The sequence below is a fragment of the Trematomus bernacchii genome, unplaced genomic scaffold (assembly GCF_902827165.1).
Source record: "Trematomus bernacchii unplaced genomic scaffold, fTreBer1.1, whole genome shotgun sequence".
Classification (NCBI taxonomy): Eukaryota; Metazoa; Chordata; class Actinopteri; order Perciformes; family Nototheniidae; genus Trematomus; species Trematomus bernacchii.
In genome coordinates this window covers 8,384,609-8,596,789 of record NW_022987564.1, presented here as the reverse complement: position 1 = coordinate 8,596,789, position 212,181 = coordinate 8,384,609, and the positions used below count along the sequence as shown (strand labels likewise).

The 212,181-nt window shown below is 40.2% G+C and overlaps 18 protein-coding genes and 10 non-coding genes across 30 annotated transcripts; 24 read left to right on the top strand and 4 right to left on the bottom strand.

Moving 5' to 3' along the window:
- Positions 1-15,912: 15,912 nt before the first annotated feature.
- mterf3 (mitochondrial transcription termination factor 3) lies at positions 15,913-20,278 on the bottom strand. The gene is made up of 8 exons (XM_034124919.1): positions 20,173-20,278; positions 19,168-19,523; positions 18,458-18,610; positions 18,129-18,318; positions 17,062-17,209; positions 16,891-16,962; positions 16,637-16,798; positions 15,913-16,532 (listed from the first exon to the last, which is right to left on the bottom strand). The coding sequence occupies exons 2-8, from the start codon at positions 19,514-19,516 to the stop codon at positions 16,338-16,340; spliced, it is 1,269 nt and encodes a 422-aa protein (XP_033980810.1). The 5' UTR covers positions 19,517-19,523; positions 20,173-20,278; the 3' UTR covers positions 15,913-16,337.
- A 244-nt stretch (positions 20,279-20,522) lies between these two features.
- On the top strand, positions 20,523-29,369 carry ptdss1b (phosphatidylserine synthase 1b). The gene is made up of 13 exons (XM_034124918.1): positions 20,523-20,787; positions 20,879-20,970; positions 21,532-21,576; positions 22,209-22,333; positions 22,838-22,996; positions 23,550-23,701; positions 24,907-25,048; positions 25,238-25,350; positions 25,535-25,600; positions 26,774-26,873; positions 27,380-27,439; positions 27,809-27,887; positions 27,976-29,369. Exons 1-13 carry the CDS (start codon positions 20,609-20,611, stop codon positions 28,068-28,070), a joined length of 1,407 nt encoding a protein of 468 aa, XP_033980809.1. The 5' UTR covers positions 20,523-20,608; the 3' UTR covers positions 28,071-29,369.
- A 996-nt stretch (positions 29,370-30,365) lies between these two features.
- Positions 30,366-47,358, top strand: nup153 (nucleoporin 153). The gene is given in 23 exon segments (XM_034124602.1): positions 30,366-30,533; positions 33,809-34,025; positions 34,162-34,437; positions 34,928-35,073; positions 35,503-35,631; positions 36,041-36,157; positions 36,425-36,469; positions 36,603-36,656; positions 37,831-37,980; positions 38,102-38,154; positions 38,693-38,828; positions 39,300-39,461; positions 39,565-39,663; positions 40,488-40,569; positions 40,665-40,766; positions 40,863-41,495; positions 41,652-41,819; positions 42,269-43,129; positions 43,783-44,208; positions 44,759-44,977; positions 45,095-45,198; positions 45,200-45,279; positions 45,764-47,358. Coding segments are annotated over 23 exon segments (4,476 nt in total). The 5' UTR covers positions 30,366-30,404; the 3' UTR covers positions 45,852-47,358.
- Positions 47,359-48,082: 724 nt separating this feature from the next.
- On the top strand, positions 48,083-51,101 carry LOC117477753. The gene is made up of 8 exons (XM_034124495.1): positions 48,083-48,087; positions 48,203-48,371; positions 48,801-48,926; positions 49,494-49,952; positions 50,189-50,296; positions 50,392-50,535; positions 50,626-50,705; positions 50,838-51,101. Exons 1-8 carry the CDS (start codon positions 48,083-48,085, stop codon positions 51,034-51,036), a joined length of 1,290 nt encoding a protein of 429 aa, XP_033980386.1. The 3' UTR covers positions 51,037-51,101.
- Positions 51,102-52,179: 1,078 nt separating this feature from the next.
- On the top strand, positions 52,180-56,433 carry stmnd1 (stathmin domain containing 1). Its single transcript, XM_034124601.1, has 5 exons — positions 52,180-52,360; positions 54,292-54,475; positions 54,566-54,693; positions 55,102-55,233; positions 55,527-56,433. Exons 1-5 carry the CDS (start codon positions 52,292-52,294, stop codon positions 55,962-55,964), a joined length of 951 nt encoding a protein of 316 aa, XP_033980492.1. The 5' UTR covers positions 52,180-52,291; the 3' UTR covers positions 55,965-56,433.
- A 2,446-nt stretch (positions 56,434-58,879) lies between these two features.
- On the top strand, positions 58,880-68,837 carry rbm24a (RNA binding motif protein 24a). The gene is made up of 4 exons (XM_034124600.1): positions 58,880-59,283; positions 60,437-60,560; positions 60,932-60,986; positions 66,270-68,837. Exons 1-4 carry the CDS (start codon positions 59,116-59,118, stop codon positions 66,619-66,621), a joined length of 699 nt encoding a protein of 232 aa, XP_033980491.1. The 5' UTR covers positions 58,880-59,115; the 3' UTR covers positions 66,622-68,837.
- A 2,398-nt stretch (positions 68,838-71,235) lies between these two features.
- On the top strand, positions 71,236-91,450 carry cap2 (cyclase associated actin cytoskeleton regulatory protein 2). The gene is made up of 13 exons (XM_034124224.1): positions 71,236-71,471; positions 76,638-76,765; positions 76,870-76,970; positions 79,331-79,408; positions 83,483-83,626; positions 84,431-84,516; positions 85,024-85,129; positions 88,670-88,850; positions 89,289-89,452; positions 89,543-89,666; positions 89,755-89,837; positions 90,194-90,334; positions 90,536-91,450. Exons 2-13 carry the CDS (start codon positions 76,648-76,650, stop codon positions 90,617-90,619), a joined length of 1,410 nt encoding a protein of 469 aa, XP_033980115.1. The 5' UTR covers positions 71,236-71,471; positions 76,638-76,647; the 3' UTR covers positions 90,620-91,450.
- LOC117477547 (aurora kinase A and ninein-interacting protein) lies at positions 91,372-94,145 on the bottom strand. The gene is made up of 4 exons (XM_034124226.1): positions 94,029-94,145; positions 93,532-93,644; positions 93,238-93,394; positions 91,372-92,834 (listed from the first exon to the last, which is right to left on the bottom strand). Exons 2-4 carry the CDS (start codon positions 93,622-93,624, stop codon positions 91,789-91,791), a joined length of 1,296 nt encoding a protein of 431 aa, XP_033980117.1. The 5' UTR covers positions 93,625-93,644; positions 94,029-94,145; the 3' UTR covers positions 91,372-91,788.
- Positions 94,146-94,328: 183 nt separating this feature from the next.
- On the top strand, positions 94,329-98,992 carry vps28 (VPS28 subunit of ESCRT-I). The gene is made up of 10 exons (XM_034124227.1): positions 94,329-94,414; positions 95,508-95,571; positions 95,693-95,721; positions 95,964-96,001; positions 96,094-96,183; positions 96,540-96,645; positions 96,813-96,914; positions 97,262-97,315; positions 97,396-97,487; positions 97,875-98,992. Exons 2-10 carry the CDS (start codon positions 95,532-95,534, stop codon positions 97,993-97,995), a joined length of 672 nt encoding a protein of 223 aa, XP_033980118.1. The 5' UTR covers positions 94,329-94,414; positions 95,508-95,531; the 3' UTR covers positions 97,996-98,992.
- A 1,173-nt stretch (positions 98,993-100,165) lies between these two features.
- mapk15 (mitogen-activated protein kinase 15) lies at positions 100,166-111,282 on the top strand. The gene is made up of 14 exons (XM_034124223.1): positions 100,166-101,290; positions 103,452-103,550; positions 103,672-103,701; positions 104,722-104,812; positions 105,205-105,335; positions 105,989-106,152; positions 106,913-107,052; positions 107,136-107,193; positions 107,871-108,008; positions 108,246-108,351; positions 108,506-108,833; positions 109,435-109,565; positions 109,735-109,887; positions 110,238-111,282. Exons 1-14 carry the CDS (start codon positions 101,201-101,203, stop codon positions 110,430-110,432), a joined length of 1,854 nt encoding a protein of 617 aa, XP_033980114.1. The 5' UTR covers positions 100,166-101,200; the 3' UTR covers positions 110,433-111,282.
- An 800-nt stretch (positions 111,283-112,082) lies between these two features.
- grinaa (glutamate receptor, ionotropic, N-methyl D-aspartate-associated protein 1a (glutamate binding)) lies at positions 112,083-123,732 on the top strand. Of its 2 annotated transcripts, none has more exons than XM_034124221.1 (7): positions 112,083-112,198; positions 118,049-118,390; positions 119,225-119,343; positions 119,480-119,680; positions 120,003-120,131; positions 120,582-120,725; positions 121,908-123,732. In XM_034124221.1, the coding sequence occupies exons 2-7, from the start codon at positions 118,072-118,074 to the stop codon at positions 122,055-122,057; spliced, it is 1,062 nt and encodes a 353-aa protein (XP_033980112.1). In that variant the 5' UTR covers positions 112,083-112,198; positions 118,049-118,071; the 3' UTR covers positions 122,058-123,732. The 2 variants fall into 2 exon arrangements, with proteins under 2 accessions (XP_033980112.1, XP_033980113.1); XM_034124222.1 differs by having other exon boundaries at positions 112,084-112,198; positions 119,228-119,343.
- Positions 123,733-126,182: 2,450 nt separating this feature from the next.
- Positions 126,183-126,314, top strand: LOC117478484. The gene has a single exon (XR_004555448.1). It is a non-coding gene; the product is annotated as a U8 small nucleolar RNA (small nucleolar RNA).
- Positions 126,315-126,719: 405 nt separating this feature from the next.
- LOC117478492 lies at positions 126,720-126,851 on the top strand. Its single transcript, XR_004555456.1, has one exon. It is a non-coding gene; the product is annotated as a U8 small nucleolar RNA (small nucleolar RNA).
- A 1,857-nt stretch (positions 126,852-128,708) lies between these two features.
- Positions 128,709-128,840, top strand: LOC117478490. The gene has a single exon (XR_004555454.1). It is a non-coding gene; the product is annotated as a U8 small nucleolar RNA (small nucleolar RNA).
- A 614-nt stretch (positions 128,841-129,454) lies between these two features.
- Positions 129,455-129,586, top strand: LOC117478487. The gene has a single exon (XR_004555451.1). It is a non-coding gene; the product is annotated as a U8 small nucleolar RNA (small nucleolar RNA).
- Positions 129,587-130,126: 540 nt separating this feature from the next.
- Positions 130,127-130,258, top strand: LOC117478485. The gene has a single exon (XR_004555449.1). It is a non-coding gene; the product is annotated as a U8 small nucleolar RNA (small nucleolar RNA).
- Positions 130,259-137,117: 6,859 nt separating this feature from the next.
- LOC117478493 lies at positions 137,118-137,249 on the top strand. The gene has a single exon (XR_004555457.1). It is a non-coding gene; the product is annotated as a U8 small nucleolar RNA (small nucleolar RNA).
- Positions 137,250-137,789: 540 nt separating this feature from the next.
- On the top strand, positions 137,790-137,921 carry LOC117478491. The gene has a single exon (XR_004555455.1). It is a non-coding gene; the product is annotated as a U8 small nucleolar RNA (small nucleolar RNA).
- Positions 137,922-138,461: 540 nt separating this feature from the next.
- On the top strand, positions 138,462-138,593 carry LOC117478489. Its single transcript, XR_004555453.1, has one exon. It is a non-coding gene; the product is annotated as a U8 small nucleolar RNA (small nucleolar RNA).
- Positions 138,594-139,137: 544 nt separating this feature from the next.
- On the top strand, positions 139,138-139,269 carry LOC117478486. The gene has a single exon (XR_004555450.1). It is a non-coding gene; the product is annotated as a U8 small nucleolar RNA (small nucleolar RNA).
- A 540-nt stretch (positions 139,270-139,809) lies between these two features.
- On the top strand, positions 139,810-139,941 carry LOC117478494. The gene has a single exon (XR_004555458.1). It is a non-coding gene; the product is annotated as a U8 small nucleolar RNA (small nucleolar RNA).
- Positions 139,942-140,680: 739 nt separating this feature from the next.
- Positions 140,681-143,214, top strand: si:ch211-199g17.9 (uncharacterized protein LOC108180085 homolog). The gene is made up of 5 exons (XM_034124494.1): positions 140,681-140,738; positions 140,900-140,954; positions 141,713-141,802; positions 141,886-141,949; positions 142,050-143,214. The coding sequence occupies exons 1-5, from the start codon at positions 140,681-140,683 to the stop codon at positions 142,266-142,268; spliced, it is 486 nt and encodes a 161-aa protein (XP_033980385.1). The 3' UTR covers positions 142,269-143,214.
- Positions 143,215-143,294: 80 nt separating this feature from the next.
- fam83hb (family with sequence similarity 83 member Hb) lies at positions 143,295-158,464 on the bottom strand. Of its 2 annotated transcripts, XM_034124640.1 has the most exons (8): positions 158,209-158,464; positions 152,620-152,813; positions 152,170-152,502; positions 149,195-149,359; positions 148,932-149,056; positions 148,287-148,841; positions 145,843-148,141; positions 143,295-144,897 (listed from the first exon to the last, which is right to left on the bottom strand). In XM_034124640.1, exons 2-8 carry the CDS (start codon positions 152,740-152,742, stop codon positions 144,877-144,879), a joined length of 3,621 nt encoding a protein of 1,206 aa, XP_033980531.1. In that variant the 5' UTR covers positions 152,743-152,813; positions 158,209-158,464; the 3' UTR covers positions 143,295-144,876. The 2 variants fall into 2 exon arrangements, with proteins under 2 accessions (XP_033980531.1, XP_033980530.1); XM_034124639.1 differs by lacking the exon at positions 143,295-144,897 and having other exon boundaries at positions 145,774-148,141.
- A 7,889-nt stretch (positions 158,465-166,353) lies between these two features.
- LOC117477578 (receptor-transporting protein 3-like) lies at positions 166,354-168,370 on the top strand. The gene is made up of 3 exons (XM_034124277.1): positions 166,354-166,524; positions 166,832-167,003; positions 167,852-168,370. The coding sequence occupies exons 1-3, from the start codon at positions 166,509-166,511 to the stop codon at positions 168,192-168,194; spliced, it is 531 nt and encodes a 176-aa protein (XP_033980168.1). The 5' UTR covers positions 166,354-166,508; the 3' UTR covers positions 168,195-168,370.
- A 750-nt stretch (positions 168,371-169,120) lies between these two features.
- LOC117477997 (ankyrin repeat and IBR domain-containing protein 1-like) lies at positions 169,121-191,528 on the top strand. Its single transcript, XM_034124848.1, is given in 22 exon segments — positions 169,121-169,304; positions 173,065-173,393; positions 176,905-177,076; positions 177,166-177,297; positions 177,975-178,160; positions 178,777-178,894; positions 179,020-179,240; positions 180,149-180,237; positions 180,333-180,477; positions 180,725-180,885; positions 182,643-182,731; positions 183,002-183,132; positions 183,286-183,420; positions 183,970-184,056; positions 184,148-184,214; positions 184,305-184,450; positions 185,329-185,507; positions 185,613-185,664; positions 185,821-185,877; positions 186,005-186,128; positions 187,465-188,713; positions 188,715-191,528. Coding segments are annotated over 21 exon segments (4,011 nt in total). The 5' UTR covers positions 169,121-169,304; positions 173,065-173,205; the 3' UTR covers positions 188,998-191,528.
- Positions 191,529-192,488: 960 nt separating this feature from the next.
- On the top strand, positions 192,489-196,318 carry snrpd1 (small nuclear ribonucleoprotein D1 polypeptide). The gene is made up of 4 exons (XM_034124187.1): positions 192,489-192,673; positions 193,351-193,427; positions 194,402-194,593; positions 196,083-196,318. The coding sequence occupies exons 1-4, from the start codon at positions 192,660-192,662 to the stop codon at positions 196,160-196,162; spliced, it is 363 nt and encodes a 120-aa protein (XP_033980078.1). The 5' UTR covers positions 192,489-192,659; the 3' UTR covers positions 196,163-196,318.
- A 734-nt stretch (positions 196,319-197,052) lies between these two features.
- Positions 197,053-200,219, top strand: ggcta (gamma-glutamylcyclotransferase a). The gene is made up of 4 exons (XM_034124846.1): positions 197,053-197,418; positions 198,252-198,397; positions 198,484-198,616; positions 199,249-200,219. The coding sequence occupies exons 1-4, from the start codon at positions 197,302-197,304 to the stop codon at positions 199,372-199,374; spliced, it is 522 nt and encodes a 173-aa protein (XP_033980737.1). The 5' UTR covers positions 197,053-197,301; the 3' UTR covers positions 199,375-200,219.
- adnp2b (ADNP homeobox 2b) lies at positions 200,033-211,003 on the bottom strand. Its single transcript, XM_034124845.1, has 4 exons — positions 210,700-211,003; positions 209,469-209,591; positions 204,006-204,110; positions 200,033-203,795 (listed from the first exon to the last, which is right to left on the bottom strand). The coding sequence occupies exons 2-4, from the start codon at positions 209,574-209,576 to the stop codon at positions 201,057-201,059; spliced, it is 2,952 nt and encodes a 983-aa protein (XP_033980736.1). The 5' UTR covers positions 209,577-209,591; positions 210,700-211,003; the 3' UTR covers positions 200,033-201,056.
- Positions 211,004-212,181: the final 1,178 nt, after the last annotated feature.

The following is a 212,181-nucleotide window of genomic DNA, read 5'->3' as shown; positions in this document are numbered from 1 at the left end:
ACACAAAGAGCCATTTATATCAGTGTACTTTCTTTGTATGTGCTAATAAGGCTATGCTGGATAGCATCAAAGGAGAAGTTTAAAACAGACATCTCCAGATTTGTTTGTGATCGTTTATTTTTAGGATACGGTCCCAATTTATTTCCATTGGACCCTAACCTTCCCCAGTATTACATAGGAAATTAACATTACTGATTTTCAGTTGGATCTTAAAACGTATTTTTGGTTAGAATTTTTTTTTAGAACGTGATTTGTAAATATATTTACTTCAATCCTAATTTCATCAGCGACGTCTTTAATTTGCTCATTATTTTATCCACATTTTACTTTTGTAAAATTACACTATTATATTAAAGAAACTGTAATAAATAGATTATTTTAAACTTATTTTGTTTCTCTTAAAGCGCATTTCTGTCATGGAACTAACTGGAATAAAAAACTAATTTGTAATTAAAGGTCCCATGTCATGGCCATTTCTACTGATCATAATTCCACGTAACGGACCAATCCGCGGAGCCGTTACGTTACGTCACTATACCCAAATACGTCACTATACCGAAGAAGAAAAAAATGGAAAAAGAGAAATCTCCAAAGAGGCGTTCTGGGGCAGCATAGACTGTGTTCGAGTTTTACTCGCTACAGGGTGTACTTTGAGGGTTTGTGACTCTGCAGACCGTTTACATGCATAAAAAGCTACATAACACACAAGGGGACGGGTAATAACCAGAAAAGCATGACTTCTGACCTTTAACGTATTAAAAAAAAATCTATAAAACATGTTACACTATTGACTTTTTTACTGGTCAATCAGTCCGTGAACTTAATAAAACACATAATTCATTTGAGGATAACAACTAGCCATCATTAGTCTAGTGGGTAGAAGGGGGTATCATGCACCCGCCTGAAATACTATACTTCTAATCAGCTTTTCTAGATTGGAAAAATTGTGTAGAAAACGATTAGCTATGAGTTTCACTCTTTTTACACCTTTCACTATATCTCAGCCATTATTGCAGATAACTGAACAAATAAGGTATCCAGATCCATGTTTTGAGGGTCAAGGAACACAATACAACTATTCTTAAAGTGATCACATGTGTCTGTGGCATGCTATTATGCTAATTAGTGCCGCCATTACAAGAAAATAGCATTTTAGTCTTGTACCAAGAACGGTGTATTTTGCACCGAAACAGAAATATACTTATAATCAGTGTTTCCTAAGTGGAAAAAGTATGTAGAAAATGATGAGCTATGTTAAAATGTTGTCTGGATGTCCCACATGTATTTTTTATGCAAATTAGTGTCACCATTACCAAAAACGGAATTTTCACACTTTTCACTCTATCTCAGCCAATATTGCAGATAAATGAACAAATAATGTGTCTTGACCCATGTTTTGATGGTCAAAGATCACAATAAAACTATTCCCAAAGTGATCACATGTATCTGTGGCATGCTAGTATACAGCGCTGGCAGTAGTGAAAATTCCCGCCTTTTTTCCCGCCAAAGACAAACAAGTAGCTGACTTGGCTACACACACACATTCAACCTTCAAACAAACAAGGTAAGTAGCTAACTCAACTAGACTCATGTGTTTTGTATGTTTTATATAGGTTTCTATCTTAATTGTTGTTAACACATCATTTTGCAGCCCAAAGTAGGCTACACACTAGAACATGTGTTAGTGTTATTCTGCCCTGCAGAGGCTAACTGCAGTAAAATATGGTAAACTATTAGCTAGCTAACGTTAGCTAACTAACTAACAGTGACGTGAATGAGGGATAGCTAATGGTGTAGCTTGTTGAATAAAGCTATTAGCTAGGTAGTGCTAGGTAGCTAGCTAGCTGTACAGCTAGCTTAATGAACTCCTAAGCTAGCTAATGTTAATTTAAAAAAAAGGCAGTAATTGTAATGCAAAACTGCAGGGCAGTATTCTTAACCCGTTAAGCCACGGATGGGATGGGAACGATTAATCGAATATTCGAATATTCGAAATTATTCAGGTATTCGAATAATTATTCAGGTATTCGAATATGAGTTATGAATGAGTTTTTTTTTTTTTTAGCTAATGATATGGCTGCTGCCCCTGCCTACACGCAAATCACGCAGACTCAAACCTCATCTTATGCCCAAATGCGGCGCAAATGCGCTCCGCAGCCGTTGCGAGGTTCCGGCGCTAACAGTTCATGAGCGTGCTCCCCCGCCCCCTGTCAACACTCGCGACACATGAGTGGCCAGCCTAAACAACAATAAGCACTGCTTGGCAACCGTGTGTGGCGGGAAAGTACATATAGTACAGCGGATAAGCACAACAATTGTGCATTTTATGAGAAAAGCATGACATTTCTAACATAGTTAGTGCATACCATAAGGTTTATTTTCAGATGTGGAGGGAAGTCAGATTTGACCTGTGAGGACCAGGACCGTGAGAGGTCAAATCCAAGATGGCCGCCAGTCTCTCGGGTCAAATGTTCAAACACGCTTAATTTTGGAACCAAACATTGTAGAAAAACATTTAAGGTGTCATATCCAACTAAATTAGGGATGCCCAATCATTTGATGATACTTTTGAGATCGCCAGAATTCAAGAAAATGCATTTAGGTGAAGATAAAGGTAGAAATTGACCAAAAATAAGCTGTCAATCAGTTGAAAGTGTGTGTGTGTGTGTGTGTGTGTGTGTGTGTGTGTGTGTGTGTGTGTGTGTGTGTGTGTGTGTGTGTGTGTGGTCACCCAGCGCTAGCATTAATACAGAGACTGGAGGAATATGGCTTTACTTGGCACAGTCTGCATGCTGAAGCAAACATTTGTTTTTGTCTTCAAATACATACTTACATGATTGTGACGAGCATCATATTTGCTCCCCGCCCAACTCTCTAAGTGCTTGAACTCCGTGACAGGAGGATGAAGTATGTATAAATGGATGGAACTATCAACAAAACAACAGCGTTTTATTCCCCAATGTCATATTTAATAGAAAAATAATGATGCACCACTTATTGGAGAAAGAAGAATGGGGAACAGAAAGGTTTAGAGAGGGACAACATGCTGAAACCTTGCAACTTCAGTGCCAGAGAAAAAAGGTACTGTGAGTACACTTGTGGTTATTGTCCTCATGTTGCACATAGAACATTCAATTAAGATGTTTACCGCATGTGGGCAAAATTCCATCAATCTTTCAATTTTCTAAAACTTGTTATATCCTTAGTCATTTAAAATGAGTTTTTTTCTCCATGCCATGGAGTCTAAATGGGTAAACCTTTGTATTTGTAATTGTACAGCCATGCTAGGACAAACAAATCCCCTTTGCCAATGTTCTCTCTGCACTCTCTGTCACACACACAACATACATAACCCTTTCTTTGCATGACCTCTAAATGTCCATGTGAGCCACTAAAGAACAGAAAAAAAGCTGCGCTACCTTGGCTTTATAGGTGGACAGGCAGGGAATCGAACCCCAACCCTCTATAAGTGGAAAGGGACAGCGGTGAACCTTATAGTTGAGTGCAGCCCTTTGTTAACAGCGAGGGTTAAGAGAGCTGTTTGTGCTCTACATGGAACTGTTTTCCATCTCCCTCTTTGGTTTACATTATTATTATTATTTTTCTATTAAATATGACATTGGGGAATAAAACGCTGTTTTGTTGATAGTTCCATCCATTTATACATACTTCATTCTCCTGTCACGGAGTTCAAGCACTTAGACTTAGAGAGTTGGGCGGGGAACAAATATGATGCTCGTCACAATCATGTTAGTATGTATTTGAAGACAAAAACAAATGTTTTCATCAGCATGCAGACTGTGCCAAGTAAAGCCATATTCCTCCAGTCTCTGTAGTAATGCTAGCGCTGGGTGACCATAAGTCCACTGGAATATACCACACACACACACACACACATTTTGCAAATTTCAACTGATTGACAGCTTATTTTTGGTCAATTTCTACCTTTATCTTCACCTAAATGCATTTTCTTGAATTCTGGCGATCTCAAAAGTATCATCAAATGATTGGGCATCCCTAATTTAGTTGGATATACCACATCACACACACACACACACACACACACACACACACACAGCAAATTTCAACTGATTGACAGCTTATTTTTGGTCAATTTCTACCTTTATCTTCAACTAAATTCATTTTCTTGAATTCTGGCGATCTCAAAGGTATCACCAAATGATTGGGCATCCCTAATTTAGTTGGATATGACACCTTAAATGTTTTTCTACAATGTTTGGTTCCAAAATTAAGCGTGTTTGAACATTTGACCCGAGAGACTGGTGGCCATCTTGGATTTGACCTCTCACGGTCCTCACGGGTCAAATCTGACTTCCCTCCACATCTGAAAATAAACCTTATGGTATGCTCTAACTATGTTAGAAATGTCATGCTTTTCTCATAAAATGCACAATTGTTATAATATGAGAGCTTATCCGCTGTACTAATAATAGAACATGTTGCTTACTTCCCATTGGAATTAATAAAGCATTTCGATTGTTTACATTTCTTTATATTATCTAAACACAATTGCGTTGCTAGGCAACAGCATGGTTCCATTCTTACTTCCTGTCAGCTGATGTCCTTCACTCCTTATTTGGAATGGAACCTTCAGAATGATGACATCATATTTTGCCTTCATGTAGAATTCTGAATTCTGCATTGATCTTCTAGAATTCATCAGAGCATCAGAGCACCAGAGCAGAAGGAATTTGTCCAGCTAGTGTCAGATCATTGCAGAAATAGGTTTTGTTGGAAGCAAACATTAGGGATACTTGCAGTGTTTTTTAGCGAGATAATCTTCACAAGTGAACTCAACTTTTGTGGGATTTTTGTGACGTTAATTCAGTCGAACAATTACATTTAGTTTGCTAAACAACAGGTCATTTCGTCACAGCAGTAGAGATGGAGATGAACAATAGAGATGAGCTGGCAGTCAAGCTCGAGATTCTGCAAAAAGAAAATCAGGAAATGAAGTTGTTGCTGGAGCAGAAGAGGACTTTAAGCGATAAGCTTGAGATTGAAGGCGCTAAAAAGAAGGAAGTGATGCTCACGGCATATACAGAGGAATCAGCTTTGCAGTTTAAGCACAATGTGAAAGTGAAAGCCCAGGAAATTGAGCAGAACGTCTTGCGCGTCAACAATAAGGACCTGAACATGAAATACAGAAACCTCCAGAGGTCACACAAGAAGGTCGAAGCCGAGATGGCTGCCTTGAGAAAGGCAAACCAGGAACTCAAACAACTGAAAGAACCCTGTGTTGAGGAGCAAGGTGTAGAGATGGCTGCTTTGCGTGAGACAAATCAGGAACTCCAACAACAGAAGCAGCGTTGTGTGGAGGAGAAGGATAAAGAGATAGCTGCCTTGTTTCAGTGTTTTGTTTTCCTTCAGCAAGGCAGCTATCTCTTTATCCTTCTCCTCCACACAACGCTGCTTCTGTTGTTTCAGTGTTTTGCTTTCCTTCAAGAGAAGGAGCGTTGTCTTGAGAAAGATGCAAAGACGGCCGCCTTGCAAAAGACTAACCAAGAACTCAAACAACAAAAGGAGCGTTGTCTTGAGGAGAAATCTGTAGAGATAGCTGCTCTGCGTGAGAGAAACCAGGAACTCCAACAACAAAAGGATCATTGTGTTGAGGACAAAGCTGTAAAGATAGCTGCTCTGCGTGAGAGAAACCAGGAACTCAAACAACTGAAGGAGCGTTGTGTTGAGGAGAAGGATGCAGAGATAGTCGCTTTGCATCAGAGAAACCACGAACTGGAACAACAGAAGGAACGTTGTGTGGAGGAAAAGGATGCAGAGATAGTCGCTTTGCATGAGAGAAACCAGGAACTGGAACAACAGAAGGAACGTTGTGTTGAGGAGAAGGATGCAGAGATAGTCGCTTTGCATGAGAGAAACCACGAACTGGAACAACAGAAGGAACGTTGTGTGGAGGAAAAGGATGCAGAGATAGTCGCTTTGCATGAGAGAAACCAGGAACTGGAACAACAGAAGGAACGTTGTGTTGAGGAGAAGGATGCAGAGATAGTCGCTTTGCATGAGAGAAACCACGAACTGGAACAACAGAAGGAACGTTGTGTGGAGGAGAAGGATGCAGAGATAGCCGCCTTGCTGAAGAAACAGCTGAAAAAAACACCAAAGGCACTCTCCATGGTGAAGGAGGAGCTTGTGGATGTAAAGGTGGAGTTGGAGGTGGAACAGGAAGTGAGGGTGGATCCACCTGAGCAAACCAATGAGCCGATCCCAACAACGCAGAGGACGACAACACCACTGTGGAGAAGATTCATCAATTCCTTTTCTTGTATCCGCCCAAACATCAACGATGACTAAAAAGGAAAACATAAGACTCAAAGGCAGCCCTGACATCGGCTTTAAAAACTTTAAAAAACAAACTCACAACATCAAAAATTAGTAAGACATTAAAACATTTCAAGTACAGTCTAAAGCTCAAAGTGAGTGAGCAACAACATATACTCACAGCCAGTCAGGATATATATTTAAACACTTCACAGTTATTAGATCTGGTTAGACATCAACAAAGGTTCCAGAAGAGACTCACAGTGATGTGCAGTTTTAGCCACTAGGGGCAAAAAAACAACCTTAATTTTAAAATAAATAAACTATTCCTTTGCTTCTAGCACCCCTAAATAAGAGGAACATTTAGTCATTACAAGTTATCAGGTTTATGTTATATCGTCATGTTTGGTTTATAGTGTTCATTTTCATATTTAAGTTATATTTTTCATATTTTCTTAATAGTTCATTTTTATATTTATGTTATATTTATCATGTTTAGTTAATAGTCAATTTTTATATGTATCTTATATTTTTCATATTTACTTAATAGTACATTTCTATATTTATGTTTAGTCCATTGTTTTCTTGTTAAGTTAAAGTCTTGTCAATCAATAAAAAAATAATAATGATAATGATAACAATACTGACACGTTTGATTTATTTCACGTTTGTTTCTCCTGTCTAAGTTTAGCTTCTTGCTTTTAATTTCAAGTCACCAGAGATTTAGTCTGAGAATTCAACTAATAATAACAATCAATACAAAGACATTCAAATTCAAAATAACACTAGAATTCTTTCTCGTTTGTTCCTCCTGTTTTTGTCTAGTTACCTTTGTATTGAGTGACTTTAGCTCACCTGGCTCTGCCCTGATCAATACACTGACTTAAAGCTACTTCAGTACTTACTTTATTACCTTGTTTACATTCAACAATTATCATAATAAATATAAACAAATGAAAAAACAACACTATGTATTTGATTTCTTTCAAGTTTGTTTTAGTCAACTATTTGATTTTAAATGCAACAGCACCAGCAAAAGTAGATTTTTTTTTTACATTTCTGCTGATGTCCAGGTGTACAGTATATCAGTATGTAGTGTCTCTACTTTAAAGAGTCCTCTCCTGCTGATGTTTAGGTGTATATCAGTATGTAGTGTCTCTACTTTAAAGAGTCCTCTCCTGCTGATGTTCAGGTGTATATCAGTATGTAGTGTCTCTACTTTAAAGAGTCCTCTCCTGCTGATGTGCAGGTGTATATCAGTATGTAGTGTCTCTACTTTAAAGAGTCCTCTCCTGCTGATGTTTAGGTGTATATCAGTATGTAGTGTCTCTACTTTAAAGAGTCCTCTCCTGCTGATGTTCAGGTGTATATCAGTATGTAGTGTCTCTACTTTAAAGAGTCCTCTCCTGCTGATGTTCAGGTGTATATCAGTATGTAGTGTCTCTACTTTAAAGAGTCCTCTCCTGCTGATGTTCAGGTGTATATCAGTATGTAGTGTCTCTACTTTAAAGAGTCCTCTCCTGCTGATGTTCAGGTGTACTGTATATCAGTATGTAGTGTCTCTACTTTAAAGAGTCCTCTCCTGCTGATGTTCAGGTGTATATCAGTATGTAGTGTCTCTACTTTAAAGAGTCCTCTCCTGCTGATGTTCAGGTGTTTATCAGTATGTAGTGTCTCTACTTTAAAGAGTCCTCTCCTGCTGATGTTCAGGTGTATATCAGTATGTAGTGTCTCTACTTTAAAGAGTCCTCTCCTGCTGATGTTCAGGTGTATATCAGTATGTAGTGTCTCTACTTTAAAGAGTCCTCTCCTGCTGATGTTCAGGTGTATATCAGTATGTACACTTGTGGTTATTGTCCTCATGTTGCACATAGAACATTCAATTAAGATGTTTACCGCATGTGGGCAAAAATCCATCAATCTTTCAATTTTCTAAAACTTGTTATATCCTTAGAGTCATTTAAAATGAGTTTTTTTTCTCCATGCCATGGAGTCTAAATGGGTAAACCTTTGTATTTGTAATTGTACAGCCATGCTAGGACAAACAAATCCCCTTTGCCAATGTTCTCTCTGCACTCTCTGTCACACACACAACATACATAACCCTTTCTTTGCATGACCTCTAAATGTCCATGTGAGCCACTAAAGAACAGAAAAAAAGCTGCGCTACCTTGGCTTTATAGGTGGACAGGCAGGGAATCGAACCCCAACCCTCTATAAGTGGAAAGGGACAGCGGTGAACCTTATAGTTGAGTGCAGCCCTTTGTTAACAGCGAGGGTTAAGAGAGCTGTTTGTGCTCTACATGGAACTGTTTTCCATCTCCCTCTTTGGTTTACATTATTATTATTATTTTTCTATTAAATATGACATTGGGGAATAAAACGCTGTTTTGTTGATAGTTCCATCCATTTATACATACTTCATCCTCCTGTCACGGAGTTCAAGCACTTAGACTTAGAGAGTTGGGCGGGGAACAAATATGATGCTCGTCACAATCATGTTAGTATGTATTTGAAGACAAAAACAAATGTTTTCATCAGCATGCAGACTGTGCCAAGTAAAGCCATATTCCTCCAGTCTCTGTAGTAATGCTAGCGCAGGGTGACCATAAATCCACTGGAATATACCACACACACACACACACACACACACACACACACACACACATTTTGCAAATTTCAACTGATTGACAGCTTATTTTTGGTCAATTTCTACCTTTATCTTCACCTAAATGCATTTTCTTGAATTCTGGCGATCTCAAAAGTATCATCAAATGATTGGGCATCCCTAATTTAGTTGGATATACCACATCACACACACACACACACACACAGCAAATTTCAACTGATTGACAGCTTATTTTTGGTCAATTTCTACCTTTATCTTCAACTAAATTCATTTTCTTGAATTCTGGCGATCTCAAAAGTATCACCAAATGATTGGGCATCCCTAATTTAGTTGGATATGACACCTTAAATGTTTTTCTACAATGTTTGGTTCCAAAATTAAGCATGTTTGAACATTTGACCTGAGAGACTGGTGGCCATCTTGGATTTGACCTCTCACGGTCCTCACGGGTCAAATCTGACTTCCCTCCACATCTGAAAATAAACCTTATGGTATGCTCTAACTATGTTAGAAATGTCATGCTTTTCTCATAAAATGCACAATTGTTATAATATGAGAGCTTATCCGCTGTACTAATAGACATTTTGACAGGAGAGATTTAGTTTTGCCGGTATTCAACATATTTTACCAGTCATAGTCCGGTAATTATTTACACTCTAAAGAGTCCTACACAACAGACATGGCGTCAAAAAGGAGTAATGTGTGGAAATATTTTGACCAGGTTAGTGAGTGCGGTGTAGAGTGCAAACTATGCCAAATTAAACTTATATATATTCACATACTATACTATATCTTGCTATACCCGCAACCTCCTGATTGTGAATCGCCTCCGCACATGAAAGCTGTAGGCCTATAGCTGTCAAACTGTGATCACCAGTTCAATACATTTGACAAATTCGACTTGGTTTCTATACTTATTTGAACATGTATTTATTTAAAAAATGTAGAACTTAGAATTTTTTTTGACCCACATTTTTTTTTATAGGGTATGTACATTTCGGTTAACCGGTTAACCGTTTTTTGGGGGGTCGAATATTCGAATATACATTTGCTTTCAAATTCCCATCCCTACCCGGTACCACAGCGTCCCAGGGCTTGTTACAATGTAACAACCTATTAACGTTGCATACCCACTTAACGGGAAGAAACTAAGCTAACAGATTATAATAACCATTTTTACCTAAACGAAACACAATTCCAACACCAAGCGTCTAAATCAGCACTTAACGAACGCTAACGCTAACGCCACATTAGCACATGACTGGCGATTTTTCTACTTCATGCTATCTGCACAAATGACAGATCATATGAAAGCTGAGATTCATCAGATTCCATTGGTATAAGTCTCATCACTGTACGACAAAACTCACTGAACTAGCAGCCAGGAAAGAGGGTTTCCATCATTAAGGGGTAGTTTTCACTATAAATAGTGAAATAGGTTATAGGCAGGGGTGCACATAACTGGTACGCAGGTACGCATGCGCGGCACAAATCTGAATTGCGTAACGTCACTTGTGTCACTACGCGCCTTTGCGTACCTCAAAACATCAAAACAAAACACATATTTCGTCTACACGTGTTTCTTGTCAACACTCAATGGAGTAAACTACTAGGCATGTCAAAAAACCCAAAGACATTAAGCAGCTACGTTGCCGTTTCGCTCCCTGCAAAAAATCTTTCTATGACTGATTGAACTGGAGCTGGGTGAGCCGCGCAGGACATAACCGACGGACCTGTGAAGCTTTCCAGGAGGCACAGGCTTAGATCACTGGACGACAGAGTTGGTCGCCGTGTGCACAGACAGGGTTAACGTCGGTATAAACAACAGAATTGTGCCAAAAGTCCGCCAACTGGCTGCGGTGGGAGACTCCCCTGTGCACATTCTGTGCCCCGCGCACACACTGGAGAACTGCGCAAAATCATCTGATCACAACGTTCACGCTCTGTGGTCAAGCTGCTGCAGTTTTATTTACACCAAAGTGGAGTGAAACACACAGCTGCAAACTTACTCAGGGTGTTATGGAAGAGTTTGAAATCAGACAGAGGTGGAAGAAGTACTCAGATCTTGTGTAGGAATACTCAGTTACAGTAAAAGTCCTGCATTCAAAATGTTACTCAAGTAAAATTAGAAAAGTATTATCAAAATATAGTGAAAGTAGCGACAGTAAAAGTATTCATTGTGCAGATTGGTCCATTTCAGAATAATATATATGATATGTTTTATAATGATTGATCATGAAAGTGTTCTCAAAGCTGGTAAAGGAGCAGCTAGTTTGAATGACTTTGTATACTGCAGGGTAGCTTGTGAATTTACTCCAGGTGGAACTAAAGTCTGATTTAACACTTGATTAGATTTCACATCATTCATCCACATCTGTAAAGTAACTAAAGGTATTAAATACATGTAGTGGAGTAAAAGTAGAAGTACAAAGTAGCATAAAATAGAAATACTCAAGTCAACTACAAGTATCTCAAAATTGTACTTGAGTAAATAAGTGTGCTTTGTTACTTCCCACATTTGAAATCAGATATGACTTCAAGTCATGTGATAATTTCTTAGTATTTGATCCTTCAACTTGGCCTCAGGAAATGCAAGGACTTCACAGTTTTGGCAACAAGTTTTGGAGAAAGCAAATCGGAGGCTTAAAAGAGACAGGGAGGTGCATCTTCATCATCTTCATCATCTAGCATGCAAGAAGTGTAAATTGAGAACAGTGAAGGAGACACTGAGGAGGACCACGCTTCGTGTGGGGTGAGTACCAAACGCTGTCTCTTGGTACTCATCTGAGTAACTCACTAAAAAAATTATGTGCACCCCTGGTTATAGGTTTTTTTAGGCGGAGATTAGAATTTTTTTTTACTATGTTTAATCTGAATTTACTCTGACACAGCAAGATCTATATTGATTCTGACACTTCTACAGCCAACTCACAGGTATATCATTGCTTTGATAACAAATATTATTCATATACCCCTTTTAGTTGTGAAGATCCGTTTACACCCCTCACTAAAATTAAAGGAACAGCTATAGAAAAACTACAACAGCTGCATGAGATCCGGGACCAACGTCTCCATCAACCACATAAGTCCCCATATTGTATGCAATCAGTGTGTGACCAGATCCCTACAACTCTCCCTGATGACCTGGAAAGTGTTGGGTATCACCGCAACTGTTATCAGCGCTTTACTTGCAACCTTCATCTTCTGGAAGATAATCCAGAACCAGAACCATCAACCTCACAGTGGAATCACTCCCCACGTAAATTGTCCTTAGGGGGTTCTGCGAGACCCATCTTCCCACCAGAATGCATTTTTTGCGACAAAGTTGAGATCAAAGATGGTCATCGTAAAACTGAGAGACCTGCATACTTCCCATCTTATAAGAACAAAGAAAATGCATGGGAGCAAATCGAATCACGGGCTGAGAAAATGGGTCTAGTTCGACTTCAAAGACAAGTGAAGGGCAAAGACCTCTTTGCTTGTGAGGCTAAACACCATCAGTCGTGCTTTAAATCTTTCCGCACAGCAGAGTTCCCGTTAGCCGGTAATTACCGGACTATGACCGGTAAAATATGCTGAAGACCGGCAAATCTAAATCTCTCCGGTCAAAATAATTTTCCCTTAGCGCAATACCGCATCAGTTGCGCCACTTATGTGACAGACAAGAAGAGTATGTGATAGACAAAAATAGTCAATTCTAATGTCTAACACTTAATGTGGAGAAAGAGATGTCCTGTATCGGTTGATTGTGCGTTGATCTGTTGGTAATGCCTCGGGGTTCCGGTGGGCATGTAAACAAATGCATAATGCTGCGCTATACTTTGTGGCCTCACCCGGTTGCATAGCGACGCTTATTGTTTAGGTGTCTTTTAATAAGCAGGTAGTCATATCATTAGCTAGAACTAGCTAGATCTGATCGATATGGACATAAACGCGAGTAAAGTCTAATCTGACGGGAGAGAGAGATCAGCTGCTGCTGACGAGTCGACACGCAGCTCTGCATGATCCCCTGCAGCGGCGAGCAGAGCAAAACACACTTCAGGTTAGAACATCACACGTAGCTATTTTAATTACCTCTCAAACTACCTAAACTAGTTATAGATATGTTTAGTTTTACTGTCGGGTCACTCATTACTGGATCCGCGAGCTGCATGATACTGACGGGCTGTCAGGAGAAGGAGAGAGCGCTCCGTTTATTATTCCCGCGTTTTTGTAAGTTACTGTACACTTTTGAATAATGTAGTTAATCTACTATAATTAGTTTGTTTAATATCGAATCATATCAATTTGTTTTAAGGCTCAATAAATAACAAAGAAGACCTTTGACTGGCACTTTTCTCATTTTGCCCGGAAGATTTCAACTTTAACGGACATGTTGACCGGCAAAAAAATATTCTAACGGGAACTCTGCCGCACAGCATTCGCCAACTACGAGCGCAGCAGTATTCTTAAAGCAGGAGCTAAGGATACTAACCAAGCTTTCATGTAAGCCTCCCATGAAAAGGCATTTGTTTCAGTACTGGAACACATTGGAACTCATGTAGTCCAGCAAAATGAGGTCCTACAGCTATCTTCCTTGCGCTTGCTGTATGTGGAAGAGCTGAAATTGAATGGGTACGAGAACACAAATTATCGCTCAGAGAAACTCCTGAAACGGCTGCAGAAAGATCCAATCAAGAAGCATATCCAGTTTACGAGAGTTGACAACGACAATGCTGATGCCGTTTCTTTCTGGCTGGTGTACAGCTTGAAAATCACGGTATCGAATGCCGTTGCACGAGCTTACACTCTCGGAACCACAGACAAGTACAAAAACGTTGCTCTCCTACTTCGCCAGAATATTCTGCAGACTTTCAGAGAGTCCAAAGACCTACATTGGCCGCCAACAGCTGACGACATGGAGCTCACTCCTGAAAATCTCCTACCCACAGACCTCGTCCGGTTTCTCTGCATGGTTATGGCTGGCAAGGAAGACATGGAGACGAATGAAAAGATGAAGCGCCTGGTATTCTCCATTGGGCAAGACCTGTGCCGTGCAGTGTCAGAGGGAGAATGGAAGTTACCAAAACACATTCTACTCTGTGTGACTGTCAGGCACTTGTTCAGAAGCAAGCAGCTCACCACAATATTACACAGGCTTGGCCACTCTGAGAGCTACGGATTTGGTTTAGAGTTGGAAACTGCCCTGGCAAAGGTCCTGGACAAAGTCTCATCCTATCGGACACCCGCAATTGTGATAGGAGAGGGAAACCTGGTATTCCACTGTGAATAAAACCACGACCAGTGTGCACGGCAGCAACATTGTCAACAGTGTTGGGGGAATCATGGTCCAGGAGGTCAAGCCTGGGTTTGAGAGCAACAAGGTCCGAATGCTACCCGTCATCGACAAGTCGCAACAGCGTAGCCTGAAAGTCAACACACCAGAAACACTCCCACCCTTGCACTTCACTCGCGCCGACCCAAAGTTTAATGATGGCTCATCATTCACACCGCCTGCAGAGAATGACACAGTCTATGCAACTGAGATGCAAGTGTACTACATCTGGCTCTTTATCAGGTACATCGGAAGCAATTCACCTGTCTGATATATGGAGAGAGTCGTGAGTCTTCAGTGGACGTAGTCCGTGCCAAGTTGCTGCGCAAAATGGTGGGGCAGGACGATAAACTCACTGCCAAGTCTAAGGTTGACCTGGCTCGCCTTCCTCCATGCTATGATGCTCTGAAGCCGCACGTCCAACGTGTGAACCATCGCGTCGCCCTGTACAAGCGAGCTGATTAATCAATTTTAGAAAAACCAAACCCCTATGATGAGGAGCAGGGATGGATGAGGACTGATGGAGTGTTGAGACCGGTGTGGTCCTGTGGTCGTCCTGCCAACCTCCCTGGTTGATCTCCTGGACACGACAGAGCGTGAACCGGAAGACGAGGAGGAAGAGGAAGAGGAATTTGACTCTGATGATAGCATTGAAAACGATGATTGAGTATTAATCAGATAGTGGAGCCAAACATTGACTGCTTATCTGGAATGGGAAAGAGTAGTCACATCAATACTTATATTATGATGTTTGACCCTTGCTGTAGGCTAGTACAAAACAAATACATATTGGTTAAATACACAACATCTGTCTAGACACCTTATTTGTTCACTTACTGTACTGCAATATTGGCATCTCTTAATTTGCATAGCATGCCACAGATACATGTGATCACTTTGGGAATAGTTTTATTGTGATCTTTGACCATCAAAACATGGGTCAAGACACATTATTTGTTCATTTATCTGCAATATTGGCTGAGATAGAGTGAAAAGTGTGAAAATTCCGTTTTTGGAATAATTTGCATAAAAAATACATGTGGGACATCCAGACAACATTATAACATAGCTCATAATTTTCTACATACTTTTTCCACTTAGGAAACACTGATTATAAGTATATTTCTGTGTCGGTGAAAAATACACCGTTCTTGGTACAAGACTAAAATGCTATTTTCTTGTAATGGCAGCACTAATTAGCATAATAGCATGCCACAGACACATGTGATCACTTTAAGAATAGTTTTATTGTGTTCCTTGACCCTCAAAACATGGATCTGGATACCTTATTTGTTCAGTTATCTGCAATAATGGCTGAGATATAGTGAAAGGTGTAAAAGAGTAAAACTCGATTTGTAGGGTAAATAAACACTAATTTGGGAAAAAAATATACGTGGGACAATTTGTCAACTTTTTAACATAGCTAATCGTTTTTTACACAATTTTTCCAATCTAGAAAAGCTGATTAGAAGTATATTTCAGGGGGGTGCATGATACCCCCTTCTACCCACCCAACTACATCATGATTGGAATGAAAGGTATATGGAGGTAGAACAGTTACAGTGGAAGTCCATTTAAAAGTGCAATGATGGCATGAGTACAAATCCTTTAAGTAAATGTAGCTACACAATAATGTTGAAACACCAGATACAAGTAAGAGGGCTGTTCAAAATCTTATTTAAGTAGTAACAGGTTTATTAATACAAAATAGTAGCAATAATAATAACTGACCTTTTTCAATATTATATATTGGGGACCTACAATTTACAACATAACAATGCTTCCTACCGTAAACACTGGTTTTCTATGGAATATCTAAATGTGCAAATGACAATAAAAAAATAATATTTCCCTTTAAATCGTACTGGAGCTGAAGAAAAACTTTGTTACATTGCTAAAATCCTCTCTCAATTTTTTCAAGCAGTTTTCAAAACATAAGTTATGATCAGTCGTAATCAGTGTGGACATTTATTTAACAATGCATTTACAAAACTTTCATTCCAACTCAGTTGATGAGCTGAAGTTTACAAGCCTTCATGTCTTCAGGTGTTTGACATTTATTTATTCTTTGCGCTTGATCGTTTGTTTCCTGAAGAATCAGCGTGTCTTTAGGAACAAAGAAAAATCTGCAGATTTGGCAAGAGCCAACTCAGTGCAAAAAATATCATTTGGCATTATCACCAGCCGTTCCAGGGAGATGTAGTTGGGCAGGTCTGGCTTATACTGAGCCTTTCCAAGGTACTCGAGGAACTGGTGGCGCTCTCTGATACGCATTAACCTACAATTTAGGACCTATGGGAAGATATATCAAATGTTAACATTATAATTTTGAATATGCAATAATTCACATTTGTTTTTGTTTAAAAAAAATCAACAACCAAAAGCTTTCATTCTACCTGTGGGAACTTGGCGATCAGGTCGTGGGGCACCTTCATGGTATTGTGGACGAAGTCAAATATTTGGGGCAGCTTCCTTGGGTCTCTTGTCAGAACCTTCGGGACTGTAATAACTATGTGTTGGATCTCGTTTTCCTTGAAGCCGAGCTCCATTTCCAACACCTGTTGAAAATATTTACATAAAGGAATTTAAAACACTGCACTCCACAGTTACTCAATGATGTTATCTAATAATGTCCTTTGTCATCCAGTACCTTCAGGTTCTCTTTAACGGGCTCCAGACTGCCACACAGTAATTTAGGTCGACGTGCTAAAATGTCCCGTGTCTGGAGAGAGAAATAAAAGTCAATTGAATTTTGTGAAAAAATAACAGAGACAAACATGGCTAGGCTTCACAATGAGATCCCTCCCATCAGCTAACTTACATTAGAAGCACTGAGTTTGAGTATCTGCTGGTAGAAGCCCATTCTGTTGTCCAGCCTCTTCACACTGAAGTTCAGTATATACGGAACTCTGGACACCATGGATGCAACCGTCTCAGGGCTGAAGTTCTGTGACTTGAGAAAGTTCACCCTTTGAAACACCAAAAAAGACAACATTATTAAAGGTCCCATGACATGGCCATTTCTACTGATCATAATTCCATTGTTGAGGTTTACTAGAATAGATTTACATTGTTCAATGTTCCAAAATCACATTGGTTTACAGCATCTCTGTATAGTATGTATATTCACTCTCTGTCCTACACGCCTTGTTGGAGCTCCTGCCCCCCCCCCCCCCCTCCCTATGAGCCCACTTTGCTCTGATTGGTCAGCTCGCCCACTCAGTTCTGATTAGTCAACCACTGTTACGGCGGAACATCAGTGTTTATGTGTTACAATGGCGTTAGCAACCAGAAAATGACACCAGTAATGACAAACAGATGAGAATGCTGCGTGGGGTCTGGGTGCCGTGTTGGCGTGACGTCAACCTGCCCCGGAAGAAAAAAATGGAAAAAGAAAAATCTCCAACGAGGCGTTCTGGGGCAGCATAAACACGTCTTTTCTGTGTTAAGAGTTTTACTCGCTACAGGGTGTACTTTGAGGGTTTGTGACTTTGCAGACCGTTTACATGCAGAAAAAGCTACATAACAATAATAACCGGAAAAGCATATGATGGGACCTTTAAAACAAACGTATAACCACCCTCAATTATTCTTTCAATTCATGCCAATTTCTTGCACAAATGGCTGGCTAACTTTTTGTAAAGAAGGGAGAAAAATGGGATTTCACAAGAATAATAATAGCTTTACACATCAGATTTATTAAGGAGCTTTTTCAAGTTTTTATATTGTATTAAATGTATTTCAGTATTATTGAAACATGAGGTTCTTCTGTATTGTAAATCCCTACTACATACAGTAAGATTGTTTCATTAAACTTCTCTCATCAATCTGATTTCATTTAGAATAAATTATTTGGAAAATATAAATGAGTGAAATGTTTTTTGTCACCTGGAATGCAGGTTCTCCAAACTCTCAGTGAGAACGAAGGGGTTTTGCGTGATGATGTGACCAAAACGAGATACGTCCACACCTATATCTTTGAGGAACAGCAGCTTTGGGGACACATCTGTGTTTAAGTCGAGCTTCAGTAGCATGGAGCCCACATTGGGCCTTTGTTCAAGGATCCACAGATTTACACCTGCAATGAGAAGATAAATGATCACAAACGTGTAGCTGACATGGGTACTAGATCATTTCCTGTATCACAGTATAGCTAAATATGCCTTAAAACTACAGGTGTTGTGAAATATATTTAAAAAAATCTGAAGTTTAATTACCCAGCTCCACCAGTTTGCTGAGCGTCTCAGACTTGTCGACATAGTCTTTTAGAGAGATGGATGCAGGGGGGATGTCAGAAGGGACTGTTATACTGACAGCCTCTTCCTCACTGATCAGCTCTAATGCTGAAACCTCAGCAGCGGAATCCAGATCTGGTAAATCAAGAAAAAAGACAGAACAATGTATTCAACTCCCTCTCAAGATAAATGAACACTTAAATCAAATGCTAGTTATATTAAAGGTCACCTATTATACAAAATCCACTTTTTCATGTCTTTTATACATAAACATGTGTCCCCTCTGTGTAAAGAGACTCTGAAAGTTTCAGGAAAAAAGATTCGCTCACTTTTGGCCAGCGATTTGTTGGCTTGTGGAACCATTAGCCAATCACCAACCAAGGTACCCACCCCCCACCTTATCACCTGAATCTCTACCTAGAGCACCATTGTGTTATTTTTAACCAAATATCTCGCAGAGGGGCGTTGGGAGTGGCTCCTTATTTTTATCTAATGTAAAAGACACAGAATAAGCACTTTTGAAACAGGGCTGAAACAGAGGGGATTATGGGATGCTACAATACATGATCGGTTTCGTATTTTGAGCCAAACACTTCAGAGACATGTTTTGTGTATATCTGAGACCTATAATATATTGATGAAAAACAGTATAATAGGGGACCTTTAAAAGGGATTTAGGCAAATTAATATACCTAATGGCATATTAGGCACAGACACAGCATCTCTGATTGGCAACAGGGGGCTCTTGTATGCTACAACATCAGCTGTAGAGGTTTCTTCAACATTCTTGTTTTCCAAAGCTTCAGTTGCCAGATGTTTGGTAGCCAAGTCACTGTAACAGAACATCTGTTGTTTCCATCTCTGTCTCGTCTGGGTTGTTGTGTGATTCCCGTTGTTAATCGAGAAATCATTTAGGATTTTGATTGATCCCCTTGTAATGCAATGTCTAACTTGAGTGTTATACTGCCAGGTGCGAGCCACTGCCTTGGAGCAGAGGAGATTTCTGCCTTGTTGACAGAGCTGTGTACAGGATGAAGCCATGGTGAATCTGCAAAGGAATTATTTGTTTTAGTTTTTCTGTCAAGCATATGAATAATTGCAACATTGAACTATTATAAATAGGTAAAAGGTTGACAACAATATCAGATTGTTATTAGCTTAGTCTTATAGGTCTCCTTATGATGGAATAAATGTATTGTTAGTACAAGTATGAGTATGAGTACAATATACATTCTGATTACATTTACTTTTGTAAATGCAGAAGAAAATTACAATTTGTATCATTCCTATTTCCAATAAAAGTATTAAAGAGCAGTATAGTACTTGCTCAATCAAACGCATATATATGTTGTAATATCTGCAAGGTCATACTGTTTGTAACTCAATGTGTATATTTGTGTTTTTAACTTCATGCGTATGTTTTTCTAGTGGCTGCTTGATTTAGCTGTTCGTGGGTTTGGTAGCGTGTAGAAATAAACACTGTGTCATTCATATTGAGAGAAGTTTAGGAATATTTCACCTTTCAATTTGTTTTTGTGTTAATGCAGGTAAGGTTAAGAAATAAAACATACGTTTTGTATAGAATGTTGACCTACAAGAGGCTAGGTTTGAAAGCTAGCATGCTACAATAATATAACGCCTCTTATAGTCTAAGTCACCAAAGCCAACATATTATTTTAGATTAACGTTTTACTCACAAGTATTGTATCCTCAACTCAGCTATCTCATTCACCAGTATGTCTCAAAGTCATCCGTTATCAACGCCGCGTGGGTAACATTACCGGAAGAATCACCGGAAGTGTCACTTTTCTGGGATGTACCACAACGGCATATTTGTGGGTGCCACCAAAGGCACTTAATATACATAGATAATTTGAAAAGCAAAAATATTTCAATAGGGGAATGACAGTTATACAATCGAAAATGTTCTGTCTTCCACTTTCTTACAATGTGTCTTTGGTTTAAACTACAGCGTGGATCTTCCTATGGTATTTTCAAATATAAACCGCCTCGTTAGCTCAATGGTTTAGTCCATCTACAGTGTTCCTGCTAAACAGCATCTACTTGTCTATCTGCTTTTCAAACTTCTAGTATAAAGGCGTTGCAATTAATAAAATAGCCAACAACTGCAAAATGCCGGTCGCTGTGTCTCCAAAAACGCACCGGGAGGATGATGTCAACTATAACTTGCATTTCAGAATGATAAACGAGCAACAAGTGGACGATATCTGCCTTGATTTCTTCTACAAACCGCACACCATCACACTCCTGACAGTCACTGTGCTCAGCCTGATGTACTTTGCGTTTACAAGGTAAACCACAGTGTGTACTATAATGTAATGTAAATATACACAGAGGTAGATAAGCTTGGGATTGTTAACTAGTGATACTGTTATGATACAGGGATGATGAGCAGTCTGATAACAACCTCCGAGTTGGTCTTTTGGTGGTTGTCTCCTTCTTCTTGGTCATCAGTATCCTGGCCTTTCCTAATGGTAAGTTGTATCTTTAATTTAACACACAGCAATAAATGGTACTCTTGGAACCAGCCCATGCTTATGTCTTGTCTTCTGAACTGTAGTTCAAAGTCTACTGAGATAAATCTGCAATATATTGACAATGAGTTGATTTAACTAAGGCATTTTTCAAGCACGGACACAAAATATTCTCTGCACACAGCTTCTCAAATGTGAGGACATGCTGCTTTTCAGGATATATTCAATAATTTTTTTTTTTTTTTTAAACCGCACACATAACTTAACATGTTTGAATGGTCAGCACTATTCAAACGTTTGAAATAAAATTGAGAGTTCAAGATTTTGAAAAGTTTAAATCTAGAATTAAGTATTTAGAATAACAACACAAGTATGATTTCAGTGTGAAATACTTGATCTAATTCAACACTAAGTGTAGCCTAAATATCAGGTGGTTGACAGATAGCTGAAGTTTTTTGCCATATCGACTCACCTTGGTGGACTTTGAGCAAATGTGCTTATTCTAGGAATAGTGCAAACACAGTAAAAATCACTTACCCGGTGTTCTTTTTTCTTCATCAGGACCTTTTACCAGGCCACACCCTGCAGTATGGCGAGTGGTGTTTGGTGAGTGTTGTCGTCGCATCTTTAAATCAGCTGCTGTTTAGAGAAAGTGATGAGTTTTTAATGTTTATTTTATTATCTTTTCTTTTTAATGACTGATTTTAAATGCCATTTTCTTAATGTCTTCCATTTTTGTAAAGCACTTTGAATTGCCTTGTGTTGAAAGGTGCTATATAAATAAACTTGCCTTGCCTTGCCTAGGCAAATGTACAAAGAAACACAATATTCATATAAAGCTCTTTAAGATCTTTAATGCGTGCACGCATGACGCCTCCCCAGGAGTGCTGCGGTCTGTGAGGCTCAGCTTTTTAAAGGCATCAAGACATGCACGTCACACAAACCCAAACACTCATCAGATGCCCCCCCTCGTCATAAAAGGCTCCCAACTTGTTTATCTTCATTCCTGTCTATCCTGTAGTTTCATACTCCCTTCCTACAACACCAAAGCATCTGTTATGACAGGATTTTACAACACAATTACATTACATTAGAATAACACTTTATTAAAAGCTTTAATACCATAAAATTGCTACAACAGTTTCCAAATACATCTAATTTGCTTTGATTATTTAATCCAACCAGCTTGGATCTGGGCTAGATTTGTTTTGATCCTAACTCTCTCCTCTCCCCTGTAGGACTCAGTGTGCTGTACTTCCTGTTTCTTGTCTTCCTCCTCTTCCTCAACTGGGACCAAGTAAAGTTACTGATGTACTGGCTGGACCCAAATCTGCGCTATGCCAAACGGGAAGCTGATATCATGGTGAGGATATTTTTGTTTCTTGTACTCTTGATCAGACTAAGTTCAGCAAATTCATTTCTTATTGTTAAAAGATGTCAGGATCAATCGAAGGATTAAGGATGTATATTTCTTGGATATAGAGGTTGAGGAAATATTTACCAAGGCTTCAGCCTTTCACCCAGTTAATCACTCTCTCCCGTTGTCAGAGTTCGGGAATGTGACCTCAGAAGGCCACTCTCTCCTTGGGAATAGTTTTGACTAGAATTAGAAAAATACTTGGGATTTGGGGAGAGATCTTCAGAATTGTCTGGGCAGGAGTGGTATCACCTCGTTGCTGCAGCAAATCCCTTTGTCAACTCTCTGGCCGTAATGCCCAATAAACCTTGAAGTGTCTGACACACGTTCAATGTCTACAGTGTTCCCCTTGTGTTCTGAGTCCTTGCTCCAGAAAGTTATTTTAAAACAGAAAGTTGAGATGAGAAGACTTCAAACGCTTCTTATCATTTAGTCACTTTTCTCTTCCAGGAATATGCTGTGAACTGTACAGTGATAACATGGGAGCGGATCCTGACCCACTGCGACATCTTTGCATTGGGTCACTTTGCAGGCTGGGCTGTAAAAGCTCTGCTCATCCGCAGCTACGGCCTCTGTTGGACCATCAGCATTACCTGGGAGCTCACTGAGGTAAAATGCATCTGTTCAAGATGTGGACCAAAACAGAAATGTAGTTTACGAGGTCATTCAAATGATCTGCACATAACAAGAGCTGTCGCTGTGACTGCTGCCAGTTGTTGACTCGGGAGCTTAGATTACAGCATTTAGCCTGCCATGGGATTTACTCATCAGAGAATTGACTGCGTTACCAATCAACAAGGTGCAAAAATAATCCAAACTATAGAAGGCTTCAAATGGTTTATTAACTAAGGCTCCTCTAACAATGCAACATATAATCTACTTAACATAAAAGTAAAAGACGTTAAAAGTGCAATAAAAAGACAGTTGTACTTGTCTACAGTGCATTATGAACATACAGTGCTTTAATGGTGAACCTTTACAGAGCTCAGGAGTTTAACAGTCTTATGGCCTGTGTGATAAAACTGTCTCTGAATCTGTTGGTCTAGGAATAAAAGACCAACTTGTCCCGTGATAAAAAAAAAAGAAAGCTATTTCACAATATATATATATATATATATAAGAAAATTATGTTCACGCTGCTTTCTATTTTTTTTTTCCACAGCTGATCTTCATGCACCTGCTGCCGAACTTTGCGGAGTGCTGGTGGGATCAGGTGATTCTGGACATCCTGTTGTGTAATGGAGGAGGCATCTGGATCGGTATGACCGCCTGCCGGTATTTGGAGATGAGAACCTACCACTGGGCCAGCATCAAGTCAGTTTGGCTCTTGTTCTTAATCTTCAACTTTTATCTTTTCTTTACACTGTCCTTAAACACTTAAAGTGCCTCTTTTAAAAGCATAAGGTTTAATTAGTAGCTTAGTTTTTATGCTGTTTACTTTTGATACATCTACAAAATCAGGTAGTCCTGGCAGATTCTTATATAGTTTGTGATCCTAAAGCTATGCATACTACGTTCTAGGGCTGTGCGATTATGGCAAAAATCATAATCACGATTATTTTGGTCAATAATTGATATCACGATTATTAAATACGATTATTCATTGACTTTGAAAACGTCAATTTATTGAACTTTAAAACAAATTAAAATAATAATTTGAACAGTATCTGTTTAACTGTTGATTACCCTGAACGTATAATTAAACTGAAAAACCAATAAATAAAATAAATGATACATTTATATTTACATTTACATAAATAATATCAAAATAATAAATACCAATAAAAAAAGATCAACAAATATTTTGGAGCGCACTTCAACAAGCTACTAAACATATATAAATAAATTAGACTATAAAATAAATTAGATCAAATATGTTGCAGTGCACTGTCACAACCTAGCAAAGCAAAATAATCGTTTTTTTCGATTATGTTGTTTTTGTAATTGTGGCAGGCCAAAATCGTAATTGCGATTAAAAAAACGATTAATTGCACAGCCCTACTACGTTCAATGCAAGATTACATTTTGTTGGGAAAATACTGAATGTTCCTTCTATATCAGAGTAGCACATAATAACAGAGGCCCTACGTAGCTGTGTACGTAGCCGGATGTATGACTACATGGATGACACTCATGAGACACTGTGTTGAAGTTATGATAGCTATGTTCCTAATATTGGCATGATGACACAGCCCCTAGAGAGATAGGCGTATGACTATCATGTGTATTGCTTGCGCAGGCCTTAGCCAGTCTTTACTAATGTCAGAATACTGCTTTGAACCAGTATTCTTCCATCTTGTTGACTGTAACACCCTCTCTTGTATATAAGCATATCAAGGACTTTACTCTGGGAACTATTTGTCCCACGCAGCCCTGTGTGTGATGACTACTTCCATTCTTGCAAGGATAATAAATACATGTATCCTGATATTGAAGACCAAGCCGGTGACGAGTGATATTTTTCTAACACATTTGTATGTATCTCGATATCCTCTATAAAGTGCGCATATTTTGTTCAGGGAAATCCACACCACCACAGGGAAGATAAAGCGAGTGGTGCTCCAGTTCACCCCGGCCAGCTGGACTTATGTGCGCTGGTTTGACCCAAAGTCCTCCTTTCAAAGGCTGGCAGGCATCTATATCTTCATGATCCTCTGGCAGGTACTGTGCTGTATTCCTTGATCTTTTACTTGCTTTTTGGATTGTTTGCACTGTTAGAGCTGTATCTGCTGATTATCAATTAATAATATTCTCTAGAAAAACTCCACATTTGTTAGTTATCTTGCTGCTCACAACATATCCATAAGTAATCCTTTAACCTTGTCTGTCTTACATCCTTTATCCTCACAGCTGACAGAGTTAAACATGTTCTTCCTGAAGCACATATTCGTCTTCCAGGCGTCTCACGCTTTCAGCTGGTTACGCCTCATTGTCCTTGGAGCCATCACTGCACCCACTGTACGGTATGTTCAGCCTTCAAGTACACCAAACAACAAAAGTCTGGAAACAATGTTTATGGTAGTATTTATTCCTGGTGTTACAAAATTAAGTGGCAGTTGTTGGCCGATTTTTGTCTGACATTCAAAACTTAAAATGCTTACTATGTTGTTGATAAGTGAAAATGTCCTTTTTTTCAACCTCTTTCAGACAATATTATGCATATATGACTGACACTGAGTGTAAACGAGTTGGCACCCAATGCTGGGTGTTTATGTAAGTATATTTTGTCTTGTCCCTTAGAAACATTTAACAGGACTGAAAAGAAGACCATAAAAAAATAATTAAATTGGCGATTACAAAAGGAGGGCATTTGCAGCAGAGCAAGGTCAAATACAATACCATTTTAGTCATAGCTTACTGCATTATAATACCACACCTTTTGTATAAAAAGTGTTTATTTCCACTTGCAGACTGTTCTTCCATTATGTTTTTAATTGGTATTATTTGAAGGACTGTCACAACATTTTGAGTTTTCCTCATTTCTTTTTTTATTGCAAACGCCATGTTTTGGGTCAAACCCACTTGTCAGCCTGTCATTAAAATTGCAGCATTGTAGTTTTACAACTGATAGCAGTGAACTTTGTCCAGTGTATGGTAGGTTTCCTTTGATCTTGTCAACATATAGCATAATAAAGGGGCTGTGCTGGATCGCCATCCCTGTTTTTAAATCAAACAAATCAGAGTGGCAGTTTAACGACACGTGATTTGGGTTTATGGTTGTGTAATGTATTGGCCGGCTAAGCAAGGTATGTTGTAGATTCAAATATGATAACCAATCAGATTTTGACACACCTTATTTCAGATACCGACTACTTCCTTCAAGTGGGAACATCTCAGTCAAATTTATAGCGGTCCACACTGAAACCAGTTTTGTGTTGGTCACATGCCCACAATCTCGCCCTTTTTTTCCTGATTTTACAAGCTTATTTAGTGCAGACGACAGGCAAATGGTTCATGTTTAAACAGGTTTTATATTCCCCTTTTTTAACAGTGTACTTCTAGCAGTCAATTGAAATTCATAACGTAATGTAGTTATTGACCTCACCTGAGACTCAAAGCTGCATATGCCCTCAGTCTGCTCTAGTTTCCATAGCAACGAGACAGGCTCCCTCCGTCTGCATGACACACATAACGTTGAATAAGGCTCTCTTGTTCAGCCTTTACAATTGAGTTGCATTTCCCACAGCAGGAGTATAGCGAATGAATATTGTTACGGGTATGAACGGCGAGGGAACAATAATAAAAAGCACATTCATCTGCCGCCAGGTGTATGCATTCACAGAGGTGCTCCACTGCAATGAAATGGTGCTGCCATGAGAGGGGGCCATTGTTAAATACAAAAACTTCACCTTACCATTTATCTAACACTTGTATATTTCCCTTTAGTGCCATCTCTCTCCTCGAGGCTCTTGTTTGTGTTAAATTTGGTAACGACTTGTTTTCCAAGACACAAGTTCGCTATGTGCTCCTGTGGCTGGTGATTCTGGTAAGAAAAACAAGAGTGTATATGTGTGTGTGGACTGAATAGATGCATCCTGATTATGCAACTATATTTCCTGTGCAAAGACCATAACCGAGATGCCTTTATGTACATTTTCATAAAGGGAAACCAACCACTGTTAATGTATATTACACACCTTCATGGACAAGTATTGAAAGGCACTGGGTTTCATGCCGACCTCTGCTTTCATGTTTCTGTTTCGTAACAGTCACAAATGTGTGTCAGAGATCTGAAGCATGTTTTTAAATCTGACTTGAGTGCTTAACGCAGCTGCATATTTCCTGGATGCTACTCATGAGTTCATCACAATGTTTGACCCCTTCAAACAGCTCAAAGGTGTAACTATTTCCATTCTTGCTAGCTTGTTCACATGCAAAACAAGTGTGGTTATATTTATTTCTGATAAAAATAATTTTTTCTCATGCCCTCTGGGGTAAAAAAACAAAAGAAGAGTGTAACTTGACTTTAATGCTTTCTCTTCTACATTTTAGGCCTTCATCACACTTCTATGTCTATATGGGATGATGTGGTACGAGCAAAAGAAAATGAAGGTGAGATGTTTTTTTTTTTAAAGCTTCTGTTATATTTTAAGAATTAATTTACTTGTACTGTTTTAAGGGTAAATATAGTCAAGATGACTCATTGTAGTTCAAATAAAATCCACAATAAGTCCTTTTTAATTCACTTTGAGTTGCAATACTAGGAAAAGCACAGGTGTTAACATTAACTCTGTTCTATTCAAGTTTGACAGCGAGTCAGTTTGTACAATACCAGGAACCTGAAATAAATTATGTTATTACTATTTATACTTTCCCTGTCCTACTGTCTGTTAATCCCTGTGGTGTTTCTTGCTTGCCATGTGGTTACTCTTTAGAGCTGTTCCTCCTTTTTGCCCACTCTAAACCTCCTTCTGTTTACAGAGCCTTTCTGTACAAAGTGAAGACCACGATGGCAGCAGTGTTGACGAGTCGTGCGGTGTCGTCCCAGTTGGCATAGCAGGTTAGTCTCTTAAAAGGCAGATTAATGACAACTTTTCTTTAAACTCCATCCCAAATGTAAAGCATACTTTGTCTGTTTCCCTTCATAGCTGAGAGAGATTCATTGAGTTTACAACCTACAAAACTGAGGGAAGCATCTGTGAGGAACAGATTTGTGAATGAACATGGAGGAAAGGAACAATAAACAAGAGCACTTTTACTTCCTCTATGAAAGGGTGAAGGACGCAACCAACAAGGAGCATAGAGTATGCAAGTAAATGTACTAAAAACATGTTGTAAAAGTTGCTTCCTAGGGGTAAGAACGCAAACTCCAAAACAAATTCACACCAACGAGCCTTTATACAATCGGGTCAAAGGTGAAACACCAATTACAGCTTAGGCAGCATTTACAAATCTTAATACTGAAGGAAAAGCACGTAATTGGTCTTGCATTCGATGTCAATTATTTCAACCAGACTTGATCAAGTAAAGAATATGCACTGGATTTTGAATTTAAAAAACTGCCTTTTTTGACCGAAAACACTAGAAGGCTGCATACACACATCATGTTCTACCTAAAATGACTAAACGTTGTTTGGACACTTTGCCCTGTGGGAAATGTAATGTCCAGTCAGGGAAATGTTTATACTAATGTTTACTAAGAGTTTTGTTTTGCACCTAACCTCTTTAACTATTTTTTTAATATGACTGTCTACTCAATGCAATGCCTTGCTAGAAAGCTAAAGAGCACATCGTTTTGTAAGACATTTCATTTGGTGATGAGTTTTTGTTTAACTTTTTGGATTTGATACATTTGTGTTTTGTATGTAATCATTTCTAAAATCAACCACAATTAACACTGATTTGTAAAACAGTAAAGCAGTGGTAGATACACTACTGTTTGCTTTTCTGCAATCATATTTATATCAGGAGAGATGTTTTTGTGTACTTTTAAATGAGAAGTAGAACCAAGTGTTACTAGACCAACTGTAGTGTTTTCATGTTACCCTTTTTAACTCCAAATTATGTGAAACTGTGGACATTAGTGTTTCTTTGTTATTAGAGGGTGAAGTTCATGATAGGTGTGCTAAGAGAATACTGTGACATTTAATGTAAAAGCACTGTGGTGGTATGAAATAGCAGAGGATACGCCCTTGTGAAATTATCTTTTCACTGGCTATTGATTTTTTTTAATGATCCGAATGTGATATTAATATCAGAAAGTTAGTGATTAGTCAATATAAGTTGTTTTTAATATCATTGAATGATGCAATAAAATTCATAATTGATATCAGAGTGTGTTTTCAAACTTCCTAGTTGTCAGCTTTTTGAATTTGTATTTATGTTTGAATTACACTTTTTTGTTGTAGTTCTGCCTAAGTGGTTTTAGTCCTTTGGCTCTCTACAAAGCTGTAAGTGTCAGCCTGACTGTACTGTATTTAATTTAAAGTGTTAACATTGTTATAACCTCTAATAAACTCATAATTTGTACTGATTATAAAATGTATATGGGTTGGTTTGCTTGTTTTTGAACACATTATTAAATGACCACATATAGTTTTTATTCACAAAATGAAATTACAAACAGTACGCAATCAATACGTATCGTAACATTTACATCCCATAGCACATGACACATACAATATTTCTACAGACAATAAAAAAAATTGTCTATAAATGCATGAATCTGAATAATACTTAAACTAACCCAAACATAAACACATTATTGATAAAGCAATTGTAGTTGTAAAAATACTCCATTTGTTACAGTTTTCCTTGAAATATATAGGGTCTTTGGGATATTTGGATTTCATGAAACAAAGGTTGAGTTTCATTATAGTGATGATGGCTGGGGTCCTTATACATAGGGAACCAATCACGAATTTGGCTAAAGTTATTAAAACATTAACCAGTTTTGTCTTCTAAAAAGACTGCGTTTTTGCTACTTAAAGGTAGGGTAGGTAAGAATGGAGAAACCAGCTCGAGTGCGCTAGAATTTGAAAGTACACAACCGAAAAAAATCTGCCCCTTCCTTCAGACTTCCTTACAGAGCCCCTCCTCCAACACACACGAACGCGAACATGACCAATGAGGGCACGAGATAAGTTTGTGCACGAGATAGAAGGCTGACAGGCAGGTAGGCCATCCAATTATCTGCCGCGGGCCAGGCAGATAATTGGACTTTCTTTTTACAGCGCCACGGCTTCCACAGATGAAATATTTGTATTTATTGTCAAAGCATTTCATGTATTCATTGCTATCGGGATGTTAAGAGCATTCCATGGAATATAACAAAAAGTGTTTCTGAAGTGAATTACCTACCCTACCTTTAAACATTCCATGATTTATTTGAAAAAAATCGATCAATCAATTGACCGTCAGTATGGCGGGTAAGGTATTTAAAAAATAACATGTCAAATTACACAAAAAGAACCCTATGATAAAGCCATGTGGAACAACGTCCTGTCAAACCTTTCCTCTTTGTTAGGTTCAGCTACTACATTTCCCAGAGTTCCTTTGTGTGTGGCCGCTGTGCTCGATGACAGCTATCCGGCGCCGAAACACCGATAGACACTCAGACGAAAGAGCCATGGCGGCCACGGGTGGAGGGAAAATTAGAAGCAGGAGATATCACATCGCCTCTAAACCTTACGCCAAGAGTAAACAGGTAAACCCAGCGAAAGTGTTCGTATTTAAGGCCCGTTTCGAGGACGTCATGGTGATTGCGGTGCCATTATGTCTTAGCTCTTGTTTTTGTTTTGTTAGAGAGATTTCATGGCCTGCTGTTAGCGCTCGTGGCCTCCACGCGCTGCTAGCATGTAGATGAAATGCTAGTGAGTTGGCTTATATGTTAGCAAAATCAGACGGACTTGACAGGTCAAATCAGTGCACAGTGAGTCGTTTAGACTAGTTACCCACTATTTGGTCAAGTGCAACTGCACACATGACGCGTTGGGATGACCAACGTCAGCTCTATTAGCAGGTTATTAGCTGCTAGCTAAGTTAGCAAAGAAGTAGATTAGAAGTGTTAGCCGATGTAGCTAATGCTAACTAGCTAGAAGGCTAGCATTAGCGAGCAACGTATTGTTGTCTTCGCTTCTTAAGTTTTTAAGTCCTCACGGCGTCACAGGGAGAAGTGACATTGTGATGAACTACACCCTTCCATAGCTACGGGTAGCCGCATTGCGTGTATTTAGATCTTAAGATTGTGTTTCTTTCGGGTCTGCCGGGAATCAATTTGGTTGTTAGGCTAGCTTACGTTAGCCGAATCTCAGCCAGTTGGATTGCGCAGGAAGCATCGGATGAATCCACATGGCTGCATGAGGGGACTCCACTTGCCGCCTGGACATCAGCTAGTGTTCTCTTTAAAGCGCCTTTTAATGTTACAGTGGACAAGCTGTATCTGGATTTATACATGGCAGATTCGATTAACTATTTTGCACTCCTTACGTAGAATATTGGGAGGTTGTTGATATTAATGCCAGTTTATTGTGGTAGTTATCCGACGGAAAGCTTTTTTTTTTTTTTAAAGGCCATGGAGTTTCTTTGACAATAGTTTTACTAGTGAAAGTGGTTTTCATGATCATTGTGATTATGTTTAAGGTTATCAAGTATCACTCAATATCACACAACAAGAGTTGAATGGATAGTCATTGTTTATTGATATCTGCACTTGTGTTGACTTCAACCACTTTGTATTAAATACATGTTAGCCCATCACATACAATATATCTTCATAATGAACTATGTCGATTATATAAACTATAGAAAGCAAATGGGGGTTTATATATTGGTTTAATCTAATACATTTGACCATTTCAAGATTTTCATTTATTGTATTTATTGGCAGTGTTAGACTTGGAATCTAGGTACCATCATGTCACACTTCTTGCTCTACCATAATCCATATACAATTAGAAACCGTTCTTAGCAAAAATGCACAGAAAACGGCAGCTTGCTAAATAACTATAAAGTTCATCAATACTGTTGAAAATTGTGAACAATAATTTGTGCAGAGTTGAAGTAGACCTAATTAATTGTCAACTTAGGGAATACAGGGCTTAGTGATATTGCTTCAGCATCTATACACATCACAGTCATGTAATGTCAAACAGAGGTTGCTGACTTGGCATGTGTATCATCAACCAAGTCCTGACACAATATCCCACTTTATCAACAATCTAAATGTTCTATTATTAGGGATTTGACAGGACTAATGCATTTATGCCAACAACAAACTGACAAACATGAACTTGTAATATTTATTTTTGAATAAATGCAAATATGAGTTGAACAGCGTCTCCATCATGACATATTGGAGTCATGATTACATCTGCTAATGCTCATACATTTGTGTAAATGGCAAATAATGTGGAAGTTTCTGAAGTTCATAAGAAAAGGTCTGGACTAAATTCAGCCAAAAACATTTAACATCCACATTTTATGTACAGTTATCCATACGAGGTTCCTGTATTCAGTTCACAAAACACCGGTTAAAAAGCAGGAGCATGCTAAGACATGCATTGTTTTCGCCATCATTGTCTTGATTCATGTAGCAAGGTGTGGGTTTGCTTACTGAGAAAATGGAGTCTTTCTAATCAATAATTACCTCATCACGTGACGGCCAATATGTGACAATGAAGCTGACTTCAAGGTTTAAGATTTTGAGGTGTGAAGATGCATCACATTGGTTATTGTAAAAACATGTATGTACTGATCGACTAAGCTTTTACTGGCCCGGCAGTTTTACATGATAGCTTTCAGAGTGGTAATGACAACATATCCTTGAGTCTGCCCACAGCAGAAATGTGGCACCCTTAAATCCAGACAACAATAGCTATAGTAGTGCTACGTAAACTAGTACTGGGGTGGATTGTACACTTGCCTTTGACTAGTTGAACTTGTGTGCACTAAGGTTAAAGTGCTGGATGGCTCACAGGTGTATTTTTCTAGATAAGCAGCAAACTTGGGGCCACATATGGCTCTTATCAGGAGTTGAAAGCTTCCATGGGTTATACAGTGTGAACATGTAGTGATACAACCACTAGCTAACCCCTTCACTCAACTCTGCCTTATCTGTCTGCTCTCTAGTCACAAGAACATTGGACAGCATAGCCAAAATATGAAGAGGTCCAACTCTAAAAATCAAAGAGCTAAAGAAATACATTTTGAGAATAAAAAATAACTAGATAAACCAGTCAAAAGTTTAACATTGTCTTGTTCAATGCTCTCCAATACACCTTTCCCTTTAATAGGCCGATGCATTTATAGATTTTTTCAGTAATGGGCTTTTTAGATAACGAGTACCTGGAAACTAGGCTACTTTTGATATGTTCCGTAAGAGACTAGATTAATCCGTATCGACTGGATTTCATCTCGACCTCAGTACAGAGCAGACCAGCGTCACTGGCTCTTCGCTTCACAGAAGCAAACACAGCGCCTGACCCAGTTTCACGCTGTCATACTTGGCTTCTTTTTTGCTTTGCACTGGGGAGGACTTACTCTTCTCATTGCAAGTGGGTCTGTGCAGCTGATTCTAATAATACAATGCGGTGTTGATTGCTGTGTTTTGCAACGGCTGTGTGTGATTTTATAACGATTTAAATTAAGGGGAATTGCTTATCTGCAAATTCAATATTCTTGAAAACCGAATAAATATAGCACCGGCATCTTATCTTTTCTCTTTTCCTCAGTTTAGTAGTTGAAAAACAAATCCATAAGATTCATGTAGCATAAGTGTTCGATTATGCAGCGTTAATTTAAAAGCATCGACTCTATTCCATTGCTGATTGATAAGAGAATTTCAATCTGATAAGGACCTTGTACTACAAGTAGTGGCCTGAGTTAGTGGTACTTAGTTTTGCTGATATGCATTCATGTCTGCTTCTCGCTCATTTCAACCTTTTTTCTTACAACTTCCTCTCATGTTTCTTTTTTCTGCAGCCGTCAGGCATCATCAGTCGAGTGACAGACACAGTAAAGAGCATCGTTCCTTCCTGGCTGCAGAAATACTTCAAGAAGGAAGATGCTCCTGAAGGAGGAGGAGATGGACTGGGGATGGAGCAGAACTGCCAGACTCCTCCTCCTCCCAATGGCAGCGAAGAGGGTCCTCCTCTGCTTGATGGACGAGACTCCCCAGAACCAAGCACCGGTAACACAGGTGAGCGACTCAGTCAGCGTCACATCTCATCAAAACATTTGATGTCCCACGCGAAGGAATTCCTATATTTTGCACTTATTTTGTGTTGTTAACTTTACCATCCTGCTCACCTCTGACTTTTCCCTCTCTCAACCAGAGCCTTCAACCAGCCGGGCTTCCCTGAACTTTCAGGAGTATGTGCTTTCTCGGCCACCTCTGAGTCGTTCCCATCTCCACTTTCCCCCGCTGGATGCCTCTTCCCCGACCCTGGGGTCCCCCAGCAACCTCTTCTCCCAACCCTCCACCTCCTCAGCCCCTGGACCCTTTTCCACAGGCTTCTCCTTGGTCAAAGAAATCAAGGACAACCTATCGCAGCACGAAGATGATAACATCTCCACCACTAGCGGATTCTCCTCCCGCGCCTCAGAAAAAGGTAAAGTAAGAGAGTTTGAGGGAACATAACCAAACGTTATTAAAGTGATCAATTTAATGTTCCTAGAAATGTAATTTTAAGGGGTGATATAGATTTAACTCTTCAGAATTAAGTTTATTGAAGATACTATACACAGAAAAATCATTGTCTGTAGACTGGTTACTGTTGAACTCACAGAAAAATAATTGACTCCAATTGATAACCACTGAAAGATATTTTTTGTGGGACACCTTTATCCTCAAAAACGTTATAGTATGTTGTTACCATGAGGATAATCTATCTGAAAAGATTGAACCAACATTGTAATATATCTTTGGCATCCTGTTTTGATTCCACTCAAATGGAAATATGTAGGAAATATATTGTTTCAGTTTTTACAGGCTGGTGTAGGCAGCTTTCTTTCCCTCATGTATGGATTAGCTCAATCATGGATTGTATAGATCGGGCCGCTAAGTTTATATTTTGTTCGTATTTTGCATATCTTAAACAGATGTTCCCACTTCCAAAACAGCATCACTTCCACAACTTTGGTCCCCAGAGACGGACCGAACGCACTCTCACGGCTCTCATCATGCTCACCAGTCCAGTCTGAAAAGGCCTGCTTTCAACCTGTCTGTATTTGGAACTTCCTCCAATGTGAGTATCTGTTCATCAAGTTACTGAGCAACGCCTGCTGTGAGAGCACATGCGTGATCAACATGTTGTACATTTCCTTCTTGCTGCATGCCAGACACCAGTCTCAGTATGATCAACTCATAACAACTGCTTTTTAGTGTGCATTCTCATTAAGATTTCTACCAAGAATAACAATTATAAAAACATCTTCAGAGTAACAATACCATTTTGAGCCAAACCCCATTTGCTGGTTATATATTTAAATATTCATAGATACAAATATTTGACATGACTTCATTTGCAAAAGAAAAGGCTAGTTTTTTTATGCGTGAAAGGGGCAAATATCTTTGATTATATTATAGTTTGTTCGTCTACCTTAACCTACTTGCTCTTGTATCATACATTCAATCCCTCAATCCTTAAGTAATGTGATTTAACCCTCTCTTCCAGTCGTCATTAAACAGCACAGGGCTGAACTCCAGCCAGCTCGGAGATTCCCCCTTCTATCCCGGGAAGACCATGTACGGGGGGGCAGCGGCAGTCAGGAGCGCTCGAGGTCGTTCTGGAACACCGTACCAGGTGAGCTATTGAGAAACACACACTTTAGAAACTTCTCATTGCCGAGTTAAATATTTAACAAAGAAGTTAATGGATTTAAAGCTGTCTTTTTCTATACATTTTTACTTTGAACTTTACAACACTGGTGTGATGAAGGTTTTGATCACACCAGTGTTGTAAAGTCTGGTGTGATGAAAATGAAGGTTTTCATCACACCAGTCTCAAACAATCCTTAAGCGACCTCCGCTGGAATCTAATTCTACAGATAATATAATAGTTAATATACAGAAATATATGCAGCTTATCATGTGTAGCTTGTAAAGTTTGGCAGCCTTTTTCTGTGTGAGCACTGAAGTCATAGCATGCATGGGACTGTAGTGGGAATATTGTTAATATAAATGGAGACTAAAGGACCTCATCTGATCTGTAGGCCCCAGTGAGGAGACAGATCAAGGCCAAGCCTGCTGGGGCTCAGCCCTGTGGGGTGACCAGCGCCACAGCCAGGCGCATCCTTCAGTCCCTGGAGCGCATGTCCAGCCCCCTCGCTGTGAGTACAACACACACACACACACACACACACACACACACACACACACACACACACACACACACACACACACACACACACACACACACACACACACACACACACACACACACACACACACACACACACACACACACACACACACACACACACACACACACACACAATCCTCTCCTCTGTTCAAACTTCATCTCAAAGTGTGACAGTGGTAAGGCATTTGATATTTTGCAAATTAACACAGTAATGTAAACGGTTTATTTTCTAAAGGATGCAAGGAGAATCCCATCGGCTGCCTCGTCCCCCCTTTCAGCAGTAAGAGCTTTTAATATATTGACATATAAATCATTAGTTTGAAGCCGCTCATTTTACATCAATTGCTGTTTGTGATAACTTGATTTTCCTCAACAATTAACACATTTTCTTACATTCATTTTTTTCTTTGCAGTCAATGGATGGTTCAAATCTAGATGTTTCACATTATCAGTCGAAAAAGAAACGTGTAAGTACAGATTTTAAGATTCAGGTGACAGCATTTTCTCCTGCCTGGTTTCTCTAAAACTATGTTTGTGTGTCTATCTTTATATGCCTTGTTTTCCTGATATTATGATGATTGCTTCATATTTGTCCCTGAATGACCTGAAGGTTAATCTGTGTATGCACGTCAACAACTAAGCTCCACTTGTGTTTTCTGCTTAGTGTTTTTTCATCAGGCACAAGTCTTATTGATATGAACAAAGATAGATTTGTGCAAACCCAGCAGCACTTGTGGCCGTTTGTCTTTCTGCCACTTCCTGTCCTACTGTCTGTTGGCCTGCTGTACACCAGGCTCTTTGGCTGGGACACAGCTGTTCACCACAGTGTGTGTTTGTGTGTGTGCGCCTGTGTGTTTATATGCACACCTGTGTGTTTATATGCGCAAGTGCTTGTGGGCAAAAGTGAACTATACTCTAAGATGTATGTGGCTTTTGAAATTGTGTGTTTATGAGTGCAGTGGGTTAAGTGCCAGCTCTGGACTTGTCCTCAGTAATAACTGTCAGGCTTTACCAGCTGCGACAGCTGCTTTGTAAATCTGAACAATGGTGTATTGACCATCACAGGTCCAAAGCAAGAGAGCCTGCTGTGTAACTGCTATGTATGCTTTAGCAGTGTCCAAAATATACTCCAACCAACCCTAGGTTTCTTTGTCAAAACCGATATTTTGGGTTCTAATAACAATTTATTAGCAAATAGTTTATTTATTTATTTTTAGCATAAACTAGAAAGGCCCCTGCAGAGTGCAAACTTCAGTTTCAAAAAGTGAAAAATAGTTATTGTATCTGCCATATGATTTGACTCCACCCTTCTACAAAGTGTCATCATTTGTTTCTTTAAAGAATTAAAGAAATGTGACCTAGATTCATACAAAGCTTAATAATAATTCTATTTTTGCAAACAAGAGAAAGAATCACAGCCGTGTCTGTAACCAAAGCCTGATCAGATTTACAACAGGCCTGCCCTGTAGGTATATGAAATACAAACTCTAAATGTTACAGATCACCATCGAGGACACAGTTTATGTTTGAGTTGAGAAGCATAAACCAGCTATGTTAGACACAATAAGACAAATACTAAAGCACCGCCTACTTTGTTGATTGTTATTCTTATCTTTTTTGAACACCTTTTCTTTCTGTCAGATGGAGCCCTCCCTCCCCCCGGTGCAGAAGCTCATGGTTCCTGCTGCAGCGTCGGTGTCAGGAAACCGCTCCGTGTCGTTTAGGCCGACTCTGACTCCTGGAGGGGTCCAGGGGTGGAGCCGAACTCTGGACAGGACTCCCAGAGACACGGTCAGAAACTCATGCGTTATTATACACTGTCAACATTTTCTCTATGCAATTCCTCTACATTAAATGCAGAAAAATAGAGTACAAAGCAAATAATAAATCTGTTTCTGTTTTATTTCCTTAGCCCACAAGACAATCACCGAAACTACCTGAAGCAACCCCAGGTCCATCTAAAAGGTAAAACATGTTACTCTAATTAATCAGCCAAGAAGCTTAAAGGTGGGGTAGGTAATTTTGGAGAAACCAGCTCGAGTGTGCTAGAATTTGAAAATACACAGCCGGAAAAAATCTGCCACTTCCTTACAGAGCCCCTCCTCCAACACACACGAACGCGCACATGACCAATGAGGGCACTAGATAAGTTTGTGCACAGATGGAAGGCTGACAGGCAGGTAGGCCATCCAGTTATTTTAGCTGGGCCGGCTAAAATGATTGGTCGTGCTTTTTACAGTATTACGGCTTCCACAGATGACATTTTTTAATGGATTTGTTGTCAAAGCACTTAAGATATTCATTGCTATCGGGATGTTAAGAGCATTCCATGGAATATAACAAAAAGTGTATCTCGAGCCGGTTTCTCAAACGTACCTACCCCACCTTTAATGTAGTCCACCAGCAAGGCAATATAACCTCATCAAAGCATTCATAGTTATTTTAAACCGATCCCTGTATGTTTATTTATTTGACTTATTGCTCTCCACCCCTCTTCTAATAGCACAATGGGTTCCAGTGGCCCGGCCTATCCTCTGTCCAGCACGCCTGCAGCCAGCAGCGCGGGCTCTGGGGGGGGGAAGATGAAGCGAGAGAGGATGAGTGCACGACCTTCCTCTAAACGCGTTGATGAGGAAGAGGTAAGGCTTTCCATCAAAACGTTGTATATATTAACTCTCAATTCTAGTTTTCATGCACAAAAGTGGTAAACAACAGGTAATCATACTTAAGTACCATGGCCGTATCACACTTATTTTAAAGCCCGGCCGAGAGGTAATAAACAGATAATGTGCCTTGATGCATTCAGATTGATATTATCTCATTTCAGCATTGGTCTGAAAAAAGACTACTCTGAAATGAAACGCACTGATGCAATTATTTCAACACTATATGTTCATGTTAAATGCTACTACTTATTTTTCTTTTAATATCGACATGTACTTATTATTTTAATATTTGTAATTAACGCGTATAAAATGTTGGTGTACTTTCTACTATTTTGGCTTTTTTTTTTTTCTGCACTGCCACGTTTGCAGTACCGTTGTTCATTTCCCCGCTGTGGGACACATAAAGGACTCTGATTCTGACTCCTCCTTGTTTTGTGACTTTAGATGGCTGAGCTACCGGACCTACCAACCATCGCCCTTCCCATCCACACCATGCCTTCCTTCAGCTTTACCTCCCCACTCCCACCTCCCACAACCACCTCCACCACCATCAGTACGACCAACTTCATGCCAATGACTCCCATTAAGGAGACTGTCACGAATAAGGTTGGTCTTAAAATGGTCTCATTTCACAAAAAAGCTGCTAAATACTGCTAATAGCTAACAACATAATTGATGCACATTTAAAATGTTATTTTTCTTTTTCCAGGAGCTACCAACAGCCTCGACCCCTCCCTGTGTTCCTTTTACATTTTCCTCCCCCATTGTCAAAGCTACTGCTGGTAGTCCTCCTTCCCTTTCCCCCTCAGTAAGTAAACACTTTCAAAATGATAACTTATGCTGCGTTCACACCGGACGCGATGCGTTTTTTGGGGGCGGCGCGATTACATGTAAAGTCAATACAAAGACGCGGACAGATGCAAATTCGCTCCGACGGCATGAATACAGCGGTTGATGCGAATGCCGCGGCACGGTTGCGACAACCGCGAGAGTTCAATTTTTTTCAACGCGTTCTTGCAAAAGCCAATCAGCGGTGAGGATCTCAGCCTGACGTTCAACCAGAAAACCAAAACATCAGTCGTTAGCTGTTACCACACAGAGCTCACAGCTCCTCATATCTGTTCAGAAACTGGACAAAAGTTACAAGTACAAAACACAGACTGTCTGTGTCATGGCGAATACAGTCACTGCTTTATTTCTGTCTGTAGGACGTGTTGTGAGTTTAGCCTGATTTATCCGATTTCCATTCAGAAAACACGCATTTTAAAAGGTTTTTCGCCTGCCGTCTTGTCTGCAGACTTGTCACAGCATTAATTCATGGTTTTTACTAACCGGTATCAGTATGTTGTTACTTCGGCATCATTTTGTGTATTACAATTAAATCACGGTCAAATATGTTCATTTTGTTGTAGTTGGTAACTACCATAGTATTTCCATGGAGATAAGCCCCGCCCCCTGGCCAGCGCATCTTGTTTGAATGATGCAAGTTAACACAGCTGACAGCCGCGGTGAAACTCGAGCGATTAGAGCGGTGCAAATATTCGCATCGCGTCTGATGTGAACACAGCATTATTGATTAGGGAGACAACTATTTACATCATATAGATAATAATTGTTATTTCCTGTTTGTAGGCTGAATTCACTTTTAGTGCACCTGTAGCAAAGTTGGGTCCCTCCATGTCAAATGGGAACCTGGCCTCTCCCATAGTCGCAGGTAAGACAGTTTTCCTACATTGAGCATAACGATGATTCTTTGCCTTTCCTGAGAAAACTTGAAGTTTGATCTCTGTGTTGTTATGTTTTCTGCAGTGAAGTTAACCCCAAGCAAAAGCACAGAAGACTTTGAAGGACCTTTCAAACCAGCCAAGACCCTGAAGCAGGGCAGCGTGCTAGATCTTCTCAAAGCACCTGGTAAGATCCGATAACTCATTGCACATCTACAGTGTTTGGTTTTGTGTAAAAATGTTGTTCACTGCTTAATACTTTACTTTACTCCACTCCGTCTAGGCTTTGCTTCTCCTGTTGCTCGGACCTCCCCAGACGAAGCTCCCCAGCTGAGCTCAACACAATCAACAACCCCCTCCTTCTCCTCCTCCACCACCACTACAACCACCTCCTCCCTCACATCAATAGGCTTTGGTGCTACGTTCAAAGCTCCACCAGGCTGGAGCTGTGATGTCTGCATGGTGCAGAACAAGCCATCGGACACCAAGTGTGTGTGCTGTTGTGCCCCACAGCCCAAATCTATGGACAGTAAACCTTTAACAGCCACCCCGGATGTGGTAGAGAGCAGCGGCTCCTCCACCACATCAACCTCGGCAGGTTTTGGCACCATGTTCTCCAAATCCGCAGGAACCTGGGACTGTGATACGTGTCTAGTTCTAAACAAACCTGATGCAGTCAAATGTGTGGCCTGCGAAACGGCCAAACCTGGGACAGGGCTTAAACCCTCAACGACTCTTCCTTCTGCCTTCTCAGCTGTAAAGACTGTATCCCTACCCACGGCCCCCGTCGCTACAGGGTTTACTGGATTTGGAGACAAGTTCAAAAAAGCTGAGGGAGCATGGGAATGTGATACATGTATGGTAGAAAACAAGGCAGAGGACACAAAGTGCGTGGCCTGCAGCAGCGCCAAACCAGGTAATATGATCCGGAACATGGTAATGTTGGTATTTGATGTTCTACAAAATGCTGAATCATTGTTTTTTGTTAAAGTAGAATTCCATTAACTGTCCTTTATGTAAAGGAAATTGTTAGTTTAGTAAAGCATCTTTTTTCCCCTTATCCTCACAACAGGAGCCTCTTCTTTAGCCAGCAGTGCTCCATTGATTGGGTTTGGAGATGCGTTCAAGAAGCCAGAGGGTGTCTGGGATTGTGACGTCTGTCTAGTGCAGAACAAGGCTGCTGATGTACAGTGTGTGGCCTGTCAGACAGCCAAACCTGGAGCTATTGTGGAGCCCAAAGGTAACAAAGGCAACCTGCTTTTATTGCAACAAGAATTCAAAAGTAAATGAGTGTTACTCACGTTCTCCTATAGATTATTGTATAATGTTCATCATATTGGAGTAGGGTGAAGAAATCTTTCTTCGAGTTAATAATCTTGTGACAACACTGTTGCTACCGATCAAATCAGGCATTTTACAAGGAACATTTATGTATTTGATGACGCTAGTAAATATCAGTAGACCGCTTAACGTTCGGGGGCTGACCTCTCGGGCTAGGCTTCTGCTGCGGGGCCGCAGGTTAGTTTTATTTTGTATGTTTTGTTGCTGTGACCTGGTTTTATTCTGATACACGAAAACATACTAAGTATGTTTTATTTCTTTTGAGATAAACAAAATCTTGTCAACTGTTTTAAGCCGATGAAATATAACTTCATTTTTCAATGTTTTCTATCCTTTGTTTCCATTCAGCTTTTGGTTCGTCTTTCGGTTCGTCAGCTGGTGGGACTTCAGGCACTACTTCTGGAGGATTTAAGTTTGGCACAACAGACAGTACCTTGGGATCCGGATCCGCAGGTTTCAAGTTTGGAGGCTCATTAACAGAGTCCTCCTCTTCATCGTCAGGTGGATTCAAATTTGGAGTCCCATCAGAAAGTACATCTAACGACACTACTGCCTCATCGGGGTTTAAGTTTGGCAGCTCATTTGGGGATGCCTCTAGTAATGACAAAAAGTCAGACCCACCTGCCGCAGGTTCTGGGTTTAAGTTCGGAGCCAGCGGTGGGATACCGTTTGGAACCGGATCCTCTAGCACAGAAAGTAACTCCTCTAAGACCGGCTTCACCTTTGGACTTTCAAAACCCGAAGAGAAAACACCCGACAGCTCCTCATCTTCACAAGAGAAAAGTGAAAGCGCAGCATCATCAAATGACACCGCATCCACAAACTCAACTTCAAGCAAGGGGTCTGTATTTGGGAGATTGGGCGATCGTAGTTCAACGACCCCCACACCACCGGGGGGCTCCACGTTGGGATCTCTACAGGCGGACAAAGAGCCAGCTGCTCCCACCTTTGCCTTTGGGAAGCCAGAGGAAAAGAAGGAAGCCGCCGCCGCGTCCTCGGCTCCATCCGGCTTCCTCTTCGGAGCTGCTAGTAAAGATGCTGAGGCTGCTCCAGCACCGGCCGCCACTGGAGGATTCTCCTTCAGCAAGACCAGTGCTCCAACGGAACAACCCCCACCCACTTTTAGCTTTGGCAAGCCAGCAGACAAGAGTGAAACAACTACTGCAGAGGCCCCGAACCCGTCTTTCACCTTTGGACAGAGTGCAGCAGGTGAGAGAAAGTTCGGAGAGTGATGCTGTAGATAGTATCTTTGAGTTGTTTTGTAGTTTGCTTACCATTTCTGTCCCTAAATAAAGGCTGAAATGTGGATGACATTATGAATTATATTCTCATCTAAGCAGTCCTTGTGGTCACTTCCTACGCATCTGTTAGGAATCAGCCTGACTCTAATGATATGCTTGTTATCAATTAGCTGAAGCTGGTCAAGGGTTTTAAAATGAGCTGGTAAGGGGTGCGCAACATCAGAATGAGGTTGTTGTTTCACTTTCCAATTATTGCCAATTTCTTTCAGCAAAACTATTTAAATATTACTTCATCGTTTTAAAATGTTTACTTGCATCATTTTGAGAATTCGGATATTGGTTAAGGTTGAAGCAGAATTTAGATAAACATATAAAAATGTGTTTTCCCTCAAGATAATTGAGGAGAAAGCTCCCCCAAAGAAGACATTTTACAACCGTGAGAAGTACAGTGATAAATGTCGTAAACTCACTTTGATGTGAAACATTGACGGATGATCCCTTTAACCACTGCACTGTATGGTATATATATATATATATATATATATATATATATATATATATATATATATATATATATATATATATATAACATCATAGTTAACCTTTCTCTCCCCTCAATAGATTCTTCTGCTGCTCCAAAACCAGCATTTTCCTTTATGGCTGGTAATCCCATCGTCAACTCCACCACCTCTACATCCACCACCCCGACGCCCTCTCTGTTCGGCTCCTCCACCCCCAGCAGCAGCAGCAGCACTCAGGCTCCCTTCGCAGCTCCTAGCACTTTAATGTTCGGTCAGCCTGCTGCCTCCTCCACCGACGCTCCTCCGGCCAAAGCCTTCCTGTTCGGCCAGAGTCAGGACAGCCAGCCGGCGGCACCGTCAGCGGTCAACCTGAACTCCATCTCCTCCCCCGCTCAGCCCTTCCTCTTCGGTGCTCCTGCTGCCGCTGCTCCTCCTCCTCCTGCTGCTGCTGCTGCGGCTGCTGCTGCTGCTGCTGCTCCATCATTCGGCTTCGGAACAGCAGCGCCCCCTGCTGCCTCTTCTGCAGGTCTGTGTTCGCAGTGGTGTTTTTATTCAGTCACACAATGCGTATTAACAATCTAAAAAGTATAAATAAGGTAGTTAAGAGTGATAGTTATGGCAGGCAGAAGCATAATGTCTGAACCTGTTCTACTATAATAAGTACATTTAAATCATTGAAACTTGTTCCCTTCAGAAATTGTGTTTAAAACCGTTTTACTAAAAGGAAGTTTCACATTTGTTAAAATTGCATTAGCATTGTTTCATACTTAAACCTTTACAACATAATAATTTACAGTAATCCCTTTCATAGCATTTGAATAGTGAACTTAAATACATCTTTCATATTTGCCCTCATGTATTGAGAAAAACCTTTCAGTACTCTGGCAGTGACTTTGTTTTAGCTAAAAACATGTTTGCATTGATTTATAATATACCAAACCATTACACTTGCTCATAGTGGGGGTTTTCAGAAAATAGCATGATGATGTCTGATCAAACATTTACATTTGATATTTTATATTTTTCTTTTATATTTATAAAATGTACCTGTATTTATATTTTCAATCCTTTCTCAGCTCCGTCTGCAGCTCCCTCTCCATTTGCGTTCAGCCCGGCCCCCTCTGCTGGATTTGGGGCGAACCAGACCCCTTCATTCGGCTCCACCTTTGGATCTCCCTTCACCGCCTCATCCTCCCAGCCCCCGGCATTTGGAGTCAAACCCAACGCCGCCCCGGTGTTTGGGCAGCAGAACAACTCCACACCCGTCTTTGGGGCCGCTGCTAATTCTGCACCAGGTGGGTGACTGACATATATTTCTCCTTTTTTACCTCAGGGGGTCCGTGGTACCTCCTGATTCTTGTGAAAGTAGGATTATCATGAGTTCAGTTATGTAAATGTGCCACTTTGTTTAGGCGGAGGCTTCCAGTTTGGAGGAGCCAGTGCATTTGGAGCCCCAAACAACGCCTCAGGAGGAGGAGTGTTTACTTTCGGAGGAGGGCCTGCCGCTTCCCCGGCCCCCCCCTGCCAACCCCTCCATCCCACCCCAGGCCCCTGGAGGTGGGTTCAACTTTTCACAACCCCCCGCATTCAATATTGGGTAAGTCTCATCTCCTCAGTTATGGGTATTTAAAAAATAAATAAAAAAGTAGCTTTGACTAGATCTCTTGAAAACATGAGGAACGTTTGTGTTTGTGTTTATAATACACATCGATAATATGGTGTTGATAATCCAGTGTCTCCTAAATCTTTTTCATTTTTGTAGTTGTCCCTTTTTCTCTCTCCTCTTCCAAACGCTCATATTTTGTTATTCATTTGCCAAAAACAGACATATCGCACAGAAACAAAGTTAAACAGTACTGTGACAGATTTTCATTGAAAATGTACTAGAGTTAAACAGAATATCATTATACTCGCATAAAGAAATGAAATGTTTTTATAAAAGTTTCCAGTTTGCATTAATATCACCTGTTAATGATAGGTGAACCAATAATCAGGTCTGCACATATTTCACAGCTGCTTCTGATGGCGGTGTTTGTCCTGAAGCTAATAATAATAATAGGAATGTGATTTTTGTCTTCCAGGGCCGCAAAAACCTTCACCGCCTCCCCTGCTGGACAGCCGGCGATCGCTGGGCGTAAGATCAAGACAGCGGTGCGGCGCAGGAAGTAAAGCCCTGCGGACTCGACTTTAAAGAAGACTTGACTTTGACTTGACTGTATCCCCACTGAAGGCTGAACAGAGTCCTGGACGGCCTCAGCTAGACAAACACTGAAAGGACTCGGCATGTGAAGAAGGGCAGAGGCTCGGTGCCGCGTTGTGCTCGGGCTGGACGGGGGGGGGGGGGCGGATGTTTGAGCTGAAGGCTGGGCTCAATATTCAAAAGTTTTCACATTTAGCCCGGAGCTGTTGATATGCGAGACAGATCCCACAGGACTTGAAAACAATGTTGACTGAACAATAAAAGTGATTTAGAAAACAACAATCAACCAAGGACCCCCTGCTCAACACGACGAAAACAACAAGACGTCATATCTATATTTTCAACACTGGCAAATGTCTGCTAGACTTTAGGCATGACTTTTTGTAATAAAATCACAAAGGCAAAAACTGCAAATCTAAAGAGTTGCGAGTGTTCACAGAATCTTATTAATTAGTATGGGTGAAGTGCAGAGCTGTAGTGAGAGCTGTGCGGGGAATCTCCAGCGGCCATCCGAAAAACTATTAAGACTGCTCCTCTTACGGGAATCAAAGATGCCGCTGGAGATGTAGCCGCGGTGTGCTGTATGTACAGGGATGAGCGTGTAAACTTTGTGGTGAATGCAGCGTGCTTGTTTTTTTTCCCCCCTCCCCTCTCTTATGTACAGACTTTGAGGTGTGTTTGGTTTATTTGTACATGCTGAGGTTGCGTGATGGTGTGCGTATGAGAACTGAACGAGAGTTATCGCCTGGGCCGCTAGCATAGCCGCGCCACGGGCGAGCAAGCAAATGAATGTTAAAAACAAAAACGGGGGGAGGACGGATGTAGGGCGGGGGTGGGAGAGGGGGAAACGTATCCATGCACTGTGGAGGATGACGCCCTAGTTCAACTCCTTAAGGACTTTGTAAATGCATAGATTCAAAACTCGTTACATGTTTGATTCTTTGGTTCGCTCCACTTCTCTGCTTTTTGTGCCGTCTTGTCTCTCTCCTTCCTCCTTCATCCTTATACTCTCCTTTTACCTCTCTCTGCCTCTTCCTCTCTCTCTCTCTATCTCTTAATTGGCCTTTGAATATTATTATAAAAACCTGTAAATAGTGAAGTTTCTTTTTTAATCTGTGAAGTTGAATTTTTTTTTTTTGTGTTACCAACTCCGCATTCAGCATTTTTGTCTTTAGAATTTATTATGTAAATTCCTATATTCAAAGTTGCCCGAATCCATTTAAAAGGAGCTTAAATGCAAATTGGAGAGCCTTTGATGACTAAAAGGTATATTGGCTTTTCTGATCCACTTTTGTTTGGACCAAAACCAGTATTGTACAAAGTATTAAGTATATATTTTTCTATTGCGTGTTTAAATGGACGAGGGTGACTTTGGATGATACGGAAGTCAGTTTAATTTTAAAGCCATGATTATTACTGAATGAGTGATAAAATTAAAACCATGGGTAATTACCATCAATAAAACTATAAAAATAATTCCTGTTTTCTGTTGATCTTTTCATTCGGGACCCACAGTTCGGGTGGCTGGCTCATACTACCATATAACAGGTATGTCTTTTGGGGTAAATAATATACAACCTTATTAAATAGATCATTAATAAAATTCTTCTTCCCATACATTTATCAAAATCAGGAATATTTTGACCAAATATCAGCTGATTTATCGTTGTCAAATATTGTTAACTGAGAATTATTAAAGATTGTGGCGCGATTTTTATAAATAATTCCTGATTTAAATAAAATGTGGTTTTGGTTATTATAAAAAAAGAAATCCCAATCGTTTTCATTTGCCCTTAATCTGGATAAACAATTTTTTTTAAATGTAATTGTATTTTTATATATATATATGAGGTCTTTGGATTTTTAGACACAGTAACAGATTTATTTCATATAAACCAGTTTTCCGTCTTTAGAAGTCTTGAATAAATATGTCCTAGTGATAACATACAATATGTACAAAGGCAATTTTTTTTTTTTAAAGTAAGCTGCTAGTCTATGTTTTATAGGTTTAATGATTTAAAAAGATATTAGCATTTTTTGTGTAAATATAAACAGTAGTGTATCCATAGAAACGCATTCCGAATGTTTGCTTACTTTTGAATCGGAATTCCCTTCACCTCCATATCCTGACCTGAGAGCACGAGTTCAGCAGCTGACCTTGTTCAGTCCAGTGTTTACTTTTACATTTTGAAGAAACACAATGTGGTAAGTACATCTGTTAGTTTTAAAATACTGTATTGGTGTCATGTAGTATCTCTCAGCATTAAGTACATTTGACAGAATTTTTTTTGAAGATGTAAGCTTTTTGTCACACTGTTAGGCACCATCGTGCACTGAAGGAGGACCAAATGAGGTCAGAGGTCAGATTGTCTCTGCCTGTCCTCTCCTCCAACAGAAATCTGGTTAGCCACAGACCTCAGCTTCAGAGAAACAGACTGCTGAAGCTCGGCGAGGAAACCATCTGTTCCCTGGGAGACGATATCTCACGGGTAATGAACATTTCCTGATCCCCCTGCCATATTTTAATGTTAATTATCTCATGTATCAGCAGAAAAAGTCATTGAATCCTTAACAAAGTGAGAAGTAGTATACCTTTCAATGAGTAAGATAAGAAATATGGCATGTTTGTGATATCATTGTATTAAAATGTGTAATCATATAACTTTGTTCTCGGATTAGATTCAAATTATGAACGTAGACATATCATTGGAATTGCTTTGAATGCTGCGAGCCTCACAATACTTCAGAAATGGTTGGATGAAGATCCGCCTGATATTGTATTATGGTTTGAAAACCTGATGTCCATTTTACCATTTGAGCGGGTATCACACGTGCTAAGAGGAACCCTGGAGGAGTTTGTTAGGAACTATTCCCTAATTGCACCCTAAATGAAAGAGAAATGGTATTCTTTTTTGTAGATCCCATCTGCCACTCGTAGCACAATGAGGCATCTCAGCTCTCGACACACCGAGGTCAGCCAGTGGAGGGCCCAGATATCTGAAAGCATTGCGAGAGTGGATCGAGAAATCACTGCTGTGGAGCAGGTACACACACTAATGACTTTTTATATATATTGCAAAACAAGGAAAGTGAGTTTAAGAGTAATCCCTCTATCTCAATCATTGACTACAGTTTCCGCTTTGAGTTAAAGGACACCTATCATGCAAAATTCACTTTTTGATGTCTTTTATACATCAACATGTGTCCCCTCTGTGTAAAGAGATTCTGAAAGTTTCAGAAAAAAAGATTCTCTCACTTTTTGTCCTGACTCATTTATATAAAAACCTGTCTGAAAATGAGCTGATCAGGTGTTGGCCACATTGTGATGTCATAACGATTTGTTGGCTTGTGTAACCATTAGCCAATCACCAACCAAGGTATCCCTTGCGAGTGGCTCCTTATTTTCATCTAAAGTAACAGACAGAGAATCAGCACTTTTGAAACAGGGCTGAAACATAGGGGATTATGGGATGCTACAATACATGATCTGTTTGGTATTTCGAGCAAAACACTTCAGAGACATGTTTTGTATATATCTGAGACCTATAATATATTGATGAAAAACAGTATAATAGGAGAGCTTTAAATGATCATTACTTTCATGTGTCCAGATGAAAGACTTGGCTGAGGGCATTCTCCAGGAGAAGCAGGTGTACAGTCAGCTCATGAGGGACTGCGTGTCCATCAGCAACAGTCTGGGCTCAGTGGGCCAGAGACAGGACCGCGTCCTCTCCGAACTGAAGAACGAGGAGCAGCTGACCAGTGAGTTTAGAGAAACGCTCCAGAGACAGATCTGCTTCCTGCTGGAGAAGCGGGGCTCTCTGAAGGGGATCCGCGCTCAGCTGCTGGCAGATTTTCAGGACAAGGGTGAAGCCATCAAGCTCACCACCAAATGCATTGTCCCTGACGTCAACGCCCTGAGCTCAAGTTTCCCTGCCACCCATTACAAACCAAACTACGTGAGCTATGACAATTGGCTGTCCCACTGCAGGGAGCTGAGGCAGACGGCTGATAACCTGATCAACGACTCGTCTTCCTTCAGGGGAAACCTGCGCTTCACACTGGCCAATGTAAGAAAAGAAACTGACCTCAAAACTTTAGACAGACCTGAATACAACAGTTTAGGGCTTAATATGAACTCTCTCTTAAAGATTTTTTTCAAAGTTGCTTTCAATACACCATGAGCTCATTTCTTATTATTTTATCTGATAATATTTTTTTTGCCATCAAGGAAGTCAATTCAATGTTTTGCTCTTCATCTTGCATTTGTATGTCTTAAAACATTGTTTATATTTTAATCTTGAAGCTGAAAAATACCCAAGAGCGCCAGCGCCGCTGCTCAGTTGATGCTCAGAGAAAGAAGATCAAGGACCTGACCAGGGCCCAGGATACTCTGATCTGGGAGAGGCAGCAGGTCAGTCTACTTACTTTATTTTCTATCCACAGAATAAATGTACTTGGCTTTTTGTAATGCTCACTCACTCTTGTGTGGCTTTCTGTTATCTCCAGATAAGAGATGAGATTTCTGATCTGACTACGGACCGTCACAAAGTAGCCTGTCAGATCCAGAATTGTGACTCAAAGCTGCACCGGGCCACACACCGCCTGGACATCCTCCACCAGAGACCCAGACGTGAGCTCTGCCTGGACCAGGTAAGTGTTACAGATTGCATTCAGAAGCAAAGAAAGCCTTAAATATCCTTAAAATCCTACTTTGGCTTTAACCCTTTCTCTCTGTTCCAGCCCCTATTCAGCCTCACACGGGAGAAACGTGACCTTGAAAGTATGGCAGCTGGACTTTGTCCAATCCTGAGGCGCTCTCAGTAAGTCACAATTTCACTTCTAATATTAGACCCAGCTTTCTCTGTTGCCTGTCCCCTCATGTCCTATATTTAAATATTTCTTCATACTTCTTTCTAATATCCTCAATGCACTAATATTCATTTATTTTTTAGGAGGGATCTGGAGGTTGCACACAGGCATCTGGTGATTCAGGAGGACAGACTGGCCCAAAATGTTAGCCACATGGAGGTGGAGCAGAGATGCCAGAAACTGCACCAGAGTTTCCTTCCTGCGCTCGACACCTCTGTGATCCTGGCCAACAAGCCCAGGTTCAGCCCGGACCGCTTCAGCGCGCTCTCTTACCTCCAGTAGAGCCTGGACCTGCACCTCTGTGGTCTTTTTACCATGTGGTCTTACAAAAAGAAATAAAAACCTAAGCGGTAATACTTTGACTTGTTTAGAATCAATATGTGCGTCACCTTGAGGCCCCAATGATTTCAGGTGATATTGTGCTTTTGGTGCATTTTCCAAAACAAGAAGACAGTGGATTTAGTGCAGAAACCAAATAATGTAAAGCTTTATTTAGGAGAAGGATGCAAGAAAGAGCATCATGGTTATTTATATAGGACTTTTTTAATCAAATAACATAAAACCAGTTGACACCAGGGCAGTTCCAGTAGCTTTTGACTCAATGTAATAATATTTTTTAAACCTTTTAGTAAATGGCTCAAATAAAGAAATGATTCAGTATCTCACCAGCCCACTTCATGCTCAGATGGAAATGAAAAAACAAGGACAAATTGAAATGATAACCAACAACATGTAGATGTTCAGGGTTTTTTAAGAATGTGTCTTTATTTGCTTTTAAATTACAGAAACATCACATACAATAGAGACAAATCTTAAACAAATATGGATCGCTCTATCTCCACAAAACCTTTTTATTTACAAAAATTACATAACCAGTGGTTTCTCTTAACGTGCTGTTGACATGTTCACATGTACTAACTCTAATTTAACTGTTCTATATTCTATTTGCAATTGTAAGACCTCTCTCATTGTACCTGACTCTCTTCATAAGTGCCCTCTTATGCTGCCAACAAGACTCAGCAGATTTCTGTGTTCACACATTATCTGCTGTCATATAATCAAAGTACAGTAGCCTACTAGACACAACCTGCAGCATATCATAGACCAGAATTAATCATTTTGGCGGAGTTTGGGCAAAGATGACAGGTGTTGCCTTTGACTCAGTTTGATTCAAATGTAATATTTCTAAAATCCTGGATACAGCCCTGGTGGCTGACATTGACCTGTGAGGAGTCTTGAAGCCACCACAGTAATACATTTGATAAATAGGATCAGCAGTATCAGATGTGTGAAGGCGGTGTTTAGTGGTGACACCCTGACACCCACAGCTTCTCCTGGGTGTCACCTCTTTAACCGGGTCAGATTTAATTTTATTGTAGCAACGGGCCTTAGCAACGAGCCGGCTTCCATGGAGACAGTGTGTATGAAGGAATGCGAGGCTACACGGGTCAATACACAGAGAGAAAACACACCGAAGTGTCATTAAAATAGTTATTACTTGTATGGACTTATTTTACATCTCTGTTTTGAGGTGATTATGGGATGTTGCAGCTCCACAAAAACGGCGGTGCGACCGTTGAGAGCGGAAGTGGCGAAGGGAGACAAGGTAGGCTGCGTCCCACTAACCGACGCTTTCCTTGAATTTTTAGTTAGTCAAAGTTAGTTAAAACTGCGGAGAGGAGTTTAAAAAACTGTAAAGTCTTAAACTGTATCCGAAAAGTCAGCTAAAGTTCATATGTTTTGTCAGACATTGTTAAGAGGCGTTAGAGGACAAAGGAAATCTCGGAAATCTGTGTGGCGTTTAATTTAGTGACCAAATATTGTCAGTTGGTAATCATGGTACTGACCGGACTGGTTAATCTCTACTCCCAGTGGTGTAAACAAGTAACTAAGTAGATTTACTCAAACTGTACTTTAATTTTGAGGTTCTACCCCACTACTTCAGAGGTAAATAGTGTACTTTTACTCCAAAACATTCATTTAATACCTTAAGTTTATTTGCAGATCTGGATTAATGATACAAAATATATCATAGTCAATCCTTAAATAAGACTTCAGTGAGACCTGGAGTAAAATCACCTTTACCAGCTCTGATAAACATCTTAATGCATCAATAATTATAATCAAAACGTATTAACATATTCATTATTCTGAAATGGGCCAATCTGCATAACTCTTGGTGCTTAAATATATTTCACCTGAGGCTCCTGTCCAAAATTAAACCGGTGTTATCCTTTTTAGACTTTGAGCGTGTAATTCATGCCTTTGTTTCTATGCACTTTATGCCGGCCTAAACAAGACCTCGCTGGCACGCCTGCAGCTGGTACAAAACGCTTCGGCTCGGCTGCTTCCAGGAACACGCAAGCATGAGCACATCACACCAATTCTGGCTTGCCTCCACTGGCTTCCTGTCCATTTTAGAGTTCATTTTAAGATTGTATTGCTTAATGGCCTGGCCCCTCAGTACATCTCCGACCTCCTAAAGGTGTACACCCTCTCAAGGGCTTTGAGGTCGGCTGATCAGCTGCTGGCTGCTAGTAGTCCCTAAAACCAAGAAAAAGACCAGTGGAGACCGAGCCTTCTCAGCGGTAGCGCCCAGGCTCTGGAACGACTTGCCCCCCCATGTCAAATTGTCGCCCACCCTCCAAACTTTTAAGTCCCGCCTAAAGACCCACCTCTTTTCCCTCGCTTTCGAGTCAGTTTGAGCTATGTTTTATCGATTTTTATGCTTTTATTGTCTGTCCATAGCCTTTGTGTACCTTGTATTAATTCTTATGTGTGCCTTTTATCTATTATTGTAATATTATATTTTATTATAATGTTATGTTTGCTGTGAAGCACTTTGGTAAACCCTCTGTATTTAATATGTGCTATAGAAATAAAGTGGATTGGATTGGATTAGATGCCATTACTTATCTACTAGGTAGAGGTAACATTTTTATTGCAGGACTTCAAATTGTAACAGATCTTTTTCCCCATCTGGTACATCTACTACTGAGCAGTGGTGGAAAGAATACTCAGATATTTTACTTAAACTAGCAATACCATGGTGTAAAAATGCTATGTTACAATTTTAAAAGTCTTCTATTTAAGATGTCAATGTTTTGGCTTGTAAAGTATGAAAGTCTCTGCTCAATTTGACTCACTCACCAGCCTAAAAATGACAATGTATTGAGTTCCTGGTAACATTTGAACAATTATGTTCCCTTAAAAAGCCACTTAAAACTACAGCAATATACCAAGCAAAAATACTTAAAGATTAAAAACGTAGCTTGTTATTCAGCCAATTTAAATGTTCATAAATGTCATTATATATTATATTGGTTATTTACTACATATAGCGTTGTTAAAGTCACAGAATACACTGTTACTGTGAACTCATTTTAAACTTTAATGCTCCTGAGCTACTGTGCTCATGACAATGTGTCAACACACAGACGCCACCATGACAACATCATGTCTGTGATACCACACAGTGGGGGGGGCAGGGTATAAAAAATGTATTCATGGGTTGATACTGCGTGTCTGTGCTTTCAGGATGTGACAAGAAGTAAAGTGGATGTTCGTGGGGACTCGGCCGTGTCGAAGGGCACGACGGACAGCGGGGTGGTGATGGAGAACAGAGACATCCCTCTGTTACCTGGAGCCGTGCCCAGAAAACTCCCTCCTCTAACATCTCAGTGTGTCAGAGAAAGCATTGTGGACGTAATAACACAACATGGTGGGACAGCTGAATAAAACACACTGGGTCACGTCAAAAAGAGAATTCAGGGCATACAACATTACAGTTTTGTGTTGTGTCGTCTCCCAGTCTTACTGCAGCAGGAGCGCGCAAAGTCCAGTGAGATCCTGAAGGAGCTGCTGCACCAAGGCATCATACCGGAGGGAGGCCAGAGCGGAGAGAGGGGCAGCGGGGCGGGGGAGGCCTACAGCATCATGGTGGGTTCCTGCTAACACTGCTCAAACAGGCTATTACACATCACTGAGAGGCAGTGGTAAATATACTAAAACCACACTGTGCTCTTATAAGTATTAGTCCTGCTTTTAAAGCATTACTTAATTAAAAGTACATTAATAATTTGGGCACAATGTACTCAAAGTATTTATTCAGCAGTAACATGTTCCCTGTCAGTGTTTTACTAATATAAATAGAAAAGCCCATAATATATAGTGTATATGGTAGCTCTCTTTCAATACATGCATTTTGACTTGTCAAAGCAGCAAAGGCCTTGCTGTTACTAATATAACAATAATCCTAGGGAGGTGAGGTCAGTCAGTTTTCGGGGACATTCAGTTTCTTTATTGTGATTGTCTGCTCTCTGTGTCCATCTCCTGGGTGTATACCAGCTTGAGGACAGGGAAGGGGTCATGCGGAGGCCACCTGCCAGACTGGAGTCTCTGAGGGCCAAGAAGGAGCAACACCTCCCCAGCAAAGAAGGGATTGAGGAGAAAATAAGACTTGCTGAGGAAAGACGCAAGGTACAGTGTGTGTGTGTGTGTGTGTGTGTGTGTGTGTGTGTGTGTGTGTGTGTGTGTGTGTGTGTGTGTGTGTGTGTGTGTGTGTGTGTGTGTGTGTGTGTGTGTGTGTGTGTGTGTGTGTGTGTGTGTGTGTGTGTGTGTGAGTGTGAGTGTGTGTGTGAGTGAGTGTGTGTGTGTGTGCGTGTGTGTGTGTGTGTGTGTGTCATCATGTATCTTTATCTCTCTCTGATAAATGGAGAGTTGATCCTATTGTTTTGTCTCCCACACTCTAATCTACTTCCTCTTTCTCTCAGTTAAGAGAAGACGAGCTCAAGACTCGTTTGAGGTCCAAGTCGGCCCGTGTCCGGGGTCCTGCTCACACCTTCATCACAGAGGATGAAGAGGACGCAGCACTCACCCCTGTGGAGCCGCTACACCCATCTCTCACCCCTGAACCTCTCGCTCCACAGCCTCACAGCCAGATCACACGAGAGGCGGCCGAGGGTGGAGAGTGGGTGAGAGAGGATGCAGGTGACGGCAGAGAAGAAATAAGTAGAGCAGACAAGAAAGAGGGGAAGAGAGAGAAGGGGGGAGAGAGGGGAAATAACCGAGGGGTCAGTGGTGATTGGGAGGAGGAGGAGTTTACCCAGGTGGAGGAGCTGAAGAAGGATCAGCTCCTCCTCACAGCCTCGGGGGAGCTGGAGAGCGATTCTAGCTTTCAACTAGTAGATGACAAAGACGAGATATTTTAATTTATCACAAAAAATGTGCCAAGAATCAGCACTGAGAGATATAAAAGACAGAGGAGAGGAAGCCAAAATAATTCCTTTTGCATAGCCGAAAGGTTGTAATGAAAAAAATATATAGGGTATATATTGTATTAGAAGAAGTGAATATGTGATTAAGCTGTGATAGGCTCTATTGACGAGCTAATGTGAATGTAAAAGCACTGAACTGCAGAAAGTGCGTTGGACCTTTAAAGGCTTTAGTAAATATGACCAAAACGTCTTGCCAACATACAGCATTTATTCAAAGGATATTTTAGTTTTACATTTCGTTGTAAAGTATCATATTGTTAAGTCTAATTTTCCATGTGAAGGGTGTACTTGTTCTGTTGGACACAGGAGGGCACTGTTTCAGTTGAAGTTGTCTCACAGCTGCCTGGAGTCAGTTTGCAGCTTATCAATAACATAGGTTTGACCACATGTGAAGTAAAATGGGTAAAGGGAATGTTTTATTAATTAATAAATATGTCTATATAATATAAATGTTCCTACTATGTGTTGTTTATGAATATGTAAATCCCTAAAAATGTTGACACTAATTTATTTTTAACTTTATGATGATTATTTTCTGAGAGGATGAAGGGTGTTGAATAGGCCAACAGTTTAATTTAAAACACTTTTTTTGTTTATTTGCAGAGGCAGTTATAGTTTAATCAAAACATTAAAATAATATGAAATATAATACAAAATAATTTGAGTAAAATGTGGTATACAAGTACAAGTCTATAGGTATTCCCCTGTACGACCTTAGTGTGTCCGAGTTTAAGTGACATTTGACCTTATGCTTTACTCTGCCTCACAGGTGTTAGCTGCAGCCAAATGGATAACAAGCATTAAGTTACAATTTCAGCAGCCTTTCTCTTGATAAATTAAAAACAGATAGTTATCTAAGTATTTAGGTCAGGGTATACTTCAAAATCGGCCCACTTCCTGATGAGTTTATGGTCTGGCTCTAATTGTCATCTCCCAATACCCACATGTAGAACAATCGTACATATGGGGTCTGTAATCTAGGTGGCGCTGTTGAGCTATTTTGACACGCCCACGCGCAAGACCTACAGTAGTTCACGTACATTTTACAGTTTGAATTTTGTGCCAAGAAATACTGCATTTGTGAATATATGTAGGCCCTGGAAACTGAAAGTGGTTTCTGAATGATAATATTATTATAGAAAAAAACAATTCCTGCAATTTCAATAGGGTCCTTCAATCAGACTTTCTTGTTGCTCGGACTAATGATCCCTTCCAGTGGGCCCACAGCCTGTTATTGTGAAGGTATAGGAGGATTCCGACTAGTCAGCATGCTGCACATGAACAGAAAACAACAATTGGACGCAACCTGACCGGATCCCCATTGTTAAGCCTGGGAAACTCGACACTGGTCCCCCTTTTATCACGACTCCACTCGGACTTTAAAGCGCGTGTGCCTGCATGAATAAAATAGTGGTTGAACAGAGACACCGCAGAAAGAACATCTATCAGGTTGCGTTCCTTTTTGAAGTGGACTACCTGTCCTGCAATCTCCACTTTGTGACAGTCAAACTTTTTTCTTTAAGAACAAATATATATTGAAGTTTTTATTATAATCACACATGGGTATGGCCTTATTAAAGCATGTATTTACAAACTAACACAAATACCCATCAGTCTCTACCTGCCATTTTAAATTGGCTTGAGTCATGTGACTTTTTTTAAATAGCAGTACAGGATTGAACACATTTTTTTTAAACAAGAACATTGATGACACTCAACAATGTTCCCAAATGTGTCAACTCACAGTGTTACATGTAGGCAGGATATATGCTCACAGAAGCGGAGCCGCCATGAATGATTTACAGACAGCAGGCTTCCCTCTCACATTACTGGGGCTGAATTAACCAAAGATCCATCCAGCAGCCAGCCGAGGCCATGCTTCACAAGTTATGTTAATTATTGATGTTCAGAGACTTTTGCATAGATCTCTGACTTGATCCTTTACCATTGTGATACAGTTGTGCGTAATCATATGACGCACGATGCATCTGTCAGTTTGGAAGACAGGTCTCACTTGATTAAACTATTAAATTGGGATCACCTTGTTTTAAAAAAAAAAGATGATATGAGGCTTAATTCAGCACAACGGTTTCATTACCCAAAATATATATTGATAGGGACCTCATTTGTTAGATCTTTGTTTTAAGTTATATGATATGGACATTCAAACCTGTTGAAGGGTTAGGCTCATTACTTTATGACCAAATCGTTAAGGAACTATTAAAAACAACACTTGAGAGAAGTTTGATATCACTTTTCAAACTCAGGTCACACTTTTCACAATCTATGCCTTATTTCTGTCTGCATTGGCACATACACTTGGCAAAACTCTGTCCACCCCCCACAAGTGCTTAAACTGCACCTGTCTGTCTGCTTTTGCTGCTGTGTCTGTCCCTGAGCTGTGTCAAGACCCTAACCAGCTGTTTTTTCAGGGGGGCTAATCCATGCAAGTCTATTGAAAATCAAGACAGAACTTTTCTAAGGAAAAGTGCAAGTCTGGTTTTACGTTTTACCCCGTAAAAACCCCAAATCAACAAATAGTGACAGTGCAAATCGCACAAATAATCCCTTTTTTAAACAATGAGTTTTTTTTAAGCCCCTGCTACTCTTTGTCCCCAACATATTATCAGTGGAATCAGGTTTTGTTTGCCCCTGATGGTTAATTAAACGTGATTCTAGTAGGGGGATCTCTTTTTTTGTGAAGGAGCTCCAGTGTTTCACGCTGTGCAGGTTTCCCAGCTGTTTGCGCGCTTGTGGGCGGGCAGAGATGGACAGAGAGCTGGGTGGAGTTAGCAGCAGCGCTTTTAGGAATGGGTCCCAAACCTATTTAGTTAGACAGCAGAGTTACCAAGAAGAGCTGGAAACACCTGATGGTCTCTGTGGGACAATCCGCTCCATATAACTCTCCTCTTAACTGTCGGAAGATACATCTACCTCTAGGCTTCATTTGTGTTGTGTTTTCTCTTCTGAAAAAAAGTAACAGAGCCTGCTGTTCTCTCTTTTCTCTCTCTTCATCCAAACTGATAAGGAGACATTGCACTTTTCTTTTTTTATATTGCTAATATTTATTGTATTTGCACTAACGATGCACTCCACGCAAAAGGACACGACCTACACAAAGATTTTTGTCGGGGGTCTACCCTACCACACCACGGATACAAGTCTCAGGAAATATTTTGAGGTGTTTGGTGAGATTGAAGAAGCGGTGGTCATAACGGACCGGCAGACCGGCAAGTCCAGGGGATATGGATTCGTAAGTATCACTCTTTTTAACAACAAGTATATCGCTTTTTAAACTGAACTGAACACAAAAAAAGTTTTACGCATGTGGGAAAAGTCCTGACTTTACGCATCTTAAGTGCGCGGCTGTCTCTGTCTGTCACAACAAAATGACTAACATTATCTTATCTGCAGTCATGGGGTGTTTAACTTGTGATAACAGTGCCTAAAGTCGTCAGTTGCAATCTTGCACCACCGACTTGTTGCGCCATATATGCGCCCTGGCACGTTTTTAATGTGAGCTGCTCCCACACTGACAGCTCTGGTGGGCTGAGGAAAAACCTCATGATGATGCTTTTAAGTTTTCTGACACGTGACACTGTTTCATCATCTCAAATCTGTTTAAAACTAAAATATTTGACTCCCCCCTTGTTATAAAAACCGATAGACAAAACACATTCAGACGCAATGTTAAGTGACTGTCTGCTAACTCAGGCAGTGTTTCAAAATACCTATTTTTTAGTTCATTCATGTATACATTTATGTTTAACAGATGCTAAAACATATATGTTAAAGGCTGCCAGGAGATACCCTACACCTTATTTGGCCTCTTTAAAGACTATGAAGTAATCTATTTGAAGTTTGGCTCATATTCAAGAGGATGTACCAAGTTGCACAGTCACCCTTGATATGCACACATATGTATTTAAGAAACTAACCTACTATCTTCAACTGAGATGTATTATCTCCAACTTTCCCCACATTTCCTCTTTATTGTTGTCGCATTACCATGTTTATACCGTATTAGCAGAGCAGCTTTCAAAAACAGTGCTTTACAATGAAAACATGATAAAAATAATTAAAATCCAGATGCCGGTTATTGGGGCTGTGAGCAGAGCAATAGAGTCTGTAATGAGAGCAGCCATGTTCAGTCAGTCCACCATCCTGGCTCCTTTACACTGTTGATAGTTTTAACACATACATATGAAGTACAGGGAAGTGTGTGCTGCCAAATACTTGCTACTGTTAATAATGACCAGAGAAATACACAGAAAGGCATGCACACACAAAGAGATGTTGTTATAGCTTTTATACATGCTCAATCAGTAGGAAAATGAAGCAAATTACACACAGCTTTGAATTCTCCTCATCTTTCTCATGCTCTGTGTTTTTGACTGCTCCGTCAGGTGACGATGGCGGACCGCTCGGCTGCAGACCGGGCCTGTAAGGACCCCAACCCCATCATTGACGGCAGGAAGGCCAACGTCAACCTGGCCTACCTGGGGGCCAAGCCTCGGGTGATGCAGCAAGGTAAGGACAGACAAATGAGGAGCAATAAAACACAAAAGAAACATCCTCAAAAGCCACAGGAATGGGGGTGTCTTTCTTCAAAAATGTGCAGTCAGACGTGCAGATGTAGTCTCTAAATATCATATATTCCCGATCAGTAAATCCGACATTTAATCAGCATGTCTTTGTTGAACATATATTTTATTAGGGATCAGACGTTGGTTTTATAGGCAAACTATCAAATCAAGTCAGTCCTTTTTGAGTTCCTCCTCAGGGTTGTTTGTTTTTACGGTACTTGCAATCAATGTTATGACAATGTTTTTTAAATCAATTATTCAAGAGATCAATGCTGTCGTCTTTACTTTTTTAATTGTATTTTCTCTGTTTTGCAGGTTTTACCTTTGGTGTTCCCCAAATTCACCCTGCGTTCATCCAAAGGCCTTATGGGTAAGTACTGAGTCTACGTTTATTTGAGAGGGTTGTACACATTGAATATTTAGGTACTAAAAGATTCAAACATGTTTTAATTTGACATTTTCTCAGTTTAATGTGTGATGATTGTTACTATCAGTCTGTTTTTTATACCTTTATCTTTTTTCCCCAAAATATTTAACAGCTGATAATTTTAGGTGGACAAGAAGTTGAACCTTTGTCACTGTCCACTAAACAGCCAGTCAAACTGCCTTTTCTAGGTTAGCCTGTTGAACGTGTGTGTGTGCGTGTGTGTGTGTGTGTGTGTGTGTGTGTGTGTGTGTGTGTGTGTGTGTGTGTGTGTGTGTGTGTGTGTGTGTGTGCGTGTGTGTGTGTGTGTGTATGTGTGTGTGTGTGTGTGTGTGTGTGTGTGTGTGTGTGTGTGTGTGTGTGTGTGTTTGTTTGCTGAGTGGACAATGATGGAAGCTTCCAGCCTGACTCAATGTTATCTATCTTTCTCTGGTCCGACAGGCTCACTCTCGGTTAAGCTAACTGTGCTGGTTTGCGGAATAGTTCTGCAATAATCACAGATCAGAGAAAGGAATTACCTCTAGACTCAAACACACAAAAAAGCTCTCAAAATGGTGATTATAGATGCATGTATGTGGGTTTTGACCTGATTTTTTTATTTTATTTGAATAGAACTTAGAGCTTTGTGTGCGGTTATGAAGTGGTGTTGTTAGCTAAACCGTGTGCTTTCTCACTTTAATGAAAAAAAAAGGAGCTGAATTGATTTTGGGGTGATCTTTTTTCTTGTTTTGTGGAAGCGTGTTATCTTTGCCAAGGATGAGCAAAGTTTTTTTTTTGCTTTTAGCTTGTGGTTGACCTGTTTTGTTTAACTGGATGTTTAATGTGTTCTTCTGGCTGTCTTGTTGGAGTGAGTGGTGAATTTCCTGTGTGTTTTGTATTGCTCTCCCCAAACACCTCCTTACTCCCATACCTCACATATTTCCCCCCAAAATAACCAAACCCATCACTGCTTGTGTGTGACTTTAGCATCTTCCTGGTGTTACTAGCAGTTTCTCACATTAACACAACGTAGCAGCAGCAACAAGTCCCCTATGAAACTGTCTCCTTTTTATTACTGCTGGTCAATTCATTACAACTCTTTTGTTTTCCTTCCTGTCTCTGTATCTCTTTGTCTTTTCTATTCTCTCCACCACACATACAAGACTTGTGGTAACGTAGCACCATCAGAAATGTGGATGTCTTGTGAATGAAAACAGTTATTATGTGAGCTCTTGTCATAGCAATATGTGTATTTATGTGTGTACATGTGTGGTTGCATTGGAGTATGTGCTCTTATTGTGTTTGTACGAGTGTGTGTCTTTGTCCGTCCACATAGTCCCAAAGTCTCCAGTGTGACACAAACAAATCTCTCTCGCTCCCTCATTCTATCGGAGCGAGCTTTCGTCACATGGGCTCGTGGTGTTAAGGAAAACAAGCGCACCCATTGTGTCACACAAAGCCCTGAATGCTGACGCTGCAGTCGCATGAAGCTCTGTGTGTGTGTGTGTGTGTTGGGGGGGTCTGGTTAGGGACCATCTCTCTCTGTCATTTAATAGCAATGCAGGGGGCCACTCAAATAGGGCCAGGTCGGGTGTTTTTGGGGACACATTATTGTGCTCTGTCACAGAAGCCTCTGTCTCTCTGTCACAATAGGCGCATAGTGCAAACGCTATGAACACATGTAAGGAAGTTATTTGCTGAAAGAAAGTATTGACTTGGTTCAAAATAAGAATGCAAATCAATATGTAAGGTCACATTGTAGAGACAGATTGATTGAAGTGGAGAAAACTACAAAGTCAGCTACAAAGTTCCCATACCAATAAACTGCACCCTCAAAATGTAATCTTTGCCGGGTTTAGTTTTTAAAATACAAACAATCTTCCATTTTATACATACATCTTCTAAAATAGAAATATTCAAAGACATCATATTGCTAATAAGTATAAAAATCCGCCTAATGTGAAGGTAAATAATGCTTCTAAAAGACTAACTGTAAGAAAATATGACACAAGCAGCTAATTGCTAGCTGTAGCTAATCGCTGTCTGTCTCACATCCTCAAACTGCTAATAAACTAAAACAACAAACGGTGCGTTTCTGCTCTTACAAAACTCTCTCAATGTATGATCCAAGTAGCTTTCTAAGTGTGGATTATGACTCAAGTCTGGCTGCACTTGTGAAGAGAAACTAGACACCAGGTCCATCTGTCTCAGTCACAATATCAAAAGTCTAACTCTGTCGAAGCGAGACAGGTGTGTGTGCTGCAGACCTCGAACCCTTTCATAGTGCAAAATCACACACATTAGATCCTCTCACCTCAGTGTACGTTTGACCCCCCCTCTGCAGACACCATGTACGATGGCAGAGATCCTTTATTTAGCCTTGAACTTTAATGACAGCTGGGTTGTGTGAACATGACATTCCAGTAAAGACACACACACACAGAAGTCGTAACCCCATATCCACCAGCATGGCTTCACAAAGCAGCCATATACTTACTGTATTTTGTATGTCCTTACTTCAGGACTGCTGCCTGGGAAAAGTGGGTATTTGTTATGAGTTGGGCCCATTAGATGGCTCAGCCAGAGCTTTGCTTCCCATGAGCAAAACCTCTGCTTATGCTAAATGTGTGTACTTGTTTATGTCTCTTAGTATACCAGAACATCCTATAGATACAGCAGTAGTGTAGGATTAGAGACAGCAGAGATACAATCCAAAAATGTGCTGAGCTAGTAGATGCATTTTGAGAGCAGTAGAGATGAGTATGAGTAACACTGGAGGGTTCAAAGTTCAAGCAGACAGTCTAATCAACAGTATAACAATTAGTGTAGTAGAACAAGAAATATATGTTTTATTCCACTCGTTTTTATTTTGTTTTTAAACCAGGCTGCTACATTACCCACAATGCAATTCATAGTAATGGCCGATGTAGTCTCCAGCCTCTAGAATAAATGACCAGCGGTCTATAGGCTCTTCTACGATAGCCCCTGTTAGTTGATCATTGGATAAATTGTTGGTTTTGGTCTAAATTGACTAAGATTATTTCATCAACTTGTCTGTTTCAGATTGTACATGTCTGGTAATAAATCTAAACTGGTGTTATTGCAGTATTTACCCTAACTCAGCTTAAATTAACTAATTAAATCAACTAATTAGCTACCTACTAAATAAGGTAATAAAATAGATGGTTAAACAAAAATGATTTCAAAGTGACAGATCTGCAAGCACAGCATAAAAGAAATACCAGAACCTGACATTTGAATTATCCTCACGGTCCATCGGCGGTGAACCACATTAAATCTGATTTGTAAATAAAGTTGAAGGGTTCTCATTTTGTAAGTAGTTGTGTTAAACCTGTGCATAGATTTTGTGTGAGAAAACCCAGACAGAGTCATGTGACAGTGTTTGCGTACATTATTCATTAGAGTTGCTGTTGCTATGTGTATTGGTGTTTCTCCAATCAGGCTAATGTTAGCTTTTTATGCATATTGGCTAATGGCCCTTCAGACAGTGTCTCATCTACCTCCAGTATAAAGAGCCTCCTCCCTGTCTGCTGGGGGTGAAAATTCACTGATTTCACTTTTGACTTCAGATATTAGGCAGGAAATGTCCATCTGTGTGAGGATTAGGAGTTCGATTGCGTCCCTAGTTAAAAAAAATCCTCCTGGAAACCTGCTGAGTTTCATTAGTGTGATTTCAAAGGAGGGTTTGATGATTCAAATGTTTTTTCGGAGGCTTTTCAAATTGGAGAAAAAAACACTAAACCTTTCAATGCAGTTACTTTGTGACTGGCCTTTAAAGATAATGGGTCCAAACTATGTGCTTATGTTGATCTTTGACCTTTACTGACAGACACACCAAACCACTACATACCCATTTACTCAGTTTATTCCTCCCTTTTCCTTCTGTGTCTTTCCGTGGAGTGATTGTGCAGTGCCCTTGTCGTTGTGTCTGTAACCGGTCTAGTGGAGGTGGACTATTTTTACATATTTCTTCCTCTCTGACGCCTTGCTGTTGTTTTGTTTTTCCTGTTTTTCTCCTGGTGCACTGTTTTGGGTTGAGATGTGGGTTGGATTGGATAATGTGCTCACAATAGGGTTGCCACGATAGATCCTGCCTTTCCACCTTTAACATTTTCTGCACCTCCTTGCCTTCTTTTCCACCTGATGTTCATTTATTCAGACTCGACTGATTATATTTGGTTATCTTGGACTTTCTTTCAACAGATGTTTTGATCCATCTTCTTTTAAACTCACATATCGAGAAACACATCTCAAAAGTGTTTCTGTCCAGCCTGATGCTTCTCATTTAATTTGAATTAAAGGGAGATTGAATTTGACTCCAATTTTGTCTCTAAAGGGGAAGGGGAGGGTTGTTTTCCAGGTCACCACAAACTGAAAATCACATTATTCCACCTACAGTCAAAAGTCGAGAGTTCTCGGATCCATTAGTGTACATTTCCAAAGCTCCCCTCATGCTCGCTGTCCAACTGAGTTTCCAGGCCTTATAGAGTATGGGGGGTGGAATAAGGCTATGTCATGGAGGACAGAATGTGCTCATTGTTCATAATTGTTTATTTAATCGAAACATCCCTCTGGGTGCGGAGCCTAGTCCCGGCTCCCCCTGCAGCCTCCCCGGCTCTTTGTCCCGACACAGAGGGGGAAATGGCCAGCAGCGTCCCTTTTTGAAAACTGTCCAGCTGTCAAAGTGGCAGTGACATTTTCACAATGCTTCCCTGGGCTCATCTCCTCTGTCCGCACCCCTGCCCCCGGCACTGTAAGCCTCCCCTCCCAGAGCCAAATCCACATGTGACGGACAACCGAGCTGCAGGTTACAGATCTCAAACTTTTTTCTTTCTTCTCCTTTTCATCTCACCTCCCCCTGCCTCTCTGTAGCTCTGCCTTCACAAACTAAACACTGACCAAACAGGAAATATAAAAAACCTTTTCCCAATTTCCTAATGACCTCTAAATGTAATCATATACCACTCTTTGAGTTTTTGAGTGAGCCACAGTTTTCCTCACCTTAAAGTCTTCTTTTCACAGAGAGATTTCTATTTTGGCAACCCTATATTGTTCTAATCCCTACTAGCAGGCATTTCCTTGGTGTTCTTGACTGGTGGATTGGACTGGGGCTGGGTGGCGGGCGGGCGCTTGGCCGCAGTGTGATGGAGTTGGGTTTGGGTTTTAGGGTAGGTGCAATCAACTCTGTGTGAATCAATCTAACCTTTCATATGTGTGTTTGTTTCACAGCATCCCGGCTCACTATGTGTACCCTCAGGCCTTCGTACAGCCTAGTATGGTCATCCCTCATGTGCAGCCGACAGCCAGTGCACCTTCCAACGCTTCCTCCCCCTACATCGACTACACTGGAGCGGCCTACGCTCAGTATTCTGCCGCCGCAGCTAGTGCTGCTGCAGCCGCTGCATATGAGCAGTATCCCTACGCCGCCTCCCCCGCCGCCGCAGGCTACATGGCTACCGCGGGGTACGGCTACGCAGTCCAGCAGCCTCTGGGCACCGCCGCCCCGGGCTCTGCCGCCGCTGTTGCCGCCGCCTTCGGGCAGTACCAGCCTCAGCAGCTGCAAGCCGACCGCATGCAATAGCAGCCACTGCAACCACTGGACATGCAGAGCGAGGAGCCCCGCCCCGGGCCACAGCTGATTGGTCAGGAGGAGCGGCGAAGGAAAAGGAAGAGGGATTGGCCTTAAGGGCGGGCGTGTCAGCGACTCGTAGGCAGAGTTGCTTTAAAAAGGTTATGATGGTGGTGGTGATGATGGTGGTGGTAGTGATGATGATGATGGTGAGGTGGGAACCTTTTACAGTAACTTTCCAACTTGCTGTGCTTCAACCAAAAAACGAGAAAATGAAAAAAAGTTGCAGAACACATAATAGAAAGTGATTTACTATTATTGTTGTTGTTATTACTATTATCATTACTATTATCATTGTAGTAGAGTACTTATTTCTAGAAGAAAAGCAGGAACTAATCCCTGTGGTTGGTATAGGTGTTAAACTAAGCCTTTAAGTCCTATTGCTGTCTTTAATGTTAGTTTAGGTCTATTATTTTTCATTTGTGGTTTTACCACAAGTGTTTTCGGTTATTTTATGCCCTCATAACATATATATTTATTATTGTTATTATTACACATTGGGGGCTCTTCTTGTTCTTTTTGTCATATCAAGTGCATTTTTAGGAGTTAATATTTTCTGATAATCAGGGAAATGGAACCGTTTCCAACGTGTTAGCTATTATAATGTGACCTCTGTCAGGAAGTCGAGGAGTCCTAACTTATTGTGTCACACTTATTTGATGAACTACCTTTTTATCTTCCTGATGCTGAATGTCCCTTTTTTTTACTCTGTGTCTCGACCTCTTGACCTATGCAAAGCAAACAAATCACCAGGAGACAAAAAAACAAAGAAAAGCAACAAAAAAACTGAAAATCAACTCTGACTTTGTTCTTGGACTAAAGGGGGACTTGGCAAACAAAGCAAACGCACTGACAAAAGGAGGAGGTTGAAAACGGCTTCAGACAATGAGAAACACTAAACCTGTCGCTTTTCCACATGTTTCACTCACACGTACACAGACACATGCATCCAGAGTTGCACACATAGCAGTCAAAGACAAAGGCAGCACAGTTGTGTTTCTCTCGGGCTCTGGGATGGAGAGAGAGAGAGAGAGAGAGAGAGAGAGGGAGAGAGAGAGAGAGAGAGCAGCTGGTGGTGGGGGAGGACAGCGCCGCTCCAGCGCCACACAGACGGATCACTCTGGAAAGAACGCATCACTTGTGCTCGTTTGTTGAGCTGTCACATTTTAATCCCCGGCCGGGCCCATTTGGGAACCAACTTCACAAACCTCCACCCAACGCAGTGCCCCACAGCAGAGCCCCCCCACCCCCCCCTCAGTCATGCAGCTGTCAGCACTTCCACCTCTGTGCTGCTGTAGTCTGGTGTCAGGTACACACTCACACACACACTTTCACCAAAGCTACTCGACAACTGGCCTGCCTCATGTCTGTCGAGATCACCAGGTGGGGTGAAGAGGACTCTTTGACGTTATGTCGGTCTGTGTGCCTTACATTTTTACTGCTATTTAAGAGGAAAAAAAACACCAAAAAAAGATAAATCTACTATTTAAGATATTTATTTTTGAGGGTTGACGATGTTGACGCTCTGAGAGTAGAGACTTAGTGGCGGTACTGTATTATTAATATTATGTACTCATCTCAAGGCATATATAAGTTATTGATTAGTTTTAGTAATATTATTATAATTATTATTAACATACTCAACCAAAAATGTCAATGTAGGAGTTATTTAAGATACTGTTATGTGCACTGTACTTTTATTTTTTTAATCTTTTTGATTCTTTAGAACATGACATTAGCTTAATGCCTTTTTGTAGGGAAGCAACTTTATTTAAATGCAGGCCTGTTTGCATGGAGATTGTACTCTTCTGTGTTTAGATGAGAGGAATAAATAATAATAACTTTCACAAAAAACAAGCGAAAATGCTGCTTTCTCCACTAGAATGTATAGTCGTTGTCAAGGGTTCATTAGCTGTGCTTCTTTTGCTTAATATTCATCAGATGGGCTATTTTACACTGTCGGGAATTTTTATACTTGAACTATTTCTTACAAGGGAAATATGAAAAATAAATGACAAAAAAACTTTTTTAGGATGCTTCTCATTGTCACTGGATGAAGGCATGTAAAGTGTATGTAAATGCAAAGGTCATGTTGATATTAATACCTTTACTGCAGAATTTCAACACCATTTACTTAAAATTGGAATAAAATGATCTATATTTAAAAAGCTTGGTGACATTTATTTTCATGAAGAGTGCATGTCATCTCGCATGGCAGGCTCTTTTTGTGCAGGAACTGTTTGATCTTTTACATTTTTGTGATCCTCCTCCAATGTAGCCTTTCAGTCTTCCTTACACACCCTCATGAGCATAATAAATATATTGCCTTTGTGCCGCAGCAGGTCTCCAAGGTGAACAGCCTCTGGCATGTTAGATCAAGGGATGATCAATACCTTGATCTAACAAGGTAGATCCCCCCTTGTTTTCATGACAGTGGTGTTGTCACAGCCCTGTTGCCTTTGAGCCATCAGGCGTTATCCGACTTTTAAAGGTGGGGTAGGTAATTTTGGAGAAACCAACTCGAGTGCGCTAAAATTTGAAAATACACAGCCGGAAAAAATCTGCCACTTCCTTACAGAGCCCCTCCTCCAACACACACAAACGTGCACATGACCAATGAGGGCACGAGATAAGCTTGTGCACAGATGGAAGGCTGACAGGCAGGTAGGCCATCCAGTTATTTTAGCCGGGCCGGCTAAAATGATTGGTCGTACTTTTTACAGTACTACGGCTTCCACAGATGACATTCTTTTATGGATTTTTGGTCAAAGCACTTAAGATATTCATTGCTATCGGGATGTTAAGAGCATTCCATGGAATATAACAAAAAGTGTATCTCGAGCCGGTTTCTCAAACTTACCTACCCCACCTTTAAGATAGAGCACAGTTTATAATCGACAAAAGAGAAAGATTGTCTGTCTTGAGCTGTAAGTCTTTCTCTGAGCAACATCTGTGAGGTGACAAACTGCTCTGCTCCCCGTCACTGGGAAACCATTTTGAGAAGACGTAATTTGAAACACTCCCAGTCACACCCAAAGTTTGGATACCTCTGACACGTAATAAAGTCTAAAGACTATGAATGATTCATCCTCTAATCAATAAGTCATGTTATTAAGAACATGCTGCTGTGTCTCTGCCACTCGGCTCCAGGGAGTATTTTGGGCCTTGGTGAAACCTAAAACTATAGTGGGGTCACGTGATCATGACACAGCATGGTCACAACAAAGCCTTATGGGTAAAAACAGGTGCTATCATAGCATCTGACACCATGATAACAATTAAAGCTGTTACTTTATTTAACTGATGATGCAGAGCTGTGATGAAGTTTTGATAAGACTTTGACGTGGCACCCAGGATCAGTTTACTAAAGTCAGCCCTACGTTCTAACTATCTTTTATTTATACCTTGTAACTAGAGTCTTTGTTAACGAATAGTAAATAGTCAGATTAAAAGCATTACCTGTCTGTTATACACCAATAATAAGAATAATCAGAAGTTGTATCAGTTTTAAAACAAACGTTGGGTTTAATTACAAATGTAATATTGAGCCTACCAAAAGCCTCATTGAGAAATTAAGAAGCTCTGAAATATCTTAATTCTTGGTCTCACTGTATCATACCTTTATAAATTATGTATTTCCTGCATTGAACTAACGTGTATCACCCCACATAGTCAACATGTTAGGGTTTAGGGATGGATATGTTAGTCATCTGCTGTTTATGAAAGGATTTCAAACTATTGAATGTCCATTTTGCATTTAAGAGCGATTTAAAAAAAAAAGTTGCAAGCAGAATAATCTTTGTGTTAGTAGTCCCAGTCAAAATACTGTCTTCATGAAGTGAAGCACTGTTCACACTGTTGCATTCATGTATGCGCCCATACAGTAAAATAATTGTATTGACATTTTATTGTCTTGTCTTGCTGCAAAAACCAATTGCCTTTCAAGGACCAAAAATGTAAAGTTGAAATGTAAAGTTATTTGCAGTATGCTACTTGTGTCTTTGAGTCAAACAAATATTGGCCTCTGCTGCACCCACGGACAATTTTCTTTACATTGCTATCAATAATCACAGAACTTGCAATCATTAATCAGTTGAGTACTCCTTTGAACCTGGTTGATCTTGGAAATTAAATTGGACATTTTGACATATAAAGCACAGGTGAATTTAATAACCTTAGCATGACTTTCCCTAAGTGTCCCAGAGAGCCAACATGCACCAAACCAGGACATTTGGTGCATACTGGCAAGTGGAATGCAGCTATAACTGTTATAACTTTCACCTGTGCATTTGAAAGAAAATGTCTGCTATAAAATAAAAATGCAGTCCACCTGTTGACTTATTAAAGGCTCTAATTTATCCAGAATATAAAACCTGCTTGGGAACTAATATAATATTGCATTTAAGGGGAGATTTTAAAAGGGGGATTACCAAAGTTAGGGGTCAAACCTTGGCTCGACTTCACTGGATGAAGATGATGAAGACTTCCCTGTACATTCAGGTCCATTCCCCTCATGCAGACTTCGCCACAGCGTCAATAACTATTTTTAGCGACTCTGTCTGAGGCTGCCATGTTGCCTGCGAGGTAAAAGCTCGTGAGCCGCGGAGAGAGGAGACACTGCGGCACTGAGTCACGGTCCCTCTCTCAGGTTCACCGTGTGGCTTATTTAGGACTTCCCGGAAGAGACAGCTGAGTGACGGGGCTGGGAGGCAGGAGGGGACCGCAGCACACAGACACGAACTCTTCCCGGGATATTGAGAGTCCTAAGAAAACATCTGCAAAAAGCGAACCAGAGGAGGGAGGTAAGTTGTTTTTTTTATGACGAGTTTGTTACTGAGTTTGGTGTTTGGTACATTTTCTTGGTGGGGCGGAGGGATATTGGGGTGTCGCAGAGTAGCAGACATGTCCAAACAAAGTCATCTTCACCTGCTCCCTTCGCGCACCATGGTTTCTTACAGTAGGCTATAAGAACACTGAGTGATGTCATGTTAAGGGTGATTTTGTTTTCTTACATGTCGTTTCTTCTGGAGAAACGGTGATGTTGAGGTGTGATGCCTCAGATTTGAGGGGCGGTGAAAGTGCTGTCAGCATGCCAGCAGTGTGCTATGTCATGTTTTATTATGACGCGTCATCTTTGACCTGTGAGTGCCGCGTGAACACCACCTGTAATCAGACAATAGAGATTCAAGCTGCCTGTTTATGTTATAGGCTATTATGCATTATAGGCTGTACATGTTCCGAATTTCAAAGTATTTCTTTTTACAAACAATCTTAGCTCGAAGTTCATCTACAGCTTTTGATGATAGTATCACATGTCTATGTTGGCTTAGATGTTGAGATAAACTTTGGCTAAACTCACCTTTTGAGAAACAACTTTTGAGTAACCATTGACCGGAAGTACTGTGCTCTGAAAAAAAGGAAATCCCATTGATCCTTTCTGCTGATTAGGGTCATATCAAATGATGAACATGTCCACAACAGCTTTAAATGGTTCTTTAAGTGACATTAGCCGCGTTCACACCGGAGTACTTTTCACCGTACTTTTCGCGTTTAGTTCCGTTAGTACCCCTTATGTCGCGTTCACACCAAAAAGAGCACTTAATCTCGGGAACTTTTACCCCCATTTTTAGTGCCTGCTGAGAGACGGTACTTTCCTGGGGGGAAAAAGTGCCCCAGTTCTGATTGGCTGGGCGAATTGCAAACCACGCCCCGTACAACTCTGAAATGTTTTGTAGAGCCGCCATTTTATTATCTTGGAATTAGCATTATTAGCATTAGCATTCGCCCAGTGCACAAACGCAGAGAGACTAACTATGGCAACACAAAATAAAACATGGGAGCGGTGGAGATGAGGAGGTGTCGGCGTTCTGGCGATTTACTCGGAAGGCTTCAGTAGACGCTGCTGGGAGTCCCAGCAGCGTCTACTGAAGCCAGTCCCCAACTCCGGGGACTTCCGGCCGGGGACTCCGGGTGGCAGTATACGCCGTGAAGTTCTTTGCGGCCTGCCAGTAAACCCAAAGCAGAAGAAGACGAAGTGACGTCAGCGGCTCATTTGCGTAATCTTCCCTCAGGGAATTTATTCCGGTGTGAACGCGATCTGTACTAAATGCCCTGGGGTAATAAGTAAGAGTGCCGGCACTAAATACGGCAAAGTACTTGGTGTGAACGCGCCTATTGACTCTTCACCATTAGGTCCACATTATATTGATATCATAGTTTTTCTACTGTCACAATATATTTGGCAGATAATATCGCCTATTTACTTGCAGAATAATTTAAACATCGTTTTTGTCAGTTGAATTAAAGGAAGATGTCCACTTTCAGCTATGTAAAAGAAATATCAACATAAAACAAGAAACCATAGTGTTTTTGAAAGTAGATACAAATACGAAGACTTTGACTAACATACCGATGATGTCACAGCTTCCTGTTTAGTAGCTGTATAAACAACTGTAGCACCTGAAGCCATTAGCCGCTTTCACACCAAGTACTTTGCCGTACTAAGTGCCGGCACTTAGTGCCCCGGCACTTAGTGCCCCGGCACTTAGTACCCCCATGGTACAGATCGCGTTCACACCGAAATAAGTTCCCTGAGGGAAGATTACGCAAATGAGCCGCTAACGTCACTTCGTCTTCTTCTGCTTTGGGTTTACTGGCAGGCCGCAAACCACTTCACGGCGTATACTGCCACCCGAAGTCCCCGGCCGGAAGTCCCCGGAGTTGGGGACTGGCTTCAGTAGAAGCTGCTGGGACTCCCAGCAGCGTCTACTGAAGCCTTCCGAGTAAATCGCCAGAACGCCGACATCTCCTCATCACTCCACCTCTTCTATGTTTTTTTTTGTGTTGCCATAAGTTATTCTCTCTCCGTTGGTGCGCGGGGCTAATGCTAATGCTAATAATGCTAATGCCAGCAAATACAATGGCGGCTTCACAAAACTTTTCAGAGTTTTACGGGGCGTGGTTTGCAATTCGCCCAGCCAATAGAAATTGGTACTTTTTTCTCCCCAGGATAGTACCACCTCTCTAGCAGGCACTACAAATGGGGGTAAAAGTTCCCGGCACTAAGTACTCTTTTTGGTGTGAACGCAAAATAAGGGGTACTAACGGAACTAAATGGGAAAAGTACGGGGAAAAGTACTCCGGTGTGAACGCGCCTATTGCCAGTAGTAACATTTTCTGCATAAAACACAATCAAGGGGGCAAGGAAATGTGTGGTCATGTATGTAAAGTCTTCTAAATTTCACACATTGGGGGAAAGAAATCGCCCAAAATGACCCATTGAAAAAGATCTTTGACTCTGCCTGTAGCACAAACACTACAGATAAACAGTTTTAACAGATATTTCCATGTTTACTCGAATGAATTTATACAGTACAGTACTTTCGAGACCTGCATCAGAATAGCCTACAGTCAGAGAGTCCTACTATAGCTGCAGACTGAGGCCCGATATAGCCCCAAAGATCAGATACCAGGCCAGTGGGTTCAGGAGACACGCGGTTCAGGGTAAAGTCAGTAATATCTTTCCACTGCAGGAACATTTGTGCTTTCTCAGCTGTCGGTTGGGGACTTTTTGTGACAAACGCTGCTGCCCACCTGTCTGCAGGAACAGAGGGAATAATGTTTTCATTCACTGGGGCTAAAGTCCGCTAAAGTCCACTTAATATAACAGCTGCAAATTACTGATAGATGAACTCCATTGACTGCAACATTTTGAGGTTGTCTTGTGTTTGACAGTCTTTGTCCCATACATTTTCTGAGTGTCTTTCTGTTCCCCTTCAGTTTCCTTGATGGGCTGAATGTATTAAGAGGTTATGAAAAGTTAAAAGAGCATTATTGGCCATGGCTTTGCATTGCCATGGAGAATTTGGCTGGCTGACAATGAATGCAATCAGTGCAGACGCCGGCTGTTTTTGTCTCATGGTTCTTAATCTCTTTATTATTATTGAGTGTGACAGTGATTAAGTGGAGTGTTTTGTACTTGAGCAAATAGAGTAGTTGTCCTCTATTAAATGCATTAAATTAAAAGCTGCAATAGGTCATTATTACCAGCCAGCCATTGTGTGTGTATGATTTCTGTCACTGCAATAATGTCACGTCCATGTAGGAGGCAGTCACAAAAACGTTATAGGTGTTTAGATCAAAATGATTGAAGAATTCAGAGATGTGTGAAGTCTGAGCTGGTAGTACGGGAGTTGGATGGTCTCTAGGTTTCATTTTTGATTATCTATACAACATCAGAACAAGAAAACTGCCTATCCCAATTCTTTAAAAAGAAAACACCCCCTTTTTGCTTGAATAATAACAAATTATTCATTGTTATAGCAGATCCCTTTTCTGATGATCAACGGTAATTTGTTAATGGATTCAATGTTTTGGCTCCTAAAGAAATACAGTTTCCAACATTTTAAAGAATACACATTTAACTTTAGTGCCACAGAGTACAACTTTCTAGACACACTTTATTGTATAGGGTTTCAGTCATTGTTGAAGAGTCACAGGTTTCTCACTTTCTCATTGACATTAGTCATTGGATGTAAATATTAACAAATCGTCAGGATAAACGTTTGTATTGTAGCATTTATTTTATTTTTCTGCTATTCAAAACACAGTTTACTTGAAATGTTGCACATATACACTTAACCTGATCTACAATGTTATAATGTTACCAGAAAACATTGCTCACTACAAGACTAACTATAACAATTGTACAGAAGGCCTAAGAGAAATTGTTTCCAAAAATATGAACATCATGCATTTAATTAACTTCACACTCCGGTATCATTCAAATGCACTACCCTAATTAGTCATTCGGGAATCGGGACAATAATGTCCAGAGTGATACCGGAGGGTTAAACTTTTCTAATAAAAAAATAAATAAAAAAACATGGAGCAGATTGGGACATAGCTCTCCAGGTTTTAGAGCTGTTGTGACCCAGAGAGCAGAAATAGCAGCTGATTCCTGCGACAGGCATCTGACTCTCCAGAGAGACGGCTCGATGACGCCCATCAGGACATTTTAGCCGCTCCTAGCTCATAATTACAAGACATAATTCACAAAGATTACAGACAGGGAAAACAATCCAGTCATAGCTGACATATTAATGCAACACAGAGCCTCCTGGTGTTTTTTTTATAGATCATATGTAAAGCAAATAAACAGATTATAACTCACACAATAGGATTGTGTGTGGGTCCTGGAGGTAGCAGGTGTCAGTTTAGGACGAGCGTGTTAACCAGCAGTTTGTCTAAACATGCTGCGAGATGCTGGGTTGAATTCCAATCTGTTGACTGACCGCTGCATTGCCTCACGATGAGGCATATATAAACATGTGGAAATGTTATTTGGAGATTTTACAAGGTCACTGATGCCATCCTGGGACATAGATGTTGCTCAATATTAAATACAAAAATAAGATATCTATTCCATTTCCCCTATTGAGCATTATTATGCTGAAAAAGCGCAAGTTATGTGATTTAAAAGTTTAGTGACAATTTCCCAATTATGTATAAAGTGTATTTTCTGTGCGTATACATTTATTTATTGTATGTGATTATTTTGGACCCAAACGAAAACATGGATTTCTATTGTTTCTATTGTCAGGTGTTGTCACCGGTTTTCTAAATGTTCTCCACTGTACTCAATCTCCCTCCTCTCAGTCTGACTCCAGTTGCTTTCTTTCCCTGCTTGATCCAATTTGTGATCCTTACATAGCAGCGGTTGTGTCTGTGGCAGAGGACCAGGCAGCTCAAACCGAGACAGTGTTCATAATAAGCCCAATGCATCAACTAAATTACACTCTGTAATGACACAGCTCTTTAAGGAGCAGCAGCATGGGGAAGTTGAATAGTGATTCTTCCCTCCATAGTGATGTGGAAGATGGAAAAACACAATTTCATGTATCACAAAATGAAAACATTATACTAGTGAGCTCACAGTACATCTCAAGTAACTGTTCCTTTGTTTCCAGGTTTGTCACCATGGAAGGATTAGTGGAGCGGCTGGAGCGAGCTGTGACTCGCCTGGAGAAAATGTCCATCACCATGCAGGTGTCCAACGGCATGGCTAATGGGGACTGTACCAATGGCATCGATGGAGGCAAGTCTGCTTCAATGATACTCAACTTCTTTTGTATCAACAGGTTAAAGATTGAAGTGAAAGATGGACATGAGAGCTTTAATCTCTCCCTCTTGTGTCTGCAGGTCTGTCTCGGTGTATGGAGGCCTTTGACGTCCTGCTGAGAGGTCCAGTGTCAGAGTACATGAACTACAGCAGAGCCATAGGAAGCGTGGTGGAGAAACATGTAAGTTGTGTTTGATTTATGCACCAAAGTCTCTCTAAATAACGTCCTTATATTGTTCAGCGAGAGAAGATAGGAGTTGATTGACTCATGAGTGACCTTCAATTATTAACGAAAAACAAACAAGCTGCTACAGCCTGAGATAAAGATGGCAGGCACTACTTAGACTGAAATATATTCTCTATACAAGTCTGTAGAAGAGCCTGCCGCTCATCTGGTGGTAATTAAATACTTGTTTGTGTGAGCATTTTCTAGTGTGAAGACTCCTGTTCTGTCAGTAAGAGGTTCTTGCCATCAGGATAATCATTTAGTCTGCTTTTTAGTACAGATTTGTCTCCTAAAAAGACAACAATTCAAGAAACTGCAGTTAACAAACACTCTTTGTAGTAAAGATGCAAATGCAACATTATTTATTGATCTTTGAAGGTCATTATACAAGTCCCTCTCTACCAACTTTACATACAAAGTTCAGTATTAAAAACATCTAAAAGCTGTCCCTTCAAAGTCCATCAACAATACTCAGAGAAATACTAATTGTTGGACTACCAATTTAACTCCAGATGTAATTCCAGATGTGGCCCCCCATTTTCTGAAATTCTCAGTTTGAAATGTTTTCTCAGTGGGAGCACAGATGGATAATGTGCAGCCACTAGTGCAGTCTGTCTGTGCCAAACCATCATTTGATTGGTTGCACATTTCTAAACAAACATGGATTGTTCTGCTTTTGATCTCACTTAAAGAAGTGCTGCGCTGAAGGCTGAAGGACGGTGATGTTTGAGTTTGGGAGGTCCATCGCCCAAGGTTTCATGTCCACTACAAAGCCAAGGGTGGGAGTATGATTGAACTACGACCTTACTTTCATTTATCAAACCGCTAGTGGAGCACTGTTTCCTTTTTGGTAATGACCTGTACTCCCATCAGAGGACTTGTGTGTTTTGTGGTCAGCCAGTTGGCAATAATAGCTGAATAAATCCAGAACAACAGGGAGTGAAGACTAAAGGCGGGCAGACAGAAATCCCAGAAGAAAATGTTGGTTTATCTTCCTCTGTTCCTTGAAAGAAAGTCTGTATCTCTGCGTCCCATCACTGGACAGGATGAGAAAGAGGGAGAGTGTGTGAGCGAGAGCCAGAGGTGATTTCTCTAAGTTTGCAGAGCTCCTTTTATGGACAAAGCCTCCCCGGTGGTTCCCTTGGCCCGCGACTGCAGGTCTCAGACACACACAGGACCCAGCTGGCTGAGACGAACCCTGAGAGTGTGTGTATATATATATATATATATGTGTGTGTGTGTGTGTGCGGGCCAGCGTGCGTGACTCTTTTTTCTTTTGTATGTGTAAGACAGACAGATTCACAGCCTGGATTTCAATAAGCTTGGGAGAACACGATGAAAGCATAAACGAAAGAGATTGAAAGAATGTCATGCACTGATATATTCTCTATGTTCAGAATACACAATCATGCACACACAAACTGTCAATCACAATTTGAGGGAAACGTATTTTCTCTTAGGTTTATTTTTTTATGTTAACAAATTCATTTTAAATTAAAGTCCATAGAAGTTTGCTTACATAGGCACGTAGGGGGGGTGAAGGAGTTACACAAACACTGCACCGACAGCCAGGAGACTGGTGTTCGTGTCCCATGTGAAAGGAAAAATCAAAGTTGACTTGTTTTGTTTTAGTTCCATGAATTAAGCCACTTTCAAAAGCCAATATAAGTCCGTTTTCATCAAACCTTCTTTAGTTTGTCCGTTGTGAACATCTAGTTTGGGCCAAAACAATCAGCTGAGACTGATTGTGAGAGGGGTTTCAGAGCAAGCAAACCCTCATGTGGTTCAATTGCAGTGAGAACATAAACTGACCCAATTGCAGGAAGTGAACTAAAAACACAGGGATTAGGCGCCTCCTGTGGGGGCAAAGGTTGAGATGCTCACAGGTAAACGACAGGTGGGTTAAAGAGGACTGTTGCTTGACATCTGGGCCGGATAAAACACTCAGAATCTGATAAAGTCACCAAAAATAGTGACATTAATAAAGTAATCTAAGGAGCAAGGTAATATATTGTATAAGGGATTCATGCACTCATGAGTCAAAGTGGAAAAATGTTAAGGGCAAGTCTGTTTGTGCACCATGAAACTATACTACCGGTAAATAGAAAATAACGTGAATATTTTTCACTGATTCAAACTACGGCTTGTGAAACTTCCCTTAAATATCGTAAAACACTTTTTAAACCAAACATTGATCTTTTAGTGAACCTAAACAAGTATCTTTGCTGCCTTTTTGTTTTTTTTCACTACACATGCTGCTTGTTACACGTATTATAATCCAAACCTATTTAACCTTTTTTCTTTATGATTGACAGGCGGACATGGTGAACACCGCACTGCAGACCCAGAGAACTTTCCTCAAGATGGTGGCCACTCACCGGCAACCTGCACAGGTACGACGTACTGATGGTGATTATAATAGAATGATTGACTAGACCTTTGATTACATAATGCATAATAAATAAAAGGATTGATTTAGAAACCTTAACTCTAGAAAATATGCCTATGTGCCAGTTCTTTTTTGACACTTTACCCTTAACTCTGAGTCCTGTGTAAGACTGTAAAATTAGATTCTATTTTTTGAGGGAAGTTTACTGTTAGGTAAAACCAGACCACTTTTACTGGATGGCAAACAATAGTTAAAAAGTTATTTATTGGTGTTTTATTTGCAACAGAAATCATGTGTGCCACCATGTTATCTACCAAAACATTGACAACAGTTAAAGTAACATTATCATGATTTTCCCACTGCCATTATTGCTGTTGGTATTTGTTGATTTTGTCATGTGACTAGATCTTATCATTATGATTGGCGACTGTTGTTTGTGTTGCTAAGCTAACTGCAGCAGGGGATGCAACTCTCATGTCATTCTGTTTCAAACGGCATCAAATGTTTCTCATTTACCATAAAAGTGATCATTATCTCAGCTCTGTGTGTCAGTGTGCGTCCTCCCTCCTGTGTTCCCCAGCGGGCCGGGCCGTTCACAGAGGGATTACACGGCTCTTTGACTAAGAAAACGCTAATACAACACATTCCCAGCATGTTCACGTACAGAGAAAGGGGGGTGGGAGAGAGAGCTCTCTGTGTGTGTGTGTGTGTGTGTGTGTGTGTGTGTGTGTGTGTGTGTGTGTGTGTGTGTGTGTGTGTGTGTGTGTGTGTGTGTGTGTGTGTGTGTGTGTGTGTGTGTGTGTGTGTGTGTGTGTGTGTGTGTGTGTGTGTGTGTGTGTGTAACAGGAAGTGATTACTCTCTATCTGTCAGGTCAGCGTCTATGGCTTTCTCCCCAACCTACTTTAGATGTAACCCTGCCCACTGCCGTATGACGAAAAGCCAGAACACCTCTATACTCACGTGATCGCCAAACACATGTACTGATACCCGGTGTGCATTTACACAGATGTGTTCACATGTGCAGAGATTACGAAACTTTTTAGAGATTTATATATTTAAATTTAAAACAACATTTTAAAACAAAGATTGTGCGGACAGAGTGGAAAAATACATGTTTTCAAAAAGTAATGTAGACAGGGCCTGAATGTAGTCCCTTTAGCTGCTGTCATAACAAAAAGTTATCATCACTAAATTATTTTTGGCTGACTGCACTCCAATAAGTTTTAGTTTTTTTGCTAGATACAGGCTAAAGTTATCAAAATATCACGAGGGATTGTCTCACCTGCTAGTTACAACATTCTTAAAGTATAAGCTAATATGGACATATGGGCGATGTAGCTGCTTTATGCGAACAAACCCATGTTTTATCTTCACCAATTATACTCACCAATACAGTGGTAGATACCAGTTTAGCTCAGATTACTGATGCAACCCAGAGTCATGTTTCTGTTTGCTACAAAGCCAAATAAAAGAATGATATGTGGGAAAAGTCATTGTTGAGTCGGGGCTGCTGCAGCTCGACATGGTTGGGACATCAGTTTCTTTACTTACTGTCAACATGACCCACAATAAACCCTTCAGAGCACACACACACGCACACGCACACACACATGCACACACACATGCGCTGAATATTCGCACCAACTACCACCACTACAAACCATTTCCGGAAAAACATTCACAAACAAACACACACTTCACTCACACATTCATGTCTATAACTGAGTTCCTCGATACAGATCAGTCAGAGAAGGAAAAGTGTGTGAGACTCTGACCAGTGCAGCCTCTCCTCTCCACACACACACACACACACACACACACACACACACACACACACACACACACACACACACACACACACACACACACACACACACACACACACACACACGCACACATACAGATTACAAACTTCTGGCCTTTCTCTGCAGCGCAGCCCCTGTTGTGCTCTCTGACTTTTTATGGGCATGTTCTATATTTGAGCCTGTTGTCAGTATGTGTGTGTGTGTGTGAGAGTTAGAGTGAAAGAAAGTAAGCCTCTCTCCCATGTGACCTCAAGTTGGCCTGTTAACTTGTGTCTGGCAGTTCAGACTTGCAGACTTTCCCAGTTACAGTTGTTTTCCCGTTGTCGCTTCTCCGCTTTTGATCCACTGCTTAGGAAGTCAAGATACGCTGTTCCATTGTAACACACTGCCTATCAAAGAATGTGATCCAATGCTCATTCTCTTCCTGTTTGTCTGTGTCTCTGCCCCAATTTTATCATCTTTGTTCAGAGATTATTTCCTTTTTAGTTCAACCGTACGTCATTAACATTTCCTAATGCAGTGACTTCAAAGGAATACCTAACTCTCAAAATCACCATTAGTATATGAACCATTCGCCCAGTGTTACCTTGAATTCTTGAAGAAAACGCTACAGCTTTCACCCTATTAGCTTAGCATAAAGACTACAACAGCAGGAAACAGCTATACTGGCTCTTTCCATAATTTAGCTATTACAACCAGCAGATGTAGCTTCTGAGATATGTTTGTAAAAGTAATGTATATTTCTCTGTGTTTAAGAATGCATTAGTGTTTGTTCAGCTGTGCTAGAAGATGTATACAAATCATCAACATTGTCCTGAGCTAGTAATAGCTGAAGGGTTTTACATGGAAAATTGTAAAATCTGTACTAACTTGATGCCAGCATGTATATTTGCCAAAACATTTTCAGTTAACAAGTCACTCGGGAATATAGCGAATATATTTGTCTCGCTTCTCACTGCAGCATGAGTGAGGGGAAGTCCACACTCTACCTCACAACATATGATGACGTTGTTGTTGTGGAAGTTAGAGAAGGACAGACGGCTCTGAGAGTCAGTTGTTTGTATTTTCACATTAATTGTGGAGCTAAAAAGATTAGTTGATTTGTCGCTATTTGGTAATCAATTAATTAGTTTAAACATGCCATAAATGAAAAAATTATCTATGATGGTTAGGGTTACAAGTAATTGTTGGTTGCAGAAGTAGAGGACATTTCCTGTTCCTGATTTAGACTCAAATTCATGTTACCTCAAATCATCCTTACATAGCAACCCCTACATCTGTATGCTATCTGTTTTTGCTTCAAAGCTGCTCTCACACCAATATCAGCTGGATTTAGTGAGAATAAAATCAGCTGTATGATCAGAGAAAGGAGCGTCCATCTCAGCTTATGGAGATCATGTGCATCTCATCGAGGGAAGAATTAGGTTGAAAAAAGGAGGACTATTTCTATTTCTCCTTTGCACGCAGCATAGGAGCTGTCTTTTCTTATTCAGCATCACCTGACATCTACATCTATGTACACTACACATTAAAACTGCTTCTTGACACTCACTTACACACATCAATTAACTGTGGAATCGCTACATACACTTTACGGCTAGTTATACCGTACCCTACATCATATAACTTAAATAGACAGATATTATGAAAGCAAATACACTGGCCTATCTTAATGAATGCAATCAATCCACTACTCCAATAAATAAGTCTTCTGCAACTTCTCATCTGAATAAACAGCTTTGGTCACAGCTCATTAAATATTTCACATAGCTATTTTCCCTGCAGATCAGAGCAGTAATTCCCACAATGAAACACTGTGTTCCCGGAGCCATGTGTGTGTGGCTGCATGTGTGAAAGGTAAACTGTAAACACTGCAGGAGCGGTATGCCTTACAAGGACAGAGGGATCTCCCCATGAACCCAGGAATGTTTTGTAGGAACGGAGCGATGGGGAGGGGAGCCGAGTGCTGGGAGACGTTATGTAGCTGAGATCTGGAAAATCCAATGGAAAAAAAACTCTGGCTAATAAAATGGGTTGCTGTCCTCTAGTATAGTTTAGGAATTAGTGACTGGCATCAAGAGCAGGCTAGGTATGAGTAGGCCGGGAAACAATGCTGGTGTTTGGAAATGAAAAGAATCTGAAACAGCTATCATGTTTTGCTTAAGAAGTTATAATCTTTGGTAGCTTTTACAAGTTTTCTTTGTGATTGAATTTTAGTGTAACATGCTGTTTACAAGTTTAAATATTCTGCCCACATATTCTTCATCTGCAGATGGAGCTGAAAGACCTGCTGAAGCCGATTTCGGATCACATCCATGAGATCCAGAGCTTCCGTGAGCGAAACCGCGGCAGCAACCTTTTCAACCACCTTTCGGCCGTCAGCGAGAGCATCCCCGCTCTGGGCTGGGTGGCTGTGGTGAGGAAGATGAGCATTACACAGTATAAAACACACAAATGTATACAGCATAAAAACACACAAATGTATACAGGACAACACACGTAAGAAGATGCGTATCAGCCTAAAATAACATTTAAAAAACACGTGTGTATATAAAAGAATAAAATAAACTTCCTTCAAGGAAACTTTAACCTTCAATAAAATGTAGGCATGGAAAATATCCATCTTTCTTTCAATATAAATGATGTACAAGGGGAAAAAACATCCTAAATTGAAAGTAGGTTTTACTTTTTGAACATCTAAGATACACAAATGGTATTTGAACATTGGCACGCACATGTAAAACCATAAAAAGTCAAAAAAAGTTCAACTCTAAGTAAACAAATCTAAGTTCTCTTACCTAATATGTAAGAAAATGTGAATGTTTGTTATCTCCTGCTAAAACTATAACAATGTCGCAGACAGATAGGTATAAATAAACACAGCCCACTGTGTTTTACAGCATGTGTCCCACTATCTGCCTTTCATCAGTCTCTGTCCTTTGAGTTTAGGGATGAAAATCATTTAGATTAAGATCAAAGATTTTCCACTTGAGTTCTCAAAGAAAAGCCTCGAGAGCTGACTCTGCCCAGTGTTTCTGTCAGGACGGACCTTTACCACACAGGTCATATCCAACATCTCTCTACTGTATGTCATTATGAGCTCTGCTGCTTGTTACTATCACATGAAGACAAATCTGCTGAAAGACAGATACGTCTGACAGTGTTTCTGCCATACTAACATTGAGATGAATGTTTCCTAATGAGCATGAATGTCTCTCAGTGTCAGAAGCCGGGTCCATATGTGAAGGAGCTGAATGATTCTGCCATCTTCTACACCAACAGAGTGCTGAAGGACTACAAGGAAACGTAAGTAACTAGTTTTTCACAGCACAATAAATGTTCCGTCAAAAACATTGATTTTCCATGTTTAACCTAATTTAAGACAATGACAATCTTGACCTTGTGATACTTGGAATTTTGCGGTCATTTTTCATGCAGTTCTAGTTTAGGAGTGATTTGGATAACTTGCAGTACATTGCCTAATAGCACAAATTGTACTTCTGATCTTACAAATTCAAGTTTAGATGTGATGATACATGGAAGTAAAAACGCTTGTTACACAGGTGCAAGGTTTTCTAAATAGAAATGACCTTCTATTTCTAAGATGCATTAGGTTAGATTTCTATGACTACAATAGACTGCTTCTCTTAATCTGTAAAATGCTTCACTTTAGATGTTCATGATGTTCTGCTCTAACCAATCCTTACTTTCCTTTTCTTTTGCACCTTTTTTCGTCACTGCTTACCTCATTCTCCTCTCTGTTTTCATCTGACCATCATATCTTTGTCTAACCAAACTCCCCTTTTCCCCCAGCGACCAACGTCATGTAGACTGGGTGCGTTCCTACCTTGGAATCTGGACCGAGATGCAGTCCTTCATCAAAGAGCACCACACTACAGGACTGGAGTGGTGCATGAGCGTGAGTACTTCTTCTCTCAAAGTTAAGAGCCCCTCTGATAAAAATCTAATGATTTACCAATGTATGGGGTTTTTTATATGCTGAAAGGCACAGAACTAGCTGCTGTATTTTAAGTATCAGAAACAGGGTGCTAGATTGCCAGAGCTTCATTTATCACATTTGGGAACATTTCCTGTCAATTTGCTTGGTGGGCCTTTCCATATAATTTGAGTAACTCTTGGTTAAAACACGGGGTGTCAGAGGAGAAGCCATGTAAAGCTACATATTGGTATTTTGCAAGATTGGTTTTACAATTTCAAAACCATGGCGCAAGACTCGTCTTTAAAGATACACATTTTGATGCGCAACCTAGCACGAGTCATGGTGCAGCGGGGTGAGGCCAGCCCCAACATTTCTCAATGAGTGCTTCCAGACCCTTTTTTCCAAGTTTTGCATACACATGCCTGAAAACAATAAATTACTGCTGTAACAACTTGTTTATTATCTTAGCTGTCTTTTCATCTAGTTTCCATTCGCAGGCTGAGATATTTTTACATCGGAGCTCAAATTAACTCCTGCTTTTGCAGTACACTTCCATTTTTAGTTATGGAGCAACCGGTTACATAAACCGCTGCAGAGAGCATGAATGAATGAGCTTCTCTCCAGTAGCTGCACCCGAGGGTTCGCCGTGGATCTCCCAAAACCTCCGTCACTCCCACACATTTCTGTTTATGGATGTCTTCTCTGGGACTCCTCTGCACTCACAAGATCCCAGAGATTATTATGGCTTGAAACCAAATTATTTTACGCACACTTGACCCTTTTTATTTATTGTAAGCCAGACTCATCTTTATTAATTCAAGGACAACCATTTTTTGTCCTTTTAGGAAACATGTGTATTGACTTTTATTTGATTTTGCTCTTGCTGAGAGTGAAATTAGTAGATAAATACCAAACTCATATCCGTACGTAATTATCAAGCTTTAACGTGGTTAGCATAGCAAAACATTAGAAACAGGGGGAAACTGCCAGCGTAGCTACTATCAAAAACCTAAACCAACATAAACAGCGAGACTAAGATTTGAGATTAAAAAACTAAAGGTTTGACGAGGGAATATGTGTTGGACTTTTTCTTGACCTGGACCAGTGACTTCCCCAAATGCTAGGAGGAATATTTTAGCGGTTTTCCTCCTGTCTCCATTCTTTATGGCAAGATAAGTTTGAGTTTAACTTCACTTCCAGGTCTGAAACCAAGTCCATCCATTGCTAATTTTTCTGAAAAATGCTAAAAGTGGGCAACTGGGTGAGAGGGTGGGCATGGAGGGAGACTGTAGATGTGTGAGGCTGTGACATCTGATAAGACGATATGAATTTCAAGATATAGATCATTCATGAAGGAGAGATAAGGTTACCCCAGCCAAGCAAAGGACCCCAAATGTTAAACGTTCTAAATGATTTGGTTAAAGCCTGATGTGAAGCTAATGCCCAACAGCTGTGTGTGTTTTCTACAAGCAGAAACTTGAGAGCCTCCAGTGGCTGTGTGTGTGTCAGCTGTTGTCCCTGCCGCTGTCAGACGACAGAGCTGAAGTGTGTGTGAGGGACGGAGTGTGTGTGCCTACAAGGACGGGAGTGTGGGGTACTAACAGGTGGTCCTCAGGGTTTACTTGAATGGATGTTTTCTTCACAGAAGAACCCCGACAAAGAGTCACACAGCCAGCCGTAACCCAAACCTGGGCTGGTCCCGCTTTAACACAGCCGTCATCTGCAGGCCGGCAGGGTTTAGTGACACGCTTATACTCTCACATGCACACACACACACACACACACACACACACACACACACACACACACACACACACACACACACACACACACACACACACACACACACACACACACACACACACACACACACACAGTGTCCCATTAGTTCCAATGGTTAATATAATATTTCATAAATAAGCCTACTAAAATCAAGTTAATCTCTATTGAATGCCACGTTTTTACAAAGTATTTTGCACTGTATCTGCCATGCAAACAATTACCACCAACATTGCTGCGGGGCAACAATGATGTATCTAATCTCCTCTGATTTGTGTCACCAAGTTGTTAAATATTTGTTCAAATTGTCCTCTCGGTGCTCTGTAAGCAATTTGTGGCAGCCTCTGAGCAGTAAAGTACAAAAAGAAAATCAACCCATTCTAAAGTAGGTCTGTGCAAAATCATTTGGTTTCTATTTTATTTGGAATTGTTAAGGCCTTTTAACATTTTGAAAAACAGTAAAGATTAGCGATTAAAACACAAAACCAGAGATGAAGTCTTCATTGTGCTTTTCTGTTGATTAATTATGATTAAACACCCCTCAAAATATAAAAAGGGGGCGGAAATAGGTTTCCCTCTGCTTCAGAAGAACTTGTTTGTGTACCCATACACACAGACACACACACAAGCAGGCATGAACACAAAGAGGTAGTCAGACTGTTTTACAACCATGTACAAACGCACACACACACACACTCGTTGCTGGTCCTAATCCAGTGGTATGCGCTGAGCTGTTTAGTGTAACAGGTCAGCATTGTTCAGCAGTGATATTCACGACACATGTGCCTCGGGTCAAAGGTCAAATAGTCTCAGCTGCACTCAGAAGCGCGTAATGCTTGAACCGCTGTGATAGGTGTGTGTGTCTGTCTCTGGCAGCTGTGCAAGGTTTTCAGTCTGTGTGTGCAAATGTGTGTGTGTGTGTGTCTGCTTCTCTTCACTGTAGTCGATAGAAAGCTGGGAACTTCTACTGTACACATCTCAACAGTTGAAGCTCTTCTTTTTAGACACGTTGATGTGGACTGGATAGGAGCACTGATTACATTTACCACTTAGTCAGTCAGCAACAATTTTCAAAGCCACTGAACTTCATTTTAAATTCTAGCGGAGATGCCAAAGTTTACGAATAGGCAAAGTAGGTCAGGTTGATTTTCATTTTTGAGAGAACTACACAAAAACCTGCGCACTGTATCAAAAGATCTAGACAAGTTTTATTGTAGAATGTCTCAATCTAACAGTCAGGCATGCTCACACACAACATCACTCAAAAGGATGGCCTTTTTTTCCTCCAGCACCTGGATTTTTGCTACCCTCATAATAATTGTTTTAGTAAATCTGTATGGGAAATGCACAAGATATTTAGAATATTCCCATTTGTTGAATTGATGACGACCTATAGTTAGTTGTTGGTTTGAATATTCCCCCCTGTGTAAACATCATATAGCTATAACAAAGAGCTGGGAATAAGCTGGTACAACATATAAACACATAGTACAAACAGATATAGACAGTAAAAGCAGCTAAAGGAAAATAAAGGTCTTAGGACTGGTAAAAAGTGTCATATACCATGTACTCAGAAAACAATCTCATACACCATGTGGTCAAAAAGACAGGAAGCTTCAATATATTTCTAGTGCAACACTCCCTCTGCTGGAGAGAAATGTCCCTGCAGCTTTCATTCATAAACCACCTGTCACCACTGCGTTTACTTTCATTTAAAGCCTGTTCTTCTCTACCCTCCAGGGTCCCATCGCTCCTCCTTCTATCTTTGAGCCCCCCAGCGCTCCCTCCTGTCCTCCCCCACCTCCCCCTCCTCCCCCCGGCCCACCTCCGGTCTTCACTGATGACTCCCAGCCTCAGGCGGGTACCCCCCCACACTCAGCACTGTTCGCCCAGCTCAACCAGGGCATGGACATCACTAAAGGTGGGTTGAAGAAAGGTTATAGTAAAGCATGGACTAAGTATTATACAAATTTGACTTTTTTAGACAGACTTAAATCAATTAAACTAAAAGGAATTAAGTGTGACAATTAACAATGATACACTTAATGGCTTTTTTTGTGATAGTCTTTGTATTTACTTTTAGTCTATGTCCCCCATATCTTTTTTATTATTTTCCTATCTTCCATTTGGCATTTTGTTGTTATTGTGTTAGGACTTCTATGTTGTGGTTTTGTTGAGAACTGGACAATTAAATTAACTTTAGGTTACAATAAAACGTTTCCACAGGAATAACACATTTTACATAATATTTTCTTTACAATTTGTTTGTTTAAAATGTCTGAGGTAGTTCACACATATATAAATTCATTCTTACATTCCTGCATGTGCAAATACACTTCCATTTTTTTTAAATCTATAGGTCTAAAGCATGTATCAGAGGAAAAGAAGACCCACAAGAACCCAAATGTGCGTTCGCAAGCAGCACCGACCAAAACAAAGTCTCCGGGGAACATGAACTCCTCCAAGGCAACCGTCCAGAAAAGACCCCCTCTGATGATGCTGGATGGGAAGAAATGGAGGGTGGTACGTCAAATGTTTCTCTTTAAGAGAGTAACCTTTTTGTATGATGGTATGTCACATGTTATTGACTGAATCCAATCCCTTGTGTTGTAGGAGAACTTTGAGCAGGAACACGACCTGGTCATAGAGGAGACGGAGTTAAAACAAGTGGTCTACGTCTTCGGCTGCAACAACTCCACCCTGCAGATTAAGGGCAAAATTAACTCCATCATCATTGGTGAGTGGCCTGAAAATAGACTGGAAATGTGAGATTTAATTAATCATTTCTGAATATGACTTACTTTACACGTATCATCTCTCTCCAGACAACTGCAAGAAGCTGGGTTTAGTTTTTGAGAACGTGGTTGGGATTGTGGAGATCATCAACTCCAAGTCAATTCAAATACAGGTGAGAAACACAAAATATTGGCTTTCAGATATAACATTCCGGCATTAGGGCATCTGCTTGAACAGATGTATTCACATATGATGGCGAAATGTTTGAGTTTGGTAGCAGTTCTTCTGATTTCAGGTGATTTTCGATTATTTTTGCACCACATGAATGCAGCATTACAGCAATGCTCATCAGCTGTGATGGCTACCATTTAGCTTCACTTTGTATGTAAGCAGCAGCTGTGCTATATTCTCCTTCAGTGTCAGGTGGCACTTGTTTTCATTGTATTCTGTTACAAAACTTTGCAATCAGTTTTATTTTTATATCAATGCATTTTGCCACATCAGTCATTTCGAGATGTCTTTCTTTAGGTATTGGGAAAGGTTCCCACCATCTCCATCAACACGACAGAGGGCTGCCAGGTCTACCTGAGCAAGGATTCTCTGAACTGCGACATCGTCAGTGCCAAGAGCTCCGAGATGAACATCCTGGTACCACAAGACGACGACTACGTGAGTGTCTGAGATAGAAAGGGACAGGGAGGGATCTGTGTGAACTGGGAAGGTTCTTCCAATCAGATCTTTTCATGCAAAGGCACATTGCAATGAATAAGAAACATTCTCAGTATGCATTAGACTTTGTATTGAATTTTATTTTCATAATTTATGAAAATATAATTAAATAAATGTTTTTTCTTCTTTGTTGTACCACAGAGGGAGTTTCCAGTACCGGAGCAGTTCAAGACGGTGTGGAACGGCTCCAGGCTGGTGACAGAGCCCACTGAGATGGCAGGCTGATGGTCGCTTCATTATCCTCAGCATTTGTTTTTATCTTTTTTTTTTATAATCTCTCCGTCCAAAATACAAAGGGATTACTGCAACAGATTCACTTTTGGTCTGCTCGTTGTCTCTCAATTTGTAATGTCATATCTCTGTAGCACTTTGAAACTATTAAGACAAGTTTAATCAGTGATAAGGTTTATTAATCTTCACTACAAAACCCATCCCCACACAATAAATGGACAGCTCAGACTTAAGTCCCACTTTTCTTACATGTCTGCGCACTAGCAATGAAGGCATTTATGTAACAAGCTACTATATTTCAACGTTATAACCACTGTGCTCTTTTTAAATTCACTATCTGAGAGTTAAAGCACAATTTAGATCACAGCAGATACATTATTCTAGAGAAACTGTTATATAATGTTCACATACAGTCAAACATCACTTGGAGTTAAGTGTGGGACAATGTGGTATATTTTCCATCAAATTAAGTGTGTCTTAGTAACTCCTTAATGTGCATAATGTGCATCATGTAGTCATGAAGTACTGTACTGGCAGTCTATATATATATGCAGTATAATCAGTCAGCACTTCATTACTAACTTCTATGAATATTTAGACATCAAGTTACAAGCACTGCACATTTGTAAACTCTTAAAATTGACAGTAGTAGTAAATATCCACTTGAGCACTTCCTACTCTCTCTATCACTTTGTAGTAATGTATCACATGGCACCAGCATATGTAAGAGACGTTTACACCACTAATGCTTTTCAAAACGTTTAATTTACATGAAACAACTTGATGTTATTGTGTATCCTTTTTCAAATAAAACCAAAACCCTCAGTTCTTGCTTGATGGTGTTATTGCAAAAGAGAACAAGATATTTCACTATCAGAGACGAGAAATATCACAATAATGACAAGGAAGCTCCAAATTGAAAAACAGATAAAGACAAAAACATCAAGAAAAATCCACAATATGTACAGATAAAGAGAGGTAAGACAGTCACAGATTAAGTTTCAATATTTTCATTTTCAAGTAGCTTTTAAGTCAGTGCGGTCATTATGGAAACAAACAGCATAATTTAGCTTTTTAAAACTGTTTCAGTACTTGAGGAGACAAAAAGTAGAGATCAATTATCAAGATATAAGCTCAAATAACGAGTGTGTCAAAGGCTTCTTTCAGTGTTTGATCACCATATTTCCCTGAGAGTCTTGAGTGAAGAGCATCTCGTCTTCCTCCTCCTCCACCAGAGATGTGTAAGCGCTCGTTCTCCCCGTCCCAGAGTTTGTGTTACTCTGATCTTTGAGTGGACTCCTGGTTTGCAGACCTCTGTGTGCGATCACCCTGAAGCCTTCAGAGTCCTGAGTGAACAACATGGACAGACTGTCCTCGTCAACCTCTCTGCGGGACTGCTGTGGCGCTCGTTTTTTTAAAGGAGTGCTTGGTTTTGTCCACTTGAACTGTGACTCAGGGCTCTCCTCTTTATCAGCCCTTTTCCACGACTGCACAGGAATATGTTTTTGAGGTGATGCACTTTTTGGTTCTGTCCATTTATGATAAGAAAGAGGTTCAATATGAGAGAGAGCCGAGTGCTTTTTTGGGGACATAGAAGACCAAACCCTGCTGTTTTCTTTCTCATCATCCATCTGAGAAGAATTAGTGTTTTTCAAGGATTTTTGAGTCGAGGTTCTACCTTCCACATCGATCTGAATACCAAAGGCATCCTCACTTTGTAAACTGTACGGGAAACTTAGCTCAGAGTTCTTCCCTGTAGTATTTTTCTCATTAATCTGGTCACATTCATCATCATAATATTGGCTAAATGTGAGCAGCGGATCCTGACTCCACGCCTGAGGAGGAAGTTGACTGTCAGCTGGGAAAGAGGAGGCTGCAGTGACCCTCCTCTTACTCTGTGGTGGATTTATCTCCTCAAACTGCTCATCTCCATATTCACAGTCCATGTTTTGAGAATGTGTGTGACTTGCTTCCCGTTCCTGCCACTCTGATGCTTCAGGCTCAGCCACATTTTCACTTTCCCACTCATGATACACACAAGGGTCAGAGTTGTGTAAGTCAGATATTTCAAGATCCATCTCACGTCTTCGTTTTGTTCCCGATAACACAGGCGTGGGTGCAGTGAGGGCATGCGTGGATGAGGCGGCTGATGAAGAAGGCTGCAGATGATCTGTGTTTGGCACTTCAGAAGTTGTCATCTTATTGAGAACTTCAGACAGAATAGGTAGAAAAAAACAATATGTTAACATGTGTTTGCTATATCCCATAATTGAAGTCGTTTTAAATTGTGCCAGTTTTTAATGATTTATAATAGTTTCGTTTATTTGCATATTGACTGGTTAATGTGCCATTTAATGTGTGTTTTACGACCGCTGTATTCGTCTGCCTGTATTGTCTGTGTTTTATCTGTTGTAACTTTGTTCATGCTGCCCTTCTTGGCCAGGTCGCTCTTGAAAAAGAGATTTTAATCTCAATGAGACTTTTTACCTGGTTAAATAATTATGTAACATAAATATAAACATTCAATTGAATGGCCTGATTTAACATAAGATGATATCTATCCTAAGAAAATGTCTTGACAACCTGATGGCAGTAGGGATCTTGCAACATACCTCTGCGCTGAGCTGTGAAGAAGGTGGATAAAGCGCTCTGTTTTGTCTTCGGCATCTCCATTTTGGTCTGAGTGAAGTTGAGTGCCACCGACAAACTGTATCCCCTGCCCTCAGTGAAGGGATTCAGCAGCTTAGAAATGGGACGAGGGGCTCGTTTCTAAAACACAAGATGTAAAAAAAGGTAAGTAAAGATCCTACTAAGATACTCACTATTAAATGTCTTGATTCACACCTTTATTTAGAGAGCTAGCAAAATAGCTATTCAGTAAGAATTTAAAAAGCTAGTTTCCACACCTGCTTAGCTTTTCCTTTCAGCTGCACAGTGTCCAGCCAAACTCCACACTCCTCCTGGGTGGAGGTCTGTAGAGATGGTTTGGAGGTCTTCATGGCAAGAGGGGAATACAGCTCTGAAATACATTCAACAAAACAAAATACTGTTGTTCAATAAGGTAATCTAGAAATCTAGAAATCATTGCATAAAAAATGTAAAACATTGATACCACAGTTTGTCAAACAACATGTAACATTTACAAAATTATTAAATGAATGAATTACTATTTGCACTACATCGACAGTAATATACAGTTTGCTTTAAGAGCAATATCCCGTTCGATTTGTTATTGTTAATTTAATCACACCATCATTTAACACATTTCTAACTAAGTAACCAACCGGTGTTAACTATCAGTTAGCCACCATCGCTAACAGCTAACGTTAGGTGATTTGTATTTATAAATGCCTTACTTTAGCTCTCAATATAAAACAAGTGATCATATTAGATTTGAACTGACCTCATAAAATGGCTCTGGGATGTTTCTAGCTTTCGTTTGTCCTTCTTTAAACTTGTGTAGCTTAGACTTTACAATCGTTTCTTCAGAAATGTGTCCTCTTCCGTTTGTTTGAGTCTCGCGCCTCGGCGATGTGCTGCCGCTGATTTCGACTGGGTAAAAATTATAAAATATAAACGAATCTTAAAATTGTTTTTTTACTCTAAAGGCTTTAAAACGATAGATGTAAATATCACAAACATGAACCGTTTAATTTTAATACGGCATTATTAATCTTGAATTAAATATTTGGTTTTCTTTTAGGCACAATGGACACCTAATATTTTTGACGTCTTTGGGTCCTCGCAGAGGGTGTGTTTACGCTGACGTCACAGCAGTTTGCCGAAGGGGTGAGTTAAATGTCTTTTAATTTCGTTGATTAAACACTGATAGTGAATAATAATGCGAGCCTTTGACATGTTACCACAATAATGGACACGTATAGAAACATTATTGTTTACGAACAATAAGCTCTATCGTCCGATTATAATAAATCATAAAGGAAGTGCTTACGAGCTAGCTAGACAGCTAACTTCAGGCTAGCTAGTTTGTCAAAACAAGACATTGAAAGCTGGTGATTGTCTTCGTTAGGAATGTTTTCCTCTAATTCTTCGTCGATCAAAAACGTATTTGAGTGAAACAACGATTTCTAGTCAACACGGCAGCATTTGTAAGCTATGTATTGTGTAACTAATATAGCTAACTTGTACTTATTATATATATGGTATTTACAGCGAACAAAGTCTGGCTTTTCATAGATTTTGCTCAACAATTATATGGTGTTGATCTGTTTAATTGAAAATAATAAACCTCGGAACATCGCCCCAAAGCTGTACTTAAAATAAATTGAGGTTGAGAATAATTGTCCCTTCTTAAAAGTATTGTAACACAATTTCAACATTACTGGGGACCTGTGATGTTTATCTAAACAGCTTTTATTAATTTATAGTGCTATAAATGTCTCTGAACACTTGCCCAGAGCCAAGGTGACGAGCCCCATAAATCATTTTGCATTCGGCTTAACAACACAATTATTTTAAATGTCTCAATTTTTGTGTAAAATTGTGCCTGAAAGATTCTTTCCTAAAGGTGGATGTTTTACTTTGTGAAAAGGTTCATTTGCATGATGCTTCTCCTGAGTAACACGTGTATCACTAAGAAACTATAATAACACAAAGTAAGGTACCTCATCAATATCAATTTCTAAAAGTAATAATACAGAAAATATCTTTAAGTTAATGTCTTTAGTCGGGACAGTCCCTGCCAGGTATAATAATAGTAAATTAATATTTTTTTTAAATTTGTAAATGGTGGGAAAGTTTACTTTCTCTGTAAAGATAGATTTGCCTGGATGTGTTTAGTCCATAAACTACATATGTATACATTGTTGGACACATTTATCAGTCAGTTTTGAGTCAAATTATAACTTAAATCTCATTTCAGATCAAGGACTGACACATCGGCATCATGTTCCATGGCATACCAGTTACAGGAGGGGTGGGAGGAGGTAAGTCATTCTAATAAATCCAATGTCTTCTAATGATGTATTCAAGTTGTTCAAGTATCCTCCTTTCAACAGTAAAGTACAGTTTATGTCACTCAAAGCATGTCATCTTTTTTTTCCACAGCTCCGGCAAACAAGCCTGAGTTATATGAGGTAAATGTAACAACTTTTTGTGTGCTTTATCAATGATTTGGCAAACAGGATTTGAAGCTGTATAAACCCTAGAGCAGCACAATGATTAATGTAATTCAAATTATCTGTAATATATTATTTTTAATTGTTCTGGGGAAAATGTGTTAAACATACAATTGTATGGATGTTGCTACTCCAAGGCATATTTTTATTAAAACCGTACAAAAAAAGTAATATTCTACTTTTTAATCATTTATTTTCAGGAGGTGAAATTGTACAAAAATGCAAGAGAACGAGAGAAGTAAGTGTCCTATTTATGACCAATTGCCAGCCTTACCCCAGGGATTCATCATACTGTTAGTGTTGTAACACATTAATTCCCTGTTTCTGAAGGTATGATAACATGGCAGAGCTGTTTGCTGTTGTCAAGACCCTTCAGGCTCTGGAGAAGGCTTACATCAAAGACTGTGTCACGCCCAATGAGTGAGTTGTATTTTAGTTTATAAGTTGTAGGCCTGCTCCAAATGCTATATGGTTATATGTCATTTATAGTGCTGTTGGACTGCTGCTAGATCGCCCTTTGTATACAGGTGTAGTGTTATTCCCATCGTTTTTGTCTTTTTTGAAACAATTAACACCATCAAATATGGATTGAAGCAGAATATTTAATTAGATACTTTTGTGTATAATGTTCAAATTTTGGAAATGTTTTCCTTTTTTAATATAATATTGACTTTTGGGCTTTATAACATTGTGGAGTGTGGACATGTTGGGATCACACAAGTTGCAACTCATATGAGGTTTCTATGTTGTTTTTAACGTGCAGTATTCTGTTCCAGGTACACCGCCTCCTGCTCCAGGCTGCTGGTCCAGTACAAGGCCGCCTTCAAACAGGTGCAGGGCTCTGATGTGGGCTCCATCGATGATTACTGCAGAAAGTACAGAGTGAGTTTTTCTTTTGGAGAGCAGATGATTCAATGAACTATTTAACGTTGTGAACATTTTCACAAATAGGCAATGAAGGTGATATATATATATATATATATATATATATATATATATATATATATATATATATATGTTGTTCATATTATTTTTCTTTTCTTTCATAGCTCGACTGCCCACTAGCCATGGAAAGGATTAAGGAGGACCGGCCAATCACCATCAAGGATGACAAGGGCAACTTGAACCGCTGCATTGCAGATATAGTTTCTGTACGTCCTCTCTGCTCTCCGTCATATTAAACTCCAACAGGAGGCTTATTTTGGAAGTGTGCCATGATAAAAAATGTTTGTTTATGAAATTATTTAGTGTTGTCAGCTCAAGCACTCAGTGGTTGAAGTGGTTACACTTAATTTGGCTCATCCTGTGGTCAGTCATTTTAGAATGTGAATGGATGTTCCCAGTCGTATCAACGGCCAGCTTTTATCTACCAATAAAATTGGCTGATAGACGGTTGGATTTTAGCAAAGAATGTGCTCTGTTTTTGTCGCTAGTAAAAACAAAAGTATTTCTTGTTGATGAATGTGCAAGTCTCATTGTTCGTCACCTTCTCTTTCAGCTCTTCATCACTGTGATGGACAAGCTCAGACTGGAGATCAGGGCCATGGATGAGGTAAATACAACAAAAAAGTAGAAAAGTGTAATAAACCTTTTAGAGACTACTGTGATACTGATTATTTTCTATTGGTCCAGATCCAGCCAGACCTGAGGGAGCTGATGGAAACCATGAACAGAATGAGCAACATGCCTCCAGACTCAGAGGCTAAGGACAAAGTCAGCCTCTGGTGAGTCTTGACATTTATTCAATTATTTGGTCTCCTTATGAGTAGGTTATGCAAAATGTAATGTTTATTTAGTTGAAGCGTCTTTGCGGTTGAGAAAAACTAAACTGATACCTAATACATCCCAATAGTAACTGTATATTTACTATGTAAATCCATTTTTGTTTTTTTTGTTGCTTTTTGTCAAAGAGGTAGTGAACAAGTCAAGACGTGCTTTAATATATTTGTGCTAAGGGGGATTCTTTTCTCAAACCTAGTTATAAACCTTATTTAATGGATATCAACAAGTGGACAATTTCCTTGACTGCTTGAATAAGTTAAACCAGTAGTGCTAAACGTAGGCCAGTCTGTGATAAGTCTTAACATACGGTTGTTGTGTTTTCTCCTCAGGCTGACCACCCTCAGCAGCATGTCGGCCTCAGACGAGTTGGATGATAATCAGGTGCGCCAGATGCTGTTTGATCTGGAGTCGGCCTACAATGCCTTCAACCGCTTCCTCCACTCCTCCTAAAGCCTCGGCCCATCATCGATCCACCTGTCTGAAATTCTGACTCTAATATCTATTAAGTTAAAAAAATGGCTATTGATGGGGGGAGGTTTAGATCTGGACGGGGTCTAGATCTGTCTCACATCACCCCATTTATTTTCGTATGTCCTTTTTATTCATATTGTGTACTATTCAAACTCCTCGCCTCGTGTACTTCAGTGTCTGGGACATCATGATGCCTGCAGCCTTGCCCCCCAGGCTTAATCTGTGCTGTGAGACACTCCATTGGCCTCTTTTCTACCCAAACTTGTGTGGAAAAAAAACAAACATTTGCTGTAAATTCTGCTCTGGACAAAACAGTTTACTTCTAACTTTGTACTGTAATATCAAAAAGGTCTAATTTTATACTTTTGCAGAGCACCAACAAAGAAGCATGATACAATTATATCGGGCAAAGTCTGCAGATTAAGAAAAGGTTGCAACAGCCAAAGCCTTTCTCATTGGAAAGATAAATATATATTTTTTTCTTTTTCGTACCTTAATTCTATCCACTGCCGGCCACTTAGGGTCAGATTTTCTGTTCTGTATTACATTTTGTTTTTCTATCACTTTTAATGCAGGACCTGCATTAGGTTCTGAAGCTGACATACTTAGTCTCTCAGTTAATAGAAAATGAATGCAGCTTTAATAATGTATGGACTTTAATGTTAAACTGCACTTCAGATTAATACTTATATTGAAATGTTGGTGGAAGAAGTTGTTTGTGTACATTTTCTAGCCCTTTTTTCTGTTAACAAACCTAATCCATATTTCCTTTACAAGTGAGGGCTGGCCACATGAAGTAGGTAAAGCGAGGTGGACACACCCCCTCTTCATTTTGCTTGCTAAATATGTTTCAACCCTCAAACATCATTAGGGAAAACATATTTATTAAGAATTATCATTGTAAATAATAGTTTTGATTTTTAAATAAGAGCATGTAACACCTTTTTAGAAATAAAAATGAAAAATCTACCTCCAACTTCATCTTTGTTGTGTGATTTGTTCAAAGTTTTGTCTTTAGACTGTGTAAAATATTTAACATCTTATGTGACATCTGTGCTGTATGGCTTATTCAACGAGATGTTGTTATTTTTATTATCCTGGGGAGCTGTGGCTCTGGAGCGGTTGCTTTAATGTTGGCGGTTTGAAACATGGACCCTGCAATTTCCTAGGTCAAGATTCTGAACCCCAAATTGCTCCCGATCGCTAAGCCACTAGTGATTGTGTGTGATTTTTTTTCTGTGTCAATGTATGTCTTGGCTTTGGTTGTAAAGTGCTTTGAGTAGTTAATACATTTAGAAAGGCAATATATGCAGTCAGCATGTCGTTGTGTCCCTGGGCAAGACACTTCACTCCAAATTGCTCCTGGGGGGGTTGCCCACGGTATTGAGTATGTAAGTCGCTTTGGATAAAAGCGTCTAACAAGTAACATGTAATGTAATATAAATGGTAACATTTACCATTTCCATTTTGTTCCTCCTAGGAGGGTACTCCAGCAGTTTATTTGAGGAACTTGCCGAACCATGTAAAAAACAAAGTTAAAATTGATACAGCAGTGGCTGAGATGACCTGATTTAACCCCAGAAAGAATGACTCCTACATTTCCCATAATTCAACTCAGTAGCAGCTTTTATTAGCAACAGTTTGGAAGTCAGGATTTCATAAAGTCGAAGTCTCTCATGAAAAGATGAAATGACAAAGGTCCAATCTTTACTGTTTTAATTGCCTTCTTTACATGTTTATCACATAAATCACATGTTTTTATTTCAAGGTTAATCACTTCAACTACTGTTTCTCTCTGAAGTTACATTTTATAATATGGGTTAGCCATTGTTGATCATGGACATAGTTGAAGCACCTTCTTGTTCACTACTTGTGAAGGCAGGTCCCAGTGAGCTAAAGTCGAAAGTAGAAAAGCAGTCAGACTACCAGGCACTGCTATTAACTTGAAAACAAGTTTGCAAAACACTTTGCATGATGCAAAAGTGTACAAACATGACTACGGTCTTTCTATAATCCCAGTGCCTCACCCATTTTGTATAGTGCTAATCTCCTTGATCACACCAGATGTCCCATGGCCGGCCCCTAACACCTCATATACAATAAAGCAAAGACAAACATAATTTACCATTGATTCAAGCCCTTTTTTTTATGGTGTACTGTACAGTATGTTACAGATCTCTCTGTGGATAGCTCTATTGTGGCCTTTCTGTGTCTCTTCGTAGTTGCTGTGTGTCTATTTTGGATTCTTTGTGGTTGCTTTGCCTCCTTGAGTTTATTTTGTGTGAGTGTTTGAGCTCATTTTGTGTTTCTTTGAGCTCATTTTTTATCAATGTGGCTGGTCGTCAATTTTTCCCATATATCTTGTATGTCTCTTTTTGATATTTGTATGTCTCTGTATGTTTTTGTTTTTTTAGCCCTTCCTAGTTATTTTATGTCATTTTGCAGTTGCTTTGCGTGTCGTTGTAGTCTTGTTGTGGTTTTTGTGTGGTCTGTTCGTGGTCATTTCTTTGCTCTTTGTGATTGTGTAACACAATTTGTGTTGACCTCTTTTTGGAGTAAAGTTGTATCTCTCTGAAGTTAGTTTGTTTCGCTTTGTAGTGGTTTTATGTATTTGTGTTAATTTCTCTTGAAGTGACTGACAGTTTTTGGATAAGGACGTGACACTTTTGGCCCCTGTGTCTGGGTAGCATTTTATGCTGCGGCTCCTTTAAGAAACCAGACAGCAGCGTTACCAGGACGACAAGTAGAGACAAACGTGTACGTTAGTCAGTTTGCATCAGCAGAGGAGGGGGAGTATCAAAACTCGCGGAGAGAATTAAATATTACCTTGACAAATAACAACACATTTTGTACAGTACAAATTCTATTTATCAGTCACTTCATTGAGTTAAAAACTAACCTGCTGCTTCTCGACCGACGGTGATAGTTAAACAGTAAGCGACGCGATGTCTGACAGCACTTTGTGGATTAACAGGTCGCTGCTGGATAAAATACAGAACTAGCCTGCAGAAAAACGTTTTTTTTGTAGTGGAAATCAACACAAGTCTCTGAAGTAACTCGCTTTACCATTCAGTCATTTCTGCCAACGGTGTTAACGACTGTTTTCCGAGAATTCAAGATCTTTTTCAGGAATAATCAAAGAGTGTGGTAATGCTTTCTGCATGAGCAAGAGGACTGTAAAAAAATGAGCAAAAAATATCAATCAACAAACGTTTCTGAGGTGGAGGACCACATTTCTCTCAAGTATGAAATCAAGAAGAGACTTGGAAAAGGGGTGAGTGACTTTCTGTCTCTTCATTTACTAGATTCAAAATGGAAACGTGTATTTACCCCTGGCCACTGGTGGAAGAAGTACTCAGATCTTGTACATAAGTTAAAAAAAAGTACCAGAGTGCAGGGATACTCTGTTACAAGTAAAAGTCCTGCAATCAAAATGTTACTGTAAAAGTATTAGCATCAAAATATACTTAAAGTACTATAAGTAAAAGTAGTCATTATGCAAACTGTCCCACTTCAGAACAATATAGGATATGTTTTGATTATAATTATTGATGCATTAATGTGTTTATCAAAGCTGCTATTGGTGCAGCTAAATGTATTTATTTTGTAGGGTATCCAGTGAATGTTACCAGGTGTAACTAAAGTCTTATAAGTGTTGTATATTAAACATCAAAGTAAGTAACTAAAGGTATTAAATAAGTGTTGTAGAGTAAAAGTACAGGATTTACCTCTGAACTGTAATGGAGTAGAAGTGCAAAACAAGTCCCTCAAAATTGCACCTAAGTACAGTACTTTCGTAAATGTACTTAGTTACTTGACACCACTGCCCCTGGCTATACAATTTAATATTATTGCAAAAAGGTTTTATGAGTTGCCAAACGCTTTCAATGCTGTGTTTATACCAACAACCTGTTCACAACAACCTGCTGGGCACCTGTACATTAATGTTTACCACATTTTTAAACCCCGTTTAAGACACATTCCTGAAATTATTCAGACTTAAATCTCTCCATGATGTTGCAATGAAAGGTTTATTTACTTTGGCAGGATAAAGTCTTTCTTTGCAGATCAGCTGTTGTGTGAGGACACTTGTTCCCTTCAGAGTGCAACCCCTCTCTGTTTTCCTTCTTGCCACAGGACTATTCGTAGCTTGGTTTCTTTCCATAAACTGTCCACAGAGACTCACAAATTGCTGCTCTGCTGCGTACAATGACCAGGTGGTGACTGACACGTACACAAGTGTTACTGGTTAACTGCACACACCTGTCCTGAAGGCGGAGGTGACTCATGCTGTTTCACCTGTTTACAGTTGTCTGCTTTGATACTGGCATCCTTTCATGTTGTGCTTCACCTATAATTAGAAGCACTGTTTGGCTTCAAAATTCAAAGGTTTTATTTTCATATGCACAGTAGCTGCAGTGTAGTCATGGCAATGAATATCTTAAGTCCCAGGCTCTTTTAACAATGCAACCTAAATATATATATATATATAAGGCAAGGCAAGTTTATTTATATAGCACCTTTAAACACAAGGTAATTCAAAGTGCTTTACAAAAATTAAAGACATTAAGACTATACGACACGTCATTAAAAAGCAAGGAGAATAAAATAAACATAAAACAAGCTAATATATAAAATACATTAATAAAAGTTACATTTAAGATATGAATAGTTCAATTAAAAGCAGCAGCAAAAATACAAGTCTTTAGCCTGGATTTAAACGTAGTAAGAGTTGCAGCAGACCCGCAGGTTTCGTGTAGTTTGTTCCAGATATTTTGAGCATATAAACTAAACGGTGCTTCTCCATGTTTAGTTCTGACCCGTCCCAGAAGTCCTGAGAGGCATAAAACAATACAATAATAAAAAATAGTGCAAGAAGAACAAAACTAAAATACAAGGTTCATAAAGTGCTTTTACAGCAGCATAAAATGCTCTTACTTGTTCTGAATACATATTTTGTTTTTAACCATTTACCCCAGTAAATATGCATCATGTCTCTTTCTGTGGGTCCGGTGTTTGACAGCCGCCACCAAAGCTCTGTGTGAATGTGATCCACTGTCTTCAGTGACAGTGTACACTCCCTGTGTCTTTACAATAAGAGTGACCTGCATCACTGCTGCCTCTGTTATGCTTCACTTCATCTCCTTTATCCACACCCTAACTCTCCTTTCACAATAGTCATGGATGTAGCTACTATTGAGGGCACAGAGGTCATGTCCTCACATTTTTCTGATCAGATGTGCATTTGACATGTTTTATAATTAAAAGTTACACATTTACACAAGCCACATATTAAAAGTGGTGCAATGATGACTTTTGAACCACTTTTAATATGTTTCCTTTACTTATGCAGTTGAAAACAATATTAATGTGTGACAGAATATAATCCTCCTCATGCATGGCGATCTGATGTTACCATGTTGTGTCTCTCTCAGGCTTATGGCATTGTATGGAAAGCTGTTGACAGACAAACAGGCGAGATCGTGGCCGTGAAGAAGATCTTTGACGCCTTCAGGAACAGGACAGATGCCCAGGTGAGTGCTTGATTACCTTTTTAACAGAAAGATAAGATTGGCTAATGATTAAATAGAGCAGGAGGCTTGTGTGTTCTTTGTAGAGTTCACATCCTAATTGTACTTTTCTTTTCTTTTGCAGCGGACATTCAGGGAAATCATGTTCCTCCAGGTAACAATTATTATCATACTATCATTCTCTTGAATTTAACTCCAAAAACGTTTAATGTAAATTGTTTTTATTATTGAAGGTATGTATGCTGATACTGCTACAGTAGTTGTACCATGCCTTTCTTAATCAGCACAGCACTGTTTATTTTTCCATTAATGTTACGTCATAGCTGATTGCTTTATAGGCAGGAACATACTGGAAAGGTCTCTGAACTGAATTTGCAGCTGTGCAAACCATTGAGCAATGACACTGCTGGTGACACACTGGGGTAAAAACCAGACAGCAGCAGAGACTTCAGTTTTCTTAATATCCTCAAGGTCAATGGCAATGACCAGCAACAATGTTCCCTTATCACTTACCTGTATATCCTTATTTCTTTTACAATTTCCTAAGTGGGTGTTTCATCAAATATCTTAATATTTCTTTTCAAACATCATTTTATTGAGCCAGACAATGATATACATTCAGCACCTTGTTGTGTAAATGCTCATCTCCATTTACACACAATGATTCACGGCCATTCACAGATATTAAACAGATAATAGTGACAATACATGATTGTATTTAGACATTTGAACAATATCAAACATAAGTAAACCAAAAAGAGAAAAAAGAAAACAAATCATTTGCTGTGTAAATAAAAGACACTGACAAAGTATGTATGTATACAGCCTACTGAATAAAAGAGAGACAATCAAATCAAAATCTACGAATAGTAACACAAATATTGATTTCTACCTTTTACTTTGATTTCCTTGTGTAACATATCCTTGAGTATTTATTTGGTGACCTACATCCATGTGACCTTCAGCTGTGTTTCTGGCCCCTTAATCAGCTGTTGTTAAGTTTCAGTAAAATTCCAGTGTTGTTGAAATGGGTTTTATAGTGACCATTATGTAACTTGTTGTTTTCACAACCTTTACACAAAAAACGCCAGTCATCATTATTAGTCTAACATTAGCCAGGAATGTGTTTGTGAAACTGTTGCTTCTGTTACTAAAACTCCCCTTACTGTTGCAGGAGTTTGGCGATCATCCCAACATCGTCCAACTTCTAAATGTCGTCAGAGCTCAAAATGATAAAGACATTTACCTTGTCTTTGAGTATATGGGTGAGTGTTTGGGAAGTTTTGTACACTTCAAGAAAGAATCGTCTGATGCTTTGACGCACTAAGGGAACAGTAAAGATTACAGAAATGCTTATTAGTTTAACTTGGCCCTGAAAAGGTGTGTGTGTGTGTCTGTGCGTGTGTGTGTTTGGCTGGCTGCACTGTCTTACTGCTGAGTCCACACACTGGCCTCGCCCCTCTCTGCAGTATAATCCATGAATACAGCCGCATTCAGCACAGACCTCCACTGTTTCTCCCTGGCACTAAAATTACAATACTTTGCTGAAATGATTGTGTATTTTAATTCGGAGAAGCCTGTATTTACAATTCATCCATTTGTGTTACTATAACAGTCATATTATTATAATCCATGTTTTGTTTTGTGTGTGCAACAGATACCGACCTGCATGCAGTAATAAAGAAAGGCACCCTTCTGAAGGACATTCACAAACGTTATGTGATGTACCAGCTCTTCAAGGCCATCAAATACCTGCACTCAGGAAATGTTATCCACAGGGACCATAAGGTAGGCAGGTGGAGAATATTAAGCAACAGGCATGAATGCATCTTCTTTTGTGGATTACTTTCCCAATTCATGAAGGGAGACATTACAGTTGAGTTGATTACTTACAGGTTACATTAATACAATTATTTGTTGTATCACAAGTGTTCTGAAAATGTATGTTTAAAATGCAAATGAGGCATTATCTAATGCAAATTCTTTGGTGAATTAAATGAATCTACATAAGAAAATATACTTATGGCCTGTAGTCACTTTCATACATTTATGGTTTGAGGTCTTCTTTTATTTGACTTCTTCAAATTCCTTTTTATGTTCAACCCAGTAGAAAAAGGGGAGGGGTAGGAATCAATAAATGTTTGGCATTTTTTCAACTCCTATGCAAATCCAAGCCATTACTTATGTCCAAAATACTGTTTATGTTAACACATTCTGTAAGACTTGCTAGTCTGCGGGAAATCAGCTGACACTATAACATCCTCTGTTTCGAACTGACTAGAATTTCCTTCCTGCTTTCTGCCAGTTGTCTGTTATTGCATCTCTTTTCACTGTTTTCATATCATGGTCAAGCTGCTTGAATTAACCTCTCTGTAAATACGTGAAAACCGAACTATTATTGTCCCTGTGGAGAATGTTTCTCTTGTCTGTGTTTCCCACAGCCATCCAACGTGTTGCTGGACACCGACTGTGTAGTCAAGCTGTGTGATTTCGGCTTGGCCAGATCGCTCAATCAGATCCAAGAGGACAGTGGGAATCCAGCGCTGACGGAGTACGTGGCGACGCGGTGGTACCGAGCTCCTGAGATCCTGCTGGGGTCCACAAGGTATCAACTGTGATGAGTGATGTGTCGACCACTTTAGGCGCTTTTTACAACACATGTCAGCGTTCACACACATTCATACAGAGGCTTTTATACAAGGTGCCACCTGCTCTGCAGGAGAGATGAACACACACTTACACACACTGTTGGCCATGCCATGAGAGCATTGGGATTTGGGGTTCAGTATCTGCTTGGGTCTGCTTGTTCTTCACAGCAGTGGTTTTAAAAGGACAGTTGACCCAAAACAAAAAAATACATAATTTCCTCTCATATGCAGTGCTTTTTATCATCTGAATGGTTTTGTTGTTAGTTGTGTTTATGTTGGCAATATCAGAAATGAAGATATCTGCCTCTTAAATATCTACAGGGCACTCGACTACGCTGCTCAAAATTCCAAACATATTTCTTGATGTGACCCCTTTACTCAAGATAATCAACAAACAGTTTAATATAGGAACTACTTTTCTTTCTACCCATCAAAGAATGATCTCACTCTTATCCAAGCCTCTCACCCAAGAGTAGATGCACACATTACTTCTGCGAGGTGATGCACCTTGGGGTTGTAATTTCTATGACTGATACCTCAGACATTCGGCAACTCACCCAAATTTAAAATGGATTAATAGTGCTACAGGTAAAAGGAAATAAATGTATTTTGATCTGGGGGAAAAATGTACCTCTAAACCAAGTGAATTCCAATGACTGAACTGTGTGTGTGTAGTTATGAGTGTACCAGACTTTGAGAAGTACATCTTGTCCAAAGGTACACTAAAGGTGTGGACATGTGGAGCCTCGGCTGTATCCTGGGAGAAATGCTGCTGGGGAAAGCGCTGTTCCCCGGGACGTCCACCATCAACCAGATAGAGAAGATCATGACCACCATACCACACCCCAGCCCAGAAGGTGATTCAAAACACCCACACTACACTTTTAGTAAAGGACTGCAATCATCACTATGAATTAATTAAATGCAATTTCCTTTTCAGATATTCTAGCAATCAAGTCTGAATATGGATCCTCTGTGATTCAGAGAATGTTACTAAAGTAAGAAAACGTTTTGTATTATTATGTGATTTAATAATCATGCTTAGCCTTTTCTCGACTTGTAACTCCTGGTATAGAGCTAGTTTTGTTAGTGACGATAACACATTTCCTCCCTTCCACTTTGAAGATTATTATCAGAGCTTTCAAGAGTCTGATAACACGCTCTGAGAGCAGCAGTAGTGATTATTGCAGAGGTGCAATGACGCAACAGTGACAAAGCAGCATCATAAACTAAGCAATGACAGCTGTGAAACACCACCTTGTTGAAAAGGGCAGTTCTTCATGTTTGTTGCAGAGAAATGAAAAGAACAGGGAGAGTCTAATTGTTTGCTTGAATAATCTCCAAAGCTTTGCTATATTTAAAAAGTAGCAGTATTCTTATTTATCCATCTTTTACTCTTCTTAGTTAAATATTGACACCTCAAAATTGTCCTCTCAACTGAGTTTCTTCCTCCTGGTGCTTTCTTAACAACATTTATGAACAAGGTTTGTGATAGGAGATTTCATTGCATTAAGTGTACAGTATGGTTTTGATAAGATGGATGCATGGAATACAAAAGACAATATTTCTCATTCTGAGACATTTCATTATTTGTAATCCCTTTTTAAAATAATAGTACACGATGCTAAACATCCCAAAAAATCCTTTTAAATATGGCTCTTCCTTCCTTCCCCAGACCACAGGTGCCTTTGGAGGATCTTCTCCAGCCTTCTGTGCCTTCAGATGCTCTGGACCTGTTGAGAGGTTTGCTCGTTTTCAACCCAGACAAGCGACTGACCGCTGAGCAAGCCCTGCAACACCCATATGTAGCCAGGTATTAAAGATCAAGAATTCCAATTCATTGATAGATAAGTACCTGTGGTTTTCCTTACAGCAAAATGATTGAGAGATATGTGTTTTATTGTCTAATCTTCTGTTGCTTAGTTAAATGGTTAAAATCGATAGTTTTTCTGTTTGTTTTTCTGCCCGTGCTAAATTGAAATAAGTATTTAAATAATAGGAACCTATTACCATTTAGTGCTTTCATTTACTATAATTTCTGTCTCTGGAGGTTTCACAATCCAGCCAAGGAGCCCGCCCTTAACTACGATGTAGTGCTTCCAGTGGATGATGATGTACAACTATCTGTGGTTCAGTACCGCAACAAACTTTATGAGGTACAAAATGAGTCTGAAAGGTTCAGAAGGAAACAACAACAATGTCATCTTTACACAGTAGGCCATATTGCAAAGAAGTGTATTGCAAAAAATCATTTTGACCTTTGGTCTGATCACAGTTATTAACCCCAATGATCCTCCTCTCTACCTGCAGATGATGCTGGAGAGGAGAACTAATCAGGGGATGCTGAGGCTGATCCAGCTAAAGGACGGACGCTCTGTCAGAAGCGTTGAGAAGCCCAATGTGAAGGAGAAAGTAGAGAAGGGACTAGTCAAAGCGAGTGGGGACAATGACCATAAGGGGGAAACACAACACGTAAAGACTGAAGAGTCAAACCCAGAGCCTTTACAAACAGCCGTCCCTGAACCTGCGCCTGTGTCAACCCCGCCTGCTGTGGAGAAGACGAGTCCTTTATCGAGTCCCTTATCGAGTCCCGACGGTTTGGGAAAACTCACCTACAACCCCATCACACATGCCCCAAGTATGTCTGAATTACTTGTTCTCCAAACAGGGCTGGGTGTTGAACCTCAGCGCTTTGTTACTTTTGATTGTATGTAAAGTGTCTCTGAGCATTGGGAAAAGCGCTATACAAATCCCATGAATTATTATTATTATTATTATTATACAATATGTTCATAGCACAGGGTATTAAATACTGGGAAGATTTGTAATTTGATTAAATGTTTTGTATGCTTGTTTAAAGTAACAATTGTTTCACAAGTTCACAAAGCAGCTTTATAATTATTCAAAATATCCTGCTCTACATCCTCCTACACTTTTAAAACCCAAAGTATAAAATGATTTTTTCTCTTTTGGAGACATCTCAATGGGATTCAGTTTAAGTTCTTCTTAAACCCATTATTCCAAAAGTGGATTACAGGTGTTGTATTATATATTCTGTGAACAAGCGTAAAGACCTGAATAATGTCACCTCCAAGTCCCCTGTGTACTAAAGTGAGTTAGGGTTAGGGTTAACATAACATATCAAAAGAATGTTGTTTTTGGTATTTGGGTCTCAAACACACACTATTAATACATATACCCTCAGATAGAAAACACAGCTTCTTCTTTGTGTTATTCAGATGCTTTTGTCCGGAGTCCGGCTGGTCCTCCTCATCACGGCTTCTCCACTGCAGCAGGCAGGAAACTCGTGGGACCGACCAGTAATGGAAGTGCAACAACATCACCAACAGAGGGCACCAACACTGATGAAGTAATCAACAGACCTCAGCTCACTCAATGTTCAGTTTTGTTTTCCTTTGCTGTGATGTGATCTTGTTTCGTTTTTACTTTCTTTTTTTATCTTCTTGCACTGTTTCCTACTCGCAATAGTTCTGTATCTCACTTTGTATGTTGCTCTCTCTTATCACTACCCTCACAAGTCCATGGATCAGATTCTCCAGCGTGGTCGCTCCGCCCCTGTGGCCCACACCCGCTCCTTCTCCTCGACCTTAAACCAAACCCAGAACCACCCGCTGGTTCGCAAGGAAGAGCCCTCCCTGCCCTCTGGGCTGTACGTCACATCTGCCCGCCTGGTCAGTCCACCACTCCTCAGGACTTATGACTCAATGCCACAATGCAATTTAAGGTTATTTACATACATGATGAAATATTGATTTAGAGGTAGAACACATGAAAATAGTTGTATTTGTCCACTTCTTTTATTACTTACCTCATTGCTTACATTGTTTTCACCCTTTGTCACGGCTCATTTACATGATTAAGTCAATCTTATCACTCCTTATTTAAAGAACTCACTAACTTTTTCACCTTTGCCCATGACGCATTTGAACAGTCAGGGAAATTGTCTTTTTCTATAGTTTACTAATATGAAGATGGAGTGGCCAAACGAGGTATGTCTAACTTTCTTTTTCTTCCCTTGCAGAACCAGCGCTCCAACCCTCCGGTTCGTGAGGCTCGGCCCCCAACACGCTTCAGCAAGAAAGTGTATCAGAGTAACTGTAATGTGGCCGCAGCAGGCGACCCTCGAGCCAAACTGGGCAGCTATTGCCAGGCCTATGGCACGATCAACAAGACTGATCTGGACAATCTGCTACGAAGCCGCCCGTACCACCAGTAGCTGCTGCCATGTCAGCGGTCACATATGTGTCACATGTTTGAACACACAACAACGTTTGCCCTGCAATAGAATGTTAGCAACGAGGCAAACTAAAACAAGGCTTGTAAAACGAAACTGTGATGAGTGACTGTTACACTGATTGTATAATATGTAGATGGTATTCTTTGGAGATTTGTGTGTTTCATGATCCAAACCGTGACAAATAATACAAATATGTCAAATCCATATTACGTTTATCAAATTGAACCAGCATTTCAGGAACATTTGTTTATGTAAGGCCAACATGTTTCGCTCTGTATCATTTCTCACAAGGTTGGATTACTAACCAGACAAACCCAAGACCTTCAGCTTTTAAGGTGACTCAGTTTGGAGTCATCTACACATTTCTTTGGTAATATGCACCTTTTATAGCACATTATCAGTTGAAATGTTTACTTGTCTATGTGTTAGAGAATGTGTGTCAATATTGACATGTTAAATGTTCCTAAATACATTGTGTTTTAACTCATTCACAAACACAGGGTCAACATGGCCTCACACATACTGTACTTCTTACGCATGAAGTGGCCCACTAAAAGGGTCAAACAAGCCATGATTTAGCCTTAATGGTTCATGCACATTAGGCGATTTGCTTTTAGCCGAAAACAGAATATCTGTACAATTTGCAAATAGCTATTTAAATTGATAATATAAAATAGTATTTTTTATGTGAATTCAGAAGCAATACGTGTTCATATTGTGTACAGAAAGTAAAAATATTTGTGTTTACCAGTTTATAATGTTAAACAGACTTGGGTGACTGTGGCAGCAGACCACCATAACGTTTAATAATAAACAGCGTTGGAAATACTCAGATTCTTGATTTCACCAGAAATATTGAACAAAATACATGATATCACATCAAGCCGAAACACACACAATACGCAACAGAAGCTACATTAAAGGACCTCCAGGTACTTGATTGAAAAAACTGATTAAAGCTTGAATACAAATATTATATACAAAAATGTGTGCTAAGGTTGAAAGCAGGTAGGGCTAATTTTAACAAAAATATATACTTCCTCGTTGTACAATCTAAAACACCATCATTAATGTATTTATTATATTATAATCTGAATCTGCAAAGTATAGAGTAGGCTGTCAGTTAATTGTAGTTGATTCAATATTTCCTTTAAAATTGCAGGGAAGTTGAGGTACAAAAGTTGATGTAGATTTGGATTAATGATGTGATAAACCTGGAGTAACATTCACAAGCTACCCTGCAGTATACAAAGTAATTCAAACTGGCTGCACCTTTACCAGCTTTGATAACACTTTAATACATAAATAACTATAATCAAAACATATCATATATTATTCTGAATTGGGGCAATCTGCATAAAGAGTAGCCTACTTTACTTTTGGTACTCTAAGTAAGTGTTGATGCCAAAGAACTGTAACATTTTGAATACAGGTACAAGATCTGAGCACTTCTCCCACCTGCCTCCAGTTACATCTAGATCTCTCGGTTGCAGTATTTAGCTAGTAAACCCAAGACAGACCCTTGACTGCACAACCTTTTTTTTCTCACTCCCAGAAAAACACTGCGTCATTCAGAGAGCAGCTAACTTGTCATTTTATAACACGCGGAGATTCCCACACACCACGTGATAACACCGTGTGGTGGTGACGTCAGCAGCAGTTCTCGACCCAGTTGTTCACATAGATCAGGAGGAGGAGGAGGGAGCGTTAATGTCGGCTGAAACTCTCCATTTGACACATTAAAGGTACGTGTGTTAAAGTATATTGGTTGTACGTTTGCCCGGTGTGTGTGTTTTATTTGTAGAAAGTATTTATTCATTTGTCAGTCGTTAAATACCCTGTTTTTGAGGCTAGCGAGCAGGATGTGGTAAGCAACGGTCAGCATCATCCCGCCTGCTGTCACCTAACGGCAAGAGAGGGAGCGGGGAATTAACCAAACGGATGTTTTTAAAAGAAAATGTAACATCTAGATAGTACTGGCCAACTAATATCTTGCTTTAAAGGAAACTGACAGCTCAGCACTGTAAACGTGCGGGCGCAGGCTGTGGTCATCGTCCAAAAAAATACTTATTTGATGGATTCAACATCCGGGATACTTGATGTTTACCATGTCTACAGCCTTATAACTCACAGGTTATACACGTGTTTTATACAGTGGTGGTGTTGCTAGCTTGGGGGTTTATATGTGTCAGTTTGATGTAACAGATGATCGCGCTGTCGCAGTGTTTATCTGCGGTGGTGAGGCCTACAGAGAGGGATGTGCGGCCGCTGCAGGTGCTGCCGGAAAACGAGGCCCATGTTTATGTTGGAGTCATGTGTCTGTTTTGCATAATCTCGAAACAGCTGTCATATCACCTTCTGTGTTCAGAGTGGTGTTCAGTTCACGTGTAATCTCCCTTGCATTTTGGTGTATTTTAAGCAAAAGTGGAAGAAGTACTCAAATGTTGTACTTAAACAGAACTACCAAAGAGCCAGAATACTCTTTACAAGTAAGTCCTGTATTCAAAATGTTAAATTACAAAGGTATTGGTATCTAAATATACTAAAAGTTAAAAAAAATAGGAGTAATTATTATGTTATTATATGTTTTGATTATAATTATTGATGTATTGATTTGTTTATTAGCGAAACTAATTTCAACTAATTGTGAATTTAATCCAGGTATATCTAAAGTAAAAGTACAACATTTACCTCTGAATTGTAGTGGAGTAGAAGTACAAAGTAGGATAAAATGGAAATACTCAAGTAAAGTACCTCAAATGTTGACTTAAGTACAGTACTTGACTAAGTGTACAGTTACTTTCCACCAATGATGTAACCTGACCAGACAAATATGAACTGATATATTCGATCAAAAGTTATAGTCACTATTTGAGCTCCAATGCTAAACATTAAGTTGCACCAGTTTCTGATTTATATTATGGTAATGAATATATTTGGGTTTTGGGCTGTTGTCATATAATAATAATAATAATAATAATAATAATAATAATAATAATAATAACAATAACAATAATTAATACAATTTGTATTAGAGCGCTTTTCCAGGTGCTCAAAGCGCTTTACATATTACACATATTAGACATGTAACAGTTATTACTGTGGACAATACCCACAGATACACACATATTACACACATGTTATGTCGTCATTAGTCCAGAAGAGTACTGTCCTGTTTAATCTGAAAATATTTGAAGCCCATACATTTGTGGTGAAATGTGTTGTTGATACCTAAACATCAGGCTTTCTACATGAATATTCCAAATACTTCCAAATTCACTGTCTCCGCTACAGCCCAAAACATTCCTTTGTTATGTACAGACTACTCTGGACCCTTTTGAATGTTTTTGTTGTAGTTCTCCATTTACGTTCTGACTGTCCTGTGTGAAATTAAGCTAAAGGAATAAATCATAGCATAAGATTGTCTTGTTTCTATCTTGTGTCTGCTCACTGAAGGTTACCAAACTTAATTTAGTTAAACGCCTACAATGACAAGATGTTTTATGTCTTATGACGTTAAGCTTGGACTGAAACGGCCTCTCTGTTCTTCCCTGACAGCAGGTTACAAGGACATGCATGATGCCATGCAGAGCTAATGACTTTTGCTCTACTTGTGAAACAGTTTCACAATGATGGATTTTTTAAAGTCAAGGGTTATTTCATTTAAGAACAATCTGAGGAGACTTATAATAAGTGAGGTTAGTGGCTGTGTCTGCTGTTGTGTGACCATCTGGGTGTGAAACAGGGTTAACGTATACGATCAGGATAACAACTTTTCTATTGCAGCTTCACTTCGTTTTTCAAGGTTGAGAGGGTTTACTTTGAACAGACTAGAGAAATAAAGCAAGCTTCAGTATGTTTAAGAACGCCTCTTTAATTGGCAACTGCTTACACATACATACATCATTAATGTCAAACTCTAAGCTAGGTATAAATTAGACACCTTTTATTAGAGCATTAGTGTAACATGTCACCTTATAATGGTTCAACAAAAAAGTGTTCTCCTACTAATGTATGAAATGTAAGTGTTGTAATGGAAAACTTGTAAATATGTTGTATGGACATAAGCTTATATGACAGCTGCGAATTTTCGTGTTGTCATTATGTAGTGCTTTGAGGTCTGATAAGAAAATCAGCTGGTTTCTCTCTACCGGTTGCAAAACGATTACCACAGATTAATCACTCATGTGACTGTGATACAGCATTTTATTTTTTAATAACAATCAGTGTGATGTTTATTACTTTTAGAAAGAAATTGCATGTTCAAAAGCTGTAAACGTATTATTTTAAATAAATGTTTTATTACATTTAATTCACCCTCCATCAGAGATCACAGCTTCTCACTTCTCACCCTTTGTGACACCACATATTTTAACTCTCCACTTTGAATAAGCCCTGCCTCTTTGTGTGGCTGGTCCTGTTTTGTCACTGGGTTTCCTGGTGTTGCTCAGGCATGCACATGGCATGTTGTGTATGGGTTTGTCGAGGTATTGTGCTAGCCTAATTGTGTTAACGTGGCTCTCTCAGCACACTGAACCCCCCCCCCCCCCCTCCAGCATAATTCCTCTAGCGATAGCTATCAGCAGAGGCCAGAGACAGTGGCACTGCCCTTATCCATCTAGCGTCGGGCATCTGTCCTAAGAGGATTTAAATTCAGCCACGTAATGCTTGAAAAGCTGCACAAAGTCTCACCCACTACAATAAAACAAACACTGTATTGACTGTGTGTGGTTGGAGTGAATGTCTGTTAAAGATAGCACTTCATTTTAATGTTCTTTACTGAAGGACCAAAACCAGTTTTGACTTAATGCGCATTTCTGGAATTCACTAGACCGTGTTGTGTGTTTTATCTATCATACTAAAAAAACAATCAAGTCACTTCTGTTAAACATGACTTACAGGATATCCTCAAGCCTTTTCTACAATTTGGAAATGTGTATAAGGCCTGGGGGGTATTTTGCTATATATATATTTTTAACATTCAACAGAATATGTGGGAGATATGGACTGTTTGTCGGACAAATCAAGCTTTTTGAAGGAAAATGTGATATGCATTTATTTTTACTGACATTTTATAGACCTAGAAATGAATAGTGTAAAGAGCTAGAGTCAGTAACATCTGTATTATTTTCCATGTGATTTCAGCCCCGCACTGACATAGATGGCAAACTCTTCCCTGTCCTGAGTTACAAACTTAATGCATGAAATGTACATTAGACAGGGCCCTCCCTGTCCAACGGTCATTTCAAGCAATTGACTTTGGACATGGAGTGGGTCACATGCTTTCTGTGTGTGTGTGTGTGTGTGTGTGTGTGTGTGTGTGTGTGTGTGTGTGTGTGTGGTGTGTGTGTGTGTGTGTGTGTGTGTGTGTGGTGTGTGTGTGTGTGTGTGTGTGTGTGTGTGTGTGTGTGTGTGTGTGTTGGTGTGTGTGTGTGTTGTGTGTGTGTGTGGTGTGTGTGTGTGTGTGTGTGTGTAGTGTGTGTGTGTGGTGTGTTGTGTGTGTGTGTGTTGTGTGTGTGGTGTGTGTGTGTGTGTGTGTGTGTGTTGTGTGTGTGTGTGTGTGTGTGTGTGTGTGTGTGTGTGTGTGTGTGTGTGTGTGTGTGTGTGTGGCAGTGTGTGGCAGTGTGTGGCACATGATTAGTTAAGAGCTTTTGGGTTATTCAGTTACATCGTCTTTTCTAATGCAATCAATTAAAACCTTATTTGTGTTAACTGTTGAGAAGTGTATTTGTCATCTGAGATCAAGAGAATGATCTTTTAGTATTAAACCAATATTGATTTCAATATAAAATGTCCCTGATCAATACTTTGATTTTAGAGTTAATCAAAATGGCCCTACTCAGTGTTATATATATGCCCCCCCTTACGTAACCATTGTTGTGTGGAAAGCCAGGAGGGATTTGGCTCCTCAGATAATGATTGTAATCTGTTATGATCTTATGAAGACTGTCAGTATGAAGCAGAGCCGGCACTCGCCATGTTTGTCTGCAGTCTCACTGCACTGTCCCAGTGATGGACAGACGGAGATGGTAAAGACACACACCAGAGTCTGGATGCATGTGCTAGAAATAGAGCATTGTTGCATAACGCTTACAGGGTGGCCTGGAAAGAGAGGAAGATAGAGGGAGTATAAAACGGTTAGCTGGATTTTTAGCTTTCTAATCTGCCACTGAATGGATATTTCTGGACTGTTATTTTTGGTAGAGGGTTTTAAAGGAAGTATAAAGACTGAGAGTATGTCTGTATAACCATGCGTTATATGCACAGCTGTACTAAATGCAGTCACCACTTAACTGTAGTGCTAGTTATCAATCTATATTGTTTTGATGTTAGTTTTAGATATGGCTGTAGATATTTCAGATTTGTCTCTACTACAAGGATTGAAGCATCAAAGAATACAATTGGAAAAACACAACAACAATGCCTTGTCCCTTGTCGTGATCTGTCCCCTTTAAACCCCACAGACCTATGCACCACTTCAAAGTCTGTCAGCTGCAGACTCAAGCATTTATTTGAAAGTCAGCAATAGGGAGAATGCCTTTTGGCTCCCACCTTGCTCTGCAGAGGCTCTCCTGCAGGACTTCTATATAAACCTGTACAAACACATTTGAAAGCACTTAAAAACATTATCTCACTTGCAGAGAGATTTCTGTTTTCTACTTTGTTCCTCATGTAGATGCCCCATTGGCATTATAGAGGCCATTTTAACTGGCACAGAAACCTGTTGACCAGGATGTACAGGGGCCCGGGCGGGGGGGGAAGGACACTGCAGTAATGGCTAATATGTCAAGGCAGGATTAGTGATACATTTGGTAACCAAGACACCACCTGTGTGTTCGTAATACTATCTCTCTGGTCACTGTTTGCTGTCTTCTCAATGTCTCTCTCTCCCCATTCATCTATTCACTTTGTCTGGCTAAATCCTTAAAACCAGTGTGTAGTATCAACAGTTTTATGAAGGTATGAATGTAGCCTGTGATTACAGGTGTACATTTTCAATTAGATCAGGGTCATTCACAGAAGTTTATAACCCAAATGATTGATAAAGATATTTGGAATATATTCCGTGGAGCAATTGAAAATGACAATAATCAGTAGTTGTCCTCGGGTGTTTGTAGAGACACTTGTTTTATGACAGAATCCTTGCTCCGGATGGGTTAAATACCACAGCGTAAACTCATAGATCACTATTTTTTCTTCTCTTTGACTCTCATATGTAAATCACATTTTTCAGAAGTTTGGTCATGTTGTGATACAAAAAAGGAACAAATATAATACCAATTTATTTTAATCTAACAATCCTCGATGTTTTTTTGTGAAACAGAAAGCATGGCTCTTCCCAATACCTCTGTTCCCTCCCTGCAGCATCTCCTGATTGCCACATTTTAATCATGGATATGCAGTGCCTGTGTCTCTGCCAGTTTGGCTCGGATAGTGTACCATCTTAACCTTTCCTCTGCTCTCTTCTGGGACTCTTGAGATGTTTACATTTTTGGGCAACATACCGTATATTTAAAGAGTTTGGGCAAGGTATCTTTGTATAAGCAAACTGATCGTAATTCTGCTTCATTTCTTCTCTTATGTTGTACTTGTAGCAGAGTGAGCCTTCCCCCTCATCATGTCCCAGGATAAGAGTGGATACCCTGTTATGGGTGAGAACAACCCACTTCATAACAGTGTCTACGGACCCCCTCAGCCAGGGTTCGACATGCCCCCTCCCAACTACAGCCAAGCCCCCGGGGGGCCGTACCCACCAGCAGCGAGCTACGGCCAGCCGGGCTTCGCCCAGGCAGGCCCGGGTTGCGCCCCTGGCCCCTACCCTCAGATGCCTTACCCTCAGATGCCCTACCCACAGGAACCCTACCCCCAGGGGCCTTATCAGCAAGGGCCTTATCAGCAAGGGCCCGCACAACCAGGCTTTGCCGGTGACCCAATGGGTGAGTGGTGAAACCAAAGATTTGAAGTATTATGAATAAACTTTCTAGGCCACCATATGTTTTGTTTTAAGATACCTTAATGTGTTACAGAGGTGATAAACCATGACAAAGCAGGATAGAAGTATAGAGCCGTTCCCCTCCTTCACATTAGCACATCCTGTCATTTGACCCTGATCATGTCCCATACAAAAAAACCTAGGCAACATTTTAGCAGGACTAGATTACATTACATGTTACTTGTTAGACGCTTTTATCCAAAGCGATTTACATACTCAATACTGTGGTCAATCCCCACAGGAGCAATTTGAGGTGAAGTGTCTTGCCCAGGGACACAATGACATGCTGATTGCAGTGGGGTTTGAACCTGTGACCACCTGATCCAAAAACCAACACACAACCCACTGCACCACACGCCTCCCAGATTCAGTGAAATGTTGAATGTAATCTGAAAATGTAAAAAATGTATATGGATGTTTTGTACCATTGTATGCATTTGATCCAGTTAGTTTAAGTATAAAACCTATATTCAAATAAAAGAAGAAGAAAGGTAAAACAGAATGAGGGTGATTAAAAATAAATAAATCCAACAAAGACATTTGATTTAGGACTGAAAATAACTTAACACAAGTGTCACACTAAAGGCCTGTGAGTGCCAGAAGAACTGTGTATGTTATCCAGGTCAACAACATCCAGTTTAGATCAGACTCAACACACATGACTGGGCAATCAATGAGATTATCAATGCTACAATCACAGTGTGGTGAACAAGGCTCAGACACATGTCCAGTTGTTTATTGCACGTTGTTAAACTCTCGTCCTGTGATTGTTGTTCAGCAGCACCTGCAGGCAGCCCTGGTTACCAAGGTGATGTTCCTCCAAATTACTACGACAATGAGGAATTCACCAACTCTGGTTTTGAGGACAAAACCATCCGACAAGCCTTCATCAGAAAGGTAGGTCCCTTATCGTATGAACTATATAAGATGGGTTTAATAAAGAAGTAAACATAACATATAATATGACTCACATTTAAATACCACCAAAAAATAGTTTTGCACCTCACCTGCTTTGTATCTTTTCTCCCACCAGGTCTTCGCGGTTCTCACGGTGCAGCTGCTGATCACTTTCTCCTTTGTTGCCATCTTCACCTTTGTTGACGAAGCAAAGGTCTTTGTGCGACGTAATCCATGGACATACTATGTGTCCTACGTGGTCTTTCTCGTGTCCCTGATCACCCTCAGCTGTTGTGGAGAATTCCGCCGCAAGCACCCCTGGAACTTGATTGCACTGGTAAGAACTACTCATAATGCCAAATAATAATAAAAAATGTCTGTTTCTAAAAGTAAAAAGTCTACTTACATGATATGTAAACAGTTTGTTTGCAATATAAATGAGGAAAAATTGAATCAGACCTGAGAGCAATAAGTCAAATAAACTAGTTCTACATTAGTGAGTCTTTGTTATTCCAAACATATCTATTATAATGAGACTGCATAGGTGTTTTCTTGTTTTGCTTATGGTCCACCTTTCCTTAGTCTCACCTGAATCTACAACATGTAAAGTGTGTCTTCAGGATGTTTATGTGACCGTGTGTGTGTTCTGTGCCTTGCAGTCCATCCTGACCCTGAGCCTCTCCTACATGGTGGGCATGATCGCCAGCTTCTATGACACAGAGACGGTCATCATGGCCGTGGGCATCACTGCAGTGGTCTGCTTCACGGTCGTGCTCTTCTCACTACAGGTCAGTGGATACATACAGCTGCTTGTATGAATTAAATTGAAAGTCTAAAGACAACATCAGCCCTCTGGTTCAAAAGCAAATGTGAGAATTCATTCTGGTTAGTTAAAACAAACACACTAAGCATTTTTTACTAACAAAGACATCGGTGTGCATTTATCATTTAGGGACAAGCTAAAAAAACATGTATAAAATGCTGATGTGGGGCCTTTCACACAGTATGACAACCGGTATGTGTGTGTATAAAAAGGGAACCAATATATTTTACATCCTTTAAGTTTCATATGAAATTCTCAGTGATCATGACCAAAGATTTGTACTTTTAAATAGGTACCTGTCATTATTCTGCGTTGTAATGTAAATAGAATTAACCATTAGTCGAATTACAAAGCCTTGTGTTTTATCATGCCTCATATTTTCTGGTCCTTTCTTTTCTACCCTTCTTCACCACAGAGCAAGTATGACTTCACTTCCTGTCAGGGCGTGCTGTTTGTGTGCCTGATCGTGCTGTTGCTCTTCTCCATCCTCTGCATCTTCATCCGCCACAGGATCCTGGACATCGTCTATTCCTCACTGGGGGCCCTGCTCTTCACCTGCGTACGTTTCACATTCTCTTTGTCCTTCAAAAACAATCCCTTTCCACATTTGACGGTTGCTTGTATTTACTTTGTGATGCTATGTTGAACATTTCTGATCATTTCGTGCAACAGTAAGGATCATTTGAATGTCATTACAGTTCATATTATCAAAGGTCATTCTCAAGTTGGGTCATTTGATATCTGTGAGGTAATGCATCCAGTCGTTTAGATTCAGTTACCAGACAGTCGTCAGCATTGGCATCCAGACGGTTTTCCTCCTACTAGTGAACTTTATTCTGCTCTTTAAGGTATAATTGCATCTCCAGAATGATTAGGAATAAAAGCTCAATCGGAGTTGGAAAAAGATTAATGCTTAGCAGGAGGAAAGTGGGAAGCTAACTTGTTATTAAAATCTAAATATATGACCTAAACTCAACCAAAGCAGCTGTTCAAACACTGAACATATTATAATACGGAGAGTAAAATATATGTCTTTTGTCGAAGGGAAGAGGAAGAAGATGTGATAGGATGCATTTGATGATGCCAAGCAGACAAAATGGCTACATTGAACTTTAATATACAACAGTATAGACATTGAGAAGTTAGGAAAAGCCAATAAAACATGAAAGAATGGGGCAATACTATCTAGTGTTGCTCAAAGCCTAAATAGACATTCAGACCAAAAGCAGCCCTTCATAGGTGTGAGCGTGTTGCCTTAAGTTGGTCAGTTGAAGAAATACGATTCCAGTAAGACCTTAGATCCATGAGCTCGAAGGTTAGACTAGCGCCAAAATACTGGAAGTGGTTTATAAAATGTTGAGGTTGAGCCCTCGGGATGAATGCTAATGAAACTGAGATTGCAGTTTAATGTATACGTTTGCTAATGGTAAAAGTAAATTGTTAGCGATGTGTACTGGTCCATTTGCACCCCCGCTGTATTAATATTTCTTTAAAGAGCTGTTCTCTGTGTGAAGTGTCGGAATCAATTCAGATATGTATCGCCAAGTTACCTTGAATAATAATTGAAATGTATATATTTATTTTAGAATTATTTGAATTATAGTGTATTATGGCATTTTTGTTTATTACGGTTGTATTTGTTACTTCTGAAATGACAGCTGATACATTTTTATGCTATTAATCTTATATCCACAGTGTAGAAATCTCATGAAACCACTAAAGCCTTGTTTCTTCTCTGCAGTTTTTGGCTGTGGACACTCAGCTCCTCCTGGGCAACAAGAAGCTGTCTCTGAGTCCAGAGGAATACGTTTTTGCCGCCCTCAACCTCTACACTGACATCATCAACATCTTCCTCTACATCCTGGCTATTGTGGGACGTTCCCGTGAATGAAATAATTAAATGAAATAGGCAGGGAGATAAAGAATGGCTCCTTTTTATTGTGAAATGTTAATACTAACATGCTCTCTAACTCTTTAAACTTTTGTTTCACTTTGTCCCATAACACACTTCCTTTCCTCTCCTATCACACCCACACCTTTTTTGCAATTAATGTCAAAATGATCTGTCTTTTTGACCACTTGTTGCTGTAACTCTCCTCTGCTTCTACTAACACTGGTAGCTACATAATGGCTACATTACCTTTACCCATACTTTCAGTGTGACTCAGCTCCTACAGTGTAACACATGTTATCCCGTGGATGCATGGCACTCGGCCTTGCCTTGCTTAGCGATTAAACAGAGGAAGAGCGGGGATGGAATCTGTAGTGCCTAATATTGATGCAAACCAGCTTTGCTTGAAAACAAATTAGTGCTAGAAATACCCATTTTTCAATCCGTCTGATTCCCCAAACAGATCTCTCCCTTTGAGCCCGCTGATGTTAATTAACTCTGCATGGCAACACTGGAAACAAAACTAAAAGCGTGTTATGTTTCTTTAGAGCTAACAGAGGAATATCTCGGAATTGCTTGTCACAGCTGTAAATAGTTAAATGTATTAGTGTATATGAAGCCAGTACCCCACCCCCCTTTACCCCCTGCCCCCAAATGGCATGCTGAAGTGATTCCTTTGGATTTGTTGCTTTTCAGGAAAGAATTGCTCTGATATCAGAACTTCACTGATCGAGTACAGCAACTTAAATATTATAATGGCAAGAGAATGAAGATCAATGTTGGATGTATATAACTTAACATGAACATAAAGCAGTATTTATAAACCGTATATTCTTACGGACATCTTTTCAAAAGGAAAGAGAAATTAGTTTTTAGTATAAATAATTCCTATGATTCATAAGCTGATGTGTCCCCTTATATTTTTTCTTTACTGTTCTTACTGATTTCCTCTTATCTGGTCATTAATGTGAAGTACAAATGTAGTGCTGTGTTTTATTTTTCTTATTACCTAATGTGAACAAAAAAAGGAAGTTTTGGAATTCCTGACCACCTCTATACCAAGCAAATCCAGGTTTCAGAACTTCATTATTAGCTTTTAGGAAGTAAATGGACGACGGACTTATAACGTATCTATTTATTGAGCTTGATGTAGATACCAGCGTTGATTTGAAGGTTGTTTAAACTGGTGTTGAGAAAAACAAACTAAAACTGTTGTTTGGACTTACTTAAGGGGATGGTGAAACCATTATATACACAAGCTAAAGGAATCAACATGCACTGGAAGACAGAATTCTCCTTGCACATAAACACACACCACTCGACTGACATATTCAACATGAACATTTTTTTATTCTGTAACTTCTGTTCAGATTTTTCACCTCTTGCATGACCCTCTCATTTGCATGTGCTGATAATGCACAATTTACAGGTATTCCTGTTTATGAGAGACACGGTGTTGTTAGGCAGCCCTGGTAAACTCTTTTTTTTTAACGTTTGTGTTTGTATCTAACTAACGTGTACTTGTACAAAGCACTCCTTAGTGGTGTGATGTGTATAGATGAAGTAATTTTGGGGTTTTGAAGTTCTGTTTTCATTGTATATTTGCATTAAATCAAAGTGGAACTGCACTCCTCTACACAGCTGTTAGCTTTTCATTAAAACTTATAAAATGTAATTGTGTCCAACTTTGTGTGTTAAACTGTTTTGTTAAATTTGGAAATAGCCTACTAATAAATAATATCTAGGAAAATAATACAGTTAAAAAGGAAGTTTTATGCAGCTTTGGAACTTATACAAATAACTAAATCAACTTATACAAGACGTTGATTTATTAACTGTCAGACATAGAGCTGAAACTTTATTTTTCAGTTGTTAAATGTCCCACTCAGTAATGTTTGATGTATTTATTTGGGTTTTTTGTTATATACAAAGTGACGCCGATGTTTCCATTAGGCAATTACAAATGTTGAGACCCTTAAGATTTAAATAAGGGCTATACACGCGTTTGGTCTGGGTCGTTTATGTAGCTCCAAAAAACTATACGCTGAATTACAGACCCCAAATGTAATAATATAATATAAGTCCATTTGAAAAGGTATTTTTAGGCCAACATTGAAGTTGTACTAGCACCGTTTGGCCACTACATCCATTCAGAAAATAGACGTCAACTTTTGGCGTTTGCGCACTTTTGGCGGCAAACGTTGAGATCCCTCCGCTCGTTCCTTCAGTTAGAACCTTTATATATACAGTCTATGGTTAGAACTGTTAGTTAGTTTAGATATTTTAGGAAAAGACTCTCCTCGCTGGATAAACATGTCCGAAACCACAGGTTCGACAGCTTACATTTATATTGAAATATAAGTCACTATAGGGAAAATTGTATTACATTACTGAGTTTAAGAATCTTCCAAGGAATCTTCTTATATTGATAAACGGTAGTCTGCTGTCCAGTTGACTGTGTAACTTGTAAGCTAAAGCTAACTTTAAATAAAACAACCCTACTGTACTGTAGTGAAGGAAAGTACAAAAGCAGTGGCTTAGTATTCAATATTTCCCTTTTTAATGTAGCTTATCACTCAAATATTGGCTATGTTACAGTCAAGTAGGTATGGTTACATTTTTAAAACATTAGCATTTGTTTATGTTAGCTAAAAACGAAGTTATCTCAGTCTGAGCCCTAACCTGAAAATAGCTTTTAAGCAGAAGACTTGTATGTTAACTTTAACAAACGTAACTCTTTATAATGTAAATTAAATAATAAGGGAAACCTAAAAATACCTATGACTTTGTGATGCTTTTAGATATCTAACACTTGCGTATAGGCTTATTGGGACATTATAGAAGTAAGACCAAAACGTTTCACTTATCTAACATGTATTTTTCTTTCACAGGATTTAACATTGGGGACTTGATTAATGTTATACCGCTGAACGAAGGTGAAGTAGCACAAGTTATACATTTAAACCTAAAAAAATATATCCTATAAACAAGGCTGACATGTTCATGCTCTGCGGTCAGGTGGAGGTATGCATGAGCCCAAAGTTGAACAGCTGATGGGCAAATTGAGGAGGCTGCAACAAGGTAGAGTGTCAGTGACTTGAACTTATACATTATAACGTTTTTTTTTTATTTCCAGAAGTTACTGAGACATTTGATGTGCATTGTATAGCATACTAGAAGGAAAGTGAGTAGTGTAGGATACATGTCTGGTCAGACAGTTCAGAATCAGCGACATCTTTTGGAGAAAGATGAGATCAGTTTTTGTTTTCTAGTTAAGAAAACCCAACACCTCCATATCCTTTTTGTGTTGTGAACCTTATTTGTTCATCTAACAATTGTATTGAATGGGTACTGGACACGAAGAATACAAAATTATTTGAATTAAAAAACAAACTGCTTCAAATGTTCAGTTTATTTAGAGGTAACACAAAGAGTACAAAGTTAGGCAAGATGAGTCACTGTCGCGCTCTAACTGTGTTGCATTTGGTTCGTGTCGGCAGTCCCTTGATCGTTCATGATTTTGCATTCATACTAAAATATTAATCATTCGATCAATGTGAGTCCTGTTATCACAACAACATTTAGTGCGTATCTTTAGAAAGCAGCACTTATATACATTTGAAACGTAGCAAATGCATGATGTGGATTCGGGAGTCAACATCTTGAAATGTGTGTTAGTCTTTGTAAAATAACCCTTCCACTTCCGATGTTAAATTGCGCTGTGTTTTTCTTTTGTTGAAAACTTCAAAACTAATTCAGAATAAGCACATGGACTGCGTGTAGTGTGTCATATAGAGGTAAATTGTTCCTGCAATGTGAACACTTTAATACACGGCCGTCGGAGATTGAGAGAAACTGAGAGAAACCTTTGTGAATGCGCACCAATGAGAAAGCAGGGTTTGCTCTGTTATGCAAATGAACACGTTTCCTTTTAGGTTTAACCGGCAGAACAGCAAATAGAACATACATATTTATAAACGAACATAGTAAAGGTCAGAATTCAAGCAAAAACACATTCAACTACATGTGGTAGGGAAAAGTCGAATTCCGATATCGAAACTTAAAACCATGAGTAAGACCGCTGTTCTGAATGGTCTAACAGGCTCTCACATCACTGAGACGACATCTTCAGTGAGGTACATCCTTACCTGTTACTCCTAATAAGGAGTTTCAGAACATGATGAATGGAGAACCATGAGATATGATTAATATCTCCATCTTAGAGGGAACTGCAACACCCTCTAAGACCATTCTGACATACATGTGAAAATAAATCTTACCATGAGCCTTGTGTGAATCACGCTCAACCGACTACCTATCGACCACGTACATATATCTTACAGCCACACTGTTTTATTTAGGATTCAAACTTGAATGGAGACATCATGTATTAGCTTTGAAAACAATATAGGATGAGTTGTTCTGTAATTATAATCAAATTTGTGCTGTTCAGCACAAATTAATCTTCAAATTTAGCAAGAGCAGGAGGTGAAGTGAACATCTTGACATTGTTGTTAGTCTTTGTGAAGCAACACTTCTAACAACTGTGAAAACATCACGACACACCGATTTTGAAATTGTGAGAACGTTTTGTGATTGTGCACCGCGAGTAAGACAGCTGTACGTACTGATGTTGATGTTTTTCATATCATTACACCGGTATCTTCAGTGAGGTACATCCTTACCTGTTACTCCTAATAAGGAGTTTCAGAACATGATGAATGGAGAGCCATGAGATATGATTAATATCTCCATCTTAGAGGGAGCTGCAACACCCTCTTAGACCATTCTGACACACATGTGAATATAAATGTAATGAGTATATATGTGGATACATTTTGAGACCATTTTTTATTGTCAATATTACATGTAATACAATTTCTTTTTTTAATAATGTTTCTTTCTTTAAACAATCATACTAAGTAGGCTTATTTTTTGTCAAATTCAGTTTTTTTGACAAATATTGTGTTTGCTTCCCCATTCACTTTAACATTGTTCTACTAGCTCTCAGTTTGTTTAAACTGCAGGCTTTTATAATGCAGGTTGAGGCTTTAGAGCAGGGGTAGCCAACACGGTGCCCGCGGGCACTTGGTCGCCCGCAGAGGCAACGTGAGTCGCCCGCGGGGCATGTTCTAAAAATAGCTCGCCAAGCAAATCCAAAATGTATAAAATACACAAAACAAAAAGGAAATGTAATTAAAAGAATCTACCCTATGCATAAACGAAACCTAAATCATAGCGAACTCTATCTACTTACTACAACTCTATATCTATCTAACACCCCTCCTCCCCCCACCCCCAAAATTAATATCTACCAATCACGTTCTTGCTTGATTTGCGGGACCAGCGTTGCAGTCTGGAAGAAAAGCAGATTTTCCTTCTGGCAGAATCTACACAACACATCAGCCCCATTGAACAGCCTATCATGCCAGCCTATACAACACATGGGGGGCAGAGTTTTACTCTGTGTGTTGCAACTTGCATATCTTTATTGCACTTGACGCACACACACGCATGGCGTAATTTCCACCTGGGACAGGGGGGAAATGTCCCCCCCACTTTTCGAAATCCCGTTTGTGTCCCCCCACTTTAAAAATGTTTATTATTTTTTTTTAACGCAAGCCGTCGATCGCCACGGATGAGCTCACAGCCTGTGAGCGAGCGAGACAGAGCGAGCGAGAGAGCTAGGGAGGGAGGGAGGGAGAGAGAGGGGGAGAGAGAGAGCGAGAGAGCTGGGGGGGGAGGGAGAGAGAGAGAGCTAGGGAGAGCATACCTTTATCTATTTAATATAGATAAAGTAAGAAATCATTCCAATGTGTACTATAGGACAGAAAAAAAAAATCAAAAAACAGTTTGAAAGGGGAGTGATTAGTAAAATAAGTATACATAAAAAGAAAAAATGCTAACTAGGTAACATAAGATAAGAATAAACCAGTTTAAATGATTTGTTATTGGTTGTGATCATATTCTAAAGATGTTTGGATTATTGAAAAGTATACAGCTCTCTTTCATCTGAGTGTTGAGAGCTGTATCCATCAATTCATGTTGTGCTCAAAGTGCTCCAGATTGATGCATTTAACTTCAACATTAAAAAATAATCTTCCTGGGGGTGCATGCCCCCCGACCCCCCTAGAGGAGGTGAGGACCCCCCTGGAGGAGGTGAGGCCCGTCCACCCCCAAATAAAGCAGGTTAAAATAATTAGATTGCATACATGTTCTTTTAGTAAACACTGCAAACGGGTCCCACAGACCCAAACAGCAAACAAAGGTTAAAGGTCAGCATATCATAATGTTAAAATGTGCTAAATATATACACCGCAAAAAAAGAAAAGAAAAGTAAAAGTAGCCCCCGACTTGTTTTATTTTTTTAAAGTAGCCCTCACCCTAAAAAAGGTTGGTGACCCCTGCTTTAGAGTGTAGCTTGTCTTCATCACTGTGCGCTTATACTATGATATATATGAGTTATGCTGTGTTTTCTTTAGTTAGCTCATAACCACTGTGAATCATGTCCTATAGAGATTAACTGATCATATAACTTGAACATTTCACGACACCCCAATTTGAGAAAGTGAGAAAGATTTGTGATGGTGCACCGCTAGTAAGACGGCTGTTTGTACTGATCTTAATGTTTCTCATATCATGACACCGGTATCTTCAGTGAGGTACATCCTTACCTGTTACTCCTAATAAGGAGTTTCAGAACATGATGAATGGAGAGCCATGAGCTATGATTAATATCTCCATCTTAGAGGGAACTGCAACACCCTCTAAGACCATTCTGACATACATGTGAATACAAATCCACAACAATTTAATAAAGCCTTTATTGAAGACATTAAGTACATTTTATGGATAGTTCACATTATATTCAATTCATAACATCAATAATAGGAGTCCAACTGATCAATTGTGTGCATGGAATTTGTGTCAAACAATCAATTTGGATGAATTTTGAGGGGATTATTTCCTGTGAATATGACATCTTTTCTTTTAATATTTTTTGTTGTTTTATTATGTTCTTTTTTTAACTATCATACAAACTCAGTAGGCTTCTTTTTTGACAAATTCAGTGTTTCCTTCCCCATTTGCTGCACCATTGTTCTACTAGCTCTCAGTTTGTTTAAACTGCAGGCTTTTATAATGCAGGCTGAGGCTTTAGAGTGTAGCTTGTCTTCATCACTGTGCGCTTATACTATGATATATATGAGTTATGCTGTGTTTTCTTTAGTTAGCTCATAACCACTGTGAATCATGTCCTATAGAGATTAACTGATTATATAATGTGAACATTTCACGACACCCCAATTTGAGAAAGAGAGAAAGATTTGTGAATGTGCACCGCTAGTAAGACGGCTGTATGTACTGATGTTAATGTTCCTCATATCATGACACCGGTATCTTCAGTGAGGTACATCCTTACCTGTTACTCCTAATAAGGAGTTTCAGAACATGATGAATGGAGAGCCATGAGGTATGATTAATATCTCCATCTTAGAGGGAACTGCAACACCCTCTAAGACCATTCTGACATACATGTGAATACATATGTATTAAGTTATTTGAGTATAGTAACTTCAATCATCCTCAGTGGATAATAATATATATATGTTAGTTTTGGATACACTGTGTTTTATTCAAGACGTACATTAATGAGGCCTTGAATAAAAACATTTAGTGGATTTAAAGAGTCAGTTACCCTTTGCAGAATGAACTCATAACTTTAACATACAACTTCACAACCCTTGACTACAGTTAAACTACATTTTTCATTTATAGTTCATATCATATTCAATTCAGTAATATTAGCAGTGCAACTGAACAACTGTAAAGTTAACTTAAATAATGGACACAATAACTGAAGGAAATTTGTGTCAAACAATCAATTCGGATGAATTTAGAGAAGATTATTTCCTGAGAATATTTAATCAAAGATCAAGACCTGTTTTAATAGAAGTTTCTGTCTTTAGTATCCATTAGTTTGAGATTGTGAGAAAGATTTGTGAATGTGCACCGCTAATAAGACGGCTGTACGTACTGATCTTAATGTTTCTCATATCATGAAGCTGGTATCTTCAGTGAGGTACATCCTTACCTGTTACTCCTAATAAGGAGTTTCAGAACATGATGAATGGAGAGCCATGAGATATGATTAATATCTCCATCTTAGAGGGAACTGCAACACCCTCTAAGACCATTCTGACATACATGTGAATACAAATGTAATGAGTATATATATGTAATACAATTTATTTTTTTAATAATATTTCTTTCTTTAAACAATCATACTAAGTAGGCTTATTTTTTTGTCAAATTCAGTTTTTTTGACAAATATTGTGTTTGCTTCCCCATTCATTTTAACATTGTTCTACTGGCTCTCAGTTTGTTTTAACTGCAGGCTTTTATAATGCAGGCTGAGGCTTTAGAGTGTAGCTTGTCTTCATCACTGCGCTTATACTATGATATGAGTTATGCTGTGTTTTCTTTAGTTAGCTCATAACCACTGTGAATCATGTCCTATAGAGATTAACTGATCATATAACGTGAACATTTCACGACACCCCAATTTGAGAAAGTGAGAAAGATTTGTGATGGTGCACCGCTAGTAAGACGGCTGTATGTAAGGCAAGGCAAGGCAAGTTTATTTATATAGCACCTTTCAACACAAGGCAATTCAAAGTGCTTTACAAAAATGGAAGACATTATGAAAATGGCATTTAAAATCAGTCATTAAAAAGAAAAGATAATAAAATAAACATGAAAAGAAAAAATACATGGATAAAAGTTAAAAGTTACAGTGCAGTTTAAGATGTGAATAGTTCAATTAAAAGCAGCGGCAAAAAGAAAAGTCTTCAGCCTGGATTTAAAAGTAGTAAGAGTTGCAGCGGACCTGCAGGTTTCTGGGAGTTTGTTCCAGATATTTGGAGCATAATAACTGAATGCTGCTTTACCATGTTTAGTTCTGACTCTGGGGACAGAAAGCTGACCAGTCCCTGATGACCTGAGAGTTCTGGATGGTTCATAATTTAGCAGGAGGTCAGACATGTATTTTGGGCCTAAACCATTCAAAGCTTTATAAACCAGCAACAATATTTTGAAATCTATTCTTTGACACACAGGAAGCCAGTGTAAGGACTTCAGAACAGGAGTGATGTGATCCACTTTCTTAGTGTTAGTGAGGACTCGAGCAGCGGCGTTCTGAATTAGCTGCAGCTTTCTAATAGATTTTTTAGTGAGGCCTGTAAAGACACCATTGCAGTAGTCGAGTCTACTGAAGATAAAAGCATGGACAAGTTTTTCCAAATCCTGCTGTGACATTAGTCTTTTAATCCTAGATATGTTCTTTAGGTGATAGTAGGCTGATTTAGTAACTGTTTTAATGTGACTGTTGAAACTCAGGTCAGAGTCCATGACTACACCTAGATGTCTGGCTTTATCTGTTGTTTTGAACATTGCAGACTGAAGCTCAGCGCTAACTTTTATACGTTCTGCCTTGGCTCCAAAAACCATTACCTCAGTTTTATCTTTGTTTAATTGGAGAAAGTTCTGACACATCCAGTCATTGATTTGTTCAATGCACTTACTCAGTGTTTGAATTGGAGCATAATCTCCTGGTGAAATTGTTACGTAAATTTGTGTGTCATCCGCATAGCTATGGTAACTTATTTTGTTGTTTTTCATTATCTGAGCCAGTGGTAGCATGTAGATGTTAAAGAGAAGAGGCCCCAAGATGGAGCCTTGAGGTACCCCACATGTCATATTTGTCAACTCAGATGTGTATTTACCTATAGAAACAAAGTTTTTTCTGTCCTTTAAGTAGGACTCAAACCAATTTAGAACTGTTGCCGAAAGTCCCACCCAGTTTTCTAGTCGGTCTAGTAATATGTTGTGGTCAACAGTGTCAAACACAGCACTGAGATCTAATAATACTAACACTGAAGTTCTGCCACTGTCTGTGTTTAAGTGGATGTCATTGAAGACCTTTACAAGAGCAGTCTCAGTGCTGTGGTTTGGACGAAATCCTGACTGGAACACATCCAAACAGTTATTTAAATGCAAGAAGTTACTCAACTGTTGAAATACAACTTTTTCAATGATTTTACCTAGAAATGGCAGGTTTGATATTGGCCTGTAATTGTTCATTACTGAAGCATCTAGATTATTCTTTTTTAAGAGCGGTTTAATGACTGCAGTTTTCAGGGCCTCTGGAAAAATACCTGAGTGAAGAGATGTGTTTACTATATGAAGTAGATCTGAGGCCATGCAAGGAAAAACATCTTTGAAAAATCCTGTTGGAATAATATCAAGGCAGCAGGAGGAGGATTTCAGAAGTTGAATAATGTCCTCTAAGTTTTTACCATTAATCTGATGGAATTGTGTCATGGTGTTTGAATTGATATTAGGTGGACATAGGGACAACACATTTGCTGTACCTGATGCAGAGGCACTGACTGCTTGTCTAATTTTCTGAATTTTGTCAGTGAAGAAGGAGGCAAAATCATTGCACGCCCTGGTGGATAGAAATTCAGAGGCTACTGACACTGGGGGGTTAGTTAGTCTGTCGACGGTAGCAAACAAGGCACGTGCGTTGTTTTTGTTTTTGGTAATGATGTCAGAGAAGAAAGACTGTCGTGCGTTTTTCAATTCCAAATTATAAAGGCCAAGTCTCTCTTTATAGATTTCAAAGTGAACCTGGAGATTTGTTTTTCGCCACCTACGTTCAGCTTTTCGACACTCTCTTTTTTCTGTTCTCACGGTCATGGCCTTTCTCCATGGAGATATTTTCTTGCCAATCACTTCCTTTACCTTAGTTGGAGCAATGGTATCTATAACATTTTTAATTTTTGAATTAAAATGATCTACTAGCTCATTTACTGAGATGTTAGCAGGGGAAAGTGTGGATGAAAAATTATGAGTAAACATTTCCCTAGTATTTTCAGTTAAATATCGCTTTGTGGTTACCTCTTTCTGAACATTTTTGTGAACAGAAATAGAGCTCTCAAAGAAAACACAGGAATGATCAGAGAGTGCAACATCAGTCACCACAACCTTTGAGATATTCAGACCCTTTGAGATAATTAAGTCCAGAGTGTGCCCCTTATTGTGCGTGGGCTCCGCCACATGCTGAGTCAGTCCATAGTTATCAAGAACACAAAACAGTTCTTTAGCCCCTCTGTCCTGGGGGTTGTCAACAAGGATGTTAAAATCACCAACAATGACTAGACCAGGGGTCACCAACCTTTTTTAGGGTGAGGGCTACTTTAAAAAAATAAAACAAGTCGGGGGCTACTTTTACTTTTCTTTTCTTTTTTTGCGGTGTATATATTTAGCACATTTTAACATTATGATATGCTGACCTTTAACCTTTGTTTGCTGTTTGGGTCTGTGGGACCCATTTGCAGTGTTTACTAAAAGAACATGTATGCAATCTAATTATTTTAACCTGCTTTATTTGGGGGTGGACGGGCCTCACCTCCTCCAGGGGGGTCCTCACCTCCTCTAGGGGGGTCGGGGGACATGCACCCCCAGGAAGATTATTTTTTAATGTTGAAGTTAAATGCATCAATCTGGAGCACTTTGAGCACAACATGAATTGATGGATACAGCTCTCAACACTCAGATGAAAGAGAGCTGTATACTTTTCAATAATCCAAACATCTTTAGAATATGATCACAACCAATAACAAATCATTTAAACTGGTTTATTCTTATCTTATGTTACCTAGTTAGCATTTTTTCTTTTTATGTATACTTATTTTACTAATCACTCCCCTTTCAAACTGTTTTTTGATTTTTTTTTCTGTCCTATAGTACACATTGGAATGATTTCTTACTTTATCTATATTAAATAGATAAAGGTATGCTCTCCCTAGCTCTCTCTCTCTCCCTCCCTCCCTCCCCCCCCAGCTCTCTCGCTCTCTCTCTCCCCCTCTCTCTCCCCCTCTCCCTCCCTCCCTCCCTAGCTCTCTCGCTCGCTCTGTCTCGCTCGCTCACAGGCTGTGAGCTCCTCCGTGGCGATCGACGGCTTGCGTTAAAAAAAAATAATAAACATTTTTAAAGTGGGGGGACACAAACGGGATTTCGAAAAGTGGGGGGGACATTTCCCCCCTGTCCCAGGTGGAAATTACGCCATGCGTCTGTGGGCGTCAAGTGCAATAAAGATATGCAAGTTGCAACACACAGAGTAAAACTCTGCCCCCCATGTGTTGTATAGGCTGGCATGATAGGCTGTTCAATGGGGCTGATGTGTTGTGTAGATTCTGCCAGAAGGAAAATCAGCGGGGAGGTGCCACATTGCTTTTCTTCCAGACTGCAACGCTGGTCCCGCAAATCAAGCAAGAACGTGATTGGTAGATATTAATTTTGGGGGTGGGGGGAGGAGGGGTGTTAGATAGATATAGAGTTGTAGTAAGTAGATAGAGTTCGCTATGATTTAGGTTTCGTTTATGCATAGGGTAGATTCTTTTAATTACATTTCCTTTTTTGTTTTGTGTATTTTATACATTTTGGATTTGCTTGGCGAGCTATTTTTAGAACATGCCCCGCGGGCGACTCACGTTGCCTCTGCGGGCGACCAAGTGCCCGCGGGCACCGTGTTGGCTACCCCTGGACTAGACGGTCAAAGTCAATACACACTATAGACAGCAGTTCAGTAAAATCATCAAAAAAGCTTGCACAGTATTTGGGTGGTCTATAGATATTTAGGAACAGAGCTCGAGAGGAGCATTTCAGCTGAAGGGCCACATATTCAAAAGAAGCAAAGTCCCCATAAGATGTCTGCCTGCATTGAATGGAATCATTGAACAAAATAGCAACTCCACCCCCTTTCTTATGCATTCTTTCCTGACTCATAAAACTAAAGTTGGGAGGGGTTGATTCGATAAGAACAGCTGCACTGTTATTTTGTTCAATCCAAGTTTCCGTTAAAAACATAAAATCGAGATTGTGCTCAGTGATAAAATCATTGATTAAAAATGTTTTTCCTGCCAAAGACCTGACATTTAATAAAGCTAGTTTAAGTTTGTTAAATACACTATCAGTAAAAAAAATTGTGACAAGCTGTGGCTGACATGGAATCACTGCTAAATTTGATAACCTCACACAAACGTTTGAGCACTTCCTGTTTCTAAGCTGATTTACCGCTCTTAATCTATTACCTATCAACACAGATATCGGCAAAACTACTGGCAGGCAGGGCCCCGGCATGTGCTGGAAAGAGTTGAGAGTGCCATATGCCCTTGAGCCTGGACCCAGCACATATCAGTAAGAGTTTGTTGCGTTTTGTACACACACATCCTTATCAGGCTTCGGAGACTGCAGATGCTTTCTTGAAGGGAGGGGAGGTGGTTGACGTAGGCACGGTGATGAAGACGGGGGAGATGCTGCGCGTCTCTGCTTCGGTGATTTTGGTGGGCGTTGTGGAAGGGCGGGGGTAAAGGACATGCTGCCAGGGGGGGGGAGGTGGTTGACGTAGGCTTGTCTTCGGTGATTTTGGTGGGCGTCGTTGAGGGGCGGGGGTAAAGGACATGCTGCCAACCCTGCATATCGCCTTCATGCGGTCATCGAACTCCAGGGGGGAGGGCGAGGGTGAAAGGGTGAGCGGAGAGTAGAGAGAGCTGGGGGATGAATGAAGAGTATCCTCAAAGGCAGGGGGGGGTGACGGGCAGTGGAGACTCCTCCATTTGTGTCATAGGTCTCCCATAATCAGAACATTCCTCAGGCGGGTGCAGTGATACTTCTTCAGGGTTTTCTGCGTGATGTGTTGTGTCTTTCTCCTGTTTTGATTCCTCTTGCCGCTTGTCCTTGGCAGAGGGAACAGATTGCTGATGCAGGCAGTTGAATATGTTAGAGATAAACAATTTCACTCCTGACTTGTTCAGGCAAACTCCATCTGCCTTAAAAAGATGTCTGCAATCCCAGAAAAATTTAAAATTGTCAATAAAATTGACAGAATGGTCAGTGCAGGCAGTTGAAAGCCACGTGTTCAATGCAAACAGTATGCTGAATCTCTCCACTCCTCTTCTGACTGGCGGTAGAGGGCCACTGATGAACACCTCTGCATTTAGAGAGCTGACAGTTTCCAACAGACATTTAAAGTCTTCTTTCAGCGCTTCTGACTGTTGTTTCACAACATCATTTGTTCCAATATGTAGTACCACATTCTTCACAGTCGGATGTTCAGCCCCAATATGCAGGATCTTCTCAGCCAAGTCGGAGACCATATCCTTGGGAAAACAGAGTACTTTGGTGTTGTTCTTATTACACAGACCTTTTACATCTCTTACAGCAGAGTCACCCACAATCAGAGTTTCAGGCCCAGTCGTTAGCTTTCCCTCTAGCCTTTTACTTTTGGAGTAGCTATTGGTCCTTACCCTGCTGTGTGAAGAGGACAGGTTATCCAGGTCATCAGAAAGAGATCTCCGGTTCTCGGTCAGCGGAGCGTATCTGTTCTGGATTGGCACACTTGGTGGTTTAGGAGGATTGTTTGTAGTTCTCCCTTTAGCAGCTGTCCATGGCTGTTTCCTAGTATGAATAGGGGTTGAAGAGGCACTCTTCCTGGGTGATAACAATGCAGGCCAGCCGGTCGCATCACAGATTTCAGAGCGCTGGGCTCTGCCTGTTATTCGTCCTCCCAAATCCCATGGAATTCATTTACTCTTAGGCTTTGCACCCAGAGAGTTCCAGGGAGGACTACCACTTGTAGATTTATTACTCAGTACACAGCCCTCCTGTTCCTTGGAAACCTTGTAGCTGCTAACTAGCTGTGAGTTAGCATACCCTTTTCCATTATTTTGCTACACTGGTAAAGTGGTGTTATTCCCACAACATAGTCCATTCACTTCCACGTTAACTTCCAACTGTTGCATTTTCATTTCCAACACAGCCATCTTCTGTAGAAGTTTGTGGAAGTCATCTGTAGAGAACGGAGGCATTTTGCTACCAACTAGCTTAAGCTAAATAGCATGCAGTAGCCTACCAGGCTTTAGCTGTTGCTAGGCCACGCTACTGTAAGACTGAGGTCGTCGTACTGATCTTAATGTTTCTCATATCATGACACCGGTATCTTCAGTGAGGTACATCCTTACCTGTTACTCCTAATAAGGAGTTTCAGAACATGATGAATGGAGAGCCATGAGATGTGATTAATATCTTCATCTTAGAGGGAACTGCAACACCCTCTAAGACCATTCTGACATACATGTGAATACATATTTATTAAGTTATTTGAGTATAGTAACTTCAATCATCCTCAGTGGATAATAATATATAGATGTTAGTTTTGGATACACTGTGTTTTATTCAAGACATACATTAATGAGGCCTTGAATAAAAACATTTAGTGGATTTAAACAGTCAGTTACCCTTTGCAGAATGAACTCATAACTTTAAGATACAACTTCACAACCCTTGACTACAGTTAAACTACATTTTTCATTTATAGTTCATATCATATTCAATTCAGTAATATTAGCAGTGCAACTGAACAACTGTAAAGTTAACTTAAATAGTGGACACAATAACTGAAGGAAATTTGTGTCAAACAATCAATTCGGATGAATTTAGAGAAGATTATTTCCTGAGAATATTTAATCAAAGATCAAGACCTGTTTTAATAGAAGTTTCTGTCTTTCGTATGCATTAGTTTGAGAAAGTGAGAAAGATTTGTGACGGTGCACCGCTAGTAAGACGGCTGTACGTACTGATCTTAATGTTTCTCATATCATGACACCGGTGTCTTCAGTGAGGTACATCCTTACCTGTTACTCCTAATTAGGAGTTTCAGAACATGATGAATGGAGAGCCATGAGATATGATTAATATCTCCATCTTAGAGGGAACTGCAACACCCACTAAGACCATTCTGACATACATGTGAATACATATGTATTAAGTTATTTGAGTATAGTAACTTCAATCATCCTCAGTGGATAATAATATATAGATGTTAGTTTTGGATACACTGTGTTTTATTCAAGACATACATTAATGAGGCCTTGAATAAAAACATTTAGTGGATTTAAACAGTCAGTTACCCTTTGCAGAATGAACTCATAACTTTAACATACAACTTCACAACCCTTGACTACAGTTAAACTACATTTTTCATTTATAGTTTATATCATATTCAATTCAGTAATATTAGCAGTGCAACTGAACAACTGTAAAGTTAACTTAAATAGTGGACACAATAACTGAAGGAAATTTGTGTCAAACAATCAATTCGGATGAATTTAGAGAAGATTATTTCCTGAGAATATTTAATCAAAGATCAAGACCTGTTTTAATAGAAGTTTCTGTCTTTCGTATGCATTAGTTTGAGAAAGTGAGAAAGATTTGTGACGGTGCACCGCTAGTAAGACGGCTGTACGTACTGATCTTAATGTTTCTCATATCATGACACCGGTGTCTTCAGTGAGGTACATCCTTACCTGTTACTCCTAATTAGGAGTTTCAGAACATGATGAATGGAGAGCCATGAGATATGATTAATATCTCCATCTTAGAGGGAACTGTAACACCCTCTAAGACCATTCTGACACGATTGTGAATACAAATCTAATAAAAAATGTCTAGGTAAGCTACACTATTGTTTCATTTGAGATGCATGTAACTTAACAAAGCCTTCAGTGAAGACATTAAGTACGTTTTATGGATAGTTCATATTATATTCAGTTCATAACATCACAAAAATGAATGTTATCCAGAGATAAAAGCCAATTGGAAATTGGAAAAAGATATAGGATGAGTTCTTTAATTATACTCATAATTTTTCTGTTCAGGGCAAATGTCATTTTCAAATTTAGCGAGAGCAGGAGGTGTAGTGAACATCTTGATATTTTTCGTAGTCTTTGTGAAATTACACTTTATAGTGAGTTATGCCTTTTCTTCAGTTAGATCATAATCACTTACACATTATCACATAACCACTGTGAATCATTTCCTATAGAGATTAACTGATCGAACAATGTGAAAACTTTACGACACCCCAATTTGAGATTGAGAGAAAGATTTGTGAATGTGCACCGCTAGTAAGACGGCTGTATGTACTGATCTTAAAGTTTCTCATATCATGAAACTGGTATCTTCAGTAAGGTACATCCTTACCTGTTACTCCTAATAAGGAGTTTCAGAACATGATGAATGGAGAGCCATGAGGTATGATTAATATCTCCATCTTAGAGGGAACTGCAACACCCTCTAAGACCATTCTGACATACATGTGAATACATATTTATTAAGTTATTTGAGAATAGTAACTTCAATCATCCTCAGTGGATAATAATATATAGATGTTAGTTTTGGATACACTGTGTTTTATTCAAGACATACATTAATGAGGCCTTGAATAAAAACATTTAGTTGATTTACACAGTCAGTTACCCTTTGCAGAATGAACTCATAACTTTAAGATACAACTTCACAACCCTTGACTACAGTTAAACTACATTTTTCATTTATAGTTCATATCATATTCAATTCAGTAATATTAGCAGTGCAACTGAACAACTGTAAAGTTAACTTAAATAGTGGACACAATAACTGAAGGAAATTTGTGTCAAACAATCAATTCGGATGAATTTAGAGAAGATTATTTCCTGAGAATATTTAATCAAAGATCAAGACCTGTTTTAATAGAAGTTTCTGTCTTTCGTATCCATTTGTTTGAGATTGTGAGAAAGATTTGTGAATGTGCACCGCTAGTAAGACAGCTGTACGTACTGATCTTAATGTTTCTCATATCATTACACCGGTATCTTCAGTGAGGTACATCCTTACCTGTTACTCCTAATAAGGAGTTTCAGAACATGATGAATGGAGAGCCATGAGATATGGTTAATGTCTCCATCTTAGAGGGAACTGCAACACCTTCTTAGACCATTCTGACACACATGTGAATGAAAACAGCTATACCAGAGTCTTTGTAGTGATGAAACTGGCTGGCAGGTTTGTTGGCAAATATCGCTATTTCTTAACGATTCATGTGCACAGAAAAAAACAAATATGAAACATATGTTACAAATGATTTCCACTCTTTTGTCTTGGATATACTGCATTTCATGTCAGTACGGGTTTTGAAAAAAAACAATTCCATTCATATTTGCATAACAAAACTATAATAATATATAAACTAATTGTCTGAGTAATCCATTCAATGTGTAGCTCAATGTGTTCGATAGCATCTCCCTTGCAGAAGGGGCAGTGACTTTGCTTGTGAACAAGGAAAATGTTGAGAACTTATTTTGTTTTTTTTCAGAAACAATCATCTTTGAGATAAAAAATACTTTTTACATTTCCCCACATTTTAACTTCTGAACAGTTGTCATGTTTTAGTCACACTGTGTTTCTTTCAAAGGTAAAATAATCCTGGAAAAGGAAATCAAGGAGATGAAATGCATCAATGACTTGTTGCATCGAGAACTGGCATCTTGTAAGACACCATTCATAATAATTATATTTGATCTGTATCCAATAAAGCTATTGTAGCTGTTGCTAAAATATAAGTAGAAAATACATGTATTTGCTATCTTATTTGCAACTATGTATGTCTCATGTACCATATATTATGTTGTTTATTATATATCATTACTAACCATTGTCGTTGTTTAACTAACAAGTAACATGTAATGTTTACAGTACAAACTGAAGCTTACCAACTGGAAGGAATCCTTAAAGAAAAAGAAGGTACGCAGACAAACAAGTGTACATGTGTATTTGATTATATCCCAATTAGTATGAGCATTTGTTGGCATGTAGTGTTAATGTGTTGGCTGACTGACTGTCTGGAAACAATCTGTCATGTTAAAACAAAGACAATACATTGAACTAAGCTGATTGTTCTCCAGAGCTGTGCAGGAAGCTTCAGTTCCAGAGTGCGGAGTCTGAGCAGGACTCGGTCAGGTGAGCTCAGCACCAACCAGAATACATATATAGAAATGCAACTATAAAGAGTTCTGCTTTGAGTTTCGCTTTAACATTTTCATTTCTCCATTTTGTGAAACTGCTGTTGGTGATATGTAACACTAGATGGCAGCAACTCATCAGAATCCTGGATATTTATTATCTTCGAGAAATTCTCTGATGGCTGTATTTTCTGTATTTATTAGGACGTGTTGGATTTGTTTTTCTGAGCCCTTCCATAACTGTAAACAAAAATATAAGTAATGTTTTGACTCGTTTCCTATTGGCTTATATTGATATCTATTTATCTAGTTGCCAAGTTGATGTACAAAGAATTCCAGTTTGTGTACCTTCATACCTTTTCAATCATACATTTCTACTCCCTTCTATATATTGATTTGATTAGCAGTTTTCGTAAGGCTCTAAGGAAGATGTGGAGTGTTAAGGCTTCGGAGTTTGATTCCTTTCTGGGTCTTTGTTTTATCGTCAACCTTTCACTTCTCTAATTGTACATTTGATGTACAGATGTATTCTGTAGGGCTAGGTGATATCTTCTGTCTTGATAAGGACATAACAATATAGCTTGTTTTCTAGTAATTCAATAAATACATATGGACTAATCACATGGCAGAGCTGATTTCTGTATACTAAATGAAATACTTACGACAGAAAAGTATTTTCTCATTTTAAGAAGTTCAGTTTCTTACTTTATGATATGTTTATCTTGAACCAAGTGTTACATCGTGTGTGTTTTGCAGGCAGTTAAATCAGAACAGGAAAAGTGAGGAACTTCTGGAACAGTACAGATGTGAAGTCCAGGAATTCAAGCTTAAACACCGGAAGCAGCGGTAACGACTTACAGTGCAAGGATAACTTGAATGAAAAAATACTTGAAAATGTGGATTCAATAATGTCAGCCTTGTTATTGCAGGATGAAGTTTGAAAACCAACTTCTGCATCTGATAGAGCAGCATAAGAATCTGCACTCTGTCTTTGTGAGTTAGACTTATGTTGTATAAACACGAGTACAACATTTGATATACTTTCTCACATCTTCAAAACAGTATAATGACAAACCTTCAAACTGTTACTTAGTCTCCAGAAAGGCTCTCAGATGAAATCACAAGTGCTGAGAATAGAAGAAGTCAGCTGTTGGCAGCCGGTAAGTGTCCTCTCTTAACTCATGCCCATAAACTATTGATCCTTTACATGCATGACTTTAGTGTTTATGTTTGTCAGGGTTTGGTAGTAATACGGACCCAAGAGCAGGGGAGGCAGGTATGGGAATGTAAACATAAGGCAAGCTTTTATTAACTTAGAAGCTGGTTACAAAAACTGAAGAAGCAGGAGAAGTAGAACAAAAGGAAAGTAGCAAGCAAACAAAACTAGAAGGACGCAGGAGGGCAGACAAGGGCAACAGGAACAACCATGGGAATGATGTGAAATAAGGAACCAAACCATGGGGACAGGGACGACGAACGGACGAGGAACACAAGGGAAAGCAAGACTGAATACACAGAAGGGAATCACAAGAGAAGACACAGGGGAGGGGAGGTGACACACAGGCAACAGGTGACACACAGGCAACAGGTGAACATAAGACAATCAGACAGGAGGGGAAACACAGACAGGAAGACAAGACAAGGAGAAAATGACTTTCAAAAATAAACAGACCGTGACAATGTTCCATTTCCAACACCTCCGATGGTCTGTGATTTTCACAGAACAAATGAAGTTGGCTCAGCTTCATCGCCTCCAAGAGGAGCTGGAAGAGATGGAGAAACACAAGCAGCGAGCGACCACAGCTGCAGAGACTCAGGGGGAGTAAAACGGTGCGATTATGGGTATTTTGAAAGAATCAGAGGTACCTTGTTTTACTCCCTGTTAGATGCACTTTTATTGCTTTGTGTCAGGTAAAAGCCTTAAATCTAATAAATGTCACTTCCTGGGTTTAATCTATTCAAGTGTTGCAGGATCCTGCCAGAGCCATAGTGCAAACACCTACAACTTCAAACTGTTTGTTCCTTGGCTTCTTGAACTTTTTGATATGAATTGTTCTGTGAGACGGGCTTGTTTTGATGTGTTCTGAAACTTGAAATAGTGTTCATAGTGTGACTGGTTATTGTTTTTCAGATTCCAGTATCCTGTATGTTCATCTTATCTAAATAGTATGTATTGATATAATATATAAAAGTGTTCATATACTGAAGAAATGTAACGTTTTAACATGTTGTAATGTTGTTAAATGGGTTCATTTTATAAATCTTAAAAGAGCCTATACATGAAAACAATACAAGTCACTACAATAAACACACACACATGTATATATGTGCACACAGCCACGTTCAATTTCAGTTTTAATAAAATACTTTTGAACAGTATTTCAATTACAATGTAATACTATCTGAGGTTGTTTGATTTTTTTAAACAACAACACATTACTGTGCAACTGAGCCCCCCTACTTAATGCTAATTAGTATTTACAGCCAAGACCACATACTTGCATATTAATGAAAAACAGAAGGCACTTTAGGGTGATATAACAATTTCTAATTTGTTATATAGATTATCAATAAGTTCTTTTTTATATAAATATGTACAGTATAACCCCTCCTTAAAAAAAAACAGTGTAACCCCAGAATTATTATCCATTATTATCCATGAATCAATTCATCCTCAATGCTTTTGATGTTCTGTATAAACACATGACCTGTTGAGCAGCCTGGGAACTGTACCGTATAACTACATCTTTGGTGCACTAGTGTTTACGCACCAACAAAGGAGTTTGCAGTCCTGCGTAGGGCGTAGGTCTCTGAAGTTAAATGACTTATATAAGGAGGCATGGCCCTGCTCCAGTCCTGCAAAGTGTAGCTAGTTGTTCCTCTTTGTTTCCTGATGACTAACTCAAATGTTAAATGATAGAGAAACAGAGTTGTGTCTTTTTGTTTTGCTTTTTACAGTCGTTCAGTGCAACTACAAATGCTTAACACCTTTATTTACAGACCAAGAATAGTACACTTATATTTTTTAACTCCACTTGTCGACCATGAATGTGTTGGCCTCTCTCAATGGTTATCTGTCACGTTTAACCCTGAGAAGCAGGTCCACGCCTTAATCGAAGGATACACACCTAAAGTTCACTACAGGCTTTCCTTTCTATTTAAACTCTGCCTTAACATTAGAATAGTTATTATAAACAAACATTAATTTGGATTGCTTCTGCTTTCTCTATAATCTCAGATTTGCCCTTAAAATGTCCCCCTTCATCAATTCATCTCATGTTTATTCCCCTTCATTTTCTCATTGTTGTTTCTGTTCCAGCATTAATAATATAATCCTAACGTTAGTGATGCCCACAGTGGGCCATTGGCACACGGTGAATCCACAAGAACGCTTTCTCCAATTCAGTTTCAGCTGCACAGACACTTGTAGAAACACACAGCACTGGTACAGCATAGTACACATGGCGTAATACTGTATCCCGCCACGTTCTGACATTCCTTTTTATATCAACCCTCAGGTGCAATATGTTCTATATTTCTCTCGTACTCCCTCAGTCACGTTGATACAAGTTCAGTTGTAGGTGAATTGCCCTACCTTTTTCTGTTGGGTGAAACATTAGCCCATGGCAACCACAATGCGAGTAGAGTCCCTCTTCTTTCTCTCAGTCACCATATAAGGTCAAAGTAGTACCATGTCTTGGCACAAAGGCACATTCCAAACCCAATGACTTAAGTTTGTTTTCAGCATTTTTATATAGTGTCTTTTCAAGTTTTATTACGTTGTATTAAAATCCAGGAAAGGCTGCAGTGTTGAGCCGAAGAGGTACTTTGATAGAGTCGTTGGCATATATGGGCAATGCGTCTTTTTGATCATCTTGCATAAATAGTTTCCATATAAAAGGTGATTCCTCCATCTTTCGTTATCCCAGGGTATTCCCCATCTGTTGACAGAACAACAGGGTTAACATTTAATTCAACAGTGTATGTCTTTCACCTGACTGTGCTCTCCCTCTCTACTGTCAATATTATGAGTCCTCATATTTCTATAATTATGTAGAACATATATAAAAACACAATTGTTTATCTGCATTTATAAGAAACATTTCAATTTATATTAGGGATGCTCCGATCGATCGGCCGACGATACAAAATGGCTTCACCAGTCTGGCAGTATTTTAAGGTGTCCGAAAAAGACAATAAAATAGCGGTATGCAACGTGTGTGTGAAGCAGAAATCCTGCAGCTCCGCCCGCTGTGACGGACCGGTGAGCGGAGCAAAACACACAAGAGTTAGACCTAACACACTTAGCTATTTTATCTACCTCTGGAACAAGCTAAACTAGTTATAAATATGTTTATTCTTCACTGTCGGGTCACTTATTACTGGATCAGTGAGCTGCATGAGACGATACTGACAGGCTGTCAGGAAAGAGAGAGGAAAAGAGAGCGCTTCCGCTAATTACTCCCGTGTGATTATCCAAAGTTAATGTAAACTTGAATAATGTACTTCATTTGAATGTAATAATTATGTTGGTTGTTTGTGGAAGCGCCAGTGAATGAGCCCCATTAACTGAGTTTTAAACATCACTTTAAATGGAAGATCCCCATAGGCCCCGCCCACTCGATCGGATCGGTATCGGCCGATACTGATTCCGGCGATCGGCCCCAAAATTGGCGATCGGAGCATCCCTAATTTCTATATTTACTGAATAAACTCAAAAAAGTCCTAATTCCCAAACATTATGGCTTAGAATGAGATTTCTTAAAACCATTGATTACACTAACTCGTGACTACATTACATTTATTACACCTAAAACTACTTTTCTTTTTGTTCACATTTCTTTCCCCTCCACTCTGCAAACATCCTCATGACAGTGATAGACTACCTCAAAGCGGCTGTAGACCTTCTTCTCCTTCCTCATACTCTCCATCCTCTTGAGTAATCCCTCTCGCTCCTGGATGTTGCTGACCGGACGCAGAAATCTGTTATTTTTTATGGAATTGTCCTCGACGCCTCCTGTTTCTTCTCTTTCCAGTCGGTTCTTCTGGCTGTTGGCTGAGATCTGCTCCAGGATGACTTTAGTGTCATCTCGTAGGTTGCTGCTGAATATAACAGAGCTGCTGGGGGACTGGTATCGAGATGTAACCGATGTGATGGTCGATGTCTTGTGATTGGTTGTGGTTTGGTCGGTAGTGGCTGATACTTTTTCTTTAACCAATGAACTCTGCTTTTTGTTGAATTCTTCAGTGAGCTCTTTCACCGTGCTCATGCTCTTTTCATCTCCGGAAGATCTCTTTTCTTTGTCCTTGGGCCCCAGGAATCCCTTTAGCCTCTGAGTCTGCTTCTTCAAGAAGTCAAGTGTCTTCCCATCACCCTTTCCATCACCAAGTGTGTTGATGGATGTAGTAGACCCCATTCCTTTTTGCATTCCTTCTTTTGAATCGGCACGTGGCAGAGTTGAAGAACTATGAGAGCGACTCTTTTTCATTTCACTCTTCTCTGCGTCCGTAGCGTCTGTGGTCAGAAGGTCTTCACCACAGGAGATGCGACGAGGACCGACTACTTTGAGCTTCAACGGATCTCTCCTGAAGATATTAGGTGAGGGAAAGGGCTTCTTGAATATATCCTTCTTTTGACCATCTGACGCATTATCATCTTTAAGAGGTTGAGTTGTCTCCGAAGGCTTCACGAGGTTCGCCGAAGGTTTCAAGATAGGTGGTTTCACAGAACTAAAGGAAGTTCTGCGAGTGAGCTCTGCTATCTTTGAAGAAAGGTCTGTCTTCTTTGGTACAGGTTCTGCTGAACTAACTGAGACAGTTGGGATCCTTGGAGTCATTGGAGGTTTTATGGGAGGTTTATCAGAAAGGTCTGGCTTTTTCTCAACAGGCTGTGGGGCTTTAAGTGACAACTCCGTTTCCATTTTTGACGCTTTTCTCTTGGCAGCCAGTTCTTTGAAATACTGCAGTCGACTGGCGGGGTCATTCATGTTCATAGATGATGATGATGATGATGAGGAGGAGACTTCAAATTTCTCTGCTGTTGTCGTCTTTACCTCTTCGTTCTTTTTCCGAAGTTCCTCTTTTGCTTTGAGCTCATCTGTCAATCGAGTCTCGTTTTCTTTTTGCAGTCGCTCGTTCTCTTCTTTCTCTTTCTCCTTTCCTTTCTCCTTCTCTCTCTCCTCAGCCTTCTTTCTCCACTCAAAAGGCTCACGAGTCAATGTCCTCCTCTTCTCTAGGATCTGGGCCACAATCGAGGAAGTGCGCCCTGAGTCCAACTCCTCGTCTTCCTCTGTGGCTGTTTTGAGGCCAAGGCTACCACTATGCATCTCTACCTTGGAAGAGGAAAAGATAAGCGAAGAACGCAGACGTGAGCTACGTTGAATCAGTGGGTTGTTACGTGAATGGAATGATTCATGTTTGGAAAGGAAGCGATCAGGAGCGTCTTTCCCTCCCACATCCACACCGACCTCCCTTGCTGCACCTCTCTCTGTTTCCTTCTCAAGTACAGATGGCCTTAGGTCCCTGCTAGACGAATACAGATCCTTAGTTGTTGTCAGGGAAGATTCTCTGCTGTTGCTATCGGGTAAGATGGGCTTTCCATAGCGTGGTTTCGTGAATTCTGCTTTGGGTTTGTTGGGAACATTTGGTGGCTCCTTCAGTCCATAGCGGGAAGCGGGATTGTCAGCAGAGGATTTCTGAGGTGGAGGATCTTCAAATGCATCAGGACCCAAAGGTTGTGTCAGACCTTCTTCGCCACCATCCTCACAGGTGTTAAGATAGGAGTGGATTCTCCAACTCCTCATGCCTTGCTTGGCATCTGCATCTTCACCAGCCTCTTGTTCAGATTCTTTGGCATAAGGTTTCTTCTCTGGAGGGTGGAGGGGCTGTGTGGGTGAGCTCTGGCAGGCATACGCATGACCTACCGTTGGCCTCCTGCTTGAATCTCCTGCATACCTCCCAGCTACCGGCGGGGCCTGGTGGCCCTCAGGTCCTTTCAAATCATCAGATGAAAAGTACTCTCTGCCGTAGTTTCCAGGTTGTTGCTCCCGATCTGAGCGAAAGCTTGAATTTGAATACTGGTCAATGGAGAGTTGTGGAGAGGGACCCCGAAGTCTTTCGTAGTGACCATGACCAGAGCCCGAGCCAGGCCCTTCCTTGTAGTAATGGCTACTTTGGGTGTGCTCCCTGTAAAGAAAATATTGTTGTTTTTAATTATTTGATGAAAAATGTATTGTAATTTGTTAAGACACTTACTAACATACATTAGTGATAGATAATTATGAATAATTCACAGTTTCCAAACATTTGTAGGGATTAAATGGTTAACTACCTGTGGTCTGTCTCATCCAGATTATTCATGACTCTGGTCTTCATGTATTGCCTTGAAGATGAGTAGTTTTCCTGGGTTCCTTCAGCATAGCTGTGCCTCTGGAAGGCACTGCTACTCGTATCCATCTGCCTGGAAACTATGGACCTTCCCTGCTCCAGGAACGAATGCTGCAGACGAAACTGTTGCTGGGAATACTTTCCAATTGTAACTCCTGCCCCAGGTTCAACAGTGTGACGAAATGGATCGTTCCTTCGGAAAGGAAGTGCGGCATTACGATCAGACTCGCCATAGGGGAAGGCAGGGGCAATCTCAGGCTGCCTGCGGTAACCTACGGGGGTGCGCAAAGACTGGGTCCTCTTCAAACCAAACTGGTTGCCTAAGTAACTGCTTGTGCTGCTGCTGTCAGAAAGAGCAAGTGCTCCATTGGATGGGTCAATGACCAGCGGCTCTGACTGAGCGAAGAGAATTCTAAACTCTTCATCGAAGGTGGACACCAGTTCCCCGAGGAAGAGGTGGGCGATGCAGCGGTGGATCTTCTCATAGGACCACATGAAACTAAGAAATAAGACAATAGAGTCAATAAAAGTACTTGCATTTACAGAATAAATGTACAACAAACATAATAAACATAATTAAATGACTCACCTGTAGTTGCCACTCAGTACAGCTTTGCAGTCAGCCAAAAGGAAACGATCTTTCACCTGCCCCTTGAATGATTTCCCCGTGCGGGAATAATAGGTTATACCTGCCACCGTCCTGACGCACAACATCTGTAAAAACAAATTCCAATCATGTTATTTACACATGCAAGCCGTGATGGAAGTTACATGTTGTAAATAACAAAATAAATGCTAAATGATAGCCAACTCTTCAGACTCTTTTGAGAAAATAAAAAAAGGCAAACTCACAGGGTGGTGATCCAAGTTGACTTTGCAGTTTAAGACCATAGTGATAAAGTGATGAGATTCCTGCTCATCCAGTAGAAGGTAAACTGGAACGTGCCGTGCTGTTGCATCCAAGAGGTCCGCAAACAGGTCAACATCTGTGAACGTGTCCATCACGATCGCAATAACCTGAAGAAGAAGCAAAAACAAAAAAATACAAAATGAGGTTTGGTCAGTTTGAGAGGGTCTTTATCAGCAAGATAAAGCATAGAACATTATGCTCTGAGGAAAGAGGACTGCACATTATATGATCACTTTTATGGTACTTTTAACATACTGTTTAAACATTTCTCCTGACAGTGTGATAAATGAGTTGGATGTCAAGACTAAACTTTGTTCTAACGTTATTTACCTTACATTTGATTTAGCTGACACTTTTATCCGAATCATTATACAATAAGTGCAATCCACCATGAAGATACAAACTCAGAACAGCAAGAATTCATTACATTTGAGTATGTACACATGTAAAATACAATGTATTCATATAGTAAAATAACGCCTCTCAAATAGACATAATGGCTATTTAACTACATGCAGTGTATCAGCAATACACCGTACGTCATTCCCAATTAAATGTACATAACAGACATGTCATAGAAAGATGAATGACTCCTGTCACCTAACCTCAATCTGAATGTTCAAACACTTTTCTGCCTGAACAATAGTGAGTAACTCTAAAAGATAAAAATGGAGGACAGATAACGACACGGCCCAGTCAAACAGGTTTGACTGCTTTTGGTATGTACAGTGTTAACTTTATTTTAATCTTACATAAGGCCAACCTGTTATAAATTCATCTAAAAGGGAGTGGTGGCAAATATGACAGTTGCAGATAAAACTAACAGTGAGATAACACAACCCTCACATACACCATTTCTTGGCAGCCCTATCTTACATTTTTTCAAGGGGGATAAACTTTGATTCGAGAGAAAGAAGATACTAGATTTATGTGGTGTGTTAATTAAAGGTCCCATGTCATGGCCATTTCTACTGATCATAATTCCATTGTTGAGGTATACTACACTGTAAAATATTACCATGATTTCACAATATTTAGCTGTAATATTTTACAATAAATTACTGTTTTACCACTTTACAGTCTTTACCTGTAATGTCCACAATATAATACTGTAATTCTGAATTTCACAGTGAAATCAATACAGGCACAGTTAATTACTGTGAATGTACAGGATAAATGATTACCAGGATTTCACAACATGTTACTGTATTATTTCATAGAAAATACTGTATTCAGACCATCCTCTGTGATAACACAACAAATTAAGTGATTTTCTTGCTTTTATCGCTCTTGCTTGGCTTTAAAAATACTAATTTCTTTCTTTGGTGCAGGTTTTACTTAAATTGAAAGGGGCACCGCTGCATCTGCCTTCAAATAAACGATGCAACATATAAATCTATGTCAAATATGAAATTGTTGTCTTGGCTTATTGTTTTCAGGTGCTTCCTGGGCATTAATCCTGAGACGGGCTCGAAAGCCAAAAAGAGGCATGGCAATTTAAACCCCCATGTCAGCACATTCTTCAGAAAAATGGTTGACTTCGAGTGGATGTCTGTGTAGACATGTTACGTGCTCCCCTCCTTGTTTTCTTTTCTGTCTCCCTGCTGCCCAGGTGCACCTGGCTCCGCCTCTGCCCAGGTGCACCTGGTCTGCCCCTGGCTCCGCCTCTGCCCAGGTGTTCCAAATTCCACTCAGCCGTGTATATATAAAGACTGAGAAGCTGGAGGAGAAGGATGTCACGCCTATCCTGACGCTGGGAGACATTCTCCTTAGAATACCTCTTTTCCATTTTGAGCTGTAGGCCATATTTTTGCAGATGTGTTTATGTTTAGCCTGGAGGACCTGGTAGTCCAGTTTTTGCTGCTTTATTTTGTTTCCCATAGGGTTTATAATTGATTTCTGGTTAGGGGGGAGCTCTGGGTCCTACGGCCCGTGGTGTGGCTGGCTCGGGTTCCCTCCTTCTGTTTGTTCCTTTTGGCCAGTCCCCCAGACCTCTTTTTGTTTGCCGTTTCGCTTGTGTGAGCAAACGGCTGATTATCAATAAATGCTCATTACCAAGTACCGGTTATTGGGTGTATTCTTTCATGTTGCGGGTCTCAGCACGAGCCACTACCGCGGAGTAGAGGTTGGGGCCGTAACAACATGTCCAAGACACTGTGAAATGTACTTTGCACTTCAATGGAGTAATAAAAAGTTAAAATGGGCATTTTCTTTATTTTTCTTTGTTGATTGAGCTGATTGAATTGTGTAGTTATGGTAAAATCCCAGTTAACTAGTCAAATTTACAATATATTATCGTATTATTTACATTTGTATATTTACAGTAAATTACTGGCTACTGTGTTGCATTACTTCTACAGTAATAGTGTGAAAATACAGGTAATTACTGTAATTTATGTACAGCAAGGTACCATAATACCACAGCTCTGTACTGCTATATCACTGTAATTCCATGGGCATGGCAACTGTAAAGTCACAGTATTTAGTTGTACTTTTATTCTAATTTACTGTAAAATATCTACATACCATTTGGGTATGGGCACGTCACTGTACCCAGGAAGAAAAAGAGACGTCTCCAACGAGGCGTTCTGGGGCAGCATAGACAGGTATTTTCAGGGTACATGGTGTACTTTGAGGGTTTGTGACTTTGCAGACCGTTTACATGCATAAAAACCTTCATAACACACAAGGGGACGGGTAATAACCGGTAAAGCATGACATGGGACCTTTAAATTACATCATAGTTTATTCCCACCAATCTACTTTTAGATTACCTTTGAAAAAGTAGGGTGTGTCAGATACAAAAGCATATTTTGCATGTTTGTTGTTGCACACTCAAAAATGTACGAACATTGAAATCTTTGATCGCATCCTAAGTTCCAGCTGAAAGCAAACCGGATTTACAAGTTTAACTTACTTGGCGTGCATTCTTGATGAGTCTTCTGGCCTGCTCCTTGATGCTCGGCATGTCTGGGTCGGAGGGGTTCACTAGAGTGGTGACCTCTGTGGGCCCCATGAAGCTTTGCTGGGGCAGCGGCCAGCCCAGATCCAGCCCCGGGGCGGCCAGGTCGGACTGCATCGGCCAGTACGTGTCGGAGGAGCCGTCTTCTTCCAGAGCTCCTTCAGGGTACGTCAGCTCGGGCACGCCGGAGGTCTGGTTCGGCATGTGGATCGTGGATTTGATCAGATCAATCTCCTGCTGTGCCAAGAAACCAACCACATCCGCAGACTGGAGGAACTCATGGTAACCCTGCAGTGACAAAGCCAAATTCATTATGTCGTTAAATACAATGTATTCTTCTTAGAGAGTTTTAGATAAATATTATTTACAATCACACGTAAAAAACCTAGAAAGCTGCAGGGTTACCTGTACGTCATTCTCTATCAAAGCATCAATAGCCAGGCGATACTCCTCACGGTAATGTGGGGGCAGGAAATTTGGGTCGAGGGGGTTTTCCCCAATCGATGAAGATTGGGATCGGTGTGCCATGATTGGAGAGAGAGGGGCGGGTCAAAGGTCAGGGCTAGGGTCGCAAGGGATAAGGGAGAGGGAATTTGAACCTGTGCAGAAAGAACAAAAAGGTCAGTGTAAGACAGAATTGCGTTGTTAAATTAAAAAACATTATGTAAAATGGTTTATTTATTCAGGCGCTTGTACAGTTCATTTAAGGGTTTGAAAGAAGAAAAAAATTCTAAGGTTTCTAAGAATCTTAAAGCATTTAGATGAACTATTTTCCAAGTGTTCAGTCACAGTTGCAACTGGATAACACATCAAACATCCATTTGTGTTATACTACTTCTAATTGATATAAATATTCCTCAGGGTGGTGAGAGGAAGAACAATTTGTGTCAGGATTCACAAGACAGATTACCAGTAACCTCCGACACAAAGAGTCTATTGTTGTGGAGGCAAAGGCCTGTGCAGTAGGTTTACCGAGTTCACCTTCCATGTTTACACAACTTCTCCCCACACAATACCACATGCTTATAATATACAGATTTTAACATTTGTGACAGATCTGCACAATTATTTATTTTTTATCCAAAGGCCACGTCTCCATTTTTAAGACGGGCAAATGAGTGCAGTCTATGGATAATTTTGTTTATTTAGGTGTGGCACTCTCCCCTACACTTGAAATAATTGTTCGAAGTGTTTTGTCATATAATAATTGACTGGATGACCTTAGGCCATATTAATAATAAAAAAAACTGAGATATTGTTTGCAACCTATTTAATACCAATGCATCACCATTTCATGTGTTATGCTGTTCACAATATACCCCATTTATAAAGTTGTCATTAATGGCATCATGCACTGTTTATTTAACGTTTAATTCAACGTAACATACTAATAGCACAGATTATTAACTTACTTTTCAATCTGGTTTATATAAAAAAAACTGTGCAGTAATATAAAAACAACAGGATATGGAAAATAAAAAGGGAGGGAGAGAAAGAACAAAGTGAAGTTAGAGAAAAGGGAGGTGTAGGGAAGAGGTGGGAAAGGCATTTTGAGGTGTACAGACAGGTTCTCTCATAGCTCAGCAAATCTTCCTGCTGGTGCGTCATGCTTCAAGTTGTTACTCAGAACTCATCCTGAAAAATCAGGTTCAGTCGTAACACATTCATTAATTTAGAGAACGATGAGTACGCTATTAGCTGTGCTATGACTTGATCTCACTTAATCTACGTGTATGAAAGGAACATTGTTACATTTCTTAATTCTTTTTTTGACTTGAGAAAGAGACGGTGGAAACGTTTGGGATTCACTTTGAGGATCAACTAACCTTGAGATCAAAGTTCAACCTTATTTAAATTATTTTATCTGCAGATAAATGGATTACAATTTCTCACTCCAAGCCCAAAAGGACAAAAAGACAGTATCCAAAAACAATTTACAAAAGCTAGAGACAACTAAACCAGGCAAACTGGAAGCTTACAACAACAATACAACAAGGAAGGACATTATAATAATCATACAAATAATAATAAATAGGGCTCAGCTATAGATTCATTATTTCAACATTAAAAAGCTTGTGTCTGAGTAACCTAAAGATGATTGGTTCACTATCACATCCTCACAGCTGGGAAGATGAAACAAGGAAAAAGATTATTGTATCATCAAAAAAGTTGCAGATACATTTTTTTATGAATTAACTATGTGTTTCAGCTTTAATAACAAAAGCAGGTTTGACCGGCTTGGTTTAGTGAGGGTTTTTCCATTATTACTTAAATTCTGTTAATTATTTTGTCGTTTACTGTATGTGCTTGGAAAGATAAAGTAAAGGTTCACTAAACAGTTTGAATGCCGGATGCTAAACACAACCACGTGTTATGCACCATCAGCTGAGCCATCCAGGACAACCCTCATTGATCTTTAAAATGTTCCTGAGAGCTGCGGACTGTAGGGCCATCTGATGCTGGAGATGTAAGCCAGAGAGCGCAGAAATTTACCAAAATATTGGAATGATTTGACTGTTTTTATCTCTCCTTTAGCCACTTCCGGGCTCCATAGACTTTTATGTTTACAACCACTTAAACAGTTCCAATATTGGAAGAAAGCTGGTTCAATACTTCGTCAATCTCAAACAATACAAGTTTTCCTTCTGCACATCGCAAAATGTGTTCAAAACAGGAAGTGTTTTACACTGTGTGGATAAATCACTACAGAAACGTCTTAGCAACTATGTTTGACTGACAGCCTGGGTTCATGATCAGGGTGTGTGTGACCTGGGGTCTGAGTTGAAGGGTGAGTCGATGCTTTGGAAGGGTTTACCTGTTAGAAGAGTGTGTGACGTATTTCCTATGAACTTCCACACAACTTAAAGAGATTGGTGGTGATGGAAAACGTCCCTATGGCATAACCCGTAATCATAGGGAGAAGCCGGTTTATTCAGAGCCTAGTGAGTCACTGGGTCGCCCGGCCTGGCCTGGGGATAACTTGCAAGATGCCTCTCTCTGATGATTCATCTGCTGGTAAAATGGCTGACATCCTGTTTCCTTTCTGGGTTTTAACCACAAAAATGTCTCTTTCCTGTTCACATTAAAACTTCCATAGTGGACAGGGAGGCACATTAGACGCACAAACTGCTTGAATAGGATAGCTTTACTAATGCCAAGTTTCTAAAATGGAAGAGTCTAAACTACTTTCATGTGTCTTGTTTTGCTCAATGTTTTAAATCATGAAGCAGCCTGAGGCTTGATCTGTGTTTAAGTGAATCTAATGAGGCAGCATTAAGCATGCATACCTGAGGACTTGTGATAACAGCCATAAAGAAAGAGATGTGCACCTGCCTGTGCTCGTCATAACGTTTTAACCTCAGAAAATTCCCCGATGTGGCAACATAGCAACGGCCAAAAAACAACACTGCAAGTGATTTGCAAATTGTGAAATCATCGTTTAACGTGTTGCTGCATTCCAGTTTCCAAAACCTAAAGAGTGAAATAACTATTATCATTATACGGCTTTATTTTTGTGTTTGCTTTCTGATCAACAGTCCAAGACCTAAAGATATTGAGTTTATCATCACAGCAGCATTCAGCAAGATCCAGCAGTCGATGCATCAACTAATCTCGCAGCTCCATAGGTAATATTCAGCTCTTTACTTGAAGAATGAGTTGAAAGAGTTCTAAATTGTTGAAGGTTAAAACACTCTACCATAGAGAAATAGCAGGGCAAATGGACCCTGAGGTGAATATGATCTGCCTGAAGAGAACACTAGCACTAAACAGAGCCCGGGGGTTTCTTATTCACCCTCTGGACCACGGGTCAATGCAGACGAACCAACGGGAAAAAAATACATTGAAAAAGAGACATGGCCGCCGTCCTCCACCTCACCTGGCTGACGGGTCCAATATTCAAACAAATACCACTGCTTTGTTTGTTGTTATAGTAACTGCAGTATGCATCAAACAGTAGAGACATGATGAGAGAGATCTATCTCTCCCTCTGTTCCTCCCTCAGTTTCAAGGCTTTCTGTTAGCCACACAAGGACGAGCTTGCTCTAAATGCACCAATAACAAAGGCAGTTTGAAACACTAAACCACCACAGGGGCGGGCACAAACCGACTGCAGCTCCTCATGGCGGATAAACCCAATATTCAGATGCCCAACGTTTGCTCACTTAGCGAGAAAACTGCTCATTCACAGCATTCCTGCCCCGGGAAGAGGAAGAGACATTAAGAGCTGAGCGAGAGAAAAAGTTATTTGTCTCAACATGTGAACCAGATAAACGAGTCTGAAAGGACAAACTCTAAATAATATTTTGTGTTTTCTCTCTTGTCTCGCACACATCTGAACACTCCTCACTAAACAAACACTATGATTGATCCGGCATACCTCTCTGATCCAGTCATTTTGTGCGATAATTCTGTGTGAATGGAGTGAGAAACGAATACCTGAAAACAGGTTAAGAGAGAAGAGCCAGTAACGTCCTGTCAGGATCTTTTAACGCCTCTTTGGGCAGATTAACATAGATAAGAGCAAACACAGAGCACATCTTGTCTCTCTGTGTATCATCACACGTCAGTGCTAATGTTGAATGCCACAAAAAGACAGCTCAAGGTCAGAAGAATGTATAGGAAAAATGGCGGCACCTATCCCTAATTTTTAAACTGTGTTACATAGCAGCACTGCTAGAAAAACAGGTCCTCGTCAAATGTTCCAACTGCCTTAATGTCTGCAGTCCTCTTGAGTGGAAAACCCAACAATAAATGCATGAAAAATGTCCTACTCTGCTCCTTCTCTACTCACAGAAGCGCGTTATTGTGCATACATGAGTGATAACCACAGACAATGAACCCTTGTAACACATACAATGCAAACAAAGCTATGAATGGCCTTCTGCTCTGGCCATATGGCTAGTGTAAGAAGATGAAAACTATAAAAAGAAGGACACAATCATGTGGAGATGCCAGCACTACAAACTGTTCCCCTCAAATTATAAACACATGTTGGATTTTTCCGATCCAGTGAGTCACATTGAATGAATGGAGGAACAGCCTGTGGAGGTGAAGTTTGAATCAATGGCTTGTGTGAGTCAAAGCTGCCCACACAATTGATTTTGTGTCTGCAATAAAGATACAATGAGAGCCTATAGGACAGATCAAAGTATGCAGGTGACAACCTGTGGAAGGCGTATTGTTCAACAGAACAGTCTGTATAGTTGCAAACGACCTTGTATTATCTCAGCAATTATCTTTAAATTAGAGGGATGTCAAGTTAGCCCGATGACATGCAATGCAATCCTTACATAACATTGTGCAACCAAAGCATTAGACATGCTTGTTAAAGTGTCCCTGTCTATTCAAACATCATTTATTATCACCTTCCGTTCCCTACAAAAGATCCACACAGTCTGACTAAATGTAGCTTTTTTCTCTTTCAATAATGTCTTCAAAGGACAGGAGAGAGAGCAGTATTTAGTGCCAGCCAACGCGGAGCCTTCTTGTGTGCTTGGACTATAATAACAATACTGTTCAGGTTTTGCAATGGCAGCAGCTACCTCGATGACTTAATCCTTCAGACTGCTGCTGGTGAGGAAAGTGACCCGCATTTCACTTTTTGAATCCACCCACATAGATTGAGTAATGAATGGAAAATAACTATGATACCAGTTAGGATATATTAAACAAGGACAGGACCTGGACACCTTTCAATAGAATAGAAAAATAGGAAATAATTAGGATAAGTTAGTTAAAGGATGATAAAACTGAAAAGAACACATACAGTAGGTCTAAAGCAAGATATTAGAATATAATAAAACTTAATCAAGTAGTAAGACATTTTTATAATATAACACAGGACAGAATAGAGTTAAAAGTATACATATATAATACTAAAATATAATTTAACAGGACACAATAGTATATAACAGAATAGAATAGAGCATCTGTACAACTGGTTCTTTGTCCCATTTTGCAACTTCAAACTCCGCTTTAATTTCCACTCCCTACCTCCTATAACTTGGCTGCAGAACTTGTCTCCTTTCCTCTCTTCGTACCAACGGGTATCGCTCTCCCCGGTGAAATGTGTCAAATTCCTCAGATCAGGCTAAAACTACACCCAAACCCCCCGGTGTGCACCCTCCGCTGCCGACCAGCAACACCGACTCTCCACAGACTCCAGGCCCGGCTGAGTGCTTCTCTCGGCGGGCTGAGGTCCTCCAGAGTCGCCGCCACTCCGCATAGACAGCGAGGTGAATGAGGAAGCAGCGGCCGCTCCTGCAGGCTCTCCCCCCCCCCGGGAGACTCCTCCCAGGCAGCCGAAGACCATTGGAAGTTCACTCCCAGTGGAGTATTTCAAAAGTGTTGACCTTTATGTCATTGCTGATGATAATTGTTTCACTACAAAACAGAAGTTTTTCGAGGCCAGTTTGTGCCAGCCTTGTTCCTTGTACTATTTACAGTGTTTGCCCGGTCTTGGCATTGTTTTGCTCTTGTCTAGTTATCTTTGCAGTGGAAGAAGAAGTTCATATCTAAAACTGTTTTTATCCCACTGTAGAACAACTCTGTTAGGGGTAAAAGTCCTACATTTAATATGTAATCTATGTAAAAGTTCTATCAATGTACAATACAATGTAAAATATGTCTACCAAAAGTAAACATAGGCCTATTCAAGATAGATTTATATTTATATATTATTTTAATTATGCAGCTATTATTGTGTTAACCACTTAAATGTTGCAGCTGATTAAGGTAGGGATCATTTGAATGTATTTATATATAATGTATTTTATATCTTCCTTTACACACTACTGGTGGTTCTTCTTTAAAAGGATCCATACTGTCTTATTTGCAATATATTTATTGATTATAGTTTGTATTGTTAACCTTAATGCACTGGTAGCTATTAGTTACCAGATAAAAGTACTATTTCCCTAGTTGATATTTCTGTATTGTGCTGTTAGATGAGTGTTGGCTAACACGCTGACATGTCTGGGTTTGCTGTTGGTTAATGTGTCTGAATATTGCCATGAGCGATGCTTTGTGTAAATGATCAGACAGGAAAATAACATATTTATTCATTCAACATTACTGTTTGGTGACTGTATGCGCTTCTCTCTTTGTGGTACCACATTTGAACATTTACTAATATCCTGTATTAATTAGCCTCTTTTTAGTTATTTAGACTAACTTGTTTTTTGTTGTTTTGCAGGCCATGTTCTCTACAGAAACTGTATGAATTACTCACCTGCTGTTTTTTTCCGTGGCAAAACACTGAATCAGCAGTCTTTAACAGTTCTCTCTCTGCTACAGGCTACAGCGCTCAGTTTCTCCTTCTTTAACATGGGCTGGAATTTAGAAGATTGTTTTTCTGAAGGCCATAAAGTGACAGTGCAGGTAATCATTAGATTCCAGTGACGCTATTCGTGTATATACAAATTTAAACATAGTTTGAAGGTGTTGGATTTGACTGGTTCTTCTCACACTTTTTGCCAACATGTGAATGATTATCTATTATGTCTCTTTCATTTTCTGCTTGTCTGAGTTAAATCCAACATTTTTGAACTTCAGTCTCCACCTTTAACTGATTTGCTCTCTTTGTTTTGGTGTTTCTTTATTTACCTTTCACTACTTCTCATTTAGATTCTCAATCCTCCTCTCTGTGTCACTCACTTGCAGTCAAATACAACAGCAAACATGAAATGAACTCAAGGCATAATACAGGTTAAACAGCGCTGTGTGTGTGCACTTTATGTGGGCCGTCCTTTGTCCTGAAATGTGTCTATCAGACAGAACACACCTTGTTTTATGGCCCTCTGATAGCAACACACACTTATGAATTGGACTGTATGTTCAGTGCTGCTCCTAAGGGTGTGCCTCCTGTTTGAATGCGCCCATGTCCTTTTGAGCTGTTACACACTCAAATAGCAGGAGTTTGCACTTTGCCTTTCAACTCTTTTCCAATTCATGCAAATGTGCAACTCTCAGCATGACAGAGATATGGAAGGAGAGTAAAGTGTTTGCATACAGCCATGTGAGTATTGTAATACTCACATGGCTGTATGCATGTAGACCATGGCTGTGCATTATTAAGAATACTATGTGTGTTTCAGGGAAATCGTGTTCAATGAAAGAAGTTCCAATAGAGAGAAAGTGCCTGCCTCCATGAACAAGTTCTGATAACAAACACTAGCAGGTATACAGACGCTGAAACGCAGGGTGCGGTAGCTGCAAGGAATGTGCTCAAGGCATCTTAAACCACACCCAACTCCTCCTCTCACCCTCTATCCCCCTCCCTCTCTGAGTCACCTGGCAGCCAGTGGACAGGTGTACAGGTCCAGGCAGAGTCTAGGCAGCAGCCAAATCCTGGCCTGCATCTCAGCATACCTGGCAGAGGAGTCGGGACGATTTTAATTCAAACAAACTTTATTGACATGGCAGTTAGAGTTCAATGTCGACAATGGAGTTAGAGCAAAAACAAAGAAAGTGCATGACTAAGGTCTATGTTGGTAATGGAGGTTACTCGAGTTAGAATAATAAAAGTTAAATGTGAAAAAAAGACAAGAGCAGAGCAGGAAAAAGTACTCAGATCCGTTACTTAAAGTGGACCTATCATGCTATATTTGAATAATATAGTGTAGGACCATACCTATATAAGGCATATTTATACTTTTTTCTTTTCAAAATACCAAACAGATCATGCATTTTAGCCATGCCTCATTTCGCTCAATTTGCACTTTTTTTTAGCTCTGCTCTGCAAGGGCAGATTCAGTGAGAACAGCATCATCTACTGGCCTGGCATATGTACTACAGCGTCTCCAGCGCTTTCGAACGGCAATAGCCGTAGCGCCACCGTCCTGACGTCAGGACAGTGTTCAAATCTGGATCAGTTTTTATCAGATCCGTTGCAGCCCCTTTTTTAGAGATTTGGGTATGGAGGAAAATAGAGAGGGTTGTGTTTTCTGACACTTGGTGAGTTCCCTGGAACACCGGGGACACATATTCATGTATAAAAGACGTACAAAAGTGCATTTTGCATGATAGGTCCCCTTTAAGTAAAAGTATAAATACTATGTTCTGAAAATACTCCATTACAAGTAAAAGTCCTGAGATTATAATGTTACTTAAGTAGAAGTACATATGTATTATCAGCTTAAAGGTGGGGTAGGTAAGTTTGAGAAACCGGCTCGAGATCGCTAGAATTTGAAAATACACAACCGGAGAAAATCTGCCACTTCCTTACAGAGCCCCTCCTCCATCACACACGAACGCGCACATGACCAATGAGGGCACGAGATAAGTTTGTGCACAGATGGAAGGCTGACAGGCAGGTAGGCCATCCAGTTATTTTAGCCGGGCCGACTAAAATGATTGTTCGTACTTTTTACAGTATTACGGCTTCCACAAATGACATTTTTGTATGGATTTTTTGTCAAAGCACTTAAGATATTCATTGCTATTGGGATGTTAAGAGCATTCCATGGAATATAACAAAAAGTGTATCTTGAGCCGGTTTCTCAAACTTACCTACCCCACCTTTAATGTACTTATAGTATCAAAAGTACTAAGTATGCAGAATTTCTCTTTTCACAGCATTATATAGAATACTATATAATCCTGATTGTAACGTTTAAAAATGCATGTAAAAATGTAGTGGTACTTGAGTAAATGTACTTAGTTACATTCCACAACTGAATACCATATATGCTCCACATTTAAAAAGAAAAATTATGCAGTACTAATTTGTTCAGCCATCACAAGCCTTCAAATTAGCTTAAGTGTCTCCTCCTAACAAACTGTGAACTTAGTGTTTAATAATGGATGTTAAACAAGTACATTTTATTATATATAGCCCAAAAACATACATTTGCTTCAGGGTTTACATTTTGCTCCCCTCTGTCTTTTTTCAACACTCACTTTGGACAAGTTAAAAACTGTCCTTTGTCAATGGGGAAAAAAGCAAGAAACCCCAGGAAGAGACGATGAGGAGGGATCCCTCTCCCAGGAAGGACAGACGTGTAATGGATGTCCTGTGAGACACATGATATCATCTTCCTTTTTCAGCGGAAAACTTTGTCGTCAAAGTGAAATGAGAGATGGGAGACAAAAGTACAATAACTAGGAAACGGAGAGCGGCTCAGCGGAGCAGGAGTCACTCAACACCAACAATGTGCAGGACTCAATTATTTCAGGTCTTTTACAGAAGAGGTGATGTTTTTTTTTGGCAGAATAGAAATATAAAGCTATTTGTAGATTATATTTCCTTCACTTGATGAACTTTCTACATCTCTATAGCTAAACTAGCTGCTGTCCCAGAGCTGAAATGTACTGCAATACTTTATAACGTTGATACAAAGAGCAGACTCTGTGAGTCTGCTCTTCTCTTGTCTTTCTTTTCTTTTTCTGCCTGCAGGCTGCGTCTCTGAGGCCCTGTAAGCTTTCCCAGCATGCTTTTCTCACGCTGTAATGTCACATCTGAGTATGTGACTCGCTGGAAACTGGGGCCCTGAGGTCATCTTTACACTACTGTGCGGGGAGGTAAGGTGCAAACAAGTCCATTTCAACACTATATACAATGTATGTGTTGCTCTACGTATGTGTGTATGTGGGAGGCAGTGTTGTGAGTATTTGGACTCACGCTAATGAGATGACAGTACACTCCCATTACCACCTACCATATAATGACATTTCCCTTTTAGTTCCTTCAGTCTGCATATTGTGCAGGCCTTTTATTTCCGCCTACAGAACAAGATCCAGCAAAAATAATTAGTCCCCGAGTAAAACATGATCCTCTCATTCATTTAAAAAAACTGTTTGTATCGTTTGTATCATATTTGTGTGTGTGTGTGTGTGTGTGTGTGTGTGTGTGTGTGTGTGTGTGTGTGTGTGTGTGTGTGTGTGTGTGTGTGTGTGTGTGTGTGTGTGTGTGTGTGTGTGTGTGTGTGTGTGTGTGTGTGTGTGTGTGGGCATGAACTTGAGACTTTGTCAGGAGACTCTCATAACATGACAATCAGTACTGGGTGGGGCATCGTCAAGAACCAACAACAACTTAGAAGGAAAGTCCCCACAGTGAGTGCAAGGTTCTTCATTTATAGTAGGTAAACGTTGGTGTTTCAGAGTGCTTGTGTGTGTGTGTGTGTGTGTGTGTGTGTGTGTGTGTGTGTGTGTGTGTGTGTGTGTGTGTGTGTGTGTGTGTGTGTGTGTGTGTGTGTGTGTGTGTGTGTGTGTGTGTGTGTGTGTGTGTGTGTGTGCGCGTGTGTGTGTCAATGCATACCTGTGACAGGTGTTGTCATTTTAATGCTATTATTACCATCAACATGATCGTCTTGAAATGGTGGTAATGATTATACGGGAAACACCATGCAAAGCCTTTCATTTACCAAACCGGCTTGACACCATCAGACTGGCATAAATTATTTAAAAATGTACAGTGTATAATAGTTTAAAAATCAAGACGTATTTAAAGAGCAAAGAATCAAACCTATTTAGACATTTCAATGAAAGCTGCTGATGCTCACCAACATAATTTAAAGATAAACTATTTTAGCTCCCACATATCACAGGTATCTTTGAACTTGAGCTTTCTTTAACTTCCCTAGACAGGTTGTACTACTGTGGTTGAGGTGAAACCATGATTGTTTACAGTTATTAGCAAATCTCCTGAAACACCTTAAAAGGACACAGATCCAAAACAGTTTTACCGTCAGAGTGGAAAGGTGACACAGGTAGGTGTTTGCGCCAACAACTTGGGCTTTAAACCTCCAAGACTGTGACATGCGGGCCAAAGAGGGAAAACAGTTTGTGGCATGAACACGCGATGGATATCACCAATACCCGGTCACAATGAAAAGCAGTGTGTAACCATAACTTTGTGTTATGTTAAGATGTAAATTGTGAGTTTCTTGTCAGTTAAATTCATCTAGGAGGGACTCTACAGTAATCAAAGTATATTTAATTTTGTTATATCAGAGGAAAGCTGACCCAGTTTGCCCACTTCTAAGAAACTGGCAGTGGCTTGTGGGAAATCCCGGGACTCCTTAAAATACTTTTTTCCACTGTGCACCAAAAGATGTCACCCTTATGTTCAAACGCACTGCAATTACATCCTTCGCCATGAATCAAGCAGCTGTCTTATACTGCCCCCTACTGACCAGAGTTTAACTGTGTGAACTGGGATGTGTCATCACTTTCGTCAGTAATTTTCGTTTCGTTTTCGTTTCGTTACAGTAATGATACTGCAAATGAAACAAAAACAACAGCAAACAATCACATGGACAAAGATTGACATGCTGATGTTATTATCATATTAGCATGAGAAGAGGCTCATCGCTTAAGAAATTAAGAAGTGCATACATGATTCAATTTGTGCTAGGATAAAAGTTTACAATAAGTCAAAGATAAATTATACAATAACTACAAAGTAGCTCAAAATCAATCTTATAGAAACAGATGAGAAAATACATGTGGTTTAACTTATAACAGAGATAAAGGGTTTTCATATACAATTCATACATGATGCAATACATGTTTAGCCCATTAATTAATTATTAACATACAAAGTAAGTAATTATATACGGTCAGTATCAGCGACGTGCAGTCAGGGGAGGCAGGGAGGCACCTGTGGGTGAGGCACAGATGAGATCTGCCTCACCTCAGAATGCGTCACCCCACAGAAACTGGCTGGAAAGCGGGCCCTAAGCGCATGCCTGTTACCATGTAATGTTTGTAGATCCCTTTATTACATTTATCCTCGCCATCCATAGTCTCTAAATAACTTATTTAACGTATATATGATATTTAGGCTCGCTGGTCTCATCATACGACGGCAAAAAAGCACCAGGGGAGGCAGACATAACCTCTGCCGCACTGAAGTGTGCCCCGCACGTGAGCCCACAGGTTCTTGTTGCTACTGTAATTCTACGCAGAGACGGTAGACGCAAACAACAAACTAGACTTTTGAAACTACAGGAAGATAAGGAGGACTTTTACAAAAAAGTAATAGAGATTGTTGTTAGTGATGTGTCGGTCGCGAACGAGCCGATTCTTTTGAACGGCTCTTTGGTACGAACGAGGGGAACCGAGTCGTACTTGGTGAGAGCCGTTCTTCTTATCGTTCAATCAAAGTTGGTCCGCACTCACTGCCTGCCAAAATTCACTCGCCTTTTAAAAAGCTTGATTTTGTTCCCCAAACGTATTCTGTGAAGACCCGCCCCTACTCTGTTTTGTAGGTTTCAGCACGAGGAGTTAGGTGGGGTGGGTCTTAACGGAATACGCGAGAGAGAGAAGTCATAACAAGTGGTACTGGACAGATAGACGACGTGTTTTTCGGATGTAAAATGAGCCAAACGCGAAAACGCAGCAGCATTTGGATGCACTTCAACCAAAACCCAGGCAGTGATAAAGCGCACCATTTGTAAAGGCAAAATATCCTTTAAAGCACGGTCAACAAATAATCTCCATCGCCACTTAAAAACACACTACTAATATTAAGAGTTGCGTGAATTTCATTCAAGGCAAGGCAACTTTATTTACTTAACACATGCAGAGGGTAAATTCAAAGTACATTCACTGACATGAATGACATGGATATGGCGCCACCTTGTGTCATGTTTACAATGCAGATTATTGACATTAGGTCTGGCAATGCAGTCAATCATTATCCTGGTGATTATTTCGCAGATAAACCTAGTAACCCCGCCCCCTTTTTAAAAAAACGGCTCTTTTGAACGGCTCTTTTGAACGGCTCTTTGAAAGGAACGGAGCCATAAGATCCGGCTCCCTTCAAAGAGCCATAATTCCCATCACTAATTGTTGTCCAGAAGGATAGCATGGACTTCATCTTCAAGTCAAAGTAAAACCATGCACATTTGTAATGAAAATGGGATCTTACTAAGAAAGACCAATCCAATATTTAGATGTTGGGTATCCTTTTGTTGAACGGTCTGTTTAAAATGAATCGAAGCATCAGACTAAAAAAGCTTTTGAAAACCGAATATTTCGATTAAGGTCAAAATATAATATTTGTAAATCTGAGTCAGTGAGTCAGTGCCTCACCCATGAACCTCACCGCACGTCACTGGTCAGTATAAGAACAGGAAATTCCCTTACAGCATTTTATTTTGCCTTGCCATAATCTTGCTTGTTTGTCCTTGCACCGACAAGAAGGAAAACGAAACTATGATGTTAAGTTTCGTTTCCCAGTGTAAGCTGCTGGGAGGGTATAAATACAGAGACAGTGTGCAGAGCGACATCTTCAAGCTAAACGTCGTTTCATCTCCATCTACCAGAAGTGAATCAAATACCTGAGCAAAATGAAGGGATCCGCAGGTAAGACAATTTCATTTTGCACACCTTTTTGGTGTTTAATACGTTAATATTGTGTTTATGATGTGCTATGCAATGTTGTTTTGTAAATTCAGTGCCATCGGTTCATAATATTAAATGCATTTTTGTAAAATGTCGTGTTACAATAAGATTTATTTATGTATTTATTAAACAGATGGAAGAAGGGCGTGACCCTTATTATATTTCGATAACATGCTGTCATTAACCTTCGAGAGCCTGTTGTTTTTTCAGTGTTGTGACACAAAGACTTGTATTTTTCTGACTGTAACGCTTTTATTTGTTCATGCAGACTGGCTTCCTTCCTTGTGGAAAGAGACCTTTGAGGAGCTGCTGGACGACGACAATGAGCTGGACCATGGAGACCAGTGGACTCTGAACTTCAGCTACACCCAGGGAGACACACTCACCAAAGAGGAGAAGAAGAGGGGCTGGAAGACTTTCTGCCACTCTGCCTTTGGAAAGTATGTATCTTTTATATTATATATATATCTATAAATATACACACGTGTTACAGCAAAAGTTGAATAGCAGGTCAAATTAAAAGTTAAAGTGATCATAGCACCATACAAATAGCAGATAGTGTTTATATTGCACATTTCAGGTTTATTGCACAGGATTGCAATATGTTACTTTAAACTATATATGCAGGTCAATTGTGATAAAAACATTGCTATACTTTAAAAACTGTTTTCTGTTATCTAACAAAAGTAAAGGTAAACTAAATATGCAGACAATGTCAGATGAAACCGGTCATGTGTCAAGTTCTCCTGTTTTATGGTGACTCAAAAAGCACATGATATGATTCAACCAACAAAGTTATTGTAAGATTGAACTTCCTAAATACAAAAATAAAAAAACATTACTTGTAAGAACCTAACAATATTGGTTTTACATGTTTTATTTAAAAAGGACAATGCCCTTTAACATACAGTAGTTCCAATGTGCATTAAATGTATTGCTATTGCTTTATTTCCACATTGGTCCCTAATTGGGCTTTTACATGCACTGTGTAACTTAAATGTCGAGCTATATGTATAATTATGCCACAATACACTACCATTATGGCAAAACAATAAAATAAAGATAATAATGATTACCACTGGTACTATACAGTACAATTTGCAAACAATTGCTACAGGTCTGGTTTGCTTTTAGCAAGCAGTTAGCTTTTGTTGTAAAATACTTAAAATCTGGAAAATAGTTGGTAGTTGACACCCCTTAAAAGCTGATGGTTCAAATACCTCAGGTGAAATCGTACTAACCCTGAGAATCTCCAACTTTCATTTATTGTCTTCTCCTTCCCCCACAGTTTGAAGTGTCCATCATGCAGTAAAGTTTGGAGTTCAGCAAAGGTCACGGTGTTGTTCCGTTACCGGCTGCGCGGTGAACGGGGGGCAGTGATCATGAGGCCCTTTGGACAGGCCTGTCGCAGTTGCCATGATTATACTTATGCCCGTCCTGGTTTTTCCGAGGAGGAGGTGGAAAGAGCGTTGCTCAGGCTGTGTGCCAAAATCCGGAAGAATTGCTACGGAGAAATGGATGACAACGATGTCGGAAGGGAGCCACCACACTCTAAACATAATTCCAAACCACATGAGTCGGACCTGTGTGAGGCCTGCAGTCAGGGCATATGCCGTTTAAAAGAAGAATAGAAGTGTGTGTGTGTGTGTGTGTGTGTGTGTGTGTGTGTGTGTGTGTGTGTGTGTGTGTGTGTGTGTGTGTGAGAGAATGAAAGTGATGCAGGAAGAGACTGATTCGTTATACCATTGTAATATTGTAATGTATTGTTCAAGTAAATACATACATAAAGTTGAATTTTTTCTATTGATAAAGTCTGACCGAGTTTTTTTTGTTGCCTAATACTTTAAACACAGGATCAGATCAGCCACAACTACAGCACATAAATCGACAAGCTAATCCCTTATTATACAGTTTCCTATTTCAAGGTTACTTAACATCCTTTTCATTTTGCTGACGCTTTTATCCAAAGTGATTCACAATAAGTGCAATCAACAATGAGGATACCAATTCAGAAGAGCACAAACACTGTGTGTACATTACATTCAAAGGGCTAGGGCTTTTTATATAAATGCTTATTTTCAATTGTGCTTCACAGATTAATTGCATTTTGTTTTTTTATTAATTTAAGGGCTGACAATTTCAACTTTATTGACAACAATTATTCCAATACATAAAAAAAAAAACGCACATAACATCTGTATTCATTACATTAATTCAAAACTGAGGGCATTATGAATAGAAAACAGAGAGAAAAAAACAAAACAGTGGTCCCTCGGCTGTTTTAAGGGCTTTTTTTTACTTTTGCACAATTTAGGGTTAGGGTTTTGCACAATTTAGGGTTAGGGTTAACTCTAACCCTAACTATTTTGATGTATAATATCATGTCTTTCAGAAAAGCAATATATTTTTGGGACATTTTGAGAAACATCATTTTACAAGATGTTACAAAAAGTACACCAAACGAACCTAGACAACCGACCAATCAGATGCGAGCTCTCCGTGTGACAGTTGTTCCCGCGCATGCGCAGTCCTCTTTTCTCTCTGGCATCCACAACAACACACCGAAGCGGGCCAGTCAGTCTCGCCCCTCCGCTCACAGCAGCATCGTCCCCGGTCCGGTGGCAGAGAGAGGATGGTTCAGCGGAACAGCAGCCGGGGATGCGAATGACAGTGAGAAGATAATGGCCCTCGATATACGCAGGTTTCCCATTGTGCGATTGGTGATCAAGTGAAACGACTGTGTGAGTAAATGAGATGTGATGTTGTGGTGCTGGACGTAGTTGAGGCTAACGCTAACCTGAGAGAAAGCTAGCTTCGGTAACGGCTGGAAGGTACGCTGCTTTCGGGGTGTTAACGTCTTCCCACTGCGCCTTCACAGCTGTGGGGACACGTTGACACCCTAAGGTAACGCTGTTTTATCGGCAGAATGTGGGACACCCTAACACTCGCTTTCCTCTTTCGGTAATGACATTCCCAGTCAGTGTGTTGAACAAAGGAGCTTTAACCGAGGGGCCGCATGGACAGAAACATGCAAAGAGAAGTGTGTTTGTTTTGTGCTCCATTTCATGCTGACACACTTCTTCAGGGATAACCACACGAGGTCTGACCTGGATATGTAGCTGATTGACGGTGACCTAGCTAATTTTGGTGAATGCGAAAGTAAGAATTGAGGAAACTCACTGTGCAGGTGTGACTTTATCTCCCCCTTATAAGTTTGATGTCTCCTGTTTTTGTCAGTTTATACTGAGGCATGATCCACCCTTATTTTGACTGAGGTGTCTGTTTTGATGTCTGTCAGGTGGCAGCTAGTTGTGATAACAGTAAAGGCAACAGAGAGTGGGTGGGTTTTATTTCAAAGGAATATGATGTTGATACTCACAAAGTAGTTACTGTAGATTTGATTGTTAAGGTGTTGGCAGGTAGGCCTGACTTTTTAACAATGTACTTAGGTTATGTCTGTAGCTTATCAAAGTTGGACTCCTCTCAAAGAGCTGAGATGCATATCAGTGTAATATTGATATGTATGTCAGACAGTAACCCTGGTAGGAATGCAATAAATAATTGTTTAGATTAGATCTAACAGTCGTATAGTTGACTGCCAGACAGTTACTCTCAAATTATTTGTTCTAAAAACTCAATCATAAAAGGAAAGATATGCTGCTTTTTTGTTTCACATTGAGATTAATGTCCAAGTTTTGGACTGCTGGCTGTTTCCAACATTTTTCACATATTTGGTCGAATAAACAACTGAGCCTTTGTTCAATAGCAATAATTCTGTATTGGAAATGATGAATACAAACAACGCTTATCCAACTAAATCTGTTTTGCTGATAAATCGATTAATTGTTTATAAAGTGTCAGATTGTCCTAGCGCACAAGGGGAAGTTTTTTAATGTTTTGTTTAAACATCAGTAGAAACTTAAAAATTGTAAATCAAAAACAAAAAGAATGAGTCCATTGTTCCTCTTTTTGCTTGGAAAGTTGTTTGGTAGTTGCAGACTGATTTTCTGTGGATCAATATATTGACCACCCCTTTAAGCTCTCCCCCTTGCGTGTATTTATAAAGAAGCCCAAAGACAATCTCACCAGGAAAATCCTCTTAAATTGCAATATTGCTTGTAAAACATTTTAAAGTAGCTTCTTGTCTTAATGTGTGTGTAGCTGGTTGGGTTTCAGAGGAAGCATGAATGCTATGACTGGAGTTCCCATCAGCAGGAATCATCAGACAAACATTTCCCGACAACATTCATGTGTTTGGGATTCTTGAGTTCATGAGTCATTAAGTCTCCATTATCACATTACCTAAAATGGGGAATACCGTATGGACTAGAGGCCTGTTCTTTGTATATCTGTGGCACAAGTTTCTGGATGTATTTCCAGCTAATAATATTGCCCAGGCGACAAGAAGTGAAACACTTTCTCAGCCTCACTTAAACCAACCAAAGAGTGACGTGTGGGCTCAAAGAGCTTTGGGTATAGTAGATAATTGCGCTGTCACTGCCAAGCTCAAACTTGAAGTTCCCTGGAATTCCAAAGTTCCTCCATGTCCAGACTTCCTGTCCTTATTTAGTCTGAGAGACAGAGAGAGACTGCCAGAGATACACAGAGGGGTGAAGTGAACTGGAAGTAAACCAGTGTGCACAAAACAGAGAGCCAAGCAGACATACTGACCTAATAACTATAGTAACCCCCCCCCCACCACAAACACCCCTTTTGACACACACACACACACACACACACACACACACACACACACACACACCTACACTTAAACCGGTCTACTGCTTGCATCACAGGAGCAGAACGTAAAAGATGTTGGCTTTAATTCGCCAGTGGTTGCAGCCTCTGCTCGGCCCGTTTGCCTCCGTCTGTCACCCAGTCTGTCACTGTGTGTTTTCCCTATCCGTCACTTCATAGAAATGGGAGGCAAAGGAGGGGACGCAGCCAGCCACGTTATTCAAATGTTCCATAGCCCGACGAGCCAGCGGCCAACTGTAGCCGGGGCTAAAAGAGGCTCTTTGTGGGGGCCAGACAGATGGCCATAGAATGAAGACTGTAATGATACCCTCAACGGCCCAATACACACACACAGACTCCACTCATTACAGGATGTAACCGTGTGTGTGTTTGTGTGTTCAAGACAGAAGAAACGGTGTATGTGTGTGTGAGAGTTAAAGAAAGTAAGAAACCCATAGAGAGTTTGGTAATACCATGAACAAAATAAAGAAGAACTTATTTTTTATTTATTTAATTGTTTATTTGGTAGGGACAATGCACAGTAATGAACACTTAAAAAACATTAAAATGTGTCGAGCGTAACAGTGCCAGATTTAGCTTTGAGCTCATTTCCATCCGCAGTCCCTCACATAAAACATTTAAGAAAATTACATTTTACAAACATCGCAAAAACAAAATACATGATATTCAAAAAGTGCAAAAGAGCAAGAGCAGCATACACAAGTATTTATGACATGGTAATACAATATAGCAGCAACGACATATCAAGTGCAAGAGGAGATACAAGAGCTACCTAAAGTGCAAGAGGAGATTGTATTAAAGTGCATTTAGCGGTGATCGCACGGATGTTTGTTTCTCAACCATTCTTTGAGTTGACCTTTGAAGCTATTGAGAGTGGGACAATCCCATATCTCAGTTGGGAGGCTGTTCCACAATGAGCTGCCTTTTAATGGAGAGGACATTTTGTCCAAAAGTGGTCCATCTGCGGTGGACTTCACAGTCTCCTCTGGTTTCTGACCTAGAAAGACAGTGAATATGTGCGAGAAAGAGTGTGTTTTCGGTTGTTGCGTGAGGAAATGTAGAGAGGAAGATGATGAAAAGATTGTGATAACTTGTGAATCTACAGGAGGTTTTATGAGCTGTTGCTCCCTGGGAGAGTGAAGCTGTAGCAGCCATAGCTATGATTCTTGTGATTCTTTGCTTTAGCGCCTGAGAGGCAAAGTAAAACTGGTTTTGGCAAAGTGTATTAGTTTTGCACGGTTTACCACACACTCTCATATCGCCAGTTGCAGACCGACAAGCGTGTAAACAACCTAATGTATGCAAATTCTTCATAAAAGCAAGCTAACTGGCTTCGCAGTGGCCAGCTGTGATAATATTGACCGCTCCTTTCATCAACTGACTTACCAATCGATGGCTTGGATATCATTAACCTTCCCCTCTTGCCTGCCCTCTTTATAATTATCTCTGTCTTTCTAGCTTCTTCCTTCTATCCCTCTGTTTCCCTCCTATTTCCGGTGAGATAACATTCTCTCTGCAGTACATCAGCTGATCGATGAATGGACTGATTGATTCAGCTGCTTTATCTCTCCCTCCCTTTCCACCTGTCTACCTACTTCTTCACTTTCTGTCTTGTTTTTCCAGCTTTGTCCTTCTTTCACAAGTGCCTTTTCCCCCCGCTCATTTTCATTCTTTCCTCTACTCATGTGCTTCTTTCCACTCTCTTTTTCCTCTCATTAATCTAAGTGTTTCTTTTATTAACAGGGCAGGAAAACACAAAACCATGTTGCTCTAAGTTGTGACCTGCGGTGAACGGCGGAGGCGGAGGGGGAGGAGGGAGGCGCAGGCAGGCGTAAGGGCTTCTGCCACAGCTCCCTTTAGGCGGCCTTTTGCAAGCTTGAAGCCATGGGCAACACGGCCACCAAGTTCAGGAAGGCCCTGGTGGGCGGCGACGAGGCCCTGGCCTGGCAGCTGTATGAGGGCAACCCTCAGTTCAGGGACGGCCTGGACCCCAACGCTTCGTACGGAGAGCAGTACCAGCACAACACGGCCCTGCACTACGTCTGCCGCCACGCCATGACACGCCTGCTCAGGTAAAAAATGGAGGTGTTGATTGAATTCAACAGTAATTTTAGTCACTGTGGCTTGTGATGTTTTTATACAGTTATCCAAACAGTCGGTTACAAACGAGGTTATGCAAGTGAGTCATAAGGGAATAACAATTAGGGGGATGTCAGCTTTAATAGATTTCACACTGTCAACATTTTCATAATTATGTTTTTAGGGCAAGAAAGAGGACCTTTTGTACAGAAGTGGAATATATTGTGTATGCTTTGTAACTATGTTAATGTTACAAAGTTAAAAACCATGTTGGCAGGCACAGAAGAAGTGCATCAGCCATAAGAAACACTGGTTCAGACACAATTAAACCCAGACAGAGACACTGATTAACACAACCTGAATAGCACAGCCTAAAAAAGGTGCAATGACCTTAATAAGCAACAAAAAGCTGACTAATACATGTCTAAAATAAAGATGCCATACTGGTATCTCTTGAAAGTATTAGAAAGTATTAAAACATTTTACAAACTTGGGATGTAGAGTTTGAAGAATCAGAAGATTTTGACCTAAATGAAAATGCAATTGTGTTGTGCCTGTTTTTTTGAGTTTCATTGCGTACTTGTTTGTAGCAGGTGTACACAAAGAACCACACACCAGCACACCCTGTCCTGGATACTGTTTCCTTTGTATATTCTTACTATTAATCAGTCCAAATAGTTCATCCCATGTCTGACACGAGCCTCCCGTCCACGTGTAGACGTAAACTCACTTCTACGAGGTGATATGTCATATTGGCACAGTGATAAGAAAATAGTTCCTACAAGAAACTGCTTAAAACAAATCTGTGAATTTTTGGAGTTTTTAGAATGTATTTTTTCCTATGATTTTTTTTCCTGCGCTTTAAAAAACGATTGCCACCTGCTGTAGTTCCATTAATTTCTAGAAAAGACAGCCATTGCTTAGGCAGATACTTTTAAACACTAAGCTACTCACAACAAACCAGTCAAGATAAATAATGATTATGAGCACCACAGGTATGAAGAAAAATTAAATTAAATAAATGTTGGGATGAACTGTGCCTTTTTCAAAGAACCAATAATGGGGTGAAATTGGAGAAACATACAGAGAGTATAACACCAGCGTGTCTTTTAACCCCCCCGCTGGGATAATCAGGCTTCTGGCCATGACAACGACAGCTGATCCAGTGACTCAATAGCCATGCTCACCTCCTCCTCCTTGCACTCCTCTCTCTTGCCCTTTATTTCCATGATTACAGGGGGGTCAGAGGAAGCTGTTTGAAAAGGCCAGTCAATTATCTGTGCATCTGCATGTGTGCACACGTGCATTTGTGTTTTTTTGAGGGGGGGGGGGACTGTGGCTCCAAATCTGCTTAATGTGTCCGACTCTATGAATACATCACAGTGAATCAATTGGTGTGCTATTTGTGTCCTTTCCTACTAACCTATAATGGGCCAGAGAGGCGTGCTGAACGCAGCGCTCTGCTCATGATAAGAATCAGAGGAAATGCTTCTTTGTTCCAACAGCTTGAATGGACCGAGGCAAGAAGATAGACCATCGAGAAATCTCAGACAAAATAGAGACTCAGAGAGAACAAGCGTGGGCTGGTGGTGTGTTTTTTAGATTATTTTAACAATATCTGTTCTACCTATATTCACCGTCTTCTAGTTGTCTCCAAATTGATGTATTCCCACTAGATGTGCAAACTGGGAAATCACAATTAGAGCTATTACTAGAAAAAAAAAGGTGTGGTTCAGGAAGTGTCACCCTTCCTCCACAGCGACTGAGAACACCGTCTGAGAAATATGTAAATAACAACAGTGACTTAATTGGGTACAATTGATTTCCTGTTGTTTGCAGAAAGCCGAGACATAAACCATATGCATTTCTCAGCATCTAGCACCTTTTGTGTTTGTGTGCAAATTTGGTTACTTTTTAGTCACATTCTGCAAACAAAAGCTGAATTTCAGTCTCAATTGTAATATTTATCACTTCCCTTAGGTTTCCTGCCCTCGTCAAGTTACCGTACACAGTGAACGGCTTTAGTGACAAATGCAGCTCAACCTGTGACGTCCTCGAGCCTGCTGTTTTTAGTAGACTGATATTAAGGCCATCCATCGTGACCATGAGACTTTATGTGTTTGTGTAGCGTGGGGGGCAATGGGTTGTAGTTGAGGGGAATAATTAGTGATTATTGCTCTGTGCGTGAATCGGCAGTGCACTGTCATTAGGGGGAGGCTTCAGGGAGCTCAGGGCTGACACCATAAGAAGGTCAGAAGTGGAAGAGCAGGCTGGAAGGTTTCACAATAAGGAAACATTGAAACGCAGAGAAGGAGAGGTTTCACAACAAATCATGTATTAAACTATTAGAAATCCCATGACATCCTTTACTGTGTTCTCTTTAGTTGAACTATCATTAGTGACAAGGTCTTGTCAAATGTTTTTGTTATAACTCTGATACAAATATGCAGGGTTTCTTCTACAGGTTCACATGCAGCTGTATAAAATATAGGAAAATGATTTTGAAGATTGTGTGTGTGTGTGTGTGTGTGTGTGTGTGTGTGTGTGTGTGTGTGTGTGTGTGTGTGTGGTGTGTGTGTGGTGGGTGTGTGTGTGTGTGTGTGTGTGTGTGGTGTGTGTGTGTGTGTGTGTGTGTGTGTGTGTGTGTGTGTGTGTTGTGTGTGTGTGTGTGTGTGTGTGTGTGTGTGTGTGGTGTGTGTGTGTGTGTGTGTGTGTGTGTGTGTGTGTGTGTGTGTGTGGGTGTGTGTGTGTGGTGTGTGTGTGTGTGTGTGTGTGTGTGGCCAGGATGTCCATTATCTCAGAGATGTTAAACAGGAATAGTCAATATTCTGCCATCTTTCTTCTCCTTCCTCTCTTTACTGCTAATCTCACAATCCATCTCCCTTCCAAACATCATCTTCGTGTCTCCATTCACCCCTCCCTCCACTTCTGCCTCTCTCTTAAGTGTGCTTCTCTGGGCAAATGTACACATTACAAGTTAAACCTCCAACAGGAAGTAAATATGTTTTCCTGTCTAAGCAACCATGCTACTCCACATATTGATACATAGTGCGGCCTAAGGTGTATGTCATTTTCCGTTACGTTATAAGGTATTTTAAACATACCAGATTATGTTCAAAATGTAGCACCTAAACAATCACTCATGTAAAGCAAAAGTCTATTTAAATATTTGAAAGGAAACAGTCCCGTAATGATATTTGTTGTTTTATCACATCAGTTGAGAACTACAGCTAGCTTAGCACATTGAAATCACAATCAATACATGCAATAATAATAGGTCAAACAAACAGTGACAATATACAATGATTGCTGTAGGTAGAAAATAATTCTGTAAACTGTTTTGCTATTGCATTTATAGTACCAATTGAATTGTGATGATAAAGGTGTCGAGAGTCCGGAAATGTTTAAGTTGGGGAAATCAGTGCCGCACAAAAGACCTTAATCTTTTGCTTAAAAAGCTGTCCTCAATTTTGTCATCCCTTCTTTCTTGTTTGCATTGTATAGGTCTTTCCTGTTCAGTAAAGAGGGGAACCCCAACAAGTGTAACGTGCACAACGAGACGTGCCTCCACGTGCTTTGCCAAGGCCCGCAGATCCTGCTGCTGCCAGAGGGGGCGCTGTCGCCGCGACTGGCCCGACCGCAGCGGGACGAGCAGCGCCGCGCCGACTGCCTGCAGGTACAAACAGGCAACTAATTGTTGAAGTGGAAAAAAAAAGTATCAACCAAATGTTGTGTCTCTGAATTTCTGGGTTCCCCCGTTGGCAGATGATCCTGAGCTGGACCGGCGCCAGGCTCGATGGATGCCAGTACGAGAAGGCCAAAGTCAACGCCAGCGATAATCACCACAGCACATGTTTGCACTACGCCGCCGCGGCAGGCATGAAGAGCTGTGTGGAGGTGAGAGAGAGAGAGAGAGTGTGGACCTCCATCCTGGAGCTAGCATGAGGAGGAGCTTTGTTTTCTGTTCGGCAAATCTCTTCTAAGTGCTGTGTGATTGGATTTGATTTTCCAGTCAACAGAGTCTCTAGGCAGCCATATGCCAGTTCTTGCTACAGGAACATCTGCTCTGTGTTTCGTTACTGTCAGATCCGAGCTCTGCTTCCTCCCGTTTCTCAAGATTCTACAGCTTTTATATTAAGAAAAAATCCAAAGCTGAATTGAAAGAAAATTAACTCTGATATGGGCGGCCTACGGAACTGTAACCCAGATATTATCCTTTTAAGATAAAAAGTTTGAACACATTTCTCTCCCTAACCATAACCCCTCTGCCTGTGCCTCAAACTTTCTCCATTTGACTTAACTTCAATTTAGCTTTTGTTGTTTTTGCTCCTTTTTCTCTGCTTGTTATATTTCCCCTTCTGCTTTCACTTGTCACCGTCTACTCACCTTTCTCTCTTTTTGTTTTTCTGCCATCACAACTTTCTCTCCCATCCCCTTCCTCCTTTGTTCGATTGCCTCTCGCTCTCTTTGTTCTCTTTTGTTGCAATTTCTTGTTCCTCTCCGTTAAAAATGTTTCTCCCTTTTCTCCCATTCCTTTTGTTCTCCCCCTTCTCCCCCCTCTTCCCTCCCTGTAGCTCTTAATCCAGAGCGAGGCAGACCTTTTTGTGGAGGATGAGGACAAGTTGACGCCGTGTGACCACGCGGAGCGGCATCACCACACCGAGCTGGCCCTCAGCCTGGAGTCGCAGATGGTTTTCTCCTCCTCTTCAGCTCAGCCGTCAAACACAGACGGTGAAACCAACCTGCTGCAATTCAAGGAGGTGAGACAAGATCTGGGGGTTTCCTGATGGCTAGACTTTTAAAAATAGATATGATATTTATATTCCTTCTAAGGATGTGTATCTTCTTCAACTCAGTGTTTTTTCACAGTTGCGGCATCAGTCTGTGTGTTCCTCTAATGTAGCATGTATGATTATTGTTATGTTTTTCAATTTGAGTTTTACAGAAGGGATTATGATACAGACACTAGACATGTGATATAGACGAATAAATATTACATGTTCAGTGTAGTAGCACCAGTAAACACACACACACACTCCTCACTTCTTGTTGCTCGGGATGTGAGTGTAGCGGAGGGCACCAGCCGAGCCTGCCAGCTGCCAGCTGATAGCAGTTTGATCTTCCTTCCTGCAGCCAAATCTATGCTAATACTTAATCTGTTTTTCTCCCCACCACCACAACCCTTGTGCTTCCCCATGTCCCTGTCCTTTTCATTTTCCTCTCATTATCTTTTTTATACTTCTTTGAACACATCTCAATCTCATACTTTTCACCTTTTTCTTTCTGTCTCGTCCCCATCTTCTGTTTCTTCACTTTGCTTTCTCTCCTTTCTACCTTTCTTCTTCCATTTCTCTTTGCATCTCCCTTTCATTTCAGCCGTATGAGGGACTGAAGCTGCAGGACCTGCGCAGGCTGAAGGACATGCTGATCGTAGAGACGGCAGACATGCTTCAAGCCCCGCTCTTCACTGCTGAGGCCCTGCTCCGTGCACATGGTGTGTGGAAGTTGACATTCATGAGACCTTCACAAACCCTCTCAGCTCTCGTTGTCATTGCACTATTTCAAGAGAATGACATCCACATTCCCTGCCGCTCAATGTGTGTTCAACCTCTCTCTCAGACTGGGACAGAGAGAAGCTTCTGGAGGCCTGGATGTCGGACGCCGAGGGCTGCTGCCAGCGCTCAGGTGTGACCATGCCCACCCCCCCACCCAGCGGGTACAACGCCTGGGACACCCTACCCTCGCCTCGCACCCCCAGGACCCCGCGCTCCCCCCTCACACTCACCCTCACCTCCCCGACCGACAGCTGCCTCTCACCGGGAGAGGAGGGCCTGGCTTCGGTGAGACACACAGTGATGAAATCAATCATATTTTCTTGTTGGAATAATAAGTGTAACCCCTGAAAGCCCAAAATAAGCTGTGGACAATGATATTTAAGTGAATTAAAGGTAGGGTAGGTAGGTTTGAGAAACCGGCTCGAGATACATTTGTTGTTATATTCCATGGAATGCTCTTAACATCCCGATAGCAATGAATATCTTAAGTGCTTTGACAAAAAATCCATTAAAAAAATGTCATCTGTGGAAGCCGTAGTACTGTAAAAAGCACGACCAATCATTTTAGCCGGCCCAGCTAAAATAACTGGATGGCCTACCTGCCTGTCAGCCTTCCATCGGGGCACAAACTTATCTCGTGCCCTCATTGGTCATGTGCGCATTCGTGTGTGTTGGAGGAGGGGCTCTGTAAGCAAGTGGCAGATTTTCTCCGGTTGTGTATTTTCAAATTCTAGCGATATCGAGCCGGTTTCTCAAACTTACCTACCCTACCTTTAATTAGTTTTTTTTATATTTTGATGAACAAACTTAAAGAAGACTCCAATTAAAGAAAATGTATCCAAATGTTTGTTTTTGCTGTCAATTATAGTTCTTATAAAGAAAGAAAATCAGAATCAGCATGTCAGACTTAAATCCAATTCCAAAAATTATTTCAACTAAATCTTTGGGAAAATAGGCATACGATTATTGGATGGCCATATTATTACAACACGGTGGAAATAATCAAATCCAATCCAAACAAAGGAGGGATTTAATGCAGGTGTGTTGTATTGCTTTTAATGATTACAAAGACAACACGGCAAAGTATTAAAGTTAATAGAATATACATAGTCGTTTTTTAAGCTATCATTGTGATATCATTAAGTGTCAGACAACATTTGAATATGGTGTGTTTATCTTCTCTCTCCCTGCAGTGTGGAATCTGCCTCTGCTCCATCTCTGTGTTTGAGGATCCAGTGGACATGTCCTGTGGACACGAGTTCTGCAGAGCATGCTGGGAAGGGTAGGGACCTGTGTTTGTGTGTAAATGTTCCTGCGTTCTGCAATGTTTTTGAGGATTTTTTTTTTAACTAATTTTCCTGTTTGTGTGCTTATCAGGTTCCTCAACGTGAAGATTCAGGAGGGCGACGCTCACAATATCTTCTGCCCGGCATATGAGTGCTACCAGTTGGTGCCGGTGCATGTGATAGAGAGTGTCGTTTCCAGAGAGATGGACCAGAGATATCTACAGTTTGACATCAAGGTAAAAGAAAAACCCTCATACAGACATTGAAGTTCATGCTTTGTTAAGGCTCTCCACAGCTGAAGGGATGTTTCTCCAACACTGTAACATTTTGTGTATGTTTTTGTCCCTTAATATTTAGTTTGTTTATGCCTGTTTTGGGCATTTCCCAATCACTTCTGCTCTGTGCTTTCCCTCCTGTCTGTATGTGTTCTGCTTCCTCATCCTTTCTCTAATCTCTCTCCCCTCTCCTCTGTCCCTGTTGCAGGCATTTGTGGAGAACAATCCTGCCATCCGATGGTGTCCTGCGGCTCGTTGTGAGCGGGCGGTGCGTCTCACCCGACCGGGCCCCGGGGACAGCGACCCTCACAGTTTCCCCCTGCTGCCCTCCCCAGCTGTGGATTGTGGCAAGGGTCACCTCTTCTGCTGGTCAGTGCTCATTTCCTAACCTGAACTATGACTATTTATGTCATCAACAACCTTTTTATCCCATGATTGAGACAAGACGATGACGACAACTACAGCGCAAGCACACAATGATCACAGTCAGGAGGGTTAGAGTTACTCGTGTTTAGTTTAGTTATGGCTAGGGGAAAAGAAACCAGATTAAACCAAAAATAAGTTCAATACCTAGGTTCTATATAATCTGATGACTAAAATAGACATCAAAAGAGAATAAGATACAGTACAATATGATTTAAGATATGATACGGAGTTAACTATTAGTCATTATTTGTCATATTTCAATATTTGTTCTGTATTTTTGTGCCAATGTTAAAGCCCCTGTCACACTGTCCCGAAATTGACACCAGATGGACACGCGATAAAGGAAATGTTCAAATTCGGCTCTGATCGTAACATCGGGCCATTCGTGAGGGCATCTTAAGCCATCGTATGACTGCCGGTGGAGTTTCTCAGGCTCCGGCAGTAACTTCGTGAGCGGTGGCAAAATCTTTGGCATGCCAAAAAATTGCCGAAGGACCTTGCAGGAATGAAGGTTCATTTTCGTGTTGAATTCGTGTGTCCATTTTGCCCTTCGTAAGGCACTCGTGAGGGCATCTTGTCAAATCGTGTCATCTTCGTCTGATCATCGGTGCCATCGGGCATTTTTCGCCTCACGAAGACAATACGAAGGAAACAAGAAGCTGCCCGATTGTCTTAGGAAGGCAACACGACTACGTGAAGCCCTCGCAATGCCGTCGTGTAGCCATCCTATTATAGTACGATGACATCGAGATTGCATTTATTGCACAACAAAATCATGTAAACATATTATGTAAATAACCCAATTTGTGTTCTGTGAAACTGAAAAGGATATGACATTGTTTTTGTTACTTTCGTTGCAGTTGTATGTCTTAAATGTAATTTAGGTAAAACAACTTCCTGTTTTATTTAGATGCTTTTATTTTGAAGGCGAGTCTACGCTGTTGACAGGAAGTTGTTGTTGCTATGCAAACAACATGACGGAGATAAGTAATATCTTCTAATCTAGATATAAAGACGGAGAAAGTAAAGAATAAAGTGTATGCTTAAATGTTAGCACCCCCCGAAGAGGCACAAGCTCTTGCGTTGAGTCTGGATACATTCTAAATCATCAGTAAAGTCTACGACCATATTTTCGTGTGTGGTTCGGGTGCCATCGTGTGGCCTTCTGTAGGCATCGTACTTGCTTCGGCTGTTGCTTGGCTGTTGACCAAGTTCGGGGCCATCTTTGTGCGAAATTCACAATTCCATATTTCGGGACCGTGTGACGCGGGCTTAACCATTTACTAAAACTTAAAATGCTTCAACTTTCCTTTGACTATCATACCCAGACATAAGTCAAATACAACTTATTTTAAAGGAGAACATGAGGTAGACTGTGCTAAATACTAACAATGACACAGAATTAAGACTAAATAAAGAAAATTAGCTCACAAAAATAACACTACTGCTTGTACACTTCATGATTTATTGTCTGTGTATTCATACTTGCACACTCAACACAGCTGTAAGAAGAAGCCACTGTGCTGACCTAAAATCCTGTGCAGCCACCTTATTAAAAACCTCTTCAGTGCCTTCTTTGTCTTCTCTCTTCTCATTATGCTTCTTTTTCTATGAATGATTGACCAGTTGTCATGCGGTTTAAGTCTCAAATCTTATTTTACTGTATCTAATTCCCTTTTGATCGCCCTCCCTCCCTGCAGGGAATGTCTTGGTGAGGCCCATGAGCCATGTGACTGTCAGATGTGGAGGAACTGGCTCCAGAAGGTCACAGAGATGAGGCCTGAGGAGTGTAAGTCTGTTCCTGCTTTGTGTGTTGTTTTACTGTGTTGTGTTACCCGGGATCGTTTTAGCTACCCCTCCGTGCACTGGCACAACAACAAGGCAGTTAACAGTATGTGTCTAATATCGTTTTAAAACACAGTGGCAGGTGTTCAGGTCATTGATATTTGTTTGTGTTGGAGGGTGTATCTGAGGACAGGTGCTGGTCAATTGTTGCTAATGAGTGTGTGCGTTTGTGTATGCGTGTGTTTGTGTGTGTGCTTGTGTGCATTTTCCACAGTGGCAGGTGTGAGTGAGGCTTTTGAGGATGCTGCTAACTGCCTGTGGCTGTTGACCAACTCAAAACCCTGTGCCAACTGCAAGTCTCCCATTCAGAAGAATGAGGGCTGCAACCATATGCAGTGTGCCAAGGTATACACATGTCTGTCAGCTGTGTGTCCTCATGTGTGTCATCATGTGTACAGAGACTGAGGTCGATCCACAAACTATTAATCATTATAGGTTTAATGTAAACTTGAATTCTGTAATGTGGTCTGTTTGTAACTCTGCTCCCCCTCTCTGCAGTGTAAGTATGACTTCTGCTGGATATGTCTGGAGGAGTGGAAGAAGCACAGCTCGTCGACCGGAGGCTATTATCGCTGCACCCGCTATGAGGTCATCCAGCAGATCGAGGAGCAGTCCAAGGAGATGACTGTGGAGGTATTAGCACACACACCCTCAATGACTGCCCATAACAGAGGGTTTGTACAAAAGTCTTGTTTTGAAAATGCTAGTAATGTGCTTGAATTTCAATATACACATAATTATGTAATCTTTAACATTTTAAATGAAACCATCCTGTTTTCATATTTGTTTGTTGTCTTCTTGCGTCTCACAAAGCCAGATAAGCATTTAATCATCTATGATCATCTGGTAAAAATAAACAAAGTGACAATATACATTAATTGCTGCAGGTATAAAGGAACGGAGTAATCTTTGTTTTCTTCGAAAGGTCATTAAAACAATTATGGTTAAGGTTTTTTGAGTCTGGCAATTGTTGAAATAGGTTTGATTTTTACTCTTGAAAAGCTGTACAAACCCTACCAAATATATTCACACAGACATGCTCTTACCTTCTCACACTTTTACCCTACTCCATCAGCTGTCAGATGAATCATATTATTGAAGCTCATGTTCTCGTGCCCTACAGCATTTAATGAAGTCACACACTAAGCCATTTGAGTGAAATGGAGCTGCTTTTTGTTACAGGCAGAAAAGAAGCACAAAAGTTTTCAGGAGCTGGATCGTTTCATGCACTATTATACTCGCTTCAAGAACCATGAACACAGTTATAAGGTAATATACTCTCCACACATAACACTTCATATAAAACACATCTCAATCTGATGATCATTAAATATTGGACATGTGTTCTCCCATCTGGTAGTTGGAGCAGAAACTACTAAAAACAGCTAAAGAGAAGATGGAGCAGCTGAGCAGAGCCTTCATCTGCCGTAAGTCTGTCTTTTATGCGATTGGGTTTAATTCATTATGTATAAAGCATGAATCCTATCTGCATTATAATAATGGCTCGTTCTGTTTAGGTGAAGGCACTCCTCCGGACACACGGTTCATTGAGGACGGTGTGTGTGAGCTGCTGAAGACACGGCGGGTCCTGAAGTGCTCTTACCCTTATGGCTTCTTCCTGCAGCCAGGCAGCACCCAGAAAGAGATATTTGAGCTCATGCAGGTAATCTAAAACACATCTGTGACATGAACAGGAATAACCACTTTAAAGCCCCTCCAGTCAGCCCTAAAGACGGCTGTGTTATTTAGAAGAGGTTGGCTTAACTTGTTAGGTCACACACACACGGTAATTTTTAATAATTTTCTGGCAGTCTGACCATTGGGGTTTTGTATGTCTAATACACAGATTTGTATTTTGGCCTGTTGGTGATGGTAGGAGACCGTTCAAGGGGTCAACAAAATCATTATTCTTCCCTAAAGGCTATGAATATCCATACGATTATTCACAGGAAATCCCCCTGTAGTTGTTTCGATACTGTATTTACATATCTGCTTCCTGTTTGTTTAATATTCTTCACACATTTGAAGGGATATCGCCAATGACTTGTTTCATAATAGTTGGCAAAATACTTTAATAGAAAATGATTAGTGGATAAATCTTTGCAGCTCAAGACATTTTGCACAAAGCAGTTTGGGCTCCTGTGTAAATGTCTTATCTTATTTTTCTGTGTTCTCAAAAGAAGAAATGTCATTTGCAACGTGATGTATGTAGAAGTATTTTTATTGTACTTTAAATACTTATCCCACATCTTTTTCATAACTTGGTTGACCTGCAGTAGCTTTACGATTCTTCAGTCATACAGACTTTTACGGTAGGAGTGATTGATATAAAGTACAGTAAAGCAGAGCAGATCGTTGCAAATATCTGAATCACCAGTGGTCCAATCCCTCTATTTATCAAACACTGTTCAGGCTTTAAACTGAATGAAATATCCTGTAAGAAAAAGAATACTCAAAACATAGTCAGCTTATATCTCGTCACTTCAAATATCAGTGGCAGATCTCTGAGCCGGTGAAAGTTAACAAGTTGTTTCTTGTCAGACGGACCTGGAGATGGTTGTGGAGGATCTGGCTCAGAAGGTGAACCGGCCGTACCTGAGGACTCCCTGCCACAAGATCATCAGCGCGGCCCGTCTGGTGCAGCAGAAGAGGCAGGAGTTCCTGGCGTCAGTGGCCCGAGGCGTCGCTCCCAACGATTCTCCGGACCCTCCCCGCAGGAAGTAATGACAAACACACTCGCACACACCCAAACACTGAAATACAAAGTGTTAAATATGTGAATTCAAACTGAACATTAATACCTCCTTCACGTGTGTTTGTTTCAGTTACCCTGGAGGATCATGGGATTGGGAGTATCTCGGCTTTGCTTCACCTGAGGTAAACTGTTTCATTAAAGTTCCAAGTTCTAGGCGTCATTCATAACATTGACGTGTGTCTTCTAAACCAAATGCTGTGCAGCTTTTTTCTATTCATTCTGCATGATTACGGCTGCAGGTAACTCACTTTACTCATGTGTTACTTATGTGTGTGAAGATGGGGAGTCGTCACTCTGTACTGGGAGCGGGAGATCAAAGAGAGAGACAGTCACAGGTAAAGCACCACACGGTACTAAATGCATGGGCTACAGGCTGTTCTCTGTGCTGAGGATTGTGAACCTTAAACAGACTTACTTTTAGAGTTGGTTTTGTGGTAACCCAGCTTGAATCCCTCTCTGCAGGATTACGCTGACATCCAGTACCGACGCCGACACCGACCGCGGCGCAGAGGAGACATGCTGAGTCTGCACAACCTGAGGAGCAGCAGCAACACGCCGGAGACGAGCCGGAGGAGCGACAGCACAGGTCTGCCCCAGGATTTACTGTAGATAAAAAAAATGGTTGCACTCTATAGATAGCATAGATTTATTGATTTATTTTACTTACTGATTAAAACCCATACATCACTTCACTGCAGTCAATAAATATATACATTAAAAATCACAGAGGATGAAAACCCAATAAAGCCTGGAGGGTTCTTCCCATGGTGGTCCTCCAGTATAACACCAACACCACAAGATACAATAACAAGTGCAGACAATCCAATCAACATTAGCTGGCTGTCAACATGCTCTTATTATTTTGATCATAACAAGTATTACATCACATGGTACTATGTAAGTTTTCCTTTATGGCCATTTTACATTTTCTTTACAGCTTATTCGGTTTTGGGTTGTGGTCAGATTATTTGAGAGAAGTGTGTTTCAGTTCATAAGATATCATTATGATGTTTCAAGGTACTTCTTGTAAACTACCAATAGTAAGAAATAACAATGCATTCATTATTTTGGCACCAAGTCTTTTACCATTAAGTGAAAGAGCAGCATCTTCATTTAAATGACGTACAGTGCAAGAACTCTGGGTCGTAATCCAGCTTCATCCTTCGTCTCCTTTTATACATTTTCACTTGTCAGCACGGTAGACAAATAGAAAATGGGATTTAAATGTTCCATTACTCTGGTCTTGTCGAAGCGCACGGAGGCATTGATCACGTGATCACAAAGCAGTCCTTGTGTTAAAGCGAGTAGGCAGCAATGGATACCAGTTTCACGATGAACCTAGGTAAAAAATATTCCAGATGGTTAATATTACTGTTTCAAATTTGTATAAATGTTTTTATATCTGTGTTTGAATGCTGTGGTTTCAAACACTTAAGGCAAATACTGACCTGCACATGGGTTTGTGGGTTTTCTAAAAGGACTACGTCAGGTATTGAAATGTGTTCCTATTCATATATTTACATGAATCCATCCAACTTTATTTGTATAGCACCTTTCATACAGGTTAGTGCAGTTCAAAGTGCTTTACACGTGACAGACAAGCTGAAATAAGACGGATCAAGTTTGGCCTTTTAAAAAATTCTGAAACCAAAATTTGAGAAATACAATTATTTTTTATATTATATAATATAATGAAATGCAATAAAACTAGTTAAAGTAGTAAAATAACCTGACATGAAATATAATCAAATTGTACGACAAAAAATCATGATCAAAGTTTTATAATTTTCTATAAATAAACCATAATTCATCTTAATGAATAAGGCCTGTCAGAATAGGTGCTAACAGTGATAAACCTGTTCACTATAACCATGAAATCCTATTCTTTCAGTTTAATCTAAATGTGATTTTTTTTGTTCCAGAAGGTCCAGAGAGGAGTGAGGGCCGCCGGAGAGCGCTGGGCTCGCTGGATGAAGACGATCCGAACATCCTGCTCGCCATCCAGCTGTCCCTACAGGAGTCCCGCAGAGAGAGAGGCCTGGAGGGAGGCATGGAGCTGGGGAGGGTGGAGCTGGGGAGGGTGGAGCTGGGGAGGGTGGAGCTGGGGAGGGTGGAGCTGGAGAGGAGGCCGGGTCACGCAGGAGACTTGGGGGACATTTCTTTGCACTCCCTCAACACGGACGGTCCTCCAGGAGCCAGAGGCTTCCCCACGTCGCTCCTGGACCCCCCTCGACCCCCTAACAGGACAGACTCCACCTCCCAGCCTCCCGCGTCCAACTCCCTCCCCCTCCCGCCCCCGCCTCCCTGCCTCAGTGCAGAGCTGCTGGAGCTGGGAGACAGCCTTATGAAACTGGGGAACATAACCACTCCTTATGACCTCGACACACACACTCAGGAGCAGCTGTGCTCTCTCCACACATACACCCACAGCGCTGCTCCCTACAGCGACCCTGCGTACAGCGACTGCAGCCACAGAGCGGAGCTGCCCGCTGCGTACCGGCTCGACCACATCACCATCTCAAACCCCGCCTACTGCCACACCAGTGCTTATTTATCGGAGGCTGAACGCGCGGCCTCCTGCTCACATGAACGCTCACATGAACGCTCACATGAACGCTCACATGAACGCGCACATGCACTCTCACATGAACGCGCACATGAACGCGCCCAAAACCCCTCCCGTCCTAGCTCCTGTAGCCGGGAACACGCAGCCTTGTACGACAGCGCCCCAGCACCAGACAGCTCTTACGCCCCGGGCCCTGAACACAGCAGCTCTTACTCTCAGGAGCGTCCCACCACCTACGCTCTTGAACGCCCCAAATCAGACCCAGTGCCGCCCACCCTGTTGTGCCTCCCGTCTCCAGAGCTCGAGCCGGAGCTGATGCTCTCCCCGGTGATCCCTCCGGGGGGGGCGTTCACCCCCAGCGACCCGCAGAGTCTGGAGCCGCTGGACCCCACAGCCAGCGCCCAGCTGCTGGACAACATCATGGCCTGGTTCAACAACAACATCAACCCCCAGAACAACCCGCAGAGCCTCGCCCTCATCCCCTCTCCGCCCACCACAGAGACAGACTCCTCCCCCGACACACACACTGAGACTGAGTCAGAGGCCTCCAGGGACCCCGCCCCTGTCTGGCTGCCCCTGGAGGGCGGGCCAGTGGACGGGGGCGGGGGGGAGTCCTCGTCTGGGTGCTGCGGGAGCGGAGGTCCCGACGACGTCGAGGCCCAGCACTCTGGAGCTCGACAGCAGAGCGACTGGAGAGGAGGGGGTGGACGCAGGGTGTGTGGCTGACCTGTCGCTGGACGAAGCGCACACACACCCGTGCTCACACTCCCAACGTGGAGACAGTCCCGCACACACTGCCCCGGACACAGAGAGAGACTTAGACCTCGTCCTTCAGTTAGAGGGGGAGCAGTCGCCTGAGGAGTGGGAGGAACAAGTGCACCTAGTGTGACAGAACAACGTGGAGAGAGAAGGTTAAGACAAAGAGAGGTGGAAGAAAGTCAAAGACTGCGGAAAACATGAGAAATAATGGCGATGCCTCAATGAAAGATGTTCTTAGGAGTGTTTACTGTGTGTATTATACTGTATCTAGAGAGGACACAAAACCCTGCGGACTTTCTTCAGTTACGATGATGTCATATGCAGTTTGATTTCACTTTTTTATTTTTAAAGTGCTTTTGTCTGCTCTAAAACAGACACACTATTAGTGTTGAATTGAAAAGTACATCAATGGAAAGCTACTGATATCATAACACATAAAATGCTGCACATGTTTTCTTCCTTTATTTATTCCCTGTAGTTTTCTTCTCTGTTTGTTCAGGGTGAAGTTTTGGTGCTGATCATGCTGAAATCCAAACTTGCCTCATATTCTCACACCTTTTATTATTGTCACACCGACCCAACCACGAGCCTCCTTCAGCCAAATATGATGTAACCTTGGAGCTGGTTGAGCGTACTGTACAATCAGAGGGCCTGGTTCTGATGTTTGGACCTTCTTGCACACTGTGCCTGCTTTGTTAGGGAGCCAACACACTGCTGCTGTTTGGTAGGCTGCAAGGAACCATGATACACTCGTCTCTGCTTTTTGTTTGAAAGTTGTTGAACCCCCTATTTGTCTTTATCACAAATTACCTTTCATTCACAGTTCTGTTTTTAACACCTGCTTTGGCTCAGTTTTCAATGTGTATAATTACAATTATATATTATAATGATTTTTTGCGTCAAAGTTGACATGGAATACATTACGGACAATTCAGTTTTACAGCATCATCATATAAATATATTTTTCTAATTTAAAAAATAATTGATTAAACTAAGATGCTGTAATTTAAGTCTAGAGTCTGACACTACAGTGAGTCACATATTCAAACGCCTTTTTATGTTGAAAAGTAAAATATATCAAGTCAGTAAAGACTAAAGAAATTCTTTGTCAACAGTCTTATGATGTTGTCGACTTGTTGATTAGTTCATTTAATCAACATCTGTAGAATTGAGTTTTCCATAGATAATCATGCAAAAGCAACCCTTTTAACCACAGATGCGTTTAAGAGTCATTCAGTCTTAAAAAAGCTTTTATAAAAATGACTAAACGACATATTAAAAAGTGTAATTGAGAGGAGACGACTACACTTTGTTCATTGAGCCAAAGCAATCAGACAATATTGTTCATGGAAACACTCGTCTAGTTGTTTTGATCATATCTATTCCACTACTGATGACGAGTACGGTGTGCTGTTTAGAGATGGGAAATGGGTTGGGTTTTTACTGTCATTTATCCTATTTTTTTTAATTTCCTTATTCCTAATCATAGAGATGATTTCTTTCCAGTTAAGACCTGAGTCGTTGGGTCTGTGTGCCTTTTTTGTTCGAGTCGTATTTGTTTATTTGTTGGTATTTATTAGTGTCATTACTTTTGAAACATGCTAAACACACCACTGTGGCTGCTGCCGTACACTGAGATGCACATTCGTTTTATTTATCCTCAAACCTGAGATTTATTATATTTTACCTTATCCCCGGAGAAAAACTGCTATGACACTAAGTCAAATTATTTCAGAGTTTCCCCTAGATTTAACAAATCCTTTGATCTCAACGTTGTTCAAATGTAGTTAGCCTTTGACTTTTCTTGAAAAGCCAAGTAGCACTCTGAGACCTGGGTTGTCACTTTAAACTTCTATCTTAAAACTTTATTGCCCAACTGTAATGTTTACACGAGAACTAAACACTGCCTGTTGTGTTGAGATATGATCTGGTGCTCTTGGGACTGAAATGAAAATGGAGTGTTTTTAATCATACTTTCACGGCAGGACACGCTTATGTAAAGATATCCTGATTTTGTTGAAAACAGAGTGTGATATGCAATCAAAAAGGCATAACTTATAATGGAGAGTTTGAGTTTTAAGCTTGTTTGAGGTCTGGAGTGCTCCATGACGTGACACAAAACCCTAAAATATCACCTTTTCCTCTCTAAACTGTGAAGGTGTTGACAGAGACATTTCATTATGTGAGGAGAGCTGGTGTCACCCAGAACATTTCAACATTGTTTCCCGAGGAATGGTTTAATCAACATTTATTTTAGGTTGCATTGTTGCACCAGGATACACATTGGAAGAGACTGGGGTCTTTTAATTTGCACAGGCATGCTGTCGATGTGTTGCACTAATCCAGTGCAAGATGTGGAGGACTGATGAGGGTGGCTTTTATTATTATGATGATATTTTCCTTTTAAATTTTCTTGATTTAAGAATTGGATGTATGGGGTCAAGGGAATGGTCCTGTGCCATTTTGTACTCCATAAATAATGTTTATATTTTAAAGATTCCTCAACCAACCACTACAGAGTTTGAAAAAAAGAAATTGCACTTCATAGATTATACTTGATACATTCCCAGTCAGTCCATAAGAGAGGTTTGATGTGTGGCCAAAACTGTAAATGAAAGTGTCAGTGCAAAGTTTACTCTCAATAAAAACAACTGAAAGTGTCTCGCTCTATGTTTTTCTTTCTGTGACGGTGATTTCCAAAACCATCAACAAAAATCTGCGAAAGAGAGAATTATCTCATAAGATCATAAACTTAACGTGTTATAGCTGTACGGCTGCCATCTGCAGTCATTTTCTACTCGTAGTACCATGCCAAACATGATCAGAAACTTATTACAACAGTATGTTCATTGCATATAAGTCATCTAAAAAGTAACATTGAGTATGTATCTCAAAACATCGTGCCAGGGCTGCAGTCAAAATTAAACAATATGTATTATAACTATATATATATATATATATATATATATATATATTAAACTACAACACTGACAAACCTGCTATACATTTATCAATATCTTTCCACAGCTCCTACAAAGGCTCTTTGTTTTGTTTAAATGTATACCCCGTTTATCTAGGCCCTTTTTGTTTTGTTTTATGTATACATGTCACACTGTAGGACTGCGGGAAACGATATTTCGATATTTCTGGATGTATAACACATGTAGAATTTTTGACAATAAAGCTGACTTTGACTTTGACTGACTTTGACTTAAAAACATTAAATGTAAAGCTTATTTAGACCTACCGGTACCTTTTCTCTTTAGCGCATGGCACTTTGTAGATTGTTGCTTTAAATTGTCTATTATTTTTTACTACATGGCTGTTATTATTTAATTATTTTAATTGTACCTTCTTATTTGTATTTTTACCTATTTTATGGTTTGATGGTGATTTTTTTGTTTTTTAGTCATTTATATATTTCACCTACAGCGCGTAGGTCTGGAGGTTTTAAAGCTAAAGCAAATATAGCTGTATTGTATAAAAGCATGTTTCAGGATTTAATTCACATAATGAGAAATTATTTCCAAGTGAAACTAGGATAAAGTTTAACTTGAAACTTGTTTAAAAAAAACCCTCCTTATTCCATGGTTTTCATGATGTTCTCTCCTCCACCGTCACGCGGCGCTGTTGTTTTCTCTTGCAGTTTCCACCTTCGCTGTCGCTCTTGTGATGACGTCGTATCAGCGCGCCTGAAACGTAACGCATACAACAGCGGCGGCCTGTGTTTTCACTCGACTGCTGTAATTTTTACCTTTTGTGGAGGATTTGTCTCTACAGTCCATCACAATCATGAAACTCGTCAGGTAAGTGATCGTGAAAAATATCTGTTTATCTAATGCTGTGATGAGAGGCGATGAAAGCGAAGCGGAGCTGGCGGATGGAGGAAGATAGATGTTTAACTGAGATCAGGCGGGAAGAAGAAGAGAGCCGAATGAATGGAGGTTCTTTGGTGTTCAATGACTGCTGGCTCTACAATAAACTCACTCAAAATACACACTCACAAGCGTAGTGTTTAACTAACTAGTCAAACGTGCATTTAAATGTGAAACCCTGCAGGTATCATAGCAACAATATTTACTAATTAACTTTATCAGACAGCGACATAAAGGTTAGCTTGTGTTAGCTCACAGGCCCGGACTGTATTTGTTTGCAAAGTTATAGTTTAATGCATTCACTGATATTATTTTTGAAAGCGTAGCCAAAGTCAACAATGCATTTAGTTTGTTAATGTTACTTATCTAAGAAAAGGAGTGGATTTGCAGTGTGAATCTCACCCTGCAGAGTACTTTTGTTTTGGTGCTGAATGCTACACAGCCAGTGGCTAACTTTGGCTAGTTACTGTAGCTAACTTCAGGCTAGTCTTTTGTTTAACACGATGTATAACGGTGAATTAACATAAATCTTAAACAAAAGAGAAAGGGCAATGTTCAACTTAAAGGTCTGTGTTCACACTGTAATCTTGTTTTATTGTTACTCGCAGGTTTTTGATGAAACTCAGCCATGAGACGGTCACCATTGAACTGAAGAATGGCACCCAGGTCCATGGCACAATCACAGGTAAGATCCATCTGCTGCTTTATTACAATGTGTTAAATATTAACACATTGTTAATGTATACATTGAAAGACGACCATGAAACTTGTGTTTTTTCACATTTTGAACCTGCAGTCAAATATGTTATTAACGTCATGACACAATTTAAGACTAATTTGATCCATTGTTCTCCCACAGGTTACAATACATATAAAACCAGTACCCAATTAATTAGGATTACCTCCCCTAAATTAATGCACGGCAATCCAACAGTGCTTCTTTACATCGTACCTCCGTTGAAGCTTTATTTTGTAGTTGTTGTAACTGCTTTAAAAGGGCCTGGTTGAACTTAAAACACCCCCAACATGATCATTTGTATATCAACTACGGAAATGTGTAAGCTTGAATTCTTGAAAACAAACTTTTAAACATGTCTTAACAGTAAGTTAACAAAGAAAGTTAAATGAAAAATGGCCATGCTATAAAAGCTTAACTATATCAAAACAACCTTTTTCAAATGCTCACACAACCTGTGCAGTATGATCTAATTTCATTACTTCGCAAATGCATGTAGTCTTACTAAATTGTACTTCTTGAAACGCATCTGCTTAAACTGTACTTTCTGTGATGTTTATCACGCCTTTACAAGTGTGAGACGTGTTTTAAAGATAGTTTTGCTGTTGATAAACAGGCACTCATTTACTTAAGTTGATTTAAGAATCTTCCCCAAGGTTTAATTCTTTGTTCACTGCGGAACCATGCACACTTTCCTCTCGAATTCAAGGTAGCACAGAGGGAATTATTAAGGAACAAATGGTTGTTTTTAAACTACTTAAAGCTGTTGGATTGTTATTACAATATATGCTTCTACAGTTGTACTCTGATTATCACTTTATGGTTTCATGTAGTACTTTCCTCTCGGTTTTGTAAATAAGAATGGGTGTTGACTTGTCCATGTTAACTTCAAGGTTTGTTTTCTTTCTTTTGCCCCATTTTAGGTGTCGATGTGAGCATGAACACCCACCTGAAGGCGGTTAAAATGACCCTGAAAAACAGGGAGCCCACTCAGCTGGAGTCGCTGAGTATCCGTGGCAACAACATTCGCTACTTCATCCTTCCCGACAGCCTCCCACTGGACACCTTGCTGGTTGACATCGAGCCTAAAGTCAAGTCAAAGAAGAGAGAAGCAGGTGAGAAATGTGGAAACATTGAGGTGTTCAGACGAGAGATGGAGCATTATGTGTGGCCTCATCTTGTATTCATATTGTTCCTGAGCATTGGGGGTGTTAAAGTTAAAGGACATGTCTACAGATGGATTTGCAAAGGACCAACGTTTCTATACATTCAGACTTTTCTGTGGGTGTGTTTGGGCTTAAACCAGTTTGATTTTTTTGCAGGCAGACTAACTCAGCATTTGTCTTTCTATAAATAAATAAAACAGCCTTCATCAGCAACCTGTGTCAGTGTTAAATCCAACTTGTATAGCATTATAAATGAGCAAGATGTCAACATGATTGATAATAAACATGACCAACCATGCCACTAGCCTAGGGTAACATTTTTAATGCCGGTCCTCTGTGTGACAAAATATCAAACCTGTTTTCCTGAAACTGTCTCAGGGCTTCTTAACATTTATTTAAAAAAAAAAAAAAAAAAAAACTGAATGTGTCATACCAGCCTAACAGGAAGAAACTCAGCTAACTGACGATGCGAACCATTTTTACCGAAACAAAACATAACTCTCACAAGAGGCTTCTAAATGAGCCCTTAGCGAAAACGGGCTAATGCTACTTCCGGTCATAACTAGCAAAAACGATCTTTTATACTTCATATTATCTGCACAAACGACATATCATCTGAAAGCTGAGATTCCACAGATGCCATTGGTATAAGTCTTATGACTGCACGGCCAGAACTCACTGAGCTAGCAGCCAGAACAGAGCAAGAAAACAAGAAACAAGACTTTTCTACATCCAACTCACAGGTTTATTATTGCTTTGAGAAAAAAAGATTATTCATTTACCCCTTTTAGAAGTGAAGATATAGTCATTTGTTCTGGGCATGTCATTTTCGAGCCCGAGACCTGAAAAACAGGCTTGGGGCTTAACAGGTTAAAATTGCAACAGACCAGCCCCACCCATCGTGTAATCTGACTGAGCGATTTCTCAATCTTTCTATTGAAATATTGATGTACAGACCTTAATTACCCACAGCTGATCTCCTTTAAATGTTGACCTAAGCAATGAGTCTTTGTCATTATTCTTTGGCGAACATCCATTTTATTTTTTGCTTGACTGCTCTCTGGTTAGTGAGTACTTCATTGGTTCCTAAGAAACTGGAATAATGAAATCCTAAACATTTTTTTGATGTGAAAATGCTCCATTTGGTGGCATTTTCGTCCTAAACATAGTTAAGACAGACGTGACACATTTATTTATGATATTTTAAGCAGGTGTTCTGAAATGGATGAAGATCTATTTTGAATTTGCTTGTTTAAGTTGTCTGGCTTATTTGTGTTTTGGTTGCTTGTCTCTCGCAAACTCTTCCCTCAGCTTCAGACCTAACATATTTTGTATACGAAATGGACTTGATAATCAGTATGTGATTCCTATACTGCTATCCTTACAAGTTGGTGAATGTTTGACACATGTGTTTGACCCTCCTGTGTGTTCTCCTCAGTGGCCGGACGGGGAGGAAGAGGCAGAGGAAGAGGCCGCGGCAGAGGAAGAGGAAGAGGCCGGGGCGGCCCGAGGAGATGATCACCTGGCTTTACGTCTGCTGGCCCCCACCCCTCTGTTTGTACAGGAATCTTTTTTTTTTCCAGAAGAAACATTTTGTGAATTTCCATGTGTTTTTTTGTTTTGTTTTTTGTTCCTTATTTTGTACATTAAAATCCTTGAGGAGGATAAACCTGACTCTGTGTGTCATTGCAGCGTTTGCAGCAGGGGTTATTTTGGTTTGTCATTCGATTTGTTTACGAAAAATTATGTTTTCATTACACTGAATAAAGTACCTTTGCATTCAAATGAGTATTCATCTCGTGAAGATCAGAGAAAAGAAATTCTACACTAACTGAAATGATCCACATGTTGAGTTTGTACCCTTACAAGCTGAATTGCTTATGGCTTATCTGTACTCATAAGAATGCAGCACCGTTTTTGTATTAAATCAAATCTAAACCTTTTGGGGGTAACTTGTAAGTTTGAATATCAGAATCAAGTGTTTTTCCATGTACGTTTACACATACAAGGAATTTGGATTGGTGTATGGTGGTGCAAACACAAGGAAATAAGTTGTAAGAAGGTAAAAAATGTAACTTATGAAAATAATATACATATTTAACATGTAAAAATAATTATGTACACAAATTATAAAGAAACTACAAACCCCTAGTACAATTAATATGATAATCTGCAGTATTGTTTAAAGTGGAGGGCTGTGCGCATTTTTTTTATAGAGGTAGGGATATATAGAAATTTGCAAAAATATTAAGTGAATATTTAAGGTTATGTAGAACTTCAATTCTGAGGCTTTTTTTGTTGGTTGTCTTTGCAACAGAACATGCAGAGTACACCATCTAACCCGGAAGTAATCTATATAAGCCGGCCACCCTCAAATATATTTATATTTATTTTTGTTATGTTGCCTCTTCTGTATTTTCAAAAACGTTGTGTTATAGTTAAAATGGGTAAAAGGCTTTCCGGGTTAATAAATATCTCGTTTCAGTCTAAATAGCGCCGCTACAGCCCGCTCACAAACCCGTCAGTCAGCATGACGGCGGCGAGGGGAGCAGTAACCCTGAGGGACAGCGTTTGAAAACCGACGTAATTTTAACAAATATCACGTTTTAACTTAACTTCTGTCTCACCGAGCCGGTGGGAACCAACGGATAAAAACGATGTCCGTTATTAAAACTGGTCGCTTTATGTATTTCGCTTTTGGAAGTAATTTGTTGAAGGAGAGATTGCAACTGGCCAACCCAACGGCAATATTCTGCTCTACCGGGCGACTCAAGGTAAAAAAAACAAACACATTTATCAACATTACCAATACCGTGTTCAAGTAATGTGGGAATTGGCCAATTCAGTAGGTCGTTAAGTGGTTTCGAGCTACTGTGTGTGTTCTATTCTTAAGGTGGCAATGTTTGTGCAGCAAATATGACATACACATAGCGTTCAACTATTCATTGGTTATGCTGATTAGGCTACACTTATTTACACTCGCAATAATATAAACGCTTACGAGTCTAACCCATGATAGTCGTTTATCCTATACGACATGAATGCAGCATTGACTTGTCACATGTGTTAGCTTAATGTCCGTGAATGTACCATGGGCTAAAGAGGGGACATTGAAATAAAAACTATTTAGCATGTTGTTTTAAATCATTTTAATTACTGATGGTTATTTACACAGTAAAGCCCAGTTTCTCTATAGCTAATTGGGTTTACATTTCATAGTTTGTTTACAGGTGCCCGTTTAACTCGGGACATCTCACAAAATAGTCTCATGTTAATAATGAGGGTACAACTGCCAACAACCTTACATAAAGGCCTCTTTTTCTTTTGAAAGTGACCTGATAGATTATTTCAGAATGTTCCCACATGTAAATAAGTTATTTGAACACTGTGTCCATTTTGTATTATGTGACTAGTTTTTGCATCAGCTGTAACAACGGGACATGCTGTGATTATCTACTGGGGACACTGCTGGAAACACAAACATAGCACATCTCTCTACATCACAGTGTCATAAATGCATGTTGTTCAAAATGTACAATGGCTCATCACTGTTCACAGCCTTTTGTCCTTTTACTCCTGCCCCCATCACCCCTCCCTGTGTGTGTAGGACTATAAGTTGAATTTTGGCCTGTACGAGAAATATGTGGACAACATTTGGCACGGTGGAGTGGCCACCATTGAGTCCTGTCGTGGGGCTGAGGTGTGGGGGGTCATTTGGACTTTGAGCAACGAAAACCTCCCGAGCCTGGACAAGTGAGACACTCATTAACCCAGCCTTTTTGTCAGTTAATTGTAGTGTTTTTAACTAACTAGTCTGGTTGTTCTCTTTGTGTCCTCAGACAGGAAGGGGTGAATGAAAGCTATTACTCTCCTCTTGAAGTTTCAGTAGAGACTGACAAAGGACTCCTACTGTGCAGGACTTATCAGATGAACAATTTCCACGCCTGCCCTCCCTCGCCTCAGTACAAACAGGTGTGTGCATGCAAACACAACCATTGCGCCATACAACACACTAACACAATCATTTTCACATCAATTACTCACTTTGAATTCTTGAAGAAAGGTTTGTTTTACCCCATGCCTCCGTGGTGAACAAATGATCAATTTGGGGCTGTGTTTAACATCTGATCAACTATATTATAACATCTGTTTCTCACACAACTCATGCAGTATAATCTGAATCTCATTTATTCAGGTGAATGCTCAATACTTTCCAAAGAAGATTTTTCACGAAAACCTTTCTAAATATTACACTTTTTCATAAACATTACATGCAGGGATAAGTTGCCTGAGTTGGCGTGAAACTGTAAGTGTGGACGTTTTTTTTTTAATTAAATGGTTTCAGCGAAATTAGTATATGACTGGCCCCCATTTTTTAAGTGTCCTTTGTTTACCATGGAAACATGTACCAACAACAGAGTTTTCTTTAAAAATGCAAAGTGACACAGGGTGAGTAATTGATTTACAAGAAAAGACCATTTTGGTGAAGTATTCCTTTAAGCTACAACAGCAATGAGTGACACATTCCAATTTACTTAGTGCAATGTTTTGTGACTAAATGAACATGTGTAACAGAGTGTGTCTCTGCATGTGTTTCTTATCAGGTGGTGTGTTTGGGAGCCGAACAGAACGGACTCCCGGTGGATTACCTGAAGAGGCTGCAGGCCATTGAAACCAACAACTACAGCGGCCCCTCCTTACTTGATCAAATCACAACAGTCACGAAGTAAAGATTGAACATTAACATTCTTAAAATTTGGATCAGTTTACAAATCTTCATGTTTGTAGCAGAATTGAAAACATGATAAATTACAGAATATATTTTAGGTTCCCAATTTCTCTTACTAGAAGTTTCTGGAGCTTTTGACCTGTATTTCCCAGTCTTTATTATTACCATAACCATGTAAATAATAATATCATATAAATGAAGGATTATAAATTATGACATTGCAAAAACTGTGGGATTTAATTAACCGACTGTGGACAAAGTTAGTAACTGCACCCTGAGGATTTTTGTTGAACTAATATTTCTAAGGTCAAAACTGAATCAGATATGAAAATGAATCAGCACCACAATGTGTCCAGAAGGTGGTGATGTATTCACTCTATAGTATCCTTATCTTTTATTTCCAGTTGCTGTTTTAAAAACAATTACTGTATTTTATTCAATCACAATGGAAGATAACATGTACGAAACTGGGGAAATTGGTTATATTTCAAGATTACTCAGGGTAATATTAAACACTGAGTAACAAAACACCCTTGAGACTCTCTCGTCATCCATTTTCTGTTATTCTCCTTTTGATGATCAAGGCATTGAGACGTTTTTAATGATATTCCAGGCCATTCATACACATGTTCAAACTTGTTGAATTAAACACTGTTAAATTCAAAATATGTTTTATTATAAAATTAAAATAAAAAACAATTCTCTGAATCATTTACGCAAAATGATACCACTTTATTTGTTACAACACAGTGGTCTTGGACAGAATGATAGTTTGTAACTCTCCCAACATTTTAGAGCCTCTAGGAATTATAGAAAATACACATGTAGTACAAAAAAAAAAACACCGTCAGGAGAACAGAAGATATATGGTGAACACCAACTAGCTTGTTTTATATCTCTAGGTAAATATTCCACACGTCTACGCAAGTATGTAGAATACACAATGGCACACATCTTAATTTCCTCTGACAATCAAACATAGGCCCATGCAAGTGAAATGTCCAGAGTTGTATAATAACCAAGTTACCGAGTTTTACCGAGAAAGTTTTCGAGAATTGGGTTTCAAAATTGCCATCTGCAGGAGTTGGTGAGCAAGAAACAATAGTGGGGTGTGCTGTGAACGAACAAGGAAAAAAAACAAAATGCACATGCACAAATAGGTCCAAATATGTTTTAAAAAAAAGGGTATAGTATAAAGATAAACCAAGTCCTCTTAAAAGTGTCTGCACTTAAGTCTTGTTTTAAGCAGACAAGCAATGGTGGAATTGAAACACAATTTTATACAAATGGGCATAAATAAAAGGGTGCCAATAAAAGCAGCTCCCAGGAAAAAATCAGTGCTCAACTTGAAGTCAGTAGCCATTGTTGAATAACAGATTGTAACCAGCTGCTGCAGCACAACAGTTTGACACCATTTGATCCCGGACAACTCATCTGTATCGTTATATTCTCTGCCTTTATGATGAAATTGGGATGTGGACCACTGACGACATACTGAAGTCAAACAAAGCACTACTAATGTGGGCTACATTAAGAGACGGCCCTCACTGACAGGTTACTTGTTTGTTAGATAATACATTATATGCACTGTATGTTGAGTTTCTCTAGTGACTGTCAACACAATAGGCCATCTTTAAATTATTCTGTAATTTATTATTAAGGGAAATCTGCATTAGCTGTGTTTTACATTTCCATTGGCTCCACCTCCGGTAACACATCCACATCAGTAACTTTCTCCTTTCCACTTTCAACCATCGGCTCTGGTCCATCTTCACTGTTTTCCATCTGCTCTGTTGAATCAGTGGGCGGCCGCTTTTCTGTTTCGGCGTGCGGTTGCTCTGTGGTCTCTGCCGGCTGCTGTTTGGGGATCAGGAGATTGTGCTTGGTTTTTCTCAGCTCCGTCATGTTGAATCCGAGGAAAATGGCCGCAGTGTTCCTCTTGAGGTTCTTCATGCACTTGCTGCGCCTCTTGCTGAAGCAGGCCGCCAGCTCTGCCTTGCTGATGGACAGCCTCTTGCACAGCTCGTCGCTCTCCGTTTTGGATGCGTAGGGGTTCACGTTGAAGTACTTCCCAATGAAGTCTTTGCGCTCCTCACCGTCGCGGCGGTCGGTGGCGGTGGGCTCCAACACCAGCTTCACTGTGGGGTCGATCTTAATCACAGGCTCGGGCGGGGGCAGCAACCTGTCCTGCTCTTGCTTCCTTCGCATGGCCGCCCTTTGTTCCCGCTCTCGTTTGTTTGTCTCCATGACCTCCCTCCATGCCGTCTCCAGCCTCTTCTTAGACTGCAGCTCTGCCTCCGTCTCTGGGTGCTCCGGGGCAGCAGGGGGGGCAGGGGGGGCAGGGGCGACAGCCTGAATTACACGGGCTGGAGCTATACTCTTCGTCATAGTCATCCCTTGTGGCATTTGCAGAAAGTAAACCGGATGACTGAGCTGCTGGACTTGTTTGGGCGGCTGCAATGGAGCTGCTGCGGGTTTAGGTGGCTGCGGTTGTTTTGGTGAACACCGGCACCGCTGAATGTGAAGCATCACCGCCTGCTGGGTTACCTTCCCCGTATACACACCGTTGCAGTATATGCATTTGAAAGCCTCCGTCTTTAGGATGGCATGAATGGTTGGGGCTACCAAGTGTTTTTGCTTTAGGTGCTGAAGGTGATCGGATTCATTCTGAAACTTTTCGTCGCAGAAGGGACAATACGAGCTGTTGATTTTCGCAGGTGCCGAGCAGATTTCCGGCAGGCTGCTCGGCTGCAACTTGAAGAAGATAAGGTCGAGGGAACTTGTGACGAGGGCTAGATTGACCTCGTTGTCTCCTAGCACCTCTCTAGGCGCTGTGGTGTTGACATCAAAGTAGGGGAACAGGATTCCTCCAACACCTTTAGAGTAGACTCTGTACTTCTGCCTTAGGAAATCACAGTATGCCTTGCCCGTGGGATTGTGCTGCTTCACATGCTCAGCGAGCTGCTTGATTGAAAAGAACAAAGCGGAGCAGTACAAACAGTTCAGTCCATGCAGCAGGTGTTGGAAGACGCTTTTTTCTGATAGCAGAATTTTGCATGTTAGACATTTGACAGTTTTGTCAGGCATTTTCTTCAAGAACGCTGCACGTGCCGCCACACTTTCTGACTTGATGGCTGGGGCGGATTTAGTCGTGTGGGCGACCTCTGTATGCATATCAAAGACGTTGGAGGGGAAGAGTTCGTTGCAGAGCGGACAGGTGATCCATTTCTTGGTTTGTGGTGTGGAGTTTTTCGCTTGCTCAACAGCCTTGGCGGTGGTGCTTGTGCTCTGAGAGGCAGGCTTTGCTACCTGCATGGGAGCAAAAGTATACGTGGGCATGCCGTTCATTTTGTTGCCAGTCGGGATAAGGTGACTCAGCAGGGACTCTGACGTCAGCATGGTGCCTTGCAGGGTCATTTGGTTTGCGGGTGTGTTTTGTGTCACCAGAGCAGGCTGAGTTCCAGTCTGAGCTGCCACGTTGGATTGCAGTCCGGACTGGATAAAGATTTGCTGCGTTTGTGCGGTCTGTTTCAGCGGAGCAGGAGCTATAGCCATGTTAGACATTGCTGGAAGATTGACCATATTGGATCCTTGGGGCAAAGCACTTCGGAGGGATATCGTGGCACCAGGCTGGAGCAACCCTTTAGCTTCAGCGCTAGCTAGCTGCACTAGAGCCGATGCTTGAGGGGGAAGAAAAGCTTGGTTTGTTCCGGGGGCGCAGATCAGAGTACCGTTGTTTGCAGCTGCTTGTAACTGCTGTAATGTCACCACCGTCCTGCCAGGTTGGCCGTTACTTGGGATAATCAAAGAATTATTTTTGAACATTTGAGGCTGCTGTGGTTTAGGAGCAATGTTTGGGAATGTCACAAACATGCCATTCCCGTTAGGCGTTGCTTTGGTGCTGACCGTCTTGTTCTCATGAATCAGAGCCTGCACCTGTGAGCTGACTGTATAGTGCGTTGGCTCGACCAGCATGTGATGCAACATTTGGTCGAGGTTTCCAGTGTTCACTTTGCACACCTTGCAGCAGTAGACCTTTAGCTGACTAGCCCCATTAGGGTGTAATCTGTAACCGATATACTGTTCGGACAATTGGTCCAGGTGCTTGAGAATGACGTGCTTCTTCATCGTAAATATGGAGGAGCCTGGCCATCCACATCTGCGACAAGAATAGCGCTCATTTCCATGTTTGGCAGCTGGAGGGGCCTCCTTCTGCGGTTTCATACAGGTGGAATGGAAGTACTGCATGTGTCTCATGACTACCTGGGGGTGTGCGATGAAGATGCACTTGGAACAAGGTGCCAGCGTACAAAAGGACTGCAGATATACATGGCAGCGACTGATGTGGCTCCTGAAGTTGTAGAGGTTTCGTGACGAGTACTTGCATACGCTACAGCACATAGTTTGAGATCGATAAGGCCACTGAATAAAAAAGAAAAAGGAACAGTTCAAATGTGCGCAGTGTATCCTAAGCGTTCATAACATTTATATTGTGCTACACAACAAAGCAATATGAAAAGACTACGCTCCTCTTTCATAAGACAACATGATTCTCAACAGGTATGGGTTCACTAACAAGTCAGTATTTAATAATCAGTCTAGTTAACAATCATCCAAACGTGTCATATTCACCTTTTTCTGTGGTTTAAGATTGTATCCGTCTGTGACATCAACCCAATCAGTTTCCTGATAGACCTCCTCCTCATCCGAGTCTCTCTCAGTGTTTTCATCGAGATCCTGCACAGCAAGAACACACAAAAGAATGTTAATGTAAAATAAGTCTATTCAAAGTCATACATGGGAAGCCGATGTAAAATAAACAAGGCCATACGGTTTAAACAATAGCAAGGCATCATAAAATGAATCAATAATAATTGTTGCACCATTTTACTTTTGTAATCCTTTGCTGAGTTAGCAGTATTTGTTCCCATCTTCAATTTGTATTTATATCATCCATAGTAATAATTCTCCCTTTTTGAGAAGGCTGTACTGTAAATGACCTTATGTTCGCATTACTTCAATATTTTGTATTATTACCCCTTATTAGCACATAGTCTATTGTCACAGCTCTCTAAGGTAGTTGTGTTAGTGACTAGACATTCACTTTATTGCTGAGTTTTTATTATGATGTTTCTACTCTTGTGTGTTTACATTTCCCTCAGTATCAGTGGCATATATATATAATTGCAAGGTTATAATGTGTATCCTAAACGAATGTTATAACATTAACAAGATTTCCATGAAAGTTATAATGTTCAGTTTTTGTTGAAACTCATTCAATTGTACGATTACTTAAGAGTATGTTTTACACTCTTTTGCATGCTGAGATGTTCAATATTTTGTATTTATTTCAAGGAGTTTAGAGTACAAATTGAAAAGTAGCCAAAATTACTTTTAAATGTAATAAAGACTGCTCTAAAACAGCTCGAACTATATCTGCATAAAAAGGTGGGTTTTACTTTAATTATACTGGTACTTTTAGGTAAATGTACCTATTAAACTGATAACTGACTGCATGTTTCACAAATTAAATACAAATAGGTGAAGCAGCTAAAATCCTGTTAATCCAACACTGCCATGAAGCAGTCATGCTCATTTATTTGCAGAATAATCCGCAGAAAATCTCTGAAACGAGACATGACATCATATTGCCCAACCTCACTTGTTGCCATAACAACCAAAGACCAAAAACCCTGTGAATGGCGCTCCTCCAACGGGACCATCATCATCATCCTCCAACTCAAACCTGATTGTTACACGCTTTGAAATGTCTGTTACAATGTTTACACCCCAATCAAGGAAACACAATTCCCAATAAAATAAACTACATCGACTTAAACTGTGAATCACATTACACACGGTTTTAAAGGATCATTATAACAATATGAATATAGAAGATAGAAATTAGGAATATGAAAGCACATTTATCAAGCAACACTGAGACCATACATTAACACATGGAGGTAACAATGCAAACTAGAGAATGCAATTCCTGAAGAAATGCTTTATGCTGAAAAACTGACGCTGAATTGCTATGCTGAAATGTAATGTGTAAGAAGAAAGTGAAGAATTTAGATTGAAATGATACATGAACACTGGGGGCTTGAATGTGTGATGAGAGAAGAAAATAAAATAAAAAGGCTTGGAAAAGCAGCAGAATATTTGAACTGCAAACTTTTGAACTAACTTGATGGCGAATGATCTGTCGCCATGGCAACGGCATTTGATGACACCCCATAATACGCTTAGATGTGTTGATGGCTGCATCGTTACCAAACCTGTGAAGTTTTGGGCCATTTCGAGCATTTGAACTGAAGTTGTGAGAGCATTGTGTTGCCATGGCAACGGCATTTGAAGAAACCCCATAATTGACGTAGAGCTGTTGAGGGCTGGACCGGTGGTATACAAGCGAAGTTTGGGGGACAATCGGACCGTGTCCATTGGACTTACAGCGACATCGTGCTTCATGGCGAGTGGTCTGTCGCCATGGCAACGGCATTTGATGACACCCCATAATACGCTTATGCTGCGTTCACACCGGACGCGATGCGATGTTTGGGGGCGGCGCGATTACATGTAAAGTCAATGCAGAGACGCGGACAGACGCGAATTCGCTCCGACGGCGCGCATGAAGCGGTGGACGCGGCGCGAATCACGCGATTGAACGGTGCCGCGAGAGTTCAATTTTTTAAACTCGAGCGTCAAATTCACGTGACTCGTTCTTGCGGAAGCCAATCAGCGGTGAGGATCTCAGCCTGCCGTCACTGACGTTCAACCACACAACATCATCCGTTAGCTGTTAGTTAGCACACAGAGCTCACAGCTCCTCATATCTGTGCAGAAACTGGACAAAAGTTAAACAAGTACAAACCACAGACTGTCTGTGCCATGGCGAATACAGTCGCTGGTTTATTTATGTCTGTAGGCCGTTGTTATGAGTGTGGAATGAGCATATACACCGTTAGCTTAGCCTGGTCGACCCGATCTTCATTCAGAAAACAAGCATTTTAAAAGATTTTTCGCCTGCCGTCTTGTCTGCAGACTTGTCAAGCATTAATTCATGGTTTTTACTAACCGGTATCAGTATGTTGTAACTTCGGCATCATTTAGAAACGTGTATTACAATTTAATCACTGTAAAATATGTTCATTTTGTTGTAGTTGTAGCTCCCGAGCCAGCGCGTCTTGTTTGAATGATGCAAGTAAACACAGCTGGCAGCCGCGGTGAAACTCCAGCGTTTAGAGCGATGCGATAGGAGCGATTAGAGCGAAGCGAATATTCGCATCGCGTCCGGTGTGAACGCAGCATTAGATGCGTTGATGGCTGCATCGTTACCAAACCTGTCAATGTGACATCATCGTGTTCCATGACACAGGTGTTTATATTTGAGCCAACGACGACAGCTGTGTATCACCAATAATGTATAAAATAGGTGGAACATGTTGAAGTCAGTATGAAGTCTCCATCAGACAGAAAAGAATAGGCTCAGACAGTCTGTTAAACTCCAGTGACCACGTCGTTAGCTCAAACACGAACACCTGTGTGTTATGACATCATCGTGTTCCATGACACAGGTGTTTATATTTGAGCTAACGAGGTGTGCAGAGATCAAAGGTTTCCATTGTTCTGAATGAGAGATAAACCTCTTACATGTGAACGTTTTGTCGAAGAACCGTAACAGATATCTGTGAAATTTCAAAACGTGAAGCATGTCAAGGAAGTTGAGTATCTGGAGTGGAGTGCACCAGCTGGGCGTAAGCTGGTCGTAACTCTACGTCCGACGTAGAACCGAAGGTTAAGACCAAACTAAAGTTATGACTAGTGCACCACTTAGACTTAAGCCCTGTATGCGTTGCGCCCGGGTGTAACTTTTACGCCTAGTATGGAGCAGGCGTAAATCAGAAAGACAGACTAGTATCCATAGTAACGTAAAACAGGCAAGAAGGATATTAACGATGGCAGGGCGTCTTGTTTACAGGTTTAACAATGAAAGGGCATTAAGAAGAGAAAGAGTCGTCCGTGATCGAACAAACCCACTGGACATCTATTCAGACAGTGAACTGATAGAGAGGTTTCGTTTCGGCAGACAATCCCTTTTTGATTTAATCGAGGAGATCTCCCCTCAGCTTTTTTTTGTAGGTTTCACTGCCTCCACAGTGAAATGCGAATGCACCCTGAGCGCGTCTGCGTGATCATTGCTGCCACTGCGGTGCTGCACAACATCTGTGTGAAAAAGAGAATCCCCCTTCCGATGCAAGGAGAATTGGTACTGGAGGCGGATGAGAACCCTGTGGCTCCTGCTGGCATCCGTGAAGATATCGGTGGACGACTTACCCGCAATCATATAATAAACAACCTATAGACCTATATATTTGTAATATGAACGCTGTTTTTTTGCAATTGCATTTCAATAAGCTCCCATTGTGACCACATATTTTCATTAGGTCTATTTTATTCAAAGAACACACACAAGAACATTAAATAACAACATTTTGGAGAACTGTTAACATGAAATTGAGATAAAAAACAAGTACAACAGATATGATTACAGAATGGTGAACACATTGTCTTCTTCAGTGATTATTTGATTATTAAGAATTATAATTTGGAGTCTCAATTTCTCCTTCTCCAGCTCATTTTTCTCGTGTTCCGCTCTCAATTTTACGGTCTCCACCTCCACACGAACGATTTCTTTCTCCGTCAGTTCCCGCTGTAGCTCTGACAAATCCCTCTTTCTCTTTCGGGGTGTGGCCATTTGGGATTCCTCTTGAGTCATCGCTGATGCTGTGGGTGTGGGAATTCCCTCTTCTCTGCGGTCCAAAATTATATAGACGTGTGTTGCTTGGCAACAATTACTGTTTCGCGTGTATTCACGTGGACGCGCATCTTAAGACCAGGCGCAGCTACGACCGAGACTAGTCAGGTTTGGTGCACTCGGTGTAAATTCTAATCACTAAGTCGGACGTAGCTAAGCCTGACGTTAGAGTCAAGACCTACTTTTTTACGCCCAGCTGGTGCACTCCACTCCTGAAGTGTAATTTGTGTGTATAATAATGTGGCCTTTTTGGCAGTTTAACTAAAGGTGTGCGGCTGCTACCGTGAGGAAATATCAGCCTGAAATTACAATGGGCTTTAATGGAGACCTGTTGAACGTTTTTGTCACTTCATGCCCTCAAGAGGCATTTTGTTTAATTATTTTTTGCTTAATTATTTGTCATTTTTCAAGCTACGAGATGTTTTCCTACGTTTGTCATGACAAATTATGTCTCAGGAATGTAGGGTTTGGGAATTATGGCAGTTTTAAAAAAAATATGAAGGCAAATTTCAAGATTTCCTCCACTCTAGCTGTGACATCACGCACTCTAGTTAATGTTAAAATCTGAAGAAAGCCTCTTTACCAAGGTCTGAACAATGTTTAATATCTTGTGTTACACGAATAATGTCAGAAAGATGTGTAACATTTGAAAGTTGGAATGAGGTTTCTGAGTGAAAGTATGAATGAACAGTTAGCAGTTGAAGTCGCATGAAGATTTGTTGAAGTCTGAAGAATTTCTCCATTGACTTCAATGGTTAAAAATGTGATGTATTATGGGATGTATCTCTGGAATTATGAAAGTTATGAATGATAAAAGTAATAGCCATCGATTCCCGACCGAGCTGAACGTTTTGATGTTTGAACGGAGTTTCTGCGATGTGGAATGTGGGAGGAGAAGAGGGCCAAAATAAGCCGGCAGAATAATAAACTTTTTGTCCGTAGCATAACATATAGTTGGAATGCTGTTATCAGCATTCCCACTAAATAAAAGAAATAAAGGCTAATTGAATTGAATTATATGTAGAAAAGGATGTGAAACTAATGTAAAGGAAATACCACATAGACAAACAAATAAGACTCCGATATGGGATGTGATCTCATATTAGGAAGACAGAGAGCCAATAGAATAATAATGTGCTACAAAGACTGATAAATAGCAAACAAAGATATTTCTTAAGCCAACCTTTTTTTACACGGAGTCTTCATCTGTAATTACGTATATTTAGATCTCAACAAACATTGAAAGGCTTCTAAAATTAGTTTTCCAAGATAAAACCTACCTTTAAGAACTTCTGGCAGTCTTCCAGGCCGATCTCACCCAGGATCGTTTTCACCGCCTTGCGAGCCTTTCGGATCTTACCAATATTTCCAACTGGATATTGATACATTATTCCTCACAGGCTCTGTAAAAGAAAACACGCTTCAATGTTGTGGAGCATTAACACGAATAATGATTCTAAACCCTTAACCTTATAGGAGTGTGTATTGTCATTGTAATGTTAAGCATCTCATATTGCAATTGTGCACAAAAGGAACTATATAAAGCTATGAGAAATATCACTTAATTATTTGTTTATACTATGTACCTTGAGTTAATTCAAAGTCACAAGATTTACCAGTCAAAGTCTAAATAGTAACCAGTACTTGAGTCAAATGATTTCCACTTTTTACTGCAGCCTAATGTACAATTGTAAAGATTTTGTGACTGAGAAGAATATCAAAAAATGAAATGGGATAGAATGGAAAAGGCAAACAAAGTCACTTTGCAATAATCTGGTCATTTTATATTTGCATTGTCTATCCTTACTAGCCAGCATAAATGTCAACAATCCTATCATCTTTACAAAAAGCCTAGTAAACACCTAGTGCCAGTCAACATGCATACACAAATGTTTATTTAAGTATTTCATGTGTTCTTTATATTCAAATTCATGCAGGATTAGGGCTTTGCTACATGAACAGGTTCTGATTTACTGTATTCATGTGCTACAAAGGCAGCTATTACTGCACATGGACAGCTGTATTGGCCCATTTACAGAAATGTCCATTTATGTGCCACCTACCTATAACTCTAAACTGTATAAATAGTTATTGTAAGAAGGATGAAGTAGTACAATACTAACTCCAGCATAAATATATCATCCCATTCCCTGTACTTAACGATGTTCTGCTATAAACAATGAAAACAACGGTATGTCTGCATCCTATTATATCTTCTGAATATTTACAAATACGAACCGTTACTATGCAACATCTGACTTTACATGATCAGTCTCCTTATGAATAATACATATTGGGTGATAAAAACAACTTTTGTAGCAAGTTAAAAGTGTTTGGATCAACGTTAGATCAGCTTCAAACTAGAACCTTTCCATCTGTACTCGCAGGGCTCATCGTCAGGCTGCTGTATCAAACTGAGTCACTGAGCCTCTGGCAGCACGCGCAGCTGTGCGCCGCTCACGCACTTACTTCCTACTCCAGGATGCACACAGTCTCATCACAGTTATTTACCTCGTGCGAACTGCGGTGTAGATTGACGTTAGTTGTCGCTGTGCCTCCTCCGGTAGGGCTTCCACCGGCCCTACACTGTGTGTGTTTGTGTGTTTGTGTGTGTGTGTCCGTCAGCTGCGTCTGCCACCAGCGCTGCACACTGCTCCTCATCCGAGCTGCATCCTCCGTACACACACACCGATGGGTTCACACTGTAGTGAAATAAGAAATGCGATGTTCGCGAACACCCTCCAGACCGAAGTAAGTTATATTTGGTCCAGCTTTTGTCCCTTTCTTCCCCTGTTGAGGAAAAAATGGCGCTCAAGTTCAGGATCTGACGTAGTTGTCCTGCTCATTTGCATACAGCACAAACTGTCCAATGGGAGGCTTCTCAGCATTAAAACTAAATCACTTTGTATTCTTTCACCACGACTGTCAGCCATCGTTTAATTGTGCCCAGTTGATACATTTAGTGATTCTGTTTTGAATTTCATGTAATAAATCACTTGTTAAGTCTTATTCTGTATTCTACAAGGGATAGCTAGTTTAGGGGGCGTGGCTAATGCCTTACTTCCCTACCCCCTACCGGCAGTCACGTGGTACATGAAAGAGGCTGACCAATGAGCTGTCGAGAAAATGAGCTAAATGGGTGGGGCATTGTCTGGTGACGTCATATCATGCTACTTTTTCTAGCCAATGAAATTGAACCTCCATTTTGATAGGAGAGGAAATTAGATTGACCATTGAGAAGTCTTTTAGCTAGCATTGGAGAATATTTAGGAACTTTTAATGTGTTTCACGCCTACCAAACAAAACCAACAAAAGGCTAGCTAGCGACTAAAAGTAATGAACACTAATAGCGAAACTTCAATTTCAAACTTTATCCAATCAATGTTATGATGAAGAATTTTAATGCTTAACCCCAAGGTGACTTTGATGCAAACCAAACCTACACGTCTAAACTATCAATTAACCTACGCACAAAAGGTCGGTTTGTTGGGATAAAAAATCCAATTTAAAAAAAACGACAATGTGGCGGTAACTCACATTTTTTTCTTGTTCGTTGTGGACTCATAACCTACAATTTCTTGCATTACCTATCTCTGTACGACTTTTCACTACTAAATAGTTCTATGAGATATTTTACATTACAAAATCAGACATCATTACAATGCTTTATTGGCAACAATGTGCTGTAATTAGGTTTGAATGCGGGAGTAAAGCCAGCAATGCAGTTTTGCGTCACCTTTTCAACAGTCCTTAAATTATTCCACATCTTTCACACATAATTGGTTTTAATCTACATTTAAAGCCAAAAACGCAGTTTTGCGTCAGCCTTCCCACATCGAACATTCACACTGCATTTATTCTCAGGAATTGACATCTCTAGTTGTGCATTACAATTATCTCACATATGACAACGTTATTTTTTATATACCTTTATAACTTGCCTACTGGAAATGCTTTTCCTTATTTCTGTGGCATAAAGCAGTTTGGTGTTCA

Excerpts from the sequence above, each read along its gene's own strand:
- ptdss1b (XM_034124918.1), top strand. The coding sequence starts at position 20,609 with ATGCCGGTCGCTGTGTCTCCAAAAACGCACCGGGAGGATGATGTCAAC. Across the intron at positions 25,049-25,237 it reads TCTTCATGATCCTCTGGCAG|CTGACAGAGTTAAACATGTT; the intron begins GTACTGTGCTGT and ends TTATCCTCACAG. Across the intron at positions 26,874-27,379 it reads TCCTGTGGCTGGTGATTCTG|GCCTTCATCACACTTCTATG; the intron begins GTAAGAAAAACA and ends TCTACATTTTAG.
- mterf3 (XM_034124919.1), bottom strand. The coding sequence starts at position 19,516 with ATGGCTTCATCCTGTACACAGCTCTGTCAACAAGGCAGAAATCTCCTC. Across the intron at positions 17,210-18,128 it reads TTGGAGAACCTGCATTCCAG|GGTGAACTTTCTCAAGTCAC; the intron begins GTGACAAAAAAC and ends GGTGTTTCAAAG. Across the intron at positions 16,963-17,061 it reads TCAAACTCAGTGCTTCTAAT|ACACGGGACATTTTAGCACG; the intron begins GTAAGTTAGCTG and ends TTCTCTCTCCAG.
- ggcta (XM_034124846.1), top strand. The coding sequence starts at position 197,302 with ATGTCCGTTATTAAAACTGGTCGCTTTATGTATTTCGCTTTTGGAAGT. Across the intron at positions 197,419-198,251 it reads GCTCTACCGGGCGACTCAAG|GACTATAAGTTGAATTTTGG; the intron begins GTAAAAAAAACA and ends CTGTGTGTGTAG. Across the intron at positions 198,398-198,483 it reads AACCTCCCGAGCCTGGACAA|ACAGGAAGGGGTGAATGAAA; the intron begins GTGAGACACTCA and ends TTGTGTCCTCAG.
- si:ch211-199g17.9 (XM_034124494.1), top strand. The coding sequence starts at position 140,681 with ATGTTTACAGTACAAACTGAAGCTTACCAACTGGAAGGAATCCTTAAA. Across the intron at positions 140,739-140,899 it reads AATCCTTAAAGAAAAAGAAG|AGCTGTGCAGGAAGCTTCAG; the intron begins GTACGCAGACAA and ends ATTGTTCTCCAG. Across the intron at positions 140,955-141,712 it reads TCTGAGCAGGACTCGGTCAG|GCAGTTAAATCAGAACAGGA; the intron begins GTGAGCTCAGCA and ends TGTGTTTTGCAG.
- LOC117477578 (XM_034124277.1), top strand. Across the intron at positions 167,004-167,851 it reads TGCCACTCTGCCTTTGGAAA|TTTGAAGTGTCCATCATGCA; the intron begins GTATGTATCTTT and ends CTTCCCCCACAG.
- fam83hb (XM_034124639.1), bottom strand. The coding sequence starts at position 152,742 with ATGGCACACCGATCCCAATCTTCATCGATTGGGGAAAACCCCCTCGAC. Across the intron at positions 152,503-152,619 it reads TGATAGAGAATGACGTACAG|GGTTACCATGAGTTCCTCCA; the intron begins GTAACCCTGCAG and ends TTGTCACTGCAG. Across the intron at positions 148,142-148,286 it reads CTGGATGAGACAGACCACAG|GGAGCACACCCAAAGTAGCC; the intron begins GTAGTTAACCAT and ends TTTTCTTTACAG.
- stmnd1 (XM_034124601.1), top strand. The coding sequence starts at position 52,292 with ATGGGATGTTGCAGCTCCACAAAAACGGCGGTGCGACCGTTGAGAGCG. Across the intron at positions 52,361-54,291 it reads AAGTGGCGAAGGGAGACAAG|GATGTGACAAGAAGTAAAGT; the intron begins GTAGGCTGCGTC and ends CTGTGCTTTCAG. Across the intron at positions 54,476-54,565 it reads GGACGTAATAACACAACATG|TCTTACTGCAGCAGGAGCGC; the intron begins GTGGGACAGCTG and ends GTCGTCTCCCAG.
- LOC117477753 (XM_034124495.1), top strand. Across the intron at positions 48,927-49,493 it reads AAATCACTGCTGTGGAGCAG|ATGAAAGACTTGGCTGAGGG; the intron begins GTACACACACTA and ends TCATGTGTCCAG. Across the intron at positions 50,536-50,625 it reads GTGAGCTCTGCCTGGACCAG|CCCCTATTCAGCCTCACACG; the intron begins GTAAGTGTTACA and ends TCTCTGTTCCAG.
- vps28 (XM_034124227.1), top strand. The coding sequence starts at position 95,532 with ATGTTCCATGGCATACCAGTTACAGGAGGGGTGGGAGGAG. Across the intron at positions 95,572-95,692 it reads TACAGGAGGGGTGGGAGGAG|CTCCGGCAAACAAGCCTGAG; the intron begins GTAAGTCATTCT and ends TTTTTTCCACAG. Across the intron at positions 97,316-97,395 it reads AGATCAGGGCCATGGATGAG|ATCCAGCCAGACCTGAGGGA; the intron begins GTAAATACAACA and ends CTATTGGTCCAG.
- grinaa (XM_034124221.1), top strand. The coding sequence starts at position 118,072 with ATGTCCCAGGATAAGAGTGGATACCCTGTTATGGGTGAGAACAACCCA. Across the intron at positions 119,681-120,002 it reads CCTGGAACTTGATTGCACTG|TCCATCCTGACCCTGAGCCT; the intron begins GTAAGAACTACT and ends TGTGCCTTGCAG. Across the intron at positions 120,726-121,907 it reads GGGCCCTGCTCTTCACCTGC|TTTTTGGCTGTGGACACTCA; the intron begins GTACGTTTCACA and ends TCTTCTCTGCAG.
- adnp2b (XM_034124845.1), bottom strand. The coding sequence starts at position 209,576 with ATGTATCAATATCCAGTTGGAAATATTGGTAAGATCCGAAAGGCTCGC. Across the intron at positions 204,111-209,468 it reads ACTGCCAGAAGTTCTTAAAG|GATCTCGATGAAAACACTGA; the intron begins GTAGGTTTTATC and ends CTTGCTGTGCAG. Across the intron at positions 203,796-204,005 it reads ATCTTAAACCACAGAAAAAG|TGGCCTTATCGATCTCAAAC; the intron begins GTGAATATGACA and ends TTTTTTATTCAG.
- cap2 (XM_034124224.1), top strand. The coding sequence starts at position 76,648 with ATGGAAGGATTAGTGGAGCGGCTGGAGCGAGCTGTGACTCGCCTGGAG. Across the intron at positions 89,453-89,542 it reads ATGGGAAGAAATGGAGGGTG|GAGAACTTTGAGCAGGAACA; the intron begins GTACGTCAAATG and ends CTTGTGTTGTAG. Across the intron at positions 90,335-90,535 it reads TACCACAAGACGACGACTAC|AGGGAGTTTCCAGTACCGGA; the intron begins GTGAGTGTCTGA and ends GTTGTACCACAG.
- LOC117477547 (XM_034124226.1), bottom strand. The coding sequence starts at position 93,624 with ATGAAGACCTCCAAACCATCTCTACAGACCTCCACCCAGGAGGAGTGT. Across the intron at positions 93,395-93,531 it reads TGAAAGGAAAAGCTAAGCAG|AAACGAGCCCCTCGTCCCAT; the intron begins GTGTGGAAACTA and ends CTTGTGTTTTAG. Across the intron at positions 92,835-93,237 it reads CTTCACAGCTCAGCGCAGAG|TTCTCAATAAGATGACAACT; the intron begins GTATGTTGCAAG and ends TTCTGTCTGAAG.
- mapk15 (XM_034124223.1), top strand. The coding sequence starts at position 101,201 with ATGAGCAAAAAATATCAATCAACAAACGTTTCTGAGGTGGAGGACCAC. Across the intron at positions 103,702-104,721 it reads GGGAAATCATGTTCCTCCAG|GAGTTTGGCGATCATCCCAA; the intron begins GTAACAATTATT and ends TTACTGTTGCAG. Across the intron at positions 107,053-107,135 it reads ACCACACCCCAGCCCAGAAG|ATATTCTAGCAATCAAGTCT; the intron begins GTGATTCAAAAC and ends TTTCCTTTTCAG.
- rbm24a (XM_034124600.1), top strand. The coding sequence starts at position 59,116 with ATGCACTCCACGCAAAAGGACACGACCTACACAAAGATTTTTGTCGGG. Across the intron at positions 59,284-60,436 it reads AGTCCAGGGGATATGGATTC|GTGACGATGGCGGACCGCTC; the intron begins GTAAGTATCACT and ends CTGCTCCGTCAG. Across the intron at positions 60,987-66,269 it reads TTCATCCAAAGGCCTTATGG|CATCCCGGCTCACTATGTGT; the intron begins GTAAGTACTGAG and ends TTTGTTTCACAG.
- snrpd1 (XM_034124187.1), top strand. Across the intron at positions 193,428-194,401 it reads GGTCCATGGCACAATCACAG|GTGTCGATGTGAGCATGAAC; the intron begins GTAAGATCCATC and ends GCCCCATTTTAG. Across the intron at positions 194,594-196,082 it reads GTCAAAGAAGAGAGAAGCAG|TGGCCGGACGGGGAGGAAGA; the intron begins GTGAGAAATGTG and ends TGTTCTCCTCAG.